The following is a 283,132-nucleotide window of genomic DNA, read 5'->3' as shown; positions in this document are numbered from 1 at the left end:
TGGATCAGTGCAGATGGAGCCCACACTGGCTCAGAAGGCTTTTCCTCCAGCCCACTACCTGGGCGCTTGCCATCCTAGGCCAGTTTCCTGAAAACCCAGGCTCTTCCTGGCGGTGACTCAACCAGCAGCTTAGAAAGTCCCCCACTCCTTGTTGTGTGTGTGGGGGGAGGGGGAGCCCAATTTGGATCAGCTGGGCTCATCCTAGTACCCCTCCTGCCTGCTCCAAATTACCTCAGTTCTGCCTCTCTCCTTTAGAGTCTACAGAGCCTCCCTGTGGGAAGCCAGTGTGGACACTTCCCAACCTCTGCTCCTTCCCCAGGTAACACCCAGAGAGCTGGTGTGTCTGGGTGCTACATGGAGAACTGGTGTGCCCTGGGGACACAAGGAGAGGAGAGCTGTTGTATCCAGGTGCCACACAGAGAGCCCGTGTACACTGATGACACTCGGAGAGCTGGTGTGCCCTAGTGACACACAGAGAACCAGTGTGCAGCACCACAGCTGTTGTCACAGGGTTTTTATCAACTGCTTTTTCACTTGTCCGTAGCTGAGAATCCCAAATGAAGCCTGCAAGTTTGGCTGAATGTTATCTGAGAAAATGCTTTAATCAGTTGGTGCTTGTGCTCATCAGAGGACAGAGGATGAGATTGTTACATAATTTTACAGTTTGATGGGAAATGCTGAAGTCATCTGGTCTGGCCCAGAGAGGGTGCCCAGGTCACCCATCATACTCTGTACTTGTGAAAGTGCCTCTCTCCATTCCATCTCAGCCCAGGGAGCTGGCACAGGACTGGGGTACCTCTGTTCCAAGAACTATCATGGAGCTTGTCTGCCAGTGGCCTTGGGTGTTCTCAACCAGGCTTTTTTCCCTTTGGTATCTCAAACAGGCCTTTTCTTCTCATCTCCCTCACAGCTCCTCTGTGCTGTGCCTTTGCCCTAAGCCACAGCTCCCTTTGTTGGCTCTGTCTCATTCCATTAGTCTCCACCAAGCCTTTCACACAGGAAAACAAAACTAGGAGCTGGTTTTCTGGTGAAGGAACTGTGTGGTGGGTTCAGCTCTCCCAGAGGTAGGAGCTAGTGGGGCCACAAAGCAGCAGAGGTAGTCATGGGTCAAATGTGTGTGGGTTAGAACGTGTTTGCCTCAAGACTGTGATGGCACAGTGGGGACATCAGTGTAGGCACAAACCCATGCCTGTATGTGCTTTACCTTTCTGCTTAGTTCCAAAAGTATCCATGCCAGGCTCCAGCTGGTCACATCAGCCAGCTACCACACACACACACTGCCCACTTCCCAGCTCTACTTCCCCTTTCTTCTAACTCCTGAAAGTGAAACTTTCCATTTGATTAAATTCAAGGTATTTTTATAGAATTTAATTGTAATAATTGACTTTGCTTCTGTCTCAGCAAAGAGTAGATGTCCCCCCCAGTGCTGCCGAACACTCGCTTGCCTGCGGCCGGGGGTTTATTGAGCATATGGAACTATTTATTGCCCAGCGTTGGGGCCACTTTTGATTATCTTCTGATTGCCTCTTAATTTCATCAGCAGGAAGGGCTGCATGGGGTGAGGTTGGTGGGCAGGGGGGACAGTGTGCACAGAGGGGTCAGTATGGGGGTGGGTGTAAAAGGAGTAACTGTTTCATCTTAAACCTATCCTTTCCTTCTGAATTTTAAATGTCTCCATCCTTGTCTTGGTTCTTTATTAAGACATAGAGAAAATGTGCCCCTTTACCTACCAGCATGCAGTCTCATTAGTCTGCATAAAAATAACAAGAGTCTTCAAGTCTCCCAGGAAATTACCGGGAGAAGAGATTGCTATTCCAGAACAAAGCCTGCCTTACTGATCATCACTGTTTTACAGAGGTGTACTTCTCAAAGTCAGGGGAGGGGGTAGTAAAGATAGAGAACTCACCATATGCGGCTGTGCACAGTCTTCCAGCTTGGAGCATGTCAAGTGCTGTGGTTTCTGACCGGCCTCACCCTGTCTGCAGCTCAGCCAAGGCCTCTTCCTTATCTCAGGGTCCCACAGGAACCCCATGAGGAACATGTCACCATTTTTTACTTCATGGATAGTGAATCTGGTTCCTGGAGAAACAAGCCCATCCAAGTAGAACTATAGACCCAGACCTGTTGAGTGACCACTCTGTGAGCCCCTCTCTTCAGGTGGGGATCCAGGAGGGCAGTGTTGAAGCCAGGCCTGTGGTACATTCTCACTCCCGTTGTCTTTAACCCGACTCAGCTCTGGGCAAAGATTGCTTTCATTCTTTTCTGACTCAGAATGTGCATGTTAAAGACCTGCATTTGAGGTGCCCACAAGCTGTCTGGCACCATCAGGCTTTGCTCCTTTCTAATGGTGGGACACAGCAGGAACCTTGGAATGTTGTTGACCTCTGCAAAGGCAGGCAGAATGAGGGTGATGAGAGTCCTGGCTGTTAGTGTGGCACTCTTGGAGAGGGGCCAAGAGAGGGTCTGGGATTGTGAGAGGATGCCTCGTAAGACTGTGGGTAAGCTTGGGATTTGAGGAACTGGCTGGAAAGTATTAAGTTTATTTCAGACATGACTACTGGTCCAGTGATGGAATCAGCATCAGGAGTCACCAAGAAGATAAGTTTGTTTTGAATGGCACTTGAGGGTGTCATTGAGGGAGAATGAAGAATACTATGCTTGGATACACATCCAGGGAAGACAGACAAACTGAGAGAGAAGCATCCTAGCCCTGGGGAGACAGCCACCTGAGATGCTAGAAAGTGGAAGACCAGGGAGCACTTCTTATGGTCCCAGAGGACACTTAGAAGAGACAGCATTTTCTGTTGCACACAGGACAAGGCATTGTGGCAGGGAAGCAATTTCCAAAGTTGCATGTGCAGCCATTCTGGGCTGCTTCCACGATGTAGGCAGTGGTCCTATTGCTAGAAGTGTGACCATCTGCACCAGGGAATGATTAAGTAAGGGACTCCTGGGGCTCTACCGTGACCCCTTTGAATGTAACTACTATGAATTGAAGAGCCTCTCAGCTGATCCCTTGTCTAGCTAGGCTGCCCTGTGGTCTCACCCCAGTACAAGCCCATTCTGAAATCCTTGCGTCCACGTACACCCCACTGTGATCACAGGACTCACAGGATCTGCAGTTGTCATCCCTAGTCATGACATACTTGACTCCCTTTGTCCACCCTACTCAGACCTCCAGCCACCAGTTGCCCAGCCACTGTTCCTCTCCATTTCCCACATGGCTGGCTGTTGCAGATGGATGGAAAACTGCTCTCTGTTAGGTGTTTGGTCACAGGGATGACAAAAAGTAACCAGTACCCTCAGTAAAGAGGAAAGGACAGCACATTAGGTCTCATGGCCCCACAGGTCCCTCAGCTCCCTGAAGCTGTGTGAGAGGCCCACTCCACCAGAGGGAAGGTCTACCTACATTGGGGCTGGTGGTACAATACACACTTCTAGGACCTTCCTATGTGACTAAGGGCCAGCACTTCTCTGAGCACCATCAGAAAGACAGGTGTGTAGTAACCAAGTAACTCAGGAGCATAATCAGGACCATGCCAGTGAGTGTTCATGTGTTTTCTTGGCCCTGCACTCATGGCCAAACTGTGCTATTGGGCTTTCCTCTAAGTCTGAAAGTGTCAAAGTTAAAAATGTTATAAGAAATCAATAAAATTATACTCAGTTACATACCCAGGCCAAGGTAAAGCCTGCCTTTGAACTCTCTAGCTTGTGTAGCCCCAGTTCACAGCACTCCTGTCCTGTGCTGCTCTCTTAGTCCTCCAAAAGTATGGGGGAGGGGCACCTGGCGAAGAGCCTCATGTAAGTGCAGCCAGCCTGCTCCCAGACAGAGTCCCCGTACCCCCATTATGTAAGAGGATGTGTTTATGAAGCTGCATAAATCAGCCTGCAATGTCTGAGCCCCAGAGGTCCCAGAGAAAAGTCCAAGGGCTGGCTTGAAGCTAGAGCAGGAGTGGGCATCCACCCGGGGGGGGGGGGGGGGGGGGGGTCTCAGACAGGGCTCTCAGCTGAGCACAAGACGTGTTGTCAAGGGGAGTGCTGAGTAGTGAGTACCCAGTGCGATGAGAGACTGAGAATGGCCAAGCCTACCTGCTAAAGGTCTGCCCCCTTTCAGTTTAGGGCCGCCAACACAGCCCTAGCCTTCTGGGCCCAGGCCGGTCCAGCCATGCAGACAAGAGGATGAGGAGTGCTGACCTTCCTAGCAGCACAGGGGATGGGGCATGTTGACACTACCTGGTCTTCCGGGGCAGATGGTCCACAGCCAGGCCACCTACCCCAGCCCTGCTGATTGGGCTTTTTCTAACAAAGTGTCTTTCTCTGCCCATGCCATCCTATCAGCCATCATAGGAGCCCCAGCTATTTGGAGCAAGTAGGTTATATGTTGGCGGGGGGGGGGGGGTGGGGGGGGGGGGTCATGATGGAGTCAGGAACCACTGTATGGGAACAGGAGTTCTGTCATCCTTCTCTCTGCATTCTCAAGAGAAGCTTGTCACACTAGGCAGCTAGAGTAAGCCACAGTACCCACCATGTCTGCTTCTCTCCAGTCTTCCTGGGTGATTCTGCCAGCAGTTCTGCTCTGAAAACCCCAAACACAGCCCTCCTGGCTGGAGGGTGTTTGTCCCCGTTGGCTCTATGGTTCATCCCTGTGAAGGCCTGGTGCCAAGGCTGCTTCGCTAACGCTGTGGTGCCCTCTGTTCTCTCCCCAGGCAGGCCTGGGACCTTGCTGTGGACATTTGCCTGTCTCAGTTGCCAACCATCATCGAGGAGGGCACTGCCTTCAGGGTGAGTCCCACTTCAGGAGACCCCTCCCCAGGGGGATCCTGTGCCTCCATTGCAGACACCTGGGCTTCATGTAGCACCCAGAATTCTGGGTGGTCAGGTTTAGTTTTTCAACTACCTAGAAAAAAAAAAGTACAACTTACAGAGTTTTCAAGATCGGGTCAGCCAGGAACTCAGTCAGGTTTTAAAATGGTTGACCTTTTGGGGGGTGAGGGATTCTGAGACAGGGTTTTTCTGTGTAGTACTGGCTGGCCTGGCACCCCACTTTGTAGAGCAGGTGGGGAAATGGTTGACTTTTAAAGGCTATTTTACCCCTATGTGTCGTAGTCATAATCGCTTTCTTCATTCAACCTCTCCTCTCCCCGGTTGGGATTATCTTATGGGTCTTTCCGGTGCCTGGAGTGTATCTCAGTCTCAGACCGTGCAGGTCAAAGTTGTAGCAGCTGCATGGGCTGTACCTGGTTTCACTTGGGTATGTACGAGTGGTGACGCTGCCCAGAGCCTTCCTGGCAGCCTCTCTGAGCCCTTGGTTTTTCTTGCAGAGCATTTGCTCCTAGTGAAGCACCAGGTCTGACTGAAGCCCTGTTCCTGACCTTAGAGCACAACAGTTAGAAATTAGGAACTAGATTAGGGCACAGGAACACAGAAGTAGGTTAAACACATTCTTGAAGCTAAGATAGGGCGGGGATGGGGAGGTTGGGGCTGCCAGCAACATAGGGGCCACATCACACTGCTCTGGAGGCCATTGAATTTCAAAACTAAACCTCTCTGAACTTTGGTTTTCTCGTTTTACTATTGTTGTTTGAGGCAGACTCCTTCAACACAGCCCTGGCTGTCCTGGAACTCACTACGTAGACCATACTGTCCTTGAACTCACAGAGACCAGCCTGCCTTTGCCTCCTGAGTGCTGGATTAAAGGTGTGTGCCACACACCCAGCCTGGTTTTCCTCATTTTTAAAGGAGATTCTGGGGAAACCCAATTCAAGGGGCTATGTATGCAGGCTAAATGAGTTAGCACCCCAAAGTGCTTAGGACAGGATTTACACATGATATGCCCTCATTTGGTCTTACACAGCTCACTGCCCAGAGAGAACTGGCCACTGACAAGTGAGCAGTGTCTGTCACCATCATCTGTCAGCATCCCTGTTGCAGAATCAAGCCTGGGCCTCTGTATGCACTAACACACTGCACTCTTGGTGTGTAATAGGCTATGCTAGCTCCCCAGATGTGCGCCTTGAGGTTCAAATGATGGGGCAAAAGGCTTTAAAGACGATCTCCTGGTCCCTTTTGTCAGTGTTGTTCTATTCTTTGTTGCTTGTTTGGGGAGAGGAGATAACATTTTATTATAGAAGCTTTTAAGCCTAGAGCGAAGATGGAAGGACTAAAGCCAACAGCCATGCTCCCACCCCTGAGTTCTGCTGTTAGCTTTCAAGCAGTGTGCCCCTGTGCCTGGAGCCTCACTGTGTGTGTGTGTGTGTGTGTGTGTGTGTGTGTGTGTGTGTGTGTGTGTGTGTGTGTCTGTGTGTGTGTGTGTCTGTGTGTCTGTGTGTGTGTGTCTGTGTGTCTGTGTATGTGTGTTACAGGCCCCGCCCTGAGTATCAGTGCTGAAGGGATGACACGGTTTTGTCTTTTCTTGTCTTTCCCAGGTTCATGTAGCATCCATTGCTCAGCTTCCAAACAGCCTGTGTTTCCTGCCTTTCCTAAACTGTTTGAGGCAGGAACGAGTCTCCTTCAGCGCCCCAAACCTCCATAGAATATGACACCTAGCCCATGGCAGACCTTGGCAGCTGCCTCCCCCTCTGTTCCCTACCCTCCATACAAACTAAAATAATGGCCCTCGGGCTCTCCCAGGAGGCACAGAGACTCTGGGTGCAGCAGGATTTCTGAAAAACCCCACTAAAACGTCAGTCTTGCTGGACAGTGGTGGTGCATGCCTTTAATCCCAGTACTCTGGAAGCAGAGGCAGGTGGATCTCTAAGTTCAAGGCCAGACTGGTCTACAGAACAAGTTGTAGAACAGTCAGGGCTACACAGAGAAACTCTGTCTGGAAAAACCAAAACCAAAACCAAACAAAAAACAAAGAGACTTGAGTCTTGTTGTCTTCAGATCTTGGCTTCCCTGATTAAGAGATGAGAACTCAGCTCCTAGAATCGCACACTTGGTATTGTGTTCCTTTCAGACTAAGTGCTTCTGTTCCAATGCCAGATATCCTTACCAAGGATCTCACTATATTATCTCTAAACTGATGGAATCCAAATTTTGCATTAAGAGAACATTGGGGTGTCAGGTGCAGGGTTAACTGATCTGGACCATGCTCTAGCTTTTTTATTTTATCTTTCTTCTTTTTTGGGTATATAGAATACATGTAGAAAGTCATATGTACCATAAACATATGGCTTGGTGACTCCTCACCAGTTTAACACACTCTCATACCCAGCCCCCATATAAAGCAGTCACAAGCTGCTCCTTCCCTCTGCAGCCACTGCCTGTCTGCTGCCATGCTTGGGTACGACATGGAGCATGCTCTTTGTGTCTGACTGCTTCCACCCAACAGTATGCCTTTGATATGCCTTGTAATCCCTTTCCGCAGAAAAAAGAGGGATGGGGGTCTGCAGGCTCCAAAATGGCTTCCCATCCCATGGCCAGTGTGTGAGCCTCACAGTCAGGGCTGGCTGGCCCAGGCCCAGAGACTGTGCAGCTTGAGACAAAGGGAAGCAAATCATCCTGACCTGTCCGTTTTAAGTGCTGCTATTATAAGATTTCACTTGTTTTTACATGTTATACATATTATAGTAAGATACTTACCTTCATTTCTGGAATTTGGGGCAAGTTCTCTCCCACCCTATCCTGTAAGTTTTGGGCACACTACAAACAACCTCACTGAGGATGTCCTGTGTGTGCTTGGGGAGCACAATGCTGTCTGCTGGGAGCTGTCCACGGTGTCTTTGGTTCACAGCCCTCCTACTGTGCAGGATCTAGCTCCACATAAATAATGACATCATGTGTCCCCAGTGCTTCCAGAAGGTGGGTTCCTGTTGTCAGGCAGGTCTGTCTTTTATACATCTTTCTGTTGAGCTGGAGTAGTTCTGTCAGTGTCCTTTGTCTCACTGTGAATACCTATTACTCTGCAGACTGCATTTTCTTCATGTTTTTACCTTTTTTTTTCTTTGAACAGACACCTTTTGCTAAGCAAATTCCTATTTTTTAAAATTTTGTTTAAAAAAAACAAAAAAGAAAAAAGCTAGGCAGTGGTGGCATATGTCTTTAATCCCAGCACTTGGGAGGCAGAGGCAGATGAATCTCTGTGAGTTCCAGGACAGCCAAGACTACACAGAGAAACCCTGTCTCGAAAAACCAAAATAAATAAATAAAATAAAAAATAAAATTTTGTTAATGGTTAGGGCCTTTGTTGTGCTGTCAAAAGCCATCTTGACTTAACCTGAGGCAAGCACCCCCAAATGCCGCCGTCTTCCCTTCCAGAGCTTCATGTTGCTGTTCCCTCCAAGCTCTGCCAGCCATCCATAATCACTAAGAGGGAGGCGTGAGTTGGAGCAGGAAGTGTTTGCTGTCCGAGGGATGCCCACTCTGAGTGTCATCACACTGGACCTGTGGCTGTGTGAGCTGCTTCCAGCTTCTCTGCTCTGTTCTCTCAGGCTCTTTGTCCAGGCACCGTGATCACAGTTTTGATTCTGAACATTCACAGATATATGCCCTCCAACTGTGTTCTTTTCTACAATTGCCCCAATTCCTTTTGACCCTCTGTGTTTCCGTGTGAATATTGTGGTCACTTGTTCATTTCTTCAGAGAACCTGCAGTACTTTGACTGAGTTTATGGAGAATCAGAGATTGAGTTGGGGAATACTGACATCTGTATTACACTGAATCAACACAGCTAAATTTTGGGGGGTTTTTTTCCCCTTGATTTGTACGTGTATTGTTTACAAGTAATTTTGTATGCCAACTTGACTAAATTCACATCTTTACTATTGTCTTAGTCAGAGTTTCTATTGCTGTGAAGAGACACCATGACTACAGCAATTCTTATAAAGGAAAACATTTAATTGGAGCTGGATTACCGTTTTAGAGGTTTAGTTCATTATCATCATGGCAAGAAGCATGGCAGTGTGCAGGCAGACATGGTGCTGGAGAAGGAGCTGAGAATTCTACATCTTGATCCACAAGCAGCCTAAGGAGAGACTGTGTGCCACATTGGCCGTAGCTTAAGCATATGAGACCTCAATGCCCGCCTCCCCACAGTGAAACACTTCCTCCAACAATGCCACACCTCCTAATAGTACTACTCAAGCATTCAAATACATGAATCTGTGGAGGCCATACCCATTCCAACCATCACAAATATGATAGTTGGCCTACAGTTTACTGGACTCATCTTAAAGCCTTGCTTTCAGACTAAAAGGACACCTAATATACATGTCTGTCTCCAGAGTCAACAGTTAGAAGTGACAGATTTTAAATAGTAAGAAATCAAAACCCCATTCAAATTGGTATTTATCAGGGTAGGAAGAGAGACCAGGAGGAGGGGACCAGACATCAGGAAGCCTGGGATAACCAGCTGAAATAGAGACCTTTCTGCAGGCTCTGTAGATTTCACAGGGGATGGTGTGAGCACTCTTGACCACTGAGCAGATTGCTATCATCTCCTCACTGAGCAGACTCAAGTACCCAGACTCAGGTCATCAGGCCCAGCAAAGGGAGAGCAGAGGAGAACAGTGGCCAGCTTGGTATCAGTAACCATGCCATAAATATGGCTAGGTTAGCTCCTGCCAGTGAACCGGACTCTGCCGCTCCCAGCTGACTCTCTCACTTTTGGGCCTTTCTTTGCTCGTTGGACCTATTTTATTTTAGACGTACAGCAGAGCATCTTGGGTGCCATTTCTCCTGGAAGACAGGCCATGCAGTTACAGCCGCGTGCCTTGCCTTCGTCCCTCAGTCTTCCCTGGTTGTTCCCTTCTAGTCTGATGACAAGGTCACCTGAGAGACCTGGCCCAGATGCCAACTCTGAATCCTCATGTGGGCCGCCTGTGCAGTCCTCATGCTGTGTAGCTGTCCTGGTGTTCCCCCTGGCTTTCGCCCACAGCCAGCAAAGGTGTGCTTTTCGTCTCTGGTCAGGTTTAGGTGAAGGAGTTATGTGTTGTTTGTTTGTCTGTTTGTGGAAAGGGTCTTGCTGTGTAAGCGTGGCTGACCTAGAGTTCACTGTGTACACCAGGCTGACACCTCCTGCCTCTGCTTCCCCAATGCTGAGATTGTCAGCATTTGCCTCCTCGCCTGGCTAGATGAAGAACTATTGTCTCTGCTTGAAACAGTCACTCCACCAGTGGACAGTGAGAATCTGTAAACGGAACCGACGGAGAGCGAGGGTGTGATTGTCATTCATCAGGATCTTCTGGAGTGTGGGGGAGGAGGCACTTAATGCGATTTTAAAACAGTTGGTGAATAATTCCTACTTGAAAATGAGAAAACCACTTAGGGGGCTCTACTCTAGCTTCTTAGGCTGCCCCAAATACAATTTCCTTTGTATGAGCTGCTATTACAGAGCCCCGGTGCCTTTCTAGGTGACAGGTGAACTTAAGGACCCTGTGTGACTGGGCTTTCACTACATATAGTACCCAGCTCTGATAGAGTTCTCAGGGAAGGTGCAGTTCTCAGGACAAAGCTGCTTCCCCTGACTCCTGGGCTCACAGTTACGCCTCTGATGGGTGCTGCTACCTCCGCCATGGAAAAGAGAAAGCCCCAAAGGAAAATGGTGCCTGAGAACAAGACACAGCTGGATCTTGTATGGCGGTGAAGCTGACACATAGAATGGGAAATTGCACAGGCCACTAGCCTCTTGCTGTCTCTTTCAATCCTGTTGTCCTCCTTCCCACCCAAGCCACCTGTTTCCTGTGGGTTGCATGTCATTGCTGGTAACTCTAGCATGGGAACAAAGGGACCTTGGTGACTCCCTAGTGGTCACCAGCCTCTCTAGTGGTCCTCCAGGACTCTGACTCCATTAGCCTTCATGCTAGCCAGAAGGCCCAAGCCCTACTCTATGGTTAGGTGCTGGGTCGTTGGTACTTACCCTACACTGCCTTTGCCCTTTTGTCTACTCAGCTCACACTGTGCAGCTATCCTTCAAGGGGGCCTCAGAAGCTGTAGCACAGTGTGACCACACGCATGTCCTCAGCTCCTTCTCCCTCTCTCCTGTCCATTCCCACCACATTTCTCCCTGACAGGTCTATGCATGCTCCCCTCAGAAACAAGAGTAGTAGAGAGGGCACCAGCTTCTCACCTCCGACCCAGGACTGCCTTGCAGCGTGCTTTCCCTTCTCTTCCTACAGCATCAGCCCTCCTACTGTGCCCCTCACTCCACTGCCAGTCGCTTGCCTGGCTCCTTCTCCATCGGCGTTCATTTTCCACTGTCTTCCCACCTCTAAATGCTTATCCTGGTCTGCTTTCCCCTCCACACACAACCTATGTCTCTCCTCCCCTTTGCAGCCACCTCCTTCCGCAGTGTGTCTGCAGAGGGGAGCCTCCGCCTGCTCTCTCCTCTGTCCTTTCTTCTCTGTCTTTCATGTCACTCCAGCTGTGCTTTGCTGGATCCAAGACAGTCCTTAATATTTGGAATGACCTCTGTCCCTGAAGTGATCCGCAGATGGATCGTAGTCTTAGTCTTGCTTGATTCATTTCATGTTCAGCACTGCTGAACACATCACTGACCTGGCTTCCAGAACTCCACATGATGTTGCTTTCTCTCCAAGACCTGTCTTCTTGGCTTTTAAGTGTTAGAGGTCCAATTCAGTCCTGAGTCCCTTCTCTATAGCTCAACTTACAAAAATAACCAGGCCAAATGTGGTGGTGCACACCTGTAGTCTCATCTCTCAGGAAGCTGAGGAAGGACAATGGTGTGCTCCAGGCTAGTGTGGGTATAGAGAGACCCTGTCTCTCAAAATCATAGTAGTAGAAGCCGGGCAGTGGTGGCGCACACCTTTAATCCCAGCACTCGGGAGGCAGAGACAGGCGGGTCTCTGTGAGTTCAAGGCTAGCCTGGGCTACTAAGTGAGTTCCAGGAAAGGCGCAAAGCTACACAGGGAAACCCTATCTCAGGAAAAAATTAATAATAGTAGTAGTAATAATAAAGGAATGGTGGTGCTGGAGAGATGGCTCAGTGGTTAAGATGGCCTAGTGTTCTTGCAGATAGCATGTGCTGCTCTTGCAGAAGACTTTAGGCCAGTTCCCAACACCAACATTGAGTGGCTCACAACTGCCTACCTGTAACTGGAGCTCAAGGGATCCAGTGACCTCCACAGGTACCAGCACTCACATGCACATAGACACACACACACACACACAAACAAACATGCATAATTAAAAATAAATCTTTAAGCCGGGCAGTGGTGGCGCAGGCCTTTAATCCCAGCACTCGGGAGGCAGAGGGAGGCAGAAGCAGGCGCATCTTTGTGAGTTCGAGGCCAGCCTGGTCTACAGAGCGAGTTCCAGGAAAGGCACAAAGCTACACAGAGAAACCCTGTCTCAAAAAACCAAATAAATAAATAAATAAATAAATAAATAAAACTTTAAAAAAGTAGAAATGAAATCTGCACCAATTCATGTCTCTGGCTAAGAGGCAACTACCCCGTGTGTGTCTTTACTCAGGGGCATGGCAGACACCGTATTGCACAGTGTGCACCCAGGCTTCCTCTTGTCCCCGTCTCTCTACTTGCTGACAGGAACATATCATCCAAGTGCTCAGGTTGCAGGCCTCAGACTACCCTCTCCTGTCCAGACTGTTAACAAAGCCTGGAAGACCTGCTGCCACCATCTCTGTCCCTCACGGTCACTGCCTTGTTGGGACTGAGGGGTGAAAGTGGTATAAAGAACCCTGCCTCACTAACCAGCTCTTTGCTTCTCCTACAGCACAGCCCATTCTTTGCTGAGCAGCTGACGGCATTCCAGGTGTGGCTCACAATGGGTGTGGAAAACAGGAGCCCCCCAGAGCAGCTGCCCATTGTCCTACAGGTCAGTTACTTCCCGACGGCCTAGATTGTCTGAGGCATCTGTCCCATGGGAGGAAAATGTGTATCCTGGGCACACGAGGGTCTAGGCAGTAGCGGTTCCCCCACAGGAGCTGTGCTTCAGGCAGATGGCACATCAGTGCCTCACATCTGATCTGAAGTCAGGAGAGGCTTACTTAGTCTCAGTGGCCTTTTCTTGGCAAAGCCATTGAATTCCCTTCTTCCTCTCGCAATTAAATATAAACTGGGATAGATCACCACACCCTCCCTCCTCCTGCTTGCGAGTCAGGGATTGATGAAATGCTGCTGCCAACGAGCGTCGATATGGTGCGGACTCTTGGCATACCACCTCCTTCTGTTTGGAAGGACATGAGATGCAAATTTGTCCTGTGAGAAAAGGATGAGGCCACCACGCAAATCCTAACTGGGCCACAGCATTCATTCTCCTGACCAGTACCAGAGCAGCACAGACAGGCCAGGTGCCACCAGCCTTCCCTTGGTGGGGGACCAATCAGAAACTTTAGTACCTTCTGGTTGTGTCTGCCAGTCATGTGCAAACTGGTCTGGTTGTGGGGAACCCCTTTACTGCTTGCTGACTTTTGATCACTAAAATAGCATGGAATAGGAATAGGAATAGTGGATTTGTCGTCACAGGTCACAAGTTTATGTTTTTTTAAATGTGCGTTTGTGGGAGAAACTGGTGAGCTGGGTTGTGACTAAGAAAAGCCAGATCAGACACTGAGGACTTGTGAGTTACTCTAGAAGCCAGAAAATACTATTTATCAAGTATGTGTGTGGGAGGAGGAAGAAGGGGCTATGTCAGAAGCTGTGGAAGTCAGGAGCGGGTATCAACTTGGAAGGGTAGGAAGCCATCCCACATCCCTGGAGGAATAGAGGACAGGCTGCCCTCCAGATGAGAGGTACAGAACTTGCCAAGGGCCAGTGATACTGCCATCACTCTCCAAAGCATTTATCAAGTTACTTCCCTCTAGAAAACAGCCATGGGTCTGATTTCCACCTGTCCAAGGACATTGGCCTTGCTTCCTTCCAAGAAGGGCTTGTGTTTGCTCATTAGGGCTGCTAACCACATTGTGATGGGCAACCATCCATCTTCACTGGGCCAAGTGCTCAGAGCAACTGCAGCTCAAAAATCTCTCCCCATAGAAAACAGTGGACCTTCCTGCCCAGAGTCTCTCCCATAGGACAGCCAGCCTCACAGCCTCAAGGTGACTCACCTACCCTAGAACTCAGTTTTCTCCCCATCTAGAGTCCCAGGAATCCCAGTCAGACAAAAAAGAGGCAAGAAAGAAGAGTGCATGTAAATGTAAAATGTAACAATAGCCTGTTCCTGCTGAAGTGGGGCCTTTAAAGAATGACATGGGTCAAACTGGAGGTGATGTTATTGTTACTTCTTTTCTGACATTATGAAAATAATTATCACTGCTCCTCTTGCATGTATCTAGATTAGTTTTAAGACTGTCCTAGGATTGCAAAGTGAGCTACAAGCTGTAGCAAATGTTTTCCAAAGTAACAACAGTTACAATAGCAGGACAAAACCTGGAGAGCTGAGGTGCCCATGTGATTCCAGGAAATGGCAGCAGCACTAGGGGCTTCTCTCAGGGTTCCTCTCAGGTCACCTGGGTCACCATACAGCTCTCTCTCTAACCTGCCTTTTACTGTAGCAGCACAGCAGAGTAAAGTTGGTCCTTCCTGCAGCAAGGCTGCAGAGCCAGGCATGTTAATCCAGTTCTTTGGGGTCTGGCAAACAGGCCTTTTGTAAACGGCTTTTATCGACTTTACTTTTCATGTTCCATTTACAACTCACACTCTTTCAGGGAAAGAGAAGACCTCTAGAGCCAATCTGATGCCAAAACATGGAGAAATAGTTGCAAAAAGAACATGAGCTATTTTCCATGTGATCTTTCAGGAAAATGTAAGCAGCAGGTCCTCCACCACACGCAAGGCTCTGTCTCCCCAACCAGGCCCCGCCTGACTCAGGGGCGAGCCCTGATGAGCAAAGCTAGGAATGGGAGAGGAAAGGCAAAGGCGAGGGGCTGTAAGGGGTTCCAGCCCCGGGAAGCCCACCCTGGCCTCACTCTTGGTACTTTCCTTGCTTTGTCCTGAAAACCTTTATTGTTGCCAAAGCCTAAACAGGCTTTTCACAAGTTATCCTCCTGCGCCTTGGCAGAGCTGGAGATGTTACAAAGGGAGAAAGCATTTTAATCCAGACTGTATCGATTCTCTTCAGGTGCCTGCCACTCCCATAAGCCAGAGTGAATTTCTTCCACCCAGTAACCCAGAAGCATTAGCTGCTGGTGTGTTGGAGCGCGGAGAGGTTCCATCAGGCTGTTGTGTTGCAGTTCCTGATAAACCGTAACATGTACCTGGGCCTCTCCCACCCAGCCTCAGCATCCTTTCTGCCTTTAAAAATGAAATCAGCAGAAAGGAGAGAATGTCTTTTTCAACTGCTACTTCCTCCAACTTGTCAAGACTGACATCTATAGCCACTGTCTGCTTTCAATAAGCAGTCCCAAAGTGTGGGCCTTTCTGGCTTTGTGTGGCTGTGCCTGGGACCCTCCATGACTGCCGTCTCCTCCTCGGGGAGGTAGGTGGGCAGAGGCACCCCAGACAGAAGAAGAAAGAAAGTCAACATCAAGCAAGAAAGGCAAGAGTGAATTTACAGGGCGGTCATTCTCTTTCACGGCTGCTACAGAGTCCCAAGCGTTTCACCCGGGTGTGTTTGCTGTCAGTGCGTCTTGTTTCAGATACAGTCTGAGCCTGGACGTGCGGGGCTGTGTCCGGAGGCAATGTGGTGGCCAAGCTGCTGCCATATGTTGTCTGCCCCTGTACTCTATGATGGGCTGCCTTCCGAAGTTCCTGGGTCCCCCTGCTGGAGGGAGGTCCTTGCCCCCCAGAGCCTCAGTTTCTCTTCGTGTCTCAGGCAAAAAGCCTGAGCAATGTTTGTACACCATGAAGCAAACATAGGTTACCTTGACAGACCCTGTTTCATAGACTGACTGCCACAAATGAACAGGAACCCCAGAACCTGCTCGGTCTCAGTCATTTGTGATTTCCTGTATCTGTGATAGCATGAAACAGGAATTTGGTTCTTGGTTGTTTGTTTTTTAATTTTTAAAAGATTTATATACCTGGGTATTTTGCCTGCATGTATGTCTATAACATGCACACTAGAAGCCAGAAGAGGATGTCAGATCTTCTGGAACTGGAGTTACAGATGGTTGTGAACCATTATGTAGGTTCTTGGAATTGAAGCCAGGTCCTTTGCAAGAGCAGCTGGTGTTCTTAACTGCCAAGCCAGATCTTCAGCCCCCCCCCCACCACCACACACACACACTTTCTAATTTTTTGAAGTACAAATACACACCCAAAAAAGCCAGTCTGTATTCTTAAAATAATTTTAATTCATGTTGGACTCCAGCTTTTTAAAGGTATAAATCAATAAAAGAAACAGGAAACGTGCTATTTGAGGGAGAAAAAAACTAAGTAATATTTGACATTGTTCCCATAGTCTTCATTGATGATGCTTATTTTCACATAAAACAATAGTGGACAGTGTTGCTCATTAGCAGTCACTGTTATCTGATTTTGTTCCTAAGGATTGTTTGACCTTGTACTGATCATTAATAAATCAGAGCCAAGAGATGTTGGGTACTTCACCCAGTCACATCCCAGTGAGTGCCGTGGTGCTGCCTCTTGTTAGAAGACTGAGGTAGTTAGCCGAGGGTACTGTGGAAATGTCATGCAGATATTGCAACCTATAATTTTACTTCTCAGATTTATCCTCAGGAGAAAATAGTTGTGAAAATGTGCAGAGATGTGCAGATTAGGCTATTTGTCACAGAATTGTGATATCTAGCTTTGGGGGAGCTGTTTAAACAAACTGTACATTTATACAGAGGACATACTGTGCTGCCATTGGGAGAGAGACTGCTGTGGGTGCTAGGGATGGGGAGTCATCCTCACCATGTGTCATCATCAGTTGAGAAAGGAAGTGGGAATAGAATGTATTGCCTGGTTTAGACTCATCTGGGCAAGGGTATGCATAGAGAACAATGCCACCAGCGGTGGTCCTGTTGAGCACAGTGCAATGTTCCTATGTTCTTTGTGCAGGCGGCATGTTTTACTTGGGTAATGAAGAAGTGTTTTTTCAACCTATGTAAAGCATTAACTACACAGGCAGCAGCTGAGCTACAAAAAAGAACCATTGGACATGGGGACATTGTCTTGTCAGACCCCTTCTGGGCTGCCAGCTTTTTTAGAGAGGTGACAATCAGTGTCATTTTGTTGTTCAATATCTTTCTTGCTTTTCCAGGTGCTGCTAAGCCAGGTGCACCGGCTGAGGGCCTTAGACTTGTTGGGACGCTTTTTGGACTTGGGTCCCTGGGCGGTGAGCTTGGTACGTGCCTTCTACCTTACCTGGGGGAAGAGAGGGAAGTAGTCTGTGAACTCCAAACCAGAACCAGCCATTCATGTGAGCCAGGGTGAGCGACTCTCTCCCTGGTGCTTTTGTCATCGGTCCCCCTTATTGTTAGACTTTCCAAAAGCCAGGAGCCACACAGGCAGGTAGGCATATGCCTCCCATGGCCTTTTGTCCTCCCAGGAAGTCCACACCCTCACACTGTCTGCACAGTGACCTAGACACGGTTCTGAACCATTCTCTGCTATGGCATAATCCCTTTGTAGAACTGTGAAGATTGGTTGCTGTGATTGGTTGTAAGAGCTAGTCAGTAACAAACATTTATATGAGCCTCTGTGTGGTTATTTGGGAGCAGGCAGTTGGGACAGGAAACTTCTGCCTACAATTCTTCTGGGTCCTCATTCTGCAAAAACAGAAGTAGAACCAAGCAGTGATCCATGTTTCCAACAAATAAGTCATAAGGAAACCAAAGAGAGCTGGGGAAGCCTGCAGACTGAAGGAGCTTTAGAGCCTCCGACTCTGCGGTGTGGACAGCTTATTTGGCTATTTTGACAAGTGAAGGTTTAGGGCTAAAAAGATGGGTCAGTGGGTAAAGTTCCTGTGAGTAAGCATCCTGCATCTGTACTCCACCACTGGGGAGGCAGAGATAGTGGATGGGTCCCTGGAAGTCATTGGCAGCCAGTCTACCCTTACCACTAGGCTTTAGTACAAGACCATCTCAGAAGATCCGGTGAGGTAGTAGAGGAAAACACCCAAACTTCTGTTGGCTTCCTCTGCACACACAAGTGTTCCAACATACAAATGTACACATACACACATACACACCTATTTACAATAATTTAAATAAATGAAGTTTGGACAATACTGATGAAACAATTAAACATTTTATATGAATTGGTTATTTTACCTTTTAAACAGTAGCTGTCCATTGTGACACAGTGAAATTACCTACATGAGGTCAGCTACAGAGTGCTATGGGATGAACAGGTTAGCAGTCTTCAGGTTTTCCTTAATTAGATATTGTCAACAGTGATCAGCAGGCTAACATTGAAGGAGGAGGGAGAAAAGCCTAAAAATAGGAAGCACAATATTTGAAGGAGGAAAGGATAACGTCTAAAGTTGGACAGAAAAATCCAACAGTGGTTCCTCCAGTGTGGTCCTGAAGAGGAAAGGCCAAGAACGCTTGCAACCTGAGGAGTGAAATGAGCAATCAGCAAGGGTGGACAGGGATCATCAGGCTCTGCTAACACTGTCTTTTACCTCCAGGCCCTGTCAGTGGGCATCTTCCCCTATGTGCTGAAGCTGCTCCAGAGCTCAGCCCGAGAGCTGCGGCCACTCCTTGTCTTCATCTGGGCCAAAATCCTCGCTGTGGACAGTGTAAGTAACCTCTGTTCATCCCCAAGGGTAGGAAGCAAGGCTCTGCCTGTGGACCCGGAGCTACCTCAGCCCACCTGACAGTGACCCCAGGTGTTAGGTGGAACCGGCTATTCCTGTGTTTCCCTCCTGTTCTTCTGGATGTGTACACTTGCAGTCTGTGGCTGTCCCCCTTTCTAGGTCTTCTCTTGTACAGGATTGAGTAAAACTCTTTTCCCAACGTCTGCCTCTGGTGACCAAAACCAGCCCTAGTCTCTACCAGTTGCCAGATCACCTGTCTATCTGTCTGTGTGTCCCTGGTACCTGCACTGTGACCATACCCTAACTATTCTTAAGGCCCTTCTCTGTGTTTCTGACAATGGCAGCGAGTGGCCCTGGACCCAGCCTGCCTCCCCACCACAGCTCTGCCTGCCACACCCTTCTTTCCCTGTTTCTAAACATGCTAGCACTGGCCCCAGAGCTCAGCCCGCCACCCGTCCTGTCTGTCCCCATCCTGCCTGTAGCCCTGGATGGACCATTAATGGTCCCTTCTTTACAGGTGACTTCCTAGCCCCAACACTTGGCAGTTGCATCATCCATAGCTCCTTACATCTTCTGGCCCTGCAGCCATTTGTCTTCTCCACAAAAATTTGGTGCTAAGGTCTGTAGGTGGCAGAGGTTAGCTGTCCCTGTCCTTGACCTCAGAAGGCTCACTATTCTTAGGGAACACAGACACAGACAGCTAAAAGTAAACACCTTACAGGAGCAGGAGTGACATGAAGTGAGTAGTCGGCCCAATGAGTCTGTGAGGAGGGCTGCTGTGACAGAGGACTGGAGACTGGCACTGGAAGCAAGCAGAGGATGGTGGGGAGGGCAGGGATGAACCTCCGACTGTCTTGAGCTGGCTGTGGGGCAGAGAACTGTAAGAACTAAACTCTGCTTTGTGACATGGATCCAGTGTGAAGTAGCTCATAGGAAGAGGTGACAGGAAAGAAGGTTCTCCCTGAAGGAGAGGGTTTGAGGTGGGTGCAGGGGACGGGCCATGAGGAGAGCCCATTCCCAGCTCCACCAGCAGTCAGGAGAGGCAGCATCTCATTCAAACCCTGCTAGTCCACCTGGTGATAGAGCAGTAGCACAAGACAGGTTCCCCTGAGCGATCGGGATGTGTCCCAGCTAACGGTCGTAGGCTGTGAGATAGAGCTCTGTGTGCAAGTGTGGAGCAGGTGCAGGGTGCCCAGGCAGACTCAGAGAAGGTTCCAGGTGTGTTGGCATCACAGATGAATGCCACCCTCTGCAGGGTTGTAGATGACGGGGGAAGTGTCTAGGGAAGGCCTTCATGGTTTCAGTGTACACTCCAGAAGGGGCACACTGTGATTCCCAGATGAGGTTGGAACCAGCTTGGCATGAGGAGTAAATGGCACTGATATGCATTCAGGCTGCTTGAGGGGCTGACAGGTGAGGAGGGAGGTGAAGAGGCATTAGCAGTCATCAACTTTGCTTATCTGCTTGCTTTTGAGACAGTCTAGAACAGATCTGTGGGTCGAGACTCCTGGGGGTGGGGTGTTGAACAACCCCTTCACAGAGGTCACCTGAGACCATCAGAAAACACAGGTATTTAATTATGATTCATAACAGTAGCAAAATTACAGTTATGAAGTAGCAACAAAAACAATTTTATGCTTGGGGGTCACCACAACATGAGGAACTGTATAAAGTGGTCGCAGCATTAAGAATGTTGAAAACCACTGGTCTAGAAGAGTCAAGTCCATTGCTAGCCAGCTTCTATCTGTATCATCATGGGTGTATGCATGTGTACAACACTGCACAAGGATTGTGTAGGAAGAATCCGTGTTCTTGCATCAGCCTCATGAAATGAATGGGACTTTGCAGCTCAAAGAAGAAAATACAAGAGTGAGTGGGTCATGTTTCTGACTTGTGACAAGCAGTGTGCGATGGCCTGAGGCTGAGTCTGGATCTAATTGTGAGGCAGGAAGACAAAGTCTCTGCAGGTCAGGGAATTGAGGTCATGGTGTGGCAATGTTACAGGCTGTTCTTTTACCTATGAGGCAGTGGAGAATAGAATCCTTGAATTCCTGATCCTCCTGCCTCTATCTCCCAAGTGCTGGGATTATATATGTGTTCAGTGATGGGAGTAGAACACGGGGTTTCATGCATGCTAGGAAAGCGCTCTACTAACTGAGCCACATCATCAGCCTCTCCCTGCTCACCAAAGTTGAGACCCAGGCTCCTCCTTGTTCTCTGTTACTGTGCCATGTTATGTATGCTCCACTGAGGTTGTCCATCTACCCTGGACCTTGTTCAGCCATATTCTTTGTGCCCCTTTTCCCCAGCCACCAGCTGGCCTGGAGACTGTAAGTGCTACATCCCACACTGTACCTTCTGTCTGTCCTGCCAGCATGCCACTCCACACATGCCACTCTCTCTTCACTCCTTCAGCCCAGACCTTTCTAATGACAGATCCCCTGGGCACCTGCTCAGCCCCTCCCACAGTCAACTTCAGACTCAGCTAGGCACTATACTGGCCCTGATGCTCATCTTCCTGAACAAGTGCTCATGGACAGCTTCAGTGTGGCGCAGGCTGTATGAGGGAGTTTTCCTTAAGGAAATCACACTTCTATCACGGTGCCTTCTCCATTGCCTATTCTCTGTGTGGTTGAACCTTGGAATTTTACTGCTGTTTGCTTCCTCATCTTGTGCAGCAAACCGTTGATTACTTATCAGTCTCTCGGATTGTCTCCGTAGACCGTCAGCCAGCCTGGTACCTCTCTAATCACAGGTCTCTGGTTTTTCTGGGCTGTGGCCCAGCCGGGACCCCAGAGCACTGCTGGACAGTTGCCATGCTGTTGCTGAGACACGCCTCCCATCTTGGCTCCTCCAGGGATGAACTTGACTCTTGTGGCCTCGTGTTCTGCACCTGGCTGACTGGTGAATGCTGCTCCTGTATGCTCTGTAATAACCAGATATTACAAATTTCAACCACGTAGTCACCTTGTTAGGGTAACTTGGCCACAGCACTGGGTGTAGGAGTTAGTGGACCTGGATGAACCCTGCTGCCCATTTGTTTGAGCACCCCCCTCTCACTCTCCTGGGCTGTCCACCTCCAGCAGCAAAATTTTAAACACCCGGACCATAACCTGGAAAGCTCTTTTGTGAATTTCAGTGAAGTGGGGTCCCTCAGGGAACAGTTTACCAATGTCATTTTTGTCTTACCTGTGTCACTGAAGTATGTGCTTGATAAACCGGAAGCTTGCTTTTGTGGCTCACAGAGCTCATACTTTTTGATTATTTCTATTTTACCTTTATTCAGATTCACTGAAAGGCCAAGTTACATAAACAAAAGGCTTTTCTCAGGAACTCACTTTTAAATGGCTTCTCTTCTACTCCATAATCTTCATCCTCTATGTCAATATGTTTAGAATTGGCAGTATTACTTGGTATCTGGCTGTGAAGCCACGTGGAAGGGCTTCTGGGAGTCTGCCATGGGCAAAGCCAGGGCAAAGGATCAAGGGCAGAAATGATCACAGCATGGGTCTGTGACTGTGGGCACCAAGCTTCAGGTCTGTAGTTCAGACTCTGAGTGAGACATGGAGTTTGGCCCTCTCTAGCCACTCTGCTAGTGCTGCATGAACACATGGGAACCAATTTAGTTATCATGGCTATCAGTTTGAGTTGTTGTTTTGTTTTCAGTATTTTTCTGCCTAAAGATAAATAAATATACCTACGTTTGAAGTCTTAGGAGGAGTTGGATTTGAAAGCAGGTAGCAATAACTTAACAGTGCTTCCCATGATATGGTCACTGAAGTTATAGTTGCCCACCATGTTCCAGTGGGTGGAGAACTGTGTTTCAGCTACTCTCAATTCCTACTTATCTCCTGGACACGTTGGTTTCTTATGCCCCAGGGGCTGCACTCAGCTGTGAGCACAAATGCTACAGCATTCTGAGCAAACACACATCCTCGATTCGCATTTGCAACATGCTGAAGGCTGTGTGCATGATACCAGTGCTTAGCTGGAAATGCCCTTGCCTGCAATGTTCTTGTAACTGCCTGCAGGCACCAGAGACCATCCTGGGAGTTAATTTCCTAACCTGTTCAACAGCAAGTCATCTTGCTGAGGGACGTTCTGAAATGTTTCCGGTTGAAACTGAGCCTAATTTCCTTCTTTTAATGACCTTGGCCATAATTCCCAGAGACAAAAAAATTCCATGTAGGCTTAAGCAGTCACTCCTCCCCTCCTCACATCTGGCCTTGCCATCTAATTGCCTCCCTGCCAAGCTCAGAGTGCCCCAGGTAATTCCAAGTTTGCCACTGTGAGGGTCCATAGTACATAGCACTCTACAGATGAAGTGACCTCTGGGCCATTAGTACATCATAGTCTACAGATGAGACGCCCTATGGTCTATAACACACAGCACTCTACAGATGAGGTGACCTATGGCCTATAACGTAGGACTCTACAGCTATGGTATCCTATGCATAGAGACAAGCCTGTTGCCACTGCTCCATCATTGTTATGCTGCAGCCACCCAGTTTTCTGGCATGCTTTGGGGGTCTGAGAAGGACAATGCCTGCTCAGGCTAGACTCTGCTAAAGGCACTTCAGGATTCTTCTCTCCTAGTAATCTGAGGAACACTACTGTGTGCCACTCTCCTAGAGGGTCTTGGAGGACCCAAGCAAAGGGCAAGAGTTATCCAGCCCTTCAGGTGGGTTTGGAGCTGGCTAGATGGCTGCTCTTCAAAAAGCCCAAGTTTTCAGTTCCCCACACCCTTGTCACAGAGCTCACAACCACCCATAACTCCAGCTCCAAGGGGTCATACACATGCATATGGCCTCCCACATACATATGGTGATTATGTGTGTGTGCACAGACACATAATACGACTCTTGAAAAAAAATGTGGGCAGAAGAAAAGCAGGCGATCCTATGAACAATATAAAGAGGGGCAGTGCATATTACAGGAACACTCACCTGAGACAACTGGCTCAGGACAGGGAGTACCTCCTCAGAGTCCTCTTGTTCTCTGAGGATGTTGCTCTCAGAGTCGACCTTCCAGAGTCACTCCCTGTGCCTTGTTACACTACCTTTAACGCTGTTGTCAAATGACCAGACAGGTGAGAGGAAGTAAGACCTATAATGAGAAGAAAATCGATCCATGGAACTCTGTTCAGAGCTGTTGCAGATGTCAGGCCTGGCAGACAAGCACATGGGACAGAGGCAGGCATCTGTTCCACACATCAGAAGAGTTACCAGACAAAGGTCTGGGGATGAAAACAACAGCATGTGACAGGAGAGACACATTGGGGTGGTCAGCAGTGAATTCAGCCTCACAGGAGATGGTGGGAATGGGGTTACATGAGAAGGGAAAGTTCTGGGAATTCAAGCAGTGTTATGGAACCATGCAGCAACTGCAAAAGGTTCCGCATGTCATATTTGGCCCCTTGAAGGACATAGAAATATTTGAAGAAGTAGTAACTGAAAGTTTTTTCATTTCCAATGAAAACTATAAACCACAGATCCCAGAAGCTCAGCACACCGCAGCCGCAGGAAATGACCTAATGGCTACAGCAGTGCAGCCAGGAGGAAAAAGCAACAGGTGGGCAAAGTTTAGGACCGTAGCAGACTTCAGGGCCATGGTGTGAGAATGGAAGAATGGATGGGGCAACATCCTCTAAGCTCCAAAGAAAACTGTCAGCTTGGTGTCTCAAGGATGGAGGCAAACCAGAGATGTAAAGGCACACAGAGAAGATCCCTACCACCAGACTGAAGCAAGATGGCAGTGGGAGGCTCTGGGTCAGTGAGTGCTGTGTGGATGCCTGGGGTTCCTTCCCTTGACATTGAAATCTCATTTAGAAAGATAATTATCTGAACATTTATAGTAGGTGTATCCTGGAAATTACAGCATATGGAAGCAGAACTCCTAGTAACTGCACATGGTTGGGAGAAGAGAGATTAAAGAAGTCCTCTTACTTGACTCTTATACTTTGAAGTGGTCTGTGTCACCTGCATATTGACTCTTAAAAGTATTGACTGGACTTGTCCAGGGGTTGAGGCCCTGGGCTAGATTTCTATCACCCTAAAAAAGAAACATAACATTCCATAAATAACCCTTTAGACACCACAGGAAAAGACAGTTGTCTTAGTTAGGGTTACTGTTACTGTGATGAAACACCATGACCAAAAGCAAGATGTGGGGGGAAAGAGTTTAATTGGCTTACACTTCCATATCACTGTTCATCACTGAAGGAAGTCAGAGCAGGAACTTGGAGGCAAGAGCTGCCTGCTTTTTTTTTTTTTTTTTTTTTTGGTTTTTTGACACAGGGTTTCTCTGTGTAGTTTTGGTGCCTGTCCTGGAACTCACTCTGTAGACCAGGCTGGCCGTGAACTCACAGAGGTCCACCAGGCTCTGCCTCCCAAGTGCTGGGATAAAAGGCGTGCGCCACCGCTGCTCAGCTCTGCCCGCTTTCTTATAGAACCCATAACCACCAACTCAGGGATGGCCCTCCTCTATCAATCACTAATTAAGAAAACGTCCTACAGGCCTGCCCACAGCTGGTCTTATGGAGGCATTTCCTTAATTGAGGTCCCCTCCTCTCAGGTGACTTTAGCTTGTGTCAAGTTAACATAAAACTGTCCCGCACAACAGCCCAGGGAAGAAAATATGAAATCTTATGCACACGTACATAGCACCAAGAAAGGAAGGGAAGAGAATGATCAGAAATTCAGGGAAAGGTGAGCTGTGCTAGATCGGTAACTAAGACATGCACAAGCTGAACACCACAGTTAAAGCAAAGGAGGAGTGCATGGCTAAGTCCGATGTTCAGCGTAATTGGATTAAGAAACACCTAGAGCCAGGAGTGGAGGTAAAGGATGTTAATCCCAGCACTTGAAAGGCAGCGGCAGGTAGATCTCTGTCTATATACCTAGTTCCAGGACAGCCAGTGCCTGAGCAAGAAACGCCTAGGCACATGTTTATATCTTCAAAGATGTTTCTAGAAAGAAGAAACTGGAGAGAAAAGCCTGCCCTTATTGTGGGCTGCAGTATGCTCAGGGTGAGGAGTCCTAAAGCCAGCTGAGCTCTCTCCTGTGCTCCCAGCAGCACAGCCTTCCTTCCCTCCACAGTGGGCTGCCCTAGCCAGCCAGATCCCTTTTCCTCCCTTAGGCTGCACATCACAGCAATGAGAAAAGTAACGAGTGCGGGAGGAATTTTCAGGTCAGGTTCAAAGTCAGGAAAACTGTGTGCTGCCCACAGAAGGATATATTTTCAATAAAAAGGCACAAATGGGTTGAAAGTAACAGCTAGGAAAGGTTATGCCAGTCTGCCATGGAGCCAAACAAGGCTGCTGGGCATGGTTGTAGCCAGGGTGTTGTGTGGTAACAGAAGTCCTCTAATGCCAAAGGAGGGCCCATGGAGCGAACATAGGGTAGAGCCAGAATTACAATTGGAGACTTGGGAGTGTTGACTGGATAATGAACAGAATAAGTGAAGGAAAGATGTAACACACTGAGGATGTGCATTCTTCTCAAGTGGTAGGCCACCTCCCAGGCTGAGCACACACTACAGCCAGTTAGAAGTACTAAATCACAGTGTGCCCTGCAACTGCAGTGGGTGACACTCTAAATCAGTGTGTGTGTGTTCATTGTGTACATGTGTGCACAAACATGTAGAGGTCATATGTCGACTTCATATGCAATCACTGTCACCTCTCAGTAAACCTGAAACTCACTGATGGGCTATACTAGCTGGCCAGAGAGCCCTCCCTCCTCACATATCTCCAGTGTGTGCTCAGATAGCTGTGCGGGTGCTGAGGATCTGAAGTCAGGTCCTCGTGCTTGTGGAGCAGCAGGCACTGCACTAAGCTCTAGTCCCCAAATAAACATTCAAGTAGAAAACATATAATATAGATTATAATTGTAAATAACACATTTACCTAAAGTATTATAAGTGTATGTATAGTTTAAGTACTGTAATTATAGCTATGTGAACCTTTATATTAAAATATGAAGTACACTTTTAATAAGCTTTTCAGAAAGGAAGGTTTTTTTGTTTGTTTTTTGATGCTAGGTCTCACTAGGGGAGCCCTGGCTGCCCTGGGACTCACTACATAGCCCAAGCTGCCCTCCAAAAGAGGAAGTCTCTAAAAAATTTTCTTCATCAAATAAAAACTGAATAGTCTTTGGAAACCAGCTAAACAACGCTGAGGCCCCTGACTGCATATGTTAGGAAGAGGGAAACTCAGATCCTGGCCTCAGCTTCCACCTAGGATGCTAGTGAAAGAAAAGTGTAGGAGAAAGGGAGAGAAAAGACGGGGAGAAGCAGTCCACTGAGAGAGTGACCAACTCCTGTGGAGAGCCTGTGCTGCTGCTTTAAACCCATTGGTGAAATGGGGAGCCATCACCCAGACAGAAAGGACACAGAAGGTCTAGACTCCGGAGTGGCAGGCAATAGCACTGATGGTTCTAAAAGGATGGGAGGTCAATGTTGTGAGTGACCTTGACAGACAGCCTTGTTCCTACTGAAACAGGCGATCTCGGTAGCTTTGTATCTATTAAAGAGCACCACAAGTCCAGATGGTTTCCATGGAGAATTCTTCCAAACATTAAGGAAGAGGCATATGGGTAGCAGCACACCCCTATCTGTATTGCTTCGTGAGATAAGTAACGCAATGGTACCAAAATACAAGCAACACAAGAGAACTGTAGACCACATGAATACAGATACAAAAAAACCTAAGTGGAAAATTTCAGATAAACATCAGTATGCAGGCTGGGGACACAGCTCAATTGCTAAAGTGCTGGCTGTTGAAGGCACGGCGACATGAATTTGATCCCCAGCCCCCACATAAAACCTGAGTCTATCTGTAGTTTCAGCACCAAGGGGCAGAGACAGGTAAATCCCTGGAGCTCTCTGTCCAACCAGTCTAGCCAGGTAGTGAGCTCCAGGCTCATGAGAGGCTGTCTTTCCAAAAAAGGGGGCAGGGGTGGAATGTCCAAGTAAGACACCTGCCTTCCACATTCACTGTCATGCACATACACCTCTCTCTCTCTCTCTCTCTCTCTCTCTCTCTCTCTCGTAAATACATCACGGCTAGTAGATTTTCTTTCAGGATTGTAAAGGTGTTTAATAGCTGTGAAGGTGAGTTTTAATTGTCGACTTGATAATCTAAAATAGTGGTTCTCAGCCTGTGGGTCATGACCCCTTTGCGGTCTCATTTCCTGTATCCTGCAAATCAGATATTTATATTATGATTCATAACAGTAGCAAAATTACAGCTATGAAGAAGCAACAAAATAATTGTATGGTTGGGGGTCACCACAACATGAGGAACTGTATTAAAGATCACAGCATTAGGAAGGTTGAGAACCACTGGTCTAGAATCAACTAGGAAGAGAGTCTCGGTGAGGGGTTGTCTAGGCCAGGTTGGCTTGTGGGCACGTCTTGACTACATTAGTTGATGTGGAACAGCACAGCCCACTGTGTGCAGCACCATTCTCTGGAGTTGGGTCCTGTACTGTGTAAGAATAGAGATTCACTGTGCAAGAACACTGATTGGCCAGTGGCCAGGCAGGAAGTGTAGGCGGGACAAGGAGGAGAATAAAGCTGGGAAGTGGAAGGCTGAGTCAGAGAGACACTGCCAGCCGCCATGATGAGAAACAGCATGTGAAGATGCCGGTAAGCCACGAGCCATGTGGCAAGGTATAGATTTATAGAAATGGATTAATTTAAGCTGTAAGAACAGTTAGCAAGAAGCCTGCCACGGCCATACAGTTTGTAACCAATATAAGTCTCTGTGTTTACTTGGTCGGGTCTGAGCGGCTGTGGGACTGGCAGGTGATAGAGATTTGTCCTGACTGTGGGCCAGGCAGGAAAACTCTAGCTACAAAGATGAACTGAGCAGTAAGCTTGCACGCATTCATTCTCTCTCTGCTCCTGATTGTAATGTGATTAGCTGCTTCAATTCCTACCTTGCTCCACCCCCATCCCACCCCCACCCTCCCGTGTTAGACTGTAACCCAGAATTGTAAACCAAACAAAATCCTTTCCCTTCAGTTGCTTCTGTCGGGTGTTTTATCACAGCAACAGGAATGAAACCAAGACAGCAGTTACAAGTAAATGGACCGACCGTATCAACAAAAGAAGGAAGTCACATACTCTCAGTACTCAGGGGAGATTTTGAATCGGTTCCCAGCACCTACAGCAGGTGGCTCAGTAACATCTTTAACTCCACCTGCTGAGGATGAGATATCCTCTTCTGGCCTCCAAGGGCACAAGCACACATAGACACATAAGTAAATAATTTTTAAAAAGTTTGCCTGGGCTGTGGTGGCTCATGCCTTTTTAATCAAAGCACTATAGAGGTAGAGACAGGCAGATCTCTGAGTTCAAGGCCAGCCTGATCTACAGAGTTCCAGGGCAGCCAGGGCTACACAAAGAAACCCTGTCTTGAAAAAAAAAATTTTTTTTTAATAGATAAAAGGATAAAGGAGAAAAGAATAAAAACTAGTAATGGAGGGAAAGCTTCTTGACTGAGAAGCCCCACATGTAAGAAATTTACAGCCACCATGGCCCATCATAAGGAAAGACCAATGCTGAGCTCAGAAATAGGACCAGGGTACCCACTCTCACTTCCTGACTTCATTATTGCACTGGAAATTCTCATTTACACAAAGCAAGAAGGAAAAGCCCTCTGGGTAGAACAGGAGAAGGTATTACTGACTGTCTTTGTTCAAACAGTGTGTTATAATCTGATTGAGTCTATTTTTAAACTTCAACAGAACTTATAAGACTATTACAAGTCTGTAGGTTATAAGATTAATATACAGAAAAATCAACTTACGTCTTAATATTATTAATCAACAATCAGAAGTTGAAATTAAAATAAAGATGTCTTATGAAATAACAGCCAAATTCTGACAAAAGATCATAAAAGATATTCATCAAACTCTACAAATCCTAGTGACAAGGAATTAGGAAACACCTTAGTCAACAGAAGACAATTCATGTCCAAGACCCTGACTCCAAAATCCATGTGGAAATGGGCAAAGAACCCACAATGACCAAAACAACCTTGAAATAGACCAAAGCTTCTATATTTCTGTAAACGACTCAACTTCAAGACTTGCTTTAAATTCACAGTACTAAAAACCTAAGATGGCATCAGAGTGGACTGACAGTGCCATAGAGTAAAGCCAGCAAGTACACCCACATACACAAGAGAGGACTGGTGTTCAACAGAGGGTCAAAACAGGCTGGTGGAGAACAGGTTGTCTTCTCAACAATTGAGTGGTTGGGACAGTTGGACATCCATGTGCTGAAAAGTGAATCATATTAAACAGTTACACCAAAATGGATCCCAAGTGTGAAACTCAGTAACATAACACTTCTAGAAGAATGCACAGGAGAGAACTTGTGACAACTGGTAAAGCTGAGATATTTCACACAAAACCACAAAGTAACTTCATGCATGGTCCTCATGGAGATGGAAGTGTCTTCTGTCTGCAGACAACATGAACATGGACAGACAGGCCATGGGTGAGAATAATAGTTCCAAATCGTGTGTCTGCATAGAAGAAAACCTTTAAGGTCAGAGGACAGCTTGCAGGCGTTTGTTTTCTCTATCATGTTAGTTCCAGAGATCAAACTCAAGTTATCAGGCTTGGCACCAAGCGCTCATGTCCAGCAGCTCCACTCTTGAGTTCTCGTTTGTCACACAAAGACTTGTATCATGAATATTTATGGTAGCTTTCTTGGGGTTGGGGGCTGGCCTTGAGATTATGGCAGTCCTCAGCCTCTCAAGTACTACGGCTACAGGAGCAGGCCAGCACATCTAGCTCTAAATAGCTTTGTCTTAATCGTTTGATATTGGAAGTAGCCTAAATGGACACTAACAGGCATACATGCTAATCAGAGATTTAAAAAAGCAAAAACACATGCCCACCCTAACATAACCATGTCATTTGAAAGACACCGGTAATAGAGCTGTATACTGTATGGCTTCTTGTGCTTACAGTTGCAGAAGATGTCTCCTTGTCTGTAGTCAGGAAAGGCAAATCAATGGCTACGTCAGGGCAGGGGAGGGACGTGAACCTGCAAGGGGCTAGATTCAGCCTTGATGGTGGTGATGGCTTCCCAGTATGCATGCGCCCGGATTTTTGGTTCTGAGCTTGAAGCCTGAGCCATGTCGTGTGCACCCTGCACCCCGAGTGGTATAGCTAAAGATTTGGATTTGGTCATTCGGCAACCCTGTATTGTTTCCTCCTCAATTTTCAAACAAAAAGTGGGCTTGCTTCAGACACATCTGTAAGGCAACCTCACACTGCCCTGGAATTTACACTAGACCAGAGACTGTGGCACACAGTTGAATATGAGTACTGTCACTGAGAAAAGCACTGAGTTAGGAAGAAAATGTCCTTTTCACTAAGAATATTTCTGTTGGGGGTGCACATATATGCAGAAGCCAGAGGTCAATGTTAGGTTAATGTTAGGGTTAGAGTTAGGCCAGTATCCCCACACTGCTACATGTGTTCTACTATCCCCCCATCCGCTAACAGCTCCTTCGCTCCTCGTCTTGTGGGTCCTTTCTAGTTTCCTGACATTCCAGATTAAACACACAACCCTAAAAATCTGAAGCTAAGATCCACATGTGAGAGAAGACATGCCTGCTTGGTTTTAATAAGTTCCCCAAGTTGTTGTTATCATCTGTCTCTACTAATTAACAAGAATAAGGGAGGGAGGCGGTTAATTAAGGACTGGTGTAAGCTGAGTTCCAGCTAATTGAGGTTTTTTTTTTCATAATCAGAATTAATGTGCAATTCAGGCAGACCTTCCAAATGATAGTTAATAAAGTTTTATTTATAGCACCACTGGGGAACATCAAGGGCACAATGTCAAGGAATGTGGGAAAACACTCTGAGTTGGTATTGGTAGGATAATCCGAAGTCAGGCGTACGAAGAGGTTTACCCTGTGTGCACACTGCGCAGTCCTCAGGAAGGGCTTCCATGGAAGAAGACAGCCAAGAAAGAAGCAGGACTTTCTTTTCTTCAGTCCTTTGACCTGTGTGCCCTTTGCAGTCTCCAAATGTCTGCTGTTTCCTCTGCAAACTATGATTTTTCTCCAAATTTGATCAGGTACTCAGCCTCACCACCTCCCTTTCTCTACATTTCCCTCTTCACTTAGACAAAGCTCAATTGGGAGAGAGCTCAGGGATCAGCTTTCTCCCTGTCAGTTGTTGCCCCGTGTCCCAAGTTCTGGCACTGTGGAGTGTCCCTCTGGGGGACTGCCCTGGGAAGAATGTGGACTCTCTCCTCCTGTGTCCGCTCCTGTGTCCAAACACCTGTGTTTCCTGTCTGTTAAGCTTTGCCTGGGGGGATGGCTCTAGATTTATAGAAACCTGAGATGATAGTGGATTCTGTTCCCCAGTTTCCTCCATGAGGGGCTTCTTAGTGGACATTTGTCACAGTAGGATCTGTGTAGGTGCCTTACCACAAACTGCACTATCCAGGCACGCATCTCACTTCAGGACTTCTCTGTCCAGACCCCATGTGGGGACTCCCCTTGTGGGAAGGTTCGGCTCCTCCATACCCTACCCCATCTCTCCTTTAGCCCTCTTTACCTCTTGATGGCCGCGGCAGCATGAGGAGTGCTGCTCAGGTCTACACCTCCTGCTAGTTTTGCTGCATGTTTTTCTCAGGACTCATAGTGACAGGCTTGGGGTGGAAGACAGATGAGTGCCCTTTTCACACGTGCCTTGCTCTTGGTGTTAGCAGGTTTCTCCCTTCAGAATCACGACTCACCCAGCCCCAGCTTTGCTGTGCTCATGAAAGCAGTTTGGGTATGTGCTGGACTTTGCTACAAACATTGTTTTCTTTCTTTATTCACTTCCATTTTGTTTAGGAGCTCAATATGGGTTTATTTTTCATGTGTGGGTATGGAGGGGTTGTTTGTTTTCATTATTTATTTAGGCTTTGTATTAGTTCCTTTTCTGTTGCTATGATTAAACACCAAGGCCGAAGGTGACTAATGGATGAAGAGTTAATTCTGACTCACCCTCTTTCACATCTTCAGCCATAAACACGGATCAGTAACAGCAAGGCTATAAACTCTAAACCCACCCCAACGACATACTTCCTCCCCCTCAAAGGTTCCACCTCCTAAAGGTTCTATGGCCTCCCCAGACAGCACCACCAACCAGGGACCAAGTATTCCAATACATGAGCCTATATGGACATTTCTCATTCAAACCACCAGGCTTCTTTTGTATGTCTCTAGGTTTGGGGTGAATTTAGTTTTATATTTCTGAGGTTTTTCTAATCTTCCTTTACCATGAGGAAGCCGTGTTCCTAGAAGATACCTTCATGCTGTCTTCTAGCTGTGACTGGGCAGAGTAAAGATGTGTCCCCCTTGATGTTGCTGACTTCACAGTCACAGCTGGTGGACAGTCAGGAACCAATTCTACAGATTGACTTCTTACCTCCACAGGAGTACCATGACATATGTGCACACAATGACAATTATGATGATGATGATGATATGATTTTATTATTGAAACTAGGCATGTGTTTAATCCCAGTACTCAAGAGGCAGAAGGGGGTAGGGGTCTGAGTTCAAGGCCAGCCTGGTCTACATAGCAAGTTCCAAGCCAGCCAGGGCTGCATAACAAAATTCTGTCTTAAAAGAAAAAGAAAAAGCCGGGCGGTGGTGGCGCACGCCTTTAATCCCAGCACTCGGGAGGCAGAGCCAGGCGGATCTCTGTGAGTTCGAGGCCAGCCTGGTCTCCAAAGTGAGTTCCAGGAAAGGCGCAAAGCTACACAGAGAAACCCTGTCTCAAAAAAAAAACCAAAAAAAAAAAAAAAAAAAAAAAAAAAAAGAAAAAGAAAAAAAAAAAAAGATCTTGACCTCAGCAGCAGGTGGGGAGACCTCTGTGACATAGCTCTGTGGGACCCTTGGTGACAGAGTAAGGTCTACATACATAACAGAAGTCATTCAAGGTGTTGGAGTAAGTTCTAGGGAGCAAGTGCATTCCAGCCCCAGTTCTGTGTGTGGTGGTGTAAGTTTATGTCTAGGAAACCCAAAGGGTCTATTAATGCTAATAAAATAACTTAGTGAGGTAGAAGGAGTAATCTACAGAAGCTGAAGTAACAACCGTTAGGTTAGACAGGAAAGAGCAGCCTGTGTGTGGTAAGATCATAAATCCAGGAATAATCTAACCTGAGATGGGAAAAGCTGTCACAAACAACACTTTAAAGCATTCCTGAGAGACACAAAATCAACTTCCGCAAATAAAAACATACCCTGCTCTCTTACAGAGGATTCCATGTCATAAACACGTCAGTGCTCTCTCAGTTAATTTATAACTTTAATATGATCCCAGTAAAATTACCAATGGGCTCTTTTTCTGGAAGTAGACAAACACATTCTCAGCTTCAAGTGGAGAGATGAGTAAGAAGAGGCAGGGAATCCTGGACAGGAAGAAGAGTGATAGAGCTCCTGCCCTCCCAGAGACCGTAGTTAACCATGAAGCTTCATTGATGAAGAATGGGTTGTACCAGGCCTTACCATAGGCCCAAAGGCATCCAGAGACCTAAACCTTTTTTTTTTTTTTTTTTTTTTTTTTTTTTTGTTTACAAACTGTATGGCCGTGGCAGGCTTCTTGCTAACTGTTCTTACAGCTTAAATTAATCCATTTTTATTAATCTATACCTTGCCATGTGGCTTGTGGCTTACCGGTACTTCACATCTTCCTTGTCCTGATGGCGGCTGGCAGTGTCTCCCTCACCCAGCTTCCTGTTCTCTCAATTCTCCTCTCTGTTAGTCCCGCCTATACTTCCTGCCTGGCCACTGACCAATCAGTGATTTATTCATTGACCAATCAGCAACACATTTGACATACAGACCATCCCACAGCACTTCCCCTTTTCTTTTCTTAAAAAGGAAGGTTTTAACCTTTACACATCTCCAAAGTCAGCTTGGTATATTTGGGAATTTGGGCGTAGCTTCTTTTACTACTTTCTGTTGGAGGGGGGCGCTGTATCTTATGGGGACACAAAGAATATTTTAGGGTTATGGAGTAGTCCATGAGGGTGTATCGTCTGAGCCAGTTGCCTTGAAACGGTTCTGGATGTTGGATCATCTGGGCCATGGTATCATCGGAGACCTTTCAGGTGGTCTTGACTGGTCAAACCTGATGTGTCTTAATCTGGAACAAATCCATAGCCTCTGGCTTTCTGTGGAAACAAAAGCAGAGCCTCCTTTCCAAAGTAACATATCCTTCCATCCAAATTTTGAAGTCAAGGTACCTTGCCACGTGGCTTGTGGCTTACCGGTACTTTACATCTTCCTTGTCCTGATGGCAGCTGGCAGTGTCTCCCTTTTTTTTTTACAAAAAAAAAAAAAAGAAAGAAAGAAAGAAACAAGTTTCTCTCTGTGTAGCCCTGACTGTCCTGGAACTCCCTCTGTAAACCAGGCTGGTCTTGAGCTCAGTAATCTTCCTGCCTCTGCCTCCTGGGTGCTAGGATTAAAGCCATGTGCCACCACACCTTTCCTTCTGTTCAGTTGAGTATTCAAGGTGTTCTATTACAGTGACAGAAAGCTGAGTGACAAGAGATTAATTGGCTTGAACAGTAGGACTCAGGTTAAAGAGATACCTTCTTTAACCCCTAGATGTATTAGAAGAGAAGCCAGGCAAATTCTCTTTTAACTTGGAGGTGATTGACCTGTTTAAACTACAGTTCCAAATTTAGATGTCTTTGGAAAGAAACTTACTTGAGTACAAATAAATTTTAGAGAAATATTTAAACCTATGCCACAGGTAAAAGAATGGGTTCCCTCACGCACAAAGGGCTCCAAGAAACAAAAACCACAAACACCACCGATAGTTCCAGAGACAAGTGGTCAAACTGAGAGCAGCAGTTTGCTGGCAGATCCATACAGGGTCTGGAGAGGTAGTTCAGTGGTTAGAGTATTTGTTGTTCTTACAGAGGACCTGAGTTCAGTTCCCAGCACTCACATGGCAGCTCACAACCTTCTGTAACTTCAGTCCCAGGGGATCTGACACCCTGTTCTCTTCTTCTGGCCTTCTCAAACACTGCACATACATGGTCATGCATGAAGTATGACCATACATAAAATAAATCTTTTTTAAAAAGTTGGTGCAAACGGTTGTTGACAGTGTGAGGTTGCTGTTTCTAAGTGCACAGTGAGGCTGCTTATACAATAACCTTTTTTTTTTAACTTACTTGTTTTGCCTGCATGTGTGTCTGTGTGAGGGTGTCAGATCTTGGAGTTACAGACAATTGTTAGCTGCCATGTGGGTGCTGGGAATTGAACCTGGGTCCTCCAGAAGAGCAGTCGGTGCTCTTAACCGCTGAGCCATCTCTCCAGCCCCACAGTAACCTTTTTTTTTTTTTTTTTGCTTATGAAATAGGCCAGAGTTGAAGCATGTCAGAAGATGCCGTGCTGCAAAAAGCACCAAGTGGTATAAACTTCAGAACTAAGACACTTGCCTTTGATCTGCCGTCTACCTTGGGAATTCACACGATAGCTCTGCAAACTGGCACAGGAAATAACTTACTAGACATTCACTGTAGCATTGTTTGACAAGAGATGGCTCAGCTGGGCAGTCCAGGCATCCATAGGCGGCTGGTTAAGTCCACAGTGCTAAGGGTGCCTGCAGGGATACTGTCAGGAACTGTAAAAAGAGCAAGGAGCCCTCCATGAGAAAAGTAAAGGTGTGGGATCAGATTATCACACTGTACCCTATAGATCCATGTGAAACAGCAAGAGACAGCCAAGGAAGGAGTCCCTTTGGGGACCTCCACTCCAGTAAAGCCAAGTCCTTGACTTTGTCACACACAGAAAAGGATTTCAGGATGGGCCAGTGTGAAACAGAGCTGGGCTTATTTAAAAGACATTTTAACATAGATTTAAGTACCAGTTTAGTTGGAAGAAAGGCACTCAGGGAATTAATATGACACCCCCCGGGGAACATGTTTGAGGGCTTCTCAGAGTCCTACCTATGTGTCTCAGCAGTAGCCAAGTTCCAACTCAAAGGGTTGCTAAGAAGCCTCCATGTCTTTGTTTTCATTTTTGGTGAGTGAGATGGTACACTCCAAAGGTGCCTTGGGTAGGGTTGTCATCGGACAAGATGAAGCCATAGGTCACAAGGTTGCACAAGAGGGTTAAGGTGGAGCTTTGGTTCTAAGTGGAGTTTCTTGTGAGGCTCCTAGAACACTGTGAGTTCCCAACTAGGAAGAGAGAAGTCTAATGATGCTTAGCCTTCTTCAGGTCCTCCTGCCATTTTAACATTCCTACAAGTGGTTCTGTAACAGGGATCTTGCCCTGTGTGGCAACCTGAACAGCAGATGCTGCGAACCATGCAGAGTTCTTGATGCCCTATGGCAGAGGCTTCAGGGAGCACCCCTTTCCCTTGCCGCGGCTTCATAATTTTCCTTGCCTGTCCTGCATCATGTAGCAATAAAAATTTTATAAAGAAAAAAAAAAAAGACTCTCAGGCATCTTGTCATGTTAAAACTTTTGGTTTGGGGAAATTAGCTGAGTGTGTAAATTCATATTTGCTTATGTGTCTGTAACAAAAATGCATGTGAAAAACAAACAGAAGAGTGAGCACACAGAGTGGCAGGGGAGCCTTCGTTTCCATAGAATTTGGGTTTTTCAACCTTGATGGATTTTATGAGGGGGCAGGTACAAATACAGAAGTGTGGAGGAAGGGCCCAACGCGTGCCTCTCACATCCGAACTAGGCACAGCATCGTGGTCCCTCCTCCTCTTGAGGGCTACCTTACACACAGGTGCATCTAACAGCATTGCTAACAGGTTTTTCAATATTTAATAAGCCACATTTGGAAAGTGACAGTACACATCACTGGGCCTGTGGGAAAGCAGCTGTGCTCAGGTTTCAGCTTGTGGGGACTGCATAGCTCAGACCTCCTGCTATATGTTCTGCTGCATCCTGAAGAACAGTGAGATCTCCACTGTGCTCCTCCATCTCCAGGTTCTGTTGGTGCTATGCCCAAGGTGTACAGGCACCTCATTTCCTCCTCCTCCAGTATCCAGATTCCTTGCAGCTTCCCTGTGCTATGCTAATCACCCACCAAGGCCACTCTTCACAGCAGTTTTCTCTTGCTGAAAACATCTGCCCTCCCAAATGTCATATGCCTGCTTCTCATGACAAGAAAGAAACTGCATTCTGGGCTGAGTCACCTCCAGCATCCCTAGAGTTCTCTGTGCTCACACTGGAAAGCACAGGGCCGTACATTCATAGATGGAATCTCTTATGGTCGCCCTATGCTGCCCTGCACCTCCCCGTCAGACATGGTAATGTTGTGAAGTTCTCTTCCTATACGCTGTGGTCTTCTGAAGTAAGGAGAGCAAAGTCAGGTCTCTCCCCAGGATATCCTTTAGCAGAACATCTGGAGTAGGGAAGCTCACTTGCACAGCTGGTCCAGGACTTGCTCCCTTAGCAGTGTTCAACTGCAGTGGCTGGACAGTCAGACTAGCAGCTTCTTCACCTTTACTTCCCCCTCCCCCCTTTCTTCCTGTTTCCCTGAAACCCTGAGACAGACTTACAGGGGTCGGAGTGGATTGCATTGGCAGAGGCGGTCCGCCAAGAAAACCCCGTTTTCCTGCTTTTCCTTCTCCCCTCCTTACTCTAGCCTTAATATGTCATCATCACTGTTCCTGGTGTGAGAAGGCACTGCTTAGCATGTGCAGCATGGTCAGAGCCCCCACATCCTCCACAGAGGATGAGCTCTCACTGGTTTTCCTGCCCTGCTAGGTTGTAGCCTTGCTTTCTTTCCAACTCAGTGAGGCTGCTGGCCTAGGACTGACTCATAAAGAGAAAGCAGGTTAAGGGAATTGCACCTCGTCCTGAGCAAGTGGAGCTGCTGGGGGATGGACACCCTCCATGCAGTGGAAACCAGTATACACATGACACCTGTGAGCACTGGTGATGAAAGCAGACGTGTGAAGAGCAGCCATTACTGCTGCTCTGCAGTGGCGTGACAAGCTTATCAAAACAGAAATCTTTTAATATATGCCTCATAATCGCCAGACTCTGCTTTTGAAGGCTTATTAAAGTGATCCTTTCAGATCTCCTGACTTGGAGGCTCGCACTCAGAATTAGGAGGATATGAATTAATGACAGTTTATTACTCTCAGATGAGCTGTGCTTAAGGAGCTTCCTGTAAACGTGTGGGCTTTGATTTGACTTGTCAGCTCTGATTTAAAAACAAAGGAAGGTGTCTTTCCTCCTTGAACTGCGCTGCTGCTGCTGCTGCTACAGACGTGGGCAGTCTCCTAGCCCTGGAGGCCAGGTCTTTACAAGGATGAAGGTTGAGGCTTCTGGCTTGTTAACTGCCTGCATTAAAGCTGGGAAGTCTATGATGTGTGTGTGGCTTGATGAGCAGGAGCTGGGGTCAAAAGCCTGCAGTTAAGCCAACCACCTCCATCTGGTCTAATTCCACCTTACAGAGCCAGTGTCCACCTGATGAACTCGCTTATCACCACCAAGAGAAATTCTGGGCCCTTGACAAAGGGAGGGTAATGCAGAGTCCACACTGAGCACCCAGCAGAGCCCATGTGCATGGCCCTGGAAGGAAGAAGGTCCTAAAAGCAGAATGTGATATCCCTTGTTCTCATCCTCAGTGCTTAAGTCCAAGTCTGGTTCCCTGAGGGCCTCTGAGCCTAGAACAGAGCTTTTGGGAGCTGGTGAGAAGGTGGCACATCACCCTGGGTACTGGTCCCAGAAGGCCTTACCATCTCTCTCCGAGGATTACAGTACCCATCATTCATGGGTCACATGACTCTTTACACTCAAGCATGGAGTTCTAAACTTAAGCTGGGAGCCTCACTGAAGGGAGTGAGAACCTGACCTGCAACCACTTCCTCTTTCCTTTTTTCCTCCTGGCGCCTCCCACAACATCATCCTTAACTTCTGAATCTCTAAGGCCAGATCATGTCCTTCCTGTGAAGAACCAGAGCTTTCAAATAATGCCCCCAAATCACTCAGCCTAGTGGAAAGTAGGACCAGTGGAAAGAGGGAGAGCCGAAGCCATGCTCTCCACAGTTCCCACGGTGGCCACACCCATGCCATGAACAGCCAAGGCCTTCTTACTCACCTTGAGGAGCTTTTGTACCACCATACCCACATGACATCAGCTCTGATCTAGCTCCAGGCTTCTGTGCATCCTCCTGAGTGGTGCTCTGCCTGTGTCTCCGTCTCAGCGCGGTGCACGCCCATCTGTGCACCCTCTTCCATGCCCTTCAGTGCTTTTCTCATGTCTCTGGAACTGTCCCCATCCTTTTGTCTGTGCTGCACATGGTCCCTCCTCTGCCCCCAGCCATCATATAACCTGTCGTTGTTGCTTTCTTTACTGCTGTGACGAAGCACTTGGAGGAGGAAGGGTTATTGGGCTCAAGTTGAAAGGTACAGTCTGGTGGCGGGTCGTCCTGGCAGCAGGAGCACGAGGCTGAGGCAGCAGTCAGAGTGCAGTCAGGAAGCAGAGACAGCAAATGCTGCTGCTCAGCTCACGTCCGTTGTGTGATCCAGGACCCCAGTCCATGGGACAGTGCCATACACGTTAGGGAAGGGTTCTCCTACCTCAGCTGGCCCAACTGTAAAGAAACTCCCTTGAAGACCTGCCCAGAGGTTTGTCTCCTATATCATTCTAAGTCAGGTTATCAATATTAACAGTGTTGCTGACAGCTGACCTTGGGCTTTGATCTGGCGACACTATCCCTTGTTCTCAGCTTCTGCTGGCTCTCCAGTGCCGCCTAGCGCCCGGTCACCTGCCTCTTCATACCCCACGTTCTAAGCCTGTTTCCCTTCTATTCCTTCTTCTCCGTCTTGCCCTTCCCTTTCTCCTTCTTAATTCTGCTTTGTTGTCCTCCAGAAAGCATATCCCACCACCACCACCACGTGTGGCTTCTCAGGTGTTGCCAGCTTGTCTCATTGTATATCACAGCTGTCCACTTAGTTGTCTCCCTCAGCAGTCAGCAGCCGGACTTAACTGACTGTATCTCTGGAACAGAACCATTGTTCTCATGGGCAGGGCTCAACTGTGGCACATGATGACCACCCAGACTGGACTGTGTTCACAGGAGGGAGTCCACTGAGTTAGAAAGGGCTTTACGTCTGGTGGCTTCTTGAGCACTTATGTTAGTCCTTGAATCTTAGAGCTCTTTCTTTGCTTAGGAATAGGGGAGTCTCTAGGAGGCTCCCATTAAATATTGTATGGCATGAATCCTGACAAAATCCCCAGAAGCTTCGGCAGGTACCAGCACTAGAGAAACAAGAGTACTCTTGAGTATCCTCATGTGAAAGGCAAGAGGAGGGGAGCCTGAGATGAGTGGGAAACTTCAGAGGAAGGGAAAAGTCTGATATGGGGAGGGGCATAGACCTAGGAGGAAGAGCCTTTGAGAAAGGGACCCTGAGAAGAGGGGAGGAGTCTGAGATGGGGGAAGGGACCTGAGAAGAAGTGGGTCTGAGAAAAAGGATCTCAGCAAAAACTAGAACCTAAAAGACCAAGAGCACCAAGTAGTCATCTCCATTACCTACAACATGTGTTGCTCATTCTTACATACATAAAATCAAACACTCAACTACATAAAAATAGAGAATAAATAAATAAAATATCAGAATGTTTTCATTTCTGCCGGGCTGGTGAACATGGGCAGAAGCAGGAAGCCTGAGAGGAGAAGTCTGGACTGAGTAGAGGAGGGTAGGGGTGGGAGCACAGTCCCTAACCAGCTGCCTGCAACCCAGTGGCCTGTTAGAGTGGTGCTGGGCTTTTCTTCTGAGAGTTGTAGGACTCCAGCCTTTTCTCCAAGGGCAGCAACCAGAACTTCTTCCCAAGTGAAAACTGGACTTGCAAGGAAAGCTGCAGAATCACGAAGTGTTCTCAGCATGTTTGCATGCCCCTGCTTCGTAAGAAGCCGTTGACACATCCCGCTGGTTCCTGCACTCATGACCTTTCTGTCTCCTTTTTCCTCCAGTCGTGCCAGGCTGACCTCGTGAAGGACAACGGTCACAAGTACTTCCTTTCCGTCTTGGCAGACCCATATATGCCAGTAAGGACTGAGCCACGCTTCTCTCAGACAGCATGGGATTGCCTCTACTCACACACTAGGCGTTGCCCTTCCTCTCTGAGGGCCAGGTAGAGAGGTGCTCCATGGTTACACATGAACGGCCACTTAGTGCCCACAGTGCACACTGCTCCATTTCCTCCTGCCTCAAGCGAGAATCTGGTCTTCCTGTGCCATTCGGTCAGCTGCCATTGCACGTCTCTGCCCAGCAGTGGCATCTCCATTACCTAGAACCTGCACCTTGAACAGACGGACAGATGAATGAATACTTGTATGTCTATAGTATGGTGCCTCAGGTGCCCCAAAGGTCCCTTAACAGGACAAGATGTTGACGTGCTTTACTGAAGGAAGGAAGACATTGTTTGAAAGTTTGAATTTCATATATAATTTTTTATTACATTGTTTTAAAAATTAGCCGGGTGGCGGTGGCACACGCCTTTAATCCCGGCACTCGGGAGGCAGAGTCAGGTGGATCTCTGAGTTTGAGGCCAGCCTGGTCTACAGAGCGAGATCCAGGACAGGCACCAAAACTACACAGGGAAACCCTGTCTCGAAAAAAACCTTAAAAATTAAAAAAATAAAAATCAGCTAGCATGAATAGGACACACAGCAGTTTTCTCATAATATTTTATTACCAGGTTTTGAATCGCTCCCTCCCCCCTCCCGCTGCTAAGCATAGTAATATAGACAGAACAGCCGTCCTCAGTCACTCTTTCATAGGGCTTACTTGCCAGAATATTTAAGTACAGCAGCATATTTGCACTCTGAGGTGGTGCCTATATGAAGAACTTTTATATGTAAATTCTTCCTCTGGCTGTTTGTTTTAACTAAGCCCAGCACAGAGGTGAGAACTCCCGGAAAAGGGTCTGAGACCATGCAGTCAGGGCTTGAGGACGGCTGGATAAGGCAGTTTGGTTTAACTATGCCTGTCAGCCACTTCATTTTCTCAGAAACAGCTTTCTGCTGCTACAAGAAAACAGCCCACTTTGACTACCCTTAAGTAGACAGACACTGAGAGAGCACAGTGGAAGAAGAGCAGCCCCACCCCACCCTCCCCTGAGAGAACACGGGAGGTGATGATCATAGGGCAGCACAGCCAGGGGGAGAGCAGTGGAGGCACCGCCTGAGAAGAAAGCAAAGGCTTGAAATGGGGGCGTGGGTGAGGGGTGAGGGTGGCCACTTCTGCTGACGTCACTCCAGAGCACTGCAGGGGAAGCAAAGGAGGGGGCAGCGTCTGAACAGACAGTGGCTGGGACTGGGAGAGCTGGAGAAACTACTAAATAAATTCACACAGACACAGCACAGTCAGAGGAACAAGTACCAGAAGCATAAAGAAAATCCCTGCTCTTAGCGACCGGCAGACCTCGAAGATCTGCCCAGTGGAAGACAGCAGACAGCGTGGACCTCTCCACCCTTTCCCCAACCCTCTGAATAAAGTGTTTTGACTCTAAAAAAAGAAAAAAAAAAAAAAGAAAATCCCCAAAGCAACCAGAACCCAGAACAGGCAGACGGCAGCTGCATTGGTGATTCATGGCAGTGATGGTAAAGGATGGTGTTGGCCCTTCCAGCAATTGCCGGATAGAGTTCCCTGCTGAGTTATACTGCTCTGCAGAAGGGGGAAGTGCAGACATTTTATGACAAAGAATGATGCTGGAAGATAGTGACCTGGTCTCTGTTACCGTGAACTCAGGAGACACTGCCATAGGAAAGCAGCAGAAAGCAAGGGCAATGGCCAGGTACTGGTGGTGTAAAGAGAGATAACTGTTCATTAGAGGTTCCAGGTAAGAAGCGATACTGGGTTGAAGAAACTCCCAAGAACTGGCAGCAATCCCAGAGGAATACAGGATTAGGCTCTTGATGTACATGTGGAAAGTGAGACACCATGAAGAAATCATAATGGACTGTTGGATTTCCAGACACAGAGAAGAGGAAACTCAAATGAAAATTGATCTGTCCAGTAGAAGACCGGAATTGAAGCAAAGATTGCTACATTCATCCAGCTGTGGTGGCACATGCCTTTAATCCCAACATTCGGGAGGCAGAGGCAGGCAGAGCTCTGTGAGTTCAAGGCCAGCCTGGTCTACAAAAACAAAACAAAACGAAAGAGTGCTACATGCATCTTACTACCATTGTGCTTGACTAGAGAACACAGGCTTACTGAGAACTGCACAAAGGGGAAGCATGTTGGGCCTTTCAGACCATTGGTACCACCAACCACTTTATCTGCCATGACAGAGGACAGCGGAGCAACCTCAGTATGTTCTGTGGCATTAGCATCCAAGGGAGAAGCCAGTCTTTGCTTGTAGACCTTTAAGAATGCCTCAGCACAAAGGCCAGTGCACGCTGCTTTCATCACATGCTAGGCAAGTGCTGAGACAGAAGGTGCTCAGTGCTTGGAGGAAAGGTGAGTCTACTGTGAGGGTGCACAGCCATGGTACATTTTTGTTTTCCAGGCTGAACATAGGACCATGACAGCCTTCATTCTTGCTGTAATCGTCAACAGCTACACAACAGGGCAAGTAAGTATCACGACAGCTCCAGCCCCAAAGCTCCAGGAATGGCAGAAGAGTGACTTGTCTCAAATCTATTCTAGGGCTGGAGTGCAGCTCAGGCCACATGTGCAGAGGGAGCCTTCAGATCCCAGCAGTAGACAGTGTTCAGGGTACTCTCCCTAGAGGGCCAACCTGCCCTTTAGCTTACCATTGCAGGACAAATCTGAATTGGCAGGATTTACAATGAGACAGTGTAGTGTCAGACTGCCCCGGCCCTGGGTTACAAGGGCAGAGGACCACTTACCTGTGTTCTGTGTCCAGGAAGCCTGCCTGCAGGGGAACTTGATTGCCATCTGCCTGGAGCAGCTCAGTGACCCACACCCCTTGCTGCGCCAGTGGGTGGCCATTTGCCTAGGAAGGATCTGGCAGAATTTCGACTCTGCGAGGTGGTGTGGGGTAAGAGACAGCGCCCACGAGAAGCTCTACAGCCTCCTCTCCGACCCCATCCCTGAGGTGAGCTGTCCTTGGAAAAGTAGCTTCCATGTTGGGTCAGAGTATGGTAGGTGCTCTACACCAGTAGTCCCACCAGGGTTCTGTTTGTAAAGAGGTCATGCAGGACCAGTGTGCAGAAGCCTGCCCATACTCAAACATAACTGTGCTTTCAGAATCTTCAGGGCTATGCACAGATCCGCAGAGATCTTGCTACAAAGTCACACATTTGCCTTGTCACTCATACTAAGCCACCTCTGTATGCAGTGGGGCAGCTGCAAGCTGCCACAGCCTCAGCTAGCTCTAAGAAACAAGCTTGAATCATCCTGTACTGTACATCCCATGGACCAGGGCCAGGTTATCACTCGGCACAGAGACAGACAGACAGACAGGCAGACATAACTAGTCAGGGCCTTGTGCCTTATGGTTTAGTGCAGGCTAGAGAAGGTGTTGGGCACTGCCTTTTCCCTTTAGGACGAGGCCATTTGCTGCCAGTCCCGTGTCCAGCGTGTTCTGGCAACCTGGGGGAGAGATGGACTCTAACCCCAGTGAGCACCCACATACGTCCTTGCCTGCTGAGTCAGCTTAGAGCCTATAAGGGTCCCAGAGAACATGATTTTGAGATAGTAAGGAGCAGAAAAGCTAGGATAAGGACGGGGAGGTCAAGGCCAGCAGAGGCAGGCCCATGGAGCTAACAGAGATGGCCACGAGTTGTTCTGAGCCTCCCAGACCCACAGTCACCAGTATTGGAGGTAATCAAGAGGGAGCACAACTATTCCTCGCCTGGGGTCAGCTGGGTCCCTGGGAACCGCTCAGCTCAAGTCATCTGTAGGCTCAAACACAACAGAAACTATAAAAATGGTACTATGCCCCGAACATGGAGAGCAGTATCTGAGATGGGAGGAACAAGTGCAGCCCTAAAGCATGAGCGTGGTTTAGAAGGACGTCGCCAGCTCAGGAGAGCAAGTTGAGCTCATTATGTCTCCTGCCTTTGGAACAGGCTGGGTGAACACCCAGGTTTTATCACTCTGAACAAGGCTTCACATTCAGTGGGTAGAAAACCAAGCAGAGTCTTCAAGGGAAGGCTGAATACAACTGCTTGTTAATCCATCTGCCCGTGAGCCAAACATGTTGTCTTCCAGCACACAACTGTGAGATCATTGCAGTCCACTCACTTCTGTCACACATCAGGGAGACCACAGTGGACATGGACCATCCCACAGAGTGACTTGAGACTCTTGGAACTTCTGCTGTACCCATTTATAGTTTTAATATGACTAGCCCAGTGACACGAATAGAGTGTGGACCATAATGGGGGCTTCACTCTGCTGAAGGAGAAGAGACACCCACAGCAGGCAGCTATGCCATCAGAAGTATTGCTTGGAACTATGGGGGCCTTGTCAGGGCCTTGGCTTCTCAGCTAAGAAAGTGGAGAGAGAAGGAAGCAATGAGGCTCTGATGACATGCAGAGTGGCGAGGAGAAGGTGGCTAAAGGCAGCAAGTGGTGGTGGGGGAAGTCTTTGGGGTGAGGCGTGTCTGATCTAGAACTTCCCTCTGGCTTGCCTCCTGCTAATTACAGAGCTGAGCATCTGGTTCTTTTCCCTGAGTTGCTGATGCATGTGGCATGTTGCCTCCCGTGTCCTGTGTGTTTCTGACCTGAAAGCACAGGTGTGTGTTGTTGTCTGTGGCAGGCCTGGGTACTTTGTTCATTCTGGGAGGGTGGGACATTGGAGGCTCAGACATCATTCCGGGTCACTAGAACACTTCACACACAGGGGACAAAACTGTCTTTTGTAGCAGGGAGACCCAGTTATAGAGTGTTTGAGTCTCAGTGGGAGTGGGGACCCTGCTATCATTTTAGAAATGATCACTGTGTATTTGTTAATAAGCCAAGGGTCCAAGCAGCTATGAGCCATTGTCCACTAGGTGGACAGTACAGTCCTGGCTATAGCTTAAAGGGCGATTCTGAATCGCCTGAGTATATATCACGTCAGATTTTGGCTAAATTCTTGAGAAATCAGTGCCATCTGTCCCCAGACATGCCAGGGACAAGTCAGTGCCCATCTTTCTTGCGGCCTTGGAGAACCCTGAGAAAGTTAGGTGTAGTGGGTAGCCTCTGTAGTTACCCCAAGAGGCGGAATATTTCTTTGCAGAAAAGCCTAAAATGAACTTGCCAAGAAATCTTGAAATTGTCCAGGGAGGGCACCCATACTACAGCAGGAGGCCCCATTCTGTGTCTTTAAGATATGTTACCCACTCAGGCCCAAGTTCTGCCTCATCTGCCCACTAGAGACAGCCACTTGCCCTGCCAAGGGAACTCCACATCTGGATATCCCAGCAAAAGAATATGGTTCTTTTGGGGACAGCCCTAGGAATGCAGTCACAGAGAGCAGCATTGACCATGTGATCCACCAACACCACCTCCAGCCACCCAGCACCTTCATAACTGCTGACAGGCATCCATGAGAAACCTTTGAACAAACCAGTATCACCAGGCCACAAGACACAAGGCAGTTCTTCATGTCCACACAAGTCTGCATTGAAATAGTCTAGTGAGTTTTTCCTAACTGGAAGATAAGCTTGCTTTTCTCTGTCCTCGAGGCTTGGTTCCTCTGAGACTCAGCCACTATCTGGGTGAGTCATAATGCAGACTGAAGGAGTTTAGGGTACACAAGCTTAAAGCAGCCATGCCTATCTCTGGAGCCCTGTGTGTGGCTCTCTGGGTGGCAGTGGCTCATAGCCTGGGTGGGGCCTGAGAGCCACATGCCTTCCTACTCTAAATCAGCCTGCACTTTCTGGCAGGCCTCTGACCTTACTCACTGTTTCATATCACTGACTGCTCCACAGCCATCTCTCACTTGTGGGTAGTCCGGGATTGTTGCACACTGTCTTCTCCAGCCCTGTGCAGGATGCTTCACGTTGCTCATCACAGAGAGGAGGACACTGACTCTCCAATGTTAGCTTCTTTTCCCAAGGTCGCATGGCCTTGGGGCTAAGCTGAGCTGAGGCCCCTGGGTACCATGGCCAGCCCAGTACTGTTTTTCTCACTGCCACTGTACCCTAGGACTTTACCCTTTCTGGTTTCCATTTAGCTTCTGTCTCAGAACGGGCCACACCTTCTCCACTTGCCACAACCTTCCTCTATGGCTTAGTCCAGTCCACCTTCCCCCAGATCAGCTCTGGGCCAGTCTTCTCCAGAACACCTTTGTCTCCTTCAACTCTGTAATCAAAAGTCCACTGTACAAGCCAGTCTACACACTGTAGAAGAAACTGTTCCCTCCTCCACAGCCTGGTCATCCCTGAACTGGGGCTATGCTGCCTCCGCCTTTGGCTCCTGAACTTCCCACACACACCCTTTCTGCTTATCAATACCAGTGTAGCTCTGGGCCTGGAGCATCGTACAGTAAGTGTTTGTGAAATTGAATTGAGCTGAACTTCTGTGAACTGAATTGAATTAACTTGCAGACAGCCTGGGCAGAATGCAGATGGCAGACACGCCAGCCGTGGGTGTGACACTGATTGCCTGTCTCCTGCCCTGCAGGTTCGATGTGCAGCTGTGTTTGCCCTTGGCACCTTTGTGGGAAACTCTGCTGAGAGGACCGACCACTCTACCACCATCGACCACAATGTGGCCATGATGCTGGCCCAGCTGATCAATGACGGGAGTCCCATGGTCCGAAAGGTATGTGGGTGCCAGCTCAATATCGGAAGCAGAGGCCTACGAGCTGAGCCAGCCCAGAGGGCCTCACATCCCCCGTGTGCGTTATTTGGTCTTCAATGTCTGCCCAACTCTTTTCAGAGTGTCTTTGTTGCTCGTGTCTGCTCACCTGAAGGCACTGAGCTGGCCAGGTCTGTCACGGTGCTAACCCAGCAGCCTCTGCCCACCTAGGCACATGGCACCACCTCTCTAAAGAACAGCGACCCATCTGTGCAGTATGTCCCCTCCTTCCACTCTCACTTGCCTACAGCAGAGCCTTACTCCTTTGCTCCCAAAGGTTCATACTCCATAAAAAGATGTTCCACATCCTCCCCAGCCAACAAGAGCCTTTGAGGGAAACGCTCTGGTTTCCTGATGGACCTGGTGAACATGGAAGCTGCTCCTAAAGCAGAAATAGATATGAGATGGACAGTCAAGCAAACTGCCCGTGCTGACAATGGGTGCCTGTGCTGTCACGGAAAGCCACTGGGCTTCTTGCTCAGCATTTCTTTTGTTTTCTTTTTGGTTTGTTGTTGTTGTTGTTGTTGTTGTTTGAGACAGGATTTCTCTGTGTAACCCTGGATGTCCTAGAACTCACTCTGTAGACCAGGCTGGCCTCAAACTCAGAGATCCACCTGGCGTAGTGAGGTGGACCAGGTGTGAGTTGTGCTCCTGACCTTTCCTTAAGTGGCATGTTCACCCTTGATGGCCTTCTGTGAGCCAGTGCTGAGGCCTGGGTCTGAATTAACCATCAAGGGTAACACCAGCTTCTTCCATGTTGTATGGAGTGAAGGGGGAGTATGAACTTTCTGGAGAAAGGTACAGATTCTTCTTCTCCAGAGGACCCATGGGTACCAGCTTGTGAGGTCTGTCTAGGAAACATCCCTTGCACGGGTAAAGAGGATCGGCTCCATGGTGATGAGTCAGGGAGCTTCAGGGAGCCACGAGCCTCAGGTTGACAGTATCTGTGAAGACTCAGTAGGCTCTCACTTGGTCTAGCCGGCCTCAGCATCTGATGATGTGGAAGGGGTCGGTAGAGACCAATGCGAAGCCTCTAGCCTGAGCAACATGACCTATGGGTCCCTGGGCACAGTTGGGAAGCTGTAGCAGGTCTGAATGCAGAGCAGCTCAACATCACATTTCATGGTGAGCTCGAGGTTTGGAGAGCATACAAAGTTACAGTGAGCCATTGGAAAAAGCAGCCTGGAGCTAGGATAAATGGGGGGAGCAAAGAAGTGTAGGCAGTTAAGGTGAGAGACAACACCCAGGGAAGCCTGGCAGCACCTGTTTACAGCCCACTAATCAGGGCAGGGCAGGGCAGGGCAGGCAGCCTCAGGCCTGGCTTCCTATAGCACACCAGGGTCTCTCCGGCAGACCCCGGTTCTCCACAGAGAGCAGTGCTCGTGTCCACAAGTCTGTATTCCATCTCGTTTCCTTTTGACTCTGTCCCCAAGCATTTAAGTTGTGGTGCTAAACTATCATAAACTACATGTAAATCCTGGCTTCTCTGACTCGGGCCCTTAGGCCTAGCCGTCGTGTTTTAATTCAAGGACTTTTCTCATTCCCTCACAGGGTCTGGAACCTACTATAGCTGAGAAAGCTTCTTGCTCACTGTAAAGAATGCTTCAGCTTGTCAACCGTGCCCACCGGTCCCTAGAGTGGGATCAAAAAAGGCAGTTTTGGCCAGGGTCACAAGCCTAATTAATCCAGGGGTGTGGGATTCACATTGTGGCTTCAGAAAGTCTTGGATTGATAATTCCTGCCTAGCAGTGAGTGAACAGACTAAGTCAAGTGTGCCTGGCAGCTGGGGACAACATTCAAGAGCCACTGGCCTGCTGCCTTTACAGCCCCAAGCTTCCTCTGGACTTGCCTCTCCTGGGTTGTGAGGCTGCATGAGCCTTGCTCTGACGCTTGGTTTCCTAGAGTCATGTTAGGCATCAATTAGCTTGCAGACCGGCTGTCCAGTCTGTTTCCTGCCTCCATAGACATAATTATCCCTTCTTCCTTTCAACAGGAGCTGGTGGTGGCTCTGAGTCACCTTGTAGTTCAATATGAGAGCAATTTCTGCACTGTGGCCCTGCAGTTCATGGAAGAGGAAAAGAACTACCCCTTGCCTTCTCCTGCAGCCACAGGTATAGCACACAGGGAGGGAGCCCAGGCCCTCCTTCCTGGCCTTCACCTGAGCATGGCTTTCTGACACACTTTGGGTAGTACCTGGACTTCCATTGTCTCAGGCCTTCAGAAGAACACGAGTGTGGGAAGAGGGCCGTGCTTGGCCCTCTTAGTCTTTCCCTTCTTACCGTTCTTGGAATTCAGATTTGGGGACATCTTGAAAGATGGCAACTTCTGCAGTGGGGCATGCTGAAAAGAACATTAGCCGTCTTCCTGTGATGAGTAATTGAACCACATTGTTGTTGGCTTCATGTTTCCATGAGTCATGTTAGGAAGCGCCTCATCTCACATTTGTCCTTTTCGCTGGAGAACAGTCATCTGCCACGTTCCTATTTCACCACCCTCCCTCCAGATCTCAGTAGAGACTCGTGGTCAGCAGCAAAGCTTTCCTCCTCTCAGCCTTTGGGAAAGGAAATGAAGCCTGAGCTTGCTGGGTACAAACAGCCAGTAAGATGAGGGGCAGCTGCCAGCAGGCTGGGGCTCCTTCTGGGCCCAGGGTCCTGGGCATCACTGTGTTGCTGCCTATGCCACCAAATACCTGGAAGGGCCTCAGAGCTATTATTGCCCTTCTGGTCCATGCTGTCTTGTGATTTAATACCCACATGGCTACAAATAGTACCTTTGTCCCACTGAGTCCCGCACTCACATCAGGTCGGTGACATGAAGGCCCTTCTTTGCTCAGTCTTGTCCCATGACACCAACTGTTCCTGTTGCCATGACTGCAGGCATCCACATGCCCCTGTCCTGAAACCCTTTGCTAACTCTTTCCTTTCTCCCTCTTTCCTAGAGGGGGGGAGCTTGACCCCAGTTCGAGACAGCCCGTGCACCCCCAGACTCCGTTCAGTGAGCTCCTATGGGAACATCCGAGCTGTCACCACAGCTAGGAACCTGAACAAATCCTTGCAGAATCTGAGCTTGACAGAAGAATGTAAGATGCCAGAAACCAATATTTGGGATGGGAAGGTTCAGCATGTTCTTTATGAGGCATTTCTCTAAAATGCTATTGTGCCTATTGACCCTGCCTGCCCTCCAGAACATGGGCCCTGATATCCTGGCCAACTGTTCCTGAATCAGAATCTTCCTTCCAGACATGGGTATAGCAAAGACCTGGTTCAGCACCCAGATCAGTCAGGGTCACAATATAGACCTTTTATAGTCAGGCCAGGGCTTGACTGTTGAGGATCTGTTCCAGGAAAAGGGGTTCACCAGTTTGTGCACACACATGTCCATTAGTATGCGCGTGCGTGTATGCATGTGCCCAGTGTGAAGAAAGCTCACGTTTTAGTCAGATAGGCCATTAACAGTAAGACCCTGACCTCCTGCCTGTCATATTCTGGCCAGCGGGCAGCTCAGTGGCCTTCTCCCCTGGGAACCTCAGCACCAGCAGTAGCGCCAGCAGCACCTTGGGAAGCCCTGAGAATGAAGAGTACATCCTGTCCTTTGAGACCATCGACAAGATGCGGCGTGTGAGCTCCTACTCGGCACTCAATTCCCTCATAGGTGAGCCCCCTGCTCGTCCTTCTTTCTGCTGCCTGCGTGTCGTCCCCTGCCCAGGTTTGCTCTGCCCCAAAATAGCACACGTCTTCATTTGGTCAGACAAATGAGCCAGAACGGTCTCCATTGCAAGCAAAAGAATAGGAATTAACTGGAGCTTGAAGAAGTGAGGAGAACATTTTGCAATGGGATGGTACTGTGCAGGCTGGTCCAGGGATATGTGAGCTTGCTGGCTCTGTTGGGCAGGAAGGCTGCCAGATGAGTCCATCTGTCTTTCTTTGCATTCTTCGTGTGTGCTAGGCCCTGGCAGTGTGGAGCAGTGGCTCTCAGCTAAGACAGCCTGCTTATCACAACAAAGGGTGAAGTGGGTTGTACCAGGTTTCTGGTGGGCAAAGCAGGGGTGCTGTTCGCTGCCCCTAGTGCCCAAAGGAGCCCCACAGTAAGCAGTGGGAGGTCAAGGCAGAAAGTGTCACTCACCGTAAAGGGCCTTCAATGCCCAATTGCTGAAACTCCAAGCCTAGCAGCTTGACTCTGCATTGCCTAGAAATTGGGGTTTAATGGCCAGTATTCTCTCTTATTCTGCCGTGAGTGGTGACCCCTGGACTTTACTGACATAGAACAGGAAATGAGAATTAGCTCCTGCGTTTTCTTGCTGTGCACCTGTGCTCGTTCTCAGACTGTGGAATTGAATTGTAAACCCTAAACAGACAACACGTCTCTTGTAGTTCATCTTGGTGAGACCATATGTGACATGCACAGTGTAGCCTGGGGCCCTGGAATCTTCCTTAGGCTCAAGTGCTAGGAGCCAGGACCTTGTCACAGGGCCAGCTCAGCCTGCTTCTTGCTCTGATAAGTGAATCCCAGCTTTGCCTTCAGTTTTGATCTTGGAGATGGAAGGGTGAAGGAATCATGTTTTGTTAGGGGCCACAGCAGATGGTGCAGAGCAGCTCCTTATAGAGGAGCCCAGGTGTGTCTGCTTTACCCTCCCCTACCTACCCTCTCAGAAGTTAGTATCTGTGTGGTGACATCTTCTCGCACTGCTGTGTGTGTGTGTGTGTGTGGTGTGTGTGTGTGTGTGTGATCTGTATACCATTCAAATCTTGGAAAATTACATGGGGGTGCAGCTAGAGAGATGCCTGAGCAGTTAAGAGCACTGGCTGCTCTTGCAGAGGACCTGGGTTCGATTCCCAGCACCCACACGGTGGCTCCAGTTCCAGGGGATCTAATACCCTCTTCTGGCCACTACAGGTACCAGGCACACCCATGGTACACAGATATACATTCGGGCATGACACCCATACACATATAAGAAAAAAAAAATTTGAGGGGGAAAGTTTCAAAGTGAGTAGAGTTTAGGAAGGAAAAGAAAACAGCAACTTTCCTTCCTGCTAGCCTTCTCCGTGTGCAGCGTGGTGGTGCACACATCTGCATGGAGACCTCAGAGCTTACGTAGTGTTTAAGATTCATAACTTGCAGAATCCCATTACTGGCAACACTTGCCTGTTTAAAGCCAATTTCTTCTTTCATTTCAACCGAAGAATAGCAATCTCTTTAGCCCCTTTCTCTGAATATTGCAAAAGAGGTTTTCAAAACCATGGCAACCTAGAGCACACATTTACACCTGTTCTCACAAAAGTATCTCCCTTCCAGATGCTCTATCCTGCTTCCCTCTCAGCTCTGCTTCATCAAAGTGCTCCCTGTGGTGGCCTGCTGTCTGGCTCTGCGGTCACCTGATACAGCAGGGCCTGGGGCAGAGGGAGAACGGATCTCCACTCACCTCATATGTGGATCTTGACTTAAGCCCTCCTCTTGTTCTCAGTCAGTCATGGCCTGATGACCTCATAGATCAACTAGTCACCCTTTACTTTTCCTGGGCTTCTCTTTGCCTATGCCAGGCATGTGCCTTTGATCTCAGCACCGCACCATGCACCTGTCTGTGAACCCTGGGAAGTTCTGGCGTGCCAGCTCAGGCCGCACTTCCTGGAAAGTCCAGTCTGGAGTTGGAGATTCCCCTCAGTGAGGATCTCAGCTGGACAGCTCTACAGTGTGCTTCCCAGGCTAACTCTAGCCCCTGTGAGATGTGATGCCACGTCTGCTTCTCTGGGGCCTCCTTCCTCAGAACTCTTGCTAGATCAGTGACCCTGCTTGACAAAGGATCTCTGTTGTTTCTGTGGTACACCAGACTCAGCTGCATCAAGACTCAGTGGCTGCCATTTTTATTATCCTAAGGAGCTATTTTTTTCTTTAAATTATTATTATTATTATTATTAATTATTGAATATGTTTATGATGTGTTGGCAGGTGTCTACATGCCATGGCACACCTGTGGAGGTAAGAGTCAGTCAGCTTTATGGAGTCAGTCCTTTCCTTCCACTTTGATGTAGATTCTGGGGGTTGAATTCAGTTTCTCAGGTTTACACCAGACGCACTTTGTACTGACTGAGCAATCTTGCTGGCCTTAGAGTTGTTTCTTGCTAATGTATAGACAGTGAGCAGCCTTGCCTGTCCTAGCCTTCCACTGGTTCCCTGTGTTCCTGGTGCACACCCGTGGGAGGAGGTCAGCAGAGTAGATAGAAGCTGGTGAGGGCCTGACAGCCCATGGTCCAAGCTCAGTGGACCAGCTGTACAGCACCCTCCTTACCCCTTGGCAGTAATCCCCACTGTGCATGAAGCCCAGGCCCACACCATTTTGAACTCTGTCCACAAATGCCGTAGTCCCTGCCAAAGCTCCAACCCCAGGAGGGAGGGCAGTGCCAACGTGTACACTCTGCCTTCTTGCCTGTCACCTGCACCTTCACCCGAGACTCAATACCAAGAGAATTTCTGTCTGGAGAGGAAGGGGTATGGTCTCACTTCAAAGGCACTGGGAGCCTCAGAGGACAGGACCAGGGTTTTTACAACTTTGCTGAGCAGTGACATTTTATAGCATGTTGAAAATGCATCACCATGGTAACAGATCCAAGGTAGAGCTGATGCTGAAGTGAGGACAGAGAAATAACAGAACCACAGAGCTGCCCTCACCCTCACCCTCAGTACTACCCAGAACCTTGCTCTTGTGTGCTCTAGTGAGAGCCAGCAGCTCTGGAGCCTAAGCCTGGAGACTTCCATGGAGCCAAGGCTTAAATCCCAAGCCTCTACTTCACTCAGAATTCAGGAGGCGGAGTGACTCCAGGGAGAAAACAGCAGCTAGAGTGAGCTGTCTCTTGCCCTCGAGACCCCTCAGGCCCCTGTGAGTACTAGCCAGTCAGCATTAAGGTGACAGCCAGCCATTAGCCACCTGTGCTCTTCCTTTTGTTTTCCTGTTTCCCTCTTGTCAAGGAGTCAGGAAGCACAAAGAGACTTTCACATCCCAGCCCTTAGCAGTGATCCAGTGACGTGTTTGCACGGAAAGGTAGAGGGTCCATTGATATCTGCCCTGACTGAAAGAAATCCAGCAGGTATTCGGTGGGAAAGTTAAGTGCTGGGAGTGTAGCTCGGTGTAGAGTGCTCACCTAGCACACAGGCCCTGCTCTGGCCCCCAGCACCGTGGGGTGAAGCGACCAAAGGAGTTGCACACGTTCTGAACAGAGATCCAACAACCTGTAAACTTGATTCTTCTCTCCAGAAAAGCCTTGGTTAAAGCCAAAGCTTAGTGGGTCATACAGGGCTGCTGAGCTCAGGTCAACTAGAAAGACCATGCAGATATTCCAGGGGTCACTAGAGGCAGCAGTCTCACAGGTGGTGGGAGGCCAGAGCAGAGGGTCAGCATACCTCCTCCAAAGGCCAGCAGTGTAGACTCAGGAGGGAAGATGTCACTGGCTTTACTCTGAAGCACCAGGGCAAGGGGCACAAGAAAGGACAAATGCAGGGGACACACGCATACACCACCACCACCACCACCACTCTAGCTTTGGGACCTGTGTTTCTAAAGACCATCAGAAGTCTTGGCCATTCCCAGATCATCAGAGGACCTGACCTCACTCTGCCCCAGGTCAAAACTGCAGCCTCATGTCCAGTGAGTCCCCCTCACCAACAAGCTCTGAGTTTCAGACACAGCTGCAGAGCTCCAAGAGAATGCCCTTCATCATATGCTATTTGAAAAGTTGTGGCCATTGCCCTGAAAATCAGTCCTAGAACATCATGGTCTGTTACTGCATCTAGTCTAGACATGAAAATAGATCCTTGGCCCTTCCAGAGATCAGCAATTGGCAAGCTGTAGGACAGGCCCAGCTCCTACTCTGCTTTGAGGCAGGACCCAGTGTCCTTACCACAGCTCCCATGGGCCCTGATCCCTGTGTGAGGGTGGCAGGTTGTGCTTTGGGATAGCAGATGTTAAAGCAGGGCAGTCCATTTGGTGAGGAGCCAGGGAAAGTCACTCCTGGCAAACCAAGAGATGATGTGAAGTCAAGAGGCAATTTGTGATCACAGCCTTACTTCCCACTAGGGAAAATTGTGCTCTCCATCACAGTCAGACAGTGGTAAAACTTAGAGGCTGTTTGTATTCTCTGTTGTGTCCTGAACAGTACTACATGGAAGTCAAGATCTACAGAGACAACCCAGTAATGGAAACAGTTGTTTTAAACTGAACAGTAGTATCTACCAGTGTCTCCCTTTCTCTGTGTCCTGCACATTGTTCAGCCTTTCTGGCAGTGTTCAGTGGGGTTCCTGGTTCCAAACAACCCCCTACAGGAGTCTACATCTGTCACCCCAGCACATGAGGCCAACAGCTCTGGGACGGGACCCCACCTGTGCCCTACCTACCCTGTTCAGTTCAGGAGCTCCAGCTGTGTCTGCATGTTTGAACATTAAACTGGCAGATGGACTACGTAGAAACCTCATTTGTCATGCCCCTGCCCCTCACCCGCCAGTGTTACTTCTTCTCTTCGCCTTCTCCAGTCTGTGACAAGGTCCGACATCTGAGTCACCCAGGTTTACCATCAGCATCACGATCCCTTTACAGCTCAGTGTCTCATGGCAACTAAGCTTTGCAGGAAGCTGCTTCCGATGTGTCACTCTCCTGGAGGAAGCCTCAGAGCAGTAGAGGCGTCTCTGTGTGCACTTGCTGTCAGCGGTGGCTAGGTCCCTGTTTGTCTCGGGTGAAGCTTCATGCAAAACACATGCCATCTTTACCTTCTTGAATGTCATCAATGGAGGACCTGTCTCTAGAGTACACCCAGAGCCACCTCTTCTCTTCTCAAAAAGGCACAAAGATACAGCTGATGCCTGACAACCCTACACCCCAGAGCTGGAAATCAGATCTGAGGACATTTGCCCAGAGATATCCTAGTTTTCTTGGACTCTAGTTATGAATCTAGCCCACTTTTGGAACTGTGGAGTTGAAGTCGTTAAGTTGGTCTGCTGCTTCTGAGCTGCAGCCACAGGAGAACATGGAGTGAACAGGAGAACATGGAGTGAGCAGGGGAGAACATGGAGTGAGCAGGAGAGCATGGAGTGAGCAGGAGAACATGGAGTGAGCAGGAGAACATGGAGTGAGCAGGAGAGCATGGAGTGAGCAGGAGAGCATGGAGTGAGCAGGAGAGAACATGGAGTGAGCAGGAGAACATGGAGTGAGCAGGAGAGCATGGAGTGAGCAGGAGAACATGGAGTGAGCAGGAGAACATGGAGTGAGCAGGAGAGCATGGAGTGAGCAGGAGAGAACATGGAGTGAGCAGGAGAGCATGGAGTGAGCAGGAGAGAACATGGAGTGAGCAGGAGAGCATGGAGTGAGCAGGAGAACATGGAGTGAGCAGGGGAGAACATGGAGTCAGCAGGGGAGAACATGGAGTGAGCAGGAGAGAACATGGAGTGAGCAGGAGAACATGGAGTGAGCAGGAGAGCATGGAGTGAGCAGGGGAGAACATGGAGTGAGCAGGAGAGCATGGAGTGAGCAGGAGAGCATGGAGTGAGCAGGAGAGAACATGGAGTGAGCGGGAGAACATGGAGTGAGCAGGAGAGAACATGGAGTGAGCAGGAGAGAACATGGAGTGAGCAGGAGAGAACATGGAATGAACAGGAGAACATAGAGTGAGCAGGAGAACATGGAGTGAGCAGGAGAACATGGAGTGAGCAGGAGAGAACATGGAGTGAGCAGGAGAGCATGGAGTGAGCAGGAGAGCATGGAGTGAGCAGGAGAACATGGAGTGAGCAGGAGAGAACATGGAGTGAGCAGGAGAGAACATGGAGTGAGCAGGAGAGAACATGGAGTGAGCAGGAGAGAACATGGAGTGAGCAGGAGAGAACATGGAGTGAGCAGGGGAGAGCATGGAGTGAGCAGGAGAGAACATGGAGTGAGCAGGGGAGAACATGGAGTGAGCAGGAGAGCATGGAGTGAGCAGGAGAGAACATGGAGTGAGCAGGAGAGAACATGGAGTGAGCAGGAGAACATGGAGTGAGCAGGAGAGAACATGGAGTGAGCAGGAGAACATGGAGTGAGCAGGAGAGCATGGAGTGAGCAGGAGAGAGCATGGAGTGAGCAGGAGAGAACATGGAGTGAGCAGGAGAACATGGAGTGAGCAGGAGAGAACATGGAGTGAGCAGGAGAACATGGAGTGAGCAGGAGAGAACATGGAGTGAGCAGGAGAACATGGAGTGAGCAGGAGAACATGGAGTGAGCAGGAGAACATGGAGTGAGCAGGAGAGCATGGAGTGAGCAGGAGAGAGCATGGAGTGAGCAGGAGAACATGGAGTGAGCTGGAGAGAACATGGAGTGAGCAGGAGAGAGCATGAAGTGAGCAGGAGAACATGGAGTGAGCAGGAGAGCACATGGAGTGAGCAGGAGAACATGGAGTGAGCAGGAGAGAACATGGAGTGAGCAGGAGAACATGGAGTGAGCAGGAGAACATGGAGTGAGCAGGAGAGAACATGGAGTGAGCAGGAGAGAACATGGAGTGAGCAGGAGAACATGGAGTGAGCAGGAGAACATGGAGTGAGCAGGAGAGAACATGGAGTGAGCAGGAGAGAACATGGAGTGAGCAGGGGAGAACATGGAGTGAGCAGGAGAGCATGGAGTGAGCAGGAGAACATGGAGTGAGCAGGAGAGAACATGGAGTGAGCAGGAGAGAACATGGAGTGAGCAGGAGAACATGGAGTGAGCAGGAGAGAACATGGAGTGAGCAGGAGAACATGGAGTGAGCAGGGGAGAGCATGGAGTGAGCAGGAGAACATGGAGTGAGCAGGAGAACATGGAGTGAGCAGAACATGGAGTGAGCAGGAGAGCATGGAGTGAGCAGGAGAACATGGAGTGAGCAGGAGAGAACATGGAGTGAGCAGGAGAGCATGGAGTGAGCAGGAGAACATGGAGTGAGCAGGAGAGAACATGGAATGAGCAGGAGAGAACATGGAGTGAGCAGGAGAACATGGAGTGAGCAGGAGAACATGGAGTGAGCAGGAGAGAACATGGAGTGAGCAGGAAAACATGGAGTGAGCAGGAGAACATGGAGTGAGCAGGAGAGAACATGGAGTGAGCAGGAGAGCATGGAGTGAGCAGGAGAACATGGAGTGAGCAGGAGAGAACATAGAATGAGCAGGAGAGAACATCGAGTGATCAGGAGAGAACATGGAGTGAGCAGGAGAGAACATGGAGTGAGCAGGAGAGCATGGAGTGAGCAGGAGAGCATGGAGTGAGCAGGAGAGAACATGGAGTGAGCAGGAGAGAACATGGAGTGAGCAGGAGAACATGGAGTGAGCAGGAGAGAACATGGAGTGAGCAGGAGAGAACATGGAGTGAGCAGGAGAGAACATGGAGTGAGCAGGAGAGAACATGGAGTGAGCAGGAGAACATGGAGTGAGCAGGAGAGCATGAAGTGAGCAGGAGAACATGGAGTGAGCAGGAGAGAACATGGAATGAACAGGAGAGAACATGGAGTGAGCAGGAGAGAACATGGAGTGAGCATGAGAGAACATGGAGTGAGCAGGAGAACATGGAGTGAGCAGGAGAGCATGGAGTGAGCAGGAGAGCATGGAGTGAGCAGGAGAGAACATGGAGTGAGCAGGAGAGCATGGAGTGAGCAGGAGAGAACATGGAGTGAGCAGGAGAGCATGGAGTGAGCAGGAGAACATGGAGTGAGCAGGAGAGAACATGGAGTGAGCAGGAGAGAACATGGAGTGAGCAGGAGAGATCATGGAGTGAGCAGGAGAGAACATGGAGTGAGCAGGAGAGAACATGGAGTGAGCAGGAGAACATGGAGTGAGCAGGAGAGAGCATGGAGTGAGCAGGAGAGAACATGGAGTGAGCAGGGGAGAGCATGGAGTGAGCAGGAGAACATGGAGTGAGCAGGAGAGAACATGGAGTGAGCAGAAGAACATGGAGTCAGCAGGAGAGAACATGGAGTGAGCAGGGGAGAACATGGAATGAGCAGGAGAACATGGAGTGAGCAGGAGAGAACATGGAATGAGCAGGAGAACATGGAGTGAGCAGGAGAACATGGAGTGAGCAGGAGAACATGGAGTGAGCAGGAGAACATGGAGTGAGCAGGAGAACATGGAGTGAGCAGGAGAGCATGGAGTGAGCAGGGGAACATGGAGTGAGCAGGAGAGCATGGAGTGAGCAGGGGAGAGCATTGAGTGAGCAGGAGAGAACATGGAGTGAGCAGGAGAGAACATGGAGTGAGCAGGGGAGAACATGGAGTGAGCAGGGGAGAACATGGAGTGAGCAGGAGAACATGGAGTGAGCAGGAGAACATGGAGTGAGCAGGAGAGAACATGGAGTGAGCAGGAGAGAACATGGAGTGAGCAGGAGAGAACATGGAGTCAGCAGGAGAACGTGGAGTGAGCAGGAGAACGTGGAGTGAGCAGGAAAACGTGGAGTGAGCAGGAGAGCATGGAGTGAACAGGAGAACATGGAGTGAGCAGGTGAGAAAATGGAGTGAGCAGGAGAGCATGGAGTGAGCAGGAGAACATGGAGTGAGCAGGAGAACATGGAGTGAACAGGAGAACATGGAGTGAGCAGGTGAGAAAATGGAGTGAGCAGGAGAGCATGGAGTCAGCAGACCGCTTTCGTTGGATTATCCCTGCCACTGTCAGCCCAAGCCAGAGTGGGCTTGTGTGTTGTTTCATTTCACCAAATCCAGGGTTACCACAGACCTAGGTCTCCTGGCACATGTGCCTACCTGGCTCCTCTTGGACCCACAACTGTGAACAGAGCCAGTACTGAAGGTCTTAGGAACCACCAAGTACATGTCTGTGAGTGTGTGCCATGCCCACAGTGCCATTGTAGGACATTCTGTTTCCAAAGTCATGACTTTAAAGAGATGCCTGTCTCAGAGGCTAAAGACATAGTTTAATGGTTAAGAGTGCTTACTGCTCTTACAGAAGACCTGGGTTTGATTCCCAGCACCCACACCACACAGCAGGTCAGCCACATCTAGTTCCAGGGGATCTGATGCCTCTTTTGACCTCTGTGGGCTCTTGCATGCACATAGTGCACATACATACCCTCAGGCACAAACACACATACCCATCTTAAAAATTAAATATTTTTTAAATGCCTTTCTTAAGACTCAGGCCTTCAGTGATAGGCAATAACATTTTGGTCACCTAAGCAGGGAAACCATGCATTCAGGAGCTGAGAGGCTGCCCTCTCGGCTTCTGCAACCTCTTGGTGAGTGGATATACATGACTGCCATGGCTCAGGCTTCACCCTACACAGCCAGGATTAATAGAAGGGACATTGGCTTCACCTCACGTCTATAGATAAATGGGTGTAGGTCCAGCAATCATTAGGGATGCACACCTGTGTTAAAGTCACGCACTCAGTCCACCTCATTCCAATCCTCATTAGTCTGACTTTGAACTTTGTATTCATGAAACTCATTCTACTAAAGTGCTCGCTGAGTGACATTGTGTCCCAACAGCCTGTCTACGTTCAGACTCCTTCGTAGAGTTGGCTAAGCAAGGGACGTGGGGGCAGGATTTGTTTGAAATCTTCCTTGAATCTCTCTTGCTGGTATTGAATAAGAACATTCTTTGCAGCAAGCAGACTGTTCAGATTTACCCCAGAATACAGAATGGAATTGTCTATGACTATCTCCCATCCATTCCACTATAAAGCTGACTCTGCCCTATACCAACAGTCAAGCAAGGAAACCAAGCTCCACTCTTAGCCCCTCTTACTCTGAGCAGCCGTTTCTCAATTGATGTCCTCTTCTAAGGTCACCTCATTCCCTAGCATGCAGTGGCCCCTGCTCTCAGCAGGCTTACGTACCTAGCAGTCCTGAACCCTATTGCCCGTTCCCCCCTTTAGGTTTCTGGGTTGGCTGCCCCTTGCAGGGATCTCAGGTTTTATTTGTGCTTCTCCAAAGGTTTGGTGTTTTCCATCATCTCTGAATCTTAGACATACTCTTAATACCACGAGCCTTCCCCCCTCCACTTTCCTGCTGTGAGATCAGACCTGCTCCTCTGAATAGCCACCTGCACTATGCATCTCCCTAGGGCATCATCCCCTTGGAGTGGCCTGGCTTGAAGGTCCAGCATGTACATTCACATATTTTCCTTTGAGCCTGGGCATAAGTACTCACTGGACCTTGCCATCATTCTCTGTCACACTAGGAGCAATGCCTGTCTTTACGATTACTGAGGAATTACATAGGATTGAGCAGCCTCCACTAAGGTCCTTGGCAAGCATGCCTTTCCTTCCCTTCATGCCTGACACTAAAGTATCTGTTCTCCAGGGCCCTGTCTTGCCTGTCTTTGCAGCACAAGACTGTGATGACAGCATATACACCTTGTGACTTCCTAGGGACTTAGATAAAACAGTGCCAGCATAGGGAGTGGACAACCGGAGCGCAAGTCATGGGCGCAAACTGCATGTAGAGTGTGCTGTGGACAGAAGTTTGCATCCCACATAAGGCCTTGGTGTCATCTAGGAACCTAAAACATGAGAGGAAATACGCATGGGAACTGGGTAGTATTATTCAACCAACGATGTTATCCAGATGCAAACTCTGACTGTTTTTAGCCATTTTCCTTTAGAAAGACCCATCCTCAAAAGATAAAAACCTGCCAGACATGGTGGCACATTCCTTTAATCCCAGCACATGGAAGACAGAGGCCGGTGGCTCTCTATAAATTCAAAGCCAGCCTAATCTACATAGTGAGTCCCTGTTTCAAAAAAAGGGGGAAAGACGAGACCTGTGTAAATGAAGCCTGTTTGCTGCTAGAATTTTAACATTTATCGTGTGGGTGTGGGTGTTCTATCATCTCCGTACCTACCTATCCACCCACCACTTGCATGCACAGGTATACCATGGTATGCATGTGACAGTCAGAGGAAGTCAATTTTCCATTCCACCATGTGGGTTCTGGGAATTGAACTCAGATCATCAGACTTGATGGCAAACGTCCCTTTGCCTGCTGAGCCATCACAGCAGCAAACCGGGAAGCTCCTGTAACCCAGCTCTAACTTCTCCCTCCCAGCAGCATAGGGTATTCAGAAAATAAGCTCCCTCACAAGCCTGTTTTATGCACAGGGAGCTACTTGCTACTAAGATATCTCCTGTTTCTCTTTCCTAGGAGTTTCTTTTAATAGTGTTTACACTCAAATTTGGAGAGTCTTGCTACATCTAGCTGCTGATCCCTATCCAGATGTTTCTGATTTGGCCATGAAAGTCCTCAACAGCATTGCTTACAAGGTATGTGTATGAGAAATTGTCAGTAAAGCTCTCACATTTCTGCTTGTCATGAATATTCAAACAAGGAGCTCCAGGGACATTTGGGCCTATACTGTAACTTAAAACAATAAATAAAGCTGGTGGTGGTTGCACACGCCTTTAATCTCAGCATTTGGAAGGCAGAGGCAGGCTGAGTTCTAGGACAGGCAGGGCAACACAAAAAAAACCTGTCTCAAAAAACCAGAAGATAGATGGGTGGGTGGGTGGATAGGTAGGTAGGTAGATGATAGAATTTTGAGCAAGCATTTGGAATTTAGAGCTTCATGGTCTATCCTGAACTTGGCTTGCATTGTAGCTTCAGATGTAAATGCTGCCATTGTTTTTCATGGTCTCTGTGCCTATATGATCTGCAGTGATTTCCTCTCCTCCATCTCCAGAACCCACATTGATAGTGCTGGGCTTTTGTGCTGGCTGGTGTTCTGTGTTGTTTTCACTTCCCACTTGACTTAGCTGCTCTTGTTTTTTCACTTGCTGCTGCTGCTTCTTTTGTTTTGGGTTTTTTGTTCTTCTCATTCTTCAGGTAGAAAAGCTTAGTCTTCTTTGGGGATTATCGCTTCTTCCTATTCCATTTTAAGAGCTCTAGGGATCTGACCTAATCCTTTCCCATTCCCTATCCCAGCCTTGTGGGTGGGTACTCATCCCACTCACTGAAGAGTGTCAGAGGTTCAAGAGGCCTTCCCTGCAGCCTTGGAAACACCCTCATCCCCTGTACTCTACCCTGCAAATCCCATCTCCTCTCCCCTCCACCTCTCCCTGGATCTTGATGGTTCTCTCACCCTTACTTAGAGCACTGGGCTCCTCCTGGGTTCCCCTTCTCTGCCCTGCAGGTGGGTACTGGCTAGAAGCCACTTGCCCCTTTAAGCTGGGATAGTTGTTTCCCATCTCTGAGGGATCAGAGGGATCACTGGCCACTGTACAGGCAGTTTCTGAAAACAATTGGTGTTTTTCTAATTGTTTATTAAAGTTAGACAGTTCAGCTTTCATAAGTGGAGAAAACTAGAAGTCATTCATTATGAATGAAAATTTCTATAACTTTTTCATAAAATTTTGAGCATGCAGAAAAGTTGCAAGGAGCATAGAGGGAAACATCACCCTACCTGGTATTCAGCCCTCAGCTGACCCCATCATACTGGGGAGTTGTCCTCAAGTGTCACTTACTAGGTGGAAAGGGACCAGGATCTGTGGCTTTCTTGTTCCAGTCATTGTTTATTCCCAGTGGGGTCTGGAGGCCAAGCAGGGTCCTCAGAGCAGCCCCTCCTGCAGCTGATGGCCTGGTCACTGGTACTCACTCTTTGACTGAAGATGTGTTCTGTGTGTCTAGTTCTGTCTTCTCCTTAGCTGATTGAAATTGTCTGACTGAGTACAGCTGCTGCTGCTGCTTCAGCTGCTTCAGCTCCTGCTGGATCACACAGGATAGTCACAGCCTCTCTGTGCCCAGCCTTAGAGGGCTGCAGTTGTCCATCTTTTTGTGAAAGCAGCACTGTGAATACCATAGAGTGCATTCTGGGTTTTAGATTCAAGATGAGGTCACACTTATGGGTATCCTCAAAGTGTTGAGCGTGCCCAGCCTGGGGCAGCCTGACTTGTTCTGTCCAGACTGGCTCGGCCTCCTCCAAGGGAGATCTAGCCCCACTCACTTCCTAACCTGGCTCCACCTTCCACTATGAGCTTCACAGCTCAGCTTACTTCCTTCATTATGTATGACCCATTGCAGAGATGCCCACCTTCAGTGTACAGCCCACCCAGTCTGCCAATACCAGTTACTGGCCTAATGAAAAACTGCAGGTTTTATTGTTTAGTAAAAATTAAATTAAATTATTATTTAAATAAATAATAATATAAGTTGTTTAAATAAGTAAAATTATTGTTTAATAGAAAATTAAACAATTATTACAGTTTGTATTTGTTATATACTATGGTTTGACGCCAAAGGAAGACAGGCAAGAGGAAAACAGGAAACAAGAAGGGAAAGAGAGAAAGGTGGAGAGTCTGGCTGGAGGAAGGACTTCCTTGTCTCTCTAGAACAGCAGCAGCTCTGCACGAGCCACATCTACCTGCTGCTTATTAGGGAAGGTCATTCCTATCACTTACCACACTACCTTGAACACTCTAGCATCTCCCACCTAGTACAGTTTCAGGTTGGGTCCTTATTACATTTTTGTTTGGAGAGAGAGAGAGAGAGAGAAAGAGAGAGAGAGAGAGAGAGAGAGCGCATATCTATGTCCATGTCCACATGCCATAGCATTTATGGAGATCAGAGGACAGGGGCAATTGGTTCTCCCTTTCTACCATGTGTGTCCCCCAAGCTTAGGTCTTTAAAATATTATTTCTAAGCCAGGCAGTGGTGGTGCACACTTTTAATTTCAGTACTCGAGAGGCAGAGGCAGGCAGATCTCTGAGTTCAAGACCAGCCTGGTCTACAGAGCAAGTTCCAGGACAGCCAGGCTATACAGAGAAACCCTGTCTCTGATATATAGATAGTGAAATCATCCTAAAGCTTCATGTGGACATCAAGTCTTTGTAGTTTATGTTCATAGTTTGTAGGTAGATCCATCCCCTCATCACAGTTCTCTGGCACAAAAGTGTCTGGTGACTTATTCTTTGCTCCTGGAGATATAAGGTAGCCTCCCGACCTTGACCACACTTATACAAACTGCACAGCTTGAGACTCGTACTGAGGACACTTTTACCAGATTGAGCCTGTGTCTAGAGTCTGTTGGTCATGCAAGTCAGGACTCGGCTATCTGTGTTTATCTTTCAGTGCACTGATGTATTTGCCCTCACAGGTACTGTCCTATTTAACACTGTAACCTTGGTACTGATAGTGAATTTCACTACTGTGAGTTTAGTGCTGCACACACAGCTTTGGTGTTAGTGTCTTTTCAGGGCTTCAAGTGCCCGGAACAGTAGGGGTACAGTTTTGACCTCCTAGGCTTAGACTTTGGGTTGTGTTTCATGAATGCAGCTCTGAGCTGGGAGTGCCCATACTTTCCACTGTAAAGTAGCGTGCCTCCTGTCTACTCCCTGCCATATTAACAAGCTGCAGCCACCTTAAAAGCTAGCCTAGCATTCTCAGGGCAGTAGTCTGTGGGGAAGCCCAAATCCCCATCAAAGAAGCATTTGGCCTCTGTGTCTGTTCTACTACAGTGACAGATCCCAGTGTGAACATGCCAGCCACTACAGCCAGGGTTACAGAGACCTGTGTGGGCTGCCCCTGGAGAGGGGTGTGTGTGTGTGTGTGTGTGTGTGTGTGTGTGTGTGTGTGTGTGTGTGTTTAGAATAAGTACTACTGAAGAATTGGGAAACATAAACATTATGTAAATTGTTTGTGTGTCATAATTTTAATTTTAAAAGATGCCTTACTTCTCTAGAAACTAAAGAGATTGTATTTCGCTTTATAAAGAAATGAATCTATTTTGCATTATTTAACTCTGAAGCCAAATTGTTGCTCATCCAAGTCAAAATGGCCTTATTACTATAGAATGCCCCCTAGAATTCTACATTCAAATATAGAGGTTGCTACTAGTTATATCTGAAAGAACCCACGCTACTTGACAACTACAGCCCTATTTCACGTTCATATTTCTCCTTCTGGGAACCCTCAAACCACACAAAGGTAGAAAGAGGAGGTAATGGCCCCACGGAGCCATCTGTGGTCCCATCAACTCTTTCTCTTCCCGCTCCTGTACCGAGGATGGAAGAGAACAGAGGTGCACCTCCAAGCATGGCTGCTCAGTGACTGGAGTCAGGAGAAAAGTAAAGCAGAGACTGGTAAACTCACCTAAGCATAGTGACAGAGCCTCTGAATCCCCCAGGAGCCACCCCTTCACCAGGACCTGTGCAGACTGACGTTCCGGAAACTGAAGTGTCATAGAGCCCAAGGAGGTAAAGTCTGATTCTTAGAGGGGCATATTCCCAAGTCCCTGAAGGAATGCCTCTGGGCTAGAGTTGTAGCTGTTAGTGGAGTGCTCACCCGGCACGCCCAAATCCAAAGGTCCATCTCCAGAACCACATCAGATAGGAGTGGTTGTGCAAGCCTGTAATCCTAGCACTAGGGGAGCGGAGGATGGGGATCAGAAGTTTAGAATCAGCCTCAGCCAGCTAGTAAGTTCAAAGCCAGCCTAAGATGCAAAAAGTAGCTCAAATAAAATAAAAACAATGTTGTAACCTAGCCTGGGCGGGGAGGGGGGGCTGAGAGGGCAGCATGGTTCTCACAGTAGAACCATGGGTTTGAGAGCAGCCTGAACGCAGAGTAAGACTCTCTCTCTACTTGTCGCCCAGCTTCCCATTGCCACTCAGTCATTCGAAGAGCACTTCCAAAGTGCCCTGCCCTCACCAGGCACCCTTGTTCAGGAGTGCCAATCCCAGACCAGTAAGACTCGGTGGGGACATTCACTGCCAAGTTTCTGAGGTTTCCTCCTGTGTTTGGCTCTGACTTCCAACGTACTTCTGACATTCTAGTTGGAAAATTGTGAGAGCACTTAGTCCTGAGCAGGAATGGCTCCTGGTGTACCCAAGATAGAGCCCAGGTGTGGTCGGGAAGCACGGGGCACCTCTAGCCCCCGTCTCCATCCCCAACTTCAAGTTTAGCTTCCTAAGAGTTCCTGACCTGGAGTTCAGCTTAGCCAGTAGTGTTTGTCTCTGAAAAGCTGCGTAGCTCTGTCACCTCACCTCTACCTCTCCTCTGCCTCTCTTCATCCTCTATCCCCAGATGGGAGTAAGTGCTCAACCCCTTCCTAGTGATTCTGTGCAGACTGCGTGCCTGGTGACAGTCACAGACCAGTCAGTCAAGAAGTTCCCTGTCTCACAATGTGCCATCCACTGTGGTCTGTGTCCCAAACCCAAACTCTTTAAGTAGCTGAAGGCATTCTGTTAAGCTTGCCTGGCAGTTAGTCACTGGATGACAGGGTCCCTGAAGGAAGGACTGTCCCCTAAGCCTCTTCTGGTCCAACATTCTCAGTCCTTACAGCCACATCCCTAAGGGATACAGTGTTTCCACTCCTCACCTGGTCCCACCTCTGCCATGGCCAGTGCTGAGGAAGCATGAGTCAACTACAGTGATGCAGCCAAAGAAGTCTCACCTGAGCCTGCCTCCAGACATCACCAGCACACAGCCCTGACCCAGCCCTGCAGGCCTCTCTCTTCTTGCAGGGTTCTGAACATGACAAAATGAGTCTTGTTGCAGCAGCCATGAATAGAGGCAGGCTACTGCAGCAGGCCAACCTGGAAACCATGGGCTCCTAGCTCTCTTTCCGTCTCCTGTAGCACCCATTCCTGTGTTCTGGGTGAGGAGAACCCCGTGGGGTTCTCAGAAACCCACCTAAAGCCTCTGTCCCCCATACCTCCTGCTGTTTCTCTAGATGTTCTGAGAAGGCACATTTTAAACTCAGAGTCTACACTTAAATTCTTTTCCCTTGTTGACTTAAGGAATCATGTGACTGTCAGTCTAGGGGACAGGGAAGGGATGCTGTAGAGTTGCCTGGGAACTTTTGTTTTAAATTTTTTTATAAATATTTTTATTTTATAATTAATTTGATTTTACATATCAGCCACGGATTCCCCTGTCCTCCCTCCTCCCACCCCCCAGCCTTCTCCCCAAATCCACCCCCCATTCCCACCTCCTCCAAGGCAAGGTCTCCCCTGGGTAGTCAGCCCAGCCTGGTAGATTCAGTTGAGGCAGGTCCCATCCCCTCCTCCCTGCACCAAGGCTGAGCAAAGTGTCTCAGCATAGGCCCCAGGTTTCAAAAAGCCAGCTCATGCACCAGGGACAGGTCCCAGTGTCACTGCCTGGGGCCCTAAACAGTTCAAGCTATTCAACTGTGTCACTTATCCAGAGGGCCTGGTCCAGTTCCATGGGGGCTCCTCAGCTATTGGTCTACAGTTCATGTGTTTCCGCTAGTTTGGCTATTTGTCCCTGTGCTTTTTCCAATCATGAGGTTTGCAGGCAAATGGATGGAACTAGAAAATATCATCCTGAATGAGGTAACCCAGACTCAGAAAGACAAACATGGTATGTACTCACTCATAAGTGGATACTAGATGTAAAGCAAAGGATAACCAGACTGCAACTCACAACTCCAGGGAGGCTACCTAGTAAAGAGGACCCTAAGAAAGACACAGGGATCGCCCAACAACAGAGAAATGGATGAGATCTACATGAGCAAACTGGGGGTAGGGGGGAGGTAATGGAGGCAAGGGTCAGGGGAAAGAGAGCTTAGGGGAGTGGGAGATCCCAGCTGGATCAGGAACAGAGTGGGAGAACAAGGAAAGAGATACCATGATAAACGAAGACCCCATGGGAATAGGAAGAAGCAGAGTGCTAGAGAGGTCCCCAGAAATCCACAAAGATACCTCAACAATAGACTACTGGCAATGGTCAAAAGAGTGCCTGAGCTGACCTACTCTGGTGATGGGATGGCCGAACACCCTAACTGTCATGATAGAACTCTCATCCAGTGACTGATGGAAGCAGATGCAAAGATTCATGGCCAAACCCCAGGTGGAGCTCCAGGAGTCCAATCAGCAGTGAGAGAGAGGAGGGATTATATGAGCAAGAGATATCGAGGCCTGGGAACTTTGAATACCAAGCAAACGTTCATGGAGCATCTGCATTACTCTAGTTTAACAATGAGATGCTTCATTTAAAGACTGGTTCCAGTTCCATTTGCTACTCTGGTAAAAAGCCAAGGGTTGTCTAGGGAAGGGGCACTGTCTGCATAAACACTTCCTGTCTGGTGACTGTATTACAGGGACACTGTCCCTGACAGTGAGTGAATGAGTTAGAAATGTTGGGCCTGGCCAGTGACCTCAGAACAGAGCTCTCCCAGATCAAAGTCCTGTGGGGCTCCCCTTCTCCCCGAGCTCCTAGAGGACAACCTGGCACATGCCGGTCCAGGGGTCACAACATCACCTGGCCCTTTGTGAAGCTGTCCCACCTCTCTGAAGAGCCAGTGGATTCCTCCAGCCGTTCAGTCTGCTCAGTTTTGAGAGGGAGACCTGCAGCCACCTTGGCATGTGAGTGTTGTCAGCAGACACCCAGTTGGTACTCATGCCAACACTAACCAAAGCGCTGACCTGAGTGCTGCACCTCAGGCTGAGGGGATGCTTCCTGCATCAGAGCTCAGATCTGCACATGTTTGTGGGAGGTGCACCCTTTGGCAAACCTCTATCTCCCAAAATATCCACATTACAATTCATAACAGTAGCAAAATTATAGTTATGAAGTAGCAATGAAATAATGGTAGGAGCCAGGCGATGGTGGGCACGCCTTTGATCCCAGCACTCGGGAGGCAGAAACAGGTGGATCTCTGTGAGTTCGAGGCCAGCCTGGGCTACAGAGTGAGTTCCAGGAAAGGCGCAAAGCTACAGAGAGAAACCCTGTCTCGAAAAACCAAAAAAAGAAAGAAAGAAAGAAAGAATGTTAGGGCTGGGGGTCACCACAACATGAGGAACTGTATTAGAGGGTTGCAGCATTTGGAAGATTGAGAATGAGATCCACTGCCCTAGATTGTAAGTCCAGGGTGGCCACCCAAGACTCTGGGTGAAGCCAGCTGCCCCATCAGCAAGCCAGACCTAGCCTCCACCCTCCCTCTACCCTGCCTCACCCCTACTCTGCCAACTCACCCCTTTCCCTAGTCATTGCCTGCCCTGAAAATAAATGTGTCCATCCTCATAGTGTGACAAGGGTGATGTTCTTTGTCACCTGTCACATGCCAAGTCTGTCCTCAGTCACCGAGCTGCACCCACCCCTGTGATGAGGGCTGTAAGACAGTTACACCAAGTCAGTATTGGGGTCCAGCCCCTCCATAGTCTTTCCCAGAGTTCCAGAAGAGACACTACCAGTGGCGAATTAATTAATCTGAGGGATTCTCGAATAAATCTATGTACACGAAACTGTTTAGTCCATTCACTTTACTCTTCTAAGTCAGTTCTCTCTCTACACAGCGTCTGTCTGTTCTGCTCTCGTTCTTAGCTCCTCTCTTGCTGATTTCTCGCTGCACTTTTCTGCTGTTCTCTGTAAGTTCTATCCTCATCCTCCATCTTGTTCTTCTAGCTCCGCCCCAAGTCTGAGGTTCTCAGTTATATATATACCCATACAAAGCAGCAAGTCCTGGCTAAGGCAGGGCCACACAGGCTTGAATTCTTTCAGGGTTAAACAGAGAAGTGATAAGATCCACCCAAAGAGCAGTAATTGCCAGCTATCATATACAACCCAAAAAGGAATGAATAATGGGAAATAGAATCAACTGAGGGCTAAATTGGCTCAATATATCTAAGAAGGGATTTCTGTGCTCAAAATTTGCAAAATTTGCACGAGAAACAAGACTTTGTATCTAACATCTGCCTGGCCTTGGTGGTTGTCTCTATATGGATAGTTACCTTATTTTCAGGAGACTAGCAGGTGGTCTGGATGCTTGTCTATCTGCAGTCTGTGCTTGCATGTTTGAGAGGTATCTCAGATAAAATACTTTCATCCGGAGACAGTCCTGGCCAGATGTTGCTAATGACGCTAATTACAGAAAGGCCTGAAATTAGGGGTCTTGGCTGTGTCTGATGTTAGCACAGTTGGAGGATGTTACCCAAAAACTTTAATTGTATAGAGGAAATTGTGCCCAATGAATGATCAACACACTGTTCTAGGAATGGAAAAGTTACAATAGCACATGAGAAATTCTTAGCAGGAAATGGCTAATACTCAAAAGCCAACATCACCAAGACTCTTTAAGTCTTGGCTTTGTCCTCTGGAAAGGCCCTTGGCTTCTTCCGGGTATAGCTTTGTCATAGTCAGCTGAATTCCTACTTCGTATTTCTGTGACCCACTGCAAGTCAGGAGTGGTTTGTCCTGAGGAAACTGAAACTCTGTGTGTCATTCTAACTCTCCAGCCCCTTGATTTTCACAGACCCCTTTGAGGAAGGCAGGACATTTGTGACTGCCCAGCAGCCACAGTTCTGGACTGTCTTGTGACCCAGCACTCCAGCTGGACAACAGCACTTCCTGACCCTCAGTACACCTGCTTAGGTCACCTCATGACTCTGAGATGAGAGGCCAGCAGGATGGGAGAGTGCTAAGGACTGACCCCAGGTGGCCTTGGTACAGGGGAGGAACCTTGAGCACCTCACAGTCTGCCTCCTAGAGCTTTCTGCAAGGATTCCTCCCCAGCTCTGAGCCTCGCAGGCTGTGTGGGACGACATCTAGAGAACTCAAAGAGCACCACTTTGCCCTAGGTGCCACCTCTGGGAGTGTCTTACCTGGGGGGCTCTCCTCCGTGAAAACAAAAGCTTTCTCCACTTTGAAGCTACACAGGAACAGCCATGGATCTCACAGGAATCTGCAGCCTCCTAGCTTCAGATAGATCATCACCTCTGACCTCCCATGTTATTCCTCCTTTGCTCTTGTAGGCCACAGTGAATGCCCGGCCCCAGCGAATCCTCGACACATCCTCGCTCACCCAGTCGGCCCCAGCCAGCCCGACCAACAAGGGCATGCACATCCACCAAGTGGGGTAAGTGGCTTGCCAAATCCTCTCCACTCTGGTGAGGTCCCAGATGCTACATCACCGCCAGGTCCTTGCTTTCCTCTCCCTTCTCCTCTCTTAGCACTTCTCCACCCCTCTCCATCCTCTCTCCCTCCTCCCTCCTTTCTCCCTAAACACACATGCACACGATGCCCCTTTCTAAACTTCTTTCCTATCCCAAGAACACTTCATTTGCACACAGCTTGACAAGAAACATTGAATGATGTCTGATTCCTATGGCCTTTGGAACTTTTTCAGAGGACCTAGTTCTCTATGTAGGTGAGCAATGGGGTTGGTTCTACACTGCCACACCACTTTCTGCTCAGGAAATGGTGTGACTGACTGGGCACACCAGTTCTGGATTATGTTATCTTTTCCTCACTGCCTTGGTTCATTCCTGTCTAGTGAAGGATGCATCTCAATGCCTGCCAGGGAGCATGCACCAAGGACAGTCCTACTTAGCTTCAGCAAGTGGCAGGCCAGGCGGTTGCACATTTCTGGGGGAGACATCTCTGGGAGAGAGGGCCTGGGATCTCATCTCTGTGTTGTGACCCTCAGTAAAGCATGCCGTCTGATCTTCTCGCAACTGCAGAGGCTCCCCCCCAGCATCTAGCACCAGCAGCTGTAGCCTGACCAATGATGTGGCCAAGCAGACTGTCAGCCGTGACCTGCCCTCCAGCCGCCCGGGCACTGCGGGCCCCACAGGGGCCCAGTATACCCCTCACTCCCACCAGTTCCCTCGAACACGAAAGATGTTTGACAAAGGCCCTGATCAGGTACAAAGACATGAGCTGTTTTGCAGCCTCTCATGACCTGTAAGCACTCCGTGTCAGGACAGGGTGCTAAGGACTTTGCTTTCCTGACATTCCTTAGTTTGGGATCATTCTGTCCCTGTGGCCCAATGCCAGCTACTGCCTTTGAGACACAGTGGCACCCAGGTGCAGCACCCTATCTGCAGGTCTGGTCTTCCTACAGCTCATCCTCCTTCTAGGTTGGCTCATCTGGGCCACTGCATGAGTCACTATAAGCATGTGTAGTTAATTTGTTTTTCCCCTCTGTGGGTAAATAGCATTCTGTCTTCACTTGATTTGGCCACTGCTCTGTGATCTTGTTCTGAATGGCTTGTTTGATTTTTTTCCATGAGCACTCGATTACTCTATACAAGCAGGCACAAGCTCTTCCTTTAACTAAGCTGGAAAAAATGGTCCAGGAGAGAGAACCACATCCTGTCAGCCATTGCACAGTAGAGAGGGATATTCAGGGTGTCTCTCAGCAGTAGAGGGTGCCATGGCTCACTTTGTCATTTAGGGAATAAAGAAGGAGCCACAGCTTGGAGCAGTAACACACACCTGGAATCCCAGCACTCAGAATGTTGGGGTAGGAAGACCACTGGTTCTATACTGCAAGTGAGAAGAGCACAGAATGGTCATCTGTCACAGCATTGTTCACTGTGACCTTTGTCTTAAGTTAGACATTCTTTCAAGTGTAAGAAGTCGAGGAGTACCAGAGTTACTGGCACAACCATACAATCCTGACACTCAGGAGCCTGAGGCAGGAAGATCAGGACTTCCAAGCCAGATTGGGCTCTACATAGTGAGACCCTGTCTCAAAGCTAAAGTCAGTATAGGAACAATGAGATTAAAGCATTTCCTCCTGATTCTGCTCTTTCTCAAACACTCCCAAGACCACAGATGATGCAGATGATGCTGCCGGACACAAAAGCTTCATTTGTGCTACGATACAGACTGGGTTCTGCGACTGGAGTGCCCGCTACTTTGCCCAGCCAGTCATGAAGGTGAGTCCTGAGTTCTTTGCCACAGTGGAACCTTGGCTTCCACAACCTTGGTGCTCACACCTGAAGCTGGGGTCCTCATGCTGCTTTCTTCTTCCCCATGTATCCCTGGTGCTGGCCTTGGAGTTTGATCTTTGTTCCTCAAAGTCTCTTCCTAATGACACAAAGCCCCAATCCTGTCCCCATCTTTGGCTCACTGGGGTCTGTTAGCCCAGCTGTGACCTGAGCAGGTGGGCCAGGATTTGCAGGGGTTTGGGTTAGGTGGAGCTCAGTCACATTCAGCCTTCCTTTGGTTTCTGTGGATTCTGTCACACCTTACACCAAAGCGCTGTCATGGTACAGGCATCAGTAGTTAAGACAGAAGAGCCAGCCACCAAGTGGTAGTGGCACATGACATGCCTTTAATCCCAGCACTTGGGAGTCAGAGGCAGGAGGATCTCTGTGGGCCAGCCTGGTCTAGAGAGTGAAGTTCAAGACAGTCAGGGCTACACAGAGAAACCCTGTCTTAAACAGAACAAAAGAAAACAAAAAGAAAAGCAAAGTGGCCAGCTTTGCTTCCCTCATCTCTCCTTAAAGAAAGCACAGGCAAAAATCTGCCTGTCTAGAACTTGCCAGCATCACATGTTACCTTGTCTAGCTCCCTCACGGAGGAGTGTGCTCAGACCTATCCATGTGCCATGCTTGGTGACTTAGCATTCTGGGGACAATGGGAATTTACTCTGCCAAACTGCCTTCTGGGTCTTACTCTTCCTTAGCTGTGATGCAAGATGTGTCAAGACTACAGATTTGTGCCCAAGCTAATGGCCCCAAAACTGCAGCAGCTACACTTGGTCAGCCTCTGAGTTCATGCAAGAGCTGCAGAGATAGGCTTTTAGGTTTGTCTGTAGGTCTGAAGCAGATTCTTTGAACATCTTCTCCTTCCTGCATATTGACAACTGAAAACCGAGACCCTCAGCTGCTTCTTAATTGTATGTCAAGCTAGATGCCCAAGTAAGTTCTCTGAAAAGCATTCAAGACAAGCATTAAAGGATAAAACGGCCAAACTTCCTACGTCTTGGGCCACCATTCCCTTCAAACTAATCATCACTTTGTTAAGATGCAAAATAATATATAAAAATCAAATATAGATGGTCTCTGTGAGTCCTTATAAAAGCAAAAACTGAGATCCACTTAAATGTTTAACAGAGACTGGGTGGTTAAAAATTCTGAAATGTGGTTGAGGGCATAATTTAGCAATGAGACACTTGCCTGTCTTTCCCGAGACTCTGGATTCCATACAAGCACTGCAAAAACAAAATAAAAATACAGTCTCCTCCAGGCTGGACCAGGGTGTGACTCAGTAATGGACAGCTTGCCTATTGTACTAGAAGCTACAAGCTCCATCTCAGGACCATCAAAAAAATAAAATAATAATGAAGAAGAAGACATGAAACATTTGATCAAATATTATTGAAACTATTAAGCAAATTTTTGGATGTTTTTGTTTTCGTTTTGTTTTGTTTTTGGGGTTCTCAAGACAGGATTTCTCTGTGTAGCCCTGGCTGCCCTGGAACTCACTCTGTAGACCAGGCTGGCCTCAAACTCAGAGATCCACCTGCCTCTGCCTCTGCCTCCCAAGCGGTGGGATTAAAGGCATGTGCTACCACACCTAGCTAAGCAATTTTTTTTAATTAAATTTGAAAGTTAATTAGTAGCAGCCAGGTGTGGTGATGCATGCCCATAATCCCAGGTTTCAGGAGGTTGAGGAGGGAGGATTGTGACTTCATGGTCAGCCTGGATCATATTTGAGACCCTATCGAAAACCAAAACAGATCAAAAAGTTAATCGCATAAGAAAGTGCTCATGACAAAAGCTTTTAGACAAATACTAAGAGCTGAACCTCCAGAGTAACAGCAATTCCATAGACCCCACATGCTCATGGGAAATCCTAGAAGGGAACTCGGTGACCTCGGACACCTTGGTGGTGGTGGCACTAAGCATAGCTTTTCTGCATATATTTCTGGCTCCTACTCTCTTGGTACCAAGCATGAAGTGTTGGAATGCAAAGAAATCAGCGTGCAGATCTTCCAGGTGTGAAGGTCAAGCTGTAGGAACAAGCACAGGTCCACGGCTGCCTGCTGCATTTACTTCCCAGTGGCCACGTTATGCTCACACAGAAGGGGAACATGTCCTTCTCGTCCAACAGGAGGAGAGAGCAATCCCTAGACTTGTGTAGTGAGCAAGAGCTGCCTAGGTGGTAAAGAACCCACACTGAGGGCATTCAGACACTGGGTGCCTCCAGAGTTGTCCTTTAGAGCCATGTGGACCATTGAGAAGTTTACCAGCATTTGGTTTCTTGATATAGTTTGTACTTATGGCAGGTGAGGTTGAATAATGCAAAAACAGACTCCTGCTTCCCTCCCACCTTGGTGGCAGGGACTGGCAGTAATGGTGACTTCTGGGAACACTAGTGAGAGACTTTTCTTGAAGGCCTTGAAAATTGCCTGTTGTCTGTTGTGTTATGTGGTGAAAGGGAGGGAGGGAGCAAGCAGGTGGCCCAGAATGCGCTGCTGCTCGACTTAAAGCTGAGCTCAGTGTGTTCCCACAGGGCTGCCCTAGAGCGACAGGCCGTCCCAAGTACAGGGCAGTGGGCGAGAGTCCCCAGAGGCTGGTGACACGGGCTGGGCCTGAGGCAAGGGTCTGCTGTGCAGCATAGGCTGGCTCTCCTCAGCTCACCATAGACTCCAGTGCCTCCATATTCTCCTTGTAGTCCTGGGGCATGTGTGAGAGTTGCCACCACAGGAATTAGGTAGGGACGTGGACACTACAGAAGCAGTGGCCAAAAAGACCCCCTAGGACCGACTGTCCCATACAGAAGCCACAAGGAACACTTGGCAAATAAGCAAATGGTTGTTTTCCTGGGACCCTGATGAGCCTGTGGTGGCACCAGTGTCGTGACTGGTGTTCTTTGTGATCCTGGGGGCAAACTCAGTCTCAGAACTGAGGGACTTGAAGTGAACTTTTAGTCTTCAGAAGGGGAGCAGGCCATGCTTTATCCTGTTTTAAAAGGGTTTTCCCACTTGTGCCCAACGGTATAAAAGACAGTCCTTGTCTTCATCACCCCATGGTGTGTTGGTGTCACAGTGCATCAGGGCCTTCCGCTGCTGGCCTGCTTACAGAAGTAAACATTCTAAGGCTAAGGTTGGACCTCAGGAGTAAAGAACTTTGAGCCTTAACTGCTGTAAAAGTGTGTAAAAAATGAAAATAGAGTTCAGATAGGAAAAGTATACTTCGTGTATGTCAGTGATCACCTAAAAGGGACTTGAGTAAAGAAAAGTTAATTTCGGCTCACAGTTCCAGGATGCACCTTATAAGGCAGTCACAGGAGCAGGAGGCAGCTGTCCCATTGTGTTCGCAGTCAGAAAGCAGGAAGAGACCAAGGCTTGTGCTCAGCTCACTTTCTCCTGTTTATTCAGTCCAGGACCCAGGCACCTAATCTGCATAACCTCACCAGAGGTTCATTCCCATGGTGATTTTGAATCCCATCAGTTGACAGAATCAGCCGTCACGTGGGACAGCAGTGAGCACCCGGTGGTCAGGACTAAGTGTCCAGGACTCATGGTCACAGTCTGTGCAGGTGTGCAGGGGCCGAGAAAGGGCTCTCCCTGTGCTGGAGTCCACAGCTCAACAGCTGCTGTGTGAGCAACAAAACAATCCACAACTATGTCTTTTGTACGGACCACAAAACAATGTTAATGACAGCCTGTCATGTGCTTAAAGAAAAAAAAATATTGAATTTAGTTTTGTTTTTTGTTCTTGGTTTTTTGTTTTTTGGTTTTTTTTTTTTTTTTTTTTTTTTTTTAGTTTGGGTTTTTTGTTTGTTTTCTTGTTTGACTAGTTGGTTGGTTTGGTTTGGTTTGGTTTTTTGAGATAGGATTTCTCTCTGTAGCCCTGGCTGACCTCTGTAGACTAGGCCGGCCTTGAACTCAGAGATCCATCTGCCTCTGCCTCTGGAATGCTGGAATCAAAGGTATGCATCACCATATCCCAGCACCGAATTTAGTTTTAAATAGTAATGTTTTTCTTCTCTTAGCTGGCAAGTTTCAAAGATTAGTTCTGTCAGGAACTTGCTTCATAAAGGAGTGGGGAAGCAAACGTCCTCAAATGCGTTAGTACTGGGAAGGTGCCACTGTGTCATAGAGAGAGATTTGGCAGTCGCTGTCAGAATTAAGTGGCAGAACCAGTGGTCCTTCTGAGGAGTGCATTCTTTTGTTTTGTTTTGTTTGGGCATGATTTTGTTTTTTCAAGATAACGTCTCTCTGTCTAATAGTCCTGGCTGTCCTGGCTGTCATTGAACTCAGATCTGCCTACCTCTGCCTCCTGAGTGCTGGAATTAAAGGTGTGGGCCACCATGCCCAGCTGAGGCATTCTTAAGTCATTGTGTGTGTGTGTTTGGGGGTGTATGTGTGTTTGGGTGTGTGTGTCTTGCTAGTCCAAAGGTGTGCTATGTAACACTGTAATAATCAAGAACTGCTACATCCGCAGACTGGGTGAATACCACACAGCCATGATTTGTGTCTCTCTGTTAGGACGTGGTAGGATGCTCATCCAGACGCTGAGTCTGGGGACTGCCCAACAAGCTGATGGCCAGGGGCTTAGAGGGTTTGAGTCAGGTTTTACAGTATACATTTCTGGGTCTGGATTTTTTAGAAAGGATAGTTACTCATTTTACAATTTAAACCAATTAAAATACAATTTTAGTTGGAAAAAGAGCTTTAAGAGTCAGTAAACTGTTGCATGGCACTATGAACAGTAGGTGTCAGCATGTCAGCACAGACCTGCACCTCAACCCAGGCTTTACAGGTGCTCTCTGGTTGCAGGGCCTTTTGCAGTTCTTACTCCTGGGAAATCTACACATCCATGAAACTGGCTCAAAGCACATTATTAAAAAGCCAGAAAATGGAAATCATGAGGCTAAATGAACATAATCACCATAATACACACAGCTTCATCTTGATTTTGCTGCATTTGCTTCGTGTGCTGTGGGGTTGCTCCTCTCTCTCGTGTGTGAGTTCTGAGTCTGTGGAAACACAAGGCTCTATGCTGGCTCTACTCTCTTCTGGTAAAGCTGGAAAAGTGTCGCTTCCACCCTGGAAGTCAGGAATGACACAAGAGGGAGTCCTGACTGTTCTTGAACCCTTCAGAGGGAGAGTCAAACAGTACTGAGCTTCCTGAAAGGAAAGGGAAGGCAGTACCACCTCCAGGGAACTGGAGCCTTACACCTCTGTCAGAAAGGATGGACTCCTCGGGCTCCACTTGCCCATGGGTCTCCAGAGACTGAGTATAAAATACCCATCCCTCAGGGCCTCTATACAGGCTTCTGTGTGTGTGTGTGTGTGTGTGTGTGTGTGTGTGTGTGTGTGTGTGTGTGTGTGTGTGGTGGAGGGGGGGGTGTCTGTGTGCACGCATGTGTGTGCCATGGATCCTAAGACAGAGTAGAAACCATCCTCAGTAATGTGAGCCTGGCAGAAGGGAGCATCCTCTGCGACAAGACACCAATGCCCCCTTTCTCAAAGGAACACAACTCATAAGCCCCTGGTGGAAAGGCAGCAAGTGCTGCTCTCCCCAGACACTTGGAGGACCCTCCCAACTCAGAAAAGTTTAAGACAACACCTTATTTCAAGAGCCACCAGAAAAATGGTTGGGATTCTCCACAAGGGAGATGAAGCAGTCTCCACACAGCCCACGCGTAGAACCTGAAACACAGGCCCTGCTCACGGCCCCGCAGCAGAGAGACCTTCCTGACCAGCACCAGGTCAGCTGGGCCCGGCAGCAGGCTCAGCAGCTGATGTCTGACATCCAGAACATAGAAACAAGCCCTGAGGTACCCACGAGGAGGAGCACAGGAACTGCTGAGGGAAGCACAGAGTAACCAGTGAGATGTGAAGTGGGAGTGAGAAAGGTAGCCATCCCGGCAGCAAAGCCCAAGTCCACCTCAACTCCCTACACTGAGCATCCAGCCAGGAGAGGACAGAACTGTTCACCTTGGTCTCTGCTATTCTGCACATGAAGCGTGGAATTCATTTAAAAGTGTAAAAGGCTCAAAATTGTCAGGCAAGCGCTGTCAAGAAACAGAAGCCAGTCATAGCGGGGACTCAACTCCAAGACAACCCAGATGTTGGAACTAACATATGGAATGTGAAATAACTGTCCAAACAGTGAATGCAGAGCAGGGCACCATGTTCCACCCCATAAACCCCAGCTCTTGGAAGGCAGATGTAGGAGGATTGTCATGAGTTTGAAGCCAGCCTTGGCCATGCTGTGACTTCCACAACATCCTGGCTACAGAGTAAGATCCTGTCATAAATATAAAATAAAATACAGGGGCTAATGAAAAAAAGTGGAGAATATGCATAAAGAGACTAGCCAATGGAAAACTAAGAAAGTCAAAAAAGGTCCAGTGAGATGGCTCATCAGACTTAAAAGTGCTGGCGACCAAGCCTGGCAACCTGAGTTGTGTGTGTGATCCCCAGGACCCACACTGTGGAAAGAAGGAACTGACTCACAAGGTGGCCTCCAGCCTCCATACAGTTCACCTTGATGTATGTACACACACACACACACACACACCACAGTAATTAAAAAAAGAAATACCAAAAATGAAACACAAAATGAGAAGGAAAAGGAAAATTCAGATCCCAGCACTTGGGAGGCTGCAGTAATTTGAATGTATTTGGCCCCGTAAGCTCACCGGGAGTGGCACTATTAGGAGGTGTGGCCTTGTTGTTGGAGGAGGTTGGATGACACAAGCCTTTAATCCAGACCTTGAGGCTGGAGGGCACACCTTTAATCTGTGCCACACCTTCTGTTGGAAGTGTATCACTGTGGGGGTAGGCTTGGAGGTCTTTTTCTCAAGCTTCACTCTGTGACAGTCGACTTCTTGTTGCCTCTGAGTCGAGATGTAGGACTGTCAGCTCCAGCACCATGTCTGTTTGTACAATGCCATGCTCCCTGCCATGATGGACTGAACCTCTGAACTGTAAGCAAGCTGGTCATAGTGTCTCTTCACAGCAATAGTAAACCCTAACTGAGACAGAGGTGTAGTCAGGTAGATCTCTGTGAGTTCAAGGCCAGCCCTGTCTACTTAGTCAACCCTGTCTCAAACAACAACAACAAAATCACCTGTCAGTGGGTCAGAAGACCTGCTGTTAAGATGGCAGTGTTCCTCAAATAGATCTGTGGACTCCCAGCTATCTCTTTGAAAATTGACAAGCTTGACACTGAATCCCTATGGAAATGTGAGGAACGAAAAGACATAAAAGAGTAAAGAAACAAGGCGACTCATACTTCTGATTTCAAAATTTATATGGCTGCACAAATTAAGTCCATGTGATCTGGACATGAGGACAGAAAGGTAGCAAAGCATGCCTAGCATCACTACTGTGACCATAAACACAACTCAGAGACAAGGCCCTTTAACATGAGCTACCGAAGTTCACTCGATTATAGATAAGCAACGTGAGTCCTCTTAGCTGTTAAAGGAAATAGCCTTTGTCTCTTTCAGTCACTCACAAAAACTTCGTAATTTAAAACATTAATTATATCAAAGAAAACTGAATAGTTTTACCAGTTGTTACCATTTGACTGTGTAGTGTTATAGTGTCTCCCACCCACAGGCTCACCACTGAGAGCCTCGGTCTCCAGCTAGTGGCACTGATTTGGGAGTTGGGGCCTCCTTGGGGAGGTAGGTCTCTAGGAAGGGTTAGGGTTAGGGAAGATGTTCTTGTCTCCAGCCCCTTAGTCCACCTTGATGTGAGAAGCCCTGCTCCACCACATGCTTCTTGCCGTGATGCCCTCCCTCACCACAACCCAAGAGCAATGGGGCCATGGGCTGAAACCTCTCATACTCCTGGATAGCCCAGACTGAGCTGGAACTCAGTGTGTAGCTCAGGCTGGCCTCAAATTTGTAGCATTTCCTACCTCAGCCTCTTGAATGCCAAGAGTAGAGCCATGACCATTCCTGGTTTCACCTTTTCTTTTACGTTGTGCATGTCAGTGTTTAGTCACAGCAGCTGAAATCTGACTACCACAGCTAGCAGTTCCAACACAACTTTAAGGAAGAAGAATCTTCCTTAAATAGAAATACAGAGACACAGGTCTAGACTCTTTCCAGTGTGCTACATAAAGACAACATGAGTCTGATACCAAAACCAGATATGTTGTAGGAGAATAAACAACAATCCAGTAGACCTGAAGTCGTCCACACAGCATTAATGAGGAAAACACACACTTAATTACTGCTGAGCACATGGACCACCCTTTGTGTTGACTCAGCGTTAGAACCAGTCTAAGTGACCACAGCAGCATGAAGGAAGACAGACTGCACAGTTGTCTTCATAGCTGCAGAGAAAGCATCTGACTACGACAAACTCAGGAACTAGGGACAGAAGTAAATTCCTTTCCTTTTTGAAGGACACCCACAAAACCTTATAGTTAGCATCATTCTTGTTAGCAAAAGGCCTTGCTCAAACCAGCACAAGGTAAGGATGTCTGGCTTCACCATTTAATACCCTACCAGAGGCCCTAGACCTGTGTACATCAAGGCAAAGGAAGCAGTGTTTGCAGGTAGGGAAGGTGAAATGAGGCCATCTCCACCCCAGACACCCTGTGTGCCTGGGAGGTCCAAGCCTGCCAAATGCTGCTAGAGTGAGTTGAGGTCAGTAGGCTTTCCGCTTACAGAGGTGTGCTGTAAAACCCTACATCTTTGTCAGAAGCAACTAGAAACTGAAATGTAGTATCAGTGGCATTTGCAAATAACACTACAAAACAGAAGTACTGAGGTAAAAATCTTTTTAAAAATATTGGAAATTATAATACTGTAAAAGAAATGAGAGAGGCCATATTCATAGGTGGGAAGGCTCAGTGGCATGTAGGTGCTGGGCCTCCCTAAACGGCCACTTAAAATCAATGCAGCCCTGATCAAAGTCCCAGGAAAGCTGTTTGGGCAAAAAATGATGAGCTTAAAACATGGAGAAAAGTGATGAAACTCCAAAAACTAGAAATTTTGCAATAGAACAAAGCTACAGGTTTTACACTGTCCAATCTCAAGACTGTCAAGTTAGTAATCAGGACATGTGTGGAACTAGAGCATTGATAGACACATAGATCAATAGGATAGGATAGAGAGCCCAGAGACGGCCACACAGGCAGGTTCCATTGATTTTCAGCAAAGGTGTGAAAACAGTCCAATTCAGCAGAGATGTTTCAAAGAAACAGCCTTGATCTCCTCCACCTTACCAACAAGTAACACAGTGAATTGTGTTCCCACATGTAAAACCTTTGGGTTAGGCAGAGCCTTTTGTAAGATACAAAAACCACAAGCCATACAAGAAAACAAAATGATGAATTGGACTTCATCAAATAGGTACTCAGACATTTCACATGACCATCCTCAGCTACACAGCACGTTTGAACACAAGCCGGGATATACAAAACTCTGTGTCTCTGTGTCTTAGTTAGGATTTTTTTTTTTTTTTTTTTTTGGTTTTTAGGTTTTCAAGACAGGGTTTCTCTGTGTAGTTTTGGTGCCTGTCCTGGATCTCACTCTGTAGACCAGGCTGGATCTCACAGGGATCCACCTGTCTCTGCCTCCCGAGTGCTGGGATTAAAGGCGTGAGCCACCACCACCCTGCTTACCTTAGTTAGGATTCTTTTTGCTGTGATGAAACACCATGACCAAAAACAACTTGGGGAGGAAGGGTTTATTCAACTTATACTTTCCTATCACAGTTTACCATCAAAGGAAGTCCAGACAGGAACTCAAGCAGGGCAGGGACTTGTTGGTAGGAGCTGATGCAGAGGCCATGGAGGGGTGTTGCTTACCAGCTTGCTCCTCATGGCCTGCTCAGCCTGCTTTTTTATAGAATCCAGAACCACCAGCCCAGGGACAGCCCCACCCACAGTGAACTGGGTGCTCCCCCATCAGTCACTAAGAAAATGCCCTACAGCAGCAGTTCTCTACCTGTGAATCTCAGCCCCTGTAATTGGATTTTTCTTTGGGCCGCCAGCTCACAAAAAAACAACAGGGAGACTTAATATTAATTATGCAAGCTCAGCCAATAAGTTGGGCTTGTTTCTAACTAGCTCTTATAACTTAAATTAACCCATGTCCTTTAATCTACATTCTTTTACATGGCTCAGTTACCTTTACTCTGTACTGCCCATGCTGCTTCCTCTCCATCTTGCTGGCCACTCCTCCTTCCCTCTTCCCAGCGTCCTCTGTGCCTAGAGATCCTGCCTAGCTATTGGCCATTCAGCTTTTTATTAAACCAATCAGAGTAACACATCTTTACAGTGTGTAAAACAGTATTCTAAAACATTTCCCCCTTTTTGTTTAAATAAAAAGGAAAGGTTTTAACTCTAACATAGTAAAATTATATACAATAAAAATAATTGTCAGGCAAGAATTTATAATAATTCAGAGAAAGTACTGTACTAGCTATCCTGTCTTGGTGAGTCTAAAGTTTTGTACCTAATTTACTTTCTACCATGACTAAGGAAAACTGTAACTGTCTAGTCTTCAACCCCATCAAAGACCTGAGAAGGATATAATACTACCTAAGTAAACAGGAAGTGCAGAGTAAACAACTTCCAAAACTATAGAAATGACAGAGACTTCTGGCTGCCTAGACAGTCACCCAAGGTTCCTCTGCAACATTGGGGCATCCATCCTCAGCCTACAGGCCTAAAATATCTAACAGACTTTGCTGTGAAACAGGAATTGTGAAGGACTGTCCCACCTTGTCTTGGCAAACTTCGTCAGTCTTGCACCTTTGTGTCCTACTTGTCCAGTTTGGACGCTCACTGTCAGCAGTCGAGGCCAGGGCAGTTTCTGGCCAGCTTTTCAACAAAGAAAGCAAACTCCATAGGAGGCTCTTCAGTGCCAGCATCCTTTTATGAAATAGATTGGTGCTGCCAGGAGTAGACATGTCAATGAAATATCTTACTCATTGTCATGAAAATCCTTATGTTATTAAAACATTTTAAATGACATATTCTGTAGTTCTTTGAAGTGTTTGAAGACCACCTATCTGAAATATATCTCTGTATGACCTTGAAAACATACCTAACATGACTATAAATTTGATTGTTGTAGAAGACTATTAACCTGTATTTCTTTTTTATCCTAAATAGCTTTCAAGCCTAGAACTTTACATTACAATACCTTAAACAAGAAATAGAAACATATAATATAATGTAACAAAAATAACCTAAAATTTGTATCAATACACAAAAAATATCTTAAACAAGAATAGAAACTTATCTACAGTATAACAAAAATAACCTTAAATTTGTATCAATATACAAAAATCCATACCAATGTAAAATATTTGAGACCAGTAGTTGTTTTTTTTCTTTTTAGCTTGAAAGTAGATGCAATAATCTACCCTTTTATCCTATTATTCCTGTAACCCCCTTTTCCTTTTCAAAATGAAATTCCTGAATCTAATCGACTTTGTTCAGCTTTTTTACTGACCATTACCAGTAACAACTTGTAACCAACCCCCCTAAATGATGACAACTATCCATAACCCATTGAATGACCAAAAACCACCCAACCCACCTCTTGGGAATATAGATGTCATGTTTTCTAGACTGCTTCCTGTTTTCTGGAGGTGATGACATCTTTAGGAGACCCTGAAAAAATTTAAGATAATGGTCAAGTCCTGGGAGATCTAGCTGTTGTCTAGTTTCTGTGTGATGGGAAAGTGTAGATCTTATCTGAAGTCTGGCTGAAGTGTTCTGTGAGGCTGGACCATCTCAGCTAGCAGCCTTGAAGCTGTTCTGGATGCAGAACTCTGAGGAAACTGCAGCAGAGGCATCTGAGAGGCTGGGTCACCTGGGCCACCCATTTTCATTGGTGTTTGGTGCCCTTGCTCTGAAAACTCACAAACTTTTAAAGGTAATATACATAACTGCATTAACATAAGTATGGAATGTGTGGTGTGTGCAAGTCAGTTAAAGATGATTTTTTTGTTCTATGTTTGAGCAGGTAAAAGGCATCTGTCAACTTTATAAGTCCATTTGGACTGCATAACCAAACTGTAATATAAACTACTATCCATGCCATATGAAAGGGTGGCATGTGATAATAAGTTATGAGGACTCTGTAGCCAATAAGATTTATCATGTCTCTTCCAGTCTCAGAGCTATTCCCATGCAGAGGGACCAGCTTACATGTCACCTGTCCTATAGTCTTTTTTGGCCATTTGTAATGAATCTTTCTCTGTCCCACCAGCCAGCTCCCAAATCATGATGTAAAGACAGTATTAATTATGAAAGTTTACCCAATAGCTTAGACTTGTTTTTAGCTAGCTCTTATACCTTAAATTAACCCATTTCTAGTCATTATGTGCTGCCGTGTGGCTCATGCTGTTACCTCTCCTGCACGTCTTCCTTGTTCTCCATCTGCCTGCTTCTCCACCTTCTTCTCAGCATTCTCTCTGCCCTGAAAATCCTGCCTAGCTATTGACTGTTGAGCTTTTTATTAAATTAATCTGAGTGACACATCATCACAGTGTACAAAAAGATTATTCCAGAACAAACTCCTTTGAGTGTTGACCTTTTCACAGGGGTTGCCTAAGATCATTGGAAAACATATTTACATTACAGTTTATAACAATAGAAAAATTACAGTTATGAAGCAACAACAAAATAATTTTATGGCTGGGGGTCACCACAACATGAGGAACAATTTTAAAGGGTTGCAGCATTAGGAAGGTTGAGAACCACTGCCCTACATACAGGCTTGCCAGCAGCCCCATCTTATGCAGGCACTTTCTTAATTGAGGCTCCCTCCTCTCAGGTTGACTTAAGCTTATATCAAGTTGACATAAAACTAGACAACACAGCCTGGTTCTGTGAGTAAAGGTGCCAAGCTAGCTGACCTGAGTTCAGTTCCTAGGTCCTTCACGGTGGGAAGAAGTTGTCTTCTGACTTCCATGTGCGCACCATGGCATGTGGCACACACTAAAATAAATAAATGTTTAAAAATAAGAATTGCCAGCTGGGCGGTGGTGGCACATGCTTTTAATCCCAGCACTCTGGAGGCAGAGCCAGGCAGATCTCCGTGAGTTCGAGGCCAGCCTGGTCTACAGAGCAAGATCTAGGACAGGCACCAAAACTACACAGAGAAACCCTGTCTCGGAAAAAAAACCAAAGAGGAGGAGGAGGAGGAAGAAGAAGAAGAGCCTTTCATTAAGAAAATGAAGTCAAGCCAGGCAGTGGTGGCGCACGCCTTTAATCCCAGCTCTCGGGAGGCAGAGGCGGGTGGATCTTTGTGAGTTCAAGGCCAGCCTGGTCTACAGAGCAAGATCCAGGAAAGGCGCAAAGCTACACAGAGAAACTCTGTCTCGAAAAACCAAAGAAAGAAAATGAAGTCAGCTAGGTGTGGTGATGCACGCCTTTAACCCCAGCACTGTGAGAGCAGAGGCAGGCAGATCTCTGCAATTAAGGCCAGCCTGGTCTACATAGTGAGTTCCAGGCCAGCCAGAATTACATGGTGAGACCTTGTCTAAAAGTGGTTCACACCTTTAAGGCCAGGATTCTGGATGCAGAGAGAGATAGATCTCTGAGTTCAAGGCCAGCCTGGTCTACAGAGTGAATTACAGGACAGCTAGGGCTACACAGAGAAACCCTGTCTCAAAGAAAGGAAGAAAAATATTGGGGCCTGGTGGTACATGCCTATAATCCCAGTACTCAGGAATCTGAGGCAGGAGGATCTCAAGTTCCAGAGCAGCTTAGAGTTGTAGAGTGAGACTTTGACTCAATAAAGCAGAAGAGAAAGGAGGGACCTGAGAGAACAGTTTTTTGTAGATTTTTTGGTATTTTGTTTTGTTTTGTTTTGTTTTGTTTTTGAAGACAGAGTTTCTCTGTGTAACAGCCCTGGCTGTCCTGGAACTCACTTTTGTGTGAGTGCTGGGATTAAAGGTGTGCACCTCCATCGCCCAGCAGAGAACAATTTTTAAATGTAATTGAAAAAGATCATGTATTTGTTCTACATGAGGAAAAAGCAGCCACACACAGGCAAAAATATTGGCACAAATGCTTCATAAGACCTTAGAGAGAGGACACTTTCTCCCATATTGCTCAGGTCATCTCTAATGAGTGTTGTCAGAGGGTACAGAGGCCCTTGACTGTGTATGCACTGTAGGCTTGGGCTCTGATTAGTGCTGCAGAGACCATTGCCTGCCTGACTGCCTACCTGGGGAGAGGATGGGGAGATGCTGTTAAGGGTGGGAAGTAATGACAGTAGCCAGTGAGAAGCAAGAACGGAGCTCCCATCCTCGCTCCATGGGAGGACTTGCTCTTTCTAGTCTCAGGACCAGTGTCAGCACCTTTCCTTGGGGTCCTCTCCACTTTTGCCTTGGCCCCAGCCTTTTTTCAGTCTTGACACATCTTCATCCTTATTAATTCCCAAGAGACCAAAAGTAAGACACAATCCAGACTCCACACAAGACCTGCGAATATGACATGTCTTACCTCCTGTGCTCGAGAACCCAAGTTCTTTGTGACCAGAAAGGGGCTGAGCCTTGGCTTTCAGCTCTCTGTCTTAGCTGCCTGTGCCACCACAGGAGGCTTCAGAGCTGTAATTGGTCTGAGAAGCCAAGAGGTACAGAATTGGCATGTCATGATCCTAATTGTGTTCTACTGTTAAGTAGCCCACGTCCTATAGGACAGCAATTCTCAACCTGTGGGTCACAACTACTTTGGGGGTTGAATGACCCTTTCACAGGGATCACATATCAGATATTTACATTATGATTCATAACAGTAGCAAAAATTGCAGTTGTGAAGTAGCAATGAAATAATTTTATGGTTGGGGATCACCACAGCCTGAGGAACTGTATTAAAGGGTCACAGCATTAGGAAGGTTGGAGAGAGTCCCAGAAGCCAGGCCTGGATGCTTGTTTACCAAAAGGCAATATTATTCAGCCCAGAGATAAATGCATGGAGAGAGAAAACAAGGGGTGATAACAAGAAGGGGGATGGTCTGTTGGCCAGATTCATCCGGTCCCTCCACCTTGAGAGCTGGTCACCCCAATGGCGCCATTCCTGAACCTTCTCATGGTGTACTTCTTACCTCCTCTCACTGGGCCCTCCTCTGTACTTTCTGCTGCCTCTTCCTCTTGAGAACCTGTGCCTGTGCCTCCCTCAGTGTGTCTCCTCTAGGCCTTGCTTGTCTCAGTTTTCTCATCTTTGGAGGCCTGGAGTCCTCCAAATGAAATTGGAAAAGATCATGTATTTGTTCTACATGTGCCGCAGCCACTCAGCACAGTCTCAGCCAAAGAGCTGCACCAGGACCTGGAATTCCACCTTCTCAGGTCCCTCGACCTGCTCCAAGTACCTTTTAGACCTCTCCTAATCTGCTCCCAGAGCAACTGGGTTTCATTAAAGTGCATCTCTCTGCACACTCAGATCTGTTGGAAGCTGCTTTACTATTGCTCCCTGTCATTGGTCATTTGTCATTTCTTTTCTAATAAGCTCTGCATTGTCATGAAATGACACTCATGGTTCTGAATCCACATTTGCTGCTGTGGGGCTATTTCTAAACCAATAACCATTCACAAGGAGGCAGTGACATCCCCCGTGTCCAGGTTGGGTGTTGTCCTGTGGCTGCTGATTTTGTTGTTGTTGAGTGTATTTCTTTGCAGTTTTTGAGAAGAAAAAGAAGGGTGCATAGCAATAAAACACTGGAAAAGAAATGTAGTCCTGTCTGGGGTCCTCTTCATGAAGCTGTTTTCCTCAGGAAGCAGCTGTCTCCTAACTGACCCAGATAGGTCCTCTATCTGTGCTCTCAGCCAGGAGGAAGGAGACAGTTCATTGATTGTCTCAACATTTGGGGAACTTAAAACTAACTTGTAGCTTCCCAAGACAATCATTCAGTGAGGTTTACCCGCTTCAGGGAGAGAAGATAATACACTTGTGTTCACAAGCAAGAGCCGTAGTGAAAACCAGCACCTCTGCCTCTGCATGGCTAGGAGGCATTTCCCTTAGGGAATCTCAGGACCCCACCCTATAGTCCCATCTCCTCCTGTCAGTGGGATTCAGCCAGGACCCAGAGGAAAGGATCCAGATCTGCATGCAGTGCTCAGAGAGTAATGTCCTTTGTTGTTTTTTTCTGGGACATGGTCCACTGTGTAGCCCTGGCTGGCTTGGAATTCACCATATAAACCATACTGGCCTCGAACTCATGGTGCTCTACCTGCCTCAGCCCCCCAAATGCTGAAATCAACTCCTTCTAGTTGCTGAGCCTAATCTAGGGTTTTTGTCCCTAAGATCCCTGAAGAGCATGACCTGGAGAGTCAGATCCGTAAGGAACGAGAGTGGCGGTTCCTGAGGAACACTAGAGTCAGAAAGCAGGCACAGCAGGTCATCCAGAAGGGTAAGTGCACAGCGCCGCCAGGGAACAGGTCTTCTGCCAGACATAGTCAGGACCTAGCCAGTCCCCTTCAGCCTCCAAGGCACTGCATGCTGCTCTTGCAGACTAGCACACTGACTGGTAGAGGCAGCTGGAACAGGGAGGGATGGCATGAGGGGAGAGGAGCCCACCTCCTGGGGAGGGCTTCTCCTCAAGGACATTCCTGCCCTGGGGTCTCAGTAGAGGCCAGTCCCCACTAGCTGGTGACCTTCAGAGAAAGAGCACTTGTGCTCTTTGGCAGTTCCAGAAGGGCGGTGCAGGCCCTTTCCAGGCCCAGGGAACCCACATCTCACTAACCACCCACGATGTCCTTGAAGTGACCACTGGCTCCATTCCTCCAAACCTCGGCGACTGCGCCCTCACCAGACCTTTCCCAGACTTGTCAGCGTGCTCTGTTTGCCCCTTGCATGTTTTTGCTTCCAGCCTCATGGAGGAGGTGTTACTGATCAGCCAAGGACACTGTGTGTGCTGCTGTGGGGGCCCAAGAGCAAGCTCCTGTCAGCAGATTGCATAGTGTGTGTGTGTGTGTGTGTGTGTGTGTGTGTGTGTGTGTGTGTGTGTGTGTGTGTGTGTGTATGATTGCATAGTGTGTGTGTGTGTGTGTGTGTGTGTGTGTGTGTGTGTGTTTATGTTCTCCAGGCCAGGAGGCCGTGCAGGGAACAGGATCATCCCAAGTGCGGCAGGAATGAGGGCCAGCTTACCTCACCCTAAGACCAGGGCCCTTCATCTACTCTCTTAAGGAGTGTAGAGCAAGGCTGTTCCCAACACCCCCAGTGCAGTTCCATGGCTCTGAGGTAGAGGCCACTTCATGTCTCCAACCAATAGCCAAGTAGTTTTTATCACAGAGGCAGCCATGACTAAGGGTCAGTGTGGTCAGTCTCTGGCCTTCTCCCCAGTTCCACAAGTCACAGTTTTGACCATACCTCCCTGTCCTCTGAAATTTAGAAAATAATGATGACCAGTTACTTGTTAAGTAGGGCTGAGCCTCGGAAGACCAACTGCCCCTCCCACTGAAATAGAGGGCCATGCCAGCTTCAGCCCCAGGCCTGCCTCACTGAGGACCTCACTTCCTACACATCCGTGCTTGTGTTCTAGGATGTCGCCGCACCTATGATGCAGGCCCTTGGGTGTCCGTGGCACTGGTACAGTCCGTGCTCCCTCTGTTGACTCCTCATGCCTCCTTGTAGGCGCTGGTGTCTCATAACTGTGTGCAGCCCAGTAACCACTGCTCGGGGATGTGCAGCCGGCAAGCACACTGTCCACAGCACCCTCTCTGCGCCCTCCTAGAGAGCACAGGCCCTCTCAGAGCTCCCTGTCCTCTGCACTCTCCTAGACAGTGTTTCCCAGAATTGCAGGCCAGCGCAGCTAGGGCAGGTTACTTTCCTGACACGAGTTTAGAAACTAGTTTGGAAACCCGGCCCACACAGTAACATGTCTAGGGAGGCAACATTGACTGGCATTTCTGTTCAGCACTGAGGCATACGTTCAGAATACAAAGACAGGTGGGGCTGGGAGATGACTCACTCCATAAAGTGTTTGCCACACAAGTACGAGGACCCGAGTCTGAGCCCCAGAACCTACATATAAAAAGCTAGACACTGTGCTACATATTCATAATTCCAGCATTGCTGAGGCAGACAGGTATTACTGGCCGGCCAGCCTAGCCTAATTGGTGATCCACTGTCTCAAAAACAAGTAGATAGCTCCTGAAGAGTGACACCCAGGTTGACCTCTAACACACACATGCACACACACAAGACAAATACTCTTTGTAGTCTTTATGAAAAAGAGATACGTTTATCAAAAGCACACAACAGAGGGTGCAGTAACCTGGTGGTAGAACACTCACATCATGGGGCTCAACACAAAAGTGAAGTTAGTGAATGACCTGGAAGCTCATTCGGTAAGACGGAGACACAGGTAACTCAGTGCTCAGTGGCTGCAGTGCATTCTTCCAGTCACCCAGGTTCAGGATCTAGATTCAGTAGAAGGTTTTATTTGTTTGACATCCAGGTATGAACTGGGAAAGGTGTCAGCAGGAGAGGTGGGAAATGATGCCTACAGGTTGGATGGAGCTGACTGCAAAAGTACAAGTCAGGCCCCAGGAGATGGGCTCTAGGGAAGACCAGAAGGCATTCTTTAAGTCCCTGGTCATCATTGGCTTCCCCAAGACATGGTGACCCAGGCCACCTGCTACACACAGCTGTTTGCATATATGCAAAATGCTTTGGCTGGTAGCATCTTCCAGTGCTCAGAACCTTACCACCCTCCTGGAGTCTTCAACAACAAGAAAAACATAACCAAGAATGAAGGTGCCCAGGTTATACACTTGTTCCACTGCAAACCAGGCACCCTCCTCCTCCAGCAACACCATCCCCAGCCATTTTCCCTCCCTACCATGTGTTCTGGGAAGAGGAACCAGAGGACAGACACTGTCTGCAGAGCTGCCCACCTGGCTGAACGGTGTGAGTCTCTCAATGTTGCCATCCTAGAGCCCCCTATACAGCAAGGGGCACAGACCAGGGGAAAGAACCCATCTCAGAGACACCCAGGAGCTGGCTTCTGCCAGCACTAAACCCACCACTCTCCATAGGATCACAAAGGGGCCTCCTGGCTAGACCAGAAATCTTTCCTCTGTCCACCCAAGAGCTATGTTCACTGGCTAAAATGATGTGATCCCTGAAGCACCTTTCCAGATACCCAGAGGTCCGTGCAGGTATCTGGGGCCAAGGCAGAAGGTGCTGTCTCCGTCCTTGGTGCTGCATCTGGGAGGTAGTGTGTACTCTGAGTAAACTTCATTGCCCACCATACTATATCTGCAGCTGCCTAGACTCTGCATCCTTTGCTGCAAGCCAGGAGGGTGTATATCTTCAGCTAATGTGTGGGACCTGGTAAGAAAACCTGTCTTGTGTCCTCCACCCCTGTGATTTCTTGGCTAGCTGCTTCCCAGACTGAAGGCCCTGGGCCTTCTTAAGAAATGGTACCCACACCCTTCTTCATCCTGAAGTTCTTAGTACTCTCTCCAGACTCAGTGAAGTTCCTCTACTCTGAACATTGCTGTGTGTAGTATAATAAGCATTGATCAAAGGCATGCCATTGTCTAACTCTGCCAGGAGCTGTGAGACGGGGCCAAGGAAAAGCATAGACCCCAGAGTTTTGGATGTACGGAGCTAAAGCTACCCATTTTCCTTAGCATGTACTTCCAGCCCTTCTCTTTGGTCCCTGCTTTTCCCCTGCTTCGGCTCTGGTAAAGGTAATGTCAACGTTGCTATAGATGAGAACTTAGCTCCATTATCTCTTACAGGCATCACCAGACTGGATGATCAGATATTTCTGAACAGAAACCCTGGCGTCCCCTCTGTGGTCAAATTCCACCCCTTTACACCATGTATAGCTGTTGCCGACAAGGACAGCATCTGGTAGGCATGGCTTCAGTTCACCCTGGTGTCTTCTCCCTCCATTGCACCTCTTATGAGGCCCACCCAATCCCAGACTCACCTGGGCTGCATTACTAAAGGACAGGACAGGTAGGGGACTTTCTCCTCACCTATTCTACAGAAGCAAATGAGTTACAGAGGATCCCTGGGAAAGAATGGGATTTTAAAATTTCTAACAGGTTCAGATGTGGGAAGAGACTATCCACTTTAGCTTTATTAAATGCTGTAGATCTCCTTTTTTGTCCCCCTTCTTTCTTTTGTTTTTTAAGTTGTGGTAAACTGTATGTAACAGGAAACGGGCCATCTTAAACATTTTTTTAATTTTTATTTATTTATTTATTTTTTGCGGAGCTGAGGACCAAACCCAGGGCCTTGCGCTTGCTAGGCAAGCGCTCTACCACTGAGCTAAATTCCCAACCCCTAAACATTTTTTTTTTAAAGATTTATTTATTTATTATGTATACAGTGTTCTGCCTACATGCATGCTTGCAGGCCAGACGAGGGCACCAGATCTCATTACGAATGGTTGTGAGCCACCATGTGGGTGCTGGGAATTGAACTCAGGACCTCTGGAAGAACAGCCAGTGCTCTTAACTGCTGAGCCATCTCCAGCCCCCATCTCAACCATTTGCTATCAATGCATATGCATACTGTGAAGGCCAGCCCCACCGCCACCTCCAGAATGTCCTTGGTCTCCCATACTAAAACCACACACTGAACACTAGTCCCTTTCCTCAGGTGCCATCAGCACCATCGTCTTTTTGTCTCTGAACAGATGCCTCTAGGGAACTCCTGCAAGTAGAATCTTAATGGTATTTGTCCTTTTTGACTGACTTCTTTTACTTTTACCTAATGGTTCACTCATACTGTAGCATACATCAGTATTTCCTCCCTTTTGGGCCTGGTAATTTAATATTCTGTTGTAAGGATCTCCCACACTGCTCGACTGTCCAGGGTGCTTGGTTGCTTCTGTGAACACTGCTTTCAGTTACTTGGGAACATAGCAGAGGTGGAGTACCGAGTCGTTGTCTGTGACTACACTGTACCCTCCACCAGCAGTACACAAGCTCCTCACCCACACTGGCCAGTTTCTGCTCTGACTGCAGCTACCTCATGGCTGTGAGGCAGTGTTCCACTGGGGTTTGGGTTGTTTCCCTAGTGACTTGTCTTTCTGTCACCTCTCTTATTCCTTCAAGTTTTTGGGACTGGGAGAAAGGAGAGAAGCTGGACTATTTCCACAATGGCAACCCTCGGTACACCAGGGTCACCGCCATGGAGTACCTGAATGGCCAGGACTGCTCCTTGCTGCTGACAGCCACAGGTGAGCGGGGCTGGTATGGCTCCTAGGCCCGGGGGACATGTTTTTTTCTGTTTCTCCTTTTTTTTACAAAACACTGCTCACAAGAGTCCCCTTCATTCTGAAGTGTGACATTTGTGAGGGAAAGGGCTTGACTATAGGGCAGGATGTTGGTCAGGGCTCTAGGACCATCTTTTCACCAAGCATTCCTGGCCCTTCCATGTCCTGGAAATGCCTTGTCAGTCTCTAACCTCCTAACCTTCATGGCAGACCCACATGGGCCCCAGATAACACATGAAAGCAAGGGAGGACATCCTAGGCCATAGTGTCCACAAGGGCCCATGTTGCCCTAACCTTTGGACCCATCAGCTCCCCTCCTCCCATGACCAGAGAGGCTCCCAAGCCAGGTCTGTCCATCTTTGCAGACCAGCTTCCTTCTACCTGAAGGTGGATGAGGAGCGGTGTTTCAGAGACAGGAATGGCTCTCACTCTGTTCTCTTGTTTGTCTTTTCACCTGAAATATCTTATATCATGCTCATTTTTGAACGGAAGTCTCTGAGTCACTTTCCCTAGGTTGACAGTTGGTTTATTTCTTGTTGTTACTTTGTGTTGCGTCCCTTTGTTTAAGACAAGGTCTCACGTAGCCCAGTCCAGCCTCAAGTTCACTATGTAGCCAAGAATGACCTTGAACTCCTGATCCTGTCTGCCTCTGTTCCCCAAATTCTGGGATTGCAGCTGAGTGTTGCTCTGCCCAGTCACATAGTGCTGGGAACTGAACCCAGGGCTTCCTGTGTACAAGGTAAGCACTCTGCCAGTTGAGCTGTGTTGCCCAGCTACAGTTGTTTTAGCTCTTTAGAAACATGGTTCCTGGATCGGGCATGGTTCAGTGGTAGAGCTCTTGCCTGGCATCACAAGCCCCGTGTTGTATCCCAAGCACCACAAAAACTACACAGATAGAATCATACCAGCATGACGACCTCCTGCTGATGAGAAGCTGTTGTCAGGTAGAGAGGTGATGGCAAGACTAACGGAGGGACCCTGAGCCCACAGTCCCAGGCTTCTCTGTCCTCATCCTGGGCCTGGACTTGGTGTCTACGCCACTAAGACCACTGATAGTTCCCATGTCTTGAGCATGACTTGCGAATACATGGTTTATTGTACACACTTCAAAGGAGAAACAATGCACAGAAAATTAGTGTGACAACCCTCCAGTCCAGCCCTGAGTGATGCAGTGATACCCAGAGGCAGGACTCATAGATAGCAACTTAGTGTGACAACCTTGCTGTCCAGCCCTGAGTGGTGTAGTGATACCCAGAGGCAGGACTCACAGATAGCAACTTAGTGTGACAACCCTGCAGTCCATCCCTGAGTGGTGTAGTGATACCCAGAGGCAGGACTCATAGATAGCAACTGGAGGGGCACATGTGGGTCCCAAGTCCACTAGCCCAGGGCACAGTCGGCTGCCACATCCACTGACAGGGGAAGGACAGTGAGTGGGTGCTGGCTTCCTGCAGATGCTCCCTGAGAGTGAAGTTCTCTTGAGAGCCATGGAGGCTAGCTGGTCACAGCCTCGGTTGCTTATCCAGAAAACCAATGTGCAGAAACTCAACAGTCACTGGGGTCAGAGCCAGGAGATCCTGTTGGGATATAGTCACTGGAAGGGTCACTTGTTGCTAGCGTCCATGGCTCATGTTGTTGAGGTACATTGGAGACCATTGTCTGCTGAGCTGCTTGGAGTCTGGGCTTTTCTGGCCTGACAGAGCTTCCCTTGTCTTTGCAGACATTGCAGTCCCTCCTCCTTGTTGGTGTAGGCTGCCTGTTCCCCGGGGCATTGCTGCTTACACCCAAGGACTCACTTCAATGTCGGCGCATTCTGGTGTCAGGCAGGATGTTGAGCAGGAGTGCCTCCATCTTGTTTTCTTGTTTGTTTTGTTGTTGTGAGTGTTCACTGCACTGACAGTGTGTGGCCCTAAAAGTCACTGTCTAGCAATGTCACCTCAGGACCAAAGCCAGTCCTCTGACCCACAGCATCAGAACTGTCCAGAAGTGACCTATGCATCATGGGGTTAGGAACCCTCAAGGTTCCTTAAAGAGAGGTTGGGGTCAGATTGAGATTCTCAAGGCACCAAAGAGGAGGAAGTGGAGAGAAAAGGAAGAAAATGAAGGGGAAAGGCATCGAAGTGCCTGGTGTCCTCTGGAGTCATCCTCTCAAAGGAGAAGCTACAGAAAGGCCTCTTTCTAAGTCTCTAAAAGCAAGGCAGATGGGGGTCTCATGCATTTCTGTCTGGAGAGCCAAGCAACCATCCTCTCTAACCTTAGGTCAGGCTGATAGGTGCACAGAAACCAAGGGCAGTGTGGACAAGGTGAAGGCCCCAAAGCTTTGTCCTCTGGAAAAACTAAGTTTCCCACTGAGAGACTAGACTAGAGGGAAGAGCGAGGAAAGTGATTCAGCTTTTATCCAGCTTCTCTGTCTCCAAGAGAGAGTGATCCATGCTGCTGGCTCTGAAGAGAAGTGGCCATGCAGCCAAGCCACTGATATGTGGCTTGTGGTTTCCAGTGCTAGGATCTATCATGGCCCCATCTCCCTTTACCTTTTACTGATTGCTCACATCAGAATAGCAGGACTAGGCATCCAGAACACTACGTCTGTGTCTTAGAGATAGGGGTGGGGCACACCTCCAGGGCACAGGGTCATACTGCTTTTCTCCTTCCCTAGATGACGGTGCCATCAGGGTCTGGAAAAATTTTGCTGATTTGGAAAAGAATCCAGAGATGGTTACTGCATGGCAGGGGCTCTCAGACATGCTGCCAACAACACGAGGTGGGTCCAGCTCTTAGACATGATGCTGATAGCACAAGGTGGGTCTTTGGCTCCTCAGGAGAAGGCCATCTAGAACTGTGGAAGACATAGTTGTGATGCGTTTCCAAAATCATCAGTGGTCTCCCCTAGAAATCACAAGAGTAGGTAACTCTCAAAGATGCCAATGCTCTGCCATGTTCTCAGTTTGACCAAGTTGTAGGCAGCACTGCGGTGGCCAGATGTGGCTCGGAAAAGAATTGCTGCTGGCTGAGCGTGAAGGCTGCATGGTGTCCTCCTTGTGCCAGCTGTGTGCTTTCCCAGGACCACTGAGTGGTGATCTCCATCTGGGGGAGAAGTCCAGCCACACTCACAGCTGCCTGGACTGGTGGGACCTGTGGCCTCCAGAATTATGATAGGAAACCTGAGTGGCCTGTGGTTTCCTTGTAGAAGTCTAAGCCGACTGAGATGAGGAAGGAGTGAAGTTCAGAGGGTCCACATGTGGTGTCAGCTTTCCCAAGAAATGCTCAGGGACTGTACCTTGTAGCTGGCCCTCAGTCATGCTTCAGGAGGTGCTCTGACTGTGGCTATGTGCCTCCTGCAGCATTGAGGACCGGGGATGAACTAGCTCCTGCACCCATTGCTTCTGCTGAGTTAACGTCCCATGGGTACCAGGGGACTTAAGCATTAATGCTTTGTTGCCTTGGGCACCTTGGGTACAGAAGCTTGCTTTATAAACACTTTGCTCTGATGGCAGTCCATGCCCATGTAGACAGTGACCTTTGGAGAATTCCTGAGAGCTGAGTCAAGCTGCCCACTGGGCATCCTCCTGCCTCAGTCCCTCAGTATCTGGGATGATGGGCACATGTTATTGCACCTAGCTGAGAGCTCGTTTCAATGCTAGGGGTACGGGTGGCCCATGGCCTGTACAGAACCCCTGCTTTTCCTAAGAGAACTAGGACCTTGGTGTTCTGATTGGTCTGGAGGCCACTGAATTTGTACTATTTGTGCCTCAGAATTGTAGAAGATGTATTTGGTGGACAGAGATTCTAAGTCCTGTGATTCAGTGCCATGGGTGGGTGGAGCATGTAAGGTTCTGGGAGAGCACAATGCTCATCTGAACATTATTACACCAGCCTGGCCTTACATGAGTGAGGGGGACGCCCAGGATGCCCCCATCTTGTCTGAGCCACTGTTTGACATAGTGACCCACTCTGTTTCCCCAGGAGCTGGGATGGTGGTAGACTGGGAACAAGAAACTGGCCTCCTCATGAGCTCAGGGGACGTGCGCATTGTCCGAATCTGGGACACTGACCGTGAGACAAAAGTGCAGGTAACCACGCCAGGCCCCAAGCTTCGTAGAACCAGACTGCCCACGCTCCCGCTCCACAAAATAGATCTCATTCCTGTCAAAGAGAACCAAGACCTGTGGCCTCCAGGCAAGCACAGTCGGGGACTGCTGCCCAGCTGTCTGTCTACAGGGAGACAGACGGGAAGATGGCATCTTGCTGCCAGGCGAGAAGCTAATTACCTCTGGATGCACAGTGATTGTGGCACTTTGACCCTGCATTACAGCATAATTAAGCCTGTGCTAATCCAAATTATTTCCAAATATGTTTTCTCCGTGCAAATTAGGGAATATCAGAAATCAGTAGGGTGAACTATCTTAAATGAGAACGGTTAATTGCTTGACCATCTGTGTCTTTTCTCCCCCCTGTGGTGCTGGATGCAGAAGGCAGGGCTTCATGTATGCTGAGCACCTCCCCAGCTGCCACCAAGTGAGAACTCAGCCCCTTACTTAAATCATCTCTCATTTGCAAGATTGTTTGTTTTTGAGACATAATACTACTGTGTAGACCAGTCTGGTTCCAAGTTTTTCATTTTAATAGAGTGCATTGGTTTTGCCTTAGATATTTGGGCTTCCTTGCTGGAGTCCAATTGCACCTACCTCCTTTGGGTCCAAGACAAAATCACAGATACTGTTTTTGTTTTTTGGTTGTTTTTTTGTTGTTGTTGTTGTTTGGGTTTTTTTTTGTTTTTTTTTTTTTTCAGAGCTGAGGACCGAACCCAGGGCCTTGCGCTTGTTAGGCAAGTGCTCTACCACTAAGCTAAATCCCCAACCTCAAGAATTAAATCTTTTTTTTTTTGGTTTTTCGAGACAGTGTTTCTCTGTAGTTTTGGTGCCTATCCTGGATCTCGTTCTGTAGCCCAGGCTGGCCTCAGACTCACAGAGATCCACCTGTCTCTGCCTCCCGAGTGCTGGGATTACAGGTGTGCGCCACCGCCACCCGGCAATCACAGATACTGTAAGGACATCACATAGGTAGCTGAGGGATGTCTGTCTGACCAGTGCCCAGAGTGCCACAGAGCAGAGCCTGTCCTCAGCATTCTCCAAACCTGCCCTGCCAAAGGGGGGCATGGACAGCTGTGGATATCTCTGCAGAGCAAAGGGGCAGAGACAGGCAGGAATGACAAGAGCTGACATAACTTGAGACCTGTCCATCAACATCTCCTAGATGCCTCCATGACATCCTCAAGCCCCACAATGCCACCAAACAGTTGAAGTACAATACTGTCTTTCAGGGTCCCTGTCCATGTGGAGAGATAGTGCCTGATTGTTCCTATTTCGGAGGGGCGGGGGGCTGTGTGGGACCCTTGGGGTCCCTGCAGGTGCAGTGCCTCCTTGGGTGCCATCACATCAGCTGCAAAAGGGGGAACCTGGCTCTTTAACAACTCCCCCTTCAGAATCCGCCCCCCATTCCCATGAGTTCCTCTGAGGCTTGCCCCATCTGATTAGAAAGCACCTTCCCCTCTGAGGCCCGTTTCCAGCTCCCGTTCCTTCTCGCTCCCATTCATCACCCCCCTGCCCTTCTGCAGTATTTATGGCACCAAGGGGAGCAAAGAAGCAGTTCCTCAGCTCTTCCCTGACTAATTAGGGGTTTGAAGAGAGACCTAACGAGGCTCCCTCCCTGCCAAAATGTGCTTCGTCTTTCTTTTCAGGAAAAGGAGATGTTGCTGGGAAGTTTAATTGGCCCTGAGAACCAGGCATCCCCACAGTTGCCTCCAGGCTGTGCCCGGACATGGGCTCACAGGCTCTGCTCATCCTGGCCTGTAGGTACAGGCGCAAGGCAGACACTCCAGTAGATCAGGGCATACCTGATGCCATGTAGCCCTGCACTACCCTTGACCTAGTTCCTCTGGCCTGTGATAGCCTTGTAGGTAGAGACCTGTTTCTCAGCCTGAGGGAAATGGATATGTCCACAGAAGATGCTGCGGCCAGCTGGAAGCCCCTCCTCACTGCTCTTTGTTTGGACTTAGGATATTCCCACGGGTGCTGACAGCTGTGTGACAAGTCTGTCCTGTGATTCCCACCGCTCACTCATTGTGGCTGGCCTGGGCGACGGCTCCATCCGAGTCTATGACAGGAGGATGGCACTCAGTGAATGGTAACTGCCACACTTCCCCTCTCCTCAGTGCTATTCAAGCTCCTTCCAGATGGCAGAGGCCCCCCACTACCAGGAAAGGGTCCAGATTTCTCTGTGAGCATGAAGCGTCTTCAGCAGTTCACAGCGGAGCTCTGACATCAGGCAAGAGGACAGCTCCTGGGGCTGCAGAGCCAGCTCAGTGGGGTCAGCCTTTGCCCTTCACTGCCTGGCTCGTGTGTCTTCGTCCTCCATCCTTGCCTGGCGTCCAGTTGTCTCATAGCCCTGCATCCTGCTTCTCAGAGAAGACCTCTTCAAGCTGACCCCACAGAGACAGAGGAGCAGAGAGGCCTTCTCACTAAGCTGCCATCTAAGGCAGGGCTACTAGGCCTTCCTCAACCCAAAATGGCACCCAGACTTCAAGGCCAGACCGGGGAATTGGAGGCTAGACAGATGAGGGGAGTGACCTAGTACAGCCTGCCTAGTGGCTCCAACCTGAGTATCCTCCTGAGGCTCTGCCCAGGGGCAGGGCTGCCAGGTCCAGTTCACACCTGTTCCTCCTAGCCCTCCCTGCAATACCCTGAGCAATGGGGGAAGAGTACCTGGGCTGGGCCAGTCCTGACCATACCTTCCTCCTTTAGCCGGGTCATGACTTACCGAGAGCACACTGCGTGGGTGGTAAAGGCCTACCTGCAGAAGCACCCTGAGGGCCACATCGTGAGTGTGAGGTAAGGAGCAAAATATGCATAAGACATTTGCAGTGAAAACATTATTTTCCCTCCATTTAAATATGTCCTTGATATTTAAACAGCTAGGGAATGTGGCATTTCAGGGCAGTAATTGACTCTGCTCTGTAAATGGCCAGAAAGGTCAGAGTGCAGAGCAAGAGGGTGTGTGTGTGTGTGTGTGTGCGTGCCTGTGTGTGTACACGCACCAGAAAATCTAAGCTGGGCTGAATGAGATGGGCAGGCCGGTATGTCCCTCCTGCAGGTGGAGGGGCAGCAAAGCAAGATGCACCTGGCAACATATCCCCAAGCAGGCTGGCTGCCCCAGCAGACTGCCTTGTCGCCAGCCAGCCTCTGCACATAAATTCAGACCTGCTGCTCAGTAAATACTGTGCTGAGAGAGGCGAATCTTTATTTGCCTGTTAAAGAGACAGCAAAGCATAATTTACTGTTGCAAAGCCACCATTCCTTCCGAGTGATGTTCTTTCCCCTTATCTGTGGCGTGAAGCAGAGCCTAACTCTTGGAATGGACATTGACGCAGAAGGCTATGAGCCTAGGCAAGGCAGCTTGGCCTCCCTGTGGAGCTGGGTATCCACCAGGCTCCCTCTGCTGTCTTCTGCCCTCATGGGCTCCACTTCATGAGCTCCAGTCTCTGTGGCACTCTGCCCCTGCCCTTTCTCATAGCCTCTTCTCTAACCCTGCCATGTCCTGCTTTGAGCGAGCACAGCAGCTGTCTTCGGGATCAATCCTGGCCTTTTCCAGCTTAAGAGGGGTGCAGCTTGATGGGAAGCCAGCGGTGTGGCAGGATGGGGGGCTGTGGACATCACCTGGGAGCCCCTTGATAGGGGCCCTGGGAGTCTACATGGCTTTGGCCTTACCAGCATATGCAAATGGGCATGAAACTTCACAGGGCCAGTGCAAACATCCTCCAGAGCCAGGTCCCTCCCACAGGGCTCCAGATAGCATCCCTAAGGTTCAGCAAGCATCACTCTGGCCCTCTTTCGCAGTGTCAATGGAGATGTGCGCTTCTTTGATCCTCGGATGCCTGAGTCCGTGAATGTAATGCAGATTGTGAAGGGGCTGACAGCCCTCGACATCCATCCCCAAGCAAACCTGATCGCCTGGTAGGTACCCTGCCTCCATGCAGCCCCTGCTTCTGAGCAGAGTACTGTCAGAGTGCACAGCATCTAGGCTCTGTCCTCATGGTGCCTTTGGAGGAGGTTAGCTTAGAGGTATAACTGTACTACCATGAAATAAAAACAGAAGATCTCTCCCTGCCTTCTCCAGCCAGGAGAACAAACACCTGCCCTCAAGGCATCTCTGGGGACAGGCCTGGTTCTTACTGAGGGTAACAGATGAGTAGCCTCTTCTTACCTCAGGGTGACATACAGGTAGACCTCCTGGCTGTGGCCCCACATGCTGTAGCCACCCATCCCCAGCCAGGCTCTTGGCCTGTCTTCCTCCCACACCACAGGGAGACAAGCTAATATTCTGACCATCTTTTCCCCCCTGCCACAGTGGCTCCATGAACCAGTTCACAGCCGTCTACAACGGAAACGGGGAGCTGATCAACAACATCAAATACTACGATGGGTTCATGGGCCAGCGCGTTGGGGCCATCAGCTGCTTGGCTTTCCACCCACACTGGGTCTGTACCTTCACTCGGGGTCTCTGGGGGGAGGGGGAGGGGTAAAGTGGAGTCACCTGAGTGACTCGGAAGCCTGGACCTCACCTCCAGGCTCCAAGAACATAAAGAAGTGAAATAGGTCCTGGGGTCTCCAAATTATCGCCCTGCCCCCTAGAACCCAAACTCAATTCTTAGTACTCAGGTAAGAATAGACAACACAGGGGAACAGCTAGTGTCCTCTGGTTTGGGGGCACCCCTTCCCTCTTGGTGAAGGGGCAATAGATGAGTGTCACTGGACACCTTTCCATAATTGTAGTCACTCGTGTGGACTGTTAGGTTGGTTAGGATTTTGCAGAGTGGGTTTCATGGGAGCCTGTGTGTGCCTGAAGTGCATAGCAGCAGCTTCCCAGAACTGTCCCAGTGGGGCAATCCTGAAAGGAAGCTGCAGGGAATTGTGGGTAGTATGCAAATTGCCTGTAATGGAATTTGGATGATACATTATCCCTGCTAGAATCCGGCAGTTAATGGCCTTCATTTCTGTGCCTGTGTGGAGTTCCGAGGTGTTAGGGTAGTTAAGCCTCCCGGCTAGAGCTGGGCAGAGAACAAGCAGTCTGCCCTCTTCCCTAGCCCCAGTGCTGCAGCTCCTGCTGGAGCAGAGGCCCTGCTCATGTGTGTGTCTCTCTCTCCCTCACAGCCTCATCTGGCAGTAGGAAGCAATGACTACTACATCTCTGTGTATTCGGTGGAAAAGCGCATCAGATAGCGGCACCCAGGACTCCTGCCAGGCTGCAGCCACCCTCTGCTGTACATAGTGAACCAACTGCACTGCTTGGGTTGCAGTGCCCACCTACCTACCCACCTTGCAAACCTTGGCTCCCAATTTGGCCATGGCCAACTGAGGAGGGGGCTTGCACTTCTTTCTGTCTGTCTTCACTGTAATGTACAAGTCCAGAGCAGGGGAGGGTTTGATGCTGCTTCCCATCAAGAACCAGCACCCAGGCACCAAGGACCTCATGATGCCTCTCAGCACATCATGGTCCTTTTCTGTCCTGTTTTCTTCTGAGATTTTACAAAGGGATACATTTAGTTTTTCCATGTGATCAAAGCATTAGTCACAGGACAGATGGAGCCCTGTAGAAACACTGCGTTTGGGGCTCCTGAGAGCCGTGGCCCAGCCCCACTGTCCTCTCATGTGGACAGGAACCCCTCAGAGTAGGCTGGGCAATGCTGAAAAATGGAAGAAAGCAATTGAGGAGGAGAGGGGAGGCCTCTCCTGCTACCCAAGTATGGAAGTCTGAGCCTGGCCCTCGTAGGGCACAGAGGCAGCCCAGCACACCCACCTCATGGCTGGGTATGTTATGATGGTGTGAGGAAAGGCCCCCGCCTGCACAGCTAGACCTCTGAGGTCTAGTCTGGGCTCCTAACATGAACTGGGTTACAGGAAAGGACTCTGTGGCTGCAGACAGATGAGGCAGATCCGTAGAATTAGCTGTTGCCTCAGCCTGCCAGGCTCATTCTGAAGTGCTTCTCTCCCATAGGGCAGTAGCAGTGGCCACGGCCCCTAGCTCCCTGTGTGTGCCACACACGGGCACACAAGCATGCAGGCACGCAGCCTCCCCATCCATGCCCAAGCACATATGGGTGCCCTGGTCTTCCTGTCTGTGCACACTGAGGGTGTGCACATGTGCGGGTCCACAGTCTCCCCTCCTGCACATGTATGAGCACTGTGGCCTGCCACAGGTGCACTCACATGCTGGCCTCACACTCATCACACACACACACACAGGTTCAGAGACTGCATTGGACCCTAGAGGCATGTGGGCAGCAACAGCCCCATGGATGGTGTGACTAAGGTTGCATGATGCAATCTGTGATGTGGAAGAGTTTCTCAGCAGTGTCCTGGTGTGCTGTCATGTGTCTGTGTGCACGTGAAAGTGAGGGGCCATGGACATTTCAGCCCTGGATGGAGCACAGCATTGCTGAGGAGTTGCACACAAACAGGGCACAACAGTAATGATGTTTTGAAAAGCATTTTCCGTTTTCCCTGGGAATCAGGATCTTTCAGAGGAGGACAAAATGGCTTAATCAGGTCTGCCACCAGGAGTCCACACAGGTTGGTACAGTGAGGGCAGAGGCTGGGTCCCTGTGCTGTGCTCAACGGATCTGTTTTAGTCAAGAGCATCTTCCTTGTGAAAGGATCCCTGCAGGCAGTCCTGGGCTGACCACAGGGCCAGATGGGGCTGGACAAGCAGGACAGGAGACCCTTGTATCAGGAGGAAGGCTCATCCACTTGGCCAGACAGCAGCTTGGAGTCAGGAAGGCCTTGGGACCACCTGACATCCCCAGGAGCCCACTTGCCCAGTTGTGCAGAGCGTTCCAGTGGGGGACACGCTGGAACCTTCCAGCAGCTGGACTCCAAATGTGGTCCAGCTCAGTCCCTGTCTAGCTGGTGGTTCTGTTTTGGTGCACGAGGCCACCTGAAGGGTTGAGTGACCTCCCTTCCCTGGTGGAGCTGCAGTGCTTGACCCTGCCCACGGGCTGGGCCTTCACAAGTCTGATGCGAAAATTCAATCATGAAGCTAACTAAGGCTCGAGAGAGCGCTGGCCTAGAGTTCATTGTCTCTATTTATTTTACCCAAATGAGAGTTGAAAAGGACTGACAAGACGTGGGACTGCGATGAAGCTCAGAGCAGTGACAAGCAGCAAGTGTTAATAAAGAATAAAGCCGTGAGAAGAGACTGCGCCTCCTGCTAGCTGAGAATGTGCAAGGGTGGGGTGAGCTGGGCCCCAAAGGGTTTCTGCATTCCCCACTCCCTTGGGGTGGGACAGTCTTGACCCAAAACAGCTATAAGTGAACGCCCCAGGACAGGGCCACTGTATCTAGCCCTCCTGGGCCTGGGTGGAAAGGAAGAGGTGGTGGTTGCCATGGATACATTGAGGCATCGGGACTGGGATTCCTCTGCTAACTCAAGCTTGTCGTTAATAAGGTTGCCCCACATTGACACAGACCAGCTTCGTGTGGTCGTCCCCATTTTCTTTTTTTTTTTTTTTTTTTTTCGAGACAGGGTTTCTCTGTGTAGCTTTGCGCCTTTCCTGAAACTCACTCTGTAGACCAGACTGGCCTCGAACTCACAGAGATCCACCTGGCTCTGCCTCTCGAGTGCTGGGATTAAAGGCGTGCGCCACCACCGCCCGGTGTTCCGTTCGTCCCCATTTTCTATTAGCATTGTTGCCTCTCTAGGCAACACCAAGTACTTCTGCAGAGGGTGAGTGCGTGTGCAGCCCTGGTCTTGGTCCTGAGGGGCCAGGCAGCAAACTAGCTATGGACATGTGTCCAGAGGCCCAGTGTTCCTCCAGGCCAAACACCTCAGCCCTCAAGTGTAAGAGCATAGCCTGCCAACCAGGGAGAGCCAGGGGGCTCCCTCTGCAGGTCTCATGCTGGTCATTGTGCCAGATGGGGCCTCCACCACCTACTGCACATGTCTACATCCCCATCCTCCAAAGCCTCAGCAAACACCCACCCCCACCACCCCCATGCACAGAGGCCAGAAGAATTAACCTGTTGTGTCATACTGAATTGATTACTGGTCTGGTCAGAACCCACATGTTCCCAGAAAATGGAAAATAGCATCTCAGGTGTGGAGGGCAGAGACCTCAGAAGACCAAGAGCATAGGAAGGGAAGGGGTGGGGGGAGTCTAAAGGATTGAGCTATCTCTCCCAACCCATATGTTGAAGCCCTGATCTCTCCCCTCCCCCCAGCACCTCAGCATGACTGTATATGGAAACAGGGTCTTTACACAGGTCATCAAGTCAAGATGAGGTCATGGGTGGCAGTAATCCAGTCCAGCTGTCCCTTTGAGAAGAGAACAGGACACAGACCCACGGGGATGGCAATGCGCAGGCACAGGGAGACTTCATGCCTCAGGAAGAAGCAGTCTGGGCACACCCAAGCTTGAGACTGACCTCCCAAGACTGCTTACCCAGTGTCAAACACTCTTGTCAGTGGTGACTGGCCATAGTGGCCTGGTGTGTGAATGTCGCTAGCACTTCCAACCAGTGTCCTGCCCTTGAAACTCGCTCCGCACTGCCATCCACCCATGTCTCTTAGAAGTCAGGCAGTAATCACAGGTGCTGTGGGCTTCCAAAATGGCATGGTACCAGGGAAGTGTCTGTGGATCTTGTGTGGAAGAGCTTTTGACATGATAGAGCTAGGTCTGTGCTTCCTTGGCTAAGAGAAAGAACCTTCTGTCCACAGCTGGTCTGCCATGGCCTCCCTCTCCAGTGGCCTCAGACACAACTGCTCTGCTGCATCCTGTACCCAGGCCTCTATGTCCCAACCTGCCCTGCTCCCTCCATCTTTGAGAAGGAGCCTCACTCACCATCCCAATGCTGCCTGGCCCCTGCCTCAGCTATCCCTGGGCCCCCTTTAGTGGCCACCACGTGCCCTGGACCTGAGACTAGACCACACACTGGAAGATGATGGTACAATACAAGAGTGCCGTGCACAGCATGATATTGCTACAACAGTGGTGAGCTGGGCAAGAGCTGTAGGACTTCCTTCATTGCCTCTTGGGTCTCAGGAACATGTGTTTACATGTCACCCATGTCCTGGCATGAAACCAGGAGCCCTACATGCTCTACCCACCCTCTTCTATCAGCCTGTATAGCATTCCTCCCCCCCACCAATTGTGCATGTTACCCATGACCTGTGAAAATAGGCCATCCACAGGTGACAGGAGAGTCTGCTCTCCATACCAGCCCACTCCTCTCCCTCACATGGCAGGACTGTAGCAAATTCAGAACAGACCAAGGCTCTACTAGAGTGCCAGGGACCCATCCTCCAGAAGTCTCTGAAGCCACCATGACAGCCCCTCAGTACTGTCATGCCACATGTACCTGCTAGGCCCAAGAGCTCAGCATCACCTGGGGTTCAGCATTGTTGATAGTCAAGTGCCCCTCATATGTAGCCAGGGAGGCTACCCACACCCTGACAAGCAGAACTGACAAATCTTTGGGAAGGGAACAGCATCTTACAACTTTACAGTCCTTCTCTAGTAGTGCTGGACATTTCCAGCTCTCAGGAGGGAATGTGGAGAAGCCTTTACCCAATGGTCTCAACCCAGAAGGCAGGCTCAGGGTGACTGGCCGTAGAGACAAGATCTACAGTCTCTAACCTAAGGGGCTAGGGCTCTGTATAGCACTGAGGGTCCTGACTCCTGGTGGGGGCAGGGGCAGAGAGAGATGAAGCCCGGAGAGCCACCATGTCCCTGCCTTTCTCTGGGGTTGTTTGCCCAACAGAATCATCCCTTCCGCCAGCAGGCTGTGCCTCACTCCCTTGCAGATGGTAAGGATAAGGAGGTATCACCAGCTGCAACTAGGGCCTCATCCACATTGGGGCTCGGCCACCTGTATCATAGTGGGGTTGAGACAAAGACTCTACTTGAAGTCAAACCAACCACTGCTCTCAAAAGCCCACTGTGAGCCGGGCGGTGGTGGCGCACGCCTTTAATCCCAGCACTTGGAAGGTACCAAGGCCAGCTTGGACCACAGAATTTCAGGACAGCCAAGGCTACACAGAGAGAACCTGTCTGGGGGGGAGGGAGCCCACTGTGTGGTGTATGAGTCACCTGTTGATGGAGCAGAAGCCACGTGAGTACAGGCTGCAGGCCAGCAGCCCCATCCTCATGGAAGACAAGGTGTCCCAGAGAGCCTACACACACTATCAGGGGAAGGGTCTAAACAGCTGCATACATGACAGGAAAGCCCAGAACTTGTTCTATGCTGTGGCATGAACTGCTAAGGGAGAAGAGGTCTATAGCATAGGGTGGCCCCTTCCCCCAGCTTGGGCTCTGAGCCCAGCTTCCCACTGGTAAAAGGGCCCCGTGATGTTTTTCTATGAACCCAGCCATCTGCAAGTCCCACCTTGTGGCCTATCAACAAAGAGGAGAATGACATCCCTCCCCACTCTGGCTCTACAGAGAAAGTAACCAGCAAGTGTCTAGAACCCACATGGGGCTTATTTTTATTTGTTTTGCTATTCAATAAAAGATTGGGAGGGGAAAGAATGACGCACCATCAAAAAGCAACTTGAAAAGGAGATTAAGAAGCCAATTTCACTTACAACAGCAAGCAAAATAGGATTTCTAGAAATAAAAAAGGAGATTGGAGACTTACACAAAACTACAAAATACTCAGGAAACCTGAGTACCTGAGTAGATGGGAAGATCTCCCATGTTCATGGATCACACGATCTAATGTTGGCTGAGGAGGTGGCTCAGTAGGTAAGAGCACATACAAAGCTGGACACAGCGCACATCAGTAATCCCAGAATTCCTATGGTGAGGTGGAGGGCAGAGACGAGACTGGAAAACCTCAGAAGCTCATGGGCCAGCAAGGAGCAAGCAAGAGACACTATCTCCAAGGGGGATGGTGAACACACCCAATGTTGCCCTCTGACTTCTGCTATCACACATCTGTACCCACGTTCACATGAATGTGCACATGCCTACGCACAAGTGAGAAAAAGTTCAATAGAAAAACCAACCCTCAGGACTGGAGAGAGTGTAGCATTAAGAACATTTCTGCTCTTGCTCTTCAATCCCAGTAATACGTCAGAAGGCTAACTCAAGCTGAAGGGGAGCCCTGACTTATTCCGGCACTTTCATGTGCGCATACTGGCACACATAGTCAAAAATAATTTTTTTTAAGTTTTAAAAATAGAAAATCTCCTTGTGTTGCAGAACTATAAAGGGCCCCAAATAGCCAGAACAAAAAGGAGAAATTAGAAGATTGACATTTCTCAATTCAAAATTTACCACAAAGTTACAGTCGCCAGAACATGGTGCTGAGATAAGGGTCAGAGTTCCCGGCCAGTGAACCAGAACAGGGAGTGCAGATAAGAGGCTGGGACTCCTGTGTGACAAGACTTCAGTGGGTGAAGAATAGTCTTCCGCTGGGCGTGGTGGCTCATGTCACTCAAGAGGATGAAGGAGGAGGCCAGCCATAATTTGCAGGCCAACTTGGCCAGAGTCAGACCCTATCTAAACAAAGATGCAAAAAAAAGGTGAAAATACCCCAGACAGGATACCAATGCCTGTAATCCCAGGCTTCAGGAAGACCATGAAGGCAAGACTGGCTTGGCCTCTGTAGCTGAAGGTCAGCCTGGGGCACCATAGTTTGCCTCGGTCAAACAACAAAACAAAAAAATAGAAGACGATATATCTATATAATTGAACAAAATGTTTGTAAATCATGTCTCTGATATGGGCTTACTAGCCAGAATACATTATAAAGACCCAATAACCCAGTATCTTAAAAAGAAACCAGTCGAGAACTTGATTAGACATCTCTCCAAAGAAGACAACAAATGACTGGCCAGCACAGGGAAAATGTCCCTAGATAATGCCAACCTGCTGGGAGACCCCATCTCCTACCTGCCAACATGGCTTCCACCAGGACATGAAGGAGTTGTCGCTCTTGGGCACTGTGGTAGGAGTGTCAGAAGGCTGGCACTGTGGAAAGAGGTTTGGTGTTTCTTCATCAAGTTCAGCATGGGGTTACCATACTGCAATCCCAGGGCTAAATATAAACCCCAGAGAAACAAAAGCATGTGACCACATAGAATCCTGCAGGGATGTTTACAGGATGTTGTTCATAAGGCAGAGATGACCACCAAGGAATGGATGAATCAACAAAACGTGGGGTGAAAGGAATTAGAACCCCTCGGGAAGAGGTGTCACGTGTTTGGCCCCTTTTACTCTTTACTCCACCACACGATGACGCAGCGTTCAAGGCTCTGTTTTTTGTTTTGTTTTTCAAGACAGGGTTTCTCTGTGTAACAGCCCTGACTCTCCTGGAACTCACTCTGTAGACCAGGCTGGCCTCGAACTCACAGAGATCCACCTGCCTCTGCCTCCTGAGTGCTGGGATTAAAGGTGTGCGCCATCACTGCCCAGCTTCAAGGCTCTGTCTTAAAAGGCAGAGCCAGGTTGGCATCAGACACTGAACCCTCTGAATATCCAGAATCATGAGAAATGTGTTTATGATTTTTCTGAATGTTATTTGCTTATTATTTGTTTAGAGTATATATGTGTCTGCACATGTGTGGGCATGCACATGCCATAGAGGTCAGAGGACAACTTGTGGGAGTCTGTTCTTTCTTTCCAGCATGTAGGGCCCAGGGATTCAACTCAGGTCATCAGGTTTAGCAGCAAATGCCCTTAACCACCTGAGCCATCTCGCCCCACTGGCCTATTGCTCTTGGTTCTCAGTCTCAGATAGACTGCATTGGGTTTGGTTGTTAGATCTGGTTTGGTTTTAGTTTTGGTATTTGAGACAGGGTCTCACTGTGTAGCCCAGTCTAACCTCAAACTTTTTTTTTTTTTTTTTTTTTTTTTTGGTTTTTCAAGACAGGGTTCTCTGTAGCTTTGGAGCCTGTCCTGGACTAGCTCTGTAGACCAGGCTGGTCTCAAACTCACAGAGATCCAGCTGCCTCTGCCTCCCAAGTGCTGGGATTACAGGCGTGCGCCACCACCACTGCCATCGCTACCACCACCCTGCTAACCTCAAACTCTTAATCCTCCTGCCTCACCCTTCTGAGTTCTGGGTTTACAGGTGTGCTTCTGCATCACACTCTATCCCTGTGAGATGCAATTAACCAGGGATGAAGTATGGACCCTCTGTGCCAGCCAAGATTTTCTCTTAAACTGCACCTGGTCCACCAAGGTGAGTGACCCAAGGCTGTGTCATCCTCATATCCTGACCCTTCACAGCTGCCAAAGCCCCAGCTGCTGGTGATCCAGGTCAGGTCCTGACCTCCTCTGCTCACCCCTCAAGCCTGTCACCCTGCCCCACTCCACACTGTCCTGCACTGTCCTGTCTGATGATCACGCTTCTGGGATCAGCTACCACCTCCTCAGGGAAGCCTTCCCTGACCACTGCCCCCAAATCCTTCTACCATATCCCTCATCACACTGCCCCATGTCCCCCAAGCCAGAGCAGGGCCACCAATGATAGGTGCCAAATGAATCAGTGAGTGAGCCATTGATGGATAAATGCATCAGTGAGGGAGGGATGAGCAAATGAATGAGCGGACCAGCCATTTAATGAGTGGATGAGTGAGGGATGAATGAATAAACTACTTCACCAAACCCAGGCACATCCTGTGACAAGAACCCCAGCTTGGAGGTTATTGGGCTACACAGCAGCTACCTGTCCTACAGTGCCACCGCGTGGTCTCCATAGGAGTTGCCACTGCCCACACTGACAGGTACAAAACTTCCCAGCAGAAAGCGGCTCCTGCCCTGTTTCCCCTACTATTCTTAATCCTTCAAAGATGTGTGAAAAAAAAAAAAAAAAAAAAAAAAAAAAAAAAAAAAGATGCTTACAATGCCCTGCAAGCCAGTATCACCCACTCTCCAAGTCCCCAAAGTATCGAAGAGGGGAACTTTCCTCTGTTCCCTAGGAGCTCCCCTCAGAGCAGCCCCCACTCCCCCAGAATTCCTCTAGAAGGCCCAGCAAGGTATACCCAGGCTACCCCTCACTGCTGGCGATCCAGGTCACACTGAAAGCAAGCATATCTCTCCAATGTCCTCACTGTCCAGCATCGACCCCTGAGCTCAGGCCCCACCCCTGAGGTTTCCTGCCTGTCTTCTTACTGATTCCACAGTGTTCCCTGGGCGTCTCATAGTCTCTGCTACTTGTGCCTCTGCCTTCTTAGACTGAGCTTCAGGCCCCGCCCCCCAGACCACTGGAAGCAGTGTGTAGCCCTCCCGCACCTCTCCCTGTAACTCACCTACAGCCTGCCTGCATTCTGCAGGCAGCTCACCAGTGGGAGCCTGATCTCACCACTCAGTGTCATTTGCAGCTGTGGCTCACACTCTGCGTTCCCTGAGATCTGCTGACCAGAGCCATGAGTCAACATGCACTCATGCGAGTCACACACCTAGATGACATGGAGACAGGGGAGCACTTGTCTGAGACCAGTGCCCATTCCTCCAAGCTTCACCAGCTGAGCTCTAAGCTTCAGGCCTCTCTGGACACTGGAGTTGGCTCGGGTGAGGGTAGGGCTCCCATGCTAGGTCAATCATTCATGACTCATGGGTAGATTGTTGGCCTAAACTGGGCCATCCGGACAGCCCTCCTCTGGTGGTACCAGTGGAGGCCTGAGAAGGTGAGATGCCCCGCCTGTCTCCTTCCTGCTTTGTCGCCCTAAATGGAAGGTAATCAGCAGAGTGGAATGAAGGACGAAAACGCTTCCTGTGCCCACCAGTTCTTGCACCCCGTAGAGCTGGGGTAATCTGGGCAGAAGGGACCACCAAGGGCTAGCAACACACCGGGATCACACTTACACTCTGACCACCCTCCCTTCTCATCCCGGTCCACACTGTCCGTGGGTGGCTTGGCACTGTGTCAGCTCCACTGCCACCCTGTGTTGCCAAGTGGGAAGCCATGAGGAAGATCCAAGTTAGACTCCCTAGAACAAACTCTGGAGACGGGAAATGTGGGAGACAGCAGAGTCCTTATCACTGTCTTAATCTGGTCTTCGAGGCCCCACCAGGATCACTAGAGACACTTCACAGGCCTGTTCACACACACTCACCTATAGACCGATCTCCTGTCTATGTCTTTTTACACTCCCACCTGTGTCCCGCCCACCTCCTGTCTGTAGCCGGCTTGCTGAGTCTCACCCCTCAGTGCACATGCTCTACAGCGGTGCCTCCCCTGACTCCATGTTCCCTGGGTCTTCAGGCCTGCGTCTGTGGCCTCGTGTGCTCCCATGGCTGGTGTAGAAGCTGCTCTGCCCTGAGATCTGGGGATAGGACTCCCCAGCCTTCATTCCTCCACCTCCTTCAGTGATTTTAAGTCACGCGGTTCTCAGCATTAAATACCCTTCCGGTGAAATACCCAGGAAGGATGCGTCAGTTGGCTCAGTCTGGTACCAAAATCCAACACTGGTACCCAATGCAGCAAAGACTCCGCTGCAGTGTGGGTTGCATTTTTCTCCTATAACTCATGGTGATGGGCTGGAGGGATGGTTAAGACCATTGGCTCCTCTAACAAAGAGCCTATGTTCGGTTCCCAGCACCCAAGGACAGCTCATTACCATCTATAACACCAGTCCCAGGCAGTCCAATGCTCTATTCTGGCTTTGTGGACACCAGGCACATGTAGGGTGCATATATATGCAAGCAGCACACCCCCAAACAAAAAGCCTCATATTGATGTTCTGACCCCCAGTACCTCAGAATGTGTCTATTTGAAATAGGGCTGTTGCAGGTACAGTTAGGTTGAGTCAAGTCTTTATCCAATGTGATGATGTCTTTATAAAAAGGATTTGGACACAGACACAGGGAGATGTGGTGTGAAGGCGGAGGCAGAGATGGGTGATGTTCTGCCAGCCAAGCAGCTGAGGATCACAGTGTGGTACTTCTGGAAGCTAGGGAAAGCCTGGTGTGACTTCCCACATAGCTTTCAGAGAAATTTGCCCCCTTTATTCCTCCGACTCTTTCAATGATTTTGGTGTTTCTGACCCTAGGGCTGGGTGAGAGGACACCTGCTTCCTACCCTGCCTGGTCTGGCATTCGGTTACACCCTAGTCACTGCCTGCAATGGAGTCTTTCTGGAAAGCAGATTTGGGTGACCAAGGAACAGCTCTGAGCAGCACCAGAGTGGAGACCAGAGATGTGGGGTGGGATGCTGATGTCTGCCAGTACCAGGAAGATTGCATTTTTAGAATGACATACAAGGGGTTTTAAATTCTCAGTTCAAGGCAGAGTGAGAAAACCAGGAAACACGTGGGGCTGCTAGGAGAGAAAACCAAGTTTCCTGTGGCAGGGCTGCTGTGCCTGCGGATCGCAGGCGGGCTGTACCCTGCAGGGTGCAGGATTACAAGGTAAATTGAATTCTCAGCCTCTGCAGGTCATCTGAGCAGAAAACCAGAAAGCCCCTGGACAAAGAGAATAGAGGGGCTGATAGTGACCCCTCTCCAGAGCAGCCTCACACCAGAAGCCTGCACCCATCTGCACAGCTCCCTTGCTTGCAGGCCATACCTGTGGCAGTAACACATTCTGGAGCTTGTCACTCCAGACCGGATGGAAGTGAGAGCTAGCTGAGTCCTGTCACACACACACACAGGCACACACACACACACACACACACGCACGCACGCACGCACGCACGCACACACACACACACACACACACACACACACACGCACAAGGTTTTGCTATCTGGCTGGATAATATTGGGGAGACAGACTCAGAGGCCACACATGCATGGCCACTGACTCTCTGGAATTGTACAGCTGGTCCATACACCAAGCCTTGGACTCCAGCATTGGTTTGTCTGTCTGTGAAAAACCCAGGCAGTTTACTTGTCTATGACTGTGCTACAGTGAGATGTGTCAGCTGCTTAACAGGAACACACACATACACACACACACACACACACACACACACACACACACACACACACAGACCGGGGGGGGGGGAGGTTGGGGTGCTCTGGGAGGAAGGTACACTAAAGTCAGGCATCGGGAGGAAGCCGCTCTGTACTTTTCTTGTCTCCCCAGGGGGCAACTATATTCGTGCTTTTTGCATCTTTAAAACAAAAGCCCATCAGAAACAACATAGAGCAAGACAGGTTGGTGTGAGTTCAGTTTCAGGAGGTTGCACTTTGCCATGCAGGAGGCATGGCAGAGCAGTTCTGGCCACAGTAGCAAGGGGTGGGAGGCAGCACCTGTTCACAGTGGGGTAGACCAGGAGCCAGAGGGAGACAGAACCATTAACTGTCAAAGGCCTGTCACTAGTGACCTACTTATGCTAGCCAGGTGCCCATGCCTATAGGTTCCATAATCCACCTCCCCTATCACTGCCACCAAGTTGGGAATGAGTGTTCAAACACCTGAGCCTCCCGGGGCTGTTCATAGTCACATCACAAAGGCAGAGAAGCTTACTAGTGAGGAGCTTTGCAGACCAGAACTGAAGGTGGAAAATGGACCCCTGATTTCTCAGGAACCTTGGGTAGCAAAGACTAGAGGCCCAGGCAGGGTGGGTACAGTTACCACACAGGATGCCAGACCTAGAGCAGCAGGCAGAACAAAGGGGCTGGGACAGTCTCCGGTCATTGCAAATGCCTTAGAGCAGAGGATGATCCTTTTTAAAAGGCCAGCTGGGGCCAACAAGCCAGACACAGAGTATCTCAGTGGCAGGCTGGGAAGATGGCCCTGGGGTGCGGCATGTGTCCTGAGAACTCCCCAGGACCCATAATGAGGCCTCTGTAATCCCAGTCGTCAAGGGAGAAATGGGAAGTGGAAGCAAGAAAATCTCCAGAAGCCTGTGGGCCAGCAAATCTGAGGCACATAACGAGCCAAAGATCCTGTCTCAAACAGGTGAGGTAGGACCTGAGGGTGTCCTCTGACCCCTGCGTGTACATGGTGGGACTTGCACACCTGCACTCACAGGAACACACACATACATATGCTTAAAAACAAAAAGTGCTTCAGTGGAAAGCCAGGAACTCTCACCTGATTCCCGAGTGCAGGCCAGAGTCAGGACAGCACTGGACAGACAGTAATGACCTATTCGTGTGTTATGCATATGCTCCCTTAACCTTCCCTCTGCCTTCTCGAGGTACCTCCAAGCACCATTACAGTTAGTTATCCATGGCTGTGTAACAGAAGTGGATAAAACAGCAGCTGTGGTTCATTCTCCTCACAGTTCTGGAGTCGTGTGGTGCTCGTCAAGGAAGGCTCACCTCTGTCCTGCTGACCTCAGCCGAGGTGGCACACCTGATAGGGGCTGGAACACTCCTTCTGACATGACTCACTACCACGAGTGTGACATCAGTCACTTGTCTCATGGCTGAAATAAAGTAACTGCCAGAGACGACCGAAGAAAGGATTTGTTTGGCTCAGTTTCAGAAACTCCGCTGATTCTGGGCCCATGGCAAAGCAGAGCCTCGTGGCCGCAGAAGCTGTGGGAGAGGATGCCCACACAGCACACAGAGACGGGAGGACTGGACAGCTCAACCTTACTTTCTAAAGTGCCCACAAACCCCAAACAGGAGCTAGGGAGTACTGTAGGAGATGTTTCTCGTGCAAACATGGCAAATCCTGACTGGATTCTTTTCCAGGCTTGGCAGCCCCTTCTGTCTTGGTGGCTAAGCTTCAAGAACAAGCATACAAAGGTGCCAGAAAGGAACTATCCTGCATCTGAGACCTGGACTGAGAAGCATCGTGATGGCCCTAATCACAGGCTTGCTGTGAGAGTGGTTGTTTCCCTGCAGACACTCCCTTCAGAGTGAGCTTTGTGAGGATGTCGCTGGACCCTGAAACTTCTCCAGTGAGTGCAAGCTTGGGCTCGATCAGCAGAGGGCGCTGGAACTGCAGGAAGGCCTGGAGGGGGAGGGGCTTCCCTTTCTCTAGTTTGTTTGCGTGGAGGGGTGTGGGGGGCAGGACTTCATATGCCTTGCAAATGCTCTGGACCACGCCCTAGCCCCAACCCTCCGTCTTGGGCCCAGCACCCTCCTTCCTCCAGCCCTGCAGCCCCCAGTGGCCTCTCTTCAGAGACCCCCACCTCTGTGCCGGCTTCTGCTGTCGCCCTCCCAGCAATGCCCTTCACCGTCCGGTGGGAGCCCCTGGCCACACAGGCCTCTTTCTGAGTTTTGTGACTCGCCAGCACCTCTCCCCCAAGCAATCCTACCTTCATCCTTGCCAGGCTTCCTCACCAAAGACAGCCGCACCCCTCCAACAGTCTTCCCAGCTTGGGCAAAGTGTTCTCCCAGGCACTCAGCAACTTCCCATGGTCATTTTCTTGGCATTTGCTATGCCTGCATTTCTTAAGCTTTTGTGTGTCCTTTGAATGGCTGAAGGTCTAACAGTCCTTGGTGACCAATACAGCTCCTGTCTCTCTCTGGGACGGTAGAGATGCGTGATCACAGGAGCAGTCCTAGGAGACTTGTCTTCCAAGATGGACTTACAGTATACTTTAGGCCTCGGCTTTGAGCTTGTACGCTACTGACTTCTCGCCTATGGGAAATGTGTGCTCCTGTCCCTGGCATGTGGGCATTGCCGCAGAGGAAGCTGCTTCCACTGACTGGTAGTGATAAAGGGCCACTTAACATGACATGGGGTCCAAGTAACTGCTGCACGTCACCATGGTGCAGGGGACCCCTCAGTGCACTGGAACAGTCACAGTAGTCACCAGCTGGCTCAACTCCAAAGTCTTCTGCTAAGAACTAAGTGCTCCCTCTGAGGGGCTCACTCCCCTCTGACGGCCACAGGACGGCACTGTTGCAGTTAGAGCCTTCTTTCAGGGGCGCCACAGTCACAAGACTGGCTGAACTTGCATCTGGCCACAGGAGTTCCTTCTGGAGAGTTAGGACCTTGGTCTGGGGTGTGTGTAGCTCAGTGGTAGATCACTTGCCTGACACATAGACCCTGGGTCCTGTCCTGGCAGCAGAGGGGGAACCTTAGCACCTTGTTGGAAAGACAGGAACCCTGAACTCCAAATCACATGAACCCTCTCCCAGCAGATAGACTTGGCAGTGGCCAAGGGGCTGGGGGCCCACATTTAGGGACCTTTTTATGAGCCCTCCTGTGGCAAGTCCTCAGGAGTTCCCACCCTCCTGGAGGACTTCTGCAGCACCTTTTGTTGCCATGACGCTTGTAGGTAAGTCCGAGGGCCCATGGTGTGACATGGCAGGAAATAGTTTGGAACGAGAATTGGAGACACTTTTCCTGTAAAAGACTAAACAGCGATGGGTGTAGTGGCCCTCGCACTTCGGATCTTAACACTTGGGAGGCCACAGCAGGATCACTAGTTCAAGGCCTACTTGAGCTGCATAGCAAAATGTAGCCTCAAAACTTAAAAAGGAACAAATACTAAATGTTTTATGTTTTGAGAAGACACAAGGCTTCTGTCTACTACTTTCTTGTTCTTCTGGTCCTCTACCACCTTTGTGTGTGTGTGTGTGTGTGTGTGTGTGTGTGTCTGTGTCTGTGTCTGTGTGTGTGTGTTTCTGTGGTTCTTAGTTAGGGTTACTATCACTGTGATGAAACACTGTGATCAAAAGCAAGTTGGGAGGAAAGGGTTTACTTGGCTTACATTTCCACATCTTAGTGCATCAATGAAGGAGGTCAGGACAGGAACTCAAATAGGGCGGGAACCTGGAGGCAGGAGCGGGAACCAGGAGGCAGAGGCTGAGAAGGGGTGCTGCTTACTGGCTTGCTCCCCATGACTTGCTCAGCCTGCTTGCTTATAGAACCTAGGACCACCAGCCCAGGGATGTTCCTGCCCACAATGGGCTGGGCCCTCTCCCGTCAATCACTAATTAAGAAAATGCCCTACAGCCAGACCTCTGTCTCTTTTTCTTTCTTTCTCTTTCTTTCTTTTTTAAAATTTTTATTTTATTTTATTTTATTTGAGACAGGGTTTCTCTGTGTAGTCTTGGCTGTCCTGGAACTCATGCTGTAGACCAGGCTGGCCTTTAACTCACAGAGATCCTGTCTCTACCTCCTGAGTACTGGGATTAAAGGCATGTGCCACCACCACCAGGCTCAACAGCCAGACCTTGTGGAGGCATTTTCTCAGTTGATGTTCCCTCCTTCAGGTGACACTAGCATGTGTCAAGTTGACATAAAACTAGCCACATCTTTAACCCCCATCCCCCACCCCCACCCCTCCACCCCCCTGAGCACTTGGGAGGCAAAGGCAGGTGTATCTCTGTGAGTTCAAGGCCAGCCTGGTCTACATATCAAGTTCCAGGACAAACAGAGCTACATAGCAAGACCTTATCTCAAGATAAATAAATGAAAATATATATTCTTAGCTTGCAGGCTGTACAAAAAAAGGGGCATCTCTAAGCCAATATTGGTTCATAGGCCATAGTTGCCAAATCCTGGTTTGTAGACAGCAAGAATTCAGACATTTTCAGCTCTGTGTTGGCAGAGACTTGGGAGGATGTGTGGAAGAGCTTCCAGAGTGGTAGACTGGGAAGGCTGAAGTAGAACCCTAGCCAGCCACACCCTGAGCTACAGGCACCAGGTGCTTCAGTCTGCGCCTTGACAGACGGGACCTCAGTTAGTGACTCTGCGATGTCAGGACATCTATCGCAGAGTAGACAAGAATGGACAGAGCAGCTGGGTGTGGAGGAGCACAAAAGCCAGTATCTGTGAGTTCAAGGCCAGCCTGGTCTACATAGCAAGTTCCAGGCCAGCCAGATCTACATAGTGAGACCCTATCTCAAAAAAAAAAAAAAAAAAAAAAAAAAAAAAAAAAAAAAAAAGTGGACAGAAAGCCTCAGAGAGGTGGGACTTGTCCATCATGACGTTTGACCTGCACAACACCTCCATCGAGCACTCCAGAGCATGGCCTCCACTAGGGCTTGAGAACTACCCAAATAGGAAGCTCCAGCCTCCTAGAAGGGCTCACCAGTGCTGCCCTTTATAGGAATGCTGACCACAGGGACAGGGACCTCTACGAAGCTGTCATGGGACCACAGAACAGCAGAGACTAAAATGCAGTAGCTAGCCACCAAAGCGGTGGCTGAGCCCATAACAGCCGCTGAATGTACTGGCATGTGTAGTGCCCTGGAATACAGGACCCCTGACTAGCCGGAGGGCCCGGGAGTGGAAAACCAACCAACCAACAAAACAACAACAAATCTCCGCCCCCAGAGACGCTTCTAAAGTGACAGAAGGAGCTGGAGGTGTGTAGCCAGAGCCTCAAGTCACCACCGCAGACTTTACTCTTGGCCTCGTGCTGCTCTTTCCCAGGCAAAGCCAAGTCAAGACTGGGAGCCTCTTCCGGGTGAGGGATCACAAGAGCCGCCATCAGAAAGGCCCCCATACCATCTGCACTTGCTTACTGAAGGAACTGGGGGTTGGGGAAGGAAGAATGCGGGCAGTTCGGGAATCACAAGGTGCTGCCGGAAGAGGGGGTAGTCACCGGATTTACGGGATCCACGGTGTGTGGAACCTGAGGCCAAGACCGAGCCCAGATTTCAGAAAGGCATAAATGAACAAGAATGCTTAGCAATTGGCACAGCTCCTTGTACTGTCTCTCAAAGGGATGATTACTCCCCTCCTGGCCAAGACAGTGAATCCAGGGCAACAGTGCGCCCTTGGTGGCTGTTAGGGGGTAGAGGCCCAGGCATGAGTGTCTTGGCACCCCAGTTAACTCACCAAGGGCCTACACAGGGCAGATGGGATCAGAGAATCCCTGGGGGTCCCTGAGTCCGTCCCAGCAGCAGGGCTGACTCATCGTTAGCCCAAGCCCCCAGAAATGGAAGTAGGGCCCCTGTATTGTCACCTGAACCCTGACCACAGTGAGAAGACTAGGGGACAAAGGTGACAGCGACGAATGGCAGGTGCACGCGGGTGCACGGCCTCTTAGCAAGGTGTAGTGTCACTAAATTCAGCATTTCCTGTTCAGGGACCAGCAGGGTGGGGGCGTCGGCTGGGCGTTTTTGAAGGTCGGGAAGCCTGGCTTAGGCTCACCCATCTGAGATGCACTGAATTAATCAAAGATCCCATTCGATTAGCCGAAAGGGCGAGGCAGGGCGTTCGCAACGCCGGGAAAATCCAGCCAGCGGGCGCGCACTCTTAAGTACGAAGCTGCTTCGCGTTCTGCGGCGCGAGGCTCCACGCGGCCGCCGTAGGGAGAGCGGAGTACGGTGGCCGCGGGGCGGCGGCGACGGGCTCGGCCGGCCGGCGCGGGGCCGCCATGGGCAACCTGTTTGGCCGCAAGAAGCAGAGCCGGGTCACCGAGCAGGACAGGGCCATCCTGGTGAGGGGCCGACGGCGGGCGGGGGGTCGGGCCCCGCGGGGGAAACTGAGGCGGGAAGCGGAGCGGGTCACGCTTCCGGTGCCATCGCGCGCCCAGCTGCAGACACCCCTGGACCGGCCGCGGCTCGGCCCGGAAAGACCTGGATTGTGTCTGGGGGCGGAGGGCAGATCCGTGAGAGGAGGTGCCAGGAAGGAAGCTGCTGACCGCCGGTGGTCGCGGCATCCCGAGCCCTGAGTTACTGAAAGTTCTGAAAGGCCCCCGATAAAGAACCCGTGGGCGTGGCTGTCACTAGAAGTCTCAGTGAGATTCTTACGGGAAAGGGTGCTCATCCCCTCCTCTGCAGCCTCTGGAGTGCAGGAAGCCCCCGGGACACCCGTGTCTCAGGTCGCCGTCCTCCAGTGGGTCCTGCAGTCAGGACACCACTGCCAAGCACACATCTCAACAGTCGCGTCAGGGACGCAGGAAGGAGAGAGCCTAGCCCTAGCTGCTGCCGCCACGCCACCGCCAGACTTACTCAGATTGCTAGCTCTGCAGAGGCACAGCCTGGCCTTCCTGCAGCTCCACTGGTCTCCCCTCTAGTATCTCCAGGCAAGACTTCAGCTGGCAGGGAAAAAAAAAAAAAAAACAACCAAGAAGAAAGAGTACGTGTACCCTGGCCACAAGGCCTCCAAATCTGAAGGGTGGGAATAGTGATGCCCGCCGAGGGGCAGACGCTGTAGAAAACACTGGGTGAAGGTGAAGGACCTGGGGCCGGTCCTCCCTCCACCCGCTAGCAGAGCTGCCCTGCTGGCATGGTCTCCCAGGTAACCTGGAGTGCATGGTGGATGGTTTCTCACTAGCTGAATCTTAAAGGTGCCCATTGCCTTCACTTACCATGGTCTGCCCTCAAGGTGTCATCCTGTGTGTGAAGTGTGGCCAGGGCCTGCACCTATTCATGGTAGTTCCATCTGAAGTGACAGCATTTGGACAGAGAATGGGAATGGCCTAAGCAGGGAGGACTGGCCACAGTTGAACAGTGGGCCATGCGTTCACTGTAGGGCGCGCAGCGGATAGCCAAGCCGCTGCTGTCCATTCAGGTAGATGGCAGTGGAGACAGGAGAGCCAAGTGCATGATTAACGCGAGAAATCCACGGAGTCTCACCCGCTGCCCACTACACACGATAAAAATGGGAAGAGCAGGGGGATTGGGCAACACTTAGTCTCAAAAGAAGGGAGGGGTGGAGTGAAGAACATGCAGCGTCATGTTCTCTGTTACACTAGAACCTTCCAGGGCCTGGTGGCCACTTGAGTGACCCAAGGAGCACAGGCGGTGGCCAAGCTGTGGCTGAGCAGGGTGGAAGTCTCCTCCTTGGCACAGTGGACCTTGGGGATGCCAGGTGCATCCCCGCCGTGTAAGTCTAGAGGTGTTTCTGAATATTGCCACACATCCTCTGGGCGGCAGGGACCACCATTAGAGAGGATTGCCTGGCTCTTCCTGACCATGTCGGGACTAGCGGCCTGGTGAGAACCTGACTGGAGGAGCCGCTGACCGGGCCGCATTCTTGCTCTCTCCCCAGCAACTGAAGCAGCAGAGGGACAAGCTGAGGCAGTACCAGAAGAGGGTCACACAGCAGCTGGAGAGGGAGCGGGCTCTGGCCAGGCAGCTGCTGCGGGATGGCAGGAAAGAGTAAGGGGCACTTCCTTGGGGCTAGTGTGGTGGGAGAGGAGGCGCGTCCCTGGAGCTAAGCCAGGACAGACAAGGTGGCTTCCCTTGCAGACGGGCCAAGCTGCTGCTCAAGAAGAAGAGGTACCGAGAACAGCTGCTTGACAGGACAGAGAACCAGATCAGCAGCCTGGAAGCCATGGTAGGCTGTGCCCAGGAGCCTTTGCTGGGAACCAGAGCACCTAGGGAATGGGGTGGGGGCTGGCCACCCCAGGGTGGGAGGTGGGGAGCAGGTCGGGCTGGTGGGGTCGCATGCGCATCTCCCAGGGTTGGGGTAAGAGCATCCTGGTTTGCCCCTGCTGGCTGGAGCCACTGAAAGTCTCCAGCACTTTCTCAGTAAGTCCCAGCTGCCATAGCAGAGAACCAGAAAGGGTAGGACATTCCTTCCAATGCCAGAAGCCTGTCACCACATGGGTCCAGAGCCCAGCAGGGCTTCTGACCAGTGGCTGCTGCTTTCAGGTTCAGAGCATCGAGTTCACGCAGATCGAGATGAAGGTGATGGAGGGGCTTCAGGTGGGCAACGAGTGTTTGAACAAGATGCACCAGGTAGGTCCTCACGGCGCCCGGCGGGCAGCGTCTGTGCCAGCTCAGGACCTGAGTTTAGCTGGACTGGGGGATGTGCCCGTGCTTGGCAGGGACCAGCGTGACCTGAGGGAGGTGTGGCACAGCACCTTTGCGCTGGGTTCACTGGCGCTGAGTGGTGGGGAAGGCAGGGCATGGGTGTGGTGAGTGGGCTGGTCAGGGAGCGGGGCTCAGTGCCAGAGGTTGGGTTTGCTGCCTCTCCGGGTATCTGAGTAGGGTCTGAGGTGCATGTGACACAGACCAGCAGAGGTGCCGTATTGATTGTACACAGAGGAAGTTCGGTCCCCTCCCGGGAAGGATTTCCGGTTTTGACCTGTTTTATTTATAATTGTCAGGGTTGTTCTGGGTCTGGGAAGGTCTGAGAAGTGCCTCTGAAGACAAGCCTGGCTCAGAGCCAAGGGCAGGCTCGTTTCCCTGGCTTTGCTGAGGGAAGGATAGGGTAAGGGCACAGCCCTTGCCAGGGGCTGTCGTTTGCCTTGTTGAGCAGCCCTGAAACTCATCATCTCATCCCCAGGTGATGTCCATAGAGGAGGTGGAGAGGATCCTGGATGAGACCCAGGAGGCAGTAGAGTACCAGCGGGTATGCTTTGCTGGGCCCAGGCCCCCCCATTGCACTGCTTCCCGGGAGAACCCAGAGTCACAGCTGGGAATACCCCTCCCTGCCAGTTGCTGTCCCCAGGGACCCAGAGCCCCACCAGGCCTGCTTCTCAGTACATCTCTTCCTTCCACAGCAAATTGATGAGTTGCTGGCAGGAAACTTTACTCAGGAGGATGAGGATGCCATCCTGGAAGAGCTGAATGCAATCACTCAGGTACAGGTCCCGGGGCTGTCTGGTCCCCTGGGGGATGGGACCCTATAGGCCTCTGCTTGGTGCTGTGTCTAGCTGTTATGTCTGAGCCCAGGGTCCTGGATTCCTGATTTCCTTCCTAAGATGGTTTTCACTTGTGCTGAAGCCAGGCTTCTTCCACACCCGGTGCTGGTGGCTGGGGAGCTGTGGAAGCAGGGTGGTTGGAGGCTGACTCAGCAGCTTGCTGCAGGCACCTGTGACTCGGTGGAATCTGTTCACCTCTGCACTGCAGGCCCCAGGGTCTGCTGTGCTGCAGCTGGGTCTGACCCCATGTCCAGGCCACAAGCTCTGTAGCTCCCAAACTGGATTCTTTAGCTCCATTGGCCATAGCCTCTGCTTGCTGAGGTCTTACTGCTGCCCCAGAGCCACCTGCTGTTCACAGCCCAGTACGACTGTCCGGGAAGTTACCCTTTGGGTCCTGTGGCTGCCCACATGCCAGGGCCAGAAGCCTGATGGGCTGCTGGGAAGACAGGCCACAGGAGGACAGAGGCCACCTATACCCATGGAGCAGCTTTCCCCCACAGCCCTCCAGGATTGTAGCCCCTCGGTGCTTCCCAGCAGAAGCCCGTCATGGCTTCCTAGCCCTGGGGACCCAGCTACCCTGGTCTCTACTTCCTCCATGGTCTTTTGCAGCCCCTGCTTGGGAACTGATATTTCTGGGAATAGCTCCAAATCCCTGGGACCCTGGGGCCTCTTGGAGTGGCCTTGTCACCTCTGCAGCGGTCATCTGGAAAGATGCTGTAGACAGGGAGAGTGCAGGGCTCCGGAGCTGGCCCCCGAGCAGTAGACTGGCAGCTGCTGCCTCCCTCTGAGGGCAGCTAACAAGTAGATCCAGCCCCTCTGGAGAGCCAGGGCAGCCTGTGGCCGCACACCAGCTCATGCCTCATCTCTGCTTCTTGCAGGAACAAATCGAGTTACCAGAGGTTCCTTCGGAGCCCCTTCCTGACATAAACCCAGGTACCTTTGCTGTGTGTGCAAGTGTGTTGGTCTGAAGTCGCAGACTTAAGTCTCAGAGGGAGCAATACACAGTGGTCCTCTTACCTTACAGCCCGGTGGGAAAGTGTACCTGTGGCTGTGCTCCGGTTGATGGAGAGTGGGTTCCCAAGGGGTTGGGTCCTCTAATGGGATCCAGACCAACTCACAGAGGCATGTCCATTCATCAGCCCTGGGAGAAGGCTTGTCAGCCACTTGGGCCCCCGAGGGCTTAGATCCCCCAGTCCAGCTGTCGTCTGGAACTCACAGCTTTGGGCAGGGCTGCACCTGCAGCATCGTGCTCACAGCTCAGAAGCCACTCTAGTCAGTGGTTAATGGACACTCAGAGTCCCAGTGGCTCCATGTTTTCATCTGTTCCTGTGTGGCTTCTGGGAGCCCTAAGCCTCCAGAGACCTACTGCACAGGCTGTGCCCCGGCCTCTAGGTCCATCTGGCTTCCTGTTTATAACTCACCTCCCTGCTGGGCGCACCCCTTGCCTGCAGCCTCTGGCCTCATCCTCTGAGAGCTTGCTGTGCTCATGAGTACATCATGAACGATTGTTTTCTCCACAGAAGCCCCTGCCAAGGCCAGATCCAGGCAGGCAGAGCTGGTGGCAGCTTCCTAACTCCGACTCTCCAGGGACTCGCAGGGATTCTCTGAGGACTGGCCCACAGAGCGTTTGGCTGCGTGTCAACCCTGAGGGCTCCCAGGAGGCCTGAAGGGCTGCGCTGGCCAGTGCGGGTGCTGGTGACTGGAGCAGCAGCTCACACGGGCCCTGACATCAGGGCACCACAACGCCATTCGAGCTTTAGTCTGGATGCACCGTTGTCCTGCTCTCGTTCTGGATTAAGTGGACACTCAAAGCCCAGCCAGGCCCGGCTTCAGACAGCTGTGGTTCCCACAGTGGCCGCAGCCCAATACTCCTGGTGCTGTTCTCATGGCTGACCCAGTCCGTGTGACCTGCGCTCTTTTGTGAGGAAGCGCTTCAGACCTTGGGGTCCCTGTTTCCTTCTCTTGTTTCTGCTGCTCCAAGCTGGTGGGGGCTTCAGTTAAGGGCTTCTCACCGTGCCTGGCCTCCTTCCTGATACCCCTCAGTTTCCCTACAGGCTAGTGACAGAAACCCTAGGGTACTGGTGTTCTCCAAATCATCTTCTTTGGCACCTCAGACTTGAGCCTCTTATGTTTTGGGGAGGTGGACCAGGGGCCATCACTGCTGAATGGACAAATCTAGGAGCCTGACTTGGGAGTCTTCACAGAAGAAAGACATCTTGAAGGAGGTGACAAGACCCTGTTCCAATGGCTGTGCACCCCATGGAATCTGGACGCACAGCTGCCAGTCCCTAAGCCACCAGTGCCCTGGAGGAGCAGAGCTTGGAGGTGACTTTCAGGGTCCTGTGCTTGTTTGATAGGGGACAGTCCCTGATCCTCGGTCCTTGAGGACCACAGGGCTTTCCATCCTTTCAGGGCCCACCAGGAAAGGACATCTCTTCCTTAACCCAGAACGGGTCAACCCCAGTATTAAAGTCGGCCCCTGCATGGTCTCCTGCCTCTTGGACAGAGTCTGGTGTCCTGGTGTGGTTCCCTGCATAGGAACAGTCAGTTATACGGGTGGATTGGAGGGTGGCCCATGACCAACTGAAACAGCCCTAGCCACCACGCTCGGCAAAGCCAGGGACTGGGTGCCAGATGCACCTGGGGAGGAGAGCTTTGGGCTCCTCCCTATGTAAGCCTGAGTCCCAGGGCAGCCTTGGCCATGCCCAGCAGCTGTCTTTGAAGGTAGATGAGGGCAGGGCTCTGGCCACTCTGAACGTGTGTGCTGAGTATTTACACACATGGGTCTGGTGGTTAGGACTGCCAGACCCCAGGCCTTAGACACCTTGAGAGAGAGACTGACTGGTTTGGGGTTAGATTGCACATGGGAGAGTCGTATCTGGTAGACAGCTGGCAGGTCCCCTCCATGGAGCAGCCTCCACACACAGCCAGGCTTAACACTGCTAGGGCTCAGGGTTTCTTGGGAGACCATGGAACCTGAGTGTGCAGGTGAAAACTGGGAGCAGCCCTGAGCGCATGCTTGGCAGTCACCAAGTGTGGATGCGGCCTCTCCTGCAGTGTCTGTGTCCACCAGGAGGGGGCTCTGTCCACCTCTGCTGCTGGGGTGCTTGGCCATACTGAGCGTAGTTTTACCAATGAAGCCTGCTCCAAGCCCATAGCAATGTCCTGCAGCAGGATGCACCCACACCCTGCAGTCGCACACTGTTGAGGTGACGGGGTTCTGTGGACAGAGCTTCAAAGGCCCAGGTAGGCCAGGCTCCATTCAGCTTTCTGTCGTGTCTGACCTGGGCCAGGCAGAGGCACAGCTGCTCACTGGGAGAGGTGCCCTCATCCCAAGGCAGCCAAGAGCCATAACTCTTGAGTAAGAACTTCCTTTTGGGGATAAGATCTTGCGATGTAGCCCAACTGCCTATGCTGTCTGCTGGCCTCAGCCTTCAGCCTTCTGAATGCCGAGATGACAGTATTCCGTACCTGGCTTGGGGTGGTAGCCTGTAGGCTCCACTCCTGACCCTGTGAGCTTTGGCCTTCTTAAGACCTCCCTGCTCCATCATGCTTCCATGACAATCACAAGCTAATAAAGCTTGTGGCCGAGCTGGGGTCCTGCCAGAGACAGTCCTTGGAGACTTGGAGGTGAGCAGTGGTGCTGTAAGGGCGGAGGGACTGCAGGACAAGCAGTACATGGTGCTCCCTGGAAGCCACCTGAGATTGTGGCCCAAAGGTCCAGGCAGGGCCTAAAGAGGCTAGCTAGCTCATGGGATGAACTTGTGTGGACAGCTGGGAGGAGGGCACCTATTACAAAGAGGAATGATGTACGGATGCTCGGTTTTCGGCTGGCTCCTGTGCAGAATACTGGCTGGGTGAGGGGAGATTCGGAGCCAGACTCAGAGCCCAGCTGGCTGTCTTCTGCATCAGCCGCTGAAGCCTTGGCACCTCGGCGTCTTCATCTGCCAGGTCTTCAGGGCAGAATCCTCATGCTTGCAGCCCTCAGTGAGTGAGTCCTGTAGGCCAGTCACCCAAGTGCAAGCTGTGTGCACGCACGTCTGCGTGGTGGCTTTCATGCTGGTAATCCCAACACCAGGGAGGTGAAGGCAGGAGGCCAGCCTGGGCTACATTGTAAGACCTGTCTCCAGAGCACAGAAGCTGGGAATATGGCTCAGGGTAGAGTGCTTGCCCAACTTTCACGGGTTTGATGCAAAGAGATGAATTGTACCAGGAAGTGCTGACTTCTTTGACCACTGAGGGATATTATTTTATTCTTACTACATTTTTTTTCTGTGTGTGACGCATGGAGTGTATATTGGAGGCCAGAGCATGCTCAGGAGTTGGCTCTCTCCTCTACTATATGGGTCCTGGGATTGAATTCAGGTCTTCGGGCTTGATGGTAAATGCCTTTGACTATGGGCTTCAACTTTAAAGCCCGTCTTGTCTTAATCTGTCCTGTTGTAACAGAATGACAGCCAGGTAATTCACGGTGAACAGAAAGATGTTTCTTGCAGTTCTGGAGGTTGGACATCCTACTGCTAAGGCCTGCTAGCAGCTGCCCACCTGGCTGGGAGCGAGAGGGCAAGAGGGGCCATCTCACCCGCTTCTGAGGACACCAACCCCTCATAAGGGTGGTGCCCTTTGCTCCTCCCAGGCCTCCAGCTCTTACATTCTTTCTGCCCAGCCTTCCTGGATGTCCCTGAGCCTTGTGGAAGGAGTGACAGAGATGAACTCTCAACAGTCACTTACCCCGACTCTCTGACCAGCTATGGGACCCCTCGTTCACTGTGCCCACTGCAAAGAGCAGCTTCTCAGGCCAAGGCTGAGCAACACTATCTGTGTGTATAAACATAAGTGACTTGAAGACAGTTTGACACCATGTCCATCGATCAAAAGCAGTAGCAGGTTCCCCCTAGGCCTGTGGCCTCCCTCGCCATGGGTGCCAGGTTTACAGTACCAGGCTTGCATGCCCTCCTGTGGAGTAAGCCTTCCATTCAGTCCCAAAGCAGGCAGTTCCCCTAAAACCTTTGTGCCATCAGTTGGCATAGCTTGCCTTACACAAGCACAAAGGATTTACTACTGGGTGGTACGGATGGCTTCTCTCCTCCAAAGGCCTGTATTTAATCACCTCTTTCAAAAATTTTTAATTTTTTAAAAACTTTATGCGCATTGGTATTTTGCCTGTATGTGTATCTGTGTGAGGGTGTCGGGTACCCTTGAACTGGAGTTACAGAGAGTTGTGAGCTGCCATGTGGGTGCTGGGAATTGAACCCTGGTCCAAGAGGAGCAGCCAGTGCTCTTAACTGCTGAGCCATCTCTCCAGCTCCTCAAAAAATATTTTTGAACCTTTTATTTATTTATGTGTATGAGTGTTTGCCTGTATGTGTGTCTGTGTGCATCATGCACGTTCCCACAGAGCCCAGAAGAGGGCGTCGGATCCCCTGGGACTGGAGTTACCCGTGGTTGTAGGCTGTCATGTGGGTGTTGGGAGTTGATGACCTCTCAAGAGCAGCCAGTGCTCTTTACCACCGAGCCATCTAGACAGTCACCTCTTCTTTTTCTCTTTACATAACTCTTCATTGACTCTGGAAATTCCACATCATGCACCCCAATCCTGCTTACCTCCCAGCCCCTCTGTATCTGCCCCACACCCCTGCAGCATGCCCCCCATAATTAAAAACAAAACAAACGAACAACCCACCTCGCTCCTCCATCCTTCCTACACCTCTTCCTTCATCCTAGCGGCATCGGGAGCTGTGGTGTGCCACACAGTCCACCCTTTTGTCCAACCAGCCCCACCCCCAAAAACGTTCACTGCAATGAGCCATCGGCTGGTTCAAGGCCTCTGGCACATCGTCATCACTGGGCCCTCACTAAAACCCCCTCAGACATCCCACTGCTGCCCCAAGTCATGGCGATCCTGTGGAATGTCCCTTCACACTCCAGCAGGTCACAGATGAGGCAGATATTAGGGAGAGGGGGGCAACCAAGGCCCGGGATGTGGGTCTGGGTGGTAGCTGAGATGGTTGGTCGGGGCCACTGGGACTGCCCTCCTCAGGTGAGGGGCAGAGCCAGCTCTCCTAGGTCCATGCCATCAGGGCCACCATCTGTGGTGAGGAGTGGGGCCATCTCTCTTGAGTCCGGGGTTCAGCTCTCCCGTGGGGGGTGGGGCAGCTCTCCTGATGCAGTGTCCATCGAGCAACAAGGCCAGCTATCCTGGGGCCAGTGAGGGGCCGGGCTTGCTCAGCACGACCCTGAGGTTTCAACACGCATGACTCCTATGACCCCCGGTGGTAACATGAGCCATGGACATCAGGCCAGATCCTGGCTGCTGTTGAGGAATGGATCCAGACATGGCCATGGCAGTAGCCCAGGCCCAGATGACACCATGGCCCTTTGTGGCTGTGCAAGCCCCCCAGATCAGCATGGTCCTCAGACACCAGCATGGTCATAGGTTGCAGCCTGGAACCCTGGAATCTGTGTGGCCTTTGGTGGTAAATGGGCCATGGACATCAACACAGACCCCAGCTGTGGTAGGACCATGGACCCAGATGTGGTCCTCAGTATCAGCCTGGGCTTGGATGTCACCATGGCCCCAGGTGGCAGTGCAGGCCACTCAGATTGGCATGGTCTCTGTGGCAGTGGGGTCCTCGGACACCAACATGGCCCCAAGTGGTGGCCCAGATCCCTGGCATCAGCACTTCCTTCAACAGTACCAGGAGCCACGGACATCAACATAGACCCTGGCTGCAGTAGGGCCACAGACCCAGACATGGCCTTCAGCAGCATCCCTGGCTCAAATAACACTATGGTGGCAGTAAGGGCCACTCAGATTGGCGTGGCCCCGGTGGTAACATGGCCCTCAGGTGCAACATGGCCATAGGTTGCAGTCTATACCCCAGGCATCGTGTGGCCTTTGGTGGCACCATGGACCCCCAATCACCTCTTAACAATATCACAGTGGCAATGAACTTTGAACCTGGGTCTTAGAGGGAAAGCAGCATTGAGTATGGTAACCATGGTAACGAATGAAACTGCATGAAAGCCAGAGGGCTGCCCTCCATCAAGGCAGGTCCAGCTCTCGCCATCTCACAATAGCAGATGCTAGAGCCAGAGTGCTGCTGTTCTGTGTTCTATTTTGCAGTTCTGAGGGCCCATCCTAGAACCTCATGCAAGTTAGGCAAGCATTCTACCCTGACAGCTGCTGCCAGCCCTGTAACCATCCCCCAGTCTGGGTGTAGCCATTCACCACTCTCCCACCCTCACCCCTGCGGACAGACCACTAGTCTGTTTTCTTGAGAACGTCACATACTGGTAATCACTGTGTAACCTGCCAGACCATGGTACCTGTCACTCTATACAGGGCCTCTGTCAATGACCCACGTGGCCATGGGAGCTGTCTGACGTGGGTGCTAGGACCTGAGCTCGGTGCTCTCAGCACAGAGCCAGCACCAAGCCATCTCCCAGCCCTGCCCCTTTTGTTCTAAGCTGCATTTCCCTGATTGATGTTTAGTGGTATGTGAGCCTTTCTCATACACCAGTGGCCATCTGTAACCTTGGCTACATGTCCTGTTCTGAATTAGGTTAGTTGTCTTATTATTATATTGTAAGAGTTCTTTATGCTGAGCGAGGAGTGGTGGATTACGTCTTTAATCCTAGCACTCACTTGGGTTAAGGCAGGATTGTGAGTTCCAGGCTAGTTTGGGTGACACAGTAAGACTCTGTCCCAGCAAACCAACAAATAAATAAAAATAATAAAATAAAACTTGCATATAGTCTGGGTATTAGAACTCAGGTGATTTTGACCCATTCTGTAAGCTGGTTACTTTTCTGTGGTTTCTTTGAAGTTCTGGTTTTTATTTTTGATGAAGCACAGTTTACTTTCTCTTTTGCTGCTTTTGTTTCTGACGTCACAGCTAAAAACCCTTATGCCTATGATTTCTTGATTGCTTAGTTCTTCTCTCTCTCTCTCTCTCTCTCTCTCTCTCTCTCTCTCTCTCTCTCTCTCTCGTTGTTGGTTTTTTGAGACAGGGTTTCTCTGTGGAACTCACTCTGTAGACCAGGCTGGCCTTGAACTCACAGAGATCTGCCTGACTCTACCTCCCTAAAGGCGTGTGCTACCACACCCGGCTTATTACTTAAGGCTTTGTTCTCAGTTGAGTTAACTCGGTATGTGCTGTGAGGTTGGCAGGTCTAACTCCATTCCTTCATAGGGAGATATCCCACCACACCTGAGTGACCGAAGCTGAAAGATCAGGAGTTCAAGGCCAGCCCAGGTGTGTAGTAAGACCCTGTCTCAAGAAAACCAGAGAGCTGGGTATGGTGGTGCACATTTAATCCTAGCACTTAGGAAACAGAGGCAGGTGGATCTCTGTGAGTCTAAGGGCAGCCTCGTCTACAGAGACTTCCAGAACAGCTAGGGCTACATAGAGAAACCCTATCTCAAAAAAACAAAAAAACTGCTAGGCAGTGGTAGCACAGGACTTTAATCCCAGCACTTGGGAGGCAGAGGCAGGTGGATCTCTGTGAGTTTGAGGCCAGCCTGGTCCACAGAGTGAGTTCCATGACAGCCAGGGCTACACAGGGAAACCCTGTCTCAAAAAACAACAAAAACAACAACAAAAAAACCCCCAACCCAAAACCCAAACTAAATGGGGAAGGGAGAAAGGGAGAGAATGAGGGACAGAGGGAGGGAGGGAGGGAATTTTCCCTCTTGAAGTATTCTAGCATACTGGCAGGATGATGATCCTAAACAGCCCATGGCAGCTGAGGGCACCCAGCCTTACAGCCTCCCTGTATCTCTGTAGTACATCTGGTGATTGGGAAGTGAGTGCTCCAACTTTGTTATGGGCTCTGGAATTTCCATATGAATTTTAGGATAAGCATCTCAATTTCTGCAAAGAAGCCAGATGGAGCTTCGACAGAGACTGAAATGCGATCTGTGGATAAAGCTAGAGGGCTGTCCCTCAAGCATTTGGGAGTCTTCAGATCCAGGAGCTCAGCCGCTGCTGTCCTTTACTTGGGTCTTTTCTCTCAACAAAGTCTTATCTTTTCAGGGTGTTAGTTTTGTTAAATTTGTTTTCCTTTGTGTGTGTGGTGCACATATGAGGGGCATATCAGTGACTTTTTGTTATTGTGATGAAACGCCATGACCAGAGCAACTTACAGAAGGAAGGTGTATTTGGGCTTCCGGTAGAGAGAGAGTCCATAATGGTGAGGAAGGCACAGCTGCAGGAGCAGAAAACCCGAGAGATCACCTCTTCACCTCGGAAAGCAGAGAAAGTAAGCAGGAAGTGGGGCAAGAGTATGAACTCTCAAAGCCCACCTCCCGCGATGGTCCGCCTCCTGCAGGCTCCGCCTCCCGCAGGCTCCGCCTCCAACCTGGGACCAAGTGTCCAAATATCCGAGCCCATGGGGGACATTTCTCATTCAAACCACCACAGGGGCCAGGGCAGGACATCGGGTGTCTTTCCTGTATTGCTTTCAGCCTCACTGCCTTGAGACACAATGTCTCACTGAACTGGAAGTTTCCCGTTTTGGATAGACTGTCTGGCCAGCGCCTTGGGTTCTACCTGTCTCTGCTCTGCAGTGTGGGGGTTGCAGGTGCATGTAACCACGGTTATGTGCTGCAAGATTAGCTCCAACTTCAGTCTCTCTCTTTTTTTTTTTTTTTTGGTTTTTTGAGACAGGGTTTCTCTGTGTAGCTTTGCGCCTTTCCTGGAACTCACTTGGTAGCCCAGGCTGGCCTCGAACTCACAGAGATCCACCTGGCTCTGCCTCCCGAGTGCTGGGATTAAAGGCGTGCACCACCACCGCCCGGCTGAACTTCAGTCTCTTACACAGACTTGTACACAGAGCGGTCAAGGATGTGGCCGATGGCCTCGGGGCACACACGGAGGAGATGGATCATAATCATAATTTGAAGCTAGGAGAGATGCCAACAGAGTGAGTGACACCAACACTCAAAATGGGGTCCCAGCTCCAGCCAGCACAACCTGGTTCTGTTACCAGAAGAGCATAAAGGTCCTGTGAGGTTCAGCAGGTGGAGGTGCTGGAAGCCCAGGGACCTGAGTTTGATCCTTAGAACCCATTTAAAGGGGGAAAGGGAGAACTGATTCTGTAAAGTTGTCTGATGACCTCTACATTTAGTATGCCTGATACATATGCACGCATGCATGCACGCATGCACGCACGCACGGGCATGCACACACACACACACAGACACACATATGCATACACACACACTAAGAAAAATCCGGGGCAGGAGGGGGAAGAACAAGGGAATCCGTGGTTGATATGTAGAATTAAATTATATTGTAAAATAAAATAAAATATAATAATAAAAAAAGAAAAAGAAAAAAAGAAAAATCCATGTAGAGTCAGTGACATATGACTTTTTCCAGAGAAACATGAACAGTCATTTGTTCATCCCAGGCAGGGGAGGACAAAGAAATTACATCACCCAAGTCTCATGTGGTGGAGCAGAGGCTTTATTGGGGTTACATGCAGAGCCAACAGCCAGGAGGCTCTCCAGCAGCCACATCACGGAAAAGCCCACCACCCAGTCCAACATGAGGCAAAGAGGCCCTGCTGAATGGACTCCCGCTGCAGGCAGCTGCTCACTCCTCACAGCCTCGGGACCTTTCCAGCCCGCTGAGGTCCCCGAGTCTGAGGACCCTCCCTCTCCTGCCTGGAAGGGAATGGTTCCGTTACCAGAGGAAATAGCTCAGCGGCCATGAACACCAGTGTGGCTCAGGAAGCCCGGTTTGGTGGCACTTAGAAAAGACTGAAAGCTTGAAGCTGGTGACCACAGGCTCGTTTACCAGCAGCTGTTCCTGCACTGGGGACACCTTCCCCCTGGCTGCAAGGAGCAGGGCATCCCACAGCTGCTTTGTCGGGCTTCAGTCAGCAGTGAGTCTGAGAAGGGCGGTGGGTCTCACTTATCACCACAGTGCCCAGATGTACAGGGACCCATGCACACATGTAAGGCACTCCCAAAGCTAAGGTGAAGGATGAAATAGCAGTGTTCCCAGTGTTTGTGATTAAACAGGAAACACCAGCTACCGAGAGACTGTCTGAGCAGACCCGTCATTCCCTGGTGACATTAGATGGAGGCAGTAGGAGTCTTTCTACACCGATAGATCATCCCAGAATACTTACGATCAGTTTATGAACCATGTGGGGTCAGGCTGCTATGGTGGTGCATTCCGATGGCGGGACAGATGGGTTTCTATGAATTCTGTGGCTACACGGTGAGACCCTGCCTCAAAACAAACAAAATAAACAAAACAAAAAACAACTTTGTTCTCCGGCACTGATCACAGTGTTCCCCTTGTGCCTTGCTTAGGAAACATTTTTTTTTGGGGGGGGGCGGAGGGGTAAATATATACTTACCCTACTTTCTCCACACTAATTCCAGACTCACAGCATTTAGCTTGCATTTGACTGTAGTTATTTGGGGAGGGGTATACTTTTGTACACACACACACACACACACACACACACACACACACACACACCCTGAGGAAGTCAGAGGAAGGCATCAGATTCTAGCATCTGGAGTCACAGGCAGTTAGTTGTGAGCTGCCCACTGTGAGTGCTGGGACTGACCTTAAATCCTGTAGAACAGTCAGTTCTCCTAAGCACTGAGTTATCTCTTCAGAGCCTGCAGTCTATTGTGGAGACACAGTCTGGAGGCTAACTAGCCTCACAGGTGTGGCAATCCTCTGTCCACCTTAGCCTTCTGCTGGGATGACAGGTGTGAGCCCTCATGGCTTAGCTTCTGGTCCCTGCAGTCCTGCCCCGCCCCCCCTCAACACACAACAAATAACTACAGATAAAAACAAGTCTGTGTTTTTTCCTGATTTAACTTTATTTTATGTGCATTAGTGTGAAGGTGTCTGGAGTTACAGAGTTGTGAACTGCCATGTGGGTGCTGGGAACTGAACCCGGGTCCTTTGGAAGGAGAGCCAGTGCTCTTAACCCCTGAGCCATCTCTCCAGCCCCCTAAAAACAAATCTTAAAAAACAAGACAGTAGGTGCAGATGTGGCCTGAGATGGCACAGGTGATGGGATTAATGGCAATCACAGCCACCTCATGGAAGGTGGAGGCTGACAAACTCCAGTCCTGGAAACATGGGACTTCTCAACGCAAGAGCAGAAGCCACAGATGAGGACAAGACGAGTGTTCCACAGCTGCAAATGCTCTGGGATGGGAGGTGACTGGGGAGACTCAGTGGCATTTGTCTGAGGACAGTCTGTGATCTCGACCACCCTGTCCAGTTGGGCAAGCTTCCTGGGCCTGTGGACAGCTCAGTCTGTAAGTCCTCGCTTTCCATATGCAATGATCTGGGTTTGGTCCCCAGAACTCACTTTTTTTTTTTGAGCTGAGGATCAAACCCAAGGCCTTGTGCTTGCTAGGCAAGTGCTCTACCACTGAGCTAAATCCCCAACCCCAGAACTCACATTTTAAAGTGCTGGGCATAGGGGTGTGCATTTATAATCCCAGAGAGCTGAATTGGTGAGCACCAGGCCAATGAGAGACCCTGTCTCAAAAGCCTTTTTGAGGAAGAACACTAAAAATTATCCTCTGGCTCCCCAACATGGACACACACATGTACCTGCACAAACACACTGTTAAAGAAAAAAGACTGGGGGCTGAAGAGATGGCTTAGGGGTTAAGAGCACTGGCTGCTCTTCCAGAGGACCTGGGTTCAATCCCAGCACCCACATGGCAGCTCACAACTGTCTGTAACTCTAGGATCTGACAGCCTCACACAGATATACATGCAAGCAAAATACCAATGCACACAAGAAAAAATAAATTATAAAAAATATTTTAAAAAAGACTGTAGCAGAAAATGAAATATGTACAAAAAGACTCAAATTTAGTGGAAGGTATCAGTTTACAAATCAAATGTGTAAAAATTCAAGGAAAACTGTGAGTCCACCCATCACAGTCAACAGGACAGGACCCAAAGGGAACGCCATACAGTAGCCATGCACAGGAGAGCTGCCCCAAGAGAGGCCGGGTGGCCACAGAGTGTTCATCAGAAACATGGCAGCCAGAAGCCTGCAGCCACTCAAAGAGAAGGCATTACCAATGCAGAATACGGTGGCCAGGGAGAGACCTCAGAGCTGGGAGGAGGAAAGGCCAAGATCCACTGTGCAGCCCCACCTCAGACATGCAGGGAAGGCTTCCAGAGCTGATCTGAATCTTCAGGAAATGGAAGAACAGAAAAGGAGACTGAGACAGAAAGAGCTAAGATGAAGGACAGCCTGTAGTCACAGCCAGGCCATCTCAGAAAAGCAAAATGAAAATAAGAGTGTTAGATATGGTGGAGAAATCCTTTTCTGTTTAAACAGCAACATATAAAATATGTATGACTGTAGAGCAACAGGTACACTATGGTGAGATTCTCAGGGTATGAAGTCACAGTGCACATGGCTCTGGCATGTCAATTATGACGGGATAATGCAAATACTAAGGTGTGATTGTGACTATTGCAATGTCTAGTGTGACTATTAAAATAACAGAGCACCTGCCACGCCAGCAGCTTCAGATGCTGAGGCAGGAGGATCTTAAGTTCTAGAGCTGTTTGGGCTATACTGAGCAATAGAGTGAGACCTTGTTTCAAAAGAAAAAGATGGTGGTGTGTCTCCATGGAAGAGCACTTATGAGAGTTCTTGGGGTCAGTTTCTAGCCTGCAAAGTAACAACACTCATAATCAATACAGAGGGATGCAGCCAGAAAACCAACAGATTCATTAAAATGGAATATGAGATTTCAAACACAACGGATGTGGGGAGGGGGACAGAGAGACAGAAAGAGGCGGAGGGGGGGGTGGACTGGGAACTGTGAATTAGTAGACCCCAGTCCATGTTAATGTTTTTTTTTTTTAAAGATTTATTTATTTGCTATGTATTCAGTGTTCTGTTTGCATGTATCCCTGCAGGCCAGAAAAGGGAGCCAGATCTCATTACAGATGGTTGTGAACCACCATGTGGGTGCTGGGAATTGAACTCAGGACCTCTGGAAGAACAGCCAGTGTTCTTAACCTCTGAGCCATCTCTCCAGTCCCATAATGGGTTTTTTTTAATATTTTTTTTTATGCTAGGCAGCGGTGGCACATGCCTTTAATCCCAGCACTTGGAAGGCAGAGCTAGATGAATCTCTGTGAGTTTGAGGCCAGCCTGGTCTATAGAGTGAGATCCAGAACAGGCACCAAAATGACACAGAGAAACCCTGTCTTGAAAAACAAAACAAACAAACAAAAAAAGATTTCTTTTTGAGTGTATGCCACATGCATTTGTGGAGAACTGCCATAGTCAGAAGAGGGGATAGGATCCTGTAGAGCTGGAGTTACAGGTGGTTGTGAGCATCCTGATGTGGGTGCTGGGAACTGAACTCAGGTCCTCTGGAAGAACAGCAAATACTTAAAAGCCATCTCTCTGACCCCAATAACTTTAAAAAAAAAAGTTAATCTGTGAGGGTCGTGCATGTGTGTGCACCATGTGAGGATGTGAATGTGTTCTGTGTGAAAAACTTGACAATATTTTTGGAGGAATATGGAAGAATTTGGACTAGAAAAGCAGCTGAACTTGTAAGCAGGTCATAATAGGCCACACCAGTGAGATCCCAGAAGACAGTTCTGAGAGCAGTGTGGGCTCTGGAGGCCCAGCCTGCCTTGGAACTCTCCATGTAGACCAGGCTGGCCTCAAACTCACAGAGACCCACCTGCCTCTGCCCCCAGTGTGTGTGTGTGTGTGTGTGTGTGTGTGTGTGTGTGTGTGTGTGTGTGCCACCACACCTAGATGGAAGCAAAGACTTTTAACAGTAACTGGGCCAGAAGCCAATCTTGTGATATTTTGGCAAAGAATGTGGCTGCTTTCTGTCCTTGTCCTAAGAATTTGCCAGAGGCTAGATTTAAAGTGATGGACAAATTTTTCTAGCGGAGATTTCAAAACAGCCTAATATTGATTATCACATGATTATTAGTATGCAGGTCTACTATGAAAAAGAGCAAGTGGGGCAAAAGTTAACTGGAGACGTAGTCTAAAGTGGAAAAGGGCACCAGGAAATTTAATGTTGGAGCCAAGGCTTGTGCTGACAGAGATGTAGAAGTAAAGGAGAGCCAAACCCAGGGCAAGACCCCACCCAGCTAAACTCCAGCTTGTGAAAGGAAAAGGCCTTAGGAATAAACAAAAGCTGCCACACAGGTGATTCAAGGGGGCCAGGGCTCATCCCAAGCAGGCAGCCAACTTGGCAGTGTCGTCCATGTGGTTCTGGCGTCATGAAGGATATATGTGTAAAGGGATTATGGAATCTTCCTCCAAGGTTAAGGAGAGCCACTGAGACCAGACAATATGTGGCCGGGCAGTTGACACATGAAGGCCCTGCGAGGCCATGCAAGAAGCAATGAAAATAAAGTCTGGGCGTTAGAGACCCCCATGTTAGAGGTGTAAGAGTAGTGGGGTGCCTGCCAAGAGCTGCAGATGGGGAGGGGAGCCAGCTTAAAAGCTGGAAGGCCAGGGCCATCCAAGTCCTTTGACATCAGACAGAGTGTTACAGGATTTGAAGTTTACCCTGCTGAGTTTCAGTCTCGCTTTAGTTCAGTATTTCATCACTGTGCCCCCTCCTCCCTTTTGGAATGTATAGTCTGTGCCTTTACGTGTTGGAAGTATGTGATTGTATAGTCTGTGCCTTTATGTGTTGGAAGTATGTGATTGTATAGCCTGTGCCTTTACGTGTTGGAAGTATGTGATTGTATAGCCTGTGCCTTTACGTGTTGGAAGTATGTGATTGTATAGTCTGTGCCTTTACGTGTTGGAAGTATGTGATTGTATAGCCTGTGCCTTTACGTGTTGGAAGTATGTGACTGTATAGTCTGTGCCTTTATGTGTTGGAAGTATGTGATTGTATAGTCTGTGCCTTTACGTGTTGGAAGTATGTGATCTGCCTTTTGAGTTTACAGGGGTTCCAGTAAAAGATTGGCTTGAATTTCACAAGAGACTCTGGACCTTTAAACAGTGTTGAAACTGGGAGAGTACGGAGACTTTCTACATTAGGCTAAATGCATTCTGTTAGGGCCGGAAGCCTGTGGGGGCCAGGGAGTGGAACGTGGCAGTGTGAATGAGAATGGCCCCCATGGGACCATGCCTTTGAATAGTTGGATCCCAGTTGGTAGAACTGTTTGGGAAGGATTAGGAGTGCAGTCTTGTAGGAGGCGGTGTGTCACTGGGGGCGGGCTTTGAATTTTCCATTTCCAGTGTGCTCTTTCTACCTTCTGCTTGTGGTACAAGATGTGAGCTCTCACCAGGTGGTGGTGGTGGTGGTGGTGGTGGTGGTGGTGGTGGTGGTGGTGGTGGTGGTGTTGACACACACCTTTAATCCCAGCACTTGGGAGGCAGAGGCAGGTGGATCTCTGTGAGTTCAAGGCCAGCCTGGTCTACAGAGTATTTCCAAGACAGGCTCCAAAGCTACAGAGAAACCTGTTGCCAAACAAACAAACAACAAATGATGTGAGCTCTCAGATGTTCCTGCTACCAGGCCTTCACTTTATCATCATGGACTCTAGCCTTCTAAAACCATAAGCCCAATTATGATGATGATGATAATGATGATGATGATGATGATGATGATGACAGAGTCTCACCATGTAGCCCTGGTGCCTGTAACTCACTATGGAGACTCAGAGAGATGGACTAAAGGTGTGTACCACCACACCTGCCACCAAAGCTTTTTTCCTCCTTGTTATTTATTTTTTTTGGAGACAGGTTCTCTCTGTGTAGCTCTGGCTGTCCTGGAACTCACTCTGTAGACCAGGCTGGCCTTGAACTCACAGAGACCCAGCAGCCTCTTCTGGGATTAAAGGCAGGTGCCACCATGCCTGGCTACTATCACTTTTCCCCTTAGGACATCAACCCTGGACCCTCAGATTAGAAGTCTGATGTTCCTCTGACCAAGAGCTCCAGGATCTTTTTTTTTTTTTCCAGTTGCCTCTGTCACGGTATTTTATCACAGCAACAGAAATAAGTAACAAAGTAACTAAGACACCCTGTCTCACAAGAAAAAAAACAGTAAAGTACAGGAAACTGACTTCCACTTCCACATCAGATGGAGTCATTTAAGGCAAAATCAATGCTCCAAGATCCAGCGAAGCGGACACAAATGTAACAGTCTTCTCTACAAAAGCGCCAGGCGTGGCAGACACAGGAGATGGCAGGTTAGAGCCTGGAGGGGTGGAGCGCAGAGAGCAGAACTGACCATCTGCAGCTGGCACTTGCCAAGTTTTGTCACACTGGGTTTAGTGACAAGCCTAAGGTCTGAGGGGCATTTGACAAGAGTGGAGACTGGGCTGAGCACAGTGACACACACCTTTAATCCAAGCCCTGGGGTTTTGAGGATAGCCTGGACTACCCAGTGAGATCCTGTCTCAAAAGTAAAAGCAAACAAGAGTGGAGACTGGAGGACTAACCTCTGCTTCAAGACTGTCAAGCTTCCCAGTGGTGGGAAGTGGCAAAGAGCTTCCGCCAACTGTGGCGAACAGGCAGAGCAGATGCCATGGTTCTCAGTGCACACGAGACTCAGTCAGGGGCTCCCAGCACGTGCACTGCTGGAAGCCCTGGAGGATGGGTCACAGGACAGAAGCCAACCAAGGGCAGCTGCTGCGGCAAAGCCAGCCACCCCTCCAGTCAGCTCAGTGCTTTTGCCTTGGAGCGAGGCAGCCAGGAGCTTCCTACAGAGGCAAGCTAGCCTACCACCAACCCTACTGGAATGAATGCTCCAGGAGTGGGTCTGTCTCTGAACTCTGTAGTGGCAGGAAAAAAGCAAGCATGGTTAGGCTCTAACACAACTTTATTACAGGGCCTGGGGAAGTGACTCAGCTGGGAGAGTACTTGCCTAACATGCAGAATGAGCTCCATCCCCAGCCCCACATGAACCAGGTGCGCTGGCACACAACTGTAATCCCAGCATTTGAGAGGCAAAAGAAAGAGGATCAGGAGCTCAAGGTCATCTTGACTATATAGTGAATGTGAGGCCAGCCTGGGCTACATGTATTGTATCCCTGTCTCAAAAACAAACAGGCTGAAAAGATAGCTCAGCAGTTAAGAGCATGTGTTGTTCTTGCAGAGGACCCAGGTTTGGTTCCTAGGACCTGATGTGTTTAGAGAACCTGGTGCCCTTTTCAGGCCTCATGCGGTACACAGACATACACACAAGCAAAATGCTCATACGCATAAATAAAATCTTTAAAAAATATATTTTTAAAAACCCCATGCCGGGCGGCGGCGGTGGCACACGCCTTTAATCCCAGCACTCGGAGGCAGAGCCAGGCAGATCTCTGTGAGTTCAAGGACAGTCTGGTCTACAGAGCGAGATCCAGGACAGGCACCAAAACTACAGAGAAACCCTGTCTCGAAAAAGCAAAAACAAAAACAAAAACAAAAAAAACACCACCAACAACAAAAACAAACAAACAAACAAAAAACCCACAAATACAACTTTGTAAAGACCTGTAGTGACCCAGAGGCTGCAATGTGAGGGCCCCTGGCTTCATGTCACCCGTGACACATTCCCGTGACAATCAGCCCTGGGAATACCGGCCGGAGGACCGAAGCTGCACGCAGTAGTCACAGACTCTGAGCCCATTTAACACTAAGTCTCTCCTTAAACAGAGGAAACAACAGAGCATAGCTGCAGTGATAATGGAGATTTTCAGCTAAGAGCAGACTTGGAACTGCAAATTTAAGGCTGCACACTGTAAGCTCTGCTGGTGACTCAGACCAGGTCACCTAGGAGTGCAGCTGCTGTTGTGGCTCAGTTTAGCCCGAGGCCCTGGGGCCTTGTTGGTGCTGGAACTGGGAGGGAGGCTTGGCCGGCTTGGCTGGAGCTGGCCACAGGCATTCCCTTCCCCCAAAGCTGACGATTTCTCAGGAATGACTGCCTGAGCCACATCCCTGCAGTCACCTCAGCTTTGCAGGGACAGCATCTCTGCAAGGGCAGTAGCCCAGCACCCTGCCGCTCAGCCTCCAAGTGGCATCACCCTTGCTCATGTTTGTGATAACTGTTTAAAAATAGTCTATAGTGTCCTCATTTTAGCTCAAGAGCTCAGGGACTTTTGACAAGATGAGAGTAGAGACTGGGTTGGGCGTGGTGGTACACACCTTTAATTCCAGCACTAGAGGCAGAGGCAGGTGTGTATCTCTGACTTCAAGGCTAGCCTGGTCTACAGAGTAAGTTCCAGGACAGCCAGAACCACACAGAGACCTTGTCTCAAACAAACACACGGGTTGGGGATTTAGCTCAGTGGTAGAGCGCTTGCCTAGCAAACGCAGGGCCCTGGGTTCGGTCCTTCCACTAGGCCAGTGAGATAGGTAAGCGGTGGAGGTACTTGCTATTAGGCTTGAGGCCTTAGTTCAATGCTTGAGACCCAATGCTAGGAGAGAATCAACTCAGGCAAGTTGTCCTCTGACCTCCACTAATGTGGGAGTCGGCAGAGTCCCCTGGAGGCAACCCAGTCAAAGCTCCCTTGCTTATAGGAACAATGAGGTGGGAGGGTTGTGGGCAGGGTGTGGTGACAGCAGCAGCCCCACGTTAGTAGTGGCTCTGGTGTGAGGGGGACACTGGGACTGCGCTCTGCTTCTGATGAAACTGCTGGTCCTCATGCTGGGACTAGAGGCTGCAGCTCTTCTTTCTGGGCCTCTCCCTGATGCCCACTCCTGCTGAAGCCGCCATGGCTCCAGCCTGCCAGGTGCAGCAGGCACAGCTGCTGCCTATTGGGAAGAGGCTATCTACTACTCCATCCTCGGGCTGGTGCCTGGGGGGACCCACCCCGTCCAGGGCCACTCTTCCCCTTCCAGCACCCTGTGAGTAAGGCTCAGCTACTCCATTCCTCAGTTCTGGGGTGCTGTCACCTGGCAGGGAATGACCTGGCTCCCTGGCTGCTGCCTCTCAGCCCTGTCCATGCTAACCTGAGCTCTCCCAAGTGTCTGTAAGGAGCAGGTGGGGACTTTTCCCTCACCTAAATCATATGGCTATGTCAGTGGGCATCTGTCACGCTTCATCAGGGGCTGGGGTTTTGAGCTGAGCTCAGGTGCAAGCTGGTTGTCCCGAGGCACCTGCAAGCTCCCTCCCACACGAAGCGCTAGAGTGAAGGCTGCGGCTCCTGTTTAAAAAGAGAAGACTCTTGTCCAGTCCCGAGTGGTCAGCCCTGGACATATGCACATAGAATCAAAGCTAAATGGACTCAGTGTTATTTCTATGTGTGTGCATATATGTATATACACACGTTAAATATACATGTGACAGTAATTAAAGAGATCATGAATGGAGGGGGATGGGTGGAGTTGGGGGTGTCACTAGGAGTCACACAGATGCATGCTCATGTATGAAGTTCTCAATGGGGTAAAATCATCAACAACAAAAGAGACCCGGGGAAGGAGAGGCTGACAGGCCTCTCATCAGCCACCAGGGAAGTTGTAAGGAAATTAATGGCTCCACTCCTGCACACCAGGGTGGTTATGGTCTAAAACAACAATAAGGTGTGTTGATGAGGATAGAGGGAACCTGGCAGCCTCATGGATCCCTGAAGAGAGTGTAAGATGGCAGCCTGCTCCTTGCATGTTAAGTACAGTTACCACAGCGATCAGTTTTGGGCTGAGGATGTGGCTCAGCTAGGAGAGCGCTTGTCTATGCTGCTCAGCATGCCAGGCTCGGCCCGCACTGCCTAAGTGCGCTCCATCTTGGATCCCAGCACTCACTCCTGGAGCCTGGGAGGCGGCAACAGGGCATCAGGAAGTTCAACTACATGAGACCCTATCTCAAAAACAAAGGGACAAACAACCGACCAAAACCCAAACCAGCAAAAACAAAACCCCCAAGGGAAAAGAAGAAAAATGATTTTGAACTTGATAGACAGATGGTGGTGGATACAGGCTATAAACACCCTGCCTGTCACTCAAATGCACAGAATTGAACACCTTAAGAGGTTTATTAGTGTTAGGTGATTTACCCCTCTAATTTAAGATGTCACTGGGTCCTGAGAAAAGAGCATGAACAGTATTTCCCAGAAGCACGGGATTCATAAGTGCACAGGCTGCTCCCATGTCCCCTCTACAGGCCGGGGCAGCAGCTGTATGCTTCCTCTTTCTCCTCAGCCTGAAGGGAGGGTTTAGTGATCCCTCTGGAGACAGGGCAAGCCAAGAGTCTGTGACCGCCCGGGTCACTCACCTCCTAGGTGTAGCCTGGTCTCATAAATCCCAAAACCTTTGCATTGCACCTGCTAGCCACCCACCTGTGGGCCTGTAGCCTCCTGTGATGCCCTCAACTTCTGCCAGACACTCTCACCTGCTCCATGCCAAGGCTCCTTTCTTTGACGTTCCACCAGGGGGCAGTGAAGGGAACCTTCAGAAGGATAAAGACATTCAGGGAGTCCTCAGCAAGGATCCCTGAAGCTTCAGTCTATTGTAAAACCCAAAGGGATGAGGTCCTAGGTAAAATCAGCCAAGCTGGGTGCCCAGGAGTCACTCACAGGCTCTGCTCCATCTGCTCTCAGTGTCAACAGCAACAGTGGACACAGTGCTCAGTGTGTGTGTGTGTGTGTGTGTGTGTGTGTGTGTGTGTGTGTGTAAACACAGTTCAATCTCAGGGTTCTAGAGCTCTGAGCCTTTGTCCTGCTTAAGCCTCTGGAATCTAGAATATAGGGTTTTCTCCTTGGGAACTCTGGGAGTCCAGGCAGGCAGGGAACCACCACCAAGTCCACCGATACCAGCTCCAAGGCTCCGAAAGCCAACTCCTCAAGCTGTGCACAAAGGCTTTTGTTGGCTCCTGCAGAAAAACCCCTCCAGCTTAGGGTGGGAGTTAGCAGAGTCCAGGGCGCTTTGGCAGCTCCATGTCTCTGCCAGCAGTGGCTGCAGAGTGACATTTGGAAAGGTCGTACAGCCGACCTTTGGTTGGACAGGGGGTGAAATGTCACACATATCCTTTTAGAGCCATAGTTTCCTGGCAGGGACAGAGTATTCCTTTCATGTGGACAGGCGACAGTCAGTTTTCTACAATCCTCTTAGAGATCTGTCTCCAACCCCGAGAGAAGAAACGAGCCTGCTGGAGACAGGACATTCCCAAGCTTCACACTCTAGTAGTGTCTCACAGTCCTTCTGACCAGATGTGCCAGGAACACCACCCCAGCCCTTCACACGGTCCTGTTAGAAACTCCCTGGCAGGGTCTGCAGATGGCTCTGGGTGGAAGCAGCACCCTTTCCTCTCTTGGCCTGGTGGAGAAGAGGCAGAGGTGGGTACGGGAACTTGGCCAATGTCTTAGACCTCCCTGTGGCTTCCCTAGGTGCACACCTTCCTCCTGGAGCTGGTGCTGCCTCAGCCCTTGACCAGTTCCCTCAAGAGTGTTCCTTTTTCACCAAAGCCCTTCTAGCACATTCCAGGGTTGCTGTTGAAGGGCAGATGGGTCATGCAATGGGTGCAGCTCTTGTGTCTCTAAAGCATGAGCCATGCCAGGGTTTAGTCTTCTAGGTCCCAGAGTCAGGGCAGTTCCACTGTGTGTATCATGACACTGGGTAGATAAGACACGGGCACTGTCTGCCTGAGAGCAGGACAGTGTTGTGTCAACATAGCAGCAAGCTGAACACACATCCTCTACTGAACCCTAACCAGGAAGATCCCTTCTAGGTGGACTTGATTTTCCAGAAGGCAGGAAGAGCCTGTAGGTGGCTATCATGGGTAAGGGGAGCTCTGAAAGCCCGAGAGACAACTGGGGGATTGGCACTGGTCCTAGATACCTGGGCCACCCCAGGCTCTGCTGCAGGGCTGTGGGTAAGATGAGTCACCACTGGCCCAGTCCGCTCCTCCTGCAGCACCAGGCAGCAGGGGAGCCTCTGCCCTCTGATCAGACACTCCACACGGCTTCCCCCTGTTTACATGGAAACACCAAGCATGTTCAAGGGATCTCCTGAGCTCTGTGCTGACGCAACAGGGTTGCTGTGAGGGGCCCTGGCCAGTTGTTCATCAAGCCTCCCTACACTCTGTGTCCTCTGTGTGTGGAGGGTGGGGTGTGTGTGGGGGGTAAGCTCTGCTGCAAGAAAATTTCAGATTTCAGAGTTGAAGACAAGACTTCAAAATCTAGCTTTAAATAAACATGGAATTAAAAAGAGAGAGAGTGCACACGGAGCCTCCAGCAGCCGAAATTAGCAGCAGCCAGCCCTGGGCAGGGAAGCCATCTGTGAGCATGAGAAGCAGCATGTACATGTCTGGGCTTCTCACTCTGGCAGGACCAGCTGGGGACGGCGGCGGCAGCGCAGTGGGGAAGGACCTGGAGGGATACACCGGGCTCGGGGTTGGGTGTCTTTTGACTTCAGGGTCTGGAAAACAATTTCCTCTGTCACAACCTGAAAACACCTTTAGACCTGTTCAAGGCAACTTAATTTAAGAGGCAGAGCAATAAGAAAAACAAAGGGGATGTTTTGTTTGGGGATAAGCGAATCAGTACAATGAGCAGGAAGCAAGGTTTGGCTTTCATCTTTCCCCAGGGAAGATAAGGGACCACTCTGGCCTATGGAACAGGTGGGCACATCCAGGTCTGCCTGTGCTAGGCTGCTGCTGCTGCTGCTAGAGCTGTTTTCAGAGTGGTCTTGCTCTGATGACAGGTATATCACTTTCTCAGTTTTCTTATTCACCCACCGATGGCACAACCCTACCACCGGCTGGGTATGTACAGGAGGAAGGGGTGTGCCTGACATGGGGTGTGCTTTCCATGCTGCCAGGGGCACCCGTATCCCAGCACTCTTAAGCCTGGTCTTGGGTATGCTTGGACTGCAGGCTGCACCCTTCCTCTGCCCTCCCCACCAACCTCTGAGCTCACTTGGCCAGCTGCAGCAGGGTTCGGTGCAGAGGGCTCCACTGCAGCCTGTCACCTGCCCAAGTTATTTAAGTCCTGCATTGTCAGTTAATGTATTCTAATAGGCAAGTGGGTGACCGAGCTGGCAGACGCAGAATGACGCTGAAATGTAACAAGAGGAGAAGCACCCAAGGAAACTTCGAGGCTTGTTTGCGCCCCTGCACTCACCCCCGCGCTACCTCCCACAGGCACCTGGAGTCATGCCGATGTGATGTGCAGATTACATAAGGGGGATGGTTGCTGGGGAAGCTACCCCCATACCAGGGCGACAGGGCAGGACGGGAGGGCACATTTCCCACATCTCTACCCTTGGCAGAAAGGCTCTGCCTTCCTGGGCCTGCCTGCGGGGGAGGCTCTGTGGGAGGTCACAGTCTGAGGGACCGAGGCAGGGTCAGGTAACATTCTGGAAAACCAAAAGATCATGCTCACACCTCCATCCACCAGGCGAGTGCCCTGCCTGGTCCCTTCTTTCCAGCCAGGTGTGCAGGCCGGTCTGCCTCCTACAGCAGGAAGCAGGACCCACGTGGCGGCTAAGGAGAAGCAAGCTCTGAATCAGTCAGGTTAAGAGTAAAGCTGAGGTGCAGTCTGGGAGGAAGGAGGAAGCACCAACATCGGGGAGAGCAAGAGAGCTGAACTGCTCCATAGATTTCAGCTCTAGCTAGCAAGGCAAGATGGGCCCTATCCAGAGCCAGCTCCCAGCACCCTCTGACCTGTAGCCCAGGGCCCCGCAAGGTCCTTTGCTCTACATTTCCTCATTCAGAGCAAAGATACTCCACATCCTTCTCTTTTTTCCTGCCTTGGAGTGGTACGAGGGACCAAGCCCAGGGCCTCAGACATCCTAAGTCTGCCCCTGTGTCCACCCCCAGCTACTGTTGTTAGTGTGTTGTCTTAGTGGGATGCATTTACTACAATTCAGGAGCCAGTGCTGACGTATCATTAACTAAAGCCCACAGTTCATTCAGAATTCTCCAGATTCCAGTGTCCTCTTCCTGTCCAGGGCCCAGCAGGACTCCAAGAGACGTTCAGTCTTCCTGTCTCCTCAGGCTCCCCTGGGCTGCAGTCTCTCTGCCTTCAGTCATGATGGGGGACAGGGCAGCATGTGGAGCACTGGTCAGGGGTCTACCGTACTGTCTCTGCTAGGCTTGGGAGGGAAAACTGAGGAGGAAGGTGCTCTGTTCAGGGCAGTGCCAGCCTCTAAAATGTGCTGGGTCCTCCACATGGCTCTGCATTCCCCAACCCCTCCCAACACTGCTCAGCACCCTAATCTCTGCTCTGGGGGCTCAGGGAGGCTAGGGGACCTGCCCAGAGCCACATAGTGTCTGCCCTGCCCCTGCAAACTGACTGGTTACTAGACTGGCCTCCTTACACCCAGGCCTTCTCCTCACACTGCACCCTGGGCCTGCCAAGGTCAGGTCTCAACCTGTCCCCCTTCACTGTGGCAGGCTATGCCTTGAAGGCCAGAGGAAACCCAAGTGGCTGATGGCAGCTGAAATAGACTTCCTGCTGGTAGGGATGAGACTCCCACCTGGAGCTCCCAGCACATTCTTGCTGATAAAGTTCTAGCCACTGAGCTGGCTAGCCATTCAGAGTGTCCTGAAACCAGAGCAATGTGCTCCCCCGCCTCCCCAAGAATGCTTCTGCCCTCTGGCCTGGTCCAGGCACTTGCCAAGCAGTCAACATGGCCGACCAGGGTGCGGAGGGAAAAAAGGCAGGCTTTTCCTGAAGCCCCAGAAGCTCCTGTGCCTTTCTGTCCCTCCTACTAGAACTTTCTGGTTACCTATTACAAAAGCTTGAGTCCGGGAATGAAAACAGAAGCCTTCCCCTGGAGAGAAGAAAAGCTGCCGGGTGGGGTGGGGGTAGGGTCGGTGGTTGAGAGCTTTCCCTTAACAGGCACAGGTCTCCCACCAACTTGAAGACCTTAGATAATGGCTACCCTCTTAAGCCGAGCTCAGCAAAGTGGCTGAGGATGGGGTGAAGATAGGGTGACAGTCTGCTGGGGGTCACTTCCCGAAGGGCAGCTTCTGCTGAGCATAGACTCCCAATCCGTGTGCCTGCCTTGCCAGGAGAACAGCTTGCTTGAAATGCAAAGGCTGTCATCCTGTAATTAAATCTGAGACCCCCCCCTTCCTACATGACGCCGAGATGAAGCCACTTATATAACGCAACTAAAAATAAGCTTGTGGAGACATACACACGGGCGCTCCCCACCCCCAGCCCGTCTCTACTGCTGCCCACCCTGAACCAGTGACCTGCAGTACTGTGGATCAGAGGTTATTCCGCCTTGGACCCTGGGCTCAGCATTACCCATGCAGAGAATGAAAGGCTAGTGCTCAGGGGAGTGGACACGTGGATTATGGCTGGAGGGCTGCAGATCGCTACTCAGGGAGGACCGACAGTCCCAAGAGAGGAAAGCCAGCAGCATACGGACACTGGTCTGTCTGTCTGTGCTTCCAGAGACTCTCCCAGAGCTGCCCATTCACTGAAACCTGCTCCCATCCATCCCAGAACTTGGACTAGTGAGCCCCATTCCCACCTCAGCACAGTACAAGAAGAGCAGAGGCAGGCGGCAGGTCTGGGAGGGTATGTTGGCTGGCAGTCGCCACCCTGGGTGGCACTTCTCACTATTCCTCCTGGGAAGATGCAGGAAGAGCCAATGACAATGGTTCCACCTGGACAATGGTTTCCTCCACCCCTGGTGGACGGAAGTGGGTGCAAGCCCACACACGGGCCAGTTTCCTAGCTGTCAGGCTGCCGAACCTTTAGGACCTAAGCAGAGTCCTCGGCCACCAATGTCATGGGAAAAGGTGTAAGATGAGGTTTGTAATGGGCTTTGGATGAAAGGAGTCAGGGAAAGTGTGGCCTCCTAACTCCACACGTGGAGCCAGTGTCTTGGCTGATCTGTGGATGCCCAGTTTACAGTGTGCCTACCCACTCAGGAACTTGAACTCTGGCCGTTGGTGTTCTTACTATTAAAGGAGCTGCTGCCTGGGTCAAAAAGGCTTCAGGGAATACCGCTGAAATATGGACTCAGGCTAGGATCACCCACTAGAGAGTTGAAAGGAACAAGTCCTTGTAGGCTGGACGTGAAGACAGGTCCTGACTGTCTCTTTCCTGTTCCCGCCCCACTCCCAAAGTAGTCCTGTTTGTGCCAGCCATCGGTCACAGTGCCCTGAGCTGCAGGCAGGATGTAGGTCCACTTCCACTCAGGTGTCCTGACGCCCCTCTTCCCACTGTGGGTTTCTGTTGCAGATGTCCAGCCTCTTGCCACATGGACAGGCCTGAGGCTGCCAGGAAGCCAGCTGGCTTGAGTCTATCACCATGCTGAGTGTGCTCCTTGGACAGAAACAGGGTGACTGTGGGTAGGCAGGCCCAGGAAAGAGCCTTGGGTTGTTGCAGAAGGGGGAGTGGCCCGCCCAGGCCATGGGAACTTTCCGGGGGGAGCCACTTCCCCGTCTCCCAGAGAGATCTCCTGTTTTTGCTGCCGACGTCCACCTCCCGTTCTCCTCTGTGGCCCCGGTCTTCTGGGGCAAGAGTGAGGGGCTGCCTCTCTCCCTGTGCACCAGATCCCTTCGGATCAGTAAGGGATCAATGTGTGGCAGCAGGGTTAAGCGGGCACTATGCCATGCTGGTCTAGATCAACAGGAACAGGGAGGGAGGGAGAAGGAGGGAAACTGTGACCAACCAGTGGCATCAGTCAATAAAGGCCCCTATTTGACAGCCAGTTTAAGCTGGCTTTCGGTCACTTGTAACCAAAAGAACTCAAGAAAGCAAAAACACAGGGATACACACTAAAATCACACAGACAATTAAAAAAAAAAAAAAAAAAAAGAGGACACCAGGGCCAGTGGCTGAAAGAACAGGAAACCAAATCTCTGTCCTGTGCTTTCTAAATCCCTCCCTTTGCTTCTTACACATGTAGCAAAGGGAACAGGAACCCCTCTGAGCTCCCTGCTAACTGAGTTCAGTTCTGACAGCCGCGCCACGGATCTGCGTCCGCTGCGTTGTTGAAGGAGTGGAGTGACCAGCTGTCCAGGAAATGGATGCTCGAGTGTTATGTTTAATTAAAAGGAAACATTCAGCTCTGGTGTTTTACAATGTAAAGCAAATAATTCCTCTATGTTCGTCTAATTTATGTAAATATTTCTCCAAAGGAACTGTGCTGGAACTCCGTGTGCCAACCTGGTCAGTTTCCTCAGCCAAGCCTTACACAGTACGGTCCTTAAACCTCCAGCCGCGGGGCAGCTCCAAGCTGTGCGGGGAGGCTCCTCCCCCGGAGCTTTCCACCCCATTCCCGCCCCCACCCCTCATTCCCTACCATACCACCCCCTAGGATTCTCTCCACGCCCCACGCGCCCCTCCCCTGGGTGCTCTTCTCAGAATCCCAAACCCAACTGCCTACCTTTACCCCTCCACCCTCCGTCCAGCGTCTGCCCACCTCCAGGACCCGCCCCATGGCCCACCCTGTCCCGAGCCTGCCCTCCAGGGTTCAGGGTCCTCCCTCTAGTTCAGCACCGTCCTCCGTCTCCACCCACTCCCGCCCCGGGAGTCCTCCCTTCCGGAAGACCGTCGGGGTCGACGCACGCCTCGCCGACTCACCTGCAATAGCGCGGGAGCCACCGGCGCACTCCTGCGGGACCCTCGAGGGCCTGCAGCCCGTTCCGCTGCCTCCCGAGTGCCGCCTCCACGCGCGCTAGCGCCGGTGTCCCCCGCGCCGCCCACACCCCGCGCTTGCTCTTCCTGCGCCACCCCGCCCCCGCTTCCCGCCCCCAGCCCGGCTGTCGCTCCGGCCCCCTCAGGCGGCTCCAGGGCCTCAGCGCGCGCCTCGCCTCCGCCTCCCAGCGGCCGGCCAATCGCTGCCCGCAGCCGGCCTCCGAGTCCCGCCTCTATCCCCGCCCTTCGCCCCCGCCTCCGAAACTCACCAATGGGAAGAACGGCGCAGGAGCGGGCCTGGCGGTTGCCTAGCAGCGGCTGGGTTGGGCGGGGGCGGACAGCCGGGGGCGGTGATCCGGGCGCGGCGGGGGCGGGGCCCGGGGGCGGGGTCTTTATGGGGTGGGGCCTTCAGCGGCTATAAAGGCTGCGGCCGCCGGGCGCCGCGCTCTGTGGTCCTGGTCTGCGCGCCTTTTCCTGTTGCTGCGGCTGTCGCCTTCCTCACCGTCGTCCGTGCCCCTTCTCCGGTCTGTGGTGTAGCCGGGACCCAGGACCATGTCGCTTTCACGCTCGGAGGAGATGCACCGGCTCACGGAAAATGTCTACAAGGTGAGTTTCCAGCGTGGCCCCGAGTGCGCCCCTGAGTCTTCAGGCCCGAGCAGGGCACCGGCTCCCGGACTGCGGGTGTGGTGGGCCGATCTTTGGTTGGTCACAGGTGGCCGCGCCCGCCCAGGGTCCTTACGCCCGCCGCGGCCCGCGCAGTCCCCGAGCACGAGTGGGCGCCCCCACCCCGACGGCGCTCAGCCCCCGCGCGCTCCCTCTGCACGCCCATCTGCCCCGGCGTCCGGAGGGACCGAGCGGTGCGGGGCCTGGGCTGCTCTGCCACCTAGTCTGGTCCGCTGCACCCTGGAGTGAGGGGAACAGGGAGCGGGGGCGGCGTGGGGGTTGCAGACTGCAGCGGTCGGTCGCCCTGCGCTTGCTTGGCGCGGTGGCACCGTAGGGCTCTTCTAGGCGCTGTTATGCCAGCCTCTGGGCACTTTCTCAACAGGCTTTCCCTTTCCACAACTCCTTTACGGGTGTTAATGGACGTGGCCCGAAGTGGGAGGTCGAGCGCGGGCAGGTTGGATGGGTGGACAGATAATCCATCATCTTATGTAACCGCAGAGGGAGAAGACTAATTGTGTAGGAGGCTGACGCGCCTGCTTTTGCTTCTGATATGTGTTAAGAGTCGCATTCACATCCTCATCTGTGAAATGACAGTTTCTCATGGAAGAACTGCAGAGCCCTCTTCAAGCCCCCTCCGCAAGCTCCCTGCTGTCATGTTATGTCTATGCCTTGAGTACGGATGGACGGGCCGTTTCCCGTGTCTTCAGGATGGGTCCTCATAGTCCTGGCCCCCCACCTCCAGTGACACAGCCTGGGGCTCCCTGATGGCACCAGGCCCACTGCAGTTCCCAGTGACATTTTTTTTTTCTCAAGAGAGAAATCCCTGCTCTGACCGGTCCATGGCAGTCCTCTTACAAAGCTATGCTTTATTTCAAAACTGTGTCTGAAGGTTAAGTAAAAGGCTTGTGATTAGAGCCACTGGTTTTTTACACGGACTTGCTGGTTCATGGCTGAATGAGATCGTGCTCTCTCTAGAGCAACAGTTTCTGTTTGTATGAACCAGCCATGGCTGCGCCTTTCTAGGCAGTGGCTTGTGAAACCCTCTTGCTGTGCTCACTCCGCTGCCGGCAGCAGATGGAAGCTTCTAGGGTGGCCCTTAGGTTTCAGCTGGAGTCCAGGGGGCAGATTATACTTTAATTCATCATTTAATAAAGGCTTTAAAGTTGTAGTTACATGGGTCTGGAGGAATCCTGAAGGTGGGTGGAGGGGCTGAGGGAGCTCCCAAGCCATGTTCGAGCTGCCGGCAAGCAGGATTCAGAACAGCCTTTAGGTTTTTATGTTTCGCGTCCATACACTCCATGGTGTACATTTCCCTCTTGTTGTTCTGTGGAAACACATGCTGTCAGGGGAGGGAGGTTTATTAAATTATTAGTCATTACTTCCATTACAGTTTGCTCCTTACTGCAGGGGATGGGAGAGACGTAATGGTCACAGTCTTTCCAAACTTCCCCATTTTTCCTGCTTCTTCACTGAAACCATTAAACAGGAACTTCCCTGTCGAGAATCATGCAGGGTGTGAGGAGTAGCTTTGCTCTGGAGAATCCCACGGTCCTCCTTAATAAAACTCATGCCTGGGCAGTCAGCCTGCACTTACAGCTCCAGGCTTCACCCACATGCTGCTGTAATTCATCTGGATGTCCAAAGTCAGAGCTCTGTCAGTGGCAGAAAAACTCTCTGGATCTTGGCACTTGGGGCCGTCCAGCAGTGGCTGCAGGCTAGCAGGCTGGGGGCCCACGGTGGACTCCTTGTGGGTCGTTTGCTGTTTGGGGCAGTGGTTGGCGCTTCTTCCGGGTGAACGTGTAGTGATGAGATCTTCGTCAGCTTTTGAGGTGTTGGACACAGGTAGGCTGCAGATGTCTGAAGGACTTTCCTGCAGTGTAGGCAGGGGGCTCTTGTACCCTCTGGGGGCCTAAGTACTGAGTCTTTGACTCCTGTGCTCAGTTCTTATTTTGTATTTTGTCACTAAGGAGTCCACAGTGTGTGGTGGCGCTAGTACAGGTCGGGCGGCTTTGGCATGTGGGCCAAGAGATACCCAGCCCACACAGAGGCACAATCAGAGGAGAGCCAGAGCCACCAGTGTGCAGCTCGAGGCTGGTCCAGCCAGTCTGCCATGTTGTCTTCTCCTGGGACATGTGGTGGTGACTCCGTACTAGGGGTTGTACTCTTGGGAAGGCTGGGCTGTGGCTCTGTTCGTCACCCGCCATGCAGCTCTGCTGTTTGCTTTCGCCCTTGCATCACTTCAGCTGCAGTTCTGAGTGGTGTTTGCCTTGGCAAAGAAAAATGCTTGTCCTTGGCCCTGCTGATTAAGAATTCAAGAATAAAATGTACAGTTTTGATTTTCCTCCTGGAAGAACGCAGTCTTTGACCTCTTTCCTGGTGGCTCAGTTCCCTTGGGAGCTGTGTCCTCGGGGAATTTCATGAAAGATGAAGGCAAGAAAAACAGGACAGCTTCATGACGTTCACCAGGAGCTCATCCATAGGCCTTTGGGCCCTGCAGAGAAGGGGAGCCTTAGGCAAAGAAAACCCCTGCCCCCACAATGCACAGGCAACAGAAACTAGAGTCTGACTGGTGTCCTCCTGGGTGGCACCTGGGTTGGCCATAGATTACTGGAGGCAGGGTCTACTGCCCGGGTGAAAAAGTGAGCATGGTCTTCAGAATAAGTCAGGCTAAAGCCTCACAGCCTTTTGGGTCCCTCTGAGTATACAGAAGTGACTTCTTTAGCAGCTTGATGAGACCCTGCTGATATGAGAAGAGAGGGTCAGGTCAGCTAATTTGTTGTTGTTTCAAGACAGGGTCTCTCTCTCGCGCGTGCGCTCATGCCTATGCCACAGCTCCCATATGGTAAAAGGAGGACAACTTGTGAGAGTATGTCTCTCTCCTACTAAGTGGGTTTTGGTTGAACTCTGACTGTCAGCTTGGTGGCAAGCACCCTTACTTGCTGGGCCATCTCAACAGCTCAAGTAGGGTTGGTTTTTTTTGTTTGTTTGTTTGGTTTTTTTTGGTTTTTTGGGGTTTTTTTTTGGTTTTTTGAGACAGGGTTTCTCTGTGTAGCTTTGCGCCTTTCCTGGAACTCGCTTTGTAGACCAGGCCGACCTTGAACTCACAGAGATCCGCCTGCCTCTGCCTCCCGAGTGCTGGGATTAAAGGCATGCGCCACCACCGTCCGGCTCAAGTAGGGATTTCTGTTGTTGTTGTTGGTTTTCTGAGACAGGGTTTCAGGTAGGCTAGGCCTGCCTCAACCTCACTATGTAGCTGAAGATGACCTTGAACTCCTGATTCTCCTGCCTCCACCTTCTAAGTGCTAGGATTATAGGCTTGTACCTCTATGCCTAGCTGAGTTTAGCGGTTTCTCAAAGATTATAGTCCATGAGAAGCCCTGGATCCTGGGTAACCCCTTGACCCTTGAGGGTGGCAATCACTTCTTCAAGAATAGCGCTACCATTCTATTCTCCTTTGGTATGCAGCCCAGCAGAAGTTGCTCATGGTATTGTGGATCCAGGTCTTGGAGCAACATGGTTGGGATTGTTCCCAGTGGCTACCTGATCACCTTCCTCACACTGTGGCTGTTGGCAGAAAGCTGGCCTGGCCATGCTGTAGCCATCCAAGAAGGTAGCACGTACCAAAAGTTTCCTGGAGCCGTTGAGCTGAACACTTATATTATGATTGGTCAAGTCTGGCAGGGAGGATTTCCCCACCATTCCTCCTACATCCCTCTCACTTCTCTAGAAGGATGTTTTGGGAAACTATGGAAGTGTGGCACCATAACCTCTCTGCTAAACCAAAGTGATACCCTTCCCTTGTTTTTAGAAGGGTGGCCTGGGTAGTGACAGTGAAGTGGAGTTTCTCAGACACTAACTGTCAGTGTGTGTCTGCTGAGAGGAGAGAGGCCACAGTGCTGTGTTCTTTTCTATGTGCACACGTGTATTATAGGTACTTCCGGGGCCGGCCTGTCAGTAGGGAGGCTGGGTCTGCTCTCACTGAGCGGACCTGTCTGGGCCTGTCTTTTGAGCACTTCCTCCATGTGTTACTGCCCTTGTCCACCACCAGCGTTTTAGAGATGGCAGTTCAGATCTTGTCTCCTTTGTAGATCAGCCAGGGCAACAAAAGACATCCTGTTTGTCATGTTGACCTCTGAGTTGACCAGCTCTGCAGCCCGTGTCCCCAGGCCTTGTCCTATAGGTCATCAACAGTGTTAGCTTATAGAGTGCCTGGTTCATTGTTGCATGCAGTTGGTGTTTGCTATTTTGGAGGTGGCCATGGTATTCCAGCGGCACCTGGGGCTCTAGGGCATGGTCATCTTTGTGTCCAGGCTGGTTTGGAAGAGTGCTTGCCTGTTCCTGCTGTGTGGTGGGTCTTTCCTGGAGTGTAAGTCTTTGCGGGGAGGTTGGCTTACTGCGCACACTGACTGACTGGCTGGCCCTGAGGTCATAGTGAAGGCCGATGCTGCTCCCAGTTTTTGTCAGTAGGAGGGTGGTGGATGGGTGCTGCTAGGAGCTGAAGTCTTGTTGCTATCGTGTTCTTGGGTTGCAGCTTCTGAAGGGCCAGCCCCTCAGGTCTACATCCTACCCTTTGGCACAGGGAAAGGATCTTGCAAGGGAGGGCCTAGCTTGAGGAGGAGGAGCATGAGGAGGCAAGCCACAGGGAGGCCAAGGGGCAGTCCATCTTCTCCTTGGTGAGTGAATGTGAGCCCTACAGGAGACAGCTAGGTGTCACTGCAGGAGCAGGGGATGGTGTCTTCGCTTAGCCCCTTGTGTCCCCTCTGTGCTAAATGTCCTGGACTAGCATTGCCTGTGCCTGTCATTGTGCCAACACCCGGACAACTGATTGCTGCTGTCTCAGTCCCCAGTGCTCCTGGCCAGGGCCTCCCGTGCTGCCTTCCTGGGCTGGTCTAGGACTCTCTTAAGGTCTCAAGGTAGAGAAGCTGCACTCCCCTGAAAGACCTGTGCTCAGGGCAACTGAGCGACTATCAGCTTACCACATTTAACACAGCGTTACACTGCGCTGTGTTGTGATCCCTGCCTGTGCCTGGAATAATTACTGACGGGCGTGGACCATTGGCACCTTCCTCCAGCTCCCTGCCACCCCCTGCTCTGAGTCATCCCAAGCCCAATTGTGCAAGTACAGCTGCATGGTGACTCGAGGAGCCTCAGCCTGGGGTGGTGGGGAGGTCGAGGGGCACAGGTTCATCCCTGAACACATACTAGGAAGCTTCAGACTGAAGGTCCAGGGGGCGGCTGGCCTGGCCAGTCTGAACTGCTCATAAATCCGTCCTGCACATGCCGTGCACTCCCAAAGCCCAGGCTTGAAAACTCAGAACCCGTTTGGCCCTGTGACCAGGTGACTTATCTCTCCGATATATCCCCAGAGCCCGGAACAGTGGCTAGCTTCTGAATGGAACCCAACAGCGGTTGGGTCTGAGTGATTTTTATTTCTAGGTTCTGAAGAGGTGACATTGGAACTGCCATCTGTCCACACTCAGGGACTGCTCTTCAGCCCTTGGCCTGAGGAGCATTGGCCCAGCATGTGCCGTTTCCCTGGGGGTGATGGCCCAGGTGTGCGGCTGGCAAAGCAGGTCAGAACATTAGCAGCAAGAGCTTTGTCCTGCTGGGTCCTGGAGTCCCTTGAGGTTGGTCCCTTGCCAGAGAGATGAGAAGGTAGAGGGCAGGAAGAGTGGCCAGGGTGGCATGGAGAGAGTGAAGAGGTGACATTAGCTGATGGTTTCCAAGGAGTCACCTTGAAAACCTGGGGCAGGCCCAGGCTTTGTCTGTGTGGGCGCACCCTGCAGATGAGCTGCTGCCAGCATTGACAGGAACCCCTTTCTCCCTGCTGTAGTGCAGGTGGGACCTGACACCCAGCTTCCTGGGCAACCCTCTGCCTTCCAGCCCTCGCTAGGGTCTTCTCTGCCTACTCCAGAGTGGGCTGCCATAAAACAGTGTCTGGCCCTTGGACTTGGGCACCAGCAGCTGAAAGCCTTGCTGGCCCTTTCCCCACTTAACCCGAGCTGTGTGACCTAGGTTGTGGCATGAACACAGGGATAATCCTAGGGTCCATGGATACTCCAGGGCCTGATGAAGCCAATCTTGATGTCCTAGCCAGAGGTGAAAGCCCTGGATCCTGGTCCCTCTGGTGGAAGAGGGTGTGAGAAGTTCTACAGAGAATACCTCTGGTCCAGATACAAGAGACCCCTGGAGGAAGTGAGAAAGCTTTCCTCTGGCTTGGGATTTTGATTTTCTGTTTAATGCAGTGATGTGTGTGTGTGTGTGTGTGTGTGTGTGTGTGTGTGTGTGTGTGTGCGCGCACGCATTGTTTTTTGTTTGTTTGTTTGGTTTATTTTGTTTTTAAGATTTATTTATTTATTATGTATACAATGTTCTGGCCAGAAGAGGGCACCGGATCTCATTATAGATGGTTGTGAGCCACCATGTGGTTGCTGGGAATTGAACTCAGGACCTCTGGAAGTGCTCTTAAGCACAAGCTCTTAACCTCTGAGCCATTTTTCCAGCCCCAAATGTGTATTTTGAGACAGGGTCTCAGTCTATAGTTCTGCCTGGCCTGGAACTCATAGAGGTCACCACATGGGCACTGCAGCCATTCTTTTAGGATTATTTAGGGGCTGAGTATAAAGCTCAGAGGTAGAGCATTTTTCTAGCATGCTGTAGACTCCAGTGTTTCACACAGTGCCAGGGGTGGGGGTGGAGGAGCTGGACACAGTGGTTCATGCCTATAATCCCAGCTCTTGGGAGGCCAAGGCAGGAGAATTCTTGTGAGTTTGAGGCCAGTCTGGGCTACACAATGAGTCCCAAGTCAGACAGGTTACAGAGTGAGACCCTATCTCAAAAAAAGATGGGGTGTAAATATTAGTTTGGTTTTTTTTTTGTTGGTTTTTTTTTTTTGATTTTTCGAGACAGGGTTTCTCTGTGTAGCTTTGCGCCTCTCCTGGAACTCACTTGGTAGCCCAGGCTGGCCTCGAACTCACAGAGATCCGCCTGGCTCTGCCTCCCGAGTGCTGGGATTAAAGGCGTGCGCCACCACCGCCCGGCGGGTTTTTTTTTTTAATGTTAGGATTTTTCCAAAACTTACTTGCATTTGAAATCAGATCCTTCTGAGCTGCATTTTAGCTCAGGGATGTCAGCATCTGAGTGTCCCCAACACTCACCCCTGAACATTTAGGGGTATTGATAAAACACTTTTGGGGTGTCTCTGGGATTGTCTTTCAAGCTTCCAAGGTGCTATCATTTTTGTTGCTGGTACTTTCTGGTTTCCCGCAGCAGCCAGGCCTCCTTACCCTCTTCGTGATCTTTTAGTGGTTTGTAGGCTGAAATATATACTCATGGCAGGGGAAAGTCACCACAGGGGATTGTGTCAAGTGATCCACAAATGCCCCAACTACTGCTGGTGTCGGCACAGAGAAATATGGAAATTGTCCCACTTGACACCAAGTCCATGCAGTGACCATGGGATGGAATAGGATGTGGGAGGGAGGTGCCCCACCCACAGAAGACTTGGTCTTACTGGAGCCTTGTCAGGCCAGGGTAGAGCCTGTTCCTAACAGAGTAGGTGCATTGCTACTTTGCTGCTGGGCTTTTATACTGCAGGGAAAGGAAGCTAGAGGTAGAGGTGCCTGAAATGGACCAAACCTGGGTCCCTCTGCACACTCCACCCCTCTTGGTCTTTTAGACAGGCTTATGGAGCCTGGCTCTACCCTGAACAACTGTCTCAGGTGGGTGAGGCCTGTTGTCCATCTTCACCCATGGTAGAACCATCCTGCCCTGGGACTGGGAATCTTGGGCTTTGATGACCAGGGGGTTAGGGCTGAGGGTAGAGGTGTTGGGAGCCTTGAGCTGTGGTCAGACCAGCAGTCTGAGTGTCAGCCCTGCTTCAGGAGAGGGCCAGGTGCTTAGGCCCTGTGTCACCACTGGGTCGTGGGGCTCTGTGTCGTGAGAGACCTCAGCTTTGCTCTCTGTGCGCTGTCTTGGATGCCTTCCTGCCGCTCACCTAGGCACAGCTCTGGGAGTTCCGTGTGCATACCTGCTTCATGAGGGAGCATCAGTGGGGTGAAGTAGCACACCAGCCTTCGTTAGCTGGAAGGAAACTGAGCTGGGCTTCAGACAGGTGTTTCAGGCAGGTCCTTGGCTCCTGGGCCACCGCTTTATCACTGGTAGCCAGGGCCATTATCCCATGGGACAGAAGGCTTTTCAGAGGACTGTTGGTGCTTCAGGTAGGGTGTCAAGCCATTCCCTGGGCATTCCTGTCTGTAGCAATATGTGTCAGGCCAGCACGTGATAACTGCTTGTTCTGAGGTTGTTGGAAAGAGGGATAGTCCAGAGCATTCCAAGTCTGTCTCCAAGCTTAGATATTACTAGTGTATCTTTCACCAGTGGGCCTGGCCCTGGTCCTCAGCCAGCATACTCATGGGATAGATGGACCAGTGAGTGGCCTTTCATGTTCTCAGAGATGAGCAGTGATCAGACCTCTTCTGTAATCTGTGGCAATGGGAAGACTGACTATCCAGCCCTGCCATGCTGGATATGGGAGTGACCCAGCACTGGTCAGCTCAGTACTGAAATATAATATTACAAATGGATGACTTAAGCAAGTCATTGATCCTCAGACAGCCCTAGGGGATGAGGGTAGGACAAGTGGTTTCTCCTGAGACCTCTCCCTGGCCAGCAGACGGACCTGGCTTCTCCATGTCTGTATCTGTGTCATGGTCTCTTTCTATAAAGACACCATCCCTCTGTATCTGTGTCATGGTCTCTTTCTATAAAGACACCAGTCAGATTAGCCTAGAGCCCTCACTAGTGACCTTGTTTCACCTCAGTGACCTCTTTAAAGACTGTTCAGATTCAGACAATGGGGCCTAGAGGACAGGCTTGGCACATGCAGCCACAGGTGGAGGCAGTGTCATCCTGGGGGCTGTCTGTCTCTATCATGGTGACCTGTCTTTCTAGGCTAATTGTATTTCTTGTTCCTTCCAATTTAAGCAAATTGCAGCCCTCAGTTTATGTCACTGGATCCCCAGGGTATCATGTTGTGATATCATTAAGAATTTGGATCCAGGAACCAGGCATGGTGGTGAATGCTTTTAATCCTAATACTAGGGAGGCAGAGGCAGGAGGATCTATGTGAGTTCAAGACTAGTCTGGTCTATGTAGCAAGTTCAAGGATAATCAGGGCTGTGTAGAGAGATCTTGTCTCAAAAAACAAAAAAAAAGGGGGTTAACTCCAGTTTAATAGTTTGAATTTGTCTCTCCCTGCACTGGCCGCCCCCAAAAGTAAGTTCCAGGACAGCCAGTGCTACACAGAGAAACCCTGTCTCAAAAAACAAACAAACAAACAAATAAAAAAATCTGTGATCCAAACCAGAGTAGCCAATTTGGGGGGCTGTCTGTTGGGAAGCTGTGCCTTTGTGGAGGTTGGCATGAGCAGGACATTCCTGTCACAGACAGGAAAGACACAGTTAAGCTGTTTGGTGTCCTGGTCAAGCTGCTGGAATGATGGGAGTTGACCAGTTCCTGTCACACAGGGCAGATGGTGCAGACCTGGCTTCTGGGTTTCCTGGGGACTGTTGACCAAGCCCCTCCAGCACACGCTGACCAAGGATTTCTTTGCATAGGGCTAGGCTAGGTGCAAGGCCCTGGTGTAGCTTTTGCCTTTGGGGACCTTACCCCCTGGGGCCTTTGTGCAGGAGAGGTCAGTCTTAGCCTACCCAGAAGCTTTCAGAGTCTCCAGAAACAACCTGGGAAGAGGGGTTCAGATGTCAGCGGTCTCTAAAAGGAGAGCGACTTGGGACAGCTGTGTTCATCTCTGTACCAGCTCTCAACAGGAGAGTGACTGGAAGCTCTGGATCCTATGAGCGATCACCACGGGGTGTAAGGCTAGCCAAAGCGGCTCCGTGTTGTTTTGGTGCCTGTCATCAGCCAAGAACCTGCTGCAGTCTCAGGTGGTCATTCCTGGTGCTTCCAGTGCTGGCTGGCTGAGGGAGAGTCGGGGTGATAGGAAGAAGGCCCTTTCTTCTGGCTCTTCCTCATGGGAGGCCACCGTGCCTATCACATCCAGGCACCCTGCCAAAGACACAGTCTCTTTCTTAATTTTGGCAGCTTCTCCAGGGGAGCTTTCAGAACTGAGAAACTAGAGCCACCATGTTATGGGGAGGGGACGGACATCTTTGCTCAGACTCTGCTGGAACCCACTGTGTGGCGTCTGGGTCCCCTTCCAGCTCCTGGAAGGTACTGGGGTCTGTCCATCTCTTCTGATGCCTGCCCACCTCCCTAGGGAACTGAAGCTGGCCTTGTGGGTCTGGGGGAACCTTATTGCTGCTCCCTGAGGAGCAGGGACTCCAGCCCTCTGTTCTGGAACAATCGAGGCTTCTCTTCCAGCTTCACAGAAAGATACAAGGTTCTTATATTCCACGTGCTTCAGAGCACTTCCACGGCCTGCTGAGGAGCCCGTGGGCTGAGGCCTGTGTGCCAGGAGTTTTCTCATTCATTTTCTCATTCACATTCTCTCTCTCTCTCTCTCTCTCTCTCTCTCTCTCTCTCTCTCTCTCTCTCTCTCTCTCTCTCTCCCTCTCTCTCTCTCTGGATATGTTTCTTTTTCTCCTGCCCAGAATGGAGAGTGGTCTGGTCACAGCCAACTTCCTGCTGCCTTGGACAGGGGCACACTGTGTAGCAGTGAGGCATGTAGGCAGATGACCTTGCTTGGGCTACCCTGCTCCTGTGTCCAGGACTCCTGCCTGTCTCCTTTCATGTCCCCTTTTCACCCCAAGGCCTGCTTCCTTCTGGAAACCCATGCCTCTTTTTATCTAAGATAATATATAAACATTCCTACCGTCTTTGACTCTAACCAAGCAAGGCAGAGCTCAGAGTCACCCTCCTTTAGCAGCTCTTTGTGCTCACTGAATACCTGGAGTTGATTTTATTCCCAAGGACATGACATCCTAAGCAGGTCTTGCTGGTGTTAGGATTCTGTACATGCGCAGCTTGGATCTAACGCCGTACTGCCGCATGGTCACACAATCCGCGCCTTAAAAAAGCCGGACGCGGACCCCCACCCCTCTCTCTCTGTGTTTCCTCTCTCTCTCTCTCTCTCTCTCTCTCTCTCTCTCTCTCTCTCTCTCTCTCTCTCTCTCTCTCTGCTCCCGCCATCTTCCTTTCTCTCCAGGCCTGGCTTCTTTCTAATAAAGCTCTTTCTAACTCTGGTAGTCGTGGCTGTGGCCCGTGACTTTTCCCCGGTAACCAGCGCCACCAACCAGCGCCGTTTAACCATCAGCTGGGTCAGTCTGCGCTGGATTGAGCTACAGGGTGTTTGGGAGGTTCCCTCTCACCTGGGTAGTGCCTTGGGCTGCAAAGCAGATACCTGCTTTTCTATTGAGTCCTGGCTGAAGGGGTGCAGCCACACAATTGGGCCTGAGCTGGCTGTGGTGGCACACACCTTTAATCTAGCACTCAAGAGGGAGAGGCAGGGGGATCTCTGGACTTTACAGAGAGTTCCAGGCCAGGTAGGGCTACACAGGGAGACCTTGTCTTTAAAGAGGGCAGGGGCGAGGCTGGAGTGGCCATGGGACACCCTGCTTGGGAAAGTCTTGGCAGAAAGGCCACTGTAAACTTGACTTGAGCTCCGATAATCTTTAGGTGGTCTTCCTGAAGCCCTGAGCCCTTTTGAGACAGATGTGTTCTGCAGGATAATCTCCCATGAGTTTGCAGGTACTCCAGAGCTTTATGTGGTGTATGGAAGGTGTCTCTTATAAATACTGAATGAGCAGGTGAATAAGTAAAAGAATTGTGGTTCTAAATATAGTTCCTGGTCCAGAAAAGCTACCCAAGGAGCCACCTCACAGTCCCAGCACATTTTGGGGGAGGTGGGTCACTGGCCTGGGTTTTAAAGAAAGTGTGATGCTTGTTCATTGAGTAGGATTCTGTTTTGGCAGGAAAGAGATAGCCTGAGTTGCCTATCAGGACCACCCAGCCCTCTTCATGGATTCCTGGCTTCAAACTTTCATGAAGAGGGAGATTCTTCCTCAGAATCTTGAGTTTGTTTAAATTTTCAAGGTCAAAACTTGCAGCTTCTGCTTTTCCCTTTGTGCTCCTTGGTGTTGATAAGAAGATGATCTCTTCCCCAGTGAGCAAGCCCTTCTCCTTGGGTGCTTGCGCTTCAGCCTTGCTGGTGTGGTCCCAGGCAGGAACTTGTTCTCTCATGGGAGCTGTCTATAGCAGGTGGGCGGGGACTGTACTCCCACACAGGGACTGGATGAGGTGGGGCAGGAACTGCCGCCAGGGGCAGGCATGGCATACCATGTCCAAATGGCTTCTGCATGAACCCTAGAATAATGAGAATTGAGCTTAGAGAGACCCTGACATACACAAATATATGTGTGCACCTGTATGTACACACACCCCAGATGGACTCCCCCCTTTGTGAGCCGCTGCATTTCTTATAAGGTAGCTGGAAGTCAAGTGACCCAAAGAAAGATTGTAACATTGGCCAGCAGCCTGGAAATAAGCCTCCTTCAGAGCAGGCCCACTTTTCCAGCCACGGCGGGTGTTGCTAAGCAGACCTGGAAAGACACTGGCCCTCTATGGCCATAGAATGTCAGCCTAATGGCATTCATGTCCCTGCCACTGCCTCAGGCCAAGACAGCAGTAGCAGTGTGTCCCTGGCTGACTGGCCGCTCTTGAGCAGGTGGAGGCTATCGCCATGCCTAGGTGTCCTAGCTGGCACTTCACCACCCACATTACATTCCTCCCGTATGAGCTCAGCTGCACTGAGGAAGTGAAACCTTACAGCTGCCCTCTGTGTCACGGGAGACATGACAGGTGCCTCAGCGGTCTGCCTTACTTGGCCTTGGGTGGTTTCTGGCATATTCTCCTGTCATTTAGGATGTGAATGAAGCTCAGAGGACTGATCTGGACTAAGCCTCTTCCTCCTCCCAGGACCCTCAAGGGTGTGCCTAGATCCACGTTCTTGGGCCTGCTCCTGGACCCAGCACTCCAGCATTTTGCTCCTGTAGTGTCCCTGTCTGGTTCCCCGGTGCTCTTTGATTACACCCTACCCAATATGTATCCAGTTCCACCTCAGGGTCCTGTCCCTGTGTCTGCCTCTCGTTTCCCCAGTCAGGTCCCAGCTGTCCTCAGTCACTGCCTGGTGTACAGAACACAGGAATGCAGGCCAGCTAGGCGCCTCCTTCCTCCCTTCATAGTTAGAGTTGAACAGCAGGGAGGCTCCTCTCTATTTCCTCTTTGACCCTTGACTAAAATCTGTGCAGCCAGGGCCTTTCTAGTGTACCAGCTTGGCTCTGCTCAGATCCTCCCAGCTTCCTGTCCTGTCTGGGGACATTACTACACTCGCTTCCTCTCCTGCTGGCGCCTGCAACCCTGTAGCACCGCTTGGTTTGGCCTGGGGCGTCTACACTGCTCTGGCCTGCCTGCGCGCCTGCCTTCTCTGTCAGTCATGACTGTGTCCTCCCTGCCTCTCACTGGGCTCTGCCCTCGGATCCCAACCCTGCTGGAGCCTTCCTCCTTCACTCCCCAGTTGCTGGTTGTGGGACCTGGGGGTTAGTTGGTTGCTGAATGCTCATTGTTCTGAGGACTCAGGGCTCGCATGAAGAGGCGGCTGGGAAGGCAGGGCCACCAGCCCTGTAGATTTGCCTGAGAAGTGTTACCATCTGAGGTTCCTGTGGGCTAGGAGCCCTCCTGAGTGAGGGGTCAGCAAGCCAGGTCCACATGTGACAGGGTGGGTGGTGGCAGCTTGGAATTGGAGTCCTCATTTTCCCAAGAATGAGGGAGGGTCTTGATGCCCCTTGGTGAGGATATCCTGCCATACCCCAGGGCAGGCCAGTGCCGGGCAGGCCGGGTGTCCTTAAATGTCCTTCTTAGTTGTCATGTTGGTCCTTCACTGGGGCCACAGGTTGGAGTGAGTTGGTGTAAAGCCAGGCGGCTTCTCTTCCTGTTATCCTCGGGAAGAGTCAGGCTCCCAGCATGACTCCCTCCCCACTGGCTTAGGATGTGGTCTGGTTAGGTTTTCTTTCAAAGTTCCTCCTGGGGTCTTCCCTGGCTGGCGTAGGCTGTTAGACTGTCGACAGTTTGTGGTATTCTGCCGGTCGGATTCTCGTTTGGCCGCTGTTTGTGTGTGCCTGTTTTTATGCCATGTAATTAAAACATTTATTTGGCCTTCACAGTGAAAATCTAATTTCTTGAGTCTAAGAACTGCCGATATTGGCATGGGGACTGCGGTCCGTCGGGCAAACAGATCCGGAGCCTGTTGGATTATTCATAGTATGGTATTTGTAAATCAGGCTGTGCGCTGCTCTAATCAGAGCTGATGTTGGTAATTGGTGTGTTGAGTTAGGGTGGTGGCGTGGGGGGCGTCGCTGAGCATTTGTGTGTGGCCGACGGGTGGCCTCCCACGGCTGACTCAGCCCCACCAGCTGAGTCCTGGCGCCTCAGAAGCCATGCCTGTGAGTGCTGCCTGCGCCGTGTGGCCCTGCAAAGACCCCCTTGTTGCTCTGCAGACAGCTCTACACAGCAGGCCTCTGCCCACCCCAGGGTGTAGTGTTCACAATGGGCAGAGCTGGGGCTTCGACCTGGGGAGGAGGGGAGTGTTTCTGGATGCCATCCAGGCTGAGCCCTCCCAGCTCTGGGTGGATGGTGGTAAGGTGGTGACATTGCTTTCTCTGTTCCTTTGCAGACCATCATGGAGCAGTTCAACCCCAGCCTCCGCAACTTCATCGCCATGGGGAAGAACTACGAGAAAGCGCTAGCAGGTATAGCTGGCCCCTGGCCTCTGGCTCACAGATGAACTTCCTCTCAGTCTCTTACTGCTTGGGTAGAAGCCACTAGGCCTTTTGTTCCAGAAACATTGGTTGAGATGAGTAGAGGGTGTGCCCAGCCGTGTGCTCTGAATGTGACCCTGCATTCACTGTGTCCACAGGCTCTTGCCATGCAGGCTGGACTCCATGCAGGCTGCTTTTGTTCCACAGCTGTGGTAACAAGCAGGCTACTTAGAGACAAGGATGTAGCTGTCTGCTCTTTAGAATTTTATGCAAAGTACAGTGTTGGGGCTGGTACTAAGTGACCCTGGGTCTAGGCTTGTGTCCTCACTCTGGTGAATAGACATGCTGCAGCTCCTTTGGGACGGGGGCAGCTGTGCTAGACCCTTGGCTCACAGATTCTTTAGGCACCTTCCACCCCCAGCTCGTAGAAGGAAAGGACTGAAACCCATCATTGGTCCTAGCATGCATCAAGAGAGCCACTCTTCCAGATCCTGACCCTGGGGTCAGTCCCTGTGACCTCACCTATAAAGGCAGGGCTGCAGCGGCCACCAACTTTGTAAGTAAAGCATGAGGCCATCGTTTTTCCAAAACGTGCACTGCATCCTCCCCCCTGCAGCTTCGCCATGCTGTGGCCCCGGGTGTGGGATGAGCTCCTTGTTCAGTTACAGGTTTCCAGTACAAGACGGCAGAGAGAGCTATATTTGGTTAGCAGCAGGGTCTTGTTATGGCTCCCTCCCTGTAGCCTGTGGTTGCTTGAGGACAGAGCACCTGACTGATCTCTGGTGGCATGGGCCTGATCCTGGTCACACTGTCCAGTTGGAACTGTCAAGCCACCAATGTTCCTTCCTGCTTGCCCCACCCAGTGTGGGAACAAGGGCTTTCCCACTTTAGTCGAACAGTCCTTCCAAGTGGCCTCCTGTACACGAATCCTCCCAGGTACCCTAATCTGTTCTATTGACGGTTGCTCCAAGTAGGGCTGACCTGTAGCAGGACCATGGCAGCAGTCTCCTGCATATCCCTAGAGGTCACTGAGGCCACACCAAGGTGAGATGTGGGAGGAGAACATGCAGTGGTCCTGGTCTATTGGAGCTCAGCACTGACCCCAAGCCCTGAAGCCTGGCCTCTGGATTGTGTGAGACTGGCCTCATATTCTCTGCCTCAGCTCCCAAGTACTGAGATTACGTTCACACCACACCCGGCCCTTGCTCCCATTCCGATGCCTGCTTGCCCTCAGCTGCTTTTGTGTGGGAAGAGGAGGTGACTTTCTGTGTCTGGCTGTAACCCCCTGGAAGAAGCCCTGAAGTAGCAGTGCAGCATGGAGACCAACCATGAGGCTTCTGCCCTGTGTCCTGAGTGCCCGTTATCTCCAGGCACAGCACACGATGCTCTAGTTCTCCCAGCAAAAGAATTTTCTAGGACCTTGAATGTTTCCAGCTGCTTCTTCCTGCTCTGATTTTCAGGTGGACTGTGTCTGGTGACATCGGAAGGCTTGGATGGCTCTATGCCATGACAAGTAGGAGAGAAACTGACACATTCCATACCAGTGATGTCCCCTTCCAAAGCCATCCCTGTGGTGCTTGGTGACCTAGCCATTAGGAGTCTTTTTTTGGTGGGAGGTGGGGGGTGGATTGCACCTCAATTTTATTTTATTTTTTAATGCTGAATGCCGTTTATTGAAGGAGGGAGGAGGTCTTAAATACAGGCTTACAGCACAATGGGAGAACCCCAGAGGGCAGAAGTTCACTACCGATGTTTTACAATCTTGCATCTAAACCATTAGGAGTCTTTCTGCCCTGGCACGGCTCTCCTCCATCGGTAGATTTCTGTGACCCGGTGCCCTGAATTTGAGGTGTGGTCTCACCTTCTCTGGATATAATGGAGGCTCTAGTGACCCCTCCTCTCTGATGTTACCCTCCAGCTCCTTGATGCTCAGAGACGGTTTCCTTCCAGATGCTCCTGGCCCCCCTGGTGTTCCTCATGGAGTTGTCAGGACTGTGTGTGGACAGGGTGGATGGATGGTTATTTCCTCTTCCTGTTTTCTCTGATTGTCTAGGCTGGGCTCAGTCTCACAGGCCACCCACACCACCTCGGCCCCTCAGCCTCCAAGTGCTCAACTTCTGCTCCTTCGTCTTTTCTTCCATTTATTTTAAGAGGTCCACTCTCCCAGGCAACAGAAACTCCTCAGTCCCCCAGGGACACAATCTTGTACCACAGAACAAATTGTGTGCTCTTAATTGAAAACCATATAAAGTTTGATAGAGTGCCCAGTTACAACCCTCTAACAGAGTTCTGTAGACAAGAAAGTAGAAATTGTAGTGATGCCACTGGTGGCTGCTTCTCATGGCCCTGTTCTCCACACCTGGCAGCCTCTTCTGTCCTCCCTGCTTTGAACAGTGAAGGATAGGTGGTTGGGGCCTTCCTCAGGTGGAGGAGTGTGCCAGGCACAACAAAGGAAGTCTGGACCTGGTGGCTGGGGTCGCTTGTTCTTGTCTGGTGTTCTGGTGTTTCTGGAGGAAAGGCAGGTGCTGAGCTTTCCACCCCCAGAAGCCCCTCTGGCTACGAAATGCAGATATGATGCCCTTAGCCTGCTTTGGGCAATGGCACCTGCTCCTGGTTAGGGCCTGTTCTGAGACTGAGGACAGTGACTGTCTTTCGACTTGGAATCTTTGGATAAATCAGTGACCTCCTGCCTTCCAGAGCTGCCTTGATCTTGCCCAGGGTCTGTAGGTGCTTTGTCTGGTGCGTACACTTAAAGCTGCACTCCTCCCCCTCGTCAGGCAGCACATGACAGGGCGCCACGCTCCGCAGCGCTACTTGAATAGCTCTGGACCTGCACAGTACACTGTGTTCTTACACATGAGAGAAACCCTCGTGATGGCAGTGGAATAAGAGCATCAACAGGAAACCGTGGCGTCCACAGCAACGACGAAGCTAGGGCGCTCCTTGAGCTTGTCCAGGCTTGGGTAGGGGTGGGCACCACTGCCATCTGTGTTGGCAGCAGACCTTCTCTGGGTTCTGTGCAGGAATTAACCACTCTTTCCTGTCCCCTCAGGTGTCACCTTTGCCGCCAAAGGCTATTTCGACGCTCTCGTAAAGATGGGGGAGCTGGCCAGCGAGAGCCAGGGCTCCAAGGAACTTGGTAAGACCCTTGGCTGGGAAGAGGGCCTGGAGGCCCCCAGAATCACTGGATATATCCAGGCAGGTCTGGAGAGCTGGTGCCAGACCGAAAACTAGGTTTTATCTGCTAAATAAGAAGAGTAGTTTTAAAATGTCAGAGCTGGTGAGGTGTACTCTCCACTGAAAGTGGCGTGTACCATATGGCCTCAGGGTACTGCTTGGAGCTCCCCTTGGTGGCCTGTCTGCCCTGAACAGCATGGCTGGCACCAACAGACACAGCCACAGCCACATTGAGAGGCGTGGGGGCCAACTCTTAAGTGGCAGATATAGGGGCCTATGTGGAAAGTTGGACTGAAGTGGTCACTAACATACTGAGTTGCTTCTGGCATGAAGACAAGTGAGAAGGGTGGGGACCCCCTGGAGGTGCACCCCCACATCTACAAACCTCGTAATACAGGAGACTTGGGAAGTGCTCGAAGGTGGGGTCCCCGAGGTCTTTATTCCTGTGCCTGCCTGTGTTTTCATGCGCTCCTGAGAGGTGATGTTGCAAGCTGGGCCTTAGGGGGGAGGTGCTAATGTGACTGAGGTCTCCCGCACTCACAGGGATGCTGGGCTGTGAGGCAGGCTGTGCTGTGCTGGCCTTTGTTTATCTGCAGCTCTCAGGCTGGCCTTGGACACTAAGAAAACTAAAGTGGCCTAGAACCACTTGGTTTTTTCCAGTCATGGGCACAGAACAAGCTTCTGTATCTAGGATCCTTGTCCATGGAGGCCTCCCTATGGGGACCATTCCAGAGTGTGGTCCCTGTGTCTAGTTAGCAAGGACACCAGGTAGAGGTGCTCAGAAGGAAGCAGATGGTTATCCTGGGAGGATCAGGTTTGGGACCAGTAGCTCCCCTGGACTGACAGGAGGTCTGGGTTATATTGGTAGGTCAGGGGAACTGGATTTCTTTATGTGTATGTTAATTCCAGCTCGAAGACTTGTCTCCCTCATGCCATAGCTTGCTGACAGAGACCCTGTGTGCACAGCTCTGCCTGCTCTCGCCCTGCTTGTCCTTTTGTGCCTTTCCCAACCTCCTGCACAGAAGCCAGGCTTTGCACTCAGCCATGCCACTGAGACCTCCAGAGTTCATGAGAGACTGCTATGTTGACCAACACAACCATGGGACCTGCCTGGGTGGCAAAGCCTAGGCTGTGCATGAGTGTGACCCATCATAGTGGTTGTAATGGGAGAAGAGAAAGACTGGCCAGCTGACGGCACTAGTAGAGGGAACCTCTGGCCTCTTGCAGATGCAGCACTCACTGGGAGCCTCTGGCAGGCTGCAGAGTGAGAGCTGAGGGTACTGCAGTGGAGATGCCAGGTGCCACACTGTGGTCAGGCCTGTAGGCTCAGCTGGCTGGTGAGGACAATGGTGTTGTTCACATCTTAGATGGTCTTATAATAAAAACCCCGCAGCCAGATATCAGGAGAAATTCAGAAAAGCAGAACTGCCAGCCACTGGTTCTAACCTCTACGAAATCCTCAGTCTAAATGGAGTGAGTTCCTGTTTCTTCACACCTTATATACCTTTCTCTGCCCAGCCATCACTTCCTGGGATTAAAGACATGTGTGCTCCCCAGTACTGGGATTAAAAGTGTGTGCCACCACTGCCTGGCTCTGTTTCCAGTGTGGCCTTGAACTCACAGAGATCCAGACAGATCTCTGCCTCCCGAGTGATAGGATTAAGGGTGTGTGCCACCACTACCTGACCTCAATGTCTAATCTAGTGGCTGGCTCTGTTCTCTGATCCTCAGGCAAGTTTATTAGGGTGCACAATATATCACTACACAATGGGGTGGTGGAGGCCTTGCCTGCAGGGCCTCATTGGCAGGGGGTGGCCAGTTCTGGGTTTGGTGGCCGTACGGAGGTCCCACAATGGAGCTTCTGAACCAAGGTCTGGGCTTGTAGGTCTGAGAAGTTACCCTTCTTCACAGTCTAGCTTTCTTAACGCCTCAGAGGGCACCATAGGAGGTTATGTGAGCCCTACATGTCTATGTGAAATTTTCTGATTCTGTGCAGAACCTCAAGTGCTTTCTCTGTGGTCACATGAACAGTGAGAGTATGTTTAGAGAAGAGCCAGGCACTGAATGCTCTGTAGTGGGCAGGGGGTGTACCTGGGACTGCTGGGAAATTCCAGGATTTTTTGCTTGTGTTCCTTGGGCTCACATGGTACTGCAGGATGGGGTGAGTAGCAGGGGAGAGAGGCTCAGGGCTTTGATCTGAACCAGGGAGCTTCTGTTTGTGTGTGGGCTGTACAGTCTCTTGGGTTGATTGTGGAGAGCATCCTTCCTCAGTGTGCTACCAGGTGTCAGCCTGGCTCAGATCTTTTTCTTTCAGTAACAGGTTTATTGGTGTGATTTACATGCCATACATTTCACCCCTGAAAGTGAACAATTTACTAGGCTTGGTGTATTGTGAGTTTGTTCCCATTCTCTGTATCTAGCTCCAACTTTTCCATCACTCCCGAGAAAACCATAATCTATTAACAGCCATTCCCTGTCCCCGGAGCAGCAGCAGCAGCAGCACTGGGGAGCCACCCACCTGTGGTCCACCTTTGGACATTTCCTGTAATGAACTGTACAGCTCATGTCTGACTCTTTGGCAGAGTGTGGTTTTGAGGTTCATCTGTGGTGGCATGTGTCACAGTTTCTTGACTGTCGGGCTCTGCTGTAGACATGTAGGGCTCACATAACTCCCCTGAGGAGTTAAGAAAGCTAGACTGTGAGGAAGGGTAATTTCACAACCTACAAGCCTGGACCTTGGTTCAGCTCTGTTGTGGGATCTCCATACAGCCATCAAACTCCAGAACTGGCCATCTACTGCCAATGATGCCCTGCAGGCAAGGTCTCCACCACCCCATTGTCCTTAGCAGCCAGCTGAGCACAGGCTTGGCACAGTATGGCACCTAGCATCTCCACTGCAGATAATATTCCAGTGTGTGATGGACCTCTTCTGTTTTGAGCAGCACCTTTTGAGACAGGGTCTCACTCTGGTCCTGGCTGGCATGAACCTCAATTCTCTTGCCTCCTCCTCCCAAGTGTTGGTAGTGTTGAGATTACAGGCAGGTGTCACCACACCTGGCCTGCTCATCTGCTAGTGGGGTGACTTCTGCCCTGATTGCTGTGGATAGCACTGCATAGAGCATGAGTGTGAAGCATTGGTGTGGGCTTATATTTCATTTCTTTTGGGCAAATACCTGGGAGTGGAATTGCTAGAGCAAATGGTTGGAATTTGTATTAAAGCAGCACTGCTTTGCTTTAAAAATAAGTCGTCCCTGTTACCCACCCCTCCCTGCTGCCTCCCACCCAGTCAGCTGCTCCGCTCCATGTGCTGTTTGCTTCCAAGTGTCTAAAAGACAGGCCCGTGCTGTCTCTCCTTTTTAACTTCATGCTAAGGAGTTCTTAGGATGGAGTTTGCTTTCTGATCCCATCCTCTTATTTGACCCAACATAACTCTTAAAATCTTTGCTAAAATCAATACAGTGTTTCATGGTAGAAGTAAATGTCTTCCCAGCTGAGACCTGCAATCCATTGGGACTGCTTGATTTCACTGCTTTATTGGGAAATGAAGCATCAGCTGCACATATTGGAACATATTGCGTGGAGTTTCCTGTGTGCATGATGGTGAATCTGTCCATTCTTTCTATAGTCAGGCCTCCCCCCAGCCCCGCCCCATCTCCAGCAACCACTGTGATTGCAGGACGGGGGTAAACGCAGTGCTGCCATCAGGATGTGGCGGTCCCCTGTCTAGCCCCTCTTGCACACTCTTGGGTCGCACCATGCTCTCTGTGGAGTTTGGCACAGTTCATTATACCCTCATCTGCCGAGCACTATTTGGGTTGCTCCTAGTTTGGGTTATTTCCAGATTTACATTTCTCTAATTAATGATGTTCAACATCTTTTCACATGCTTATTTGCCATTTATTTGTCTTTAGTAAAATGTAAATTCAAGTGTTTGCATCCTTTATTTTATTTGGGTTCTTGTCTTTATACTGGTTTATAAAAGTTTCCTATATTCTAGATCTTGTATCAGATGTTTATTTTGAAAATATTTACTCTGAGCCAGGTGGTGGTGCACACCTTTAATCCCAGCACCCGGGAAGCAGAGGCAGGCAGATCTCTGTGAGTTTGAGGCCAGCCTGGTCTACAGAGCGAGTTTCAGGACAGCCAGGGCTACACAGAGAAACTGTCTTGAAAACAAACAAATAACTATTTTTAAAGATTACTATACTTGTTTATTTGGTGAGAAGGGGCGAGCTAGTGTGACAGTCCAAGGATGACTTCTAGGAATTGACTTCTTCTGCCAGGTGTGTCCCTGGGAGCTAACTGTCACGCATTTTGGTGACATGGGACTTGCTGAGTTACCTTGCTAATCTGGCCTTTGATTTTGTGATTTATTTTTTTAGATACTGTAGCCTCATGCATATTATCTTTTAATCTGCTTGTTTTACTATGTATGGAAGATGGCCTTGTCCCACCTGCACCTCTGGAGAGCTGGAATTATAGGAATGCACTAACAAGTTGGCCTAATAGTATTTTTAGGAGGAAAACAGTTCAATTTTAATTTTGAATTTAATTGTTGACTTTAGTTTGGTAGCTTATTAAATTTTTAATTTTTTAATTTTTAATTATTTCTTTTATGTACATTGGTGTTTTGTCTGCATGTGTATCTGTGTGAAGGTGTCAGATCCCCTGGAACTGGAACTACGATGGTTGTGAGCTGCCATGTGGGTGTTGGGAATTGAACCTGGAGCCAGTGCTCTTAACTGCTGAACCATCTCTCCAGCCCCAGCTTATTGATTGTTATTATGGTTCTGGTCATTATTTTTATCACAACAACTTCCTTTTCTCTGGAATACACACAACCCTCGAGTTCTCATTTGATGCTGACTGACTTGTCCCTGCCCCTGGCTGCCCTTGCAGTCATGTGTGTTGTCCAGTCTCTGGGTTCACACTCCCATCCGTTTCTGCTTCCTCCCTCTTGGAACCTCTGGTCACCCAGCTTCCTCCCAGGTGGAGCCCTGTCCTCTGTTCCTGTTTGCTCGTGGGGGAGTCTTGTTTCTCCTTTAAGGTTCTATGCAGGGAAATGGGAAGTGGTTTTGGTGCTTTCCTATCTCACGTTGGCTTGGCTGGTGAATCTCAGGTGGGGAAGGCTCTTTGCTAGTGTTTGAAGCATCGTCTCTCAGCAACTGCCAGTGGCACCGCTGAGTTCAGTGCCGTTTCCACTTGATTCTGTGTTCTTGGTCTTCGCTCCTTGGAAGCTGTTGAGATCATCCTGGGTGCTCTTAAGTTATCTCGCTGCACTCAGGGGTGGGGCTGGGAATGGTGACAGCCTCAGCAGTGGGGGTGGTAATGATCCGCATGGTCAGGCATCCTAGGTGAAGAGGACCAGGGGGCCACTCAGCAGGGTGGAAGATAGGAGCAGGGGACGTGTTTCTGCAGAAATGTTCATAATCTGGAACAGGTGGTGAATCTAAGAGGGAAGCAAAGCTTTAGATAAGCAGGACCTTGTGATCCTTATGCCGCAGTGTCAGCTATGGGAAGACTGATGTGTACAGCCTGCTATTCTTCTGCCCTAGACCCATCTGTATAATTGTCAGCAGTGGGAGCATTCGTTTTCACTGCTGTAGAATATTCCATAAACACATAATTAACCATCTGTTTCACTGGTCTTCTCTTGGTTATAACTAAGTTATTCCCACTGGATTTCGCTGTTCTGAGCAGGCTGGTTCATGGAAAATGTAAGACTGAGCCCCTTTAGAAGATAAATGCAGCCGGGCGGTGGTGGCGCACGCCTTAATCCCAGCACTCGGGAGGCAGAGCCAGGCGGATCTCTGTGAGTTCGAGGCCAGCCTGGGCTACCAAGTGAGTTCCAGGAAAGGCACAAAGGTACACAGAGAAACCCTGTCTTGAAAAACCAAAAAAAAAAAAAAAAAAAAAGAAAAGAAAAATGCTCTAAGATACCATGGCCTTTAGCAACAGCCACTGTGAAATCGGGCTTGCTTGCTTCCCAGTACCCAGTAGTGGCAGCTCAGCACCTTTTCTGACTGTGCTCTCAATTGCATACATGTGCTGTCTGGTAAGATAGGCCACATTGTCATGGGATGACCTTCTCTATACCAATTAGTCTTATTGGTAGTCGTTTGGGTTTTTCAAGGCAGGGCTTCTCTGTGTATCCCTGGCTGTCCTGGAACTCACTCTGTAGACCAGGCTGGCCTTGAAATCACATAGATTCTCCTACCTTTTCCTTCCAAGTGCTCAGATTAAAGACATGCACTACCATGGCCAGGCCTGTAGTCTATTTTTAGTACCATTTGGTTTTCTCCTCCTCCTGTTTACAACTTTGCTCATTTCTGACCTTTTGGTCAGCATGTCCATGATAGACTGATCTATATGTGTAAGGTCCCCATTGTCTTAGAGGTAAATCAGAGCCTTCAGGGAATGTCGCCCCTTGCAGGGTGAAGGGATCTCTGGTCTGTCCAAGTATGAAAACACTCTATTCAGACCAGCCTCTATTGGTCCCTAATTGTTTTCAGGGTTTTCTCTCTCTGTTTTGGGACAAGGTTATGCTGTATTGTCTAGCCTGGTCTTGGACTCCTGGGTGTAAGAGCTCTCCACTCTCCCTCTTCGACCTGTGAAGTAGTGGGGACCATAGGTGTGCACCATAAGCGATCAAATCCTGACATCCAGCGGAGTGGAGCCTATCAGCCTACCCTCTCACTGTGGTCCTCCTTCCAGGCCTTTCTGGCCCAGGCCCTAGCTGCACAGGGCGGGGTTGGTTGTCAAGCATATAGGAGACCTAACCTGGCTAATTCTTTCCTTCCCTCTTTCTGTCCAACCCCTCCCCCCTTCCTTCCTCCCAGAGCTTCTTGTCTTTGCTTTTCCACATAGAGTGGCCAGGGTAAGCTGCCCATGGCTCCCACTCTGCTCACTGGGCAGACACCCTTGTTAGGAGGGTGTAGAATTTCACATGCTGTGGACATCTGTCCCTCCCACCTACCCTATTCCCCTTTGGATCCCTGTGCTGCTTCATTCATTCTTCTCATGAGTCACAAGGGTGACAAGCAGCCCCCTCCCCTACACACACACACACACACACACACACACACACACACACACACACACACACACACACACACACACCCCAGTCTCTTCAGAGAGCACCTCTGTGACACTGGATGCCCAGGGAGTCACTCCTGCTGCAGATGACCCCTAGAGCCACCTCTTTGTTCCTTTCTTTCCTTTGGAGTGAGTGAATGGCCTGGGCAGTGCCTGCCTTTGATCTTCAGTCTTTCTGTACTACAGACTCTGGCCTCACAGCTAGGGAAGGGCCCCAAGACTGCAGACTCATGCAGGAACCATCCTCTCATCTCCACTTGGAGTGTTATTTTTTCCCTGCAGTGAGATAGTCTGCAGCCTGTCAGAGCTTTGCTTTGATATAGCGGGCTGCTTAGTTAGGGATGGAGCGCAGCTCTGAGCTCCACATCTTCACACAGCCCTAGCTAGTAGCCACCCACTTGCTTGTCTGTGGTTACTTCCCATCTCTGGATCCCCTGCCTCTGCCTCTGTCGGAGCATGCCCTGGTGCCAGAACCAACTTACAGCAGGTGTAATGGGCGGGTGAGCCCCATGCTTCCCTGTCACTTTGACCTGTGTGTGCTTGGTTGCCGCTTCTGCTTTCTTGGGACTTTTTGGTACCGGGGCTGACCAGCAGCTTGGGATGATGGGAGTATCCATCTAGGTATGAGCTCCAAACTATTCATGAATTTGTGGGTATGCACCATTCCCATGGCCAAGGAGCCCTGGATGGTGGTCTGATGCTGGACAGGTGGAGCTGGAGACAGAAGCTCTGCTGTGTGCATCCCCTGAGCTCCTACAGAGGCTTATACTCCTTTGCCCTTAACTGAAATCTGGGATTTGCTAAGATGTGACAGCATCTATCCCTCTGATCCACAGCTCTGCTAGCTGGCAGCTGTGGGGCTGGTGTGGAGGACACAGAGCAGGGCCTAAGGGCTGCATGCCTTGTTGCTGGGCCTCAGGGCGCCCACCATGGATGTGGCTCTGGTGCTTTGTGTAGGTGAAGGCACCTGTCATGTCTGTCTCCCAGCAGCTGCACTGTCCATCATGTGCTCCCCCAGCGGACGGGACACCAGTCTGCTGGACAACCAACCATCTGCAGCTCTTCATCCCAAGATGACTGGTTGCATAGAACCAGGCTGGATCTGACACAGGGAGAAAACCAGAACGCTGATGTTCATGGTGGGTGTGCACACCTGAGCAGCTCTACTCACCGGTGTGGAACCAGGGTCATAACCTGCCTTTGGCCTGTCCTTGGCATTTGACAGTCTTGGGGACTGAAGTATCTGAAGTTAAGCAGCCACTACAACGAGTAAGGCACAGCCTAACTGAGAAGGATTCTCATTTCCCTCGTGTGGTCAGGAGGTCCATTTGAGGCATCTGTGTCCCAAAGCCTCAGCGTGGATGTGTTTGATGTTTGCACAAGGCTCGCTCAGGGCTGTCCCCTGAACTGACTGTTCTTTTCAACCCTTGCCTGTCTCCAGAGGCCTCTTTTATGCTTTCCTTTAAAGGACTGCTTTGTACCTGCCAGGGCCTGCAGCATACTTGTTTGTGATCACAGGGACTTGTGTGTACTTGCTGGGGCCCCACTGTCTACTAAACCTCACACGTCTCCAGGGGGAGCTAGCAGATGCTCTGTGCTGGTCATAGCCTCCAAGTAGGGATGCTCATAGACAGGCAGCTACAACCCTGCCTCAGTGTGGGCCTGGCTTCAGTCATTGAGTCTCTGAGCAAGGTGTGACCCAGTCATGTCCTGCCCGAAGTTAGTCTTCTCAAGTGGTCTAAGACGGTCCTGAGGCTAGAGCATCAGTTATGTGACCCCAGGCATCCAGGTCTCTGGAATGTAGGGGCCTATAGGCTTTACCCCAAGAGGCCTTCCAGCTGTTCCAGTGAAGTCTATTGGCCTAGGTAGTTTTGAAAGTACCAACTAGTTGGGCTCCAGTGCTTTTTGTGAGGCTGTGAGGTGATCTGGCTGCCCTGCTCCTCCTTGGTCAGGCAGAGCCCATTCACACCTAATCAGGTGTTCAAGGACATCCACCTTCCATCTCAGGGAAGAGGCTGGGACCACAGCCTCTCCTTCGGGCATGAGAGAGGCACAGCTCGATGTGTTACCAGTTGTCAGACCCTAACAGAGCAGGCTTCATTTCAGAGACTGCTAAATCCTAGAGGCACTGTTTGGAGGCCTTAATGAAACCCACTCGCAGGGACTTATGGCCGTTGTACTTCCGAGGAGCCTGACTCTGAGGTCCTCTCTGGGCTAGCTGCCTGTCCAGGTTAGGGACAATAAAGGAACAAAGGGCTTGGCACTGCCTGGAATGGGTGGGGCTCCCCTTCCCAGCTAAAGACACCCAGCTCCCTTAATTCTTCCATTTCCATGGTAACAAATGGGGATCACAGGAGTCCCTTAGACTCCAGCCAGGGTCCCATGCTTTACCCTACAAGTATACTGTGGAAGTTGCTGGGCAGTTATCGGGCACCTAGACTCAACTGAGGCTCTGGGGCTGCCAGCAGGGTGGGCTCAGGTGGCCAGGCCTTTTGTGTGGCAGCCCTGGCTACCCTGCTGAGAGCTCTGTGGGGCCTCACGGAGGCTTTGGAGAGATTAATAGCAGTCTGAATTCGATTTGCCGAATCCTGGGCAGTGGCTGTGTGATAAGACGCAGCAGGTGTCCATGTTCTTCAGCGCCAGTCTACTCTGTGGTGGGAATATCAATAAGGACAACGGTGACAGGCCTGGTGACCGCAGGGGCCTCCTTCTGACTGGTGGTTTCCATCCCAGCTGTTAAAGAACAGCACTGTCACCTGGCTGGAGTAGGGTAGGCTTAGAGCCCAGCCTGGGGCCCTGTGATGACAGTGGGTCACCTTTGCTGGCTCTGTTCCTGCTCTGAGAAGCTTGGCTCTATCTGGATCCCAGGATTGCCCAGAGGTGGGGTTCACCTTCCCTTCTACCAGCCCAAAGGCCCCCAGGGGCACCACCAAGTGTAAAAGCCAAATCATGAGGACTGGGCTGCCCTGGAGCAGGGACAGCTCTGGGAGCCCCTAGGAAGCTCACAGATCTGTGGTCAGCCTTGTGTCCTCAAGTCAAAGTCTGTTTACCTCATCCGATGTTCCTGTGTTGCAGCACCAGCTCCAGGGAGGGTTAATGAGGGAGAACACCAGCTGCTCACTTTTCAGTCAGCAGTTGGCACAGGGTGCTCCAGGCGTGGCCGGCAGCCTCTGTGGGCAGGTCTCTGTCTTTCCTGGGCTTCCCCAGAGCACTGGTTGTTAGGAGTATAGTCACATCAGGCATCTACATACGGACCACAGTAGCTGAGAGAGTGGGGACCCAGGTTCCCCAGAGACCTCCGCACTGAGGAGAGACTCAGTGGTGCTCAGAGAGACTGGGTGCTGTCAGACATGGGCAGGTACAGAGAGGGCCAAGGGTCTGCTAGTAACCCTAGGTGGCAAACTTAGGTCATGGGCATCTTGGGCCTGTATACAGGAGGGAAGTGAGGTGGCCTCAATCCAGGGACCTCTGAAATCACATGTGACATAGTTTAAAGTGTCTCAAAAATAAAATAAAACAGTCAAACAAAAGGTCCAAAAGGGGAGGAGGGGGGAGCAGCCAGGCTTGGCTGCTCACACCCACGATCCCAGCACTGGGGAAGCCAAAGCAGGATGATTATCAAGAGTTTGAGTCTAGCTTAGGGCTACATGAGATTCTGTGTCCAAAAAAAAAGAAGCCAGGCTGTGGTGGTGCATGCCTTTAACCCCAGCACTGGGGAGGCAGAGGCAGACAGATCTATGTGAGTTCGAGGCCAGCCTGGTCTCCAAAGCGAGTTCTAGGACAGCCAGGACTACACAGAGAAACTCTGTCTTGAAGAACAAACTAATTAAACTAAACTAAAAGAGGGCTGGAGAGATGGCTCAGCAGTTAAGAGCACTTGCTGTTTTTGCAGAGGACCTGAGTTCAGCTCCCGGCATCCACACAGTGGCTCCCAACCATCTGGGGGCCTTCATGTGGTACACATGTAAACAAAAACGTGTGTGTGTGTGTACATAATATGCATAATAAATCTAAAAAAAAATTAACTAAAACTAACTGATCCAAACTGTAGTAACTGAAGGCTTTTAATAACTCTGTGGGCTTTTGTTATTTGTCCTTGGTGTATGTTGTACATTGGAAGCATTTCATCACTGACCCAGGGTCTCTTGAGAGTAGTCACATCACTGGATCATAGGCTGGGCCATGTGCCGGATAGACTAACCAGCTGAAGTGAGCATGTCATAGACAGTCCCACATCCACACAGTATCCAGGAATCCCAGCTCCATCTCTGCGTGTCAGAGGACAACGAATGCTGGAGAGATAATGTCATCAGAGAGGCGTGGTCCATGGGACAGCAGCCCTCAGGAAGGCTTTGTCTGAACTGCCCATCTGCCTTTCACCCTCAGTCTATCTGCTGGTCTCAACACAGGAACTTTTGTCAGATCCAGAGCATAGCAGGATGGATCTGGGGGATGTTCAGCAGAAGTTTCCAGTGTCTTCCATCTCTGGAGCACTTCTTTCTGTGCAGGACACAAAAGTTATGGGGCCTTCATTCTGCTGAGCTTGTGTGAACGTGTGAGTGGTCTGGGTGTCTGTCCCTGTTGGGCTTTCCGCCCTGTGAAGGAACTTCCTCATGCTATCCCAAGCCTGGCCAGTGTGTTTCTGGATACCATTGAGCACATTTCTGTTCTCCAACGCAGGGGTGCTTTCTCAGGACTCAGAGGGTGCCACATAGGACTGACAAGAGCATTGTGAACCAGGGTCTTTGGGGTGCACTTGTTCACTTGGATCAGCTGCTTCTAAGGGCTAAATCTGCTCAGAAAGAATACAATAAACTCTGTTCCCAGCTGTGGGCAGGAGCTTGCCCTCTCATACTGAGGGTATCAGACAGCTGCCTTGCCTGGTGTCTAGTTTGCTTTACCAAAGGAGCTTGGTCACAATGAATGGGAGTGGGAACGTGGCAGCTTCCTTCTCTGGTCCTCACAGACATCAGGTACAAGAGAAGACAGACAGGACTGAGGACAGGCAGGTCTTGCTGAGATGACAAGAGAGCCTGTTCCCATGCTGTTGGAGCTATGCTAAGACTCTGGCCACTCATCTATGTGAGGAGGACATCAGATCAAGCCTTGCCGTCTTTGTCTTGTCTCTGCCACGGTGAGTCCTGTGGGGCAACCACCTCAGAGCCTATATCTGCTTTGCGTATCATGACTCAAAGATGTGGTCCATGACCAACCAGGGTGCACTGAACATTCTCAGGTGGGAGCAGTCTCCTGGATGACACTGGTCCAAGGATCTGAGTAGGCAAAATGGGAGTAGTGGCCAGTGACTCAGGACAGGGGGACACTGGTTGCCAGCCTGGGCTTGGCCCTACCTCTTCCTTCTTTCCTCACAATCCCTGGCATCCACAGCCCAATTGTTGACACAACGTGGACAACCCGGGTGGCTCTTTGGACTTGTTTTGTTTCAGAACAACATGCCTGTAAGCTCTGCTGTCTGCTCTCATCACCATGGCAACACAGCCATCGATTTTCTCTTGGTCACCCCCTGGCCGCATTCCACTCTGGCCTTTCCATAGGTGGGAGAAGAGCTGTACTTCTGAGGAGCTGGTGTCTGGAGAGAAGCTGAGGGAAGGCAGGATTGGTAACTGTCCAAGGGGGGCCCTGGACTGTCTCAGCTTCTGTCCGCCCCTCTTCCCTCCCAGTGGTTTTAACAGCACGGGGCCCTGGCAGCCCCCTCAGCTGTCTGTCTTCATCTAATGAGAGCTCTATATTCGGGCCTTGCTCAGGCATATGTTAATTAGCTCTCAGAGGTGCCTTTCCGCTCTAGAAGCCACCAGAATAATTGAGCATTATGGATATTTGCTTTAGAAGGCTCTAGAAGGTGGTGTGTGCTTACAGCCAAGTTTGAGCAGCTGACCCCTTGGTATAGAGCCCCTCTGCCACTGCAGAGAGGATGACAGGTCTGGATCTTCCCAGAATGACAGGGGTGCCCAGCAGTAGAGCACTGTTGTGCCTTAGTGCCCATTGATGACACTCCATAGCCACAAGGGTCCTGCTGTCAGGCTCTCTATCATGTTCTGGGGACTGGAGCTAACCTCCAGGAGGGCTATGGCAGCTCCGGTCACCTGAAGGATACAAATGCCCCCTCTCTAGGCCCTGCAAAGCTCCACCTGGGCTGCTGGCTACAAGGAGCTAGTCTCCTGTCTGCCATCCTTTAAGACTTTGCTGTGGGAGTCTGCTGGAGTCCAGCTCTGACCTGTCAATGGGTTCTTGTGGGGAGGAGAGAGGAATGAGGAAATGATAGAAAGAAAGAGATGGTAAGAAAGACAGAGACACAGGATAGCTTCAGGAGAGCCCTGGGTCACCTCAAGGTTTATTCCAAAGGGCTTTTTATACAGTGCCAAGGGGTGAGTCAAAAGACATCCCCTTTTCAAGATCAAAGCACAAACGTACAGCCAAGTGTAGACCCTTCAAAACACCTGGTAACCACGCCCGTGCCAAATCTTCCCATTATGCAGCCCTGCTGGGTAAAGCAAGTTCAGAGTCTCTGACCTTGAGTAAGGTCTTACTAGGGAGCTTCTGTGGGCCTCCACACATTGCTAAGGATATATGGAGCATTTCAGGCACTTCCATGCCAAGGAGGGTCTGAGGGCGACCTGTCCCTCTTCCAGCATGAGACACCCTTGCCAGTGTTAGTTTCCAAGTCAAACTGTGCTTGTCATGTCTCTCCTTCTGGGGTGGTCTTCATGTGCTGGTAAGGTTGGGCTCACATGGGCTCCTGTGGTGCTGGGTCCAGTTTCCTGAACCAGAAGGGTTTGACTGATTCCTCATGTTCTACTAGACTGCATTGGCACTCCATTCTGCCATGCTTTGCATTTGAGAGGGTCCAGGGGCAGAGTCCCTGTGGTATGAAGAAGACTTAGCTCTCCTTGACCTTGATGCCTTCCATCTATTGAGGCTCCTCCATGAGGTGTAGGGTGCCTGACCCAGGGGTCCCCTTAAGAGCCAGGACACGGGAGCAGTTCTCCCCAGACTCTGCACTCATCTTTGACTGCATGAGTGTGTCTTGGGGTGGGTCTAGCTGGAATCCCTGTAAGTTTGCCACCACACTCATCCTGGCACCTGGTAGAAGCATGTCAGACAGAGGACAGGGCACAATCTCGTCTCTAGGCGAGGGACACCAAGGGACCTGCTACTTAGAGACCCTGGGGGCTCTTTTCTCTATTGTTTTCTCATGCTTCACCCACTCTGGCTGCTCTGAAGAGGGGGCTGTCCGAGGACCAGCCCTCAGCAGGGGGGTGCTGTGCCTATGGTAATGGAGGCAAGTATCATCCAGTCCTTGCTCAGCAGGCTGAGCAATTGCCTCACCAGCCCTATCCCAGAATCAGGAGACCTAGTCCTAGTGACTCTGGCAACCAGGTGTGCTAGCCATCCTTATTGCTTGGACACCTACTATCTGTTGCCTGCAGCCCTTCCCTATAGGCCCTGTAGTGATTGAGGTCTATTACTCAAATCACCCTTTTCTTTGTGGGGACAGCTTTAGCCAGCAGGTGGACAGTGGACCAAAGACCTTGCTGCTGGGGAAGGTAGTCTGCTTGGGAGACAGTGGCCTCGGAAGGACCCTTGGTGGACCACCCTTTGTGTGTGACGTTACATGTCTTCTGATGCTGATGTCCCTTCTTCCAGTTCCTTCTCTCTTGAGCAGGGCATGTTTGAAGCTTTGATAGCCTGAGTGGCCTTCTAGATGCAGGCGTCTGGCAGACCTGCCTGGCTGTTGGCCCAGGCCCAGGGTATAAGTGAGTCCTGGACTTTCCTCCTGCACACAGAGCGGGATGCATCTCTGGCCTGAGTCCTGGTCCTCCACAAAACGTGCCCAGCCCTGCAGCCATGTGCAGCCATTCACACGGCATCCCAGCCGTTGCTTTACTGTGGATTTGCCCACAGAGCCATCTCACTGACCAAATGTTGCCTTTTAAGCTCAGGTCTTTTTGAAAGTGCCACCCTCTCTCCATGTAGGATCAGGGGCCCCTCATGTGGGGCATGGAGGGGCCTTGGGTGGAGTCTGGTCTTCCCTTGCGTCTACACATCTGCAGGTGGCTACTGACAGTGCACTGAGTCCAGGCTCGTGTCGACACGCCATCCCTGCCTCCGTCACCGTCTCTCAGGTTCCCATCCCTGCAGTGGCTTGTCATCTGCACACTAAGAATACTGTAGTTTCTGAAAGAAAAGAGTAAGACCGGATGTTTTACATTTTGATTGCATTTTTATTTTTGTGTGCACATGAGCGTACGTGGTGGTGGTGGTGCGCTGTCAGAGGACAAATCTCCAGGGTGTCTCTCCTTGTTCCATATGGCCCCCAGGATCAAACTCAGATGGTCAGGCTCGGTGGCGGCACCTTTACCTGATGAGCTGTTTGACTGGCCCAGGACGGGTATTTTAAGGCACAGTTGTTATGAAAAGCACAGTGTAGGACACACCACGATGATGAGAGGTCAGGGCCTGGTGCGCTGCTCCTCACAGCTCCACAGGCTCGCCCAGCACGGATGCAGGTGAATCGAGCCTCAGTGCGGCACCGGGCTAGGAAACGGCTACCTGTGTTCTGTGGATTTAAAGGGGACCGGTACCTTATTCTCAAGGTAGAGGTGTCACAATGTGGCAAGAAGTCCTTGCACCTAGGACACAAACTGAAATGCTGAGCTAGAAGCAGAGTCACAAGTGTCAGCAACTGGCTAGGAAAAAGATGCGCACATGCGGAACCTGTCTGAAGAAGAGAGCTGAACAAATGGCAGCGCTAGCCCTTGGAATTGTGGGAAACCAGTGGTGTCCACTCTACTCCAGAGGGTGGGGTGCAAAGACTGTGTGCCTGTATTCCTCTCAGCCACAGAGAAGAAACAACAAAGCCATGGCAGCCCCCTTTTGATCTCCAGGCCACTTCCCACCATGTTGACCCAACTCTGTTTCTAGGAGCTCCTGGGAGTGGCTGTAGAACCAGCCTGCCCAGGACTCACCCACAGCTGTAGCCAATGGTGTGGTTGAGTCCCCACTGCCAGCACTCAGTGTCCCAGGAGTCTTCCTGGTGCTTGCCAAGTTCAAATGGAAGGCGAGGTCTGTTCCTAGGCTTGGTTTAGAACTGGGAGGAGCAGGAAGGCAGGTCTCCCTGCTGCTGCCTGAGGCCTCTGCCACTGTCAGCCACAGGTATCCCCAGAACCCACGCCCACCCCATCTCCTGTTCTGCACTTCTCTCCCATCTCTTGCTGTTCTGTTCCAAGTCTCTATGGCCTTCCCAGGATTCCCTGGGCCCTCTCACATGTCATTAGGGTGGTTTTAAGCACCTGAACTTCTTTTTTGTTTGTTTTGTTTTTTGTTTTTCGAGACAGGGTTTCTCTGTAGCTTTGGAGCCTGTCCTGGAACTCACTCTGTAGCCCAGGCTGGCCTTGAACTCACAGAGATCCGCCTGCCTCTTCCTCCTGAGTGCTGGGATTAAAGGACTGTGCCACCACCACCCGACTAAGCCCCTGAATTTGGATGGAGATGCCTGAGATCTGCCTCTGCATGAGCTTTCCCTCAATTCGAATCTTTCCAGAGGTTCTGAAAACAGTAGCTCTGTCATCTTGTTCATGCACATTTGCCACGCCCCAGCACTACCTGCCACTACTGGGCACTTGCCACATGGGAGTATCTGTCTTCTGTGTCCAATGCCCTTCCTCTGACTGAGGGCTTTTTCATGACCCTGTGTCCTGCATTGGCTCGGCAGGCTGCCCCCTAACTTCACCTTAAGCCTTCCTTGAGGTATGAGGGCTCCCACAGAGCCTCTGTGCCCTCTAGCCCTTTCCCTGCCTCCTCTGGACTCACCGGGCACCCAGTGGTGCCCACACTGCTTCTTGCGTCCTGCCATGTCCTTCAGTTTCCCAGCCACCAGTCGGCTTCAGACTCCATGTGTAGCTGTCAAAGCATTGCTCCCTCTTCTGTGGGGTCTTGTTATACTTTCCGTGTTGGTCTTGAACTCCTGGTCTCAAATGATCCTCCTTCCTCAGCTCCCCAAGTACCAAGCAGTATGGGTGTGTCGCACTGGGTTTGTATAACTTTGAGATCAGCCTGATTGTTTTTCAGCAGCAGTGGAATTGGTTAGGAATAGAAGCAGACAGGACTGAGTTCTAAATCTCAGAATCCGAACACTTGGCCATCCCAGCTCACCCACTGGGAGGAGGTTGAACCTCTAGGGAGAACTGTGTTCTTGTTTTATCTTCGAGATAGTCTGGGACTAACCAGGACAGGGACAAGGACAGGGTTCTTAGGGAGAATCCAGGCCGATTCAAACCCCTTACCCATCTAGGAGGGTTCCATCTCTGTGTGGGGGAACCCTGAGTCTAATAAGCTTTCTCCAGTCTTGCAGATGGCCCTTGTACTGGCAGAGATGTCATACTGTCTACCCATACACTAAGTTCTGGCTGCCAGTAACCTTTCTGGCTATATAGGCTAAGAGGGCCTCAAAAATGTACATCATGCCTGGCATGGTGGCACACACCTTCAATCCCAGCACTCAGGAGGCAGAGGCAGGTAGATCTCTGAGTTCAAGGCCAGCCTGGTCTGCATAGCAAGTTCCAGGACAGCCAGATCTACAGAGTGAGACCATGCCTCAAAACAGCAACAAAAGAATGTATATCACAGTCATTGGAGAGATAACGAAGAGGTTAAAGAACACTGGCTGGTTCCTGGCACCCACATGGCCACTCACAACCATCTGTAACTCCAGTTCAGTAGAGTCATCAGCCAGTCTGGCCTCCATGGCACCAGGCACACATGGGGTGCCTAGACATCTATATACACATTCAGACAACACACACAATGTTAAATGTACAGCAGGGAGACTGAGCGTGTGACTAACACTTAGGGCTGTCATGAACCTGCAGACCTTCTGTCACAGCTGCACTGTTTACAAACAGTTGTGCTGGATAGTTTTATGTTAATTTAGCACAAGCTATAGTCATCTGAGAGGCGAGAACCTCTATTGAGAACATATCCCTATAAGATTATGCTGTAGGCAAACCTGTGGAGCGTTTTCTTAACTAGTGATTGATGAGGGAGGGCCTAGCCCATTGTTGGTAGGGCCTTTCCTGGGCAGGTGGTCCTGGGTTCTATAAGAAAGCAGGCTGAGCAAGCCAGTAAGCAGCACCTCCCCATGTCCTGTGCATCAGCTCCTGCTCCCAGGTTCCTATCCTTTTGAGTTCCTGTCCTGGATTCCTTTAATGATGAACTCAGGGTTAGACGTGTAAACCAAATAAACGCACAGCTGCTTTTGGTTGTGATGTTTCATCACATCAGTAATAACCCTAAATAAGATAGAAACTGGTACCAGGAGTAGTTTAAGAACAGATCTTATAGAATGAATCTATAGAGAGAGATAGATGATGTAAAGAGAGAGAAGGGAGATTTATTAGAATGGCTTACAGGCTATGGTCCAGTTAGTCAAACAATGGCTGTCTACCAGTGGAAGGCCCAAGAATCCAAGCTATCCACAAAGCTGGATATCTCAGCTCGTCTTCAGTATACTCCAGAATCCCAAAGAAGTAGATTCTAATGTCAGTGAAAGAGTGGACTTGCCAGTGAGAGCAAGCAGGCAAGCAGCCTAGATACATGTTCTCTCCACCCATGGAGTATTAATTGGCCACAGAAAAGGAGTCTGCTAGGTGTGGTGGTACACACCTGTGGTCCCATTATTCGGGAGGCAGAGGCAGAAGGATCAGGAGTACAAGGCTCTCTAAAGCTATATAGTGAGTTTTCGCCTGACACCAGTATCTCAGAGAAACAAAAGGAAAGGGACAGGAGGGGTTTTCTGGCCTCTGCTGCAGCACAGGTGGGCATTGGAGGTATACCCCAGTCCCTGTTTTGTCCCCTAAGAAGGGGACATTTCCACGTGGATCCGATTGCACACTAACCCTCCAAATGTGAAGCCAGGTTACTAATAGTACCAGAAATCTTTAAAAGAGAGACATTGGGGTGACACGCAGGGGGACTCATGGTGGCTGACCTTTCAGCTACTTGACTCACACTGTACATTGGTAGAAGTTGAGGAGGGTGTAGTCTCCTGCTATGGCTGTCTGTGTTTTTCAACTTTTATCTCAAATGACGTGTGTTGTTCTGGCACTCACCATGTGCTTTTGGGGGTCTACCTCCTAAGTTCCCAAATATTGGGGTTCTGGAACCCTGCTGCCTCCAGCTGTCCCTAGCCCCACTGTCACCCTCTAAGTTACTCGTTCCCTGCTTTGATGTGCTGAGGCTGACTCAGTGCCCTGGTGTGCCAGGGGCTCCCATCCCTCTGTGCCAGAGCCCTGGGACAAGCCATCTGGGTGCTGCCAGTCACCCCTGTTGACACTCCACTCCCTGGGGAGGTTCATCAGGTGGCAACTCTCTGTAAAGATTTACCCTCCCTCATTTGCTGTTTGCTCTGGCACGTTGGGCCTCCTTTCCCAATCTGGTCCGGTTTTTCAAGTTTAGGGCCCACCTGTGTTATGTCCCCAGAGCTCTAGGTTCCCGGGGGTTGGGTGGATTCCGCTCTGGCTGAGGCTGGATAGAAAGCCTCTTCCTGTGGCTGGAGAGATTGCTCAGTGGTCAAGAGTCCATACTGCTGTTACAGAGGACTCAAGCTTGGTTCTGAGCACCATATCAGTAACTTGCAGCTGCCTGTAACTCCAGCCTCAGAGGATTTGATGACCTCTTCTGGCCTCCAAGAACACCTGCACTCATGTGCACATACCCCCCACCATAATTTAAAATAATAAAAATCTTTTTTAAAAAAGAAAGAAAGCCTCCTCCTCACAGCACAGCACACCTGAGAGGATCTTTCTAGAAAGGGAGAGGATGGGAGATCATAGAAGTCACAATGAGGGCTCAGCCCCTGATTCTCTGTCCCTGCTGGCCTGCAGCCCTTCAGATGCAAGAAGTATGTAAGGGCCAATACACAAAACTTCTAGTAGCTTCTGGCAGAAATCAATACCCCTGGCCAGGGACTCCACCTCCGCAGTGGGTGCTCAGGGTAGCTAGATTTGCTTCTTCTCCTGCATGCTGTGTTCGTGGTACTGCAGGGGTTAAGTGCTGGCGGCTGTGCACGCTCAAGCTCCGCTGCACGTGGCTTCCTGCAGCTGCTTGTAAAATGCAGTTTAAAAATTCACCATGTGGGCTGATTTTGCACAGCACCAGCTTGCAGCTAGAACACACACACTCATGCGCACACACACGTGTACCCTCTTCTGTGCCTCTGCCTAGGTGGGCCCCTATGTGTGGGGCTTGGGACAGGCTACCCAGCTAGGGCTCTGAGCTGAGGGTTCTAGTGGAACAGGGCACTCTGCTCTGTGTCTGAGTGTTGACACATCTCAGATGGAGTATAACTGCTGCCTGTTGGATCTGACACCCATCACCAGAACAAAATCCTATGAGAAACTTCACACACCCTTGGACGTCACTAATTCCCCTTTAGGATCTGCTATTTGATTGCACTGCTTTCCAAAGTTCTTGGATTGACGTGTGCTGCTTTTGTGGGTAGGGGAAAGTTTTCTGTTTGGTCTTGACATTAACTTGTAATTCTGGGTCTAAAGCATGTAGCCAGAGAAGAAAGCAGCAACCTAAAGGGAGATTTCTGGCTAAGTGCATAGTTTGGTTGCTACTGCTCCATTCCTCCTCTGTAGACATGCCCTTTGGATGAACTGGTTGCATAGGCATTGTCCTCAGGAAGGGTGTGTGTGATCCAAAGCTGAGAGAGTAGGGCCAGTGTGCCAAGGACTCAGGTGGGTTCCCTGCCAAGCTAGACTTCATGCCCATTGTGGTCGCCTGCTTTCCACTTGGGTATAATTATAGCCCATTCCCAGGTGTCTGCAACCTTGAGAGCCAGGAGATAGACCCAAGACCCTCTGAGTCATGGGAACATGATCAAGCAAAGCCCAGAGTGCTTCCCTGGGTGCTTCCTTGTCTCGAGGCCAATGGGTTTCCATCCTACGGAACTTAAAGATGCAGAAAAGCACAGAGGACCCTGGGACTTGCCACTTGTGTACTTATATTTCTTGTTTGCACACTGGTAGCTTTGGGTTTCCTGTGAACCCTGTTCTGAGCATGTGGGACACTGCCCTGATGACTCGCTGAGTAGTTGACATGCCTGTGCGTGTGTGCTGGTGGCAAGGCCTCTTCTCATGGGGACTGTGCCTGTGGCCTTGCACCTCTCTCTCCCCTGGCTTCACCATTTATCTCAGTGCTTCTCCTCAAACAGGCATAAGGGACCAGGCTCCTTCACATTGAATTTTGTCCCCATGTGGTCCCTAGTCCCCTCAGGCATATCAGAGACCAGGTCCAGAGTGGGCTAGAAGTAGGACTTCCGTCCTCTTTAGAGGGGTCTGGAAAACCTGAGGCTGCTTGCTCTGTCCCTCTGTGTGTAGGTTGTCACTGACTTTGTGACCACAGCTTCCTCTTCGCCATACACAGTTATGGCAGCCCTGTCATCTCTAGGGATGCAGTTTCTGGGGTGGTCATTGTACCGTTGCCACGTAGGCTCCATCCAGGCCTGTGGTCAGACACTTAGGGTGTGGTGGTGGGCAGATGCCGGTGCTGAAGTTTCTACCAGGTGACTCAGGTGGTTTGTACAAAGCTCCAGGCAACTGTTGGGTTTGCTCTTTGACCACAAGGATGACCTGCAGGGAGGTGGTAAGCAAGCAGGGTGGGGCTGGTGTGGTAAGTCGTGGGTCTGGCTGCTGACCACCCTGCTGACTTGGAGAGTCCTTTTCTACTGACTGGGGCCAGTTGGCTGGTGTGGCCTTGCAAGCTATGCTAACTGGTTTAGGAAATCTGTCCAATTCCTGATCTTCAGTCAGTATTCAGTGTTCCTGTGGTCATTGGAATTAAAACAACAGCTCGTGGGATTAAGAGGGTTCCCAAGAATCTGACCTCCTTGGGTCCCAGATGAACTCCCAGGGGAAAGCTGATGTGCTAGAGGAAGATACCCTGCAGCTATGGCCTCTGTTGTCAGAGGATTTCTTCCGGTTTCCAGCTGGCGATAGTGGGTGCCAGAAGAGGGACTCCTGGAGAGAAAAGTCCTGCCTCTGGAAGGACTCAGGGGTGCAGCTTAGTAGCACATACTCTAGCCTCCAGGCAAAGGCATAGGCTCTCCTTCTCTGTTTATGTCCATAGCACCTAGCCAGTGTCCCAGACTCCCCCAAAAGGACTTACCAGATAGTTGTCAATCAGGCAAGTGGAGCCAGACTGCTTGGTTTCTCTACACATGAGGAAATGGGAGAGTTTGCTCTACAGGTGAGATGGGCCTGTGGCAGAGAGGGCAGGCAGCCTTGTTGGTCTTGGTTAGGGGCATTGTGTACCTGACCCCATTACATGTCCCCTGTGGCCACTGAGCATGAGACTCTGAGCATGACCTGGGGGTCTCAGGCCCCTGAACAAAGAACAGGAGCTGGGAGCTCATGCTCAGTTGACAACAGGAGGTATATGATGGTCAAGTATACAGGGCACCTCGCCAAGACCCTTGGGGCTGCTTGCCTGACCTGGAGCCCTCATCTGTAGGTATGGAGTGAGAGATAGGTGCTGGGATTTGATTTGATCATTGCTGGGCTTAAAAGAAAGTATGCCTGGCCCTTGGTCTTCAAGGCTCCTCCTTCCTACTTCCTTTCTGTTGTATCCTTGTCAAAAGCAGGAGGTGGGTATATGACAGCTTAGTGATGATCCTGCAGACTGTTGGGGCTCAGCTCAGCCCAACATTGGGCAAACCCAGACATTAGTCCATCCTGGAGTGTGTGCCACAGGCAAGTGGGTATGAGCTAGGACGTCCAAGCTGGAAAAGTCCTGGATGGTGTTGACTGCTGAGCTGACAACCTCTGTTGTCTCGGTCTACCCTTCACAGGTAGGCTAAGGCACATCAGTGTCCCTGGAGTGTTGATGTCCTGAGGAAATGCTTACGGAGTCATGGCTATGCCCAGTGCTCTGTGGCATGTGAACCTAGGCCTCCTGCTAAGCTGGTCCACAGCAGCAGTCCACCTTCTGGGCCCACCAGCTCTGCTGACTCCAGAGTCACTGGCATGCTCTGCCAGGACAAGTGGTTCTGAGGCCACTTTGTCCTGCCAGGCTAGCGCCAGGTGAGGACCCAGGGCCCAGAATGACATTCAGCCTTTTGCTTATTTTCTCATGGGAACTGGCAATGAGGTCTTGGGTCAGAGAGGGTGGTTCCCTGTGCCTTGCACAGGGAGGTGTGTCTGCCCTGGTGTAGGGCTCAGTCCATCAGTGGCTGATTGGTGTGTGAATGAGTGTGAGGTCTGTGTAGGTGCCTATTTGTACTGTACCCAGGTAAAAGCCTGTCTACACAGGTTCTTCTGTCCCATGTCTTTATCCTAACACATGCTTCAGAGTGGACATTTGAGCTCCCTCCAAGGATGCCAGGTACTCTAATTCAGATTCTAACCCTCATCACTTCAGACTTTTCTCTTTCTTCTTCCCCTCACACCTGCTTTGTTTCCCAGAAGCTCCTCTAGAGTCACAGAACTTCTGTGGTATCTACTGTTTAATCCTGGTATAGGCTCAGTGATTGGAAATACCTAACCCACTTTCTTTTCTCCAGGGGATGTCCTCTTCCAGATGGCTGAAGTCCACCGGCAGATCCAGAACCAGCTGGAGGAGATGGTGAGTGTGGCCTCTGGGACCTCCTCCTTGGGTTCAAGGAACATACATGTGTGAGCAGGGAAATCAGGTGTCAGCTGAAGAGGACTGGCTATGTGCTTTATCCGTGTGTCCATTGGGACTTCCATAACCGTGTAGTCTGGTCACACGGGTTACAGGAAGATGACTGGGTCTCAGCCTCCTGGGAAAAGAAAGGAAACCAGGGTCTCATGCTCAGTTGGCCACAGGGACCTGTAATGGGTCAGTAGAGTTGACTCCATGGAAGAGTCACCTGTGCCTTGATGATAGCCCCAGCCAGGTCCCAGTTCTTGCTGCTGATGGGCGGCAAAGTCAAATTTTTCTCTAGACTCAGGTCCGGTTTCTTCAACCCTTGCTTGAATGATCCAGCAGAGGGAGGCTAGTGGAAATGGGATGTCAAGGCTTTGAAAAGCTTCTGTCTAGTCCTCACCTTTAGGAGCCTCCTAGCTCCATGGGGCCTGTATGGCCCGGAGGGTTCTCCTTCCGTGGTACCTTGTCCAGGCTGGCTCTGCTCCATCTCCTGCACCATGCCTCACAACTGCCTAATGGTCTGTCTCCTCCCTGCGTCCAGCTGAAGTCTTTTCACAATGAGCTGCTCACACAGCTGGAACAGAAGGTCGAGCTGGACTCCAGGTATCTGAGTGTAAGTACACCCTGTGCCATCCCTGCTGGGCCACCGGTGCCCAGCTGGGCTGCCTGCACATCTGTCCCCTAGGCCTGAGTTTATTTTCCCTCTGGACTCGCACCCTAGTGGCCTAGAGAAGAGCCCATTGCATGTGGTGTTCAGGTGCAGCGTCCCTGCCTCTCAGCCACTTGTCATATAGCTGATGACTTGGATTGTACGGTAGAACCCACACGAGAGCCTTGTCCATGCCTCACTGTCCTTGCCTGTTAGCCAAGGCTACTGTAGTATTCACCACATGAGTTATGGCTTTGCACCTGCTATCCGAGCAGGGAAGGACAGGCGCCTTCTTAGGTCTAATTTTGGTCTTGGAGACTGGGGATCTGCCAGAGGAAGACAAGGAGGAGGTCTGCAGCTGTGACCCCCTGCCTCACTCTGGCCAGCTGGAATCTGCTGTGGCTAGGGAGCGGGGACGACTGAGGAGGGAGCACCAAGCTGCCTGTGAGGCTCACGGGCCTCCATGGTTGTATCATGGCTCCCCAGGCTGCACTGAAGAAATACCAAACAGAACAGAGGAGCAAAGGTGACGCCCTGGACAAGTGTCAGGCTGAACTGAAGAAGCTACGCAAGAAGAGCCAAGGGAGCAAGAACCCTCAGAAGTACTCGGACAAGGAGCTGCAGGTAGGCCGCGGCTGCCTGCACAGGAGCTGTTGTGACTTCATGCCCCTTTCTTAGCAAGGAAAAGCCTCCCCATCTGCCCATGAGTTTACTATGTGTCTGTCAAGGGAGGGGAGCCCCCAGTTGTGGCAGGGCAGAGCTGGGTTTCTGGAGTGACTTCCCAAGTCCTCGAGTGGAGGGATGGTTAACTTAGCAAAGATGCCAGGAAGGTTCTCAGCTGCCAAACAGAGGCTCCGGCTGAGCCCACCCCTGATCCCTCTGGATTCTTGCCCATGAGCCATACCCCAGACTGCTATTGTAATCAATCTGCGATCGCCCATCCCAGGCTGACCAGTCAAGGTCATCTGTGGCAGATGGCCCTGGAGGCTTCCAAGGGCCGGCTTCATTGCCATTTTCTCTACTGTTCCACCAGCACGGCAGGTGCTGCGTGCCAATCAGGTTTAGGATGTTGTGGTCAGACTAACACTTACGTCAGAACCACAGTCCTGATACTGAGCAGTCCAAGAAACCCCGCACCTACTCTTGCAGCCCTAGTTGCACAGATTAAAAAGGTATACAACAGGACACCCAGTGTTTGTAGAGGAGGCACCGGGAAATACAGTCACAGGGCCTGGAGAGGACAAGGTGCGGCTCCTAGGCCTGGGTCTTTTTTTCTTTTTTTGAGACAGGGTCTCTCTGTGTAGTTTTGGTGCCTGTCCTAGATCTCGCTTTGTAGACCAGGCTGGCCTCGAACTCACAGAGATCCACCTGGCTCTGCCTCCCGAGTGCTGAGATTAAAGGCGTGCGCCACCACCACCCAGCCGGGGTCCCCACTTTTTATCTGTAGCATGAGACAGCACCCATCACCCAAGGCATGTGATGTTCCTCTTGTGCCCATGATGCCTCTGACTTCCCTCCTGGGCCCAGGAGAGTGGGGAGGGCCGAGAACGCCAAGCTGTACTTCTTCCTTGATCATGGTGTCAGAGCAAGTCAGCAGCTCCAAGGCAGCCTAGGAGAGTTGTCTCTAAGCACATGCAGGCCTGAAGGGGGATTTCACAGGCCAGTGGGGGATCCTGCCATGAGTCCATCTGCCCTAAACGAGAGAGCAGACCCAGACAGCACTCTTCGTGTGCAGAGGTTGCAATAGCAGGAAGCTTAAGGTCCCTGCACCCCTGCCATGCTATCCCATGTACGCTCTTGCAGTGGCGTGCCTTCCCCACTTCAGGTACATTTTTCTGAGTCCAGGGTCTTTGTTTTGATCACCTACATGCATGTTTGTGTGTGTGAAGGTGCATGTGTGTGCAGACACATACATATTGTGCATGTGTACGTAGAGGTCAGAGGACAACTTTAGGTCATTCTTTCTTAGGTTCTTTTTACCTTCTTTCTGAGAGTCTGGCTGACTTGGAACTTGCCAAGTAGGTTAGGCTGACTGGCCTGCGAGCCCCAGGGATCCCCCGTCTCTGCTTCAAGCCCAGTGCTGGAATTATAAGTGCAGACCACCACACCTAGGTTTTTTGTTTTGTTTTTTTTTTAATGTGGATTCTGGGGCCCATACTCAGGTCTTCATACTTGCAAGGCAAACACTTTAACAACTAGTATGGCTCCCAACCTACTTTAGTATTTTTGTTTGTTTGTTTGTTTGTTTGTTTTTCAAGACATGGTTTCTCTGTGTAGCCCTGGCTGTCATGGAACTCTTTTGTAGACCAGGCTAGCCTTGAACTCAGAAATCTGCCTGTCTCTGCCTCCTGAGTACTGGGATTAAATGCGTGTGCCACCACTGCCTGCTTTATAAAAATACTTTAGTATTTTTAATGACCATCTGTGACCAGGGCTGCCTCCAAGGACATGTACAGGCTGAGGCTGTCACCCAGGGGAGGCTGTAAGTCATCTAGAGTTGTTCTTGGACAGATTTCTCAGGTGAACTGCAGGATTGAGGAACAACTACACATCACAGGGTCCACTGCTGTGCCTTCTGTCATTCTTCTCTCAGAAGAGATGGCCAGCAGACGTCACCCTGCTGCCTGGGAGGGGAGTAGGCTCTTCAGGGCCGGTGTGGGCTACGCTGGAGGGATTTCCATGTGTGAGTACACAGCCTGGAGGGAACCTTCTGGGCACTGGTTCAGCAGCCCAGTGATGGGGTCTGGTTCATCTTGTTTTTCCCCCGGTGACAGTCTTATTTAGACATTATACACTATGGAATACACTTAAAACCTACAATACAGTGGGTTTTAGTATATTTGTAGAGCTGTACAACCATTGCACCAATCGGCAGCAGTTTACCAACCTAAAAAGAACCCATATCCAGCAGCCTTCACCCCCATCTGCCCCTACCCCCACCCCCATCATCTACCTACTCTCCCCACTCAGGAACACCTACCTGCTTTCTGTCTCTGTAGATCTCCATGTTCTAGACATCAGCTGTGACTGAGTCACACCGTGTGACTTTGAGTCTGGCTTCTTGCACAGAGCATGTTTTCAAGGTCTGTCCATGTTGAGCATGAATTTGTCATTCTCTCACAGCAAATCAGTATTTTCCTTCCTATCCATGGTTGAACGGCTGGCCTTTACAAGGGTGGTCAATCTCTTTTCTCCTCAGTCCCAGGCCTATCCTTTATTAGCTGGCCCCGCGCTGTGGCAGGGTCACTGAGAGTCGCCCTGTGAGTCTCCGTCTAAGACTGTGCTATGACTAGGGCTAGCTGAGGGCATCCTAGGGCTCAGGAAAGGGCAGAGCCGGGGTGAAGGCCAAAGCCACAGGCTCCGTCTTCATCTTATTCAGGTGTGGCTCAGCGGGATCCTCTCCCCTTTTCACTTTGCTTTCCTTCTCTTTCTCTCAGGCCTGCCCCTTCCCCACCCCTATTGTCAACCGTTGAGAAAAGTCCTGTCCCACTCACTCCAGTCCCTGCCACTGGCCCTGGAACCAAGGGTAGAACTTGCTCCCCTTAGCTGCCTGTGGTTATAACTCTCGTCTTCTGTATGGCACTGGGAAGGCCTTTTCTCACAGACTGCTGCCCGTTGTTTACTCCAGCCCTTCAGGGGCTGCCCAGAACTTTCTGGGTCCCTGCTTCCCATGAGGTTCTAGTGGCCGCCTCCTCAGTGGGTCCTGGTTTGACCTGACAGGCTAATGTGGAAGAGGCTTGGATATCTTGCCCTGCTTCAGCACTTGTGGGCTTCATGGTTTGGAGCAAGGTGAGGCTCTTCGCCTCCTAACCCCTGAGTCACACCCTGTGTCTTTGTGACTGTTTGCACTGAGCATGCTTTCAAGGTCTTCCATGGTTTTCCATTTTGTTGATCCTGAGTTCCTCACTCCTTTTCACACATATGAAGCATGGCTCCTGCTGCCTGTGAGGATGCTGTAGGTACAGAGTGTTTGGCAGTAGAACTGAAGCTGCTGTGGTAGGTCATCCTGATTGTATGAAGGTATCTCAATAAAACACAAGTAACCCCAAATTCAGCCACCTGCCGCTCAGGCTCCCATGATTGAGTGTAACAGTTTAGCTCCGACAGGATGAGGGTGTTTGTGCCCTTTAGTAGGTGTCCTTACAGGTCGGAGCAGATGCTGGTGCCCTGGGAACGGGTAGTGACATTGTGGCCAGTGGTGCTTGCCCGACCTGAGTTGACTGAGACTGAGAGAGAGCACGGCACTGGGCTCCAGGTGATCAGAAGGTGGCCTCTGGGTGAGTGCTGCCCGGAGAGTCCGGTGCAAGCAGATGGAGGTGGCACAAGCAAGTGCCGTGATGGCACCCCAGGCTTGGGGATGTCTCATGCCAACCTAGTTCTGATTTTGATGGTCAGCCTTATCCAGGGCTCCCTTTGGCCTGTCCTAGAGCATGAGTACATAGTTCTGACAGGTCCTTCTCTGCCCAAGCCCAGGGCTCTTACTCAGCTGCCTCTTTGCTCAAGAATTAGCTCTTTGCCTTTCTTAAGGCCACAGGCGGCACTGAGCTGGCCTGTCCTCTCCTGGGCACAGCCTCCAGGTCCTCTCTGAAGCTCCCTATTGGTGAGGCTTTTATCTGTCCTGTCTTTTCCCTCTGAACATGGACAAGAAGGACCCTACTCCACTATCACCCCCTGAACATGGACAAGAAGGGCCTTACTCCACTACCACCCTCCACCCCCAGTGTAAATGTGCTGCTCTCTTCCTGGACCCTTCTCCTTCCCGCCTCTCCAAACCTCCTCTTCCTTGCCTCTCTGTGGCAAACAGCACTTTGACCCTTAGCAAGCAAAATGTTTCGTATCTGTATGTTCCTCTGGGGAAGATCCACGTCCTGTGTTTCTCTGGTCCCTCAGTGGATAGTCTATACTTACCCAGTTGTGTCAGGTTGGATCTACGAGTTGTTGCTGTTGTTGGCAGGCTGTGTGTTGGGGGTAGGGTGTTAGAGATCGAACCTAGGGCCTTATGTATGCTAGGCAAGTGCTCTACCTCCAAGCTATGTCTATCTATCTATACATTTATATCTATAGACAGTTCTTTTGGGGGCCTTGCCTAAGTTGTCCAAGCTAACCTTAAACTCACTCTGCAACTCAGACAGGTCTTGAACTTGGATTCTTCTGCTTCATCCAGCTGTGTGCAGGCCTGTGATACCACCATCCCTGACTGTTTCCTGAGGTTAGCAAGGGAGCACCAGAGACAGTATTTCTGATGCCCAAGCAGATAGGCAGGGATGTTCTTGGAGTCTCTCACCTGACATCTTTGAGGGTAGAGAGTATTGGTGTATGGCTGCCCTGGTTCCTCTGAGCTGGGTGAAGGCACACTGGCTACCATATTAGAGTAGCTTGTCAGCCTTGCTAAACCAATCAGGCTACTCAAGAACCCTTATCCCTGGGACAGGTCCTACAGGCTCCCAGAGCCTTTGCAAACTTGGCCAGGGATCCCATCTAACCTATGCATAGGGTGTGGCTGCCGGCAGCAAAGCAGGGACCTGGGGCCCTTCAGAATGGCAGCATCTTTCCCTTCAAGGGAAGGAAATGCCTGAGCATGTGAGCTGAGCTGAACCCCTCTCCTCTGCAAGGTCTAGACCCTCCACAGTGGCCCCATCCCTGCTCAGGCCTCATCACTCCAGGTTGGCCTCACGGGGTTGTTGTGGATCTAAAGACTTTGGCAAGGTGTTAGTTACTAGAGAAAGATCCTTTGCTTCCCATAGTTTCCTATTTTTTAACTCCTTCCAAGCTGGTCTGCAGGTGGGTCTTGTAGCTGAGTCCATAGCCCCTAGTCAGCTAGGGGCTCAGAGGTCTTCACTGGCTCTTGTAATGTTATGTCCACTGGCAACATTAGCAGAGGTGCCCACATTCTGTTACTTGGGTGAGGACAGGATTATAGTCTTTTCGGGCTCCTAGAACTACTACTTAAGTTAACCAGGAAGGTAGGGACTTGACTGCCAATAGTGGGAATTGACCCCATGCCCTACGATGGCCTGAGTGTGTCTTAAGGGCATAAGTATCATAGGAACAGAGGTCTTGACTCAGTGCCTCAGTTCACCTAGTTGCTCCAGCCTAGAGAGGGCTTCCCTGCTCCCTTGAGATGCCCTTTTGTATATCTGAGGTTTCTTCACTCTGTATGCCTCTCACTGGCTTGGCCAGAGCCAAGCAGGGTCAGACCATGGTAAGCCTAGGGTTCAGAAAGTCAAATGTAGGCCATTGTGGACATCTCCTATGAGGAGGACATCCTGGGACAGGCACAGAGGCCCAGCTTGGGATGCATGAGTCTCACCAAAGCCTGGGGCCTAACAACAGCCACTGTTGGAGAAGGAGGTGCATGTATTTGGCTACCATAATATGTACATTGTTGGCCTTAGCTTGCTTGTTGAGTGTGGTCTCCTTCCCTGCCCCTGAGAAGCGAACAGTATATCTCAAGACCTGGTTCCACTGATCTACCAACAGGGTCCCTGGTGTGGTTGGTGCCTGACACAGTAGAACACTCCTCAGCCGCATGTGCAGGGGTTCTTAGAGTTCTTGGGAATAGGAACTCACTGAGCGAGCCTGAGGCTACTGAACATCAGGAAGCTGAGCCTGTGGAGCTCATGGTGACGGGCCCCAGCCTTCAGGAGTGCTGACCTCTCTCATAGCCTCCCTTCTGGGCTCTAGCGAGGCTGGACCACTTAGGACAGTGGCCAGACCTTTGCCCCAAGCTGGACTAAGGACGGGCTGTTTACCAGAGGGTGGTCACTGAACTGCCCAGGGCTAGGGAGATGTGAGGTTGCCAGACTGGGGAAGCGGGGACCCCAACACAGTGTCCAGGTTTGCAGGTGAGAGCTGCCTGGTTCAGAACTGCTCAGAACCGAGCTTGCATGTAGAGAGTGCCGGAGAAAACTAATTTTAATTATAGGTCAGATAATGGGAGCTTAGAAGCATTGGGGGCACTAACTGGGACGGGGAGTTTTACAAGAATAGGGGAAGTTCTGAGAGCCATCTCTCATGGCCTAAGGGTATTGCCCTGACATGGCCCTTCCCTCCAACACAGTCTGTCACCACAGGGTTGCCACCAGGCGTCAAGAAGCGCCTGCACACGTGAGGTAGGAAAAGGTGTCATGTCCTCCCCCCCCCAACAGTGGACATGCCATGTATCCTGGGGTGTGGCCTCTGTCCTCAGCTCAGAAACTGAGGGATGTGGCCATCTCTTTGGGATTCTTGCCCTCCTCTCAAGGCAAGGGAGGGGGACCTGTGACTCAGCCCCCCCCCCAGGTAAGGGGGAGAGCAGCCCCAGAATATGAGAGGTGCCTGGCTCCCTTTTATCCAGCCCATATCCTCCCTCCCCTCCTCCAGGGATGAGGTGGATGTGAGTGGTCATGCTGGCCCAATAGCCTCAAAGCCTCAGGTAATTCTAATAGTCAGTCGCCCAACCAGTTTGTGTCCCAGGGACTCCCAATAAAAAGACTGAGTGGATATGGTGGTGTCTCCCTTTCCACCATGTCACTCATGGGCAGCCCTTACCCCGCACCCTGGGCAGAGCTGGGTTTTTGTTTGGGCCTGGATTCCTTTTGGTTTTGTCCCATTTGACTCCTCCCCCAACCTAGCTCTTGTCAGAACAAGACAGGCACAAATGACGGCCTCTGAGAACGTGGTGCTGCCTTTGCTCTTCCTGCTCTGTGACTTGCCATCCCCTGCTTAACCGGCCCTCACCCCCCAGAAGAGTGTGGGGAAAGGCTTAGGAGCCTGTGGGGCAGAGGGTCTGCTAATGCGGTGCCCTTAGGTGTGTGCTAGGCTTGGGGGAGCAGTTTGTCTTTCCTTACGCTTGTGCTCACTCTGAGGGAGAGGCAGCTGGGATGCAGCTTTGTGCTGAAGCCCCAAAGACCATGTAAGAGCCCAGAGAAGAGCAGCTGGAAGTGGGTGGGCAGGCCCAACCCCACTCAAGATCACCCTGAGATGGATCTGACCCGCTGTGAGCACAGGGTTCTACTGCTGGTAGAGAGCACGCCAGCCTCCCTGTTCAGGCCAGCTGTCCTCGTTCCTCTCTGAGATGACATAAGAAGGTGAGCAGGTGCAGACTAGCTGTGTAAAAAGAGGGAACTGGTCAATGTCCTAGGTGGGTGCCTGCCTCAGAGGGTGGGGAGGGAGTGTCCACAGCACCCTCACAGGGATCCCTGGGTCTGGGTGACTGGGTGTCTGTTCACCGTGACACAGGGGCTTGGCACCTCTGCGGTTTTCACTTGTGTCCCTTTGTGGGGTTTGTCTGTTCTAGGGGCCTGAGAGAAGGGAACAACCCGTTCTATTTAAGGCTGTATAATTAACAAGGCCAAGATCAAATAACCATAGCTGAGATCTTCACAGAGCATAATAGCAGAGGCTGGCCCGCCTGCAGTGTGATGTGGTCCAGGTGATGTGCCCTCACTCCATCAGACAGCACGGAAGTTCTGTTCAGCTCTGGCTCCCAGAGACAACCAAGTGCAGGCCTGGCACCCAGTGGGGCCTCACACTGTAGCATCACAGGGTCAGATGAGGAAGGCTGCCCCGTCCTGTCTTTATAAAGCTGTCCTGGGGACCGCCCCATAAGCACCCTATCTCTTGGGGCCTCCCTGGGTCAGCCTTGACTGGCCTGTGCCACTTGGCTCCATTGGCAGACAGGTTTGAAAGTTGAGTTTCTAACACATTAATTTTGTCATGGACTAAAACGTCCCCAAAAGGTAATGTGCTAGAAACCATTAGAATAGCTAGTCTTGCCATCTACCAGTTGTGGCAAGATAGCCCCAACCCTGTCTACCCATGGTCAACATCTGCTGGCTCCATGCCCTGCCCTGGGTGCCAGGCCCGTCATACTGGGGAGGCTTTTCCTTGGTTTCTGGTCTCGTGACTTTAGACAACATGGAGTGTCAGGTGCTTGCTGTTCCCTCCTACCCAGCACAGCCCAGGGGTTCTGAGTTGTCTCCTTGGGAGTCACGGCCCCCAGTGGTAACAGTGGGACCAGGCCTCACGAGCTCATTCATGAGCTGTGGGGACCGTGGGCAGTCCAGGGGGTTGACAGTTGTGGGAAAGCTCAGTGGTCATTGGGTAGGGTGAACCACAGCAGCTTCAGATTTTTCTAGAACATTCTTCCCCCCTCTGAGTCACTGGCTGGCTCTGGAGCAGAGGAGACACACTTTCCAGTCACTTCTGTCTTCTCAGATTACAGGGCTGTTCTGCTGGGGTGACTAAGTGGGAGCGTTTTTCTGTGGGTCTTAAATGCTTTCAGTTGGGCGTTTCTATAGTGCTGTCTCCATAGCACCCAGCTAAGCAAGGAGCTGTGAGGCAACGTGGGGCGGGTGGGGACAGCGGGAACCTGGCCGCTGTGGGGACAGGCTTAATGCCATTTTAAATGGCCCAGTGCCAAGTCATTGGTAGTGCAGGCTCGGGTTGTGGTCTGTGCTCTGTGCTCTCCAGAAAGTGTGGGTGTTCCACCACTCCGGAGTGCCCTGTCCACTCGACTGATGGAGGGGCTTGGAGACCTGATGGCCAGCCGCCACCTGTCCCTGTCCTCTGCTGTCTTCCTTGCAAGGGGACACTTCACTTGGCCCAGATTTCCAGGATCTTCCTGGCAAAATTGTGGTCTGTCTGTGAGGAGTCAGTGGCCTGGAAAAGGAGGTCAGGGAAGTCGGTGGTTATTCCTAGACAGAAGTGGCAGCCACGTGTCACTGGCAGGCCTCGCTGTGCTGCTGCCCGATGCCTTAGGACCAAGGCTGAAGCTTGCCTTCCCCCAGGTCTGACTGGAGCGGATGATGTCAGCCCAGATGGGCGTGTGGTCCAGGGCTCTTCCCTGCCTCCCAGCTGGGAATTCTTAACAGTCCCTGAAGTGTACCGCTCTGAGGCCACTTCTCCCTTTCCTTGAACCACCCCTAGGTGCCCAGGCATGACCTGTGAGGTTACTTTTATTCCTAGGGGTATATAAGTAAGTGGAAATCTTAAAAATAAAACACCATGCCCTCCTAACTCACAGGCTGCCAGGCCTGCTAATGAGGCCGGGCCCCATACCCTGCACTCCGGGGAGCCGAAAGCTTGAGTAAAGGGAGTGTGCAGCCTACAAACCCAGAAACCACCAGTGGTGGGCTGGCTTCAGGCCTCGGTTTGGAAGGTGCTGTTCTCGGGGCAAGGAGACCCAGAGGGCCTTGTGGCCTGGTTTATACTGCTGTCCTAGGTGACAGTTCCAAGTGGAGCCTCTTTTCTGAAGTCCCCTAGATAATGAAACAATGCAGATTACCACTGGCACTCTGCTGCTGAGCCCTTCTGGCTACTCTTGTCCTTGAGAAGTCTCTGGAAGAGAACAGTGGCCCCAGGATCCACCCTAGCCTCAAGAATCTTGGGCATTCTTAAGCTGGCCACCAAGCTGAGGTGTGTGTGTGTGTGTCTGTGTCTGTGTGTGTGTGTCTGTGTGTGCGTGTGTGTGTCCGTGTCCATTATCCCTGTGCCCAAGGTCTTAGAAATCAGGTCTTAGAAACTACTTACAGCCTAGTTGAGCCTGAAGGCCAGAGTGCCCTAGTCCCAGACAATCGCTGGCCTGGGACGGAATGAGTGAGAGCCAGGAGGCTCACTTGAGTGTTGCCCTGTGATGACTGGCAGGTGCGCTCCTCCCTGACCCCTGAGTGTGCCTGGTCTCGTCTCACCAGCCTTTCCTAAAGCCCAGGAAGGAGCTCACAGCCTGGCTGAGCCTCCTCCAAAGCTCCCTGGGGTCCTCCCAGCACAGCTCCTCTGGGGGCAACAAGCCTGAATGCCCCACCCCTGCTTCCCAGAGGACCCTGGAGTGCAGGGGAGGTTCAGGGAGCAGGAAGCCCTGGTAGGCGCATGTTGCATAACCAGAGGAAAAGTACTTGGCGCTGTGGAGGAGAGAGAGGAGGATCAGAGAGAACTGGCCCCGCCATCACAACAGCGGAGCCCAGTCAGGCTGGAAAGTCTCTCTCACCTGGTACTCTGACTTCTCTCTTTACAAGAGAGTCCCACCTGGCAGACCTGTGGCTGGGCCCTGCTGCCCCTTGAGAGGACCACTCACGCTGGTCCTGCCAGGGGAGGGGGCTGGAGTTTAATGTGGGGCTGCAGGGGCAGAAGCCTCAAGATGTGTAGGTTTAGTGACACGGGCATGTCAGGCCTTGACCTTGGAGGGATGTGTGCTCCTGTCAGGCAGAGCTGTGCGTGCACTGGTAGCCACAGTGAGGACCAGCCCCCACCCAGCTGGGCTTCCCCCTCTTCTGTCCCTCCAGCTGAGCCCTGTGTGGGGAGATGCTAAGGGAACAGCCTGCTCCAACCCCCTCTGTCGCCCACGGCTCAGCCGCCCACCCACGCTGAGTCAGAGCTCGGAGGTGCCTGTGAGTCAGCTGTGAGCACCCTGGCAGCTCAGGCCTGCCCCCTGCTGGAAGATGGCCACACTAGGAAGCACTTCTTAAACAGCTGCTCCTGGGCAGCAAGCCTGGCTGAGCACTCTGCTCCAGGCTGTGCGGTTCAGCCTTAGTGGGGTGGGTGCAGGATGTGCACTGGAGAGGTGTCTCGGGTGTTTCGTAACAGAAAATTCCAGCCTACACCTGTATGTGAATAGGCCTTTCCTGACATTCAGACGGTTTGATTATCACAGTAGGGTTTAGCTATAGAACCAAGTTCCACACACTGCTACCAGGCCTTGGGTGCATACCCTTGCAGCCAGGTGTCACAGAGGGACCGGCAGAGAAGTTAGAGGCGTGGGCATACTCCTCCCAGAGACAAAGCCCTGGGCTGACCTGTCACCATTGTGCCTTCTCCATCTCAGGAGGAGCTCAAGGAAAGCTGGGCATGGTGGTGTGTGCTTCAGCCCACATGTGCCCCTGACCTGGGGTGCTGACACTGGCCATCACAGTCCTTCTCTCAAACTGTTACTTTCCTGATTTTCTGCCTATGGCTGACTCTCTTCAGTGTGGCCCTTTGTCCAGTAGTTCCTTTTGGTGTGGATGGCTTCTATCTATTTTGAGGCTTTCTTTCAGATTGTGAACTACACATAACTGATACAAGTCACCATTTTAACCAGTCGGTGAACAGCTCCGCAGCAGGAGCACTTTCTTTGGTTGGTTGGTTGAAGAATGATAAGGTCTCAGGTATCCTAGGTTAACCTTGGACTCCCTGTATAGCTCAGAAGACCTTCAGGAGTGCTGGGAACACTGGCGTGCAGCAGCACTGCACTTTTACACTGCACTGGGATGGAGCCCAGGCTTATGCTGCAAGACAAGCGCTCTGCCAGCTGAACTCCATCCCCCTTTTGTTTTATTTTCGTGGTGCTACGGGTGGAACCCAGGGCATCTCTTGTGCTATGCAAGTGCCTACCACTGAGCTACACTTTCTGTCCAGAACACCTGTCTTCATGGCATGTGTCAGCACGTCCATCCATCCCCAAAATCTCTTTATCTTTACAGTGTGAGACTGTCCCCGCTAAATGTCACCTGATGCCAGCTTCTCCCTTCTTGTCTCCATAAAATTGACTTCCCTGAGCTCTATGGATTCCCCAGTCCTCTGTCTTGGCACACTTAGAATGGGTAGTTTGGTCTGGGGATTTGCACAGGTCTTGGGGGCTTTTTGGCAAGAACCTTCCTGGGTAGCTTATGTGTCCCCAGAACGCTCAAGAGGGGTTGGGAAGAGACAGCTATTGGTGGCCATAGACAGCCCTGTGACCTCAGGAGTCTCTAGATGGGGACGGGGGTGGGCAGTGCTCTCCGAGTTCTGTGGAATCACATTGACCACATATCTCTCTTGAGCCCAGAGAGGACCAAGGGGTCTTACAAAGCCACCCAGATTGGACACCCAGCTGAAACCCAGGTGACCCAGGTGAAAAGGCAAGAGCTAGGTCACTTTCCACTTCCTGCTCTATGAGGGCCCTCACCCAAGGCACACTCTATTCCAGTGACGGTGACCTGTATGTCTCTGATGAGGGGCCTCACAGCCCCAAAGAAGGTCTCCCCTCACCTAGGTATGGTATTCATGGAATAATCTTGGATGTGCTCCCCTGGCCCCTTCCCACCTCCTCATTCCTGGGTGCCCATGGTCTCTCTCTAGCAACGGGCTTACCTGAGTCTCTCTGTCAGTGTCTCCATTCTGTATCTTCTGCTCAAGCTGAGACTCGGAGGCAAGAGAAACTCTAGGTGACACGAGACTAAGAAGCTGCCATGTGCTTTGTGGAGCCAGGACAGAGGGAGCGTTGCAGAAGCCCTCCACTCTGACACACCTGTGCTGTGTGTAGCTGAAGCCTGGGTGGGGCTGACCTGCCACCACTACCTTACTTTCATCTTCTCAGGAGAAGCCCAAGGAAGGCTGGAATTGGTTGTAATCCCAGCTGACAGAAGGATTACTCAAATTCAAGGCATACTTGAGTTTCATAGTTCAAAACTAGCCTGGCTACATGAAGATCCTGTCTCAAAAATACATTTGTAGCCAGGCAGTGGTGGCGCATGCCTTTAATCCCAGCACTTGGGTGGCAGAGGCAGGAGGATCTCTGTGAGTTCAAGGCCAGCCTGGTCTACAGAGTGAGATCCAGGACAGGCTCCAAAACTACACAGAGTAACCCTGTCTCAAAAAACAAAAAACAAAACAAAATTTGTATGGGGGCTGGGGAGTTTGTGTTGGGCTCAGCAGATAAAGCACTCACCACAGAAGTGTAAGGGCCATGGTTCTGATCCCTAGCACCCACATAAATGCCAGGTGAGAAAGTGGTAGCATACACCTGGAGTTCCAGCATTTGGGAGGTGGAAACAGGATCCCCAGGACAAGCTAAACTAGTAGAAATGGGGAGCTCCAGGTTCCGTAAGAGACTCTGCTTCAGTAAACAGAGTGGTCAAGGAAGACACCAGTGTCAATCTTTGGCTCCATGTGCATGCTAATGTATTCACAGTGTATGTTTATAAACCCAGAGATCCTCCACCTGGGTCCTCCACAGGAGACAAGATCCTGGGCAGCATGCAGGCATGCTGAAAGTGGCCTGCAGGGATGATTGGATATGTTGCCTAACTAAACCCTAGCAAGAGCTGCCTTCTGCTCACCAGCCTGTCCCTCTGCCCCCAGTACATCGATGCCATCAGCAACAAGCAAGGTGAGCTGGAGAACTATGTGTCTGATGGCTACAAGACAGCGCTCACTGAGGAGCGCAGGAGGTTCTGCTTCCTGGTGGAGAAGCAGTGTGCTGTGGCCAAGAATTCTGCTGCTTACCACTCCAAGGTAAGCTAACACCGTGGGCTGCAGTCTGCCTGCTCAGTGCAGCTGGCCCCTTTTGCAGGAGGGAACTAGCTGTGCACGGGCCCAGACTATGTTCATGAGTGTCCGAGCTCCCAGGGAAGGCACTACAGAGAAGTGTCCTTGTGCACCTCAGACTGGGGAACAGAGTTCTAGAGGAAGAACTGCCAGGTCAAAGGGCATAACACTTTGAAGACCAGCATTCGAAATTGCTGGATATTTTGGGAGACTGCAACTGCCTGCCTGCTGAGGAGAGCTCAGAGTTGGGTAGGTTTGGGGCCTTTCTAAAATCAAATCACCCTTGGCTTTTCTGCTGCAGCCAAGGTCTAGCTAGGCTGATGGCAGGCTTGAGAGGGAGTGGCCCATAGCCCTCCTGGCCTCTGAAGTGTTAGTTCTCCTGATTACATGCTCATCTGAACACCTGGGTGACCCCTGGGCCAATGGGTCTGCAAGCTGTGATACTGACGACTCCTAGCCTCTAAGGCCAGACCATGTCACTAGACATCCGGACCTGTGTGGCTTAATGTCTACCAGCTGCCATAGTTTGGCTGTCCCACATGGAACTGGCCACCCTCATCCCACACCACATCTCCCATCTATGGTCCCTGCCTAGCCCCCAAGTCCCTGACACTTAGTCCCTCCCCTCTACTGCTCCAGGTGGCCTCTTCTGAGCCCAGATTGGTCACATGGGTGTCCTCAGAGTCCCTCCTTGTCCCCACTTTCTCTGGTGCCATCAAGCACTGGGCTCATGTATTCAGCCATTCCTGGTTCCTCCATGACCACTGAGAAACCAACCTCTTTCCACTAATTCTAACGAGGACCCCTCTTAGACACCCCCATGTTCCCTCTCCCTGCTTACAGCCTGTTCCATCAGGGGACACACACACACACACACACACACACACACACACACACACATTTCCTGGGAGGTCACATTCCAAGACCTAGCCCAGGCTTGCTGAACAAAGAAAGTTCTTGTAAGGAGCTGCCTCCTCCAGGATGGTCTGCCATGAGCTCCTGATTATATGGCCTGGGCTTGGGAGTCAGAGTTCAGAGGCCCAGGGCATTCAAAGGGCTGACATAACCCCCAGGGGTAGGAAAGGCACAGATGTTAGACTCTTGCTGGAAACATGTTGGGGTGAATGGAACCCTGTCATTCACTACATCTGTAGGAGCTAAAGTGGGGTCAGATTGTGTCCCCCGGAACATTCAAGAACACTCAAAGACCTTAGATGTGATTAGGCAACCCAGCCAACCACAGAGACCCTGGTCATGTCCTGGTGAGGGAAGGTGGTCTAGAAATTGTCACTATACATACTGACATGTGTCCTTCCCACACATGTATACACATGACCTACAACCTCTGCTTTAGTCCTCAGGACCTTGGGCACCAAGAAAACAAAAGCCTAGAGGCTGCTTTCTACCTGGGCTGTTCCAGCTGGAAGCAGGTACCCAGCCGGGTCAGAATTGCACCTGTGTCCTGACAGACATGCTGTCTGTGCCTCCTCCTCTTCTACTGTGCCCCTCAGTCCCCACTCTGAGAACTACTGGTAGTTTAACTAACTGGGTGCACTTGCCAGCACAGCACTCTGAGGCTGGCAGAGGCATCTGCGCCCTCTAGTGGGAACCAGACTTTGTGTCGGGACTAGAAGAAGAGCTCTGACCTTCCTGTGTGGGCAGCTGGCTATACTGAGTGCAGACACTGAACACAGTAGTTCTTGATGCTGTTCTGCAAGTGTGGCCATCTCAGGATGTAAGGATTTGACCCTCTGCAGCACTACAGCCCTGGAAGCCCACTTGTCGTAATGGCTAGCGGGGCAGGGGCTGCCTCACCTGTACCCAGATGCCAGGCAGAGCTGTACTGACCATTCAGGCCTTTTGAGTTTCTTCAAACAGACCCAAGGCCCTAAAGCAGAATTCATGTCATGTCTGTGCTCCCTCATCCTCTGTACATCCTGTGTGCTCACGGGGTTGGCCTTCATGTGCCCCAGAGACAAGCCAAGCTCTTGACCCCTAGAGGTGGGTAGGAATGGCGAGCCTGTCTCCAGACAGGGACCACCTTTGCACATCTCCAGCTTGTGGCTTGACCATGACTGGGCGGCTCTGTCCTGTCTCCAGTGTTAACCTCCTCCCTACCTGCCAGACGGCTCTTTTCTCAATGCTGTGTAGTTTTGCCCACAAAGGAGCTGCCTATCCCGGGGCCGGCTGTGGAAGCTATCCACTTTGTTTCCTTCAGGCCCCTGAGGAAGCACTTGCTAGAACAGGGTCTTCTTTGGTCTGATCTCGTGCCTGGTGTTCTCTCAGTGACCTAGCACACAAGTGCACACCAGGCCCTTTAGCAAGTATCCCCTTTGGAGATGCAAGGCCTCACAGGTGGCTGTCGAGTTTTGAGGAACCATTGATGAAGAGCAGCAATGGGGCCAGGCCAGGCCACATGTAAGCAAGGTGATGGTGCTCAGGGAGACAGTTCTGGCCTGCGCCCGCTGCGGGAACTCATGCCGCTGCTGACTCCCTTCCTGTCCTGTGTCGTCCACTCTAGGGCAAGGAGCTGCTAGCCCAGAAGCTGCCTCTGTGGCAGCAAGCCTGTGCTGACCCCAACAAGATTCCAGACCGTGCTGTCCAGCTGATGCAACAGATAGCCAGCAGCAATGGCTCCATCCTTCCTAGTGCCCTGTCAGCCTCCAAGTCCAACCTGGTCATCTCAGACCCCATTCCTGGAGCCAAACCCTTGCCAGTGCCACCTGAGCTGGCACCATTTGTGGGGGTGAGTCCTGGGCCTTCAAAAGCTTAGGGGTGTTCCCTTTGCTTAGGGTGGTAGCATGTTCTCTAATGGGCAGGCCCCTGTGGTGGGTGCAGGGTTACTCCCAAGGTGGCTCCCAGCGACGCCCCTGCCTCTTCCTCCAGCGGATGTCTGCTCAGGAGAATGTACCTGTCATGAATGGCGTCGCAGGCCCGGACAGCGAGGACTACAACCCCTGGGCTGACCGCAAGGCTGCCCAGCCCAAATCCCTGTCTCCTCCGCAGTCTCAAAGCAAGCTGAGCGACTCGTACTCCAACACACTCCCCGTGCGCAAGAGCGTGACACCGAAGAACAGCTATGCCACCAGTAAGGGCCTGAGGGTACTAGGCTGAGAAACCAAGGCTTGTGAGTGCGTGTGCGTGTACATGACTGTGGGAGTATGTATGTAGGTATATACGTGAACATGTGTTTCTGCATGGTATATATGTACATATGCCTGTGTGCATGTCTACAAATATCTGTGGATGATATGTGCATGGGGGTGTTACGCATGTGTGAGCATGTAGTGGGTATTGATTGGTAGTGTGGCATGGTGGAATGAGACCAGGACCCTGTTTGTAGTGGACAGACAGGCTAGAGGGTGGAGGGAGTTTCAGTTGATCATGGGACAGCGCCTGTGTTTGGTCCATGACTATTGTTAATCCTGTATCCCTGCTCCATCTGACATGAACAGTCCTCTCATGCACATACCCGTTGTCCCAACAGCTGAGAATAAGACACTGCCACGTTCGAGCTCCATGGCAGCTGGCCTAGAACGTAATGGCCGCATGCGGGTCAAGGCCATTTTCTCCCACGCTGCTGGTGACAACAGCACTCTGCTGAGCTTCAAGGAGGGCGACCTCATCACACTGCTAGTGCCTGAGGCCCGTGATGGCTGGCACTATGGCGAGAGCGAGAAGACCAAGATGTGAGCACCCACCTGCAGGGAGCAAGTGTGAAGCAGCCTGCCCACTTTAGCAAACAAGTGGGTGGTGGCACTCAGATGTGCTAGCATCTACCGGGAAACCTGAGCAAGAAAGACAAGCACAACACATATCCTGGCCTTTTCCCCACCAGCCTAATCTTTACAGGAGCCCTTGGCTGCTACTTCTGTCTCTCTGTGGTTGATTATTCTTTGCTGCTTATTTGGCACAGGACAGAGTTTTCTGAATGTGTGTGTATGGTGGCATACCTGGCCATTTTCAAGGTGGAGGCCTGTGTATGGTTTCCCTGATAATATGTGGCAGAGCAGACTTGACCAACCTGAGACACCTCCCCCACAAACTCTCCTGTAGGTCTGAATAACCTTTGACAATGTCACCAAGTCTTAGGGCCACCCAGCTCAGCCTGAGACTCCCAGTCCCCCAACTCTCCTGTAGTTCCAAATTCCCTCCAGCAACGTCACCGAGTCTCAGTGCCACCTGGAGGCAGCCTGCATCCCCAGGAAAGCAGCAAGTTTTTGTCTGAGTGTGTCTTTGACCATATGACTAAGCAGCTCTGGCCAAATCGAAGCATAAACTGAGCTCTGTTGTGGCCCAGTGGCAGCTGCAGAGTGGGCAGGGAGCCTCCAAGAGGCTCATTGCCTCTGTCCTGGTCTTACAGCTGTCACCATCATGGTAGTGGGCTGTGTGGCAGGTGAGGTACAAGTGCCCAGACCCATGGCTCCACCAGGCTGGGCTGCCTCATCCTTGGGGCTCGGTGCAGATCCAGCACCGGCCACTTGGTTGGTCTCCTTGAACATGAGCACCTAGCCTTACACAGAAAGATAAGGACAGGCTGGGGAACTTCTAGGACTTTGGATCTGACAGTGGTCAACGGGGCCACCATACTGCCCTGTCATGCATATGGAGGGCCTATAGAATGGATTCTGGGCTCTCACCTAGGACTTTTCTTCTAGGCGGGGCTGGTTTCCCTTCTCCTACACTCGGGTCCTGGACAGCGATGGAAGTGACAGGTTGCACATGAGGTAAGTACACTGGCTAGGCAGGACCCCTGGGCACCAAACTGGGCAGGCCTTCTAGGTCTTCCTCTGCCCTCCAGAGCCGTTTCATAGGCCCTGCTGTGTGTTTGAGACTATACGTGGAAGGATGTGAGATGCTGCAGTGTTATGAGGTGTTCTGGGAATGGGTCCCGAGAGTCCTGGGAATGCTGGGAAGAACAGCAGGTGCAATGTGGGCAGTTGTTAGCCCATCATGACTGTGCTACACCTCCACTACCTACCTCCTAGAGCAGGGTTGGAGGGACCCTTGAAGACTCCTAGCTGTCTTTGGAAAGGTGACTGGGCTTCACCAGGAAGCATTTGGCAGTTTCCTCCTGGTGTACCTGTATGCGCAGTTCAGGAAAACTGGGCAGGGAGGCTAGAGGGGAAGACCTAAAAATGTCACTGGCTACCAACAGCATCCCAGGGCAGCTGAGTAAGGACACTGGGCTGTGTGTTGGACTGTCTGGCCAGCCGCTGTGTCCCTTGTCCCCACAGCCTGCAGCAAGGCAAGAGCAGCAGCACAGGCAACCTTCTGGACAAGGACGACCTGGCCATCCCTCCTCCTGACTACGGCACGTCCTCCCGGGCCTTCCCCACCCAGACAGCGGGGACTTTCAAGCAGAGGCCCTACAGTGTGGCAGTCCCTGCCTTCTCTCAGGTGAGGCCTGAGGCCTTGGGCTGAGATGGATTTGCATGGAAGGACCATGGACTTGGCTGGCAAAACTTAAGAGGATTCTCCAAGAGCCCAGCACCTGGTACTAACTGGTGTCTGGGCCTCTTGGCTGACAGGCCTGAGGCAGAGGCTCTGTGACTGGGCATTTTAGCCACACACCCTACCAGACTTGGTGTATTCACCACCCTTCTGCTTGGTGTGCTGTGGGAACTTGGGCGTGGCTGGCCTGGGGATCATCCTGGATACCCACTACCACCTAGGGGACAGGGGATCAGAACTTCAAACTCCTTCCCTAAAAGCTGCAGGGTGCTAGGTGTCTAGATGGTAGTGTGGTCTGCTGCTGTCCAATGTTTTCTAGTCAGTGTGAGACCATAGGTGGCTGGTTAAGGCCTCTAGGCCCCGAGAAGGGTCCCTGTCAAACCCCTGTGCAAGTGGTAGTCAGAATGTCCTGGGTGGTTCCGGCTTTGAGTGCAGCCCCACGGACGTGTGGGGCTGGATAGTGGCTCCTGTAAACCTGGGACCCCGTGAGAAGGAGGTTGGTCTGCTCTAGCCTTGAGGGCAGAAGGGATAGCAGCTTGTCTGTGGCTCCATCCAGCTCTAGGGCAGGGCCTCTACCTGGACAGAAAGAAAGAAAGAAAGAGAGAGAGAGAGAGAGAGACAGAGAGAGACAGAGAGAGACAGAAAGAAAGAAAGAAAGAAAGAAGAAAGAAAGAAAGCCCACCATTTCCAAGTCTTAGACCACCTGAAGACTATCATGGTGTCCCAGAATCTAAGGGGTCCTGTTGACAGTATGACCCAAGGATATGCTGTCATGTTTGAGGCAGGCAAGATCCTCCTTTTGTCTGTACCTGTCCTGCCCTAGAGGGATGGTGATGCTTTGGAAGGACTGCCTCCAGGGATTCTGCAGGTCAGGCAATGTGAATGTGACTGGGGGCTTGAGTCTGAGGAGGTCTAGATTATAATGGTTCTTGGCTAGAGCCTTCTGGATCAGAGCCACACTGGAGTTGGTACTCAAAGCATGTGGTAGCAGTGGGGTGTCTAGTTGGAGTTATGGACCTTGGCATAGGCCAGCCTCTCGGAAGCAATTGGTTCAAAGCTGGGAAAGCTAAGAATGGTGAGTCTACTCACCTTAATGCCTGATGGAGATGGGAAGTTATCTGCAGCTAGCTTTAGTCCATGCCCAAGGTGTCCCCTCCTGGGCAGGATACCCAGGCCAGAGCCAGCCCAGGCATCTGTGAGGTAGGCTGGCAAGCAGTGGTCTCCTGAAGCATCCAAAAGTCAGCCCACCAAAGTCCCTGGCTTTGCAGGAAGGCCCTCTACCTACTGAGACCTGACCTCTCTTTGCTGTCCCTAAAGAAACTATTTCTTGGTGAAGCGCCATTACAAGGGAGGCATTTACAGTGATGTCATTAAGTGATCTGTCCTGTATGTACAGAAAGCATACATGGTCCAGTCTACCACTGGCCAGATGGCAGGTGTCCCTGTTAATGAGAGAGGTCACCACATCCAGGTCACCATTCAGAATAATAGTCTCTGAAAAGGTCCCCAACCACAGTGACCAAAGAGAGGGTAGAGAGTGGTAGGGAAGGAGCCAGCTTTCTGGACACCCCAGCCTGGAACTCAACATGGGCAAAGCCATCTTTTTGAGGACTGTACTAGGGACACATTGTCAGTAAGAGCACAGGTCTTAGTCTCTGGGGCCCAACCTGATTGTTCTGTCTTTGCTCCCTAGGGTCTGGATGACTATGGGGCACGGTCTGTGAGCAGGTAAGAGGCTTCAGATTTCGTTGTGAGTGGGTGGCCGTGGGCTCGGGTAGAGTAACTTCTCTCTTGGGACCTAGGAAAATGACTTTTCTTACTTTGGGAACCCAAGGCTTGACCCTGAGCCTGCCACCGGAGTTGGACCCACCCACCTCTCCTGGGCTCCTACTCTGTTCTTTTCTAAGTAGAGCGAGCATATCCTGCTGGTTCTTGGTGTCTTGGCCTGCTCTGTCCATCCCAGCAGGCAGGACAGGGTTGGGAAGGGTCGTCAGCCCACCTCTAGGCCTTTTCTCCCTAGAACCAGGTAGGACCACACCAAGGGCTGGAGCTGCTGCCCCTGGGCACAGTCTTGTCCTGGCTTCATCATCCTCGCAGAAGCCAGGTAGCCTGGCCGGTGGCCAGGGCTGTTGCTGGGTGGCGGGCGGGCCTGCTGCCTCTGGCTGACGGTGGGCATGCATCTGGGCAGCTGTCCTGTGCTTTGTTCCACAGTGGCAGTGGCACGCTCGTGTCCACAGTGTGAGGATGCTGACCCCAGGCAGCTGCTCTGAAGAGCTCTTCCCCCGTCTCCACCGGTTCCCCTCCTCAGCTCTCGTTGGTTTGTTCCGGGTTCTTTCCTTTCCCACCCGCTCCTGCCTTTTGGTTGGTGACCCCGACTCTGAGATCCCTCAGGGTCCATGGTGCTGCTCCCTGCGCCCCCGTGCTCACGCCCCCAACAGGTGTCCCTAGCCTTGAGCATTAACTGCCAGGTGGGGCCTGCTGGCTGGGTGGCAAAGCAGTGTCCTTACCTGCTGCCCTAGCCCTGTGGTGTTCACGATGCACATCCCTTTTCTAAGGCTGGCCATGAGCCAGGTCTAGAGTTTGAAGAAAAAGAAAAATCTTTAAAAAAAAAAAAAAGAAAAAAAAAAGAAAAATAGGAAAAAGGACTTTTTTTTTTTCCTAAAAACAAAAACAGATATGCATGGACTCCGGTGTACGTACTGTTATTCTGCATCTGACCCCCAGAGTGCTGGCATCTTCTAGAACAGGAAGGGGCTTAGGGCCCTGGGGGCTCAGGCCCAGGGACCTTGGCCTGCCTCAGGCCCCTTCCAAGGGCTGCACCGAGAAAAGGGGCTTACATGGGCACTCGGGGAGCCTCCTGAGGAAGCTGGCCACTCCTGTGATGGAGGCTGCAGCCCCAGCCAGGCCCTGCCCATCCCACAAGGCCAGGCACTGGGCCTCTTTCCTTGGCAGATTCTGCTGGGCAGGTACATGTAGAACGGAGTGTGGCGTCCCTACAGAGGGTGGCGTTACCTCATGCAGTGCCCTGGCGGGAGCTGGGAGCAAGAGCAGGTGCTGCCCGGCCACATGCGGACATTCCAAAGACCTCGAGACCAACCCCACCCATCCATCCACACACACTTTGGGAATCATTTCTATAACCAGCCTTGAGGGAGTCACGGCCCTGTTGCCCCTGGGCTGCAGAGGGCCGGGGGAGAGGCAGGCCCTGGCCCAGCTCCTCCTAAGCACTCTCGTCTTTTGTGTGTCTTGGTGACTTTAGAAACAGGCACACTGGACTCAGTGGCTACTGGTTTTGTCTCTTCACACACTGAATTCTGGGCAGCGGAGCCCAAGGCCCAGCGGGCTCAGCCCTGCACCTGGCGGGAGCCCTTGGGAAGCTGCAGACGCGCCTCTGATGTGGTTAGCAAAACCTTCCACAAGCCTGCCGAGGACTAGGGCGTGGCTGGTCGGGTCTGATGCAGCAGCTCAGACACAGACAGACAGACCCTGTTTTATATTTAAGGAAAACACAGCCAGAACTTGGACCTGTGTAAAGAACTTTCTGTGTTGTTCTAATTTTGCTAAAAGTTTCAAATCCAGGGGATTCCATGTGCAATGGATGAATGTAGACACAAAACAGCAAACTTGTATGAAGATGTAAAGTGCTAAAAAATATTTTTTTCCTTTTTCCTTTCCTTTTTTTTAAAATCTGAACTGTGCCCTGTACTGCAGTCAACTGTTGGAATAAAGGTTTTATTTATTGCACTGAGTTGGTCTGGTGCCTCCTTCCAGCTCCCTGGCATGTGTTGGGGCTGTGTGGGCCAGGCCACACCTCAGTGCACCCCAGCTTGTGGCCCAATGCAGTCTCTTTGCTCATTTGCAGATCATTCTGAGACCAATTCTAGGTTTGCAGATAGCGCCAGCCCAGCTGGCTCTAATGATGACACCTGGGTGGGTGGCTGCCACCCTGGCCGAGAAAGCAGGGCCTAAAAGGGCATGGTGCAGACTCCAGGAGTGAATGCTGCCCGTGCTGCCGTGCCCCTTCGCCCCCTTCTCTGCCCAAGGACTGTAGGTTCCTTCCTGGCAGCCTGCACCTGCTCCACAGGTGTCCATCCTGTCCGGCCTTCTGCTGCCCAGTGTCCTTAGATGTGCGTCTGCTGCTCTAGTTTTACCAATAAGCCTTGTGTTTCCTTACAGTGCTGATGTCGAAGTGGCCAGATTTTGAGCTGCCCCTGACTAGAGTTAGTAAGTTGCCCTGGTTTTGTGTCCATCTGTGTGCATCTGCAGTGGCTATGGCTGGGTCCTTCGGCCTGAGTCTGGACAGCCTCCACAGGAGGGGTCCGCTGCCTGGCAGGGCCTGGGCTCTGCCAAGTTGCCTTGCTCTGGGCGCTGGGCCTTCTTCCACTGGTTCCCTCCTCCGGCTCGTGGTTCTCCTGCCTTCCTTCTGCCTGGAGGCTTGTGGTTCTAACTCTGGCCCATCACTGCCTTTGCTGCCGGATACGGGGCTGGCTCAGATCCGTTTTCTCCTGCCCTGCTGGGTGCTTCATCACAATTAAAGGGAGACCCAGGGGAACAGCCTCCCCCAATCACTCAGCATATACCTGGGTGTTCCTCTGGGATGTCGTGGGTGTTGGTCATGAGCCCAGCTGTTGAGTACCACAGCTGAACCAAGCCTGGGCCTAGCGTCAGGTGGACCTCTGTCATCAGATCTTGCCTCTCCTGGTTCTCTCCACTTCCTCACATGGCTACAAGACACTACTAGCCAGACTGCTTTTTCCCTTGGTGCTGGAGAAGTGGGCCAACATGGACCACCTGGGAGGAGGGCACTGCTTCACATTGCCCGCCATAGTGGAAGGGGTTTTTATTCCCTTCCCACACTACAGAGGGGTGGCATGAGAAGCCAGGACCTGTGTCCCTTAACAGGAGTGGTCATTATCTCCCTGAGAGTCACAGTGATGTATCCCAGCCCATGGGCAGCCAGTCCACTCAGGCAGACCCAGAACACCTTGCCCTGTTGTTACCATCTTCCTGGGTATCTGTGATGTGAATTCTGTAGGAGTTCTGCTGAAGTTTACAGAGAGGGTGAAATGCCCTTGGCTGACTCTGGGCTGGCCACCTTTCTCCGGCCTCTATCTGCACACCCAAGATGTTCTCTGGGTGGGAGGCCTACATTTCCTGCCCAAGCCTGTCAGACCCCCTACCTTACTGCCTTCTGGGTCCCACTAAGCCAGTTAGGGGCCATGTCATCCTCACCTGCAGAGGCATGAGAAAAGGCTCGGAAGGCTGGTGCAGCCCTTCCTGGGACCAGGTCCTTTTTGTGTGCTAGGACCAGGACTTGGGTGTGACAGACATAGGACAGAATAGGTTTGCAGACAGTGCTGTTGCATGGCCCCTGAACATTTCCCAGCCACAGTCTGCCTAGCCTTCCGACTCACCTAGCTGGGAGTGAAGGGGGTGTTCCAAAGCACTCACACACAGCTTCACTCTGAATTTAGGACTGCAGGAGGGTTGCTACCACCCTTGGCTTGGTTCTGGGGGGTGCTCTAGCCCTGTGTAGGTAGAAGAAATGGAAACTCACAGGTATGCACAGGTCCTCCATGAGGACTTGTTCTCGGCGGTGGCCAGCCTCGCATTGCATGGCTGTTGAGGAAAATAGTAAAGATGGAGCTGGGAAGGCAGGCTGCGCTGCTGCAGGGGGTTGAGCCTCTCTAGGTTTCTGGTCACAGTGCTGTCCATGGATGGGTGTCTGCAGAGCTGGGGAGAGAGCTGACACTGGCTGTTACCCAGCTGGTGTCCCATCATGCTGCCTCAGCCAAATCCATCCTGCATAAATGCCGTTTGTCATTCCTGGATCCAGGCCTGGATGTCTGGTCCTCCTTTTCTGTTGGTGCAGGTTCTGTTGTTGAGACCTGTCAATGTTGGTGATAGTTTCTGCTGGGCACAGCATGTGCTGGCCATGTCCCCCGCAGGTTAATTTCACTAGTCTGCTGAGTGTCTTTGAAAGGAAGCATGTCCCTGGATTCTGCTAACTGGAACATGTACAGAGCAAGACTTTGCTGTGACTTTGGCATCTGTGAATGGTTCTCTGTGCTCCAAATGGCCCCATGGCTTTGGGGAATGAGAGAAGAAAGTATTTGAGAACAGAGGGCCTCTTGGGTGGGGCACTCTGGATCTGAACTTCCATTCTAGTTCTAGCTGGTGATAGATTCTTTCGGTGAGTTAAGGAGCAAGGCAAATGGACAGGAATAAGGCATGTTCTGCAAATACCTCAGCCATTCTGCTCAGGCCTGGTCCCACGATAACCCTGCCCTGGGACCTGAGGCAACCTGCTCGTTGCTCTGCTCTGTCCCATTCCCTCAACAGAAAGACCTGTCCTCATTCCAAGTGTCCCCAGGGCTGTTGCCTTTGCCGGGCTTGAGAGCCCTTCTGTAGAATCTGGAGTGGGCCAAGGAGAGCCTGGCCATGCCAGAGGCTGCAGCTAACACCCTCACTGTAATGGCAGGGTCTGTATCTCACACCTCAAACAGCCACAGTGAGGGCGGGGCTGCAGAGCAGAGGAGCCCAGCAGGGGGCAGAGTTCAAGCTGGTGGCCCTTAATCTCTGGCTCTCAGCAGAGGTGAGCAGCAACAGACACCAAACCCCACAGGCAGCAGGGACCTGTGCCTTGCTGTACTCCACCTTTTAAAACTTCACAGTCCGAGTGTTTCAGATTTTTAGAAAATGTAATCTTCAGGAAAATGTAGGGTGAGACTCTACCTATGTAGGTCTTCCTGGGGACCCTGAATGGAGAGCCTGCTCGCCCACCCTGGGCCTACCATCAACCCCCAGGCTTCTGAGAACCCACCAGGCACAGAGGTGACCCATTCCAGGTAATGGTTGTAGAGCCAAGCACGTCTCCCTGGAAGTGCAGTCCTGTGCCTTGCGAGTCCCCATGTCCATGCGCCATCCATGCTGTCACTGTGGAGCTGCCTGGCCCCTCCCACCTACTGCCCTGTGCTGTTCCCACTGGAGTGGATCCTCCCAAGCCTGACAGGGACTGCAGAACAGGCTGCCGGGAGGGCTGGTCTGGTGCAGCCTATCTGTACTCATCTGTTTCATTTCCACTTCTTGTCTTGAGTCTTGTTGTGTATCAGCTGTGGCCTGAGGGCACTTGGGTGGCTCAGCCACCATTCTGGAAGGTATCTAGTCCCTCAGCAGAGGGAACTGTCACTTGGCCAAGGCAGTGGCCATGGTGTCCACCCCTAGCCTGTGGAGTCAGGGCTCATGCGCCTCATGTCTGTCATGTCCGTATGTCTACAGTGTGCCTCCTGTGGCACCCTGCATGCTTGGGCTGGTTTGTGTGACCTGTGAGCTGCGTCCTCTGTGTATGGGTGAACCACTTCTTGGGATCAACCTGGGGGCGGGGGCTTACCAAACTCTAGCAGGCCTTCCTTAAGGACATTGTCAGGGCCATCCACCCCAAGTTGGCAAGAGAACAGCTAGTCCTCACCATCATGCCCACTCTGCTGTCCAGCGTGGAACATGTAAGGTGACCGTGGGTAGACATGGGAGGGGCTTAGGCTTTGACACAGCACCCAGCTCCAACCCTGGCTCCAAGAATAGGCCATCGGGGTCTAGTGCTGGGGTCCCAGGAGTAGCCTGGTGGCACAGCTTAACTGGAACACCTGCCCAAACTAAAACTGCTCTTCTTTCCCCAGGAATCCCTTCGCCAATGTCCATCTGAAACCAACAGTGACCAATGACAGATCAGCCCCTCTGCTCAGCTGACGGGCTCATCTGCGTCCCCGCGCACGCAACCGAGGGTAACTGCGGTGTGTCCCTTTCTGGAGAAGACAGCCTTGCCCCACTCCTTAACACGGCCTCACGTCAGCCCAGCCTGGGCTGGATCCCAGGTGTCCTGGGGAGGTGGCTGCTTCAAGAGGTCAATGCCCGCTAGCCATGGGTGTGCCCCAACAGAGGGGCCAGCACTGAGGGGGCAGGCATCTCTGATCCCAACTGTGGAACCTTGAGTGCCTCTGAACACAGAAGAGGACATTCTGTCAGCTTGTAGCTGGAAGGAATCCTGTTCCCATGCTGATTTTTTTTTTTTTATTTTTAATTTTTTAGCTCACGTGTCTGGTCAATAAACATGCCCACCTGTGTGCAGTGTGTGATCTGTCAGCCTGGTGGCATGACCAGGAACAGGGTGGGACACACCCGTACCCTTATAAGAGTGATTTCTCATGAGCACAGCTATGCTGTTGTGCCCAGAAGAGAGCCCGGGCCCAGCCCAGCCCCCAGCCGATTCCCTGCGTCAGCCAAAACGCAGGACCTTTATAAAACTTCGTCAGAGCCGGGCGGTGGTGGCGCACGCCTTTAATCCCAGCACTTGGGAGGCAGAGCCAGGCGGATCTCTGTGAGTTCGAGGCCAGCCTGGTCTACAGAGTGAGATCCAGGACAGGCACAAAGCTACACACAGAAACCCTGTCTCAAAAAAAAAAAAAAAAAAACTTCGTCAGACCTTTGAATGCAGCAGTGTGGTGAGCTGAGTTGATGAGAGAAGTTCTCGGTGCAGAGCAGACCCAGGCAGAGCTCCTTCATCGGTTCCCCCAGGAAGAGCTCTGGGGCCACCTACCCATCAGGCAGGCACATAGGCTAGCCTCGGACAGGGCAGAGTGGGGAGCACAAGAGTGCAGTTACCAGTACCCTGCCTCCCACCCCACCACTGCCGGTTGAGAACAGGCTCGGCTGAGGACAGGGCTCGGGGAGGCGGGTGCCTGCTCTGGGAGGCCCCCTTTCATCTGACCTGAGAGAGCCTTCTCGAGGGATAGGAGAGGACTGAAGGGGCGAAGGAACAGAGGTGACAGCTAGGTTCCCCTTCTGTCATCCCCCTGAGGGTGTTAGCTGCAGACGGGAAAGAAAACACTGAGCACAAAGGCTGTTTTTTCTTAGCTTGGTTTCTCTTAAAAAACAAGGAACAAGAAAATCATTGCACCAGCGTCCTAAGCCTCAAACTAAAAACAAAAACAAAACAAAACAAAAAACATTGCCCCCACCCCCAAAGCAACAATATACTTTACATGTCTTTGGCAACAATAACTTAGAATCACCCCATTTCCATTCACTCCAGCAAGTTACAAAAATATTCCCTGTACAGCCCACCCTAGCCCTGTTTTCTCCCAGCCCTGCCTGCAGGCAGGAGCCCCACAGTGGCTGTAGGGTACACCCTATTCTTCTCTGGCCAGGGTAGGGGGCAGGGCACTTCTCTGTAAGGGAGTGTTTCCCACACTACCCTGTCTGTAGAGGGCATCTCTGGGGCAGTCCGGCTGCGGCCTGGAAGCCTCGGCTACATGGCAGGACCTAGGCCAGAACAATCCAGACAGACCCTGTGGGGAAGGGCTTCTGCAGACGCAGTGAAGGGGAACCGCCACAGACTCTGAGATAAGGGCTTGGAGCCCAGGGGTCCAACCTTGCTCTGAGCAAACCTAGACCCAGGTAAGAAAGGGGGGGGGGACCCAAAAGGGACCTTCAGGCTTAAAGCCATCTTGAAACCTGGCCAAGTGTCCTTTGAACACAAGGCAGGATGTAGCCAACAGGGCATGCAGGCCCTTGGACTGCATGATCCTGGCCTGAAGCCAATTCACCGACAGCCATCTAGGAAGAGTGGCCGCAGGGTGGGGGTTGGGGGGTCTGTCCAGGAGTGAAGAGCCACCTAGGGGTCAGGGGGCCCTTCTTGAGTGTGTATGTATATGCTTACGGACACCCACAGGCCCTCAGGCTACAGGTATGTTCAGGGGCTAGCAGCAAACCCCAGTGTTCACTCGGGACACATCTACCATCAGGCAGCACAGAGGAGGTACCCGACCCAACACGTCCAGGGCTAGATACAGGCCTCTCATCCACCTGCTTCTCCAGGATGCTGTGGGGGTGCCGATGGTCCCCATTCATTCCCGGTCACCATCCTTGCTGCTGCCTGGATAGGATGGCAGGGGCTCCAGTGACGCCAGACTCCGAAGGGTGGAACTACCTGGGTCTCAAGCCTCTGTGTATCGGCCCCTAGCACTTGATGCTGGGCCTGGTAAAGGGATGCTATGTGAGCATGTGGGGAGGTAACCAGACACAGGTCCTCACACACCCAAACCCACCCACCCCCACAACTGCCTAGCCCACCAACAGGCCTGTTCAATGTGGTAGACCTGTGTGTGGGTGGGAGATGGGCCCATTTCTCTTCCCATGAACTGAGGCCCAAACAAAGAGGACATGGTCACCGTCATGTAGTCATCTCCTTGTGCCAGAGATGAGGCTGACAAGTCCTCTCAAGGCTACCTACCACAGCCAGGGGAGGGTAAGAAGTAGACAGAAAGGACTTGTCAAAACTGTGGGTGGGCTACAGGAGGTAGACCTGGCAGAGAGGAGCCTGCCCTGGTGCAGGTAGTGAAGAGGGCACATGACTTGACAGGGTGGGCCGTGGTACCACCACTTGGGTAAAGTCCTGACAGGGACTCCTACCTACCAAGAACCTCAGAGCAGAAGTGTGCCAGTAGATGGCAGTAGTAGAGACCTCCATGCTGGGATTGTTCTAGCAAGCTGTGGGAGGCCAGGGTGGGGCCGAGAAGTGCAGAACAAATGCTCAGTGCCAGCAGTCTGCTGTGGAGGGTAGACTGGGCAGAGGGAGGGCAGGTTCTGGGACCCAGGAGGCAGGAGGCCAGCGTACCTGGACAGTGTCTGCCCAGAGGCCAGGAGCCAAACACTGTTAAGAGGGCAATGTCCAGCAGACCAGGGGCCATCAAGCCTCCCCTGCTGACCCCTCTCACAGATGCCCATCCACAATGTCCCTCCACCCCACCTCAGCCCCACCACACTCACCTCCCACCGACTGGGTATCTGAGTCAGACACATGAGTGATGGAGAAGCGGGACGCAGGTGTGGGAGACACGGTGAAACGTGAGAGGGGTGCAGCTGCCGTGGTGGGCGTGGCCAGGACAGGGTCAGCAGGGTCCAGTGCAGTCACCATAGCAGCCTTGCCCGGCGCCAGCGGGAAATCATCATCCCATTCGAACCTACTGCCTGCAAGTCAGGCCAGAGTCACTTTCCTTATTCCATCTCCCGGCCCCCGCTTCAGGTGACACCACATTCTGAACCCGCCTCCCATGACGGTGATGTCACCATCTGGCTCCCAACACCTGGCTCACCCTCTTCAGGAGTGGAGCTGTCGGGCAAGTGGTCAGCTCGCCGCGGCAGGCCAGGGGCACTGGGTGAGCCGGGGCTACCCTCCAGGAACGTGGGGAGTGATTCCTTCGTGCTGGGGAATGGCTCCCCAGTCTCTCGGGTGGGGCTCTCCTGGAGGGGCAGAGCACTGTGTGACTTGGGCTGCCCACCCTCTCCCAGCCTGTGCATACCCACAGCAACAGCCCACCTGGTCGAAGAGGTAGACCGTGACGTCATCAAAGAAGGACACAGCCTTCTTCTTGCGCTCCAGGTCCTCACAGAAGGCCTCAGACAGAAGGCTGGGCATCTTCAGCAAGCTACGCAGATTTCGGGCACTCTGGCTCTCAGCCACTACCACAGGCACCGCTGGTGGCTCCTCCTCACTGTCCTCGCTGGGCTCCTGGATGCTGTAGCATCGAAGCTCCTCATCAGATTCGTCACTGTCTTCACTGTCCTCTTCGTCCTCTGGCCGGCCCTCCAAAGCCCCAGGGTGGCCAGGCAGGGCCAGGCAGAGTGGGGATCTGGGTGTGCTAGGGCTTCCCATCCGCCCGAGCTGGGCCGGCCCTGACAACCGTCCTGGGGGACCCTGGGGCTCCATGCCATTGCCTTCTGAGCTCAGTGGGACTGAGGTCAGCAGGAAACATTTGGAATGACTAGGGCTGGGCACAGGCTGCACCTCAACTGGGCCTTGAGCCCCAAGAGGCTCTGGCCCGTGGCCATCTGGCAAGGGCTCCCCTGGCTGCTGTGCTGGGGGCAGCAGCTCCCTGGGGCTAGTATCTGGGTCCTCGCTGGGCACCTCAGGCCCGGGAAAAGCCTGCACAGACTGATGCCCTGCACTAGGTGGGCTCTTCAGGTCTTGCTCCTTTTGGGAGTCCTGGACCCCACTGCACTTCTCAGGGCCAAAGGTGGATTCGGACTCAGCATCCAGATCCGAGAAATAGGCAGAGTCTCGGTAGGGGTTCTTCTTGCTGAGGCCACCAAGGGAGACAGGGAGCAAAGTCTCGGGCCCTGGGCTCTCACCCTCTGAGGCTAGCTCCCCAAAGGCCTCAGGCTCACTAGACTCATGTGCCTCTTTGAGCACAAACTCTGGAGACTCGTAGTTCTCTGTATCATAACCACTGTCCATGGCACGGGGCTGCCCAGCAGCGGGACCAGCAGCCAATGGGCTCAAGACCTCACAGCCACCATCGCTGGCTGAGGACGGGATGTCCAGAGAGTCGAGGGAGTCAGGGGTCCCCACCTGCTTCTGCAGACAGCGTAAGGCTGGTGCTATGCCTGGCTTCTCAGTGTGAGGGCCATCACTGGACAGGTCGGTGAAGACTCCTGACGTAGCCTCAGTGGCGTCCTCGTCCTCACTGCTAGGTGCCTCTTGCCCCAGAGAACTGCTGCAGCTGTCCAGGGTGAGGGCCGGCATAGGGACAGTCACCCGGCCGCCAGCAGCGGGCGTGGGAGCGGCAGGCAGGATGTCAGGAGCACTTGCCTCCTCCGAGGGAAGTGGGGCTCCTTCGTGGGATGGGGAGGGGACAGAAGGAAGGGATAGCTGGGATTCAGCGGAGCTCTCAGCCTCCTGGGCAAGTTTGGGTTCCACCTGGGGGTTATCACCCCCACCTGCAGCTGCCTCTGTCCAGGGGCGTGTGGCCAGGCAGGAAGCAGGTGCCAGGCCTTTGGCAGGACACAGAGGGAGCAGGCTGAAGCAGCGGCTTGGCTCCTGACCAGGGGAGGCTGCTACTAGCCCGGGCAGAAATTCTCTGGGATCCTCTTGGGACAGGGGGCGGCCCAGCTCAGGGGAGGCCCGTGGGGTCTGCTCTAGGCTAGAGCAGTCATCCCTGTAGCTGTCTGTGAAGCTGCTCACATAGCCAGGGTCCCAAGATTCTGGGTCTCGGCTGCCACTGTTATTATTGGCTGACACATTAGAGCTCCAGTGTCCACACTGAGCAGCTTTCCTGTCTTTTCCCCCTCCAGCTCCTCATCGCTGGGAGATGCCTGGGCCTCAGGACTGCCAGAGGGAGATGCACTCAGTGGGTCATCGAAGAAGGGTGGGCAGAAGGTAGCCACACCCCAGTCTATGTCTTCAGCTGGCAACATTGGGGTCCCGGGAGAGGGTGAGCGTGAGGGGCAGGATGGCTCTTGCCTCCTGCATGAGTGGTGGTCACAGGGGCCCCACAGGCCCCCGACGGGGGGTGCATGGCCCAGCAGTGGTTCCATGACGAGGGAAGTGGTGGTGCTGTCCTCTGAGTTATTGTCTTGGTCAGTCACAGCTTCGGGGCTGGGAGCACAGCCGGCACAGTCCGGATCATGGCCAGCAGCAGGCACTGCCCCCTCTAGGCGGATGAAGTACTCGCTGCCCACTGAGGGGCTGTGGGCACTGAGCACTGGCACCACTCCCGGTGGAGAGCTATCAGGTGCACAGAACTCCTGCAGACGTGCCGCCGAGTCTGGGCTCGACACACCCCCCAGGGGTGGGAATGCCTCCGCGCCACAGCCAGCCTCCCACTTGTATTCAAAGTTGAGGCCGTGGCTTGTTTCAGTTACTGTCAGCACATCGTCGCTGTCCACGTGAAAGCCGTCGCTGGTGAACTGCTCCAGCAGTGGGAAAGACGAGGCAGCGGTGAGCTCGGCAGCAGCAACCGCTGGCCCGGTGGAACCTGACCCCAGGCCCGGGCCGCCACTGGGCCGCAGGGAACGCCAGCGCCGCTCAAACTCCTCCTCCAACTCTGTGGTGCCCTTGGCACACAAGTAGGACAGCAGCAGGTGGACCTCTTCGGCTGTGGGCCTCTGCTCTGGCTGTAGCCAGCAGAATTGCATCACTTCGTACCTGCCGGGAGGCCCTCATGGGTGGCCCTGGCCACATCCAGAGGCACACTGGCCAGGGGTATAACCTACCCTCCAAGGAGAGTCAGTTCCCCCATGCTCAGGGTACTTTGGGGACAGTTAAGGCAATCTCCCAAGGCAGGCCCAGTAGTGTGGGAAGGGGTCTGGGGTGGGGGGTATTTCCCTGGGATCCCCCATGCCTGTTCAGGCCGCAGAGACCCAGAAGCCATATAGAGTTGGACCAACCAGCCCCAAGCTGTAGAGTTCAGCCACCTGTGCCCCTCTGTCCTGCCTGTCTGGGTGTGGGTGTGGGAGATGGGGTCCTTACCAGCGATCAGACAGAGTCAGCTGCAGCTGGGGCTTGGGCAACTTAAGCTGCTGCTCTCGGACGGCGTAAGCCAGCACCTGCCGGTCCGAGTGCTGGGGATAGGGCTGTGCACCCAACTCGAAGAGCTCCCAGATGGTCACACCCAGGGACCTGCAGGGGCAGCCACAGTAGACATGGCTGAGCGTGACTGCACAGGACTCCTGAACCCTTGCCGTCACGCCAGCCTGCCCAGGTGGAGCTCATTATGCCACAGCTGCCCCTCTCTAGGGGTACAGGTGCAAGTCAAGGCCCTGTATCCCAGAAGGACACATGGCCTACAGCAGTAGCTCATGAAGGGTCCCTAACCTAAATGTGCACTTCAGCCCCAGTATCAGTGAGTGTCAGTTGGTCCTGTCCTGAAAGCACCACACCCTTGACTGTCCAGGAAGTCCCTCTACCAGAGCAGGGACCGCAGGAACCGACCAACAGTTGGAACTAGTAGCCCATGAGTGACCTCACAAGGCCACATGGTGGCAGGCATGAGCACACTTTCCCTGGGTGCCAGCCTGCACCCTAGCCAGAGAAGGAAGTGGGAATGTTGGAGTAGGAGGCAGAGCTGAAAGCCAGCATCCCCGCCAGAGCATCTGGCACTGCGGCATCTGGGCAGGCGGCATCCCTAGGCCCTCCCAGCAGCCAGACCTGCACTCACCACACATTGCTGGTCTTGGTCTGATCTACCACCAGTAGGTTGCCATGCACCTCGTCTACCAGTTCTGGCGCAATCCAGCGCAACGGCACCCACAGCTGGTCGGTGGTCACGAGGTAGTCTTCCTGCAGCACACAGGGGCAGGATGGGAGTTAGCTGCAGCCACAGCTGCCCCTGCCTACAGGCCCCGCCTGCCCTCACTCACCCTGTATTTGCAATGTGACAGACCATAGTCGCCAACCTTCACCGTCAGGTCAGCCGTCAGCAGGCAGTTCCTCAGGGCCAGGTCACTGCAGGGTGGTAGGCAATGTCAGCAAAGCTTGCCAGCCTGGGGGTGATTTGGCTCCTGGGCGTGGCCAGGCAGGCAGACAGGGAGGGATGTCTGAGGAGCACCTGCCTGTGTTCCAACCCTGGCTCCACACCCTGTGCTGGCTATCTTGGAAGACCTGTGTGGACGGCACTTTGAACACGGCAATGCACGTGAAAATCACCCTGGGAGATGCTCAGGGACTCCCAGTAAGGTGCCGCCTGGCCAACACTAGAACTCCAGCCCCTTCCAACCCTTTTCCTGACCTGCCCCGCAGGGGCCCCAAGCCATCAGCGAGGTCTGGTGTATCTGCAGTGCCCTTCTGGGACCATCACCCTTCCAACCTCACCACGCCACACCATCGCCTAAGTTCTCGGGAGGTTAGAATTAATGGGGAAACTGAGACCTAGAGTGTGGCAGAGGGTCCTGCCAACAGTCATAGCCCATGTTCTAGAGTGTAGGCCTGCCCTGCTACGCAGAGCTAGAACTCAAGTCTAGAATGGGCTGGACCACAAAGCACCACCCCGGACCTCCTCCAACTCATTGGCAAGCCTGGGATGCCAGCTTCCATGCGCTTGCCTGGCTGGAGGCCACACGAGTGTTCGGGCACAGGATTACAGAGTGGTATGGGATGTGTCTGCCTGCATCTGCCATACTGTTGCTATGCAGAAGGTCTCCAGGTGAAGATGGAGCCATCGTGGAGCCTGCCTCTACCCCAGGAGGACTATGCCAGGGGACAGCTGCAGGGCAGGGTGGCCTGGGTCCATGCCTAGGGCTGGGGCAGCTGGGGCAGCAGGCGGGGCAGGAGGCTGGCAGCTGCCCTCTTCAACAAAATCACTGATGCTGGAGTTGCCTGTGTCATCACTCAGCACCAGGATATTGTTGGGGAGGACGGCCTGGGCCGTCACTGTGCTGACGGCCTGTGCCGCGTCGGGGCTGGCAGGGCCACTCGTCCGTCGCCACTTCTTCCAGCACGTGCCCCCGGCTCACGGGAGGCTGGGCATCCTGGCCTGTCTTTTGACCACCAGAGGCAGGACAGAGCCACCCCTCCCAATGCAGGACCGGCCCAGCCGCCCCCTTTATGGCATGAGGGAAACAGGCTGGGGCTGAGTGTGGGGCCCAAGTGTGGCTGGCCGCTATAGTAAACAGTATGGGCCTCTTCGTTTAATTGTCTACAAAGAGAGTTTCAAACTTCAGTCTTGGCAATTTTTATTTATTTATTTTGAGGCAGCCCCGGCTGTTCTGAAACACACTCTGTAGACCAAGGTGGACTTGAACTCACCGAGATCTGCCTACCTCTGCCTCCGGAGTGCTGGGGTTAAAGGTATGAGTCACCACGCCCAGCTAGGATTTATAAAATTCCTTGCAGAGTAGCTATTGGATGCTATGTAGATGAACTCAGGTCATGAGGCCCCGAAAGTGGGATCACCATATGACTTTCTCATACAGAGGCATTCTGTCTGAGGATCAAGGCACTGGGGGACCAATGGCCTGTGTGGTCTCATTAGCCCTCACCTGTGGACGTAGTTGTGACGATGTAGATGCAAGACCCCACATGCCACCTCACAGGCCATGCGTTGCAAGGTCAGGGGGTCAGGCGCCATGGACTCGGTCACCCGGCAGCTCCGTAGATAACCTTTGAGGTCCCCCTGCCGAGAGAGCACACAGTGACCTGCTCGCTGTGCAGCCCACACCCAAGAGAACCTGGATCTGGTGGCCTGAGGACCAGCTGGCAGCCCGAGTGGTCTCAACTCTGCCACAGTGGCCTCCGTATAGCAGCCCCAGCTTCAGCTTCAGAGCAGTGTGTGTAAAGGGGCCCAAGGCCAAGACCCAGAACTCAGGCTCTGCCCCAGGAGCTGTGTGAGCCCGGTGGCGGGCCCTCATGCTGAACTGCCCAAGCACCCCATGTGGGCCCCGCTGCTGTTGGCTCACCCTCTCTGAGCAGGCCTCCTCTGAGACAGCGCAGGGCAGGGACTACCAGGACTCCACTTTAGGGGTGTTGAGGGTCCCAAGAGGTACAGCTGGAGAGGAGCCCCACCCCCACCCCTACCCCCGCTCAGAGAGGCCTCCCACCTCCCTTCAGGACAACCATTTGGAACAGGACCCGGAGAGCCAATGCTGCCTCCCACAGATTGCCACTTACTAGCGGACAGAACTCCATAACCAGCAGGTAGGGGGTCACCTCAGCACACTGGGCCAGGCACTGAAGCAGGTTGCTGTGCTGCAGAGCCCTGGAAGAGCCCCGGGCATCTGAGTTGGAGGGCAGCATGGGGCAGCCAGGCCCCAGCACAGTACCCCCCTTCCCACAACCGCCCAGTTCTCCCGCTGTGCTGATCCCCCACCACTACCGCCACACCCACCTGTAGGGCTGTGCCTCCTCCAAGAACTGCATCTGCTCCTGCACGCTGGCGCTGGCCTTCAGCTCCTTCACCACCACCTGTGTGCCACTGACGCCCGAGTGTACCTCCCCCAGGAACACCTGCCAGAGGTGGCAGGCATCACCGGGGCCCCTTCCAGTCTCCATAGGAAAGGCCACTTGGCTCCGAGTGCCTCGGGTGGTTGTGCAGCTTGCCACCAAGACCTCTGGCTGGGACACTCAGCCCGGGTCCACCTCAAGGCTCCCACTTTTCTCACTCTCTGAGGTCCACGATGAGGAAGGAGTACTCGGGTGCACAGTCCAGTCAGGGGTGTGTGTGTGAAAAAGAGCCCCTCCCCAGGGGACTCCCAGGAGAAGCAAGCACACACCTTGCTATTCCCACCACCCTGAGGTATGCTTACCTTCCCAAACCAGCCGTGGCCAATCTCCTTCAGGTACAGGAGGCTGTGCCGGCCCAGGTCCGTGGACTTGAGAAGTTGCACTGTATTAAAACAGGAGACTCAGGAATGTAACCTCTACTACCTCTCCATCTTCTTTACCAGGCTCTCCAGGGCCCAGGGAGCTACCCCAAGTCCCCCAGCCAGCAAGGCTCCGCTGAAGTGGAAGCCACATTTGAGGGCTGCCATCAAGGGCCAGTGTCTCTTAGGCTCTGGGGTGATAGCTGTAAGCAGAGCCATAGATCTCAATCCATATCCAGGCATATTTCTAACCAAGCCTGGGGAAGTGTACTCAGAGTCACAGGGATAAGCCAAGCCCAGACAGCAGGGCCTGGAAGGCAGTTTTGGATGAGGCAAGAAGCTGGTGCTGAGGCCTGGGAAGACACCAGAGCGGCCCACCCCCCTACCCCTGCCACAGGCTGGCATTCAAACACCAGTCACACCAAAGGCGCCTTTGTTGGGGGCTGCTTGGCACAGCCCTGTACAGGACACACTGGGCCCATTCTCCCTGTAGGCCAGGCTGGGTGAAGTCAGTGGAGAAGGGTCAGTATGGGCAGAGAGGAAAGGGCTGGGACTCATTGCACCCACTCATACCCCCTCAGATTCCCTGAATTCTGCTCCCACGCTGATAGCCCAGAAGGCCATAGTTAGAGCTGTTGGGAGGGCCCAGGGGAGCGGGCAGCCCTCAGGGACTAATAGACTCAGGGAATGTCGGCTTGGTGCCCAATTCATGGGAGAGTCTCACTGGGCCTTGTGTCCTAGGACTTATGCTCTGAACCGCAGTCTGTCTGGATGCCTGTCTTCCACCCTGGGGCTCTCTAGGACCTTGGTTATCCAAGAGCAGGTTCAGGGTCCAGACAATGGATACCAGTACAGCAACAGGGCAGAAGAATGCTTCCACATTGGGAGCTAGAGACGGGGGCTCAGGCTCAGGTGGGGGGACCCATCCTCACTCCAGATTTCTCCCAACTTGTAAGAAGATGCTCCCCCAGAAACAACAGAGCTGAACAGAGCTGAACAATGGAGAAAGCATGACCTCTGCCCTCGCCTGGGCCCCTGTCCACCCTTGTCCTCTGTCTCCCAGGAGTGGGGGCCAGCTAGGATGTGTGGGGCCTCAGCTATACCCTTGTCCCTGGACAGACAGGTCCAGGACCAATGCAGGGTAGTAATGCATCCTGTGAGCCCCTGGCTCCCCACTCACCCCTGGCTCCCCACTCACCCCTAGCAGCATCTACGGTTAGGTGATGCATGAGGCCTCCAGGAAGGTCCAGGCCCCTGTGTGGCCAAGCCTGCTTGCCTCTTTTGAGGTGCTAGGGATAGCTGCAGGCCTCTAAGACAGTAAATAAATGTGTTCATGACATGGACCTCCATGCCTGGATCCTGCCTGACTTATTTGTTTGTTTGTTTGTTTTGAGACAGGGTTTCTCTGTGTAGTTTTGGTGCCTGTCCTGGATCTCATTCTGTAGACCAGGCTGGCCTCAAACTTAGAGATCTGCCTGGCTCTGCCTCCCGAGTGCCGGGATTAAAGGTGTACACCACCACTGCCTGGCCTGCCTGACTTTTGAGCTCTCCCCCATGAGACTTAGTGGGCCCCAGGCGTATGCATGCAGCGTTGGGCCAGGAGGGCCTATCGCAGTCTCTATTAGCTCAAGCAGGTACTAAGACCCCTAGCCCTTGATGGAGGCTGGGCCCCTGATGGGAAGTATTGAGAGCCTGGGGGGCTGACCCAGGGTTGAGGTAGAGAGAGGGGCCTACTTTGTCACCCACAGTGATGAGACCTCGGGGCCAGCGGCGCTCTCAGTTTGACTCCCGCCTCAGTATCCCTGGAGCCATCAGATGGAAACTTCTAGCCTGGAAAGGTAGCCATAGTCCCAAGGGACTATCTTGACTAGGGCAGAACTGGGCTTCTAAAACTCAGCCATTTGCCTGTCACTTCTAGAGCCTAGGAGGAGGGAGGGACTGGCTTAGAGGGGAGTGACTCTGGAGGAAGTCAAAGAGAGGGGTAGGCAGAGGGCAAAGGGGCCACAGGATGGAGCCCTGCCTACACTTGCCCACAGGTGGGACCAGACCTCCCTCTGCTGTGTGGGCAGGCCCCGTCTGGCAGGCATAATGAGGCTATGTCCCTATGGGGTTGGGCACAAGGCAGCAGGAATCTAGGGTAAGTATGGTGGAAACGTCGGAGAAGGGCCAATAATCCCAGAACCAGCGTGTTGGGCCACCTGCCCGTTACTGCCCCTTCACATAGCAGCCCCTCGGGTGGAGAAACGGCAGGCGCAAGGCTGCTCTCAAGCCTGCTGACAGCTGGCCCCCAGATCCAGAAGGGGGTTCATGCACCTTCCTACACAGCCCAGCCTGAGATGCAGCCAAAGAGCCTTGGCCACCCACCGCATAGGCCCCAAGAGTCCCCATCCCAGAACCAACTTCTCAGGTTTCCACAGCCTCCTGACCCCAAGACACAATGGAGGGAGGGAGACAAGTCCACTTACCTGAGCGCCCCGGCTGCTTGGCCATGGGCAAGGAGACCTCAGTGAGGGGCAGGACATACACATCGGGGCCGTTCTGCGCAGCTGCAGCCGGGGAGCCCTGCTCCGAGAAGTCGGCCACATACTCGTCCCCCTCGGCATTCTCAAACTCCTGTAGGTTGGGCCAGCACAGATGGGCAAGCAGGTGTCACAGAGGGTCAGGGGAGGCGTGACGGGATGTAAAAGGCCCGTTTCCCAGTGCTCAACTGGACCAACACAGAGCTAGAGCGTGTCCCCCTGTTGTCCCCGAACACCTGTTCACAGGCCCTGACTCCTCCAGGACGCCAACCCCAGGGAGGGCCGAAGGCATCAGCCTCAGGTGGGGCTGTTGCCCCCAGGCTGAGCCCTGCCGGGGGCAAGGACTAGAGACAAAGGTCAAGGCAAAGAAGCAGAGCCACCCTTCACGGACCCCATGAGTGCTCCCCTCCTGGCTTGGAGCAGATTCACGGTCAGGGGCTCCATTGCTCATGCCTGGGAAAAGTAACTAGGTGTCCCCATCCCTAGCTGGACAGGGAGCAAGGAACCCAGGGACTTGTTCACCACCCCCATCTCCACACCTGCCTCTAGGCAGTGGTGTACCCTCATCCACGGTACCACCGCTACCGCCACCAGTGCCCAGACCCCCCGAGAGCCTGCGGCTGGACACCCCTGGAGGCCACTCTTGGGACAGGCTGCTATTTTGAAGAGTAGAGGTCACCCCACCCCCACCCCACGGCATCTAGAGCACCTTCCAAGCAGAGTTAGTCTGGGGTGGCCACAGCCTAGTTTCAAGTGAGGACAGGATTAGTGGCAGAGCACTTGCCTAGAACCACAAACAAACAAAACAAAAACCAAAAGGGGGACAGAGTGAAAACAAGGCCAGCCTGTCCTCGGCACTGGGCAAGTCTCCCGGCCATGCTGTCCCACCCGACATCCCCAGGTGGGGACCTGAGGCTCTGAGGACCGGGCACCAACTAGAACCTGGCTACCCACTCCAGGTCACATCCCTGAGGACAGACAGTTAAACGTACCCTGGGGACCTCTTCTTTTTCTAGGTCATTTGTCTCTCTGTAAAGGGGGTGGCCCTATGTTCCTGGTGGCCAGCCCAGGTCTGCACTCTGAGAACAGAGCCACCAACATCAGAGGGAACTCTCCCTCCCCAGAGCCTTGAAGGCCACCTTTGAGTTTCCTCTAGTCCCACACACCTGGGCCTGTGATGACCACCACCTCCCCCTTTGCATTAGTTCTGACTCCAGTCGTTACCTTCCCCTGCCGGAGAGCCAGCCGGGTTCCCCCAGTGCAGCGGGAGATCAGGTAGCACAGAGTGAGCATTGGGGCTGCCAGCCCCTGCCCAGAACAGCTCCAGCAGGGAACCCACTGTGGAAGCGGGAGGCAGTGACCCTCCAGTCAAGGCACACTGGTGCTGGAATGTTCTGGGCACCATGTTCCCGAGGAGGTGAGAAGGGCGTGGGTAGGAGGGGCCGCCGCTAGTCCTTGTGTGGGGCCTTGTTCTCAGTGCCCCAGGAGGGGCTTGCTACACAATGGCCGCCAGCGTGGCACCCTGGGATCCCACCCCCACCCCCACAACCTCGAGGCTCTGCCCTCAAGGTCCTCCAGGAAAGAACTCTCCCTGATTGTCCCGCCTGTGGTCAGGAGACTGTCCCCTGGGATGGGGCACCAGAGCAGTGCAGACCTGCAGCCTCTGGGAGCCACCACAGTACCCACTGCTCAGGTCCTCAGCTCCCCAGTTTGGCTGGGAGCCTGTGCTACAAAAGGATAACAGCATTGGGTGCAGGTCACCCAGTAGGAGGTGCCCCCCAAGATACAAGCCATCCTCCCACCCTGACCTCTGCAGTGCAGAAACCCCACCTCCTGCCCAGCCTGCCCAGCATGGGTGCAGGAATGGGAGGGCTCTGGCCGGGCTTCAATGTGCTGACAGGCAAGGCTGTAGCCCCCACAGGCCCTGGTGGTGCCTACTCTGGGGGATCAGCCCTGCGCTACCCGCTTTCCGTCCTGCCTTCCTTGTTCAGAGCCACCGGATGACAGGAGTGGCCACAGGGCTGGAAGCATGCAGGGATGCCCCTGGGCCTCCGTCACTAGGGTGAAGGCCTCAGCTTGGAGTCTAGTCCCAGGGAGGTTGTAGTGAAGGGCACACGGCCTTCAGAGAACAGGCCACAAACAGGACCGCTGCTTTAGCTACAAAGAGGTACCCTTGTGTCTGGAACCTGATGGGTGTTCTCCGAGCAGAAGCTGCCCGAGCTGGGGAGGCTCCCAAATGATGGTGTGGGTGCTGGGGAAGGGTGTCTGTGTGGTCTCACCTTCCCTCTGCCTCAGTGAGCAGAGACCTAAGGGTCTCTTCACCGTGAGTGAGAGCGCTCTCAAGAGCCCTTAAAGGCTCCTTACAGTCATGTTAGTCTCGCTGGACACGGACAGGCCAGACCTGGTGCTGGAATGTGACAGCGTGAGGCCATGTCTACAAAGGGGGATCCCTTAATGAGGGGCAGGGTAGCGGGCCCCAGGAGCCCCCAAAAGAGAGGCTGTGGGATACCAGACAAGGGGTTCAGTCGGTCCCAGATGGCTCCAGAAAAACCAATCATCATGGCAGCCCCAGGATGGAGGGGAGCTGGGTGGTGGGTGGATCCTGTGCCCTCACCTTGAACCCAATGCCGCCCTTCTTACAGCACAGGCAGGCCAGCATGAGGACGATGACAGTGAAGAGCCCCGAGAAAGACACAGCCACCACCGCGAGGGAGGACGACCAGGACAGCTCACTGAGCGGGACGCCGTCTGCAGGAAGGAGAGCACATGCCTCCTCTTAGCCTCAGCCCGCGACCCCTTGCTCTGACCCAGCACCTGGACAGAGCCTTAAACCAACGGACCGAGGAACGGCCTTGTTAGCCAGAGCCTGCAGTCCTAGTGAAGCCCTGAGTGTGGGCTCAGCTCCCAGTTCCAAGGCTCATGGACACCTCTCCGTTATATCAGGGTCTTACACCACATAAAGACTCTCTATCGGGGCTGGAGAGATGGCTCAGCAGTTAGGAGCACTGGCTGCTCTTCTAGAGGACTTGGGTTCAATTCCCAGCACCCACATGGTGGATCAGCACCACCCCAACTCCAGTCCCAGGAGATCCATTGCCCTCTCTGGACTCCACTGGCACCAGGCACACACATGGTACACAGGCATGCATTCAGGCAAAAACATCTGCACACATAAAAATTTTTATTTAAAAAAAAATAAGATCCACACTCCTCTCCGGACCCTGTCTACCACTCTGTCCACTTTGGGACTAGAACACCAAGGCAGGGCAGGCAAGGGAGATCAAGGGGCTAGTTCTTGAAGGTGCCGGGATCCTGCTGGCGCTGAGAAGTTGCCCTGCTGGGTGCCAAGTGCCCCATATTCAAACCTCTGCTTGTCCCCCAGGTCCCTTGGCAGCAGAAACTCCTCCCTTCTTTAGCCCCTGATCTAAACAAGCCACCACATCTCAGATGGGGAAACCAAGGTACTTAGGACAGCAGAACACCACTCCCATCCTCTCACTGCTGAGCGTCGTCTAAGCTGGGGCTCCTTAGCAGACTGGCTGGGGGAAGCCAGCTGTATGACTAAGCTGGCTTGTGGGGCCAGCCCAGTGTGTCCACTGGACGGGAAGGCGCATGCTGGGGGACAGCTCTGCCTCCTGGGCCTGCCCTCCCTCAGCACACAGGCTCTGAGTCACCCTCTTCCCCAGAGGCCTTCTCTATCCGTGGTTCCTCATTAAACCCCTAGCAGTCTAGAGCACCCAGCACCTCTGGGTGCTAAGTCTCTGCAGCCACCGAGTCACTTTGTCACACTTGGGAGGACCCAGACTCTGCAAAGACGATGGCCCTGTGCTTCTGCCAGGGATTCTGGCTCACAAAGCATCTGGGAGGGCTGCCTGGAGGAAGAGTAAACCTGAAGGCCAAGAGATTCAGGTCGGAATTTCTACTTGGGTGCCTGTGAATACTTCCCACTCTACACCTGGAGATAAGAGGGTCCTTGTGAGCTAGAGTAGAGACCAGGCAGGGCTAAGGAACAAGAGAAGAGGGCAGCTAGCAAAGCAGAATGGGGGAACACCATGGCAGGGTAAACAGCTAGCCGCTAAAAGTCCGCAGGAGGTAGCCACTTTCATGGGACCAGTCCACATCCTGAGCCAATGCCCTTCCAGTGGCCTTGATAAGCAGGGTTTCTGGGTAGCCCTCATGTGTGTGCCTTGTACATGTGTGTGCCTTGTACATGTGTGTACCTTATATACGGGTGGCCCTGCATGTATGTATATAAACTGCTCCCATACCATGCAAATGGCACTGTGTACTCACACCTGAGTGTCACATGAGTGTAAGTGCAGAATCCACAACAGGGTGGACATGAGTGAGCATGTTGTGCACCCTTCCGCACCTCCAGAGAGCAGTGAGCCCCTTCAGACCACGCTGTTGCCATGGTGAGTCATCTCTCCTTTCTCTGTCCTGGTGCCGCTGTGGTACCAGTACTCCTTCCCCCCACACCCACTGCTACCTGCACTCATGGGCCCACTGATGGCCCTGTAGCCTGGAGCTGGCCCCCTAGTCTTCAAAGGCATGTCTGGTACCTCAGATCGCCCCCTGCTTACCCCCGGGCTGCATGGGCATGTGCCAGGTAGAAGCAACCTTGGAAGGGGCCAAGCTCAACTTCCGTTGCAGGCTGGCCCTGGCCTCCCATCGAGGCCACTGGCCTTTCTGTGGGTCCATGCCCTTCCAGTGGCCTTGATAAACAGGGTCCTTCTGACCTCCAGCCGGCCAGGGCCACAGAGGGCTGTGCTGAGGTGCTGGTGGGGAAGAAACACTCGGTGGGCTGTGTGGGAGGCACGGAGGTCCTTGTGCCCACAGAGAAGCACTAGGGGAGCCAGCAATGTTCCTTAAAAGAAAGTGTGGGGCTCAGCTCTCAAAGAAGGCAGGAAATTTTTTCTTTAAATAAAAACAGGGGGTAGGAGGTCAGTCTCTTACCCAAGGAGTTGGCACCGTGAGAGTCAAATAGCATGGGTTCTTCTCAGTCCTTGAGGCAAAGCATCTCTGAGACTCTGTCCAAGTGACTATGGTGAATTCAGTCCTTGATTTCTTTTTTTTTCTAAAGATTTATTTATGTATTATGTATACAGTGAGTGTTCTGTCTGCAGGCCAGAAGAGGGCACCAGATCCTATTATAGATGGTTGTGAGCCACCATGTGGTTGCTGGGAATTGAACTCAGGACCTCTGGAAGAGCAGCCAGTGCTCTTAACCTCTGAGCCATCTCTCCAGCCCAGTCCTTGATTTCTCAAACCAGGAATCACTGATGTTGAAAACTGGAAACACATGGGCGCTAACGTAAAAAGATCCCATGAAAGGGGGGATAAAAATCAGCCTGTGTAGTTGGGCGGTGGTACACACCTTTAATCCCAGCACTCAGGAGGCAGAGGCAGGTGGATCTCTGTGAGTTGGAGGCCAGCCTGGTCTACAGTGTGAGTGAGGAGGGGCACCCAAAGAGAAGGGGGTTGTCAAATCCCTATTTTGCAAGCTAGATTGCAGTAATGTATTACTTGGGCTCTCTCAGGAGAGTCATAAAAGAAAATAATAAAGTCCCTGCTGGACACAGCTTGTCAGGTCTTGGCAGGGCGGGAACTCAGAGCCCTCCAGCCACATGCTCACACTGAGGTACTGTTCTGCCACCTCAGGCCATGCTCGTCAGACTGCTTGTTCCAATCTGAGAGGCAGAAGTGGGTCTTCAAAAATAAAATTCTGCTGTTTATTTCAATTCAGGTGGCAGTTTACTTGGGTGAACCAAGGAGGACAGAGTCTTTCAGTCATGATGGGTAGCTGTGGAGCCTCAGTTTGCACATCCCTACCCATAATGGGTATCCTGAAGGAAGACTGAAGCTCAACATGAACTGATTTCATGTGTGAACTGGCACACGCAGGATGGAGACGCACTGGGAATGGGGACCAGCTTACGAGAGAAAAGGAACGTTGCTGAGGGGTTGTGGGTGTGGACAGGATGGAGTGGAGGGATGGAAACATTTGGGATGAGGTCCTCGGGAACAGAGTCTAAGCAAATGGGAAGTAGGAATGGGTGGGAGGTGAGTAGCTTGGAAAGAGAAACGGAAGAGGGGTCAGTGTCTCCGCAAATGAATCTTGCCCTAAAACTGGGTTTTGCTGATCTTGAAGTTTTCACCTAAAATTATTTTTGGTACAGCCTGAGAATCTGTTACATCAGAATGTCTGCAAAATGTAGTAAACTAGAACCTTCCAGCAAGTTCTTCTTCCGTGGAACTACTATACCTTGATAAAGTTCACGATTTTGTTTTGTTTACAGTATCAGCCGGTAAGCACTTTGGTGCTTGTCCGGGAAAGCAATTGTTTTCTCCTCCGGGATTTTCTGTGATTATTTCTCTGTACTTCTAAGCACCCTGTTATCTAGTCTTCTCCAGATCAGAGTTAAAATTGCCCTGAATTTTGAAGATCCCAAATCTTATGTAAATAGCCTTAGGTTTAAATCTTTAGACGTTAATAACCATTGTTAATTAAATAGGTTTGTTTGCAGTTTAGTTTTGTGCTTGCCTAGGTCTGACATAAATGACCAGACTCTGGCAAGGGCAGAAGTTAGAGGAGGCTCACAAGAGCCTAGCCTCTATTAAAGGCATAGTTTACACAGTATTCCAAGCTCCTAGTGCGTAATTAGTAGTGGGTGGTTCTCACAGCAGCCTAACATCTGGAACTAGGGTGTACGTGTCTGGGGCCTTCTCTGCCGTCAGGTAGAGACGTGTGCTAGGGTGCAGTATAAGCACTCATGGTGCCTCTCCCTAACTCGTCGGCTGCAGAGCATGGCTGCAAGCATGGCATGGAGCCCTGGGGAATCCAAGAAAATACCATTGTGTCATATCTGGAACTTGACTTTTCCAAAAGGCTCTTTATGCATTTCCTTCCTAGGATCCCATTACAACTGAAAGCTGATAATGGCCCTACTTTTCTGAGCACGGTTTAAGGACTTTTGCAATTTATGGAATATTAATTATGTTACTGAAATTCCTTACAATACACAGGGTCAAGCTGTTGTGGAACGACACCATCAAATACTTAAACAGCAAATTTTAAAAATAAAAAGGGGTATGTACACCCACCTACAGCCCCACATGCTATGCTGCTTTTAGCCATGCTAACTTTAAATCTTTTCATTTTAAAGGATAATACTTCTTCTACTACCCCAGCGTTTTGCCCAAAGGAGACCCAGCCTAAAGTGTATGTTAAGTGGAAAGACCCAGAAATTAATCAGTGGAAAGGGCCTGAGGTCCTAACATCCAAGAGAGGTCATATTTGTGTTTTTCCAGAAAATGGACACAGTCCCAGAAGGCTCCACTCTGATGCATCCGACCAGGACAGCATCCCAGAGACCACCGCACAGTGAAGTGTTAGGAGGCAGACCCATCAAGACGAGACGTCCCAAGAGGAAGAGAAAGTCTACAGCTTGGAGAGACAACAAGGAGACAGAACTACTGACCGACTTACATGTTAATTTTCAACTTGTCAATGCAGAATCCAAATGCTTTTTGTCTGGGGGATAAAAGCCATGCCTTTTTATAATAGATTAACAGAAGACAGTATGATGTTGTTTTGCTATGCTAAGCATTGTTTTTAGTTTTTTTTTATTACCAGTCCCAGGAGTGACTACTGGAATACATTGAGAAATTTCAAATATGACCTTATGATTAGTAAAACTACTAATATTACAGCAAAAATATTAGCAGAAATTAGTCAAGAGATGAGAGGATTGAGAATCACATTTTTATAAAATAGAGCACCTTAGATTATTTGTTGCTCAAGCATATTAGTGGTTGTCAACAATTTCCTAGTATATACTGTTTTGATGTGTCCGACTTCTCTCATACTATGGATGGTCAAATTAATGATCTGCATAAGGAGATAAACAAAATCTCTCAAGTGACCTTTGAATGGCCATCATGGTTAGGATGGCTTTCCCCTTCCCTCGGTCCTCTATTAACCATTCTTACAATTCTGTTAAGACTGCCTGTATTGGACTAGCCATGCAGGCATGGCATTAAGCCTTGGTCTCCATTACAGCCACAATTTTCTCTTTAAGAAATAAAAAAGGGGGAGTTGTGGGAGACATGGAGGCCCTTGTGCTCACAGATAAGCACTAAGAGAACCAGGAATGTTAAACACACAGGGTTGTTCCTTCAAAGGAAGGGATGCATAACCTATGAGCAGATGTGGTTAATAGCCTAGTGATCTTTGTGCTTCCTGTTTGGCCAAGACCACACGGGATCCTCCCCCAGACCCTTATCATGAGCTTGTCAATCTACAGACCCTATCTTTATGGAAGATGTTACATATACTTTACAAAGAGTTTAGATGTACTCACGTTTTCAGCTTTATTGTGCACATGGATTGCATTAATTACCATCAGGAAAATTTTCACCAAATTGTGCTGTGCTTAAATATGCCTAAAATAAGCCGGGCAGTAGTGGCGCATGCCTTTAATCCCAGCACTTGGGAGGCAGAGGCAGGCGAATCTCTGTGAGTTCAAGGCCAGTCTGGTCTACAGAGCTAATTCCAGGACAGCCAGGTCTGTTACACAAAGAAACCCTGTCTTGAAAAACTGGAAAACAAACAAACAAAATATGCCTAAAATAAACTACTCGGTGTCTCCAGGACTCCAGGAGTTTGAACCAACATCAGCTACTTAGTCATATTGAACTGAACTCCCCTCTTGTGTCCTGCAGATCATCACTCTGCTGGCTGTGGTGTTCTGAGAGCCCCCAGGCCTGTCCTTTATATAGTGCCCGCATCTCTGGGGGTGGATGGGAACCATCTGGCCGGCCAGAACCACACGGTCAGGGATAGCCATTGTGTTTGTTTGTTTGGTTGGTTTTTGGTTTTTGGTTTTTCAAGACACGGTTTCTCTGTGTAGTTTTGGTGCCTGTCCTGGATCTTGCTCTGTAAATCAGGCTGGTCTTGAACTCACAGAGATCCGCCTGGCTCTGCCTCCCGAGTGCTGGGATTAAAGGCGTGAGCCACCGCCGCCCGACCAGGGATAGCCATTTTTGTTATTGTTTTTGTTTTCTTGTTTTTTGAAACAGGGTCTCTCTGTGTATCCTGGCTGTCCTGAAACTCACTCTGTAGACCAGGCTGGCCTTGAACTCGGAGATCTGCCTGCCTCTGCCTTCCAAGCACTAGAATTAAGTGTGTGCCATCACCACCCAGCAACCAGGGATGGTCTTAAACTCCCAAATCTACATGTTTACGTGGGTTTCTGAAGCCCCGATTCAGCAGAAACCGTGCTCCATCAGTGGAGCCCAGAGACCCCTCTTCCAGACTCAGTCTTGCCCCTGCAAACATGGATGTCTGGAGACCTGGCTAGAGTCACCCACAACCCATAACCTCCCCTCCACAACCACAGAAGTCACTCTGCTGACTCCACCCTGGGTCCCACTCATGCCTCTCGCATCAGCAGGGACACCTGCCACCCACCCCACTGAATACCAGCTCCTGGGACAGAAAAAGATCTGCCCCAAATATGGAGGCCAGGCCCATCGAGGCACAGAACACACAGGCAAACAGGTGCTCACACACACCCAAGCATTGTGGGATGTCTTTCTGTATGCTGTGAATATGTTTTATTACCATTGGTTAATAAAGAAGCTGCTTTGACCTATAGCAAAGCAGGATAGAGTCAGGCAGGAAATCTGAGCAGAGATACAAGGAGAAGAAGGACAGGGAGTCGCCAGCCAGACACAGAGGAAGCAAGATGAGAATGCCATACTGAGAAAAGGTACCAAACCACATGGCTAAACATAGATAAGAATTATGGGTTAATTTAAGAGCTAGTTAATAATAAGCCTGAGCTACTGGCTGAGCATTTATAATTAATATAAGCCTCTGCATGGTAATTTGAGAAGCAGCTGCCAGGTATTTGGGAGCTGCTGGCCAGACAGAAACTTCCACCTACACCCAAGCATGTGAACACATGTAGACATGTGTCCATCAACACAGGTGCACATATGTATGCTCCCACATCTACCTCTGTCTCTACTAAAAACCTGTTCCATAGACATTATCCACAAATCACAGCCAAGAGACTAGAGCTGGGGCTGGAGAGCTGGTTCTGAGGATAAAAGCAGGGGCTGCTCTTCCTAGGTTCCGTTCCCAGCACCCACATGGCAGATCATAACCATCTGTTAACTCCAGTTCCAAGGGATCTGGTGCCTTCTTCTGACCTCTGTGGGCACCAGGCACAGATATGGTGCACAGACCCACATTCGGGCAAAACACTCACACACATAAAACAAAACAACAAAAACCCCACACCTCAGTGTAAAGAAAGAAGGAAGCCAGAAGGGGTCACAGAGCAGTGGACAGCCTGCACAGGCTTCCCACCTCTGTCCACCAGGGGCTCTGGGAGCACAGATCTGGAAACCGTGCCCAGCTAGGGCACACTGACAGGACTGCCACACTGACAGGACTGCCCTGCCCACTCTAGGATCAAGCCCATCGTCAGCACTGGCACAACCTCGCCCCGCCCACTCCACACATTGAATAAAACAAAAACTGTACATGGCTTTGTTGTTCTCACAGTGTCTTAGGAAGTGCTTAAACACCAACCACACTGAGGCCTTGGCCCAGCTGAGGTCAGCAGGGCCTCCTACACAATCCTATGTGAGTCACTGCCTGGAGAAGCCCGCTTCACAGGCACCCCCACTTGGGCCATCCCCACAGACACCCTGTCCTCCATGCCCCATCTCAGCACTTGGCTGAGGGTGTTTCCCAGGTCAGGAATCAGCACCCTCCACTCGTGTGCAGAGGGACGAACTCGGCTTCACAGAGCCACATTCACACAGCAGCGGGACCTCACTATGGGAGTGAGCGTCCCAAACACTTCGTCCAGAGTTCTACCAGTCTCAGCTACTTGCACCCAAATCTACCGCCACTCAGATGCCCAGGGCAGCTGTGTGGTGCCACTCCTGTCCCTCTGAGGTGGCCCACACCGTCCCAGCTCACATGCTGGTGTCAGCCCTCAGCATGTGAGTTCTCACTCCAGTTATTTGCCCTCCCACCCTCCTGGATTTTCGGGGAATCGAACCATGTTGGGATAATAATGGGCTGTGTCTCACATGCCCAGACTTGGTGCAAGTGCACCTGCAGTTGGCAGAGCCTCCCCAAAGCTGCCCACCTGCTCCTCCCTCAGGCCTGCAGCCGAGTCATCATGCCTGGCCAAAGAGACTTTGCAGACAAGGTTAGGACATCTCCCCACAGCCTCCAGGCGGTCCTTCCACTCTTCAGTGTCAGCCAATGGACGTGACTTTAACCTTCTGACCCCAGTTGTCAGGGCGGCCGGGAAAACAAACGCAATGGCCCTTCCAGCTGGTTCCCACCTCAGGGGAGAAAAGTCTCTGAGGTAAGCCAGAGGCAGCACTTGCCTGAGATCCCCTTTGCCTGCCCGGTGACACAGGACAGACCACAGGGGAGGAGAAGGTACCGTCAACAGGCAGGTGTGCCTTGGCAGTAGGGCAGTCCCCCGGGGCCCTGATTGGACCATGGCTCCAGGCGATGCTCAGAGTGCACCGGGTAAGGCTGGCCAGCGGCCAGTGCTGATGCGAGTGATGTAGGCCTCTCCCAGCCCTCCCCTCCCTTCCTTTTGTATGCTAGGCAGACACTGTATGCTGCTGCCTGGAAGGTTCTGGGCAGAACAATTTACCTTTCAGATCACATGCATGTTAGCTTGGCCAGACTGACCCCTCACATGCCTCATGCGCTCAGCCACTGTCCTACCCTGGGGACATGGGGACCAGCTGAGATGCAAGAGGAAGGGCAGGCCAAGGCCATGGGGGAAGGGCAGGGAGGCGCCTGCACATGCTCTTGCCTGTGCAGCTCGACCCAACGTGGTCCTGCCCCGCCCCCCCATATCCATGCCCAAACCCATACCTACACCTTTGACTAGCCCAGAGTCCAAAATATCTGGGGGCCAAGAGGCCACCTGGGCCTCTACATCGCACTTACCCAATTTAGGTCACATCCCATAACCCAATCCTGCCACCAGGGGGCGACCCCTGGACATTTTACAGTAATGGTTGAATGGGGTTAAGAGCCTCTCCACTACTTGGCAAGGGTGTGGAGGGACCAGGAGGCCACCTCAGGCTGGGCGCAACCCCAGTAACTAATGTATGGGCAGACCAGAGAGTGGCCTGCTGGAGGGCAAAGGTCAAGGATAGGAGGTTGGGGTGTAGCAGTTCCCCAGCATCCTGACACACAGAACTTCCTAGGCGGTACTTCCTAGGCAGTTGGGAGGTGGCTCTGCCAGGCTTCAGGCCACCTGTGTGGTCACCTGTTCTATGTGGTCATTCTGTCACACCTTCCCCCGTTCCACAGCCCTGTCACCAAACACCCTGGACCTGGTTCTCAGACACTGCCTTCAGAACAGTAAGGAAAAAAGACCCCACAGTGGTGGATAGCACCCAGAGCTTAGTCTCTTCTCTGATGGGCTCCCTCTGAGGGCCCCCAGGGAGAGGCCGTGCTCCCAGGCCTGCACGTAGCCAGGGCTTGCTGGCTGGTGCTAGGTGCTCACCAATCCCAGTGACTTCTCCATGCACAGCTCCAGAAAAGAGTGTTCAGGGAGAGCCTTGCCTCCTCCAAGAAGCCTCCTGTTCTCTCAGGGTCCTTGGCCACTGTGGCTGTCTCCCTCTGTCCATTCCAGGGACACCCACACACACACAAGAAATGTACACAAGAGGCTGTTTGGCCACTGGTATCCACACCTTTTCATAGATGATGGAGAGGCTCCTGGTCAGAGGGGAGAGGAGAACCCACCTGTCCTCTACAGGATGGGATGAGCCAACTCCAGCAAATGCAGTTCTACCCAGGGTCCACCAGCTAGGAAGTCCTGCCAGGCTAGAAGGGGCAGGTGGGACAGAGGTTGGAGCCGGGGGCCCAGTATAGATCAGGTCTGCTACCTCCTACCATGAGGCCCTGAGCTCATGAGAGTGAGGGTCCCGTGTTACCAGGGATGCCCACAGTACTGCTCTGAGAAAGCAATAAAAACATGTCATCCTTCAATGTCACCTGGGCCTGACCTATACCCCAGTTTCCCCATACTGAAAAGCCCTGCTCCCCTACCTAAGATCAAAGCTTATGTAGGTCCCCTGGGTCCCGGACAAGCTCTGCTGAGGGGATAGCCCCTTCCCAACCCCTCTTCAGTGCAGCCCCCAATGGTGGGGAGGGGCTTGGCTTGGGGCCTGAACCCTGCACCCCAAGAACAAGGGGCTGTGCATGGAGTGACCTCCTCCAGGGCCCTGTGACCCCTGTCTCCTCAGCACCACATGAAGGATTATCCAGACACACCCGGGCCACCTGCCTAGAGCTGGGAACCTGGATACCCCCACCGTCTGTACAGCCTGTCTGGACTTGGCCTGTTTACTCTGAGCTCCTGGTATAAGCAGCCCACAGATGTTCCAGCATGCAGATGACAAGGCTTGGCCACCCACCCACAGATACAGGCGTACACTCTGGGACCTTTGTCCAGCGGTGCCTCAGACAGTTACCTGGCCTGCCCTATCTCTGCCTGGTTTATCCCTAGGACCAAGTCCACCATGGCTTCTTTGCATCAGAGAATTCTCTGGGGAGGATCCAAGCCCATTCCTTGCAGGCCTGCAGCAGGCCACCTGCCCATTAGACTATCAGTCACGGACCCGAGAGGAGGAGGCTGGCGTGGTAGCCTCTGGGGAAAGGTATTGGAGTCTCACTTGCTGGCCCTCGGCCTTCAGGGTCTGCAGGAGCTGCTGGTCATCAGGCCTGCCCATGAACTTCAGGTACAGGGTGAACCCTCAAGCCTGGACACGGTTTGAGCTGCTCTTTCCTATGCAGAACATGCATCCAGTGAGCACCAGCCAGGCCCGGGAGGTCAAAGCATGCCTCCTCCAGCCACATGCTCTCCCCATGCCAGAGCAGGTGCCAGAGAGCCACCACAGAAAAAGGAGAGTGTCTTGGAGCTCGGGGGTCCCTTGGAAGTGGCTGGTGACATCTATGTTACCTACCCAGCGACAAGGGGCTATCCCTCCAGTGACACAAGACTCCTACCCTCACCCGCATGAGGTGAACTACAGGCAGTTGCCCCAGGAACTTAGAACTCCCTGTAACTGAGACAAGACTACCCTCCAATAACAGGGGTCTGTCTTCTTCAGTGACATGAAACTCCCCACAGTGATGGGGGTTCTCATCTGCAGGGACACAAGCTCCCCCTCCAGGGACACAAGGCCCCTCCAGGGACACAAGCTCCTCCTCCAGGGACACAAGCCCCCTCCAGGGACATGGGACCACCCTCAAGTGACATGGGACCCTCATCAATGGTGCAGACCTTCCCCTCCTTTTTGCCTTTTGTGGCCTCAGTAACTAGGGTCCCCTGACATGGACTCAGCCCAGACCACACCCTAAAGTGTTCCTCTAAGTTCCCCCAAAATGTATGTATATAAGCAAAGTGGCAGACAAGAGCTGGACCTCAAGGGGTTGGGGTTCCTGTGGTCAGCACCTTGCAAGAGGGTGTCCACATGGTCACCCTCAGGGCTCGTGGGTGACTCATGAAGCACTGCCCCAGTCTGTGGGTTGTAGGGGACGGGAGGACTGAGGTCAGAATACCGCTCAGTGTGCCCAGAGGATTGCAGAGGCAGTCGGTCCCACGTGTCTACATCCTCCAAAAAGGAAGGAAGGGTAAGACAGGGCACTTGCTTTGTCACATGACACAGGCGACAATTCAAGAAGATCAGATGGGGAACAGACACAATCAGGCTCAACTGTAAAGCAGCACCTGGTGGAGCAATGGCTGTGGAGGCCTCCTACACCTGAACCGTACAGCATGTCTCAGTGGATCACAGACAAGAGGGGATGTCGGAGGCAGTGCCCGGGGTGTTCAGCAGCACCGGGGGTGAACCCAGGGCCTCACGCATGCCCACTGAGTCCTATACCACTGAGCCACACCTCAGCCCAGCTTCCTCAAGGAAAATGGAATGTTAAAAGTTAAACAAACAAACAAAAAAAAAAACACAGAAGCAAAACTTGGATATATATATGTGCAAAGTATGCTTGATTTTCTTTTTTAAAAAAAGACACCTGTAATCCCTCCACTGGAAAGGCCCCAACAAGGAGGCTCCCTGGGGTCTGCTGGCCAGCCAGCCTCATCACACTGGTAAGCACCAGGCTCAGTGAGACCTTCTCTCAGAACTAAGGTGTTGAGCTCATGTTAATCTCTGGCCTCCACATGCATGTGCACATAAACATGTACACACATACACAACAGAACAACTGAAAACATTTAACTGAAGTAGCTACCACTGAAGATGTAAAAAGCAGGTGTGGTAGTGCACGTCTGTAATCCTGACACTTGGGAAACTGAGGCAGGGGGACAGAGGTTTCAAGGTTAGCCTGGCTGCATAGCAAGACCTTGTCTCAGGAAAACGGGATGGTGGTGCACGTCAGTGGTAGAGAGCTTGGAAGGTCCTGGGTTCAATCCCCAGCACAAGACTGGAGGGGAGAAGGAGGAGGAGGTGAGGGGAGAAGGAAATGACAGAGGAGGAGGAGGAGGAGGAGGAGGAGGAGGAGGAGGAGGAGGAAGGAGGAGGAGCGGAGAAGTGGAGAGGAAAGGAGGAGAGGAAGCCAAAACTCGCCCAGTTCTGTCCTATGAACACACATCTTCATCTGGACCAACTGCACCTCAGCACAGTGAAGAGCACGCAGCACACAGCACTGTTTAACTATCAACAGCAAGTGCTGTGAAGAGAAAACTGAGAAGGAGGCATCCAGGTGTGGACAGTGGCAGACGCTGGGTGGCTTCACTCCCCGTGCTTTGTGGCAACTGGTGCACTGCATTTAGAACCAGGGTTGGTAAGTTACTTCACCACCAAGACAGAACTCTTTTGTTTGTTTGGTTGGTTTGGTTTTTGTTTGTTTGTTTTTTCAAGACAGAGCTTCTCTGTGCAGCTCTGACTGTCCTGGAACTCACTCTGTAGACCAGGCTGGCCTCGAACTCAGATGTCCACCTGCCTCTGCTTCCTGAGTGTTGGGATTAAAGGTGTGTACCACCAACACTCCTACCCACTGACGACCATCAGTCCCTTCTTTAAAGAGCCCAAGAATAACATTCAAATCCCCACCCTGAGTCTCAGAGTAGCAGTCTGTCCACCCCACCCTACCACATTCAACACCCCAGATGCTGGTGCCTCAGATGATCTATCCCTCTGCTGTTGGCCCAGGGCCCTCAGCCTGGAGTAAAACTGGCTCCCATGCTGCTTTTGGGGTCCACAGACTCCAGACCCTGCACAGCCTGTCCTTCGGCCCAGAACCTGGAGGACCTACCCTCAGGGATTTTCACCAGATGAGGCACACTTGGACCACCACATATGAAACTCATGTGAGCTACATGGGTACTCTAGGACATTTGCAGTTGTCTTAGAGGGCACAGAAGGGCACAATGGGGGAGAGAGTGACCCTGCCAGCCAGGGTATGAGCAAACATAGGCATGTACTCTCTCTCTCTCTCTCTCTCTCTCTCTCTCTCTCTCTCTCTCTCTCTCTCTCTCACACACACACACACACACACACACATACATATTCATAGGCATGTACACACACTCACTCATGAGCCCACAGATAAATGCATGCACACACTGAGAACATTAATGCAACACACTCACATTCATACGTACTTATCAGCTCACACTTGGGCACACCTATGCACACACACACACATACACACACACTCACATTCATGTCCACTCACAAGAGCACTCATACTTGTCCTCACACCATTCACAGCCACCCTTAAACATGTGCACACACTCATATCTGCATGCGCTTATGCACACACTAGTTTATGCACACAAATCACGCATGCATGAGAAATTGCTCATGCTCATGCACACGCTAATGCTGTTTGTACATGCATATGTACACACCCATGCTCACACATTCATACACTTACACTCACAAGCACAAGCATTTTCATTTACACACGCTTGCATTCAAACACCCACGAAAACTCACAAGAACAATGGGTAAGAAGGGAGGATAAGTGAATGGGTGGGCTCTCGCCTCCTGGGGCCTCAAGGCCTCAGTTTCCCCAGTCCTGCGCTTCCTCAGTGGGCACCGTGAAATCTCACACCGTGAAGGCCAGCAAACCCACAGAGGCCTAGGAGTCAGGGTGGCACCGGGATGATAAGAGTGTTCTAGAACCAGACAGGAGCAGCACCATGCTACCTGACACTAGCCTGCTCACTCAGAGGCAGTGAGTCACTTCCTAACCCTCACTGTGGGTCCTCTGCAGAGAGCAGTATAACACTCAGGTGGCCTCCTGGGCTAGGGGCTCTTTGGTTTTTTTTTTTTTTTTTGGTTTTCTTTTTTTTTTTTTTTTTTTTGGTTTTTCAAGACAGGGTTTCTCTGTGTAGTTTTAGTGCCTGTCCTGGATCTCACTCTGTAGACCAGGCTGGCCTTGAACTCACAGAGATCTGCCTGGCTCTGCCTCCCGAATGCCACCACCGCCCGGCTGCTAGGGGTTCTTACGGCTAGCTCTGCCCTACCCCAATGTCCCCTTGGGGCCCATGCTCCTTCCCAGATCTCCTTCCTGCCCTGCTCCAGGAAGCCTCTGGCCCCAAGTCTTGTTCTTCAACGTCTGCTCACAGAAGCCACCTAAAGGACAAAGGCCTAACCTCCTAGGACAAAGGTCACACTCGTGCAGATACTGTCCCGGGGACTCCCTTCTTGAAGGTACAGAAGTCACCCCTGACCCAGGGTCTCAGGGTCCGTGGCAGTACCATTGTGGGGTTCCAAGGACAGGGCATCCCTGACACTGTCAATGCAGCTAGGCTCCAGCCTACTTCCACCTGGAGATGGGACACAGGGGCTCCCGGCATCTGAGGACCCCAGCTCCAGCCCCACTCTCACGTGTGATGCGAAGGGGTTGCAAACAGGAAGAGAGATGCACAGCCAGAGCAGGCACAAGACTGAGCCTGGAGGCCCCGGCAGCAGGCATCCTAGGTGTCCAGGACAGGGCCAGGGCCCAGTGTCTGTCCCAGAGGCCCCTTCCTGCTTCCTGCTGGAGTGTAGTGGAGGTCAGGGGTCCCAGGCAGAGGAGAAAGGAGGAGGAAAGTCTTTCCCCCAGGTGGGACATAGTTCCTGCTCAGGAGGAGACACAGAAGCCAGTTCAGCAGCCTGAGCCTAGGCCCCTGGCACCACTATGTCCTCTTACAGAGATGGCCATTTGGTTCCCAGTTCTCAATCCTCGTGGCCACCCAGGATTCAGATCCTCTCCATAGGACACCCCAGGCCCAGAGTACAGGTGCTTAGAGTGTCTCCACAGTTTCATGGGCCCTTCTTAGGCTCTCATTCTGCCCTGAACACCAATAGGGGGAAACTGAGGCAGGTGTAGCAAGGCATAGCAGTGCCCCAGCAGGTAAGATAGCATTTGAGGGCACTATGAGAGAAGACTGTACCCTCAAAGGCCAAAGACTTAACACTGTCCACCCAGTGCCTCCCCAGCCGTCTCAGCCCCAGCATACAAGGCAGGTACAGGCCATCACACGGAATGCTGGGGTGTGTGTAAGGATGCTGGGTGGGGAGCTGGAGTTACTGTATAGCCTCTCCCAAATAGCCAACACTGTGCCCAGTGGCTACAAAGTAGCTGCAGCCACTCTACCAAATGAGGTGCAAACAAGCACAAAGTATCCTTAGGCCGGAGCCCACCTGCCCCGAGGACTACCCCTCCGCAGACAGACCTGCTACCCTCCAGGCATTCCAAGGACACCTTCCACAGCCCTGTCTGGTGAGGAGGGACTGCAGGAGGCAGGTACAGCTTGGCAGGGTTATAGGGACAGCTGGTCGGCAGGTGGATACAAGAAAAAGACTACATGAATGCCTGACCTGGTTCATTATTTCCAGACCATGGATCAGCTCTAGGAGGGCAGGTCATTTGTGAGACCCATGTTGGCACCCTCTCTGTTATCCACGTGAACATGGGCAATTGTAAGATCATCTGTGCCTGGAAGCCTAAGAGAGCAGTTAGGGACAGGGGGCGTGGAAGGGTTCTGGGAAGGTTAGGCTTCTGGGGGGAACACACACACACTCCTCTGGCCTCACACTTGCAGTCAAATGCATAGACGCATAGACACATACGCACTTACACAGACACACATGTGTACCCAACAGCTACACACATGTTCACCCACCCCCATCCCTGGGTCATCATGCACTTGTGCTCAAATACATGTACACATGTTTACAGTCCTTCATAGGCACACAGTACCTAGAAGTACATGCTCCCCATGTACATGTACTCTAACAGACATACAGGTGTGCACACGTGCTCATATGAGCACTCACCCCCCAGGAGCTCTCCTCACCCTGTGAGTGCTCACACATGTATTCTCATCCTAAGGTCCCCATGAAGCATGCATTGGGGGTCAGCACTGCTCCTTCTACTTTGGGGCTGAATACAGCATTCACTCATTGCAGCCCCCCCCCCGGGCCCCCTAGCATTCTCCTGCAAGACCCCAATGCCTGCCCTCCTGGACTCTCCCTCCAGAGGTTACCTTGGAGTCAAGTCTACCAAGAGGACGGGGAACAGAAGGAAGTTCCACAGCATGATGCTCACAGGTGACGTCACCTCCACGGACACGTGTCAAAGCTAGAGCCAAGTCTGGCCTCCAAGCCCCTCAGCCCTTTCTCTAGCTTCTCAGGGCCCTCCCCAGGCAGGTCCAAAGGTGGAGTAGTTATTGAGCATATCCCTGTACCCCACATCTGAGAAACCCTTGACAGCCATCCGGCTCAGGTGGCTTTGGTGAGAGTGACAAGGTCAGAGTCACACAAGGTCCCCATAGCTCCATTCCCAAGCTAGTCTCTGTTCCACACACACTGTCTCTTCCTTCTACAAGGACATGCTTCAGCCTCCTGACACACACCCCTTGGCCTGATTTTCTGGTCATCTTGGAGCCCCCACCCCACCCACACCCATTTCTCACACACATGAGATGCCCAACCTAAGCAAGAAACCCAGCTAGGGTTTGGCTATGTTTTGACAGGACTTGTAGGGAAAATAAAACAGATGGACAAGGCAGTTCCCGCTCCTGAACAGCTGCCACAGTGCCACCCTCTGTAACAGGAGGCCCTAGGTAGAGAACGAGGTAGTTCCATGTCGATGGGCTGGGCAGGGCAGGCCTAAGGGCAGAAGTGGGTCATCCCTTCCTGTCATCCACCCTCAGGAGCCAGGAAATGCCACTCAGCAATGACTAGTGAGTGCCAAAAGGATTCCAGGCAGCTTCAGGATAAACAATGGCCTGTACCCAGTGGTGCCCAGGAAGTGGTTAATTGAGTGGTCAACGTGGCTCACTAGAGCAAAGAGGGTAAGTGTGCCGGGGCCCAGAGCAAACACTCCCACCCTGCCTTACACTTCGGTCTCCAGACAGAGCACGATGGCCGGGAAGTGGACAGGCCAACAGCTGTCACCACACACGACTAAGGAGGGCAAACCTACAGCTGTGTCCCCAGAGCAACCAAGAAAGGGTTTGTGGAGTGCACACACCTCAGGATAGATAACCAGGCATCTTCAGAGGGGCCTCAGTGCCTCAGTTACCAGGGACGGGCATGCCAGGCCACAGCGCTCCCGGGATGAGACCTTCAGTAGGGTTAGGGGAAGCCACACAGCAGTGTCAGCAGGGCCAGCCCCTGTGGTATGTACTCAGAGATGGACAGGATGGCAGGGTGGTGAGAGAAAATGGCCATCCAGGTGTTGGGTGATTATTAAGGAGACAACATGTTCCAAAATGGACTATAGTAAGGACTGCACAACTCTAAAAATACTAAGTCATGAATTCCATGCTCTCACAGATGAGTGTATGGTATGCAAATTAAGTCACAGTAAAGGGGAGGGAGGGGCTAGAAGGTGTAGGTGGAGCTTGCTAGTGAGAGGTAGGGAGAGGGCGGAAAGAGGGGAGGGAGGAAAGGAGAGAGGAAATGGAGGAAGTGGGGGGTGCCTTTCCAAAATACTTATAGGAACACCATGAGAGACAGCCCAAAGCTGGACAGACCCGAATGCTTACCTCCAGAGCAGATGCCTCTGATGTTCTGCTCCTAAGGTGTGGTGACACACCATGGCCCGAAGAGGCCTGGGGCAGCTATAAGGTGGCTCTGTGGGACAGGACCAAGGGGGCTGCCAGGGCCTGGAGGATGGTCACATGGGTGTGTCCAACGGGAGCAAAGCCACAGACCTCACAAACACCTAAGCGTGTGTGCACCAATTAGCAATCGATGTGGGACTCAAGGAAATCCCACACATGGTGTCCCACGAACAGTCCCATGTCTCCAGTTAACAAATCAAAGAAATTTGACTGCTGATGAGAAACACTGACAAGAACTCCTCTTGCCTAGGTCAGCCCACCCAGGTACCCTTGCCGCGGCCCGGAACAAAGCACAAGCTGCAGGATTGGCCAGGCGCCGTGCAAAGGGAAAGCACTGGCTACTGGCCATTTCAGGGCCAGCCGTGCAGCTCAGGAGCGAGTTCCTGGTGGATACACACCATTCCTAGGTTCCCTCCTAAGTGCCACAGAGTGGAGGAGAGGCTTAGGAAATAAGGTATATGGGACGCCAAAAGCCCCAGTGAGCGAAGGACTCTATTTCAGCCTTGCAAGACTCAGGACGGCAGCGTGTCCACAGATGCCCCACGGACCTCAAAGCTCAGTCTCAGAGCCCAGCCTGGGGTGCTGGCTCCCCATCCCATCAGACTCACAAAGCAGGCAGGTGATCCCTACGGTCAGGGCTGCCTGATGCCATGTGCCCAAGTCGGTAAACCAGTGACCGGAAGGGACCTTCTCAGGGACCTTGGTGGGTAAGTACTGCTGGACTCTGCCCCTTAGTAAGAAGGTGTAACTCATGCAAACCCTGGGGTGGTGGGAGAGAGAAAGGGAAGGCATGGCCATCCCCGTTGTGAAAGGCACCTACTTCATCTCATCTACCTGTGACAGGTGACCCTGGCTGCCCAGCCTACCCACTATAGAGGCCTTGCCCACTCTGGAGACTGCTTGTGACTTCTGGTAGGGTCCTTGCTGGATCAGAGTTCTGATGAAGAGTGTGTCCTCCCCCACCCTGGGCTGCCAGGGACAGAGTGGCCCTCCCAGAATCCCCACATACCGGCTCCAGCGCGGCTCCTATGAGATTCCAGCTTTTGCTCCACCCACGGTGGCCTTCTCAAGAACTCAAAACCCCACCCTACTCTCATGTCCCAGCCCCCTGACCCTAGCTCTGGCCCTGGCCCTGACGGAAGTAGGCAGAGGATGCCACGTGACCTTGCCTCCTGTGACAGTCCTCAGGCAGCCGTCCACCCAGACAGTCAGCCTGGGAACTGGCTCCGGCCTCGGCCACTGCTCTCATTTCCTCTGCCGGCTTCCTGAGCCGGGGGTGGGGAAGGCCACGGCCGCTGGTCCCACTGCCACTAGTCCTCTGTGACAGGCAGGCAGGGCCCAGACTCCAGGGACCCGGAAGCAGGGCCCCAACAGGCACTATGACCCAGATTATCGTGAGACAAGAGTAAGGGGTGACACAGGCGTCCCTCCACCATAGACATGGCATTCAGCCTACCTGGGAACGAGACAGCAGAGAGGGTCCCCTGATGATGGTCTGCAGTTGACCCTAATCCCTGTCCCAAGAGCCATGAGAACAAGGCAGGTGGTCACAGTCCCAGGAGGAGGGCCTGGCAGAGGACTGGGCACAGTCCACCCTCAGGAAGTACTCCGTGAGTGCAGGATGGGTGCCAGAGACAGCAAGGACATTACTCATCAGGACTGGCCATGTATATGCCGACACATGGCCAGCTGCAGATCTGCCAGCTCCTGCCTCGACCCCTAGGCCTGAGGGGGTTCTACGCCTAAATCCTTTGGCTGCCTGGGCGAAGCTCCCCTGACTAGCGAGAACGGCTCTTTCTTGGCCAGTTTGGCAGTGGTGGGTGGTTCAGGCCTTGCTGGCTCTCCCAGCTTCGGGTCTAGGCAGTCCTCTGCTTGAACTCCTTCGCTCATCTCTAGTTCCTCTCCCCCGCACCCTACCCTGTCTCCTGCCATTTCTGTGTCCTCTTAGCAGGACATCTGCCACCGGATTTAGGGTTCACCCCACCCTGAGGTCCTGGGGGGACAGAGACCTGGTGACACCTCTCAAGTGAGCACACAGAACCCTCGAAATGGAAAAGTGGTGCTCAGGCAAAGAATTCTGTGGCCTGGAGAGCAGGTGCTCACACCCACAAGAATCCCCACAGAGGTGTGCACACAGGTACATGTGTGCAGGTACACACTTGGACATGCCTGTGCCCTGCCAGCCTGAACATACCTGCCTCATTCGCCACGTGGGAGGTGTATGTTGCAGGTATTTTTACCTCTGTGTCTGTGTGTGCCACACATGTACAGGAGCCTGCATACCTGAGGGTGTTGGGGAGAACGGAAGAAGCTCCACATGTCCCCTGCCCCTGCCCCGGGTTTCTGTGACCACTCTCTGGTGGTTTCACCGGGTTGCTCCAAGAGAAGCGGCCTGTATGTAGCTACTGCCAGCCAGGCCACATGGGGCCCTGCTGAGGCACCTCTCAGCCTGGTCACCCATAACCTACAGGCTTTAATGATTCATCAAAATGAGGTCATACTGAGGTAGGGTTTGCCTTAAATCCAGGCCCTAAGCTCCCTGTCACTGGGCCCAGAGACAGGGTGACAAGCCAGAGACAGCAGGCTATGTCGCTCTACCCTGGTTCCGCTGCGTGAAGGACTGGGCAGCTGGTGCCTTCAACCAGGTCCAGTGATGATCAGGTTTGTCATTCAGTGAGTCACAGCTTTCCATATTCCAAGTACATCTGTGAGCCAGCGACTAGTACTCCTGGGGACTCCCTGGCTCATTTCCAGGGCCGCCTTTGGCCCAAGCCCCAAGTACACCCATCCATGTGCCACTCAGACCAAGCTCTTCTTCACACTCACCATAATTCCAGCAATGCCAGCCCTGTACCCTGCCACATGTGGACACCAAGGGAGCAACACCCCAGAAAGGCACAGCCAGGCTCTTCCTTAGGAACCCAACATGGGTGAGGACTTGAGCAGGGACCAGAACTGAGGGGCTGGAGATAGTGAGCAGTGGGGCGCAGCGCAGGGTGAGTGGGCAATAGCAGACGGTGGACAGCCATGCCTCCTCTGAGCTTCTGTGAGCTGCCGGGATGGCTGCCGGCTCCATACCCTACCTGCCTCAGGCAGGACCCTGGCGAGGCCACCTTGACCAGCCTTGCCTGGTGTTCATCCTTGCTCAGTGTTTCATGCTGCACGGCCACACGACCACCTCACAGATAAGCAAACTAAGGACCAGAGAGGGCAGACATCAGGCAGTGAGCAAATAGTAGAGGGGGCCTAGGGCTCCCCCAGCCCCAGCATGCGAGGCAGCCCCAAGGTATCCTGGGAGTGCAGATTCCTCCACGGGAAGCCCTAGTGAAGACCTCTTTGGGTCCCAGACACCACTGCTGGTGGCACCAGGGACAGTACCAGGCCCAGCAACCATAATGCCCTGACGGAGGCCTGGCCAATTTAACTCCCTTAGCTGCACCTGGCACACTGAAGAGGAGAGTGAGAAATAAGGTCAATCCCCTGCCTCAATACGAGATAACTACCATTCACTCAAGGTCATCAGCTCCTGCTCCTTCTAGCTGTTCTTGTCCTCCGTGGAAACCTGTCACTCTTATTTCTTGACTTTCATGCTCTGCCTACCTGCAGAGGGATCTCAGAGAGGTTGAAAAAAATGGCCCAAGACCACACAGCAAAGAGGCCACTGGGCCAAGTCTGCCAAGAAATCCTTCATGATCTCCTACGTCCTGGATGCCAGAGAACAGGGCACAGAGTCAGACTTCACAGCAGGCCCTTCTGAGTGCTTGTCTGGTCATGACACCCCACAATTATGTTCACCCAGCACCCTGTCCTGTCCAGTGTGGCTGTGGTGGCCAGGGGCCCAGCATGCTAACAGCCTCCACCTCAAACTCATCTGCCAGTCCTATAATGCTCGAAGACCTGGCCATCGGTGCAAGGGCTTGTCCTGAGGACTGTCAGGGGGCCCTGGGCAACCCATAAACACACTCTTCAGCCACTGCAAATATGAACCTCTCTCTGAGTTTTGGTGGCTCTAACATGGACAACCTGAGAGAGACCTTCTCTCCCTATTGCGAAGATAGAGAAAAGCCATTTAGCCTCCACAGGTGCAGGGGCCTTCAGGCACCAGTTTGCCCATACCTCCTCACCCCCCACAAATGGCTCACCAGGTACCTCCACCAAACCAGACCTGGACATAGGCATCACCATTCCATTTCACAGATGGGGAAACAGAAGCCCAGAGAAGCAAAGACAGACACAGGGACCCTGATGGGAGAGAGTGGGCCTTGAGCATAGATTTAGTGGGAGGGCAGTGGATCCCATCTTTCCTCTCCAGCACACACAGGGCCAGGGCTTGTTACCCCAGTAAGGTCCCCCCCCCCATCACCACCATCCAAACTCTCGGGGTAGTAAGGGTGCAATGTCCACAGGCATACAGCTCTCAGGAGACCTCCCCTGCCAACACTTCCCCTAGATCATTACACCAACACACTGTAATTATACTGATCCACTGCACCAGAGCTCAAGAGCTGCAGAGTCCTGCCATTTCTCCAAGGTGGGGGAAGGGTGCTCCTGTCCTGGATATCCTGGAGGAAAAAGGGGCGATAAACTACCAGGGCAGGTCTGAGCCCAGGAGACAACATGACTACAGGAGAGGTAGGGTGGGGGGGGGGGGAATGCAGGGATTCCTCCCTACTGTGAGCAGTCTAGGCCCCACCCCTACCCCAACAGCTCCAAGGCCACCTATCTGTAGTCTGGAGTAGCCTTCTACAGGAAGGACCAAGTGCTGGGTAAGGTTTGCCATGGGGGGACATTCTGGAGCCCTAATGCTGGCCCCTGGACATCCATCTGTCCCTAAAGGTGGTCTGGGCCTGAGGCTGCTTCACAAGGCCACCTCCACTCCTGCCCTGGGTTTTGTGAGTCACTGACATTGCTGCTAGGTTCTGCGCCTTTGGTTGGATGAAATGGTGACCTCCAAGCCCCTTGGGTCACCCAGGAGTCATTTCTGAGCAAGGGACACTTACAGCCCTAAGCCCAGAAGACAGCTCCCATCAGCTCCCCTCCCTAGGAGCAAATGCCTTCAGATCCAGCCCTGCCCAGGGGACTCAGTGCATCACCGCACACACTGGCCCCACTCCAGGAGGGAGACCCAGGAGAGCCATCACGTGTGAGCCAGGCTTTGTTTGGGCTGTGCAGCCCAAGCCAAAGCCCCAGGGACATGTGGGTGGGATTCTAGGCTCCTGGACAGAGGTTCATTTCCCTCCCACTCAGGACAATCAAACAGAATCAGGGTTAGAAACAGCTGCCCTAGCTCCCTCTACCCACACGGCTGTCCACCCTGGTCAGGAAGCCGTGGCGGTAAACACATTACCCCTGTGTCCACTCGCCAGGTGGAGCAAGAGGTCCACCCCCAGGTCCTGTGCTGACAGCTTGTCAGCACCACCTCTCTAGAGGGGGATCTCAGGTGGGCTCATGTTAGCGGTCTTCATCGGCCCCCACACCCACCACAAGCTGCCGGGGTGGGGGTGGGGGACTGGCTGGACAAGGATTTGTAGAAAACAGCGCCAGGTTTGGGAAGGGGCCTTCCACACCAAAACATGGATCAGCAAGCTCCCACAGCGGCCCTGGGCTCCTGCCCTGCCTTGCAGATCACCCCTCACCTCCCCAGGGCCCTGAGTCCTGGCAACCTCTCTCCGGGACACCTGGGGCCAACACAGGCCCTCCTGTCCCAGTTACCTGTGCCAGGGAGGCATCCAAAGAGACAGGGGCTGATGCTGCCAGCCAGAGCTGAAGGGGCCGGCTGTGCAGGGTCTGGCCCCACGGCCTGCCCACCTCCGGAGACCTGTAGTGGGTCCTCGCCGGTCCCTGTTCTTCTGCGGGGACTCAGGGCAGAGAAAGGGTTAATTTCCAGGCAAAATGGGAAACCGCGGCTCCAGCAGCATCATGTCGGCAGTGAGAAGACAGGTGGGGGGGCAGCCGCAGCCGCAAGGCCGCCTCCGAGGGCGCCGCGCGGACTCACCCGGGTCGAAGTGGGAGCTGAAGGCGAAGCTGGGGTTGAAGAAGGACGACGACATGGCCAGGGCCAGCAGCGCGATGGGCATCCCCGGGGCCGGCGTGGCGCTCAGGCTCAGAATGCTCGCGGCCTGGGCCGGCGTCCCGGCATCATCGTCCAGCGGCCTCCGCAGGTGCGGAGCGCACGGCCCCCCGCTCCTAGCGCCCCCAGCCACCGCCGCAGCGCGGGCACCGGTGGGGGCGGCGACAGACGAGGCGCCTCCGCCCGCCGCCGCGGCGCCGCGGGGCTCCGGCTGGTGCAGTCCGAAAACACGCGGGAGCGCGCGCGAGATGGGGGGGACGGAGTGGGAGGGGGGGTGGAGGAGGGGGCACGGCGGGTGGGGGGTGCGGAGCCGGGACAAAGCAGGGAAGGGGCAGGCAGGTCGTGGACAATGAGGGAAGGGAAGGGGGCACAGAAGCAGGGGGCTATGGGGTGAGGAGATGAGGACTGAGGGCAGAGAGGCTGGGGCGCGGAGGCTGGGGACATGGAGTGGGGAACAGAGGCAGAGGAGGAGCGCGTAGGTCGTGGGACTCTAAGTGATGGGGAGGGGGCACGGAAGCCGGGACTACGGGTGTAGGCAAGATGAAGACTGAGGAGCACCGCGGCAGGGGCTAGGAGTGCGCAGATGATGGGGCTACAGAGAGGGATGAAGGCTGGGAGGCACAGCGACTTGGGAAAGGACAGGGAACAGAGGCAGACGGAGGGGCATACAGGTTACGGGACACTAAAGGATGTAGGATGAGGAGAGGGTACAGAGGCTGGTGCTTCGGGAGCTGTGGAACACAGTGTGGAGACACAAGCATAGGAGGACACGCAGGTCCCAGCAGACTAAGGGTGTGGGCGGAGGGAAAGGGTATGAAGGCCTCGGCTACCGGGATGGAGACTGGAGGGCTCAGAGAGGGGAGGGATACTGAGGCTGGGAGACATGGCGTGTTGAGATGGAGACAGTGGGGGGCACCGAGGCTGTGGGGATCCGAAGGGGTCGGCACGGAAGTGGGGGGAGGGTTGAAGGAGGGAGTCAGATGGATGAGGGTGATGAAGGCCAGGGGGCACCCAGGAAGGGAGCTGTGATAGAGGCGGGAGGCGTGAAGGTCGGAGGTCGGAGGTCTCGGGGGCCTGAGATGGAGATCGAGCCCTGGATGAGGGAGCGACAGACTGGAAGCCTGCCAGGCATAGTCGCTGTGGGCGTCTCGAGGTCACTGAGGTCGTGGGGATTGTCACAGAGGCCAAGAATCATGGAGGAGGTTACGGACAGGAGTGGACGTGGAGGTGCGGAGCTGGGGTCCTGCTGAGTATCGGAGGGTGCACGGAGATAGATGGGGGACCCTGGAGCTTGGAGACACGGGGTCACTCTCAGGTTTCGGGGGTAGCTTGTCGGGAGGTGCTTGCACTGGTGGAGGCGGAGGGGGAGCTGTTTTTGTATTAACCGCCTGCGGCTGTGCCACGCTGCGACGGACAGCCGCCCCCACCGGCACAGAACAGCCAGGGCGCTTGGAGCGGGCGGCGGCGCCGGGCACGGACGCTGCTGTGCCCTGCGCCCCTCCTCCTCCCGCCGCAGCGCCATCTTGCAGCGTTGCGACGCAGCTGCGGGCCTGGCGGCGGGTAGGCGGAGGCAGGAAGAGGGGCTGTCACCTGCAGCTCTGGGGTCCTAGACAGCCATACCGCTGTCATTCATTCATTCTTGGGCTAGTTACAGAGCCCCTTGGGGTCCGCAGTTGGAAAGCAAGGGGACTGTGCTAGCTAGAGGGGCCCTGTGGGAAGGAGGTGTTTGAGCAGAGGGTCAGCAGAGTCGGAGGTCTCAGGGCCTGCCCTGGTTTTTCTAACGTGGCCCTTGTGAAATTTGGGGTGGTCATCTCTGCCCATGTTGTCAGCAGCAGTGACCCAACACAGCTCAGCTGGAGGGCCAGTGGGCTTTGGGGTTGGCCTTGAGTTCATGGCTGGCCAGGTATTAGAGAACCATTAGTTTCCAATCCTCTGGGAACCCCATGCATGGAAAGGGTGGTCAGGCACTCCTGAGGATCCAGTGACCACTAGTCCATGAACTAGCTTCTTCCCATCCTGGGGTGCAGGGGAGTGGGTGCCGGAAGGAACAAAAAGCACCTGTAGGTAAGAGGACCCTTCGCGTGTGGCTTTTTCCTGTTCTTTGACCAGGGCTGAGGTGAGGTTCCCCACACCCTTCAGTGTATAGACACTGATGTTGGAGAACATTCTGTAATTCTGCCCCACGCTAAGGGTGATGGGATACCGTAGGGGCCTTGCCTGGAAGCACCAGCTGACTTCAAGGGCGTGGCCTGGCAGGGGGCATGTTTGTTTATGGAGGAGGTGGTACATCTAGGAACTGAGGCAGAGTGGAGGCCCTGGAGAGGAAGGCTGGACTGTGATGAGACAGAGGAGGAAGAGCAGACTAAGAGCCCTCAGGAAGTTGGAGGGTGAGAGGCTAGACCTAGAAAAGAGTGAGGTAATGAGGCACCCACCTCAGAGAACAATTGGGGTGGGGGCCCCAACATCTGGCCGTTATGTCCACGTGTAGAGGACTAGATAAGGGTTACGTCACACAGCGCAGTCAGACTTGAAACACTGACGCGTGCTACATGGATGGGCTGAACCACAAACACAGGCTGCTCACTGAGGAGGCCAGTCAGCAGGCTGCAGAGGCAGCGATTCTGTTTACAAGAACGGATGTCCAGAGCAGCACGGTCTGCAGAGACCAGCCGCAGATGGGGATTGCCGGAATCCCTGGGGAGGGGAAGTGTGGGGTGACCACAAGGTCCTTGTGGGGGTGATAAAAGATGTTCTGGAATTGGGTAAAAGTGACATTATGAGTCCAGTGACTGTACAGAACAGCAGGAGCCGACGAAAGGCAGCGGCAGCAGCAAAGCCTTACTGAATCTTTAAGAAAGATACTACCTTTATTTACTGTGTGTATACCACATGGGTATGCGTGTTATGGCACATGCGTACAGGTCAGAGAACAGCTTTTGGATGGTTTCTGGGATCAAGCTTGGGTCAACAGGACCGGGGTCAAGTGCCTTTACCCACTGAGTCATCTGGCCATCCCTGAATTAGACTTTAAAATGTAAGTGTTCGCCGGGCGGTGGTGGCGCATGCCTTTAATCCCAGCACTCGGGAGGCAGAGCCAGGCAGATCTCTGTGAGTTCGAGGCCAGCCTGGACTACCAAGTGAGTTCCAGGAGAGGCACAAAGCTACACAGAGAAACCCTGTCTCGAAAAAACAAAAAAAAAAAAAAAAAAATGTAAGTGTTCAAGCTGAGCAGTGGGGACACACACTTTTAATCGCAGAATTCAGGAAGTAGATCCCTGAGTTTGAGGCCAGCCTGGTCTAGAGAGTGAGATCCAGCATTGCCAGGGCTTCACAGAGAAACCCTGTCTGGAAAAACAAAACAATAAAGTGCTCTTTGTCTATTCTTAAAACAGGGCTTCAGGTAGCCTGGGCTAGAGCTGATGTTAACCTTCTTTTCATCTTATTTATTTATTCATTTATTCATTCATTGGTTTTTCAAGACAGGGTTTCTCTGTATAACTTTGGTGCCTGTCCTAGAACTCGCTCTGTAGACCAGGCTGGCCTCGAACTCGGAGATCTACTTGCCTCTGCCTCCCAAGTGCTGGGATTAAAGGTGTGCACCACCACCACTGCCTCCACCACCGCCTGGCTTGACCTTGAACTTTTGATCCTTGTGCTTTTACTTCTAGAAATGCTGGGATTACAGCCAATCACAGCACCTCACCCAGAACAATGGGGGTGAGTCTGACAGTTTTTGACATCTCAATAAAGCTGTAGGAACCTAGTAATTGAGTAATTATGTCTCAATGCAGCATTCTCTCTCTCTCTCTCTCTCTCTCTCTCTCTCTCTCTCTCTCTCTCTCTTTCTCTCTCTCTCTCTTTTTCCGAGACAGGATTTCTCTGTGTAGTTTTGCACCTTTCCTGGATCTCGCTTTGTAGACCAGGCTGGCCTCGAACTCACAAAGATCTGCCTGCCTCTGCCTCCCAAGTACTGGGATTAAAGGAAAGGCGTACACCACCACCACCCAGCTCAATGCAGCATTCTAAAAGAGTCCATTTTTATGTTAAAGACCCAAAACAAGACAAGTAAAATATTCCATTTTTTAGTAACTGCAAGAACAGAGAGGCAGCTGAGCCCCTGGAGCCTGAGACCACAAGCCACCAACAAGGATCCATCCTGCATCTTCATTCTGGCCATTCTGAGCAGAAAGCACAGGCTAGAGACACAGCCTGGGAAGCCTGGTGCTCTCGATCACCTTTCCTGGCCTTTCAGACCCCACAACCAATCACAGTGAAGAAGAAGAATGTCCTCTCCTAGCATAGGATCCAAACCTTCCTGTATCCTGCCTTCTTCCTGCCCTGGGGTTGCTCCAACAGAGACCCCTGTGGCCGGCTGAGACCAGGGTGCTCAGAGAGGAGGCACAGTCGGAGAAAGAAGGCATGAAGAAGGAGCGTAGGGGAAGCGGGTGTCCCGGAAGTGTCCTGGGGCTGCCAGAGCAGAAGGACACAAATGGTGGCTTGAAACCACGGGACTCGTCTTTCCAAGTCTGAGCTGAGGTGTCAGGAGGGCCACAAGGGCTTCTGGCCAGGGTCCTTCCTTGTTCTCCTGGGATGCAGGTGTCACTTCTTCAGCTGGAGATCTCAATGTGATGCCACCGTCTGCCTCCACGGTGACACGATGTTCTGTGTGTACCCTCTTACGAAGCTGGCAGTCATTGGATTTAGAGAGTACCTCAGGCTGATCTGTGTGTGTGTGTGTGTGTGTGTGTATGTGTGTGTGTGAGTATGTGTAGTGTAAAGGTTCTGAGGATCAAAATCCAGGGCCTTTTGCTTTCGGTTTTTTTTTTTTTTTTTTTTTTTTTGGTTTTTCGAGACAGGGTTTCTCTGTGTAGCTTTGCGCCTCTCCTGGAACTCACTTGGTAGCCCAGGCTAGCCTCGAACTCACAGAGATCCACCTGGCTCTGCCTCCCGAGTGCTGGGATTAAAGGCGTGCGCCACCACCGCCCAGCGCCTTTTGCTTTCTATGCACTCCAAACATTTAAACCCCAACACACTAGCATTTCGGCGTGGTTGCTAGGCTCCCTTGAGTCAGCAGACAAACCTGCGTGCTGGATATCACAGTGGCCATCCCAGGGGTACCCCTGCCTGGAAGGTCCACACCTCACCATGGGCACCAGGCACATCCCTAACTCAACCAGTGAACTTCCTGGGAGCACAGAGAGAAACTGAGGCACTGCAACATGTACATAGCAAGATGAAGCCAGGCCTGGGATTCCAGCCCACTGCTGACACCATGAGCCATAGCCTCTGTGGAGAATGAGTGGGATACCAGGGTGACCACTGCACTCAGATTGTCCCTGTCTTTGGGGCGGGGACTGTCTTTTCCCACCATGTTCAGAGATAGCGCTCAGCCCTGGAAAAAGCCCCACTCACCACAGGTGTGCTCAAGAAGCTGGTGGCTTGGCCAAAGAGCCAGCAGAGGGCAGGGCAGCCTGGCAAAGGTGCAAAGATGCCTAGCCTCTCCGGGAAGGAAAAGCTCTTTCTCAGAGCTCAGAGCTAGCCAGGAGCCATCCCACTCTCCCCAGAGGGCAAACCAGGTCTAAGACTGGGGGGACTTGAGGGCTCTGTCTTTTCATAAAAAACGGCTCCCTAGAAAGAGCTCGTTCCCCTTCCAATATGTACAGGGCAGGCTGCTGGGGACACTGGTGTTGGGGAGGCAGGCTGCACCTGCTGCTGCTCCAGGAGAGAGGGTATACAGCGTGAGCTCCATAACAGCCTCCCCAGGGGGACAGGGAAATAATAGTGTGGTGTCCCCACAGCAGTGAAGTGGTTCCTGTGGGTCTTGTAGGCCAAGGCCAGGGCAGCGACAGAAGCAGCAGCTTCAACAGACGTGAGACTAGAGAGACCCATAAGAGACAAACCATCAGGGCCAGGCATGGTGGCGAATGAATGCCTTTAATCCCAGCAGAGGCAGGTGGATCTCTGAGTTCAAGGCCAGCCTGGTCTACAGAGTGAGTTCCAGGACAGCCAGGGCTACAAAGAGAAACCCTGTCTTGAAAAACCAGAGAGAGAGAGAGAGAGAGAGAGGGAATCTATCAACGTAGGGCAATGCTAGTTCTAGGAACCTTGAAAAACTGGAGGTACCTGCCTCCCTTCTCTGAGATCATCTCCTCCCTGGCATCCTCGGCCAGGCCAGGTGCTGCTCCTACAGCATCCCGGGGGTACTTGTTTCTTTGACTTTTGTTTTACTGAAAATATCAGCTAGTGCGTTGTTGGACAGCACTAAGAAGACAGCGACTGAAGGATTGCTGCAATTTCAAGGTGAATCTGTTCTCCAGAGGACATAGCAAGACTCTGTCTCACGTAAACAAGAATAAATAAAATAAGGAGTTGGAGGTGTGATTCAGTTGGTAAAGTGCTTGCCTAGTATGCATAAGGACCCCGGTCCCATCCCCAGTACTTTGTAAATCAAGCATGGTGGGGCATACAGGACAGCCTAAATTAGAATAAAATAATAAAAGAAAATAAAACCATCCCTTCCCACTCCAAATACTATGTGCTGAAATCCACATAACATAAAATTAACCACCTTAAGGCAGAGAGACCAGTAGTATTTATACATTCAGATCATTGTGTGACCATCACCACTGCCCACTGCAGAGCAGCCCTCTCATCCCAGAAGGAAACTGTCCCCAGAAAACACCCACAGCCGATCCCCCTCCCCAGCCCCAAGCAGCTGTGATCCCTGCTCTGTCCCTGTGGATTCGCCTGTTCTGGACATTACTTAAAAATAGAGTCCTATAGTGTGTCGTGTTTCCTGCCTGGCTCTTTCACTCGGCACGGAATTCCCAAGGCTCTTTCACATGGTGGTGTAATGGCAGACTGACTCCTTCCACGACTGGGCTGGGCTGGGTTGGTTTGTGTGTGCCAGAGGCAGCTGCTGGTGCCTGGGGGGGACTAGCCTGCAAATATGACCAAGGCAGTGGAAGTCCTTGTGGGACAGACGCAGGAGTGACAGCTCCGTACAAAGTGACACAGTAGAGATGCAGTCAGGGAAGCTTCTGGAGTGTCTTTGGCCAATGGACATGATGAGGGGGGTGTCACCTCATAACCTTGCAGAGTGCAAGTGACCTGCGCAAAGATCAACGAGGCATCTGGACACCGTGGCTCAAGCACTTAATTCCAGCACTCAGGAGGCAGAAGCTGGCAGACCTCTGTGAGTTCAAGGCCAGCCTGGTCTACATACTGAGTTAGTTCCAGGCCAGTCAGGGAACTAACTAACATACTAAGACTCTGTTTCAAAAAAAAAATGGGGTACAATATTATTTATGTATAAAGTAAACCTGAAGCTGGCCAGATGACAGTGAGTAAAAGCACTTGGCACAAAGCCTCCTGCCCTGAGTTCCACACGTGGGACCCACAGAGGGAAGGAGAGAATCAGTTCCACAGAGGTGTCCTCTGACCTCGACGTGCACACTGTGTCATGTGTAACCCACTCATACACACATCACATACACACACAAATTATTTTGTTTGAATGTTGGGTGTAGACAATACATGCACATAGCCCAGCATGGTCAACTACACTTACAGTCCTCAAAGACTGAGGCCAGAGGACCACTTCAAATTCAAGGCTAGCCTGGGCTATTGACACCTTACTTCACACAAAAAAGAGAAAGAAAGCAAATGGGCCATGAAGAGTCTCCCTCCCACAGAACTCAGCCAGAAGGACCTTGTGGCAGCGTGGCTTGGTTTCAGTCCCCAAGGTCTCACTTGGTGACAATCCCCAGTTAACCGCAGTGTAGCCACTGGTAAGTTGTCCATACTCTACCAAACAACCCCACACCTATGCTCAGGCAAGCAATCCTACTTAAACGCAACTCAATGGGTTACTAAAACAATAAATAAAATTTAAAAAGCTATGCGGTGGTGGCACACACCTTTAATCTCAGCACTCAGGAGGCAGAGGCGGGTGGATCTCTGTGAGTTCAAGGCTAGCCTGGTCTACAGAGCAAACTCCAGGATAGCCAGGGCTACACAGAGAAACTGTCTCAAAACAAAACCATAAAAGATGGCAAAGGAATGTTGGGAAGAAAGGGTAGGAGGGTAGGAGAGGGTAAGGGAGGGAATAGAGGAGATGATCCTGGTCAAAATACATTATACAAATGTATGGAATTGCCAAGGAATAAATTAAAATCATAAAATAAATATTTTAAATTTAAAAAAAAACAGAGTAATACAAAATGGGCAAGGACTAGAATAGCCTGGAACTGGAAAGATTGAAAAATGCTGGAAGAAGACAAAGAAATGTCCGAAAGTACAAGGAAGACACCCAACACCATCAGCTGTGGGGGTACTGTGTCCCCAGTATATGTGCACCCTAATAAACTTATCTGGGGTCAGAGACAGAACAGCCACTAGATATAGAGGCCAGAAAATGGTGGCAGACACACCTTTAATCCTAGCGTTCTGAAGGCAGAGATCCATCCGGATCTCTGTGAGTTCAAAGCCACACTGGAAACAGCCAGGCACGGTGGCACATGCCTTTAATCCCAGGAAGTGATGGCAGGAAGCAGAAAGGTATATAAGGCGTGAAAACCAGGAACTAGAGCCTGTTTAAGCTTTTAGGCTTTTAGCAGCAGTTCAGCTGAGATTAATTCCGGATGAAGTCTCTGAGGCTTCCAGTTTGAGGAAACAGGATCAGCCGAGGAATTGGTGAAGTGAGGTTGGCTGTGACTTGTTATATTTCTCTGGTCTTCCAGCATTCACCCCAATATCTGGTTCCCGTGTTTTTTATTAATAAGACCTGTTAAGATTCACGTTACAATCAATCGTGAGGGAAAAGCAAACATGACCAAAAACCCTACCTTGTACCCACCAGGCAGGTTCTCAGAAAACCAGGAATTAACCAGTGTGGGCTAGTCGTGGACAACCTGAGTTCCTATACACTGTTGGGAGAAGGTGAGCTGGCGTGAACTGGTGCGGCTGGTGTGAGCTGGTGCGGCTGGTGTGAACTGGTGCGGCTGGTGTGAACTGGTGCGGCTGGTGTGAGCTGGTGCGGCTGGTGTGAACTGGTGCGGCTGGTGTGAACTGGTGCGGCTGGTGTGAGCTGGTGTGGCTGGTGTGAACTGGTACGGCTGGTGTGAGCTGGTGCGGCTGGTGTGAACTGGTGCGGCTGGTGTGAACTGGTGCGGCTGGTGTGAACTGGTTCGGCTGTGTGGAAAAGAACACCGGATCTCTTCAGACACTACATTTTGAATTACTAAACTATCAGCAATTCCACTTCTAAGCATCTCTCTCAAACAAAATAAATGGACTCCAGGAAATGCCAGCCACTATGCTCTTAGAGCCAACAGGTGCAGAAAATCTCAACATCGTCAACAGTGCAATGGCTAATAAACAAAATGTGGTCATCCAGGCAATGGGCTCTCATCTGGCCTTAAAACCTGCTGAGGGGTTGGGGGTTTAGCTCTATGGTCTAGTGCTTACCTAGCAAACACAAGACCCTGGGTCAATGCCCAGCTCAGAAAAAAAGGGAAAAGAAAACCCAGTTATGGAATTGTTTGGTTCTGGAGAAATAGCTCAGTAGTTAAGAGCATTTGTGGCTCTTCCAAAGGACTGAGTTCCCAGCACCTACATCAGGTGATCAGATATTTACAGCCACCCGAACTCCAGTTCCATCTGCTCTCCCGGCTTCCACAGGCACCAACAACAATACAAATGAAATCTTTAAAAGACACACACTCCAACAAAAGTAAATCCTGAGGATATTATGACAAATGAAAAACCCAGTCACAGAAGGGCAAATGCCACACACCTACCAAAGGTGTGGGGAGGCGGGGTGAGAGTCCCCAGAATCGTCACATTCATAAAGACAGAGAGCAGAAGGAGGTTTCTGGGACCTAGGGGAGGGGTGAAGAATAGTATCCAGACACAAATAGTATCCGAATCTCTCCAGACACTAAATTTTGAATTGCTACATCAGCAGTTCCACTTCTAAGCATCTCTCAAATGAAAATGGACTCTGGGAAATGCAGGCCACTATACTCCTAGAGCAACGGGTGCAGAAAAATCTCAATGGCTGTTACGAACAGTATCCAGAAGGATAGTATGTAACAGGGACAGACTATTCATGTGGGAAGGTGAGACTCTAGGGTGGGTGGGGGTGACGGCTGCACAGCACTGTGAATGTGCTGTGCACCATGGAATTGGCACTCTAAAGGGAAGATGGTCAGCTGGGCAGCATAACAAAACGAATGTCTGGGAGACAGAGACAGGCAGATTTCTAAGATCGAGGCCAGCCTGGTCTAAAGAGAGAGTTCCAGGGCAACCAGGGCTACACAAAGAAACCTTGTCTCCAACCTCACCCCCTAAAAAAGGAAGATGGTTTATCATTCACTTTTCTTGTTGCTATGTCCAAAAACCTAACTATAAGCAGCATAAGAGAAGAAGGCTTTATTGTGGGTTTCCTTTAAGGAGGTACAGGATTGCAGTCTATCAAGATACAGCAATTACAGCCACAGGTTTGCAGTTAAGAAGCAGATGGTTGTAGCCAGCCTGGCAATAGTGAAGGTATTGACATTCTAAAGAGGCATTTGTGTCCCTCCCTTTGGGTGTCAGAGCGTGAAACGTGGAATCCCAAGGGAGTGGAATTTCCCCGGAATCTCCCTCTGGGAAAGGAAAGGGCTGAAGCCCGTGGCAGCCGAAGGAGGCCTTCAGGGCCTCTGCCGCAGAGCCTGGAGCTGAGACAAGGATGTGGGACCACACCTTGGGTACTGCTCAGCTATGTATAACTCTGGCCTCACTGAAACCTAAAGCTCATGTCCCTGCTACAACCAGGCAGCTCAACCCTTGGCAAAGTGAACTTCAGGGACAAACTGATGTCCCCTACCCTGTTCTGAATTACAATCTCGTTGGGCGCCAAATGTAGATGTATCCAACCTTCTTATTAAATAAGAAACACAGAACCAATGCAAAGAAGAAAGCCAAGAGGTCAGAGCTATTAGCAAGCCATAGGAAAGCAGGGCAGTGGTAGCGTACGCTTGTAATTCCAGCACTTGGTAGGCAGAGCTGGGTAAGTCTCTGTGTGTTCAGGGATACAGCCATTATTGGATACACATGCCTTTAATCTTAATACCAATCATGGAAAACCTGGAGGCCTATACAGACAGGCTGTGAGGAGGCAGTCATGTGGTTGGGTTTACAACCAATGAGAAGGCAGGACAGGAACTCTATATAAAGACTTTAACACAGGGGTAGCTCTGGTTCGGAGAGGTAGGACCACCGCAGGAGGAAGGGTAAGGTTTTAGCTCTTAGCTCTGACCTCTTGGCTTTCTTCTTTGCATTGGTTCTGTGTTTCTTATTTAATAAGAAGGTTGGATACATCTACACAATCTTTAAAGTCTTCACTGCAGCCCTGGGTGGCTCCCTTCACCACTTAAATGTGACTAGGCTGGGCCCCAGTCTCTGTAGGAATCAGAGATGGGGCTTGTTTTCTTACCTCCCTGCAGTGTCCTGCAAGAGTGACAGTGGAGTCCCCTGGGGGCTGCTGGGGGTGTCGCTGAGGCCTGGGGCAGGGCCCACCAATGGCGGGAGCACATCCACTGTCATCTGCTATGGCCATATCAAAACGAACGCCTCCTTCATTAGTAAGTGAGGAGCCCTCACACCACAGCTTGGCATGTGACCGGTGAGCCAGGGACTTCTGAGGGAAAGCCACACTCCTTCAAGGACTCAGCCCAGCTTCCCTCCCTCCTCGCCCTGCCAGCTCAGGGTGACCACCGTTAGGTGCCAGGCTCCATGCAGGGTGAAGCCATCTGGAAGATGAGTAACTAGTGTTCACACACAGCAAGGGGCCTCTTTCCTGGGGGTGGGGCGGGCAGGAGAGACTGATCTGAGGAGAGGGTGTGGCTTGGACACACAGGACAAACTGCAAGTCTGCAATTCTCACCAGTCACCAAAACCTGCTGTGCTGAGCCTTCACCCAGGCCCAAATCTCAGTCTGAACATGGTATTCACCTCTCCACAGTGCCTCCCTCCCCTCCACTGTGCTGGCCAGTCCTGCAGCCAGCAGTCCTGTCTGCCCCTCTCTGGTGGCTCCCACTGTATGGCCCCTTCTGCTTAGTACCTTTGCCTTGCAAGCAGCTCAGGGCTCCAAGTCTGAGTTCCAATCTACGACTTTGGTCAAGGCTCCCGTCCAGACACCATAGAGGCCAGGTGTTGCTGATGGCCGGGCTCCCCAGCCTAGTGTGGATGTGGAGAGGCCTGTCCAAAGGCAACTTCATGTGCTTGGTCTCAGACGTGTGCTCATGTTCTCATGAACTCTGTATGTATGAGGGTGGCCAGAGGCTGGGACAACATGGGAGTCTGAGACCTTGCTCACTACTCTCTGGCCCTGGGCACTGGGTGGTGCGAGGATCAGGACTTGCAAGGCAGTGGACCCAGGGCCTCACTGACCCCTTTCCCCCTCCTGCCTTTGAGGCCTTTCTGTCATCTCAGCCTGTGACTCAGCATCCTTGGCTGACGCTGGAGTAGCTTCTCACTCAGAAGGCCATGTGGACTGTTGTTGGGGACTTGTGGGGTGGCTGGCAGACTGTGAAACCAGCCAGCTCTGATGGTAGAATGCCAGCTGAGGAGATAGAAGGGAAAGAAGGCCTTTGCAGAAGACAGGAAGGGCTTCCCAGGTTCCGAGAGAGGCACAGGGATCTGGGAAGGACCTGGAGCTATTTGGGAGTGAGGATCCAGTGAAGTCCTGGCCTGGTTGCTGGAACTATATATACACAAGCCCAGGTCCTAACCCCGTCTGTTTCCAGCACTGTGGGAGAAGGGGCACCAGGTCAGCAGTCCGATGGGAAGAGGGCAGAGAATTGACACAGCCCAGGGGCACCAGCGCTCAGAAGATGGGACATTGATTCCTGGTCTAGCTACCTCCATAAAACAGGAGACATGTTTCATGGTAGACAGGCATTCCCACCTGCAGAACAGACCTCTGACATTCCAGAGTCCTCACTGACCACATGTCCTTTAACTCTCAAGAAAGGATTTGACCTCATTGAGCTGAGTACCAATGTGCCCTCCCGCCCCCGCCGTCCCCACCACCGATTTCAGATCTGTCAGTCCATCATTTCACCCCTTCCCCAGGCCACACAGCAGCTGGGGTGCTCACGCCCAGAGTTAGGAAGTAACCCCAGCCATCATCCAGTCCTGCTCAGGACCACAGACTGTACTTCCTGGTACACACACACACACACACACACACACACACACACACACACACACGTTCCAGAACGCTCCATCATATGAACGTTATGGAGGGTCAGGAGCCTCTGACACCTGCCAGTCTTGCAGCCAGGGAGCTCAGAAAGACTTGTTTCTATGTGCACCCCAGAGCCCAACACCCCCTGGGGGTGCAACTCAAGAACTTGGCGGGTCATAAGGTACAGCCCAGAGGGACACAGGATGCTGGCCTCCACCTCAGTGTATGACGTATCCCTTGCCTGCCCACTGGAAGCCCAGTCATCCTTGATGGCCCTGGCATGACATGGTCTCCCCGCAACTGGTAGGCAGTGACATCCTTTCTCAGGCAGGAACAAGTGCCACATCAGGACGGCACTCTCTTGAGGAGGGGTTCTGCAATCACCTTTCTCTGTGGGGAAATTGAGGCAGGAGCTGAGGGCCCAGGTCCTGTGCAACTCCCTAGGTTAGCTGCCCCTTTTTGGTCTGTGGCCTCCACCTACATGCTGAGGTTTATGGGTTTGCAAGCCCAGGCAGGTAGGGACAGCCACAGCTGGGCGGGGCCTACAGCCTTCATCTGTTTTTGTCCTGTCGGGGCCAGGATAGACACGGACTGCTCACCCCGATGAAGATGCCTTTAGGCATGGGCACATCACTCACATGAGGACATAGAGTTACTCCCCTCAGACATGAGATCTCATAATACTGTGCCCCAACTTGATCCTGTCCAGTGGGAAGGGATATAGGACTAGGCCATCCCTATCCCTGAGCCCAGGTCCAGTGCCACCCGCCAGCCTGCCCTGCAGCAGGTAAGAGGTTGGCATTAGGTGACCAGAGCCCTTCAGTGACCTCAAGTGTCATGAGTGTGTGCAAAAGTCCCAGGCCTCTGGGCAGCTGGAGAGTGTCACTCAAAGGACCTTCCTGACCCTGGACAGGGACAAGGGTGCTTCATTGAGTGGGATGTCATCAAGTAACTGGTGGCTAGGGCAGTGGGGCCAGAGCCCAGGTCTGCCCACGCAGCCGCCATGCCTGCCCCCTTTATGCCCGTCTGTCCCTGATGGACAGTGGAGGAGTCAAGCAGCTTGAGAGTGAAGACCTGCCAGGCCCACATCTTGCTTCGAGTCTCACAGCAGCTAACAGACAGGGTAGAATGAATCTCAGTGATGCTGCATGGAGCAGGTTTTCTCTAGTCCAAGGGGTTCTGAGCAGAGGGGGGTTGGCCTTGTAAGCTGGGAAGGTCTGTTGGGGCAGAGCCAGCAGGGGAATCTCTGAGGCTGCCCCGAGATCTGGCTCATCTTGCCCTCACGCCCAGCTTCTGGCACAAACATCAGGGGCTGCTAGGGACCTACTTGGTGGCATATGAAGTGGCCACGAGCAAAAGTCCCCAGGGTGCCACCACCCAGCTGTGGCCCATCCTCGCCTGCCTGGTCCAGTAAATGCCACAGTTTCAACTTTTAGGGCTGCCACAGGTTTAAAATGAAGGCAGTTGGGGGCTGGGGATATGGCTCAGTTGTTAGGAGCACTAGCTGCTCTTTCAGAGGATCCAGGTTCAATTCCCAGCACCCACATGGCAGCTCACAACTGTCTGTAACTCCAGTTCCAGGGGATCCAACACCTTCATATGGACATACATGCAGGCAAAAACACAATGCACATGAAATAAAGATAATTTTTTAAAATCAGCTGACCATGGAGTCTACTCAGGCTCAGGCTCTCAACTGCTCCATGCCTCAGTTTCCCTACTGAGAAGGGGAGGTTGATTACAGAGCACATTTTCAAATGGGTCTGGTGTGAATCCTTGAGAGTCTCTGCAGAAACTGGGGGGATTTGCTCAGAAATGTTAAGGGGAAGTTTTATCCTGCTCCCTCCCAGGGCGACCACGAACTGTTACCCTCACAAGAGGCACCTTTCACCACATCCAGGAAGAAGGCCGAACTTATAAAACTGGGGTATTTCCTACAAATAAGTTTCGTGCTTTAGAATTTTCCAAATTGATCAAGGGAACAAATCCCAAATAAGCTCAGTGGTGGTGGCACATGCCTTTAATCTCAACATTCAGGAGGCAGAGCCAGGCAGATCTCTGTGAGTTCGAGGCCAGCCTGGTCTCCAAAGTGAGATCCAGGACAGGTACCAAAACAACACAGAGAAACCCTGTCTTGAAAAACCAACCAAACAACCAACCAAACAAACAAAAACCAAAATCCCAAATAAGTAATGGCACCATGAGGAGGCCCTGCTTGGCAAGGTCCCCACGGGCTGCAGAGTGAGCCTACGCCTGAGTGGTCATTTCCAGGAGGTACCTGAGAAGGCCGATGCCATGTGCCGGGAGAACTGAAAGACAACGTCCCATGAATGCTGCCTTCCGTACGTTTATGTGGGGAGTGCACACGTGAGCAGGGCGGGGCACAGCTGGGAAGAGAGGGACAATGAACCTTCAGTGGGTGTGTCCACCTGTCCTTCTCCATCCCTGTTTCCACTTTTCTGTGGGCACCCTGAAGATGGTCCTGTGTCTGGCTAGGGGCACTGGCCCTGCCTTCCCTCAGCCTGATGTTCAACTCCGGAAGTTCCCTTCTCCAGTCTTCCCTGGGCCTGTCTGGCATAACGGCTGTAGTATGGCAGGTGCTGACAGGTGCAGTCTCAGAAGAAGCCATGTGGCGTGTGCCGCCAGGCAAAACACCTGCAGCACCAGGTAGCTGGCTCCTGCCAGTCCTTTGTCTTCCAGATTCCTAGGCCTGGCAAGACCCCTGGCATGCAGTCCCTGGGCCTCTGACCCACCACCCACATTCAGCCCCTCAGTGGGCTCTGTCTCATGGCAGAAACATCATCTGTGTGCTGATAGTCCCCAGACCAGATCCTGTCCATTCTGGTTGTCCAGAAGCAGCGGGTAAACAGCAGGGGTGAAGGGCACATTAGCTCTGTTCATGGCAATTGAGTGCCAAGATTAAAGAAAGGCGTGCACCACCCCACCACCACCACCACCACCCCTCCACCACCACCATCACCACCACCACCACCATCACCACCACCATACCACCACCTCCACCATCACCACCACCACCACCCCCTCCACCACCACCACCACCACCACCACCACCACCACCACCCCCTCCACCACCACCATCACCACCACCACCACCACCTCCACCTCCACCACCACCACCACCATCACCACCACCACCACCACCACCACCACCACCACCACCACCACCACCACCATCACCATCACCACCACCACCATACCACCACCACCATCACCACCACCACCACCACACCTCCACCACCACCACCATCACCACCCGGTAATGAATAAATCTTCAAAAGAAAATAAAATTCAGAACAGCTTGAGCTACATAGTGAGAGAGATCTGTCTCAAAAACAAACAAAAAACCCCAGACAGATGAAAACCAACAGCAGAACCAAAGGCAGGTGATCTCACTGGATCACTTCAGCCAAACTGGGTTTGTATATTGTCTCTGGCTGCTTTTGCATGATGCTTAACTACAGGTCATAGAAAGGTTGGAAGTAGAAAGGCAAAGACACCAAGCAAACACAAGGAAAGCCGGTATGGCTAAATGAAAGCTCCAAGGGAGTCAGAGACTTGGCCCATGATGAACGGTCGCCCAGAGACTCAGTTGTTCTAAATGTGTGTGCACTCACTAACATAGCTCCACACTGCATAAAGCAAAAGCGTGTTAGCTGAGACGACTATGGCGGGGGTGTGAGCTTCTCCCCTCAGAACTGACAGAGCAAGGCGGAAAGAAATCAGTAAGGCTGCAAGTGACTCAATGTAGTGAGTTAACCGGACCTTGTGGATATGGGGTATAACCAAATATATACCAAAACTGCAGCACGTTCCTTTTTTTCCTTTTGTGTATATCTGTGTGTGTGGTAGGAATACTTGTACATGTGTTCACACGTGTGTACATGTGTGTGGAGGTGTGGTTGCACATATAAGCATGGACGTGGAGGCACGATGCTGATGGGGGTCCTCCCTGATCACTCCCACACTATTCTTGGATGCAGGTTTTCTCAACAGAAACCAG

General features: G+C 51.5%; 4 protein-coding genes and 1 long non-coding RNA gene across 14 annotated transcripts in view; 3 read left to right on the top strand and 2 right to left on the bottom strand.

The window, feature by feature from the left end:
• Positions 1 to 107,499, top strand: part of Rptor (regulatory associated protein of MTOR complex 1) — a 347,185-nt gene extending 239,686 nt beyond the window's left edge. For all 3 annotated transcript variants that reach the window (XM_052755707.1, XM_052755706.1, XM_052755709.1), the window contains 25 exons: positions 4,707 to 4,782; positions 12,694 to 12,795; positions 17,125 to 17,208; positions 18,496 to 18,606; positions 41,611 to 41,685; positions 44,154 to 44,219; positions 44,514 to 44,705; positions 48,223 to 48,363; positions 50,393 to 50,510; positions 51,338 to 51,478; positions 51,892 to 52,050; positions 63,532 to 63,650; positions 73,089 to 73,192; positions 73,797 to 73,980; positions 74,889 to 74,999; positions 91,314 to 91,419; positions 94,760 to 94,874; positions 96,089 to 96,213; positions 98,906 to 99,010; positions 100,213 to 100,319; positions 102,305 to 102,432; positions 103,050 to 103,136; positions 104,142 to 104,258; positions 104,653 to 104,782; positions 105,456 to 107,499. In XM_052755707.1, coding sequence (XP_052611667.1) covers positions 4,707 to 4,782; positions 12,694 to 12,795; positions 17,125 to 17,208; positions 18,496 to 18,606; positions 41,611 to 41,685; positions 44,154 to 44,219; positions 44,514 to 44,705; positions 48,223 to 48,363; positions 50,393 to 50,510; positions 51,338 to 51,478; positions 51,892 to 52,050; positions 63,532 to 63,650; positions 73,089 to 73,192; positions 73,797 to 73,980; positions 74,889 to 74,999; positions 91,314 to 91,419; positions 94,760 to 94,874; positions 96,089 to 96,213; positions 98,906 to 99,010; positions 100,213 to 100,319; positions 102,305 to 102,432; positions 103,050 to 103,136; positions 104,142 to 104,258; positions 104,653 to 104,782; positions 105,456 to 105,524 — 2,872 coding nt within the window. In that variant the 3' untranslated portion in view covers positions 105,525 to 107,499. The remainder of the gene's footprint in view (positions 1 to 4,706; positions 4,783 to 12,693; positions 12,796 to 17,124; positions 17,209 to 18,495; positions 18,607 to 41,610; positions 41,686 to 44,153; positions 44,220 to 44,513; positions 44,706 to 48,222; positions 48,364 to 50,392; positions 50,511 to 51,337; positions 51,479 to 51,891; positions 52,051 to 63,531; positions 63,651 to 73,088; positions 73,193 to 73,796; positions 73,981 to 74,888; positions 75,000 to 91,313; positions 91,420 to 94,759; positions 94,875 to 96,088; positions 96,214 to 98,905; positions 99,011 to 100,212; positions 100,320 to 102,304; positions 102,433 to 103,049; positions 103,137 to 104,141; positions 104,259 to 104,652; positions 104,783 to 105,455) is intronic.
• Positions 107,500 to 123,416: 15,917 nt separating this feature from the next.
• Positions 123,417 to 129,213, top strand: Chmp6 (charged multivesicular body protein 6). Of its 2 annotated transcripts, none has more exons than XM_052758392.1 (8): positions 123,417 to 123,550; positions 125,107 to 125,216; positions 125,307 to 125,394; positions 125,712 to 125,798; positions 126,349 to 126,414; positions 126,566 to 126,646; positions 127,585 to 127,639; positions 128,230 to 129,213. In XM_052758392.1, exons 1-8 carry the CDS (start codon positions 123,488 to 123,490, stop codon positions 128,277 to 128,279), a joined length of 600 nt encoding a protein of 199 aa, XP_052614352.1. In that variant the 5' UTR covers positions 123,417 to 123,487; the 3' UTR covers positions 128,280 to 129,213. The 2 variants fall into 2 exon arrangements, with proteins under 2 accessions (XP_052614352.1, XP_052614350.1); XM_052758390.1 differs by having other exon boundaries at positions 128,227 to 129,213.
• Positions 129,214 to 137,157: 7,944 nt separating this feature from the next.
• On the bottom strand, positions 137,158 to 155,501 carry LOC128122712 (uncharacterized). Of its 2 annotated transcripts, XR_008222474.1 has the most exons (3): positions 155,194 to 155,501; positions 137,849 to 148,960; positions 137,158 to 137,378 (listed from the first exon to the last, which is right to left on the bottom strand). It is a non-coding gene; the product is annotated as an uncharacterized LOC128122712 (long non-coding RNA). The 2 variants fall into 2 exon arrangements; XR_008222473.1 differs by lacking the exon at positions 155,194 to 155,501 and having other exon boundaries at positions 137,849 to 154,875.
• Positions 155,502 to 155,684: 183 nt separating this feature from the next.
• On the top strand, positions 155,685 to 226,127 carry Baiap2 (BAR/IMD domain containing adaptor protein 2). 6 transcript variants are annotated; one of them, XR_008222472.1, is made up of 15 exons: positions 155,687 to 155,853; positions 170,597 to 170,672; positions 173,734 to 173,820; positions 197,536 to 197,597; positions 198,184 to 198,255; positions 198,778 to 198,915; positions 212,368 to 212,520; positions 215,075 to 215,299; positions 215,440 to 215,641; positions 216,041 to 216,242; positions 217,212 to 217,280; positions 217,791 to 217,953; positions 219,701 to 219,735; positions 222,184 to 224,855; positions 225,684 to 226,127. XR_008222472.1 is itself a non-coding variant. In XM_052758387.1 (15 exons), the coding sequence occupies exons 1-14, from the start codon at positions 155,800 to 155,802 to the stop codon at positions 222,209 to 222,211; spliced, it is 1,566 nt and encodes a 521-aa protein (XP_052614347.1). In that variant the 5' UTR covers positions 155,687 to 155,799; the 3' UTR covers positions 222,212 to 222,231; positions 225,684 to 226,127. The 6 variants fall into 6 exon arrangements, 5 of the variants coding, with proteins under 5 accessions (XP_052614348.1, XP_052614345.1, XP_052614349.1 ...); XM_052758387.1 differs by having other exon boundaries at positions 222,184 to 222,231; XM_052758388.1 differs by lacking the exon at positions 222,184 to 224,855 and having other exon boundaries at positions 155,685 to 155,853; positions 215,560 to 215,641.
• A 777-nt stretch (positions 226,128 to 226,904) lies between these two features.
• On the bottom strand, positions 226,905 to 266,078 carry Aatk (apoptosis associated tyrosine kinase). The gene is given in 15 exon segments (XM_052758384.1): positions 226,905 to 227,938; positions 228,832 to 229,032; positions 229,158 to 229,305; positions 229,382 to 231,120; positions 231,123 to 231,988; positions 232,313 to 232,462; positions 233,001 to 233,122; positions 233,203 to 233,287; positions 234,820 to 234,953; positions 235,448 to 235,535; positions 235,665 to 235,783; positions 236,083 to 236,162; positions 238,605 to 238,752; positions 241,273 to 241,406; positions 265,803 to 266,078. Coding segments are annotated over 15 exon segments (4,125 nt in total). The 5' UTR covers positions 265,885 to 266,078; the 3' UTR covers positions 226,905 to 227,909.
• Between the last annotated feature and the right edge of the window lie 17,054 nt (positions 266,079 to 283,132).

Source organism: Peromyscus californicus, unplaced genomic scaffold (assembly GCF_007827085.1).
Source record: "Peromyscus californicus insignis strain IS unplaced genomic scaffold, ASM782708v3 Scaffold_3__1_contigs__length_106647218, whole genome shotgun sequence".
In the NCBI taxonomy this organism is placed as follows: Eukaryota; Metazoa; Chordata; class Mammalia; order Rodentia; family Cricetidae; genus Peromyscus; species Peromyscus californicus.
Note: the sequence above shows the minus strand (reverse complement) of the source record. Positions and strands in the feature narration are given on the sequence as shown.

What these genes read in the sequence shown, in the direction of transcription:
- Baiap2 (XM_052758385.1), top strand. Translation starts at nt 155,800, where the DNA reads ATGTCGCTTTCACGCTCGGAGGAGATGCACCGGCTCACGGAAAATGTC. An exon ending in TGGACTCCAGGTATCTGAGT is followed by an intron (nt 198,256 to 198,777) that starts GTAAGTACACCC and finishes ATGGCTCCCCAG; the next exon opens with GCTGCACTGAAGAAATACCA. An exon ending in GAAGAACAGCTATGCCACCA is followed by an intron (nt 215,642 to 216,040) that starts GTAAGGGCCTGA and finishes TTGTCCCAACAG; the next exon opens with CTGAGAATAAGACACTGCCA.
- Chmp6 (XM_052758390.1), top strand. Translation starts at nt 123,488, where the DNA reads ATGGGCAACCTGTTTGGCCGCAAGAAGCAGAGCCGGGTCACCGAGCAG. An exon ending in GTTTGAACAAGATGCACCAG is followed by an intron (nt 125,799 to 126,348) that starts GTAGGTCCTCAC and finishes TCTCATCCCCAG; the next exon opens with GTGATGTCCATAGAGGAGGT. An exon ending in CCTTCCTGACATAAACCCAG is followed by an intron (nt 127,640 to 128,226) that starts GTACCTTTGCTG and finishes TTTTCTCCACAG; the next exon opens with AAGCCCCTGCCAAGGCCAGA.